This window comes from Dipodomys spectabilis, unplaced genomic scaffold (assembly GCF_019054845.1).
Source record: "Dipodomys spectabilis isolate Male_0828 unplaced genomic scaffold, ASM1905484v1 ptg000108l, whole genome shotgun sequence".
In the NCBI taxonomy this organism is placed as follows: domain Eukaryota; kingdom Metazoa; phylum Chordata; class Mammalia; order Rodentia; family Heteromyidae; genus Dipodomys; species Dipodomys spectabilis.
The window spans coordinates 10,581,411-10,867,875 of record NW_024870785.1 but is presented as its reverse complement, the minus strand read 5'-3'; the positions used below and the strand labels follow the sequence as shown (position 1 = coordinate 10,867,875).

General features: G+C 43.8%; 5 protein-coding genes and 1 non-coding gene across 7 annotated transcripts; 2 read left to right on the top strand and 4 right to left on the bottom strand.

Annotated features, from left to right (window-relative positions):
* Nucleotides 1–7,355: 7,355 nt before the first annotated feature.
* Nucleotides 7,356–24,935, bottom strand: Tmod2 (tropomodulin 2). The gene is made up of 9 exons (XM_042687723.1): nt 24,810–24,935; nt 23,479–23,635; nt 22,241–22,363; nt 18,094–18,180; nt 17,587–17,717; nt 16,100–16,207; nt 12,471–12,614; nt 8,596–8,740; nt 7,356–7,648 (listed from the first exon to the last, which is right to left on the bottom strand). Exons 1-9 carry the CDS (start codon nt 24,933–24,935, stop codon nt 7,614–7,616), a joined length of 1,056 nt encoding a protein of 351 aa, XP_042543657.1. The 3' UTR covers nt 7,356–7,613.
* Nucleotides 24,936–35,562: 10,627 nt separating this feature from the next.
* Lysmd2 (LysM domain containing 2) lies at nt 35,563–44,986 on the top strand. Its single transcript, XM_042687840.1, has 3 exons — nt 35,563–35,841; nt 42,204–42,517; nt 44,743–44,986. The coding sequence occupies exons 1-3, from the start codon at nt 35,563–35,565 to the stop codon at nt 44,783–44,785; spliced, it is 636 nt and encodes a 211-aa protein (XP_042543774.1). The 3' UTR covers nt 44,786–44,986.
* Nucleotides 44,987–46,889: 1,903 nt separating this feature from the next.
* Nucleotides 46,890–66,438, bottom strand: Scg3 (secretogranin III). The gene is made up of 12 exons (XM_042687819.1): nt 66,348–66,438; nt 65,566–65,618; nt 65,028–65,073; nt 64,710–64,925; nt 62,465–62,607; nt 61,098–61,247; nt 58,969–59,149; nt 55,675–55,791; nt 54,164–54,247; nt 53,290–53,427; nt 49,755–49,835; nt 46,890–47,224 (listed from the first exon to the last, which is right to left on the bottom strand). The coding sequence occupies exons 1-12, from the start codon at nt 66,436–66,438 to the stop codon at nt 47,106–47,108; spliced, it is 1,419 nt and encodes a 472-aa protein (XP_042543753.1). The 3' UTR covers nt 46,890–47,105.
* Nucleotides 66,439–84,080: 17,642 nt separating this feature from the next.
* Dmxl2 (Dmx like 2) lies at nt 84,081–193,355 on the top strand. Of its 2 annotated transcripts, none has more exons than XM_042687435.1 (44): nt 84,081–84,408; nt 102,042–102,167; nt 103,406–103,477; nt 105,392–105,470; nt 106,746–106,881; nt 107,804–107,870; nt 118,799–118,977; nt 122,086–122,269; nt 125,090–125,264; nt 128,042–128,281; nt 129,432–129,703; nt 131,204–131,900; nt 133,083–133,204; nt 138,677–138,766; nt 144,137–144,254; nt 145,086–145,205; nt 147,049–147,276; nt 149,360–151,036; nt 154,387–154,497; nt 154,773–154,942; nt 155,957–156,054; nt 159,317–159,482; nt 160,687–160,951; nt 163,506–164,581; nt 164,916–165,107; nt 166,545–166,621; nt 168,292–168,419; nt 172,376–172,624; nt 175,754–175,932; nt 177,419–177,549; nt 178,719–178,804; nt 179,200–179,401; nt 179,973–180,090; nt 181,903–181,965; nt 182,671–182,757; nt 182,839–182,960; nt 184,703–184,835; nt 185,441–185,501; nt 186,069–186,196; nt 186,665–186,742; nt 187,720–187,811; nt 188,405–188,457; nt 191,170–191,387; nt 192,065–193,355. In XM_042687435.1, the coding sequence occupies exons 1-44, from the start codon at nt 84,322–84,324 to the stop codon at nt 192,272–192,274; spliced, it is 9,162 nt and encodes a 3,053-aa protein (XP_042543369.1). In that variant the 5' UTR covers nt 84,081–84,321; the 3' UTR covers nt 192,275–193,355. The 2 variants fall into 2 exon arrangements, with proteins under 2 accessions (XP_042543369.1, XP_042543368.1); XM_042687434.1 differs by having other exon boundaries at nt 168,289–168,419.
* LOC122114746 lies at nt 101,750–101,873 on the bottom strand. The gene has a single exon (XR_006148631.1). It is a non-coding gene; the product is annotated as a small nucleolar RNA SNORA11 (small nucleolar RNA).
* Nucleotides 193,356–209,250: 15,895 nt separating the features above from the next.
* Gldn (gliomedin) lies at nt 209,251–237,065 on the bottom strand. Its single transcript, XM_042687844.1, has 10 exons — nt 236,685–237,065; nt 228,404–228,455; nt 224,085–224,102; nt 222,939–223,046; nt 216,975–217,121; nt 216,420–216,548; nt 213,803–213,886; nt 213,483–213,608; nt 212,127–212,277; nt 209,251–209,844 (listed from the first exon to the last, which is right to left on the bottom strand). The coding sequence occupies exons 1-10, from the start codon at nt 237,063–237,065 to the stop codon at nt 209,367–209,369; spliced, it is 1,674 nt and encodes a 557-aa protein (XP_042543778.1). The 3' UTR covers nt 209,251–209,366.
* Nucleotides 237,066–286,465: the final 49,400 nt, after the last annotated feature.

The window sequence follows — 286,465 nt, the reverse complement described above, 5'->3', positions numbered from 1 at the left end:
TTAACTTTGTTGTGTTGTTGTTCTACAGTGCTGGGGATTGCACTCACATTTGCCAGGCAAAGAGCTCAAACTCTGAACACTCTCTCTAAGCCCTTTCTGAAATACATTTTTCTGACAAGGCTACTCATCCAGCAGAGTTCTGAAGACATTTAAAGCTACTGAAAAGGACAGGATAATTGATGGCAGACTATACCATCTCCTCTCTGAACAGTACATCCTGGCGACAAAAAGTGCTGCAATGCAGACATTAACCCACCCACATTCAGAGGCCCTGGGAAGCCTCAGAATCACATGCAGGGGACACTTGTGGTAACGTGTGGGAGCTAGAAGGAGTCCCAGAGATCATCTGACCCCTTCGTTCCATTCTTTGTGGGTATGCCAGTCCTGGGCACTTGAACTCGGGACCAGGGTGCAGTTCCTGAGCATTTTTTTTCTTTCTTTCTTTTTCTCAAAGCTGGCACTCTACCACTTGAACCACAGCTCCACTTCCAGATTTTTTTTTGGAAGTTAACTGGAGATAAGAGTCTCATAGACTTTCCTACCCAGGCTAGCTTCAAACTATGATCTTCAGATCTCAGCCTCCTGAGTAGCTAGGATTACATGTGTGAGCCACTGGTGCCCAGCTCGCTCCATTTTTTCTTGTTTTAAAGGTAAACAGAGTGAGTGAAAAGAGAGTCATGAAAGTAGTGAGGTCCTCCACCTGCAGAGGAACACAAAGATGATCCCTTCATTTTATAAATGATAAAGATAAAGACTCATGGAAAGCCTGGCCTTAAGTCACAGAGAGCTGCGATCCAAACTAGCATTAGTTCCCCCAAACATCACCTAGTCACAAGTGCAGCTTAACTCTTGTAGAACTGGAGGACAGCTAAGTTCAAGCAACATAGATGAAGCACCTACTGTGTACAAGCACCTTACTAGATGGTACTAAAAAATAGAGAAATTGATGAGACCTAGTCTCTTTCCCTGCCCCTACCTACTCTCCCCGCAAGGCCTAGCAAACGTGTTTCCTGGGAGGCCATGCTTTAAGATCTTTCTTAGAAATAATCCTGACCAGGGCTGAGGTTGCTGGTGATAGGTCCTTGCTGTCCCCCCAAAAGCTGATTTCACTGTGAGAGCTAGGAAATGTTTGTTACACGGCAGCTAGACATGAAAATCCTTCAATCACTAAGGCCAGGTGCTCTCTGTAATAACTTAAACCTTAGCCTCTTCTGTCCCCAAGTGACGGGGAGGCAGTAATTCCCCGGACTGTTCCTTCACTTCCTTGTCACTGTTTCCTTCCCTCGCTTTGGGTCCTGTTATAGGACTCCTACAAAGATTGGGACCATTTCCCCAAGACATGGCTCAAGGAATCCTTCGACACAGATGCACTCTTTTAAACTCTTGGAATATAACCATTGCCACCCTCAGCCACCTCCAGTACCCTCCATCATAGCCAGACTGCAATCCCCCTATTCCAAAACACATAAAAGATCTATCATGGTTGGTCAGCATAAAAGAGATCCAAGAGGCAGTGGAAAACATTAGTGAATTGAGGAGGGGAAAAAAAAAGTCCTGATTTTCTAAAGCACTTCCTAGTTGATACCCACGTGTGTAATCCGAGGATTATAGTTTCTTACCACAACTCTGTGAGGTAGTTAGTGAAGATACTGTTCTCATTTTCTAGCTGGGTAATTAGAGACTTGCCAGTGCAGGTGGCTTGCCCAAAGTTACCCAGCTAAGATAGGATGGAGCCCAGCAGTTAGTGTTGTCTACTCCAAACCCAGGGCTCTTCCCCCTATATAGTCTATAATTGTCAGGCAATTAAATGAATTGCCCAGGATCATACACCTGCTAAGTGGTGGTGATGGAATTAGGATTCACTCTCCAAGTCTGTACCTTTCCACCATACCAACTAGCTGAGCCAATGTGTTCAGAATGACTACCATGGAAGGTACCGAAAGTTCTGATTAGCAGATTACTCTTTTCTATCTCCTCAGTCCCCTCCTTCAATCTCTCCCAAGTCTACAATAGTGTAACTTGAGACCTGTATACTTCCTAGATCAGAACCCTAGAACCCATGCCTGTTTAAAACTTTGAATCTCCTCCACTCATCTGACTGTTCAACCATGTTTGTAAGTCTTAGCTCTCACTCTCCTCCACCGTCTCAAACCACCTCCCCCCCCCAATCCCCGCCCACCGACCTCTGCCCGAAACGGAAGTTGAACTCAGGGCCTGTGAGCTGTCCCTGAGCTCTTCTGCTCATATCTAATACTCTACCACTACCACTTGAGCCACAGCTCCACTTCCAGCATTTTGGTAGCTAGTTGGAGTTAAGAGTCTCACAGATTTTCCTGCCCGGACTATTTCAAACTGAGATCCTCAGAACTCAAGTTCTTGAGTAGCTAGGATTACAGGCATGAGCCACAGACGCCCAATGCCAAGAACTCTCATACTGTGCATACACACTGATGTTTCACACCCGGCTTAAGTTCAGAGAACTGCACAATGCTCCCATGGTAGCTATTCAGAGGACAGTCGCGTCCCCAGTGCTGGTGTCCCCACTAGGAGCAAGAGCAGTAGCTGTTCTTATCTCCTGTGAGAGAAACTGGTTCAGGCACTGGCATGACTTGTGAGTTTGTACATGAGATGAGCTTTTCCTAGAAGATGAGCTGTGGGCTGAGATGGGCAGGCTTTATTGGCTCCTCTAGGCTTGTGATTCTGTTCCGTCTAGGCCCACCACAACCCTGAGAAGCGGAGCAGGGAAGTGAGATTGGAAGAGAGTATCTGCCTTCAATAGTGGTCCAGATGTAGCCAAATACCTCAGCATAGTATTTGGTGATCTTTTATGTACAAAAATATTTATATACAATGTGCCTACCAAGACAGAAGGAAAGGGCAGACTCAATCACGCTGAGAAAGACGGGATTATACACATTATTAGGCAGCTGGGAAGATCTGGTGTAAAACTAAATGATTTCTATTTATTTCCTATGAGTCATTCTCCATATTGCTGTGAAAGGGGGTGATGTAAACATACAATCCCGGGGAGGAAGTTTGCACTTAACTTGGATCTACAGTGGCTCTTCAGAGACTGGGGGGGGGGGGGGGAGTAGAATTTGGGAGACAGCATCTCCCTTCAATCAGTTGTCCAGATGTAGCCAAATATCTGCTCAGATATCTGACAAAACACACACACACACACACACACACACACAGATATTTACATCAGACCTCCAAAGATGAAGGCAGTGGGCTTATTTATGCTGACAGGGTAAGCAAATTGCACCATATACTAGGTAAGTGAGGAGATGGAGTGCTGGACCAATGATGAGTTCTAGACCGTAAAAACCGATCTAAGAGTCATCCTCCACACAGGCTGTGACAGGCACTGGTGATAGGAATGCTCTCATGTACTGAAGCTAGACTGTACCACTTTAAAATGGGAAGGGAGAGGAACCCAGGGCACATTATCTCCCCTCAATCAGTCATCCACGTATTACCAAATGATATCTGGCAAAGCACAGACATATAAAAATATTTTATATACATTATGTTTCATCATGATGGGTAGTAAAGGATTAATTATAACCATAAAAGAGGATGTGTGTGTGTGTGTGTGTGTGTGTGTGTGCACATGCGTGCAATGTTGGAACTTAACCTCAAGGGCCTTGTTTTTTTTTTTGCTCAAGGTTGAAGCTTTATCTTTTTTCTTTTTTGGTCATGGAGCTTGAACTCTAGGCCTGGACACTGTCCCTCAGCTCTTCAGCTCAAGGTGAGCACTCTACCACTTGAGTCACAGCACCACTTCTGGTTTTCTGGTGGATTATTGGAGATAAAGAGTCTCACAGGCTTTCCTTGCCCTAGCTGGCTTTGAACTGTGATCCTCAGATCTCAGCCTCCTGAGTAGCTAGGATTACAGGCATGAGCCACCAACACCCAGCCTGAAGCTCTACCTCTTGAGCCACAGGTCTACTTCAGGCTTTTTGGTAGTTAACTAGAGATGAGAGTCTCACAAACTTTCCTTTTCCAGGATGGCTTCAAACTGTGATCTTCAGATCTCAGCACCTTGATTATCCAGGATTACAAGTGTGAGCCTCCTGGGTATGCCCATGAAAAGAACTTTTACTTGCACACTTAGGGCACATAAGAGATGAAGTCTTAGGAACCTTGAGCAAAAGACTCTCAAGGACAGTGTCTAGGCTCTGAGTTCAAACCCCAGAATTAACACACACACACACACACACACACACACACACACACACACACACACACACACAAACACACACAGAGGAAGTCTTAGAGTAAATAAGTGATCAATGTATGTTTATCTTCTAATAGTTAACTTCAATGTGTAAATGTCACCTTTCAAGCTACTTAAAATACAAATAATAATATGACAAACTGATTAGTAATAAATATTTACTCCCACAGACTCTATTATACATGACCCAACCATTTTATAAGCTACAAACAGTGCTATATTTTTTGATAAGTGTCCTATTATTTTGCTTTAAATACTATCAACAATTGCTTGGAGAAAAGCAATGGGTAAGATCCAAATTTGATTTGTTTCTTGAATTTTTTTTTCCTAGGATTTGCCATTAATTGTTTAAGCCCCACACTACAGAATTGTAGAGAATATTCTGTAGAGAATATTTTCCAGAGTCAAGATTTTCTTAGAGATAAAGACAAGAGGGACCATGACAAATTCAAAGACAGAGATGGAAAGATACTCAGGAGAAATGGTTCTCCCAAGGGTAACCAAAAGATGCATATTTTTAAAATACATACATTTAAAATGTATACAATCCACCCATTGGTTACAAACAATCTTTTTTTTTCTTTTTTCTTTCCTGGGATTGGGACTTTAACTCATGGCCTTGCACACTTACTTGGACTTGTTTTGCTCAAGATTGGTGTTCTACCATTTGAGCCATATCTTTACTTCTAGCTTTTTTTTTTCTGCTGGTTGTGGGGCTTGAACTCTGAACCTGAGTGCTGTCTGTCAGCTATTCAGCAGAAGGCAAGCACTCTACCACTTGAGCCACACCACTTCTGGTTTTCTAGTGGTTAATTGGAGATAAGAGTCTCAAGGACTTTCGAGCCTGGGCTGGCTTTGAACCGTGATCCTCAGATCTCAGCTTCCAGAGTAGCTAAGATTTACAGGTGAGACACCAGCTTTTTTTTTTTTTTTTTTTTGCAGGGGTGAGGGGGTGGCTCAGGGGATGCCAGTCCTGGGACTTGAACTCAAGGCCTGGGTAGTGTTCCTGAGCTTTTGTTGCTCAAGGATAGTGCTCTACCACTTTGGACTTTTATGGAAGTTTATTGGGAGATAACAAGTTCACGAATTTCCTGCTCAGGCCAACTTCAAACCCCCATCCTCAGCCCTCAGCCTCCTGGGTAGCTAGGATTACAGGCATTAGTCACCAGTGCCCAGCACTTCCAGGTTTGTTTGTTTTTTTGTGCTGGCTAATTGGAGATTTTTTTTTTTTAATCTCACATACTTTCTTTCCCAGGCTGACTTTGAACCATGATCCTCAGATATCAGTTTGAGCCAGCGCAGCCTGGCTAATATATAGTGTTTGTTTGTTTTTTAAGGACTCCTACAAGCTGAGTCCATGTGCTTGTCAAACTAACAAGTGTAGTATATTAGTGTTTTCCCCATTAGCTTGTTGTGCTTCTAACAAGTAGCTCGAGAACTGCCAGTTACTGACCAATTGGGGCCTACCTCTGCTAGGGTCAGCAGTTTCTTTAAGCTCTGAATGTCATTGGCACAAGAGATGTCATTTTTATAAAGCTCAGGGAAAAAAAAACACAGAAAAAAATTAAAGGATGAGCTGAAGAGAAAGGAAGAAGAAAGGGAGAGAGAAGGCGGGGGGGGGGGGGGGACCCTTGGGAAATGACATACAACCTCATCACAACCCAGGCACCTGGCAAGCTAACAAATTGTGACCTGTGACAACTGTCATGTGAAAAATGCTGCTTCTATCACCTGTTGATTTAATGTCTCATCACACTGTCACACCATAACATTAAAAGATTACCATCATCATCTTAGTTGGATTTCCATGGGCTTTGTCTCAGTGGTGATATATATATATAATATGCATATATTATATATATATATTTTTTCTTCCCCCTGATCCTGAGGTTTGAACTCAGGGCCTGGGTGCTATCCCTGAGCGTTTTTGCTCAAAGAGCCTTCACTCTACCACTTGAGCCACAGCTCCACTTCTGGATTTTTGATGGTTAATTGGAGATAAGAGTCTCACAGACTTTCCTGCCTTGGCTAGCTTTGAGCTATGATCTTCAGATCCCAGCCTCCTGAGTAGCTAAGATTACAGGCATGAACAACCAGCACTAAGTGATAATTTATATTTTTTTCCCTATGTTTTCCAATGCCGGGATGGATCGTGCCATGAGGACAGAAATCTGTATAATGAATCTGAATGTTTACATTTCACCCTGTAATCTTTTTCTATATCACATACAGCAAAAATACGTGCTTTTAAAGCTTTCGGACTAATGCAACCTTGTGTGCTAAACAACCTTGGTTAAAGTGCAATCGTTATCATTTGATTTAGGAATGTACAGTTGTAAAATTCTCTCTTACTAATTTGACACTTTCCCATCATGTCTGGATAACTTTATATAGCTTTGTAAAGAATTATCCATTAGAGTCATATAAAAGATTTAATTTAGGTTAAGGAGTCAGTCATGGTAGATACAAGAATTCATTTTGCTGATCTGGCTTGAAAGTAAATTTGTGGGTTAATAAACATAGGCTAATAGTGCATGTGTCATAATGTTTTGTGTTGGGTGCTAGTACTGGGGTTTGAACTCAGTAACTTTACTCTTGCTTAGTTTTTTCTCCTCAAGCCTGGCATATACTACTTGAGCCATATCTCCCACTTCAGGCTTTTTTGCTGGTTAACTGGAAATAAAGAGTCTCTTGGGCTTTTCTGCCTAGATTGACTTTAAACTAGGATCCAAACATCTCAGCCTCCTGAGTAATCACAATGACAGTGTGAGCCACCAGTGGCCTGGCTTTCAAGAGTCATCAAGTTGTCTTATTTATGACAGTAATAACTTTCATCTTCAATTAAGTGGGCATCTGAGGGAGGAGTTGTGCTAACTGGGTCACATTTTTCTCCTCGAATGGGAAGATTGGCAATACTAACTTCTTATGCGGTAAGCAGAACACTTTGTGACTATTTAGCCTAACTCAGAGCTAGGCATGTAAACAGAGATAGGCCTCTACCAGAATCACAGTTACAAGCACATAGTGGACACTAAAATCCCTTTCAATGTTTAAAAAAGTGTGCATGAGACAAAGCAAAGAGAATCGTGTGGGATAGTGGCTTAAGTCATGTTTCAGGGTCACCACTGTCCACGATCTGCACCCGTCACCTCGTACAAATTGCTAGAGGTACAGACAAGCGAGAAAAACACTTGTATGCATCTAAGAATCCCATATCAATAAGTTATGGTCAGAAAGAGTAGCAATTAAATGATTAGTTGTATGGTTAACGGAAATGAGTGACCTTTGATCAAATGGTCCCATGGAGAGAAGAGTTTGGTTCCACTTGTCACCAGCTGCATGGTGAAAGATTCCATCTTCTCACAGACATTTACCTTCGGTCTGCTTCAACTCTCTTCTTACGAACTAGGTGAGAAACAGAAAAAGGTTGAAAGGGGTATTTCTTAAAATTCCAGACACACAAAACCAAATCTCACAAAAAGATACAAGTTATTTAATTTTTTTTTTGGTGCCAGTACTGGGGTTTGAATCCAGAACCTAGGTGCTGTCCCTTAGCTTTTTTGTTCAAGGTTGGTGCTCTACCACTTGAGCCACAACCTCCACTTTGGGCTTTTGACCAGTTAGAAATAAAGAGTCTCAGAGACTTTCCTGCCCGGGCTGTTTTTTTTTTTTTTTTTTGTCAGTCATGGGGCTTGAACTCTGGACTTGGGTGCTATCTCTGAGCTCTTCAGCTCAAGGCGAGCACTCTACCGCTTGAGCCACAGTGCCAATTCGGGTTTTCTAGTGGTTTATTACAGATAAGAGTCTCACAGGCTGGGAATGTGGCTCAGTGGTAGAGTGCTTGCCCAGCATGCACAAAGCCCTAGATTCGAATCCTCAGCACCACATACACAGATAAAGTCAGAAATGGTACTGTGGCTCAAGTGGTAGAGAGGCTCAGGGATAGTGCCCAGGCCCTGAGTTCAAGCCCCAGGACTGGCCAAAAAAAAAAAAAAATCAAGAGTCTCACAGACTTTTCTGCTGGGGCTGGCTTTGAACTGTGATCCTCAGATCTCAGCCTCCTCAGTAGCTAGGATTACAGGCGTGAGCCATCAGGGCTGGTTTTGAAGGATGATCCTCAGATCTCAGCCTCCCAAGTAGCTAGGATTACAAGCATGAACCACTTGGTGCCAGGCTGCTATGTGGAAATCTTAATGACTATTTGGAACACAAAAACTCCCATGAGTGGAAGATAAGGTGCCTTTGATGCAGGGCTTGGAGACAGCATGCTATCTGCGATGTATCTGAAGGAGAAAAGTGAATAGGCCACATGCTCTCCCCATTGCCACCGGCGCCTGTCAGGACTGCATTACCCAAGTCGTTATTCTTGGTGATGGCAGCTGCCACCCTTGTCCGGGGCCCCTGCTTGGTGAACTGGTATCCGAACTTGAGGATCCGGGAATTCTCCTCCAGCATCTGGGCCATCTCCATCTCCACAGCGGTCCCCAGCTGCTGCCTCTGGTGGCAGGTGGAAGGACCACCCAGAAGAAAGAGGAAAAGTGTTACATGTGTAGCAGAGAGCCTATCTATTGCCACTAACATGCCAAGAGGCAATAAAATAAGATAAATACAAATCTCAAACTAAAAGAGACAAAGCCACGGGAGCCATGGTCTCCTAGATAGTCATTTATGTCCTGCTCCTTAACTAGAAGCAAAATCCAGACAGAGAGCTGAATCTGCTGGTCCTACGCTAAGCAGATCATTTGTGAAGAAAAAACTGACTCCAGAAGTAGCATTAAGGTATCGTTAATATGTGGTGTTTCTAATCATCCCAGTATCAAAAAAGAGTTTAAACACAGGGTCTTTTTTTTTTTTTTTCCCTCTTTCTCTGATCAAAACTGAGGTTTGAACACAGGGCCTTGCATTTTCTTTTTCTTTTTTTTTATTTTTTGGGTCCGGTCGTGGGGCCTGAACTCTGGGCCTGGGCGCTGTCCCTCAGCTCTTTAGCTCAAGGCTAATACTCTACCACTTGAGCCATAGTGCCATTTCCGGCTTTTTTTCTTTTTGCTTACGTGGTGCTGGGGAATTGAACCCAGGGCCTCAGGCATGCAAGGCAAGCGCTCTACCACTGAGCCACCTTCCCAGCCCCGGGCCTTGCATTTTCTAGGCAGACACTTTACTATTTGAGCTATGCCCCCCTGACCTTTTACAGGTAGGGTCTCAAGATTTTTCCCAAGCTGTCCTGAGACCTTGATTCTTACTTAACACTTCCCCAAGTAGTTGAGGTTATAGACCTGAACCATTATGGAGGCCTGTCTTGTTTGTGGAAATGGAATCTTGCTAACTTTTTGCCCAGGCTGGACTTAAAGTGATCTTTCCAATCTCTGCTTTCTGAAGAGCTGGGATATAGGATATAGGATGCTTTTAAATGATGAAATTGTCTTATAGTAATCAATTCAACTGGCAAATTTCCTATTTTGGAAATTATACGCAAAGTAATTAAAGATCATCAACCAATGGGTCCTTTTCTTTCGACAGAGTCTAAGGAAGCACCAACCTGGAGAGGAAAAAACCTAAAGGAGAATGCCCAGGCCTACAGTTCAAGTCCTAGTATCAACATAAAGACAAAAACAAAAAACCTAATACTGGGCTGGGAAGGTGGCTCAGTGGTAGAGCGCTTGCCTGGCATGCATGAGGCCCTGGGTTCGATTCCTCAACACCACATAAGCAGAAAAAAATGGAAGTGGCACTGTGGCTCAAGTGGTAGAGTGGTTGCCTTGAGCTGAAGAGCTGAGGGACAGCGCCCAGGCCCAGAGTTCAGGCCCCACAACCCACAAAAAACCAACCAAACAACCAAACAAAAAAACCTAGAACCACACCCCCGAAAAGAGAGTGTGGGAGGAGGAAGTCATGTGACACAAGACATGTATCTTTCTCAGTTTGGGGCGTGTGTGCGTGTGTGCTTGTGTGTGTGTGTGTGTGTGTGTGTGTGTGTGTGTGTGTGTGTGTGTGTGCTGGTCCTAAGGCTTAAAACTCAGGGGCTGGGTGGTATGTGTGTGTGTGTGTGTGTGTGTGTGTGTGTGTGTCTGTGCTGGTCCCAGGGCTTGAACTCAGGGGGTGGGTGCTGTCCCTGAGCTAGGCTAGCACTCTACCACTTGAGCCACAGCACCTCTTTCAGATTCTTCGTAGTTAATTGGAAATAAGAGTTTCAAAGACTTCCCTGACAAGGCTGGCTTTGAATTGTAACCCTCAGATCTCAGCCTCCTGAGAAGCTAGAATTACAGGAGTGTGTTACCAGCGCCTGATTTAGATAGGTAGATAGACAGATTTTGGGGCATCCAAACATTTCTTAAAAATTGGATTAAAAAAATTTTTTTTTGCTGTGGTTGGGGCTTGAAATCTGGGCTTTGGTGCTATCCCTGAGCTTTTTTTTACTCAAGGCTAGTGCTCTACCAGTTGAGCCATAGTGTCACTTCTGGCTTTTTCTGTGATTAGTTGGAAATAAGAATCTCATAAGTCTTTCCTGCCTGGGCTGGCTTCAACCCATGATCCTCAGATCTCAGCCTCCTGAGTAGCTAAGATTACAGGTGTAAGCTTTTGGCATCTGGCAAAATGTTGGGTTTTTAAAAGAATGAATGAATCAGTAAACTTAAAAAAAAAAAAAAGGAAAAACCAGATTTCTTTTTTTTTTTTTTTTGGTCAGTCGTGGGGCTGGAACTCTGGGCCTGGGCGCTGTCCCTCAGCTCTTCAGCTCAAGACGAGCGCTCTACCACTTGAGCTACAGCGCCACTTCCGGTTTTCTGGTGGTTTATTGGAGATAGGAGTCTCACGGTCTCTCCTGCCCGGGCTGGCTTTGAACCGCGATCCTCAGATCTCAGCCTCCTGAGTAGCTAGGATTACAGGCGTGAGCCACCAGCGCCCGGCTAAAACCAGATTTCTTTAGCAGCTCCCTGGGGTTTCCTCAGTCTACATCACAGAGTTCACGCTCAGTGGGACTGGGGCTGACTCAGTGGCCTGTGGTTACTGGGGCCTGCTGGGGTGGTGCAGGCCTTGGGGGTAAGAATACACATTAGGCCTCCTGGGTTTACATAGCCAGCAGTTGGTCTCAGGGTTTCATCCAACCTGAGAAAGTTTAGAGATTATTTTCTTTCAAATTCACACACCAGGGAGGAAACTCACTTTCCTTTTGTTGTTGTTAGTCCGGGTGCTTGAACTCAGGGACGGGATGCCGTTCCTGAGGTCTTTTTGCTCAAGGGGAGCATTCTACCACTTTGAGCACAGCACCAATTCTGGTTTTCTGGTGGTTAATTGGAGATAAGAGTCTCCCAAGGACTTTTCTGCTCAGGCTGGCTCTGAACAGGATCCTCAGATCTCAGCCTCCTGAATAGCTAGAATTACAGGCACAAGCCACCAGCGCTTGGCTTTGTTTTGTGTGTGTGTGTGTGTGTGTGTGTGTGTGTGTGTGTGTGTGTGTGTGTGTGCTAGTTCTGGGGCCTGAATAACATCCCTTAGCTTTTTCACTCAAGGCTGGTACTCTACCACTTCAGTTACAACTCCACTTCTGGCTTGTTGGTGGCTAATTGGAGGTAAAAGTCTCACAGACTCTTCCTTCCCAGCTTGAGGTCTGGGTGCCACAGAAAGTGGTCGCCCTGCTTTGGCTGGGTGTGGGAGACCCGAGGAATGAGGTGGCAGAGGAGATTTTGATCCCACTTGGATTGTGACCTGCTACTTTAAACCAGATCATCATTTAGAACCCTGGCTCTTTGCAACAGGCTCGCAGCAACCAGCACCAGAATATACAAGCTTGGGTCTGCCTTTTGGATCTATTCTTTCTATTCTAGCAGTTTCCAACCAAAGACAAGAAATGTCCCCCTGCTTTCTCCTTCTGGCCAGAGTCCCAGAGAAAGGCAAAAGCAAGACTGAGAGAGCACTGGATTGAGAGGCACACTAAAAGGAAAAGATGATGGTGGTTGAACCATCTTTGCCTGTCACCATAGCGTGTGTTGTGTGTCATTAGGTCTCAGACTGACCCACTCTGCACTGTTTAACTGATAATATGCCTTGTTGTCATGAAGGAAGTTGTGAGAAATTTCAGGAAAAGCCAGAGCAGCATAAGGAATCACAGTACAACTTTGTGTTTCAGCCTGCTCTGAATATGAATATCCCTGCTCTCCTCCCTTGCCCAGCAACCCAGCTGCGCATGCACGTCCCCTACTTCCTGTGTGCCCTCGTGCTTACTCATCCTTACCTGGTTGTCAATCTTGATCTCTGTCAATGTGTCATTTTCCCTCAATGCATCCACCAGGGCCAGGATCCCAGTTCCAGTGATAAAATTGGACTCTACGTTTAGACTTTTCAAGGTCTTGTTTACTTTCAGCATATCTGCAAAAGCCTTAGCATGCAAAAATAAAAAACCATAATCATGAATTAGGGTATCTAAAGGTTGATTCAGTGAACCCCTCACATCTCCAAATAAATAGATTTTTTAAAATTATATATAAAGAAAATCATCCTTGCTAGGCACTGGTGGCTCATACCTATAATCCTAGCTTCTCAAGAGACTGAGATCTGAGGATCATGGTTCAAAGCTAGCCTGGGTAGGAAAGTCCCTGAAACTCTTATCTCCAATTAACCACCAGGAAACCAGAAGTAGCACTATGGATTAAAGAGCTAGAATGCTAGCCTTGAGCAAAAGAGCTCAGGGGACAGCACCCAGGCCCTGAATTCAAGCCCCAGGACCAACAACAACAACAAAAAAAAAGAAAGAAAAGAAAAGTAAATAAAAACCACAAACCCTTCCTTAGGTTATTCTCCTCTCCAAGGAAAAAAAATTAACTTAAAAGAACAATGAAGCCAGGCGCTTGTGGCTCACGCCTGTAATCCTAGCTAATCAGGAGGCTGAGATCTGAGGATCACAGTTCAAAGCCAGCCCCAGCAGGAAAGTTCCGAGACTCTTATCTCCAATAAACCACTAGAAAACCGGAAGTGGCACTGTGGCTTAAGCGGTAGAGCACTTGCCTTAAGCTGAAGAGCTGAGGGATAGGTCCCAAGCCCAGAGTTCAAGCCCCACGACCAACAAAAAGAAAAAAAAGTACAATGATTGCTGCAGGTACTGGTGGCTCATGCCTATAACCATAGCTACTCAACAGGCTGAGATCCGAAGATCATAGTTCAAAGCTAGCCTGGGCAGAAAAGTCCCTGGGAGATCCTTATCTCCAATTAAGCACCAGAAAACTGGAAGTGATGCTGTGGCTCAAGTGGTAGAGCTCTCGTCTTGAGCTGAAGAGCTCAGGGACAGCACTTAAGCCCAAAGTTCAAATCCCACAACCAACCAACCATGTAAGTAAATAAATAAATAAATGCATTGTTATTATGGTTTGACAGTCGTAGGGCTTGAACTCAGGGCCTAGGTGCTGTCACTGAGCCTCTTTGTGCTCAAGGCTAGTGCTCTACCACTTGAGCCACAGCAACACATCTGATTTTCTGGTGGTAAAAGTCTCACAGACTTTCCTACCCAGGCTGGCTTTGAATCATGATCTTTAGATCTCAGCCTCCTGAGTAACTAAGATTATAGGCGTGAGCCACCAGCACCCATCTAAATGCATTATTATTCTTATTGTTGTTGGTGGTGTTATTCTTATTATTCTAGGGATCAACACCAGGGCCTTATATCTGCCATATAAGCACTCTATCACTAAACTACATCCCCAGAAAGGAATGTATCAAACTTTGGGATTTTCTTTGGGTTTTAGAACAATAAAATGTAATAGCAATGAGTTTTGTACAAAAAATAAAAATTGGCAGGCAGCCAAGATCTTGCTCATTTCTTTTAAACTTGAGAAAATACTTTTCTCATTCAGAACAAAACCCTGGGCTCTATACCCCAAGTTCACTTCTGCTCAGCCAATATTTGAACATTTATTCTTGTGCCAGGGATAAGAATGGTAGTAAAACAGAGATAAGATTTCCTAAGTGTTTTGCAAATAATTAAGAGTAGAAATACATTTTTAAAGAGAAAAGTTTTTGTTTTCTGTACTCTACGGAAAGTACAATTTTCTGGGCTATTCAGATGGTAGCTACCTGAAATTTGAAGCTACTGAGACTTTGAAAAATGGTTAGTCTGAGCTGGGTGCTGGTGGCTCACGCCTGTAATCCTAGCTACTTGGGAGGCAGAGATCTGAGGATCGAGGTTCAAAACCGACCTGGGTAGAAAAGTCTGTGAGACTCTTGTCTGCAATTAACCACAGAAAAAACCAGAAGTTGCACTGTGGTATGTGGTAGTATGGTTCTTTTTTTTTTTTTTTTCCCCACTTTGGGGTTTTCTTTTGTCTCTTGGCACTCAACGGGAACAATTGTCACGCATATTCTTCAACTACCAGGCATCTGTGGCATATGGGGTACGGTGGCTCAGCCATTACAGCTGGCTTACATTTGCCATCCCGACTTGGCCTCATATGCTGTGCATTCTTAGTTAAGTTACTCAACTTCCCTAAGCCTTAGTCATCTCCTGGGGAAGATGTGATATCATCCACACCCCTTTGCCTCCGCTCAATAGAATTCTAGAAGCATCTTGTTGCCTCTGGGTTTGAACTTTAGAGAGAAAAAGTCTTCTGAAGCTTGGACTTTAGGGCTATTTTTAAATTCCCAGGCACATATCGCTAATGCCTGTAATGAACCAATTTTTCAATCTATAGGAACATTCTTTCCTGACAAGGACACAGGAACCGTCTGGGCTCAGCTTAGCCAGATATGGGCTGGACCTCTACAATCTGTCCAGCCATGTGGCCAGAGGCTTTCTCTTCAAACCCTGAAGGAGAGCAATTACGGTAAGATGTGTCAACTGGTTCTGGGTCAATAAGCATTCCTTTGATTCTATCAGCAAACCACAATTCCCTGAAAAAAAAAAAACTGAAGTGCAGAGAAGTTACTGTAGATGTTTCCAAACAGTCAAAGTAACCTGAAAAGTGTTACAAACAAAAACATTCTAGTTAATAGCACAGGAACTGGTATCAAGGCAGGGAGCTGGTAGGCCACACCTGTAATCCTAGCTACTCAGGAGGCTGAAACCTAAGGATTGTAGTTACGAGCCTGAGAGACTCTTTTTTTTTTTTTGTCGGTCGTGGGGCTTGAACTCTGGGCCTGGGCGCTGTCCCTCAGCTCTTCAGCTCAAGGCGAGCACTCTACCACTTGAGCTACAGCGCCACTTCCGGTTTTCTGGTGGTTTATTGGAGATAGGAGTCTCACGGTCTCTCCTGCCCGGGCTGGCTTTGAACCGCGATCCTCAGATCTCAGCCTCCTGAGTAGCTAGGATTACAGGCGTGAGCCACCAGCGCCAGGCTGAGCCTGAGAGACTCTTATCTCCAATTCAGCACCAAAAAGCTGGATGTAGAACTGTGGCTCAAGTGATAGAGTACCAGCTTTGAGCAAAAACACACACACAAAAAGCTCAGGGGGGGAGGGGGGTGGCGGGGGGGGGGGGGGGGGGGGGGCTGGGAAGGTGGCTCAGTGGTAGAGCGCTTGCCTTGCATGCCTGAGGCCCTGGGTTTGATTCCTCAGCACCACATAAGCAAAAAGAAAAAAGACGGAAGTGGCGCTGTGGCTCAAGTGGTAGAGCGCTAGCCTTGAGCTGAAGAGCTGAGGGACAGCACTCAGGCCCAGAGTTCAGGCCCCATGACTGGACCCCCCCCAAAAAAACAAAAAACAAAAAACAAAAAAAGCTCCAGGACAATGCTTTAGGCCTTGAGTTTAAGCCCCAGTATGAACACCATCAAATAGAATAAGTTGAACAGATCTAGATTGTCAATGGAGAAAATAACATATAAAGAGCCTCCGGTGAATTCCGACACTTCATGTTGAGTTTCTAAATGTTTAACTCACCATGGCCACGGGGTCGTTGCTGCGAGTGGCAGCCAGGCTAAACTTTCTCACGTGACTGTTGGTCTCCAGGGCCTTCGCGAATTCCTTCAGGGTTGGAATCGGAATGTTCTAGCATACAGAAGACAGGGATAGGGGATAACCATTGGATAGCATACCCATCCCAACATTACATACATACAACTTTTGCCAGGCGCCTGAGGCTCATGCTTGTAATCCTAGGTACGTGTAAGAGGCTGAGAACTGAGATTGGAGTTCAAAGCTGGGGTGGGCAGGAAAGTCAGTGAGACTCTTATCTCTAATGAACCACTAAAAAGCAGGAAGTGGTGCTCTGGCTCAAGTGGTAGAGCGCTAGCCTTGAACACTCAGGGACACACCCAGGCCCTGAGTTTAAGCCCCAGGATTGCTACCCAGAAAAGAAAAAAAGAGAACAACTTATTATTGTTTTGGTTTTCTGATCAAATCCAAGATATTATATATACATATACTACATAATGAAGTATTATATAATAAATATATATACTAAGCAAGTGCCCTTCCATGAGTTACACTGAAAGCTCCTCCACAACTTTTAAATGCCATATAGAGCTGGGCACCAATGGCTCACACCTGTAATCCTAGCCACTCAGGAGGCTGAGATCTGAGGATCACAGTTCAAAGCCAGCCTGGGAAGGAATGTCCATGAGACTCTTATCTCCAATAAACTACCAGAAGTGGTGCTGTGGCTCAAGTGGCAGAGCACTAGCCTTAAGCTGAAGAGCTCAGGGACAGCCCCCAGGCTCAGAGTTCAAGCCCTATGACCGGAAAAAAAAGAAAAAAAAAAATACAGTATATGTTTAGGTGGCTGAAGTCATGTTCCTCTGTGCGAATAGCACCACCTAGTGTCCAAGAAGGGCACTGGACACTATCTCTAAGAATTATATGCAGGGGGCTGGGAAGATAGCTCAGTGGTAGAATGCTTGCCTGGCATGCATGAGGCCCTGGGTTCGATTCCTCAGCACCACATAAGCAGAAAAAACTGGAAGTGGCACTGTGGCTCAAATGGTGAAGTACTCGCCTTGAGCTGAAGAGCTGAGGGACAGCGCCCAGGCCTGGAGTTAAAGCCCCATGAATGACAAAAAAAAAAAAAGAATTATATGCAGGGGCTGGGAATGCAGCTTAGTGGTAGAGTGCTTGCCTAGCTTGCACAAAGCCTTGGGTTCGATTCCTCAGCACCACATACACAGAAAAAGCCAGAAGTAGTGCTGTAGCTTAAGTGGTAGAGTGCTAGCCTTGAGCAAAAGAAGCTCAGGGATGGCATCTAGGCCCTAAGTTCAAGCCCCAAGATCGACAAAAAGTAAAATCAAATATTTTCTTTGAGACCCACTTCTTTATAGAAGGATATCATGTCTCCGAATCAGTGACTACAACAGACTGCCATTTCCTGGGAAAGCAGACGCCAGTCAGCCAGCTGACCTCACGCTCGGCTGAGCCAGACACCAGTAACATACCTTGATGTTGTTGAGGTTGACTTCTTGCAGGCTGGGGTCATTGGCCTTGATCTGCTGCAGACTGGCGTCCACATTCGTGGGGTTGGGTGGTTCTTCAAATATTGGCTTCACTTTTTCACCTTTGACCACATCTAGAACACAAGTCTTACTTATTTCTTTATTTATTTTGTATGCTGGTACTGGGGCTTGAACTCAGGGCCCTGTGCTCTCACTGGTTTTTCTTTTGAACTGGGATCCTCAGATCTCAGCCTCCTGAGTGGCTAGGATTACAGGCGTGAGCCCCTGGCATTCCACTCCCATGCAGCAGTTTTTATTGACTTTTCCTCCCCGTTTTCACAGAACAATTCTACTAAGAAAGTGTGTTCTGGAAAAACTATGGGCTGGCACTAGCTGCCCTGAGACTGAGCCCCCCATTTTCTGCTTCTCTACTCTGGCTCCATTGTTCTGAACCCCAACAAGTCACCAGGCCCCTCTCCTCCTGGAGGTCCTGCATCCCACGGGACTTACTCCTCACAGGCCCCTTGCCGCCTTTGCTGTTGGTTGTTTCTTCATCAAACTTTGGATTGTTGAGCAAATTGTGGACTCCAAGGACAGCTAAAAACCAAACCAACAACGTGGAAGGAAGCATTACATTCAGAGAAACTCATTAGCATATTTACAATCTTAATTTACCCTTGAATTATTCTCTCTCTCTCTCTTTTTTTTTATTTTGGTCAGTCTGGGGCTTGAATTCTGGGCCTGGGCGCTGTCCCTCAGCTCCTCAATTCAAGGCTAGCGCTCAACCACTTTCAGCCACAGCACCACTTCCAGTTTTCTGGCGGTTTATTGGAGATAGGAGTCTCATAGACTTTTCTGCCTGGGCTGGCTTTGAACCCTGATCCTCAGATCTCAGCCTCCTGAGTAGCCTGTAATCAGGCATAGGCTACCAGCTCTCAGCTCTATAATTATTTTAAGTTATTATTAGCCATCTAAGTTTGAACTCAGCACTGCGTGTGTTAGACTGATGCTCTACCACTTGAGCCAGAACCCAGTCCTGATTTTTGCTGGTTCATCGGAGATGGAGTCTTACAACTTGTCTGCCTGGACTTGCTTCAACTGTGATCCCCTGGATGTTTATTCAGTCACCTGAGTAGGGAGGATTATACATGTGAGCCACCAGCTCTTGGCCTTATAATTCTTTTATTATTTCTAGTATTAGGGCTTGAATCAGGGCCTGAGTGCTGTCCCTTAGCTTCTTCCCTCAAGGCTAGTGCTCTGCTAGTTGAACCACACCTCCACTTCCAGCTTTTTGGTGATTGATTGCAGGTAAGAGCCTCACAGACTTTCCTGCCCTAGCTGGCTTGAAACTGTGATCTTCAGACCTCAGTTTCCTGAGTGGCTGGAATTACAAAGCATGAACCACTGGGGCCCAGCTAATCATTCCATATCTTTTAAGAGGAGATGGAGTCTCAGGATTTTAACTTGATAGAGATTACTATATAATAGTTAGTGCACCATTTATATTAGCAGCACAAACAGATAGATTGTGATCCTCTTCATCTCTCAATGCAACAAGAAGTTTCCTTTCTGGTGCTCAGAATCCCAGGGTGGGGCAGAAAAGTGACCTTAGCAGCACAAGGTTAATTAACCAAGCATGTTGTTTCTCTCCTGTACTATGTTGAACTTGCACTAGAGGGCAGTATAGCACACAGAAAAATCACACTGGGGCAGGCTAAAATCGATTTGCTAGGCAAATCCCAGGTGAGAGGCAGTAAACTCTGAGTCCCCATCAGTTCTACTGTAAGCTACATATTAAAAAAGGAGGCAGCACAGAAAGAAACCAGGTGGGTATGGTGGTTTATGCCTGTAATCCCAGCACTCAAGAAGTAGAAGCAGGAGGAGGAGAATTTGAAGTCAGCTTGGGTTATATGGCAAGTCTCTGTCTCAAAAAAGCTAAGGACTATGAATATAACAGTGGTAGAGTGCTTGCCTAGCATATATAAGACCTCAGGTACAACTGGAATAATTAATAATAATTAATAATAGAATTGTTGGATGCTAATGAATCATGCCTATAATCCTAACTACTCAGGAGGCTGAGATCTGAGGATCACAGTTCAAAGCCAGCCTGGAAGGAAAGTCCGTGAGACTCCTATCTCCAATTAACGACTAGAAAACCAGATGTGACACTGTGGCTCAGGTGGTAGAGCATTCACCTTGAGCTGAAGAGCTGAGGGACAGCGCCCAGGTCCCGAGTTCAAGCCCCATGACCAACAAAAATAAAATAAAAAAAGAAATAGAGCAGTCAGCTAGAATTTGAATCCTGATTGTCACACATTAACTTGGTATAGCTTGGGAAACTTACTAAATAAATGCCTGAGTCTGTTCATGTACCAACTAAACTAATGTTCATAATGCTAGCTCAACTGTTTGAGACAGGGTTTCATTCAGTATTCCAGGCTGGCTTCAAATTCACAATCCTATTGCCTCAGTTTCCTGAGCTACTGGGTTTTTGTCGGTGATTGTGGTGGTATGTTTTTTGGTTTTTGTTTTAGATAGAATCTCACTAACTGTTTTCCCTGGCTGATGTCAAATCAAGATCTTCCTCTACCTCTTGAGTGGCTGGGAATAGAGTCATAAGCCACCTAATTTGACCCTAAGTTGTAACTTTTTTTTTTTTTTGGTCGGCCGTGGGGCTTGAACTCTGGGCCTGGGTGCTGTCCCTCAGCTCTTCAGCTCAAGGCGAGCGCTCTACCACTTGAGCTACAGCGCCCCTTCCGGTTTTCTGGTGGTTTATTGGAGATAGGAGTCTCACGGTCTCTCCTGCCCAGGCTGGCTTTGAACCGCAACCCTCAGATCTCAGCCTCCTGAGTAGCTAGGATTACAGGCGTGAGCCACCAGTGCCCGGCTCTAAATTGTAACTTTTGTTTTATAGGTTTCCTGTGAATTTGGCCTCCATTACCCGGCTCCAATCTGGATGCTTGAATTAATCTCTACACAACTGTGGCTAAGAGCTAGCCTTGGATGGAAACCACATTTAGAGAGGCTAGCCTGGGATGCTCTGTCTTAAGAGAATAATTACCATTCCCCCTGAGATGTAGAACGGGCCTGCCTCTGGCACTTCCTGTCTAATCCTCAGTGGCTGTTGGCCAACTACTTCCAGAGATTCTTCCAATTTTCTAGATTGACTCTGGAGCAGGTCACTCCATCCACAGCCAGGTTCCCCTCCAGAACTTTTGGGGAACTCCAGACATGGGAGAGAGGCTGAGTACCCACAGATCATTAGTCCAGTTGGATCATCTCTCTGTTTGATTACATGGATTTGAGGATCTAGCCTGTTTGGAATGATGGGTGTTTCTTTTTTTCTCTCCTCAGGCATTTTCCTGGGAATTTAAGTCCGGCCCTGCATTCTCCCTTCAGCCAACCGCAATAGAAATCTCGGACCACCCTTGGGAGTAGCAGTAACCAATGATCTATCTCTCCACAGAAACAACAGGGCTAAGCCACTCTGTATCTGCCAGGTGTCTCTTCCCCGGGTACCTCGGTGCGGCCAATTCTCCAGGGATGTTCAAACATGTGGAATTAACCACTGACATCATCCCAGAAGGAATGAAAATGTGCTTTATCTGAGCACTGGTGGCTCACACCTGCAATCCTAGATACTCAGGAGGCTGAGATCTGAGGATCATGACTGGAAGTCGGTCTGGGTTACAAAGTTCTTGAGACTGTTATGGCCAATTAATCAGCAAAAAGCCTGAAGTAGAGCTGTGGTTCAAGTGGTAGAGTGCCAGCCTTGAGCAAAAAAAGCTAAAGGAACAGTGCCTAGGCCCTGAGTTCAAGCCCCATATTGGCATGTGCATGCACGTGTGCACACATGCACACGCGCGCATACACACACGCACACACACACACACACACACACACACACACACACAAAGCTGGATGCCAGTGGCTCACACCTGTAATCCTAGCTACTCAGGAGGCTGAGATCTGAGGATCGAGGTTCAAAGCCAGCTCTGGAAGGAAAGTTTGTGAGACTCTTATCTCTAATAAGCCACCAGTAAACTGGAAGTGGCGCTGTGGCTCAAGTGGTAGAGTGGTAGCCTTGAGCTGAAGAGCTGAGGGACAGCGCCCAGGCCCAGAGTTCAAGCCCCACGACCAACAATAACAACAACAAAAAACCAAAAACAAGAATAAAAACCAATCTAAGGGCTGGGAAGGTGGCTCAGTGGTAGAGTGCTTGCCTTGCATGCATGAGGCCCTGGGTTCAATTCCTTAGCACCACATAAGCAGAAAAAGCCGGAAGTGGTGCTGTGGCTCAAGTGGTAGAGTGCTGACCTTGAGCTGAAGAGCTGAGGGACAGTGCCCAGGCCCAGAGTTCAGCCCCATGACCAACCAAATACAAAAAACAAAAACAAAAACAAAAAACAATTTAATCTGAAAGCTCTTGGGGAACCAAAGGGCTGTCTTTTTATCCTCCAAGTTCCCATAATTTTTTCTTGATTTTCTCTCGGTAGCCATTTTGGAGAATGGGCACTAAATGAGCATTTTACAGCGAAGTGTTTCAGAGTGGTTCAGTCACCAAGTCTCACAGCTACACAGCGGCTGAGTCTGTACCAGACAAAGCTAGAAGCCAGAAGTGCCTGGAGGGCCCGGAGCCTGCGGGAAGACTAACCTGCCAGGTCGTAGAGTTCAGTGTCAGAGGCACTGGCCAGAGCTTCTTCTAGTTCTGGGTCCAAGGTCACTTTTTCTTCTTTATGAGTTTCTACAGGCTTTTCTTTGGGTATAAAGACTCTCCCTTTAAATCAGAAGAAAAACAAAATATTATGTACTCCTACAGGAAGTACACAGTACAGCAGGCTCTAGCTTATAATCCTAGCAACTCAAGAGCCTGAGATCTGATGATCGAGGTTCAAAGCCAGCCTGGGCAGATAAACCAAAGAGACTCTTTTCTTTTCTTTTTTTTTTTTAACTGGTGCTGAGGCTTGAACTCTGGACCTGGGCACTGGATTATTTGGAGATAACAGTCTCAGACTTTCCTGCCCAGGCTGGCTTTGAGCCACGATCCTGAGACCTCAATCTTCTGAGTAGCTAGGATTACAGGAGTGAGCCACTGGTGCCCAGCTAATAATTATATTTTAATCCTATCTTTTTTTTTCTTGTCGGTTGTGGGGCTTGAACTCAGGGCTTGGGTGCTGTACCTGATCTTCTTTGTGCTCAAGGCTAGCGCTCTACCACTTGATCCACAGAACCACTTCTAGTTTTTGAGTGGTTAACTGGAGATAAGGGTCTCATGGGGACTTTTCTGCTTGGACTGGCTTCCAACTGCCATCCTCAGATCTCAGCCTCCTGAGTAGCTATGATTACAGATGTGAGCTACCAGTGCCCGGCTCCCAAAGACATTCTTTTTTTTTTTGGTCGGTTGTGGAACTTGAACTCTGGGCTTAGGCGCCAAAGACATTCTCTCTCTCTCTTCCTTCCTTCCTTCCTTTCTTTCTTTCTTTCTTTGTGAAAATACCATACAGAGGGGTTACAATTACATGGGCAAGATAATGAGTACATTTCTTATCAAGCATTGTTGCCTCCTCCTTTGTTTCCCCTTCCCATCTCCCACCCCTCACCCCCTCCCCAAAGACATTCTTATGGTCAATTAACTCCCCAAAATCTGAAAGTGGAGCTGTGGATTTTTGCTGATTTACTGGAAATAAGATACTCCTGGACTTTGCTGCCTGGGATGGCTTTGAACCATGATCCTCAGATCTCAGCCTCCTAAGTAGCCAGTATTACAGGTGGGAACTAACACCTAACTCAGCCATAATGTGTTAAGATATGGTAACCAGTTCATCAGCTCAGTTCCAACTTCCAGATCAGGACCCCTCTCCAATGCAACATGGTAAGACTAGCTTTCCTGACCTTTCTTTTCTCCAGTGAAGGGCACAACATCTTCCCGGTCTTTCTGTTCCAAAGCCTCCTTCTCCAGGTACATGAGGAGGTGCTCCCGGTCAAATGGACCAGTGGCCGCTTTCTGTGTCTGGTCCTTCTGTCGGAATCCAGCCGGAAGTGTTGCACTCTGACAAGACAGAGGTTGAGCAGAAGGATGGATGTCTGTTGAATTGACCCTCTGTTACTTCCGTGTGTGTGTGTGTTTGTGTGTGTGTGTGTGTGTGTCTGTGTGTGTGTCTGTGTGTGTCTGTGCACACTCACACTAGTACCAGAGCTTGCACTCAGGGCCTTGCAATCTAGCTTTCTTACTCATGGCTAGTGTTCTACCACTTGAACCATGCCTCTAGAATTTTTTTTTTGCTGGTTAATTGAAGATGGAGTCTCAAAGAGTTGTTTTTTTGCCAGACGAGCATGGTAATCCTACTTACTCAGGAGGAGATCTAAGGAAGCCAGCCTAGGCAGAAAAGTCCATGAGAGGGGCTGGGAAGGTGGCTCAGTGGTAGAGCGCTTGCCTTGCATGCCTGAGGCCCTGGGTTTGATTCCTCAGCACCACATAAGCAAAAAGAAAAAAAAAAAGCCGGAAGTGGTGCTGTGGCTCAAGTGGTAGAGAGCTAAGCTTGAGCTGAAGAGCCGAGGGACAGCGCCCAGACCCAGAGTTCAAGCCCCATGACTAACAAAAAAAAACCCACTCATAAAGAAATTTAGAAAGTGGAGCTGTGGCTCAAAGTGGTAGAGGTAGAGTGCTAGTCTTGAGCAAAAAAGAGCTCAGAGACACATGTAGGCCTTGAGTTCAAAACCCCTCAGCCAACAACAAGAAGAAAAAGTAATTCAGAGCCCCATTTAAATCTATTTGATATTAGATTTATAGTCATTCTAATCTATTTTCATACGATTGTCACAGATTTCAAGTTATTTTCTGTATTATGGCAGACGTAGAGGTATCGTTCAAGTGGAAGAATGCCCAGCCTTGAGTGACAATGCTAAGGAAGAATGAGAGGTCCTGAGTTCAAGTCCCAGTACTGCCCCCTTCCCAAATGCATTTGAGGTTAAAAAAATGTATTTGAGGTTAGTAGATTACTTTGCAAATCCTTTCTTTCCCTAAGTTAGATTAATGTTTTTCCTCAATCAATGGGGGGGAAAAAATCCTCATTCACATGGAACTGATAGCTAAGAAATACATTTGCAAACTTCTCCATGAATTTGTCAAAGTAAATGACCGAGGACCAAGGAAGGAAGAATGCAGAATTCGCACTCAGAGCCGACGGATTTGTGCCACTCCACTCTGATTCCACGTCACTCACCTCAGGATCAAGGTCATCGAGGACATTTTCCAAATGTTTCAGTTCCTCTTCTGACAGTTTGCCAAGGAGCTCATCTTCATCGATGTTCTTGTATTTCTCCAGCTCCTTTTGAAAGGGGAGCGCCATTTTGATTCATGCGCTCCTCCCTCGCACCAAGTGCTTCCAAAGTGATCCTTCACAGCTCTGCTGAAGACACAGAAAGACTGTTGGAAGTTTTGTCTACGCAGATTCACCCATGGGACCCCCTGTTAGGGAGATTTCGGGACCAGCACACTGAAAGGTAATATCCCTTTTGGTTGTCAGAGCAATGGCCATTTAGGAGGTCAATAAATCTGATTTTTCTTTGGTCAGTTGTGGGGCTTGAACTCAAGGCCTGGATACTGTCCCTGAGCGCTTTCCCTCAAGGCTAGCACTCTACCACTTTGAGCCACAGCACCACTTCTGCGTTTCTGGTGGTTCATTGGAAATGAGAGTCTCATCGACTTTCTTGCCTGGGCTGGCTTGGAACCTTGATCTTCAGATCTCAGCCTCCTAAGCAGCTAGGATTACAGGCATGAGCCACTGGCACCAGCTAACTAATTCTGATCTTTACAGTGTCGCCGCAAGGAAGCCTGTTCAGAGACTGGCAATGCCCCCCCTATCTCCCCACTTTCCAATGATGATTCAGATGAAGGTGGCCCCCATGCTGAGCAGGAGGTCATAGGGCTAGGATGTGTGTGTGCCTGGCTTTCTGCGTCCAGAGTATTGAGTGCTTTTCCACCAGGCCGCTTTGCCTTCCATCCTTTCTGAGAGCAAAACAGAGATCAACAATGCAGTAATTGTAAGGCAGTTGTGAGCCGCACACTTGCCTCTTTGCAGGGAGAGAGAACTGTGAAGAATACAAAATGGGGTCCATTCAGGGAAGAGAGTTCGGGAGATCCCAGTGAGAAAGCTTTTGCCTAGTGACCGCCCTGCATAGTGACCAAGTGACACTCTGAAACGCTCCCACCTGACCAAGCAACTTCTTTCTCTTTTCCCTTTATTTGCCATTGTATCTCTATTCTCATTTCCTTTAGTTCTCTTCTTCTTTTGGTGCTAGTCCTGAGGCTTGAACTCAGGGCCTGGGTACTGTCCCTAAGCTTTTTTTTCCTCAACCCTAGCACTCTACCACTTGAGCCACAGATCTACTGCTGGCTTTTTGGTAATTAAATGGAGAGAAGTCTTACAGCCTTTCCTGCCTGGCTGGCTTTGAACCATGATCCTCAGATCACAGCCTCCTGAGTAGCTAGGATTATGGGCATGAGCCACCAGCATCCACTAGTCTTCCTTGTAAGCTTCAATTTCTGTATTCCAGCAAAAAACAAACAAAAGGGCTTATGGGAATATAGTGTACCTCAATGGTAGAGTGCTTGCTAGAATGAGAAGCGCTCTGTGTTGGGGTTTGATCCCCAGCACTAGAAGGAATGAAGGGGATGAGGGAGGGAGGGAAAGGAAGGAAGGAAGAAAGAGTTTGCTGGCTGCCAGTGGCTCCCACCTGTCCATAACTCTCAGGAAGCTGAGATCTGAGAATCAAGGTTTGAAGCCAGCTCAGGCAGGAAAGTCTTGTCTCCAATTAACCAGCAAAAAATCAAGAAGTAGAGCTGTGGCTCAAGTGGTAGAGCACTGGTCTTAAGCACACGAAGTGCAGAAACAGTGCCCTGGCCCTGAGTTCAAGTCCCAGGAAAGAAAGAGAAAGAAAGAAAGAAGGAAAGAAAGAAAGAAAGAAAGAAAGAAAGAAGGAAAGAAAGAAAGAAAGAAAGAAAGAAAGAAAGAAAGAAAGAAAGAAAGGAAGGAAGGAAGGAAGGAAGGAAGGAAGGAAGGAAGGAAGGAAGGAAGGAAGGAAGGAAGGAAGGAAGGAAGGAAGAAAGGAAGGAAGGAAGGAAGAAAGAAAGAGTTTGCTGGCTGCCAGTGGCTCCCACCTGTCCATAACTCTCAGGAAGCTGAGATCTGAGAATCAAGGTTTGAAGCCAGTCCAGGCAGGAAAGTCTTATCTCCAATTAACCACCAAAAAATCAAGAAGTGGAGCTGTGGCTCAAGTGGTAGAGCACTGGTCTTAAGCACACGAAGTGCAGAAACAGTGCCTTGGCCCTGAGTTCAAGTCCCAGGACAAAGAAAGAAAGAAAGAGAGAGAGAAAGAAAGAGAGAAAGAAAGGAAGGAAAAGAAAGAGAAAGAAAGAAAAAAAAGAAAAAGAGAAAGAAAGAGAGGGAAGGAAGGAAAATAATATACTATTTAATAGCATCAAAGATGCATAATTTATCATACATAATTTCCTGAAGTTGAGATGTTTCTCAGAACTGATGCTATCATACAAACACTATAGCTTCTGTTCTTGTGCAGTTTGTGAGCATCCTGTGTTTCTCCCTGGGAAGTTGGCAGCAGAACTACATGGAATGCCCCGCTCTGTTCTCATGGCCTGTGTGCTCTGCTTGGAACTGGGCTCAGATTCAGCTCTACAGGATGCCCGATGTCAGAGGTGAGTGAAGCCTTCACCGTCTAATCAAATAACACTGCTGGCTCTTCTCCTATTTTTCTTTTTCTGCCAGTCCCAGGCCTTGTGTTCTTGCTTAGCTTTTTCACTCAAGGCTGGCATTTTACCACTTGAACCACAGCTCCACTTCTGGCTTTTTTTGTGTGGATAATTGGACATAAAAGTCTCATTGGAGCCAGGTGGCAGTGGCTCACGCTTGTAATCCTAGCTCCTCAGGACGCTGAGATCTGAGGATCACGGTTCAAAGCCAGCCCAGGCAGGAAAATCCGTGAGATTCATATCTCCAATAAACTACCAGAAAGCCGGAAGTGGCGCTTTGGCTCAAGTGATAGAGCGCTTGCCTTGAACTGAAGAGCTGAGGGACAGCGCCTAGGCCCAGAGTTCAAGCCCTGTGACCAATCAAAAAAAAAAAAAAGTCTCATTGCAGGGGAAGGGGCTGGGAATGTGGCTTAGTGGTAGAGTGCTTGCCTAGCATGCACAAAGCCCTGGGTTCGATTCCTCAGTAGCATATAAACAGAAAAGGCTGGAAGTGGCACTGTCAAGTAGTAGAGTGCTAGCCTTGAGCAAAAGCAGCTCAGGTTCAGTGCCCAGGCCCTGAGTTCAAGTCCTAAGACTGGCAAAAATAAAAAATAACAAGTCTCACGGACTTTCCTGCTCAGGCTGGCTTCAAACCACAATCCTCCTATCTCTGCCTTCTGAGTAGCTAATAATATAGGTGTGAGCCACTGGTGTAGGCTGTAGTTTTTCACCTTGAAGCAAACATAGATCCACTACAAAGAAGACTGAAACATTCTCATAGCTTTTAAAGGCCAACCTCAGGGGGTTTGTTTTGTTTTCCAGCTCAGGGCAGGCCTGCTGTATCCCCCTTCCCCAAGCCCTGCCAGGGGTTCATACTTGTTTTCCTCCTGTCAGGGATGCTGCAATGGAAAGTTTGTCCAGCTGCAGCCACGCCTCCCACAGGGTGTCGGTCCCATAGCAAGCACTCAATGCGCAACCAGATCTGATGCACGCAGGGACATCAGACACGTGCTCAAACAGGCGGCCAGCAGCCCAAGTGAGCATGCGCACAGAGCTGCCCAGGATAATGGAAAATAGGACCTGAGCTGAAAGGGGGAGGGGGGGAGGGAGTGATGCCTCAGGCTCTTAAATAGCTCTTCCTGTTACCCAGAAATTTAAGGCAAGGCTTGAGAAAGGGGGGGAAAAATCGAGGGGCTTTCTTTGCTTCTCTCGCTCCTACTTCCTTTATGTATCAGTACTGTAAAGGGTGAAAATTAGATGCATGCAACATGAACCAAGACAGCCCTTCGCTCCTGCAAAAGCCAAGAGCCAATGCCCAGTGCTGATGACACATGCCTAAGAGCATGATTTTAAGATAGCCAAAATCTGAGAAGGTCCATCTCCAAAATAACCAGCAAAAAAGTTGGACAGTATGTGTGGCTCAGGTGGTAGAGCACCAGCTGAGCAAGCTCAAGGCCCTGAGTTTCAAACCCTAGTACTGGAAGAAAAACAAAATAAAACACAAAAACTGTAGGGGCTAGAGGAGTAACCAACCAATAGCTAGTAATTAGTAGAATATTTGCCTAATAAGGCTCTGAGTTCAATCCCTGGAGAAAAACAAACAAATTTCACCATGTACACTTTCTTTTGTCATTATTCTCTAAAAATGCGGTGGAATTACTTCCATAGCATTCCATCGTATCAGGTATAAGTTACCAGAGATGATTTATTACAGTATATGGGAGAATGCAAATACTATGCCATTTTATAAAAGAGATTGAGATCTCCTGATGGAAGGGTCCGGGAACCAATTCCTTTGGGGGTACTGAGATACTTTGAAATGGGTGCTAGGGATGGGATCTCTATGGAGCCTCTCACATCTAGTCTTTTTGCTGGTTAACTGGAGAGTGGCTTAGGTTTTCTTGCCCAGGCTGCCTTGGAACCATGATCCTCCTATCTCAGCCTCCTGAATAGCGAGGATTACAGGCGTGAGCCACCATGGTTCCTGGCTCTCCCGCTGGCTCTGTACTTGTTATATCCCTGAGCTTATTCTGCCATCTTGTGTGTTTCTTTTCTGAGCCCATCGGAAATTCTAAATGTCAAGGTGGTTACCTCCAACATGCACACCACCAAAGATGAAAGCCAGCCTTCTATGTAAATACAATATCCTTTCTACACAGAGGAAAATTAGCAATAATTCCGTAAGACCAATCTAACATATACTCTATATTTGAATTTCCCCAATTGTCTCCAATTTTTTTTTTTTTTTGGTCAGTCATGGGCCTTGAACTCAGGACCTGGGTACTGTCACTGAGCTTTTACACTCAAGGCTAGTGCTCTATCACTTTGAGCCACAGCACACCTCAGGGACTTTCCTACCAGAGCTGACTTTAAACCGTGATTCTCAGATCTCTGCTTCCCGAGTATCTAGGATTACAGGTATGAGCTATCACTGTCTATTCTTAGCAGGAAATGTTAAACATGTTGTTTAAAACAAAAACAAAAAACAGGTCACTTGGTTAAGGCAGCAACCTCCTAATCGTTTCGTGGTAACAACATATTCTTCCTAAGTAATCTGTGCTGAGATTCTCTGAAATAATGCAAAAATCCTGTGCCCTCTTGGGCACTGGTTGCTCATACTTGTAATTCTAGCTAATCAGGAGGGTCAGACCTGGAAGATCGAAGCTTGTGACCAACATGAGTAAAAACAACACACACACACACACACACACACACACACACACACACAAGCTGTAAGATTCCCTCTCCCAAATAACCAGCAAAAAGCTGGTCTGGAGGTATGGCTCAGGTGGTAAAGCATCAACCCAGTAAGAGCTAGAGGCCCTTGAGTTCAAACCCTAGTTCTGGAGAAAAGAAAGAAAGAAAAAAAAAAATAATCTTGCTCCCAGCAATCTTTCACTCAAAGTTTCTGTGTAGTTGAGGAGTTCTTGCTTGAATGAACTGCAATGTCAGGATTTGCATTTGGCTGGCTTTGGGCTTGTTTTATTCCTCTATGGTCTATTTAGTTTTCAAACAATAACCATCAGTGTGCATCTTCACATTCTCCCACCACACTCTGGGTACTTCTGGCTGGAGCTTCCTCCCGCCTTCTTGCTGATCACATCTGACAGCTCAGGCCCAGCCCTGGGGCTCGGGCACTCACTAAGGCCTCATCTGCTGATTTCATTCTTCAGAATAGAAAGAAGGGGGTGGGTGGGTAACAAGCACATTGCAGTCTGCCTGTTACAGAAATCTAAATGGATTTCACAGGACTACAGAATACATAGCAGAAACCACTCTTAGATTTAAAATGTATATATTTGATTGTTTTAGCCCTGAAAAAAAAATCTTTCTCCCAAACTAGGGCGGAGCTGCCTGCTTTTGGAATTAATTTTTTTTTTTTGTAATGTACCTTCTTGGGAGAAGAAGAGATTCCGACATTATTTTACTTGTTCCCCCCCACCACCACCACCACACACCTCCATTTTGCATGGAGAAAGAAGCTGAGAAAGGCAAGGGAGACTTGCCTAGGGTCCCCCTGGCCCGATTTTAAAAACGATCTCCTACGGATGTTCTTTTGCATTCCTTTCGGAAGCAGCACCACGTGATTCTGACATTTAATGGGCACAGGCGTGGCGGTGCCAGCCGCCCCCTCTTCGTGGCTAAGTCGCATTTGCCGTGCATCACCTTCCTACCTTGGAATACTTGTCAGTAAAAAGAGAGAGAGAGAAAAACCAACAACTCACATGAGGAGCCTTAAAAAAAAAAATCAGCCTCAAATCAAGGGGATCGGTTTAGGGAGCATAAAGAGGGCACGCGGTACCATCATTTCAATCCGCAAAGAAAAATGAGTTATAGATATATATATGCGTGTGTCTGGTGCAGGGGCCGGAAGCAGGCAGCCTAGGAGCGAGCCCTGTGATTGACAGCTCCCCGGCTCGGCCCTGCCCCAGCACCTCCACAAAACGAGATCCCAGCATGCAGAAGACCCCGGGGGTGCAGCCCACCTCCCCCGCCCCGCACGATGGCAGAAATCGGGGATCACAAAGCGCAGCGTGGAGACAATAATAACAATCATCATCATCATCATCATCATCATCTCCAGCCCTGCAGCCGGGGGCGGGGAAGGGGGGGGTGGACCGAGACCGCGCCCTCCTCCCCGCTGCTGCTGGGCTGCGGAACCGCATTGCGGGGCATCGACCCCACATCCAGGGAGGAGGGCAGGGGACAACACCCCCTCCACACGCACACACACACACACACTCACGGGAGGGGGGGCATCCCCTCTCTCGGGGATTGCATGAGCCAAGCATCCCCCCCACCCTCCGTCCTCCCTTCGCCCCCCGCCCCCAGCGCGCTCACCGCTCCGTGCGCCCATCCCAGAGCCAGCAGGGCGGGTGGGTCCGTCCGTCCGTCCCTCCGTCCGTCGATCCGTGCGTCACCCCTCCCCCCACACACACCCCGAAGTAACGGACCCGGGGAGCCGGGGCGGCGCCGGAGCCCCGGGGCGAGCGCGGCAATCAACAGGCGGCTCCGGGTCGGGGCGCGGCGCCGGGCGCGCGGCGGCGGCGGCGGCGGCGGCAGCGGAGCAGCCTGGGAAGCGTAGTTCTCTCGGTGGCGCGCGCGGAGCGGAGTGGAAGTGGGGGGTGGGGGGGGAGGGACCACTCAGGGGGAGGGGGATGCGAGTGGGAATGGACGGCGTGGGGTGGAGCAGGGGCTCCCCCTCCCCGCACCTTTCCCCCTTGGGGAGGCAGGTCTGGGGGCTCCCCAACGCTTGCGCTCCTCCTGCAGGGGTTCGCTCCCCTCCTCTCCCCACCCCTACCCCGGGTCAGCGATCGATCGATCGTGCCCCGGAGGTGCAGGGTTCATTGGAAACGCACCCTGCACCCCGGGGCCGGTGGAACCTTAAAAAAAAAAAATGCAGACTCAGAATGGAAACAAGGGGTTGGGTTTTGGTGGTGGTGTTAGTGGTTTTTGTGTTCGTGTCGTCGTGGTTTACGTTCGTTTCTGTGTCTTGGGGAGGGTCGGGAGGCCGGGGAAATGGAGGGGGGAAGGGTGGACGAATGCAAGCAGCGGTGGCCTCACTGGTCACCAGTGTGGAAAATGAACGCTGCACCTTGTGGGTGGCGATGGGAGGGGGAAACACTGGAAGTAAGGGAAGGGGTGACATTGTCCAGAAAGAAAGGTACTCATTCTCTGACATGGGCAACTGTCACCCCTCTGTACAGCAGCTTTATGATAATAAAAACAATAACCTCAACAACAGCAACAGCAAAAGCAGACTCAGGGACAGACCCCCGCCCATCCTTTAGGGAGCCAAAGGAGTGGATGAGTTCCTCCTGGGGAGGGGAGGGAGGTAAACCAAGCAAGGTTTAATGAGGCTAACCCCCCCCCCCTTTTTGTTTTTTGTTTTTGCCTGTATTAGAGCTCGAATTCAGGGCCTCAAACTCTCACTTAGAGTTTTTTTTTCTTTCCACAAGGTTGATATCTATCTACTACCGGAGCCACAGCTCAACTTCTGGCTTTTTGTTATTGGTGGTGGTGGTGGTCATGGGGCTTGAACTCTGGGCCTAGGTGCTGTCCCTTCGCTCTTCAGCTCAAGGCAAGCGCTCTACCACTTGAGCCATAGCACTACTTCCAGTTTTCTGGTGGTTTATTGGAGATAAGAGTCTCATGGACTTTCCTGCCCTGGCTGGCTTTGAACTACAATCCTCAGATCTAAGCCTCCTGAGTCACTGGATTACAGGAGTGAGCCACTGCTGCCCAGCTTACTTCTGGCTTTTTGGGGGTTAATTGGACGTAAGTGTATCTTGGATTTTTGTTGTCTACCTGGGCTGGCTTTGAACAAAGATCCTCAGATTTCAGACTCCTTAGAAGCTAGAATTACAGGCATGAGACTTGGTGTCTTCATCTGTCAGATAGGTTGAAAGTTAAAGACCCTAGCAACTGCCTGTAAGTGCTGCTCAATAAGGTGCTCTACTTGGGGGTCCACAAGGGAGTTCTTGGGTTCACTCACTGTGGTGAAAGCCTTACTTACAGTGCTAAGGATAGAAGATAGCTAGGTCCTGTGCACTGCTATAATCATAACTACTCAGGAGGTTGAGATCTGAGGATCTCAAAGCCAACCTAGGCAGGAAAGTCTGTGAGACTCTTACCTATAATTAACCAAAAAGCTGAGTGTGGACCTTTGGCTCAAGTTTAGAGCCAGCCTTAAGCAGCACTCAGGTCCTGAGTTCAAGCCTCAGTACTATTGAGAGAAAAAAAGGAAGGAAGGAAGGGAGGAGGGGAGGGAGGGAAGGAAAGATAAATAACTAGGCCTCATTTGGCCAGGTAGATGTTAAAATCTTCTATGTTTATTTCTGTCATTTCTGTAGCTGTAGCTGTTGCATTCCATCATTGAATTTGCAGGGAAATACACTTTCCAAAGCTCTGCCAGGTAGGAGCGAAAATGAGCTATGGGGTGATGGCTATACAAGGCCCAACTTAAAATACAGAGCATAGTGCAGTGGGGGGGGGGGGGGGGAGCTTCCAGAAGGGTTTGTCTTTCTTCCTTCCTTTCTTTTTCCTTTTTTTTCCTTTCTTCTTTCTTTCTTTCTTTCTTTTTTTTTTTTTGGTCGGTCATGGGACCTGAACTCTGGGCTTGGGCGCTGTCCCTGCGCTCTACTGCTTGAGCTACAGCACTGCTTCCGGTTGGAGGTAAGAGTCTCATGGACTTTCCTGCCCAGGCTGGCTTTGAACCGAGATCCTCAGATCTCAGCCTCCTGAGTAGCTAGGATTACAGGCCTGAGCCACCATTGCCCAGCTCCCTGAGCTCTTTTGTTCAAGGCTAGCACTCTACCACTTGAGCCACAACTCCACATCTGGCTTTTTGGTGGTTAATTTTCCAATTAACCACCACTTAACCATAAGAGTCTTACAGACTTTTCCTGCCTGAGCTGGCTTTGAACTGATCCTCAGATCTGAGCCTCCTGAATAGGTAGGATTACAGGCATGAGCCACCAACGCCTGGTCAGAAGTTGGTTTTGTTTTTTTTTCCTGTCTTAAAAAATAATTTGTTAATTCCAACCCCCTCCAAATAAACTTCTGCAGAGGAAATTCGATATTTTAAAATATTAGTAACACCTGTTATATTTAATACTGAAATATAGCTGCGCGCTCACATCTGTAATCCCAGCTACTCAGGAGACTTGAGATCTGAGGTTTCAGGCTCAAAGCCAAGCCTGGCAGAAAAATCCGTGAGACTCATCCCCAATCAACCAGCAAAAAGGCAGAAATGGAGGTATGGCATCAGCCTTGAGCTAGAAAGCTAAGCAAGAGCATAAGGCCCTGGAGTTCAAACCCCAGCACCACCAAGCTCCCCACTGAAATACATGGCATCTATATATAGGATGGGGGTGGGGGGAATAATAACACTGCATTTGTGAGTAGGGGTGAGAGGTGTTGGGAGGAGAGCTTCCCAGATGAAGCACTGGTAAAGGGTTCTTTAGTGAATTTTATGATAAGGTCCTCAGGGGCCTTCTGATTTCAGGGTGTCATCAAGGAAACACAAAGGGAAGATGAATGCAGATAGTAGGAAGTTACCTGTGGTGAGCCAGGACCCCATACTGATTAGTCTGGCTGGCACTGGGTGTGCAGAAAAGAGGGTACTCCCCCAAATCACCAGCGGGTTAGTTGGGGGTTAGTTGGGGGAAGGAGGGGGGATCACTCACTTGGCCTTAGAAGCACCTTGGAAGGAATTGGCCCCTCCAGGCTGAGTGTGGAGGTGGCTACCAGGAGAAAGCTATATGTGATGATGTGGGGGGGGGGGGCGAGGAAACCTGGGTGATCTGGGGGGAGAGGAGTCATTCGGGTCATGGCTGGGGGTGAAGGGGGCGAGTTCTCTTGGCATTGGCAAGGTCATAGCCATAATCTGGGGGTTCCCTACAGAAGAGGCCCATTGGCGTTCTTAGTGCTGTGGCCCGGGCTGGGCCTTAGTCTCGGTTTTCCCTGCAGCCCCCGCAGCACCGCAGGGCGAAGGCCGGTGGCCAGGCCGGGGTGTAGTGTGCGGGGAGGGGGTGCTGCGGGGTCCACCTGCGCCCTTCCCCGGGCAGGTGCGCGGGTGGCCGGGGAGGAGGGCGGTGCCCGCCCAGCCCGGGCCTCCCCGCCGCAGCAGCCCCGGGGAGGAGGCGGAGGCGGCGGCGGCGGCGGGGCGCGGAGGACGCGCCGCCCCCTGGGCGCGGCTCCGGGTCCCTCGGCCACGGCTTGGACCCATGGCGGCCCGGTCGCCCGCGTCGTCCCTACGGGCGGGCGACCCTCGGGCGCGGCCACCTCCGGGCTCCTCGCCACCGCCGCCGCCGCGATCGCGCTCGGGCTCCGAGTCCGAGGACGCCGAGCTGTCGCTGAGCCTGGCCCGCACCAAGACCCGCTCGTACGGCAGCACCGCCAGCGTGCGGGCCCCGCTGGGCGCCGGCGCCCTGGGCCCGCGCCTGGAGCACCGCGTCCGCGCCGGGGACACGCTGCCGGGCCTCGCGCTCAAGTACGGGGTCACGGTGAGCGCGCGGCGCCGCGCCCGGCCGGGGGTCGGGGGCCGGGGGTCGCGGGCCTGGCGGGTCGTGCGTCCGGGGATTGTGGGGTCCGGGCCTTGGGGGTCGTGGGCCCGGGGACTGTGGGCCTGGGGGTCGTGCGTCCGGGGATTGTGGGCCTGGGGGTCGCGGGCCCGGGGTTAGGGGCTGGGGTCTCGGGCCTGGAGATCGCGGGCCTGGGGGTCAGGGGCTAGGGTCGCGGGCCTGGAGATCATAGGCCTGGGGGTTGCAGGCCTAGGTATTGTGGGGTCGCGGGCCAGGGGGTCGCCGGCCCTGGGATTGTGGGGTGGGGAGGCTGGAGGTGTCATGGGCCTGGGGGTCGTGCGTCCGGGGATTGTGGGGTCCAGGCCTTGGGGGTCGTGGGTCCGGGAATTGTGGGCCTGGGGATCTCGGGCCTGGGGGTCAGGGGCTGGGGTCTCGGGCCTGGGGATCGCGGGCCTGGGGGTCAGGGGCTGGGGTCTCGGGCCTGGGGATCGCGGGCCTGGGGGTCAGGGGCTGGGGTCTCGGGCCTGGGGATCGCGGGCCTGGGGGTCAGGGGCTGGGGTCGCGGGCCTGGAGGTCATGGGCCTGGGGGTCGCAGTCCTAGGGATTGTGGGGTCGCGGGCCAGGGGGTCGCCGGCCCTGGGATTGTGGGGTGGGGAGGCTGGGGGTCGTGCGTCCGGGGATTGTGGGGTCCAGGCCTTGGGGGTCGTGGGTCCGGGGATTCTGGGCCTGGGGATCTCAGGCCTGGGGGTCAGGGGCTGGGGTCTCGGGCCTGGGGGTCATGGGCCTGGGGGTCAGGGGCTGGGGTCACGGGCCTGGGGGTCGCAGGCCCAGGGATTGTGGGGTCGAGGGCCTGGGGGTTGCGGGCCCGGGGTTAGGGGCTGGGGTCGCGGGCCTGGGGGTCCGGGCCCGGGGATTGTGGGGTCGGGGCCTGGGGGTCGCGGGCCTGGGGGTCGCGGGCCTGGGGATTGTGGGGTTGGAGGCCCGGGGTTGCAGGCCTGGGGGTTGTGGGCCCGGGGATTGTAGGGTCGTGGGCCTGGGGTTCGTGGGCCTGGGGGTCCTGGGCTGGGAATCGTGGCCCTGTAGGCCGGGGGATTGTGAGCCTGGGGGTTGTGGACCTGGAGGGGACTCAGGAGTGGGGAGGGGACTCAGTGGCCGGAGGGGGGGGGGGATCCAGGGGACCAGGGGGGCGCTGGCAGCCATGGGATCCTGTGCTGTCCCACAGAGTACAAGGCTGCCAGAGCCACCATTACCCTCGCTGGCTGCCCAGCCCTCATTCATTCTCCTTCCTTCCCTCCATCCCCCCCCTCCTCTCCTCTGTGTGTGTGTGTGTGTGTGTGTGTGTGTGTGTGTGTGTGTGTGTGTGTGTTGGGTGCTGTCCCTGAGCTTTCAAGGCAGACACTCTACCACTTGAGCCACAGCACCACTTCTGGCTTTTTGCTGGCTAACTGAAGCTAAGCCTCTCGCAGACTTTCCTGCCCAGGTTGGCTTTGAACCAGGAGCCAGACCTAAGCCTCCTGAGTAGCTAGGATTACAGGTGTGAGCTACCAGGGCCTGGCCGCAGTCCCAGACCTATTAGGGGAGGAAGATCAAAGAGAAGCAGGGTTTTGGCATGGGCTAGGGCCAGGACGGCCTTTGCTGGACATCTGGTCTCCCCACCAAGTATTTACTTAAAGCCCAGCTGTCAGGCCTGTGCTAGTAAACAAGCTCTGTGAAAAAGGCTACTGGATAGTTCTGGGCTTTTTTTTTTTTGTCTTTAGAAGTGAAATTACACACCTTGGGTTCATTGACAACCATGAAGGTGATGCCAGACAGCCACCAAGAACTGCAGTGTCACTAGGAAAAGCCGAGGGCCGTATTTATTATAAATTTATAAGTATGTGTGTCTTGGGCATATTGCATTGTGCCTCTGGGAAGCACATAGAAGCCTGAGGGAACACATTTTTCATGAAAATTATTGATAATTAACACTGAGCTATGTGATGCACCCTTACCCTTCCACCCCGGGCCTTTTCTTCCTTCCTTCCTTCCTTCCTTCCTTCCTTCCTTCCTTCCTTCCTTCCTTCCTTCCTTCCTTCCTTCCTTCCTTCTCTCTCTCTCTCTCTCTCTTTCTTTCTTTCTCTTTCTTTCTTTCTTTCGCCCAGAAGTGGGGCTTGAACTAAGGGCCTGAGCACTGTCCCTTATTAGTTTTTACTCAAGGCTAGTGTTCTACCACTTGAGCCACAACTCCAGTTCTGGCTTTTTGGTGGTTAACTGGAGACAAGAATCTCGTGGACTTTTCTGCCCAGGCTGACTTCAAGCCACCGTCTTTAGATGATAAGTCTCTTGAGTAGCTAGGATTACAGGCTTGAGCCACTAGTGCCTGGCTTGTGATGGATGACCTTTTTACATTGGAGTTCAGTATCAGTTCAGTTTTCAGTGTTCCTTTCTGAAACATCTTAGACAGACAGGGAGAAGAAAGATACCCAGATCTGTATCTTGCTCTTAAAGTGAAACTGGGCATCACCAAGGCCAGAGAACTTGTATTTTGCATATTGAAGTGAGTATATATTTACCATCGAGTCTTTTGTTATCTAAACATTTTAGGATGGGGCAGTTCTGTAGATGTTATACCTCTCAGAACTCCTGCTAAATGTTCTTGGGAGATCTCTAGTTGTCTTTGGGTATTATTGAAGCCTGGATTAGGTCAGAGCTAGAGAAGAGCAGACTGGGAAACATTGTTATTAACTGTTTGCAATACTTAACTGTGGACCAAACATTGCATGAATCTTGTTTGAACTTGATCTTAGTTAATTTGGTGTTCACTTGATCTTAGTTAATTTGGTGTTCACAAGAACCCTAGGAGATAGATGTAATTAATCATTGCTCGGATGAGACGATAGATTGAGAGATAAAGATATTTTCTAAGTATATTCATTGAGATCAGGGTTGAATTGACACAGTGATAAAGCATTTTCCTTCTTTCGTTCGTTCGTTCCTTCCCTCCCTCCTTCCCTCCCTCCCTCCTTCCCTCCTTCCCTCCTTCTTTCCTTCCTTCCTTTCTTCATGCCAGTATAAGACTTGAACTCAGGGCCTTTCACTCTCCCTTGTTTTTTACTCTCAAGGCTGGAGCTCTACCACTTGAGCCACAGCTCCACTTCTGGTTGTTGTTCTTGTTTGTTTATTCTTGCTGGTTATTTTGGAGATAAGAGTCTCTTGGATTTGTCCACCAAGCCTGGTTTTGAACCTTGATCTTCGTTTCTCACATTCCTGTGTAGCTAGGATTACAGGCATGACCTACCAGTGCCTGGCTTGTCTGGTTTGTATTTTTTCCTAGCCTGGCCCCTTCTAAATTCAGCACATCCCTCGGGGTATCATACTCCCCAAGTCAGGCAGGTGAGAAATTTTAGTCCCCAAAGTTGAGCAGATGTGGTAACAGTGGAACCCTGGCGAGGGGCTGAGTGAGGAGATGTAGCCTGAGGAAGATGAGATCCGGAGCCCACAGAATGTGAACTCCACAGTTGCTGCTTTTTGCTGTTGGTGCCTCTCCTAGCTTCTATCCGCTTCTGGTCTTCATACAGCTTTACCCACAGGATCATACCGGAATAGAGGAAGTGAGCCTGGGAAACTAAAACTCTTTGGGCCAGGTTGAGTAAACTATTAAATATAGTTCCAACCACAGACATAAACTGGCTAGGGCTGTGTTTATCTCCTCTGAGATATGAAGGTCCCTTCCTTAGTCTGGGATTCTAGATTTAGCCATTGATTTTTTTTTTTTCCTCTTACATCCTGGCTCTAAGCAGTTGGATTCAAGCCTGGGGAAAGAGAGGAGGAAACAGATTAGTTCTAGGTTGCCATGGTGAGCTTTTCACCCGGAGGAAACCCTGGATAAACTTTCGAGAATGGTAGAGAAACTGAAAGTGGAAAAAGACAGCAAAATAGTCCTATTATTTGCATAAACTTTTTATCTTTTTTTTTTTTAACCCCCAGGCAGCTTGCCTGTCTTTTCTACAAACTGGAGTTCACCTTGTCTCCCATAAGTGACCTGTACAGTTTGTTTTACATATATATATATATATATATTATTTTTCCTGGTACTAGGACTTGCTCAGTTTTCTTGCCTGGGACTGGTACTCTACTACCTGAGCCTTGCCTCCAGCCCATCTTTTTGTTGGCTAATTGGTCAGCTAGCCTCATGGATTTGTCCGGCTGGGCTGGCTTCAGACAGCAATCCTCCAGATCTCAGCTCCATGAGTCACTAGGATTACAGGTGTAAGCCACCAGCACCTAGCACATGTAAAAAAGAGATGGTGAGATCCAGATTGAAGAGTGGTGGTGAAGGTTAATTGAGATAATGTGTGTCTTGCTCTGGTTTGGGGGAGACATCCATGGACTGTGGAACAATTGGAGGTGATGGAAAGCTGTATTACAGGGCTGGGAAGGTGGCTCAGTGGTAGAGCACTTGCCTTGCATGCATGAGGCCCTGGTTCGATTCCTCAGCACCACATAAGCAGAAAAAGCTGGAAGTGGCACTGTGGCTCAAGTGGTAGAGCACTAGCCCTGAGCTGAAGAACTGAGGGACAGCGCCCAGGCTCAGAGTTCAGGCCCTATGACTGACCTCCCCCACCCCCCACAAAAAAAGCTATATTATACATTCAAGCTTCCTTATCTGTTGGTTGTCAAAATAAGGCCAGATATTAATCTGTATGAGCCTTGCTGCTCATATTTGTTCTTGTTGGTGGTGGTGGTGGTAGTGGTGTTCATGGGCTTGAACCTAGAACTTGAGTGCTGTCCCTGAGCTTTATTTTTTTGTTCAAGGCTAGCACTCCTGTTTCTCGTATTTGTAAAAATGGATCTTCACATCCCCAGTCTATAGGACAAAAGAATGATACCCTGCTGGAAAGGGAAGGAGGGAAGGAACAAAAGAAGGAAAATGCTTTATCACTGTGTCAACTCAACCCTGATCCCTTCCCTGTCCCATAGCTACTGATTCTTCAAAGTCCATTTAGAGTCAAAACACTCAAAATCAGAAGCTGACTGTCGTAGTTTTCACTTGTAATCCCAGTACTCAGGAAGGCTGACAGGCTGAGTCACAATTAGAATCCCACCACCTGTGTGTGTGTGTGTGTGTGTGTGTGTGTGTGTGTGTGTGTGTGTGTGTGTGTGTGTGTGTGTGGCCTTTCTTCTTCTTTTCTTTTCTCTCTCTCTCTTTTTTTTTTTTTTGCTGGTTCTGGGGCTTGCAGTCAGGGCCTAGGTGCTGTCCCTGAGCTTCTTTTACTGATGGCTAATGCTCTATCATTTGAACCACAGCACCACTTCTGGCTTTTTTTTTTTTTGGTAATTTATTGAAGTTCAGAGTCTTATGGACTTTCCCGCCTGGATTGGCTTGGAACTGTGATCTTCAGATCTCAGCCTCCTGAGTAGCTAGGATTACAGGTGTGAGCTACTGACACCCAGCGTGGGGCCTTTCTTAATGTCTATAATCCCACCCAGCTTCTACCATCCTTCCTTCTAAATTCTCTTCTACCACCTTTCCTATCTTTTAAGTCATTGGGCAAGTGAAAGGGAGACAAAGGAAGCCTTCACAAATAAAATAATATCTGGAAGAGCCTGGCACTGGGAGCTCATGCCTGTAATCCTGGCTACTCAGGAGGCTGAGATTTGAGGATTGTGGTTTGAAGCCAGCCCAGGCAGGAAAGTCCATAAGACTCTTGTTGCCAATAAATTATCTAAAAAAAAAAAAAAAGCTGGAAGTGGCGCTGTGGCTCAGGTGGTAGAGCTCTAGCCTTGAGCAAAAGAAGCTCAGAGACAGTGCCCAGGCCCAGAGTTCAAGCCCTAGGGCCAGCACACCCCCCCCAAAAAAATCAGGAATTTTTTTTTTCTTTAATTCAGATAACAGAAATGTTAAAAAAAAAAAAAATAAGATGAGACAATTTATTGGGAGGAAGGGATTGTGAGAATTGTGATTTGAAGCCAGCCCAGCAAAAAGTGACTGGGATCTCCATCTCAATAAATAAATTGGGCATGATAGTTCCTGCTGGTCATCCCAGCAACACAGGAAGTCGTAGGGAATGGATGGTTGTGGTCTGACAACCATGTGTGGAGTATAACTAAACCAAACACAAAGGGGGGGTGTTGGGAGGGACTCAAAGGGTAGAGCATCTGTCTAGCAAATTTTGAAAGCATTTAATTCACACTTCAGTACCAGGGGGGGAAATCACCACAGGAATCTATTAAGTAAGTGATTTAAGGCAAGATGGCTGACAGGGGAAATAATGATGGGTGGTAATAGACCCTAGTCTTGGATTGGGTAATGTGTAACTGTTTTTCCTTTCCTTTTTTTTTTTTTTTTTTTTAATGCATTTTAGATGGAGCAGATTAAAAGGGCCAATAAACTGTTCACCAATGATTGTATATTTCTGAAGAAGACTTTGAACATCCCGGTTGTAGCTGAGAAGCCTTTGTTGTTTAATGGACTGAACTCCATTGATTCTCCAGAAAATGAAACTGTAGACAATCCTGAAGAGACACCTGAGGGGGTTGGGATCCAGCTCCCTCCTCCCAGTCCTGACCTTCTCCCCGTGCAGCCCCAGGAAGTGTCAGCCAGAGATTTCCTGCAGAGACTTGATTTGCAGATTAAGATTTCAACCCAGGCAGCCAAGAAACTAAAAGAAGAAAGCAGGTAAAAATTCCTTGGTACTGTTGGGGGCTACTAGTTGCTCACACCTGTAATCCCAGCTACTCAGCAGAATGAGATCTGGAGGATCTTGGTTCAAATTCAGCCTGGGTAGGAAAGTCTATGAGACTATTATCTCTGATTGGCTAAAAGGTGAAGCTGTGGCTTAAGTAGTAGAGAACTGGCCTTAGATGAAAGAGCTAAAGGACAGTTGCCCAGGCCTTGAGATCAAGCCCCAGTATTGACAACCACCAAATCTGTACTTTGTTTTAATAGTATCATTTGGCTTGCAGTCAAGGTGAAGGTTATGTGGATACCTTCAAAGGCTGCAGGGCCCTGAAGAAGACTTGTAAAATACAGACGCTCATAAAACTTGTCAAACCCTGTCTGTTTTCATTCCTATGCTAAGATTTCCTGTGGAAGCCGGGCGCTGGTGGCTCACACCTGTAGTCCTAGCTACTCAGGAGGCTGGGATCTGAGGATCATGGTTCAAAGCCAGCCCGGGCAGGGAAATCCGTGAAACTCTTATCTCCAGTAAACTACCAGAAAACCAGAAGTGATGCTGTAGCTCAAGTGGTAGAGTGCTCACCTTGAGCTGAAGAGCTGAGAGACAGTGCCCAGGCCCCAGAGTTCAAGCCCCGGGACCAACCAAAAAAAAAAAGATTTCCTGTGGACTTTCTTCTTTGATTTTCAATTTGGCACTAGAGCAAAATTTTCTCTCCTATAGAATTGTTTTCCTTCTCCCTCTATGAAGGTACAAACTGCCATGTTTCCTTTCCTTTCTCTCCCTGGCTATTAGGAAGCATGCAACTAAAATTGTTGCACAGGCTCAATCACTAACATATTTACTTATTATTATTATTTTTTTTTTTTGCTGTATTGGGGTTTGAATTTAAGACTTTGCTCTTGCCGGGCGGGTACTAACTCTACCACTTAGGCCATGCCTACAGCTGTATCTGCTTTCATTGTTTTCCGAATAGAATTTCACATGTACGCTCAGGCCAACCTGGACCACAATACTCCTATTTAAACTTCTTGCTTAGCTGGGTTGACATGAACTTGCCACTGTAGTAGGCTTTTTTATTGGTTGATATGGAGTCTTGTGAACTTTTTTTGTCAGTCATGAGGCTTGAACTCTGGGCCTGGGCGCTGTCCCTGAGCATTTCATCTCAAGGCTGTGTCTTGTGAACTTTTTAACCCAGCCCGACTTTGAAATTTGATTCTCCCTATCTCTGCATCCGGAGTAGCTGAATGTTTAGATCCATAACCTTTGTTGTATGTGCCATAAGTCCTTTTGAGAAAGAAGAAGACAATATAAAATACAAACTGTAATCAACCTTAATTAAATTAATGTAACTTTAATACTCTATACTTAAATGTCGTATAAAAATGCATTTTTTCTTTTCTTTTCTTGTTTTGTGCCAGTTCTGAGGTATGAACTCAGGGCCTGGGTGCTGTTGAACCTGAGTTTTTTTTTTTTTGTCCAAGGCTAGCACTCATCACTTGAACAACAGCTCCACTTTTGGCTTTTTGTTGTTGATTGGAGATAAGTCTCATGGACTTTCTTGTGCAGGCTGGCTTTTAACCTCAATCCTCAGGTATCATCCTGAGTAACTTGGATTACGATGTGAGCAACCAATGCCCAATTTGTTTTGATTTTGAGACATGCTTTTGCTAGATGTCCTAGGCTAGCCTAGAACTTAAGATCCTTCTACCTTAACCTCCCAAGTGCTGGGATTATTGATAGGCATGTGTCACTACACCGCCTGGCTCTGAATATAAGAATTTTATTCTAATAACTGAAGCACCAATAAGATGGAAACAATCCGGTGCTACTTAATAATTTACCTTTCATGCAGCATTTAAACCTTTATCTTTTTAAAAATTTTTTTTGCCAGTCCTAGGACTTGAACTCAGGGCCTGGGCACTGTCCTTGAGCTTCTTTTGCTCAAGACTAGCACTCTACCACTTGAGCCACAGTGCCACTTCCGACTTTTTCTGTTGATGTGGTACTGAGGGTTGCATGAATGCTAGGCAAGCACTCTCCTACTAAGCCATATTCCTAGCCCTTGAGATATGCCCAGTTTTCTAAGTTGATATAACTCCTGACTTTTTTGGGGGGGGGCGGAGCTGAATGTGAAGTTATAATCTGTATATGTTTTAATTATCTGAATGTACTTTTAAATATTAATCTATGCTCTGTTTATTCTTTTTTTTTTTTTTCCTTTCAGAGACGAAGAGAGTCCCTATGCGGCCTCACTCTACCATAGTTAGGTGATTAGCGGGCATAACTCACCTGAGAGGTTTGGAGTGTAAAAACTGGCAAGTGAAGATTCCGGATTCTCATAGCATCTTTGTAAAACTGTAATTCAGTAGACCTGTAATTTTAAGTCTTTAGTATGGCCTGACAGCAAAACGTATTCTGAAGTGCTCACTTTTTTTTTTTTTTTTGCTCATCTTGGGTCTTAAATTCAGGGCCTGGGCGCTGTCCATGGGCCTTTTTGTGCTCAAGGCTAGCTCTCTACCATGTGAGCCACATAGTACCACTTCCAGCTTTTGCTGAGTAGCTCATTGGAGATAAGCCTCCTGGAAGCCTGGGCTGGCTTTGATTGTGATCCTCAGATCTCAGCCTCCTGAGTAGTTAGGATGACAGGCATGAGCCACCGGTGCCCGGCTTGCAGCTCTCACTTTTGTAGGTGGTTTTAGATTTGCTTTTGTAAATACTGGTTGACATAAAATACCAGAGACTATTTCTATATTTCAGCTGAAGACTTTTTTTTTCTTTTGCGGTACTGGGATTTAAACCCAAAGGCCCTGTGCTTTGAGCCCCTACCACTTGAGCCACGTTCCCATCCTATACCTGAAAAGTTTATCTCCTGTGAAAAACACCATGGCTGTTTAAGTGATGCTGAATTTGTTGTGTCTTTATAACTGAAGTGCTACATATATATATATATATTTCAATAGGTATTGCATATTCTGTATTGATAAAAGAACTAAATTTTGTCTTCTATTTTGTAAAAAAAACAAAAACACACAAAAACAAACTACCAAAGCCTGAATGAGAAAAATAAATTATGTTTTCACATAGAAGTGACTTGTGTTTTCTTTTTCATGGGAAAATAAAATAGATGTTGAAATTATATACTTAGAAATGGTGACTTTTCTGCCAAGGCTGGCTTTGAACCATGATCCTCACATTTCAGTCTTTTGAATAGCTAGGATTATAGGTATGAGCCACCAGCTCCTGGCTATAAATGCAATTTTGAAGGACAAAAAATAGCAATAACCTAAGAACAAATTGATCTCAGTCCCTACAGCCTCTTTTGCTGTCATTGGTCTATGGGATTGAGTGATTCGTGAATATGGAATTCTAACCAGAAGAATAAATAAATAAAAGAGTCCCCAGATGCGACCTATGCCTGATTCTAGTTTCTTTTGATCTTACTGCTACATCACTCAATAGAGTGTCATACACCACCATCCTCTACCACTTGAACCATGCACCCTCAAGCCCTTTTTTTGTTTTAGTCATTTTCCCAGGTAGGGTTTTTGTTGTTGTTGTTGTTGGTCGTGAGGCTTGAACTCTGGGCTTGGATGCTATCCCTCAGCTCTTCAGCTCAAGGCGAGCATTCTACCACTTGAGCCACAGCTCCACTTCCAGTTTTCTAGTGGTTTATTGGAGATAAGAGTCTCAGGGAGTTTTCTGCCTGTGCTGGCTTTGAACCGTGATCCTCAGATCTCAGCCTCTTGAGTAGCTAGGATTACAGGCATGAGCCACCGGCACTTGGCTTCACTGGTCCTTGAGATTGAACTCAGGGTCTAGGTGCTGTCTCCCTGAGCTTTTTTTTTGCTTAAGGCTGGCATTCTACCACTTGAGCCACTTCTGATTGGCCCCTCTCCCACCTTAGAGAACTAGAGAGAAGGAGTTTCATGGGCTGACGTCAAACTGCCTCCTAAGTAGCTAGAATTACAGGTGTGAGCCACCATTGCTCCCTGTTGTTAAGAGTTTTTTGTTATTGTTTTTTGTTTTTGCTGCTGGACCTAAGAAAGATCTAGGCAAACAGATCAGCAGAAAAGAGCAAATGGCTCTCTACCTACCAAGACCTTGAAACAGTGTGAGTTGGTTGCATCTCTCCAATAATCAGACACTTTCTTCAAGGGGAATTTGGCCTAAAAAACAGAACCCATGACTTAAAAACAGAACCCGTTTAATTCTGCAGGAATGCGCATGCGTGTGTGAGACAGTGAACAGAGGATTCAGTTTTCTGTTTAGTTCACAGGCTCCTCTAGAGCTACACACACACACACACACACACACACTTAAAAGTTGAGGCTGAAATAAGAATTCTGCATACAAAACAAAATCTCAGCTTGCTACAACTTTACTTCTCAGATCATGTCTAAGGCAAGCAAGAAAGCTATGTTTTACCCACTTCTAAAAGGTTAGCTACTATAAGTACACATTCTAATAATCCTTGCATCCAAAAACAAAACAAAAACAAAAAACCCTTGAATCATAGAATTAGAAATGCTTGAAGCTACATGATGTTTTCTGGAACAGTCCAGAGACTGCTGGGTCTTTGTTCCCCCTTTACAGGCTGCTGTAAATCCGCTTGATAGCATTGGCCTCTTCACGATCAAGGATGCCTTTCTCCACATAAGCATCTGCTTGTTGGTTGATGAACTCCCTCATTTTCGAAAGATCATAATCTGGAAGAGTATTATTAGACTATCATGAGCCAAGATCTGGAAGGAACAATCTCATTAGAGTGATGAGCATTAAAAAGCATTTTGGTCATAACAGGATTATGGGAGATAATGAGATTTGAACTCAGGATCTCATGTTTGTGAGACAGACACACATCACTTGAGCCATATTCCTAGCATTTTTTTTCTTTTTGATGCTGATTATTATTATTGTTGTTGTTTTTGTTATTATATTGTGTGTGTTAGCCAGTCTTCGGGCTTGAACTCAGGGCCTAGGCACTGTCCCTTACCTTTTTCACTCAAGGCTGGTGCTCTACTACTTGAGCTATAGCTCCATTTCTGGCTTTTTACTGGTTAATTGAAGGTAATAACAGTATTAAGGAAGGTATTAAGATTTGAATTCAAGGCCTCAACACTTGGTAGGCAGATAATCTACCACTTTTTTGCTTTTAATTGTATTTATTTATGTATTTATTAGGGCTTGAACTCAGGGCCTGTGCATTCTCCCTGTGCTCTTTTGCTCTAGGCTAGCACTCTACCACTTTGAGTCATAGCTCCACTTCCAGTTTTCTGGTAGTTACCTAGAGATAAAAGTCTTACAGCCTTTCCTACCCAGGCTGGCTTTGAACTGAAAACTTCAGATCTCAGCCTCCTGAGAAGCTAGACTTATAGGCATGAGCTACCAGCACCTGGCTAACATTTTGTTATTGTAAAGGTGACGTATAGGGCTGGGAAGGTGGCTCAGTGGTAGAGTGCTTGCCTTGCATGCATGAGGCCCTGGGTTCGATTCCCCAGCACCACATAAGCAGAAAAAAAAAGCCGGAAGTACAGGGCTGGGAAGGTGGCTCAGTGGTAGAGTGCTTGCCTTGCATGCGTGAGGCCCTGGGTTCGATTCCTCAGCACCACATAAGCAGAAAAAGCTGGAAGTGGTGCTATGGCTCAAGTGATAGATCGACAAAACAAACAAAAAAGCCGGAAGTGGTGCTGTGACTCAAGTGGTAGAGTGCTAGCCTTGAGCTGAAGAGCTGAGGGACAGCACCCAGGCCCAGAGTTCAGGCCCACGACTGGACCCCCCCCCCCCCCCCACACACACACAAAAGGTGATGTATAGAGAGGTTACAGTTACATAAGTCAAGTAAAGGATACATTCCTTTTTGAACAATGTCATCCTTTGCTGGTTCTGTCAATTTTTTTTTTTTCATGCCTGACCTGAGGCTTGAACTCAAGGTCTGGGTGCTGTCTCTGAGCTTTTTCACTCAAAGCTGGCACTGGAGAGGAAAGTACTCTCTAATTAATTCCCGTTCTGAACCCAGAATTGGAACACCATCTGGGTATTCCTATGAACATTTGATAAGATTTAGTTTTGCATGGAGAGCATGGCTGAGGCTGAATAAATGCCCATTTTTTTCCTTAGCTTCTCCCTCTCGGTCACAAAGCAGAGCATGAATTAGCTGAGCATCTGTTTTGTGCATAGCTCACAAGATGATTTCTGACTCAGAGGGCATAAAAGGGCATTTCTGAGCCCTACCTCAGTAATCTTTTTTTTTTTTAACCTCAGTAATCTTAGCTGCTCAGGAGGCTGAGATCTGAGGATCACAGTTAAAAACCACCTGAGGCCTTGTCCATGAGATTTGTATCTAACTACCAAAACCAACATCAAACAAACCCAGAAGTGGAGCTGGGGTTCAAGTGGCAGAGTGCTAGCCTTGAGCACAAAAGCTAAAGGACAAAGCCCTGAGTTCAAGCCCCAGGACCATTAAAAAAAAAAAAAAAAAGAAAAGAAAAAAGAAAAAGGATTATGCATAATAGAACTGAAAAATTCCCATTATCCAGTGACATCATAGCTGTTGCCACCTGCTGGCAAAATGGCAAAATGGTCTAGGTGTTTATGGCACTATAGGTTAACACAAAGCTTCCAGTCATATAAAAGTAAAAGCCCAGTCAGTGCCAGTGGCTCACATCTGTAATCCTAGCTTCTGAGGAAACTGAGATCTGAGGATGGATGGCAGTTGGAAGCCAGGCCAAGCAGAAAAGTCTCCATGAGACTCTGATCTCCAATTAACCACTCAAAAACTGGAAGTAGCGCTGTGGCTCAAGTGGTAGAGTGCTAGTTTTGAGCAAAAAAAGCTCAGGGACAGAGTCCTCAGTTCAAGCCCCATGACCAACAAAAAGGAAGAAGGAAATAAAAACAAAACAGTAACATTTTGGTTTCAAGTATCCCAAGGGAAGAGGTAGCAAACCTAAGATTGCCACATGGGGCTATGTTTCATTGATCTTTTACATTGACTTGATATTTTTCATGAGAAAGTATAAAAGAAATTGTCTTGAAAGGCTGAATCTGAGTAATAAGAGAAATGGATTGTTTTTCCCCCAGTGAACTCTGAGAGGCAGCTGGTGTGTGTGTGGGTGTGTGTGTGTGTGTGTGTGTGTGTGTGTGTGTGTGTGTGTGTGTGTGTGTGTGTGTGTCTGAGGAGACTTCAATGCCTGCTACTCTGGGGAATAATTAGGTGAAAGGCATCCACAGTAATCATACCTTCTTTGTTGCCTTTTTTGTTGTGCTTCTTCAACCATTCGATATTTTTCCTTATGGCTTCCAAATAGGCTTCTGTTTTCCCTGGAAAAGACAAGAGAACTCTCCAATCAAATGCCCTCTCCTGTCTTCTCTGCCCTCCCCTCTCCCTCTTTCCCTTCCCCCTCTCTTTCCCTCCCTCTCCTCTCCTCCTCTATACTCCCCTCCCTAGTCTTTCCCTCCCGTTCTGGCCTCTCCTCTCCTTCTTCCCTTTCCCTCTCTTCCCCTCCCCTCTCCCTCCTCCCCTCCTCTCCTTCCCCCCCCCCCCCCCGTCTGTCCCTCCCTCCCCTCCCCTCTCTTTCTCTCTCTCCCTCTCTCTTTCCTCCTCTCCTGTCTCCTCTTCATTCTTCCCCTCTTCTCCCCTCCCCCCTCTGTTTCCTCTTTTCCTCAACTCCCTCTCCTCTTTTTTCCTCTTCCCTCCTCTCCCTCCCTCCCTTCCCCTTTCTCTCCCTCTGTTCCCTTCCCTCTCCTCTCTTTCCCTTTCTCTCTTCCTTCACCTCTCCTCCTCTCTCCTCCTTTCTCTCCTTCCCTCCCTCCCCCCTCTTTCCCCTCCCCTCTTCTCCCCTCTCCCCCACAGTCTGGAAGCCACTGCCAGCTGGACAGGCAGGCGACACTAGACACTAGCCCACTAGACACTAGCCAGGGCAGGGTGACACGGGGTGCTGCTGCACCCTGGCTGTTTCTGGCTCCACTGTCTCTTGTGGGAGCTGGAAAGTGACTCTCACTTGGGCTGTGTGCAGGAGGCCCATGGGGTCGCTTGGGAAAGCTCTGCTATTTTTCTGCAATTGATTTCAGCTTCCTTCGGAAAATATAAATGGCTTATGGCTGAGGTAATAGGGTCTAAGCCTTAGAGCACATGCTGGGGCAGACGGGGAAGAGGGCCAGGACAGAGAGGCGCCCAGCCCTGGCTGCTCTGCTTTTCAACACCCTAAGAAAAATCTCCCTTTCTGTGCATGCATTTGTCCCAGCTCAGCTGTGCTGTCTTGACCTTCTATCCCTGCCAAACCAATCAGTATGCTTAATGCTGCACACACTAAAAATGTTACATCTTCTAAAAATGTTTATAGACGCTTTTTTTTTTTGCCCATACTGGTATTTTAACTCAGGTTTTGAATTCATTTGCTTGGTCGTGGCTGGTGCTTCACCACTTGAGCCACACTTCTAGCCTTACTTTTTGCTGGTAATTTTGGAGATGGACTTTTTGGGGCTTTTTTGCCTTTGAACCATGAGCCTCAGATCTCAGCCTCCTGAGTAGCCAGGATGACAGGCATGAGCCACTGGGTCCTGGCAAAAGTTAAGTGTGATATAATGTTTAAAAATGATGTTGTGCTTGGTAAGAAATGTACGCATTATCCTGCCCATGTAATTGTAACCCCTCTGTACAGTATGTTCACAAATAAAATAAAATTAAATTAAAAAAAATGATGTTGTGATTTCACAATTACAGTTTCATGTGCAGACAGCAAAGCAATCAGTATTGGCATCATACATATGGCCAGAACCACCTAGCCACTGGGTTCAAGAACGTCTTTATTATGGTCACATTTGACATGTCTAGAAGGTGAGATGAGGAACATCGGAGGAGCACTGAACTGGGAGTCAGGGGACCCTGTTCAAGTCCCAGCTCCATAGCTCTCTGGCTGTGAGATCTTGAGAATCACTTCACCTGTTGGGTTTTCTTTTACGGATTCGGTAGTTAAGAATTGTAACTTCTCCAAAGGCAATTCATATTTCTTCCCTCCCTGCCACTCCCCAGTAAATATACCTGTGTTGAAGTTGGGAACTGGTGGCTCATACCTGTAATTCTAGCTACTCAGGAGGCTGAGTTAGGAAGATAAAGTTTCAAAGCCAGCCTAAGTACAAAAGTACATGAGACTTTTCAATTAACCAATGAAAAGCTGGAAGCGGAGGTGTGGCTCAAGGGTGAAGCACCATCCTTAAGCAAAAAAGGCAAGGGAGAGTATGGGGTCCTGAGTTCAAGCCTAGTCCCTGAACAAAAGAAGAGGTGTTACCAAAACAAACCAATCCAACAATTTAAAAAAAATGGCTCACTCAGGAAGACCAGAAATGCTATTTACTTTTGGATATTTCTACAAGAATGCCTGTTTTTATTTATCTTAAACAAGAGCATCCACATATATCATTAGTCAATGATCAGATCATTAATTGCATAAGCTGACTTCTCTGGTCTAAAAATGATAAGCGTTGATAAGCTATTTAAGCAAAAGTTAGTTGGCTATTTTAATTACATTATCTTGCCATCGATATGACAAATGACCACATTGTGGTGAGTTCAAAAGTATTAGCATGCTGACCTCATCCTTGGGCTGATTGTATAAAAAAGATTTGCAGTGACTCACACACCACAGTGAACAAGTAAACATCCAACTGGCAACAGTTGCCGAACTTAGAGAATGGAATAAAGTCTTTCCTTTGGTCTCTAGAGAGTAATTTGCTTGAAAAAAAATATGGAGCAAGTTAATAGATAGGGCTGGAATAAATTTTGTTTTATGGGTATATTCCTAAATTTTAGAAATGGTCATTGAATCATTCAACTAATTATACTAATTAGGAATCAATGTTTGGGGGTAGAACAAAGGAAGAGGTCGCATTTTTTTTCAAGACTCACAGTACTCATAATCTGACTTATTGAAGTGAAACCCTTTTGTATGAAGTACTTGAAATAAAAAAAGGCAAAAAAAGTGGGGTACGTACAAAAGATACTACTCTATTAGTAGAGTGGTAACATAGAGATTAAATTAAAACTGTATGGAAAAGTTATAATGGGCTTATTTCTTCTTGAGGTAATTGAAAATTGTGAATATTCTTAGTGCCTTTAAATTGTTTACTTAGTGATTGACTTTGCAGTGCTGGGGGTCAAACCCAAGACCTCTTATTAGGCAAAAGTGCTCTACACTCCTCTCTTAATTGCTTCATTGTTTTAAAAGTTTGGTATAGAAGAATAGGGCACTGAATTCCCAATCAAGTTTTAGATTATGAAAGATAAGTGGTTTTGGCTATAAATGTAGGGAGAAATAGTCAAACAAGATGCTATACTCACAAATTCTTTCCTTCCTTCCTTCCTTCCTTCCTTCCTTCCTTCCTTCCTTCCTATCTTTCTGGCTTTCTTTCTTTCACTGGTCCTGGGGTTTGAATTTGGGCCTGGGCACTGTCCCTGAGCTTTTTTGCTCAAGGCTGGTGCTCTATCACTTGGGCCACACCTCTACTTACTTTTATTTTGTGGTTAACTGGAGAGAAGAATCTCATGGATTTTCCTGCCCAGACTGGCTTCAAACTTCAATTCTCAGATCTCAGACATCCTAAGTAGCTAGGATTATGGGTGTGAGTCCCTGGTTGCTAGGGTCTTTCTTTATGCCCAGTTGGCCTGGATTGTGATCATCCTATCTGTGGGTCATGCTTTTAGGGTCACCTTTGTGTGGTCCAAGCTTTTGTTTCTTCTGTTTTATTGGCCACCCAGATCTGTCTGTACCTTCTGTACCTTTTGGTTCATCTGTCTTTCTGCCTGGGCTTGAGTTCTCATCTTTTGTGGAATCCTTCAAGGTCCCATATTCTTTCTCCATCTTTGCAGCTTCTTCCTTGGTGCTATCTGTTTCTTCGTGAGTCTTTTCTGATGGTGCTGTAATCAGATTACATGTTGTTATTATAAGGGTATTTCTTATTTGCATTCATCTTGAACTCAGGGTCTTGGGCTTGCTCTGCTTTCTTACTAATGACTGATGCTGTATCCCTTGAGCTAGACCTGGATTATAGTTTTTTGTTGGTTAATTGGAGATAGAATCTCACAGAGTTTCTGCCAATCCGGCTTCAAACCATGGCCTTCCAGGTCTCAACCTCCTGAGTAGCTAGAATTACAGGCGCCCACCTGCTAACAATGACATTTAAGATGGATTACTTGGTTTTGTGAGGTAGCCATTTTCTACCTCATAAAATCTCTGGTAAAAACCTATTAGCCAGGTGCTGGTGGCTCACATCTGTAATCCTAGCTACATAGGAGGCTGAGATCTAAGAATCATGGTTTAAAGCTAGAGAGCCAGACATGGAGCTGTGGCTCAAGTGACAGACCAGCCTTGAGTAAAAAAGCTCAGGAACAGCGTCCAGCCCCTGAATTCAAGCCATGGGATTGGAACAAAAAAAGAAAAGAAAAAGAAAAAAGAAGAAGAAACTTACATTACTTTCAGTGCTTTGAGTTGGTTAGATTTCTGTGCTATAATTGGCTGAGAAACAGCTAAGGTTACTTCTATTTATTCCTGTGTTGAAACCTATAATCCTTCATTCATGTTTCCCGAAGCTCATATTCACCACTCAAGAATTATTCTACTAAAAACTAGAATAAATAGTGAAGTAAATCCTACCTGGGGAAAGCTTGCTTTTATTGTCAGTAGCGTTTTTTTCTAGCTTGCTTCTGGTCTGAAGAGCAATTGTTTCATCCAAGTTTTCTGCAGGGAGGAAGAGAAGAAAATATAATTTCACTTCCTGAGAGATGATATCATACTTTTTACTAAAAATATCTAATTCTCCCCAGAAATATCACATCAGCAATTCCAAAATATTAACATTGCCGACAAGAAGCTTCAACTGAGATTTTATCCCTATGAATCACAGACTCTCAAGACAGAGAGGCTTGTAAGAAGATCTTCACTTATATGTCCATGGGTTTCACCTATATAACACCTCCTCACGGTGGCTGCATCCGGTTTTCTTCTTTGGGGAGCCCTGCTTTCTCCTCTCCCTCCTTTGACTCCAGTTATAGTTGAATAAGTCAAGCCTGAAGTTAACCCAAGTTAAAGAGTCTTCAATGGCCTTGGGTTTGGACCAAAGAGGAGTTTGAGGCTGAGCTATAGTGATTGGTTTAAGGAAGAGCACGTGACTCAATCTCAGCCAATAAGATTTCATACTAGGACCATTGGAAGAAAGAGGCACTTGTCCTGTACTAATTGCTATCTGTGTAGAGATGATATTTGAGTGGTTATACCATTAGTGGTACCCACAAGGGAGCAGCCTGACTGGAATGAATCAGCACACAGAATCTGAGGACAGATTAATTCTTCACCTTATTGGTGGACTTCACAAGTCCAAAGCCAGGCTATCCTTTACCCTCTGAACAGTCTGCTCTCAGTTATACAAGGTCATAATTTCCTTTTTTCTTTTCTTTTTTTTTTTGCATAAGCCAAACTGTGGGTTAAGCAAAACAGGAACTTCACTTAAATTGTAGTAAAATGTAGAGAAAACCAGTACAGATCCTCAGTGTCAACTTATGAAGTCTTAAGAAAACTTTTTTTTTTTTTAATGAGATGGGGCCAGTTCAGGGCTGGCTTTGGACTCCTGGACAGAAGTTATCTTTCTGTCTCTGCTTTTTGAGTAGTTGGGGCAATAAACATATATCACCCCAGCTCTACACCTGGCTATAGGAAATTAGTGTTAAAAATCAGGAAGTGGCGCTGTAGCTCAAGTGGTAGAGCACTCGCCTTGAGTTGAAGAGCTGAGGGACAACGCCCAGGCCCAGAGTTCAAGCCCCACGACCAGACCCCCCCCAAAAAAAATCATACTTATGTGTAGAGACATTTCAGTAGGATTGGCACACACTCACACACACACACAGAGTCTGTGTGGAGATTAGAAAATGTTAGCAAGATTACATATAATAAAGGTGAAACTTTTAAATTCAGGATGGATCCATAAAGAGTTGAAAACTTCTGGTTAATTTGACTTGACTGTATTACCAGCTAGGGTAATTTCTGGTTACCCAGTGATCTGGGCTGTTTTGGCCTAAATCATCAAATTAGTGGGGTCATGGTTATCAAATCACTAGTTTACTTCTCAGTGAAAACCATCTTAGGAAAAATAGAGCAAATGGGATTCTTACCGAGGTAGGAAACACCTTCTTCTGGTGATACTGTGCCATACTTTACCATCATCTTCACAAAATCAATCAGTGTTTTCATGATGGTGATCAGTGTTTCTTTTTCTTTTGCCTCTTTTTCTGTATTAAAAAATGAAATAATTTAAAGAAAACTAGTGCCAAAGAGTCTCGTTTCTTCCTTTCTTCTTTCCCTTCCTCCTTCCCTTCCTTTTTTCCCTCCCTCCCTCCTTTCCTCCTTCCCTTCCTCCATTCTTCCTTTCCCCCCACCCCTTCTTTTTTGCTTTTGTTTTTGTGCTGGTCCTGGGGCTTGAACTCAGGGCCTGGTGCTTTCCCTAAGCTTTTTTGCTCAAGGGTAGCACTCTACCACTTGAACTACAGCTCCATTTTTGGCTTTTTTTTGGGGGGGGGTAATTTATTGGAGATAGGAGTTTCCTGGACTTTTCCTGCCTGTGCTGGCTTTGAACCATGATCCTAGATCTCAGCCTTCTGAATAAGTAGAATTACAGGTGCCAGCCATGGATACCCAGATCTATTTCTTTATTTTATTTTTGTCGGTCATGGGGCTTGAACTCTGGGCTTGGGCGCTGTCCCTGTACTCTTCAGCTCAAGGCAAGTGCCCTACCTCTTGAGCCACAGAGCCACTTCTGGTGTTCCAGTGGTTTATTGGAGATAAGAGTCTCAAGGACTTTCCTGCCCAGGCTGGCTTTGAATCATAATCCTCAGATCTCAGCCTCCTGAGTAGCTAGGATTACAGGCATGAGTTACCGGGTGCCCGGGTTATTTTGTTTTTTTCATGAACATATGTGACCAGTACAAGGGAGTTTCATTGTGGTGGTTTCATTGCTATGTATAGTAGATTTTGAACAAGTTCATTCCCTTGATTATTTTCACTTATTCCACCTTCTTGCAAATTCCTTTTCCAAATAGCATTTGTGCATTTCATTATGAAATCTTCAGCTAGATAAATAGATGATAGAAGCTAGATAAATATATTGATATATAATAGAAGATAAATAGACATAAGATAGATAGATAAGCCAAGTGCTGCTGGTTCAAACCTGTGATCCACCCCATGCCACCAGAGACTCTCCCTTGGGACCCTTCCTGTCTGGTGAGAGTTCTATTTCTCTTCAGTAAATCCTTGTCATTTTACCTCTCTCTCTGGGTTCATGGGCTCCTTCTTTGAGACCACTGAGACAAAGGACCTGATCTAAGTATAGCAACTCACCTTCCTTCTTCCTCTTCCTGCATTTATGTATTTATATATTTACTTATTGACAGTTGTGCACCTTGAACATAGGGTCTAGGTGCTGTTGCTGAGTCTTTTCTAGTCAAGGCGAGAGCTCTACCACTTTGAGCCACAGCTCTATTTCCTGTTTTCTGGTGGTTAATTGGAGATAAGAATCTCAAGGATTTTTCTGCTCAGGCTGGCTTCAAACCCTGTTCCTCAGATCTCAGCCCGCTGAGTAGCTGGGATTATAGGTGTGAGCCATCAGGCCCAGCTCTTTCCCTGCCTTTAATTTCTCATTTAGTTCAGACTTTGGGTGAAAAGAACAGGTATTAACAAAGACCTCAGTAGATGTCATTAAAATTCTGGAAAAACAAAGGCAATGAGGAATCAAGTGAAGAAAACAGCAAGTTCAAAACAAAGACTATACTATCTAATAAGGTGGGTTGTTCTGTTTTGTTTTGAGTCGTGGGGCTTGAACTCTGGGCCTGGGTGCTGTCTCTGAGCTCTTCAGTTCAAGGGGAGCACTCTACCACTTGAGCCACAGTGCAACTTCCGGTTTTCTTGTGGTTAATTGGAAATAGTCTCACAGACGTTCCTGCCTAAGCTGGCTTTGAACTGTGATCCTCAGATCTCAGCCTCCCGAGTAGCTAGGATTACAGGCGTGAGCCACTGGTGCCCAGCCCAATAATGTTTTAAATATTTTCTCTCCCCCTACCCACCCACAGGCTGGGATGAAGGCAATGTGGGAGAAGAGATCCTGAGAAATAACTGAGAAATGACTCCAGCCACCATTTTCTTGGTTGAAGGTAACAGCCAGGAACTTGATATCATGCTGATGCTCTTCTCTGATGAGAAGTGACTCATGGCAGCAATGGTTCTGAGCTGGGCATCTGCCATCCACTGGGGCAAGGTGACTCAGAACAGACCCTCTAGATCTACAAGCTCTGCAGATACCAGCAGAGAGTTGGAGCCACCTGGTCATGGTCTGGGATTGAAGGACAACAGGACATTGTACAGGAATGAAAGCTGACTCTCAGGTCGCTTCCTGAAGGCCATAGAATATAATTACAGAAAACTGGGGCTGGGAATGTGGCTTAGTGGTAGAGTGCTTGCCTAGCATGCATGAAGCCCTGGGTTCGATTCATCAGTACCACATACACAGAAAAAGCCGGAAGTGGCCCTGTGGTTCAAGTGGTAGAGTGCTAACCTTGAGCACAGAGAGGCTCAAGGACATTGCCCAGGCCCTGAGTTCAAGCTCCAGGACCAGAAAAAAATATATATATATAATTACAGAAAACTGTATATAGAAAGCGCTATCTAAGACAATGCAGGGCATATATCCTAACAATAACAATAAAAGAGTGGGTGTTATTAGTCCCTTTGCAGATTAACTAAAAGTAAACATGAACTGAAATCCTCCAGCTAATGCAGTGTATCTGCAAGAGAGGAGATCAGGACATTTTAAGGTGTTGGTTTTTGTTTTTGTTATTTTTGTGGGGGGTGTGGTACTGGGGCTTGAACTGGGTCTGAGCACTGTCCCTGAGCTCTTTTTTGCTCAAGGCTAGTGCTTTACCACTTGAACCATAGTTCCACTTCTAGCTTTTTTTTGTGTGTGATTAATTGGGAGATGAGCATTTCATGGATTTTCCTGACTGGGCTGGCTTCAAACCAAGATCCTCAGATCTCAGCCTCCTGAGTAGCTAGGATGACAGGTGTGAGCCACTGGCCACCGGGCAAAGTCTTGATTTAAAACAAAGCAAAAGCAAATAATTTCCCAGAGTGGTTTGGACTTCCTGGCTTCTCTTCATCGAGGGTCTATTTTGACTCATTTAGAAAGCCGAAACTGGCCGGGTCTGTGCTGAGTGTCTTGAGGGCCTGAGCCACCAGGGCCGAGGTAATCCAGGTTTTTTGAAAAGAAAAATGATGTGATTTTCCCCTGCAAGTTCCTCATATATGTCACTGAGGAGTATATTTGGAACCTGAAAACAGGAAGAGGACACCCCACACAATTTCCTAGAAGCACTATTTCTAGTCCACATGGTAAGGGAAAAAAACCCAGAGGTTACCTGAATCGATGCTTTTCAGAAGTGCATAGAAGTTTGGGAAGTACTGGAGTTCCTCAAAGCTGTCCTCACTGTAGGTTTTAGTTCTCCTTTCCAGGCCATTGGTCAAGGTCAAGGCGTTTGATACGGTTTCATCATCATCTCCATTACTGAAGCCATCTTGAATCGCTGCCATCGGAGGAGTCTCCAGCCATGAAAGAAATCAATAATAATAATAATAATACAAAAGTAAGCATGTGGAGTTGGGTGCTGGTGGCTCATTCTTGTTTTGTTTGTTTGGTTTTTTTATGTCAGTCGTGGGGCTTGAACTCTGGACCCGGGCGCTTTCCCTGTCCCCCCCTCCCCCCTTCAGCTCAAGGCAGTGCTCTACCACTTGAGCCACAGCACCACTTCCAGTTTTCTAGTGGTTTACTGGACATAAGAGTCTCACAGAGTTTCCTGCTCAAGCTGGCTTTGAACTGTGATTCTCAGACCTCAGCTTCCTGAATAGCTAGGATTAAAAGCATGAGCCACTGGCACCCGGCTTGGTGGCTCATTCTTATAAGCCTAGCTACTCAGGAGACTGAGATCTGAGGACCAAAATTCAAAGCCAGCCCAGGAAGGAAAGTCTGGACGACTCTGATCTCTAATGATCCACCAAAAAGCTGGAAGTGGAGGTGTGGTCAAGTGGTAACTCTACCACTCTAGCCTTGAGCAAAAAAGCTTAGAGACAGTACCCAGACCCTGAGTTCAAGCCCCAGTACCAGCACTCAAAATTTAAAAAATAAAAAAAATAGTAAGCATTTGGTTAGAATTAATGTTTCACTTGTATATTTGAAAGACAAGAAATCCTCCTCCTTTGCATGTGTTGGAAGGATTTTTCCTGAGCTTGTGTATACCTAGCCCTAATGACTAAGGTCACGGGGACTCAGTGAAAGGTGCTCTATATTTGTGAGACCCCTCCTAAAGTCCATGACATGATCTTCAACTCTCAGCCTTCTAAGTAGCTAGGATTAGGGGCGTGAGACAATGGCGCCTGGTGCCATCAGGAATATTAAAGAGAATTCAAGACAAGGGGCAGGGGGGGAGGATTTCAGAGCTTGGTTGATACTAAGGGGGAAAAATGGAGAATGAGGAGTCCATCTAAGAGAAGAAAGGATGAATGACAAGGGTGAATGGAAGATGAAAGACAGGCTTCAGGACCAATGCAAAGGGGTAGGGGCAGGTGGAAGAGCACTAACTGAATTGAAAGGCAGATCAAGACAGAACACAGCAGCCATGGCAGTCACTCCTGCAGAGGATCTACATGGTTTTTTGTTTTTTTGGGGTTTTTTTGGCAAGAGTGTGTGTGTATGCACGTGTATGAATGTGTGTGTGTGTGTGTGTGTGTGTGTGTGTGTGTGTTGGGGCAGATGATGAGATCTCTAGCAATCAAACAGAATACCAGAAAAACTATGTGATGTAGGGTCTAGCATACTGATACTATTGATACTATGAAAATAATTGTTATTATGTGATGTTATTTCCCATATTATTATTATTGTTATTATTTTGTTATTATTATTATTTTGCCAGTTCTAAGGCTTGAACACAGGGCCTGAGCACTATCCTTAAGCTTCTTTTGCTCAAAGCTAGCACTATACCAGTTGAGCCACAGTGCCACTGCTGGCTTTTTCTGCTTATGTGGTACTGAGGAATTGAAACTAGGGCTTCATGCATGCTAGGCAAGCACTCTACCACTAAGCCACATTCCCAGTCCTTTATGCGTTATTTTTATAGTGTGGAATAAGATTTTTAAAAAAACCTTTACTATATGAGTAGGTCATCTCTAAATTATTTTTAATCTCTTAATTATTTTTCTAAGCAGAGATCATTTATATCTTTGATCTTAGTAGTATCTTATGAATATACATTTTAAGTGGGCTAAAAGTGCTGCTTATTCTAAGTTTCCTTTTCTCATTCTCTCTCTTTCTTACTTTCTTCCCTTTCATTTTTAGTGGTACTAGGGTTCAAACTCAGGGTCTTGTGATTACTAGCCAAGAGTTCTACATTTAAGCCACAGTGCCAGGCCTCCAAATTTCCTTAAGTAAGATAGTAATTATGTACACACCCAAACAGATTCATAGACTCACATACCACACACATGTACATACCACTTTCTCTGGTATTTTTCCAGCCTGGTTCTCGGTCCTGCTTGTGGATTTATTGAGCTCCTCCTCATAATTTGTGGCTTCCTTTGAAATTAACTGTTGTAATGCTTCTGCAACTTCATCTTCCAGGGTGTGGGCCTGGCTTTCAGTGATCTGTTGGAAAGAAGCAAAGCCTAAGTAGTCAGTATGTTCATTCTTGTGATTTAAAAAATCTATACTAAGCAGGGCTCCGGTGGCTCACAACTGTAATCCTAGCTACTTAGGAGACTGAGATCTCAGGATCACGGTTCAAAGCCAGCCCGGGCAGGAAACTCTGTGAGACTCTTATCTCTAATTAACCACTCAGAAAACCGGAAGTGGTGCTGTAGTTCAGCATATTTTTTTTTTCTTGTCCAAGTACTGGAGCTTGAACTCAAAGCCTAGATGCTGTCCCTTAGCCTTTTTTACTCAAGGCTGGCACTGTAACACTTGAGCCACAGCTCCACTTCTGGCTTTTTGTTGGTTAATTAGAGAGAAGAGACTCAGGGACTTTCCTGCTGGGGCTGGCTTTAAAGTATGATTCTCAGATCTCAGTCTCTTGAGTTGCTAGGATTATTAGGTGAGCCACTGGTGCCTGGCTCCTGAACACATATTTTTACGAAGACTCTGGAGTGCTCTTTCTGGATGATCCTTCCTGCTATGTCTACTACATACTGGTATTAAAGTAATTGCTCAGTACCCTGGGAAGAAGTGACGTTGGGTCAGCCATGGCAAGATGTCAGTTCCACCATGTTGAGACCCATAGGCATGTTTTAGAAATACCCTGTAGAGTTGCTCCCCTTTATCTGCAGGTCATAGTGGGGGAACCTCTGAGTAGCTGAGAAGTTAGCACCTTACTAAAACCTCCAGGGCTGTGTCATAGCTGAGGAGCTAACACAAACTTGGAAAATTAGATGGCTTTGGGTTTCTCAAACATATGATGTCTGCCCTTGCTCAGATGATTTCTCTTTCTTCCTCCATCCTCCTTAGCTCTTATGATTATATCCTCCCAGCTCTTCTAAGATCATTCCAACATGTCTTCTTCTGAGGCCCCTTTCCTAACCTCCAAACGGAGACAAACCATTCACCAGCAATCAATGCTGCTTTTATGACACATAAGTATGGCTTGTGGTGTGTGTGTGTGTGTGTGTGTGTGTGTGTGTGTGTGTGTGTGTGTGTGTGAAGTTATCTGGTTCTTCTGATAGACTCTATAAACTCCCCAAGGGAACCCTAGGGTGCTCAAGACAAAAGAGATGATGAATTGTAAACACTTAGCTACTTGAATCACATGACTTGGTTTCTTGCTCCAAAAGGAGCAAAGAATTTGGCTTCCTCTCATGCATCCAATTTACCAGGCCAAGGTTCAGAAGCTTGGAAACAATCTTGTCAAATACTCCTCTGTCATTCTCCTCGTAAATCCTGCTGGCAATTTTATGGACAATGTCTTCAGCCGTCAGAGGAGTCCCATCCAGTTGATGAAGACCATCAGGATCATCTACACACAATAACCATGATTTCATAACACAGTGATCACAGACTCATTACACAGGTCATATTCTAGTAACCATCTATACTTAGCTTTTCTATATTCAGACCTGTTTGAGGTATGTTACAGTGGTGTTTGGTTTTATAGAAACTCTTGGTTGCCAGGGGTTGGTGGCTCACACCTGTAATCCTAGCTACTCAGGAGACTGAGATCTGAGGATCACAGTTCAAAGCCAGCCCGGGCAGAAAAGTCCGTGAGGCTCTGATCTCCAATAAACCACTAAAAAACCGGAATGATCTCCAATAAACCACTAAAAAACTGGAAGTGGCACTGTGGCTCAAGAGGTAGAGTGATCGCCTTGAGCTGAAGAGTACAGGAACAGCGCCTAGGCCCAGAGTTCAAGCCCTATGACCGACAAAAAGAAAAGAAAAGAAACTCTTGGTTTAAAATAAAATTAGGAGGGCTGGGAAGGTGGCTCAGTGGTAGAGCACTTGCCTTGCATGCATGAGGCCCTGGGTTCGATTCCTCAGCACCACATAAGCAAAAAGAAAAAAGCCAGAAGTGGCGCTGTGGCTGAAGTGGTAGAGTGCTAGCCTTGAGCTGAAGAGCTGAGGGACAGCGCCCAGGCCCAGAGTTCAGGCCCTACGACCGGACTCCCCCCTCCCCCCCAAAAAAAAAATGTGTGTTAGTGATCAATCCAATTGAACAAACAATAGATTCTGTGTGTGTGTGTGTGTGTGTGTGTGTGTGTGTGTGTGTGTGTGTAATGGTACTGGGGCTGGTCCTTATGCATGCTAGGCAACTGCTCTATCACTAAGCTACATCTTCAGTTCCTAAACTGTTTGATATGATATTATTACTTAAATTTTTTTTGTTGGTCATGGGGCATAAACTCAAGGCCTAGGCATTGTCCCTGAGCTCTTTTACTCAAGGCTAGTGCTCCACCACTTTTGTGCCAGAGTACTACTTCTGGTTTTCTGGTAGTTAATTGGAGATAAGAGTCTCAGAGGGACTTTTCTGCTGGGCTCACTTCCAACCACACTCATCAAATCTCAGCCTCCTGAGCAGCTAGGATTACAGGTGTGAGCCACTGGTGTCTGGTTCCTGTTTGACATATATATATATATATATATATATATACATATATTATACATATATAATATATATATGTATAATTTTTGCCAGTGCTGGGACTTGAACTCAGGGTCTGAGTACTGTCCCTAATGCTTCTTTTTGCTCAAGGTTAGCACTTTACCACTTGAGCCACAGCACCACATCCAGCTTTCTCTGTTTATGTGATGCTGAGGAATCCAACCCAGGTCTTTGTGCATGCTAGGCAAGCACTCTACTGCTAAGCCACATTCCCAGCCCTGATATAGCTATTTTTTACTTTAATTAAATCACATGGTCTGTTCAAAGCAATTAAATTTGTTTTAATTCAGTTATCCCACTGTCTGTCTCTTTCTAGTCCAAATCTTAGGTTAAAAAGCAGAATTCAAGCTTTAAATTTTGTTTTCCTGAGTAGCATAGATTAATATGCGACAAAATCTAAGCCATCATCTCCACTCCAAACTTGTACATTTCTGAACTCTCCTCTAGCTGTGACGTTCAATGAAAATCCAATTTAATTGGCAGCTATTTTCCAGCAGAGATAATTAGTGTAATTCTCTTGTTGCCATGGAACAAAATCAGGCATAGAAGAAAGCCTGCGCTCTGTCCTAAGCACTCGTCTGCAGAATGGAAAACACTCTTCCTCAATGCCTGGCTACAGCAATTCACTTGTTCCTTCATGTTCTTTCATTTGTTTATTCATTTAATTCATAAAGTCATTCATTGAATTCATGAGCGTTCACTGGAACTGTAGTTTCTCTGTTCTTGTTTAATTCTCAGTTTAGTTTTGGAGAAAGACATTCAGCGTACGTTTATGCATATAAACAACAGTGATCCTCAGCTCTCAGCCGCCTCTTGAGAAGCTAGGATTACCAGTACGAGCCACCTTGGCCAAGTTTGAGATGTTTATACTTTTTAAAGAAAAGTCTTTAAAAAATTAACCTGAATGAGAAACTTCAAATTAGAGAAAATAAATAGCAAAAAAGTTCTTTTTTAATTACCTTGAAATTTCTGCTCCAATCCACTCTTGGTAGAATCATAATCATCAACCAGTTTTCGATTCTTGGTTGAATCAACATCTTCCACAGTCAGTTTATTAGCCAGTGGAGAGCTTCTTATGGACTGTCTGTCTTTCTCAGGTTTTTCCTTTTCTGTTATTGCCTTTAGCAGATTCAAGTTATCAGCAAAAGAATAATTGCTTTCACCTACTTTGTTTTCTGTTTAAAAAAAAAAAAAGCCCCATACCCAACACAACCATTTTAGTTAATGTACTCACAGTTTACATTACATATTTTAGTATCAGTCATATTCTTTTTTACCTGGAGGGGATGTTTTTTTAATCTTATCTGCTTCAGCTTCAGCAATCTGTAAAAATAACATAGATCCCAGCTTTAAATCATTGCTTCATGACTTACCAAGTATTAGAGCCAAATGGTTTAACCTCCATTGGATGTAGTTCTCCTGTTCGTACAATGTATTTAATAATGCTTATCCAAAGGCACTAAGGATTAAATGAGATTTAAAGAGGGCTGATGTGTTATAACATAATTCCTTTCTGCTATCATATTGGTAACAAACAAACCTTTGGCAAACTAAGTAATCAGGATAGATATGATGTTGAACTTACTGAGTTATTTATATAGTCAATGCTACATATTATGCAAAACTCAATGTGCAGATTGTTAGGCATAGAAATGACCAACACTTATTTTCTCGTTCTCATTTCTATTCATTTGTTATTAATTCCCTGAAGTTTGTAAATTTGAAATGGCTAAAATGTCACAATACAATTATATTAATGAAAGAATTACAATTACATTAATGAAATGGGTAATTAGCATTTTAATTCAGACTTACCTGTTCATTCAAAGGCCTTTCTGCACTCAGTTCTCTATTATGTAGTGATTGGCCTAGGATCAATAAATGCAAATATAAATATAATTATTCACTGGAAAAAATATATATTTAAATGTTCCAAAACAAATTAAAATAAATATTAGGAGAAATAATTCTGAATGCCTATGAAACAAACTAGATATAAAAGATTGTTAATAGTATACAGTGGAGATGGAGATCAGCTTTGCCTTATGTATTCTCTTGGTGTGTTTTAGGAGTTAACAAAATCACCTTTTATGGTTTTCCAGCCAGAAATTAAACATAGCATCTTCACGCTTGATTTATCAGCTTTCCTCCACTAGGAATAGCATAACTTGGGTTAGCGTTATTGGCACACTACAAGCTCTGTCATCAGATGCTGTATTATAAATAGAATATCTGAGAAAGGTTGTAAAACCCTTTGGAAAGAAAGAAATCCCAGGCCACTTTAAGAGGAAGAGGCACCTCGGTCTCCCTTCCAAAATAAGATCTTAGAAGAAAAACAACAAAAAGAGCCCATGTTACTCTGTCATTAAAAAAGCCAAGGGGAGAAAAAAAAAAATCCCTGTCTCTGAATTCAAGCTGACTTTTGGTCACTACACAAAGATAGGATCTAAGCAGAGAACAAGGCAGGGTGATTTACAGCTCACAGCTCACAGCTCAGGAACAGGGAGCATTTCCCTGCTCCTGGCAAAATAAATAAATTAAATTAATTTAATTTAATCTAAAAAAGGAGAGGGGAAAAAGAAAAGTTTCCACCTTACCTTGATTGCCTCCAGGTTTAGGGAAAGCTTGAATTGGGCTACCGTGGAATATCAACACCAAAATGCAAGTGCCAGTCCACAGGAACCCCATTCTTTCACACTGGGCTTCAGCAAAGAGCCTGGCGCCAAGGCTCTGAGCTGTAGCTTTTGTGATGAATGAAAAGGGGACCGTGGGGTAGGGGAAACAACAACAACAACAAACCAACCAACCACAACCCAACCAACAAAACAAAACAAGAAGGGCCAAGAGGATTGGGTTGGAGGGAGGGAGAATGAATTGCAAAGATCTGGGGCGGCCTGTAGGCTCTGCCCTGCAGGTTTAAGCAGATGCCAGGGCTGGCGGATCTGCAAGGTACAGGCGAGCGCTGTCCACCCCGCGGGTGCTGAAGTTCCTGTGACGCGGGCCGGGGCCGGGGCGTAGCTTTATTCTTGCTCCCTCCTGAAAAGGAAGTGAGCAGAGAGGCCGCATGCGCTCTGCAAGCCAGAGGCGGGAAGGGATGGCGTCAGCGACTCCAGTGCCATTTTCCATCCCCCTGGGAAGGGACAGGGCCGGGGGAGGGGCGATCTTGTCTTCCCTGCTTCGGTCATAGGTGCGCTGTAAGCCCTCCTTATCCCAATCTCTCCAGGAACTCTTATTTCAAGGACTAAATGGCTTCTCTGTCCAAGCACCTGTCAAGGAGTTAGATAATTTTGTGCAAAGAGGGTATTTTTGTTTTGTTTTGTTTTTTGCATTAGGATGTTTCTTCTGCCATCTCTGCTCCAAACTCTCTTCTCTACCGAATCTACTCCAAAGGTAGATACAGTTCCATGATCCTGACTTCCATCGTGTGTGTTGATAATATCAGCCATCCCTTGATGCTCTTTATTTAATTTTTTATTGTTTTTGATATGTTGATCGGTCGTGGGGCCTCAACTCTGAGCCTGGGCGCTGTCCTGGAGCTCAAGGCTAGCACTCTACCACTTGAGCCACAGAGCCACTTCCGGTTTTTTCTGCTTATGTGGTGCTGAGGAATCAAACCCAGGGCCTCATGCATGCAAGGCAAGCACTCTACCACTGAGCCATCTTTCCAGCCCGATGCTCTTTATTTGTCTGTTATGGATGGGAGAAATTGCAGGGACATTCTTCCAAATAGTCACCTTGTGCCAGCCAACCTCATTCTTCTAGGTGTAAAAACACAACCCCAAATCATTGCATGAGTGGCTCACATCTGTAATCCTAGCTACTCAAGAGGCTGAGATTGGAGGATCATGGTTTGAAACCAGCCTGAGCTGGCTTATCTCCAATAAACTCCCAAACAGCTGGAAACTGGCATTGGAGCTGTGGCTCAAATGGTAGGTAGTGGTCTAACCTTGAGCAAAAAAGCTCAGGGGTAGTGTCCATGCCCTGAGTTCAAGCCCCAGGACAGGCACATAACAAACAAACAAAGAAACAAAAAACACTTCCTGTTTCCTTAGGACTACAAAGCAGAGACAGCCAGGATTTTTGGTTTTGTACTGGTACTAGGGATTGAACTCAGGGCCTTGAGTCGTTGCTTAGTATTTTTGCTCAAGGCTGTCACTCTGCCTGGGCTGGCTTGGAACCTTGAGTCTCATCTCTAACCCTCCTGAGTAGGTAGAATGATAGGCATGAACCACCACTGCTTGGCTTCAGCAGTTTTTATTTTCTTCTCCCTACCAAATGGGAAGAAGTTGCACTTTGGTAATATTCTTCCCCAGGTCTCAATTTTATCTAAGGACTTGGCTTTTGCATCCATATCCACATACATACATACTTACATACTACATACATAAATACATACATACATACATACAGAGGGATTATCATTTTCATAAATCAGGCAATGAGTACAATTCTTCTTTTTTTTGTTGTTGCTCTTGTTGGTTGTGGGGCTTGAACTCAAGTCCTGGGCACTGTCCCTGAGCTTTTTTGCTTAAGGCTAATGCTCTATCACTTTGAGCCACAGCTCTACTTCCAGTTTGGGGGCAGTTAATTGGAGATAAGAATCTCAAGGGGCTGGGAAGGTGGCTCAGTGGTAGAGTGTCTGCCTTGCATGCGTGAGGCCCTGGGTTCGATTCCTCAGCACCACATAAGAAAAAAGCCAGAAGTGGCTCTGTGGCTCAAGTGGTAGAGTGCTAGCCTTGAGCTAAAGAGCTGCGGGACAGTGCCCCCCCCCAAAAAAAAGAAAAAAGAATCTCAGGGACTCTCATGCCTAGGCTGACTTTGAACCTCAATCCTCAGATCTCAGCCTCCTGAGTAGCTAGCTAGGATTACAGGCATGAGCCACCAGTGCCTAGTTTATGAGTACAATTCTTTTTGGACAATATCACTCTTTCCTTCACTTTCCCCTCTGTCCCAGTCTACAATTTGTGTAGTTCATTTTCTACATAGTGTATACTGACTTTCATCTCTGTAATTCCCCTCTTGCCCCCACTAAAAAAAAACAACAACAACAAAAAAACAACAGCACCAACACGAGCATCAACAATAACAAAAGAACTCATGTTTCTATTCCTGGAATTTGTTTAGATAAATAGTATTTTAACATTCAGAGGGCTTATGCCTTTGAGTTCCTTCCCTAAGAGTATCTTCCTTTAGTCTCTGTGTGAATGTGTAAGTTATCATGTCCAGTTGTATTTTAGATCTAGCTCCAAGGAAGCAGTTTATCATAACTACAGTCTGGGAGGTGCTTGCTCTATTCTGAGACTATGCCCAGAGGCCTAGGGCTACTGCATACAAGCTGCTTTTAAGTGGTGAATACAAGGAACATAATGTGAGCCGAGTGCTGAGTAAGCTCTTTAGTCCTGATTTTGAAACAGAACTTGGATCTTTTTCTTTGAGCTACAGCTTGCTGGGAACTAGTTTGTATAATGACCAAAGGGAAGGCTGGCACACAATGCTGCCTTTGATTTCTGTACCCCTCCTTTTGGAGGCCCAAGTTTGTTATTGAAATATCAAAAAACAAACAAACAACCAAGCCACAAGAAAACTGCCCTCATCCTGGAGGTTTGTGAGTTTGGAGGTCACACAAACACCCCCTTTAAGAACCTAAAATGTACTTCTTGTTTTTAATGTCTGTTTGCAGTGAATCTTTTTCTCTGTTGGTATAAAATGGTGCTTATTTGTGGAGTTACAGAGTACTTCCAAATGTAACTGCTACTTCAAGATAAATAGCTCTTTCTTGGCAGTAATACTGTAGTATTATTCTAATATATGCCATTCTTTTTGTTTGTTTTTCTTTTTTTTCTTTTTGCCAGCACTAGGGCTTGAACTCAAGGCCTGGGTGCTGTCCATTAGCTTTTTTTTGCTCAAGGGTAGCACTCTATCACTTGAACCACAGCTCCATTTTCCACTTTTTGGTGGTTAATTAGAGATAAGATTCTACAGACTTTTCTTTCCCAGGCTGGCTTTATTTTATTTTATTTGGTCGGTCATGGGGCTTGGACTCTGGGCCTGGGCGCTGTCCCTCAGCTCTTCAGCTCAAGGCAAGCGCTCTACCACTTGAGCTACAGCGCCACTTCCGGTTTTCTGGTGGTTTATTGGAGATAGGAGTCTCACGGTCTCTCCTGCCCAGGCTGGCTTTGAACCGCGATCCTCAGATCTCAGCCTCCTCAGTAGCTAGGATTACAGGCGTGAGCCACCAGCGCCCGGCTCCAGGCTGGCTTTAAACTGTGCTCCTCAGATCTCAGGCTCCTGAGTAACTAGGATTATAAGTATGAGACATCAGCTCCTGCCTGTAATCCTTTAACATATTTCTTAAGAACAATATGGCCATTGTGTGATCAAATATACAGTCAGAGCTTCAGTTTCCCCATTCCCCTTGTAAATATACATTCTGCATTATTACGTGATTTTGTCATTGTGTGATCATCACTAAGAAAGCCACGTGGTCACTGGGCAGTATCATCCCACAGGACCACCATCATACATGTGATCCATCTTTATTCAAAGTGTTGTTACACAACCCATGATTGTACAGACCGTATTTGTTCCTTGGTGGACTTCATAGGTTTTGTATATTCAGTCTGTGTTAAGTTGAAACCATTCTTACCAAGCACCTGTGGCTCACGCCTGTAATCATAGCTACTGAGGAGGCTGAGATCTGAGAATTGTGATTTAAAGCCAGCCTGGACAGGAAAGTCCATTCTTTTCTTTCTTTTTTTTTTTTTGTCGGTAGTGGGGGTTGAACTCTGGGCCTGGGCGCTGTCCCTCAGCTCTTCAGCTCAAGGCGAGCGCTCTACCACTTGAGCTACAGCGCCACTTCCGGTTTTCTGGTGGTTTATTGGAGATAGGAGTCTCACGGTCTTTCTTGCCCGGGCTGGCTTTGAACAGCGATCCTCAGATCTCAGCCTCCTGAGTAGCTAGGATTACAGGCGTGAGCCACCAGCGCCCAGCTCATTCTTTTCTTTTCTTTTCCTTCTTTCTTTCTTTCTTTCTTTCTTTCTTTCTTTCTTTCTTTCTTCCTTCCTTCCTTCCTTCCTTCTTTCCTCCCTTCCTCCTTTCCTTCTTTCCTCCCTTCCTCCTTTCCTTCTTTCCTTTCTTTTTTTTTTTTTTCCAGTCATGAGGCTTGTACTCAGGGCCTGGGCACTGTTGCTGAGCTTCTTTTGCTTAAGGCTAGCATTCTACCACTTGAGCCACAGCACCACTTCTGGCTTTTTCTGTTTATGTGGTGCTGAGGAATCGAACCCAGGGCTTCATGCATGTTAAGCAAGCACTCTACCCCTAATCCATATTCCCAGCCCTAAATTCATGAGATTCTTTTGTTGTTGTTGTTGTTGGTGGTGGTCATGGGGCTTGAACTCTGGGCCTGGGCGCTGTCTTTGAGCTCTTCAGCTCAAGGCTAGTGCCCTACCACCTGAGCCACAGTGCCACTTCCAGTTTTCTGGTGGTTAATTGGTGATAAGTCTCATGGATGTTTCTTCCCAGGCTGGCTTTGAATCTCAGTCCTCAGATCTCAGCCTGCCGAGCAGCTAGGATTATAGGTGTGAGCCACTGGTGCCTGGCTCCATGAGATTTTTTTTTTTTTTTTTGTGGGTCATGGGCCTGAACTCTGAGCCTGGGTGCTGTCCCTCAGCTCTTCAGCTCAAGGTTAGCACTCTACCATTTGAGCCGCAGCACCACTTCCAGCTTTTTCTGCTTATGTGGTGCCGAGGAATCAAACCCTGGGCCTCATGCATGCAAGGCAAGCACTCTACCACTGAGCCACCTTCCTAGCTCCTCCATGAGATTCTTATCTCCCACTAATCACAGAAAAAGTCAGAAGTGGTGCTTTGGCTCAAGTGGTAGAGTGCTAGTCTTGAGTAGAAAGGAGCTCAGGGACAGTGCCCAAGCCCAGAGTTTGAGCTAGTGCTCAAACCACTTTGAGCTAGTGCTCAAACCACTTTGAGCCACAGCACCACTTCTGATTTTCTGGTGGTTAATCGGACAAAAGAGTCTAACAGATTTTCCTGCCTGGGCTGGCTTTGAACTGTGATCCTCAGATCTCGGCCTACTAAGTAGCTGGGATTACAGGCAGAAGCCACTGGTGCCTGGCCCTCACGTGTATTTCCAAAGAGTAGAAAGAGAATGTATCACAGGCTGACTTCTCATTGATTGAAGGCCCCTGTCTTGGGTGTATGCAAAGACAGTAGGCCTTAGGTACACTAGGCATCCTTCCTGGCCTTCTAAGGTCAGATAGAGGGCAAAGTAGACAGTGTACGAACCCCACTCACCTGTCCAGCAGGTCATATAGGATGCAGCTTTGTAGTACAGGAGAGTGGAGGCGTCAGGAGAGTTGGTAATTCTGCTCCAGGCAAGCACTTGTGAAACCATCACAACTTAGGCCTCAAGTGACAGGAACCATGATTCCTTCTCTTGCTATATGTGAGAGACTTGGAACAGGAATTGTTTCTCCCTTTTGTTCAATGTGGGTGAAGATGAAAGAAGAGGTATCAGAATCATGTCCTAAAGACCATTTTCACTTGACTAGTGGTAGATAATATAAAGTGGGTCACCACACTAATGGAGTCCCAAATTACCAGCCAGAGCTCAGGCTGAAAGCAGGAGAGAAACTCATATACCTGAGGAGCCAAACAAAGGAGTCAGAAGGAAGCCAGTCTGGAGGAATCTCTGACCTGCTCTGCAGATACATACAGTGGGTTTTAAATTTATTTTATTTTTTAATGCATTTCATTTTCTGGCTTGCATGCTTGAGCTGGGCCCATCAAAGGAACTGAAACAGACTGGCCAGGGATGGGAAAATGAGCATGAGTTTTAAATGTCACCACAGAAATCATGGTACACACACACAGGTCTGGACGCATAGTTCAGAAGTAGACCTCAAGCCTGAGGTCAAAAGTCACCTTCAAGCTGGGGTGCTGGTGGCTCACGCCTGTAATCCTAGCTACTCAGGAGGCTGAGATCTGAGGATCTCGGTTCAAAGCCAGCCTGGGCAGGAAAGTCTGTGAGACTCTTATCTCCAATAAACCACTAGAAAACTGGAAGTGGTACTGTGGCTCATGTGGTAGAGCACTTGCCTTAAGCTGAAGAGCTGAGGGACAGTGCCCAAGCCCAGAGTTCAAGCCCCACATCTGACCAAAAAAAAGTCACCTTCATAGTGAAAATATTCTTAGTGGAAATATCATTTAGAATTGCACCTTTTTCTTCTGCCCCAACCCCATTTTCTTTCTTTCTTTTTCTTTTTTTTTTGTCGGTTGTGGGGCCTGATCTCTGAGTCTGGGCACCATCCCTGAGCTCTTCAGCTCAAGGTTAGCGCTCTACCACTTGAGACACAGTGCTACTTCCAGCTTTTTCTGCTTATGTGGTGCTGAGGAATCAAACCCAGGGCCTCATGCATGCAAGGCAAGCATTCTTACCACTGAGCCACCTTCCCAACCCCCCAACCCCATTTTCTTATACCTCTGTTCCATTATTTCAGACCCTTTTGTCTCTTAGAATACTATACAGTTTAACCTGACTCTGGAATTCCTGAGATGGTTGTCTGTCATGTAAACACTTACTGAAAAAGTTTGAATGAATGAATGAGTGAATGAATGAGGCTCAGAGCTCTGTTTCTCAGTATCTAAATGGTCAAGGTTTTCAAGTCAATCCTTATTTTAACTACAGTGCTGTCAATCTGTCTCATTCTCTTGACCTATAACTCTATCCCTTTCAGCTCATGGTTTAAAGTAACCAGTAAGATAGGTGCCTTTTTCCACGTAGGGGTAGAGGTATTGGATTATATTGGATAAAAATGCAATCAAGTGTAATTTTAGAACCTTTCTTTAAAAATTTTAAAATAGAGACTACAAAAAACTTAAAGTAAATGACAATCATAGGAAACCACCTCTCCTAGGAATAAGTACATTTGACAAGCATATTTTCATATATTTTGAACATATAAACACATAAGCATATTTTATAAGCACATATTGCATGCCAATATATTAAATTTTCAGTGTGATTGATGCTAAAAAGAAAGTAGAAATTAATTTTATGTACACTTTGATTACAACTGTAAAAATGAGCTCAGAGAAAAAAGTAGAAAGGAATTTAAAAATATGCTAATAGGTTCTGAAAATATGTTAGTGAGTGTGCTAATAGAGTTGTGAGATACGTTGTTTATAAAAATATCAAAAAATGTCTCCAATCTGATAAACCTTTTAACCAGAAAAACATTACAAGCTTTAAGAAAAAAAAGAAACCTATTTGTTATAGCCACCTTCAAAGGAAAGTTCTAGAATTACAAAGCCACTGTACTGACCCAGTATTAAGTTGGAACAGTCCTACTTTTTTTTCCTTCATGTGACTTTGGACATCACCTTAAAGGATTGGATTTACATGGAAAGTTCTCTTGAAATAACAGATGGTACTGATTTCCTCCCAAACATTTAGGAAACACTAGGAAATACCGCCACCAGGTGGCTAGTAGAAATTTCACTTGGGTTCCAGTTTGTTCTAGACTGAAAGTCCCGTGAGGCTGGGATCTGGTTGTTGCTGGTTCTTTAAGATAGTGATGCCTACAAAGAAAATATCCAAATATTTATTGAATGAATAAATGACTACTACTCATTGCTCATAAAAAAAACTAATTAGTATTGTAATCTCTCTGAAATTATGGTGGCTAAAATTACAAATGACTCCCCACATGTTCCAGATTAATGCAGAATAAAATAAAAACCCTTCTATTAATACAGTAATGTTTGTTTGTTTTTCCTCGGTTATGGGGCTTGAACTCAGGGCCTGGGCACCGTCCCTGAGCTTCTTTTTGTTCAAGCATCATAACTGGCACTCAAAGCCTTGGACTCCTGCTTGACTATTTCTGCTTGAGGCTTGTGTTCTACCACAGTTCCACTTCTGGCTTTTCGGAAGTTCATTGGAGACAAGAGTCTCTTGAACTTTCCTGGCTGGACTGGTTTCAAACTGAGATCCTCTGATTTCAGCCTCCTGAGTAGATAAGTCTTTCTGTGTTGTCTTTTTCTGTCCCTGCAGATTCTTTCTGCAAATTCTTTGTCCCTTAAGATGCTGTCTCTGCTATGAGTTTTTTGTGTAGGAGGGAATAGTACTTCTTCATCATGAGGAAGTATAGATTTACCTCCCTCTGTCACCTCCTGTTTTTTTTTTGGTCTGGTCATGGGGCCTGAACTCTGGGCCTGGGCGCTGTCCCTCAGCTCTTCAGCTCAAGGCTAGTGCTCTGCCTCTTGAGCCACAGTACCACTTCCGGCTTTTTTTCTTTTTTGCTTATGTGGTGCTGAGGAATTGAACCCAGGGCCTCATGCATGCAAGGCAAGCGCTCTACCACTGAGCCACCTTCCCAGCCCCCACCTCCTGTTTTTTTGTTTTTGTTTTTTGTTGGTCATGAAGCTTGAACTTAGGGCCTGGGCACTGTCCATGAGCTTGTTACTCAAAGTTAGTGCTCTTCTGTCTTGAGCCACAGCTCCACTTCCGGTTTTCTGGAGGTTAATGGAGATAAGAGTCTTATGGATTTTCTAACTGGGGCTGGCTTGGAACCATGACCCTCAGATCTCAGCCTCCTGAGTAGCTAGAATTACAAGTGTGAGCCAATAGTGCCCACCTTTTCATTTCCTTTGAAGGGCTTTGGGACATTCAGTCTTCTGACCATGGGATCTCAGTCATTGTTGGTGATCTCAATGCTGGTTTGTTGGTACAACTAGTTTTTCTCTCAACAACCCAGCTGTCTAAGCTCTAGAACAAATTAGTGGCTTGAAAATTATACATTGGGCTCCAGCTCCAGCACCACAAAATTAATTCATTTCTCTAGAGGCACAACATGGATAGTTGATTACTTAGCCAGTCATGGATACTTTAGTAACAATTTTCAACTTTTGTTCAGTTTTTACTCCCTAACTTCAATGCTCCCTCAAACCACCTTCTCTCCCCACAACTACCAATCGCCCTCCCAACGAGATGATGAAGCCTTTTAGGAAAGTTATGTGAGTTGTGAACTATTTGTGACATTTCGCTAACTCAATTTACATAATGTACCCCTTGTACAGTTAATAACTACTTAGCCTCGCCTAATAAATATTTTTTTGAGTTCCTACTGTGGTCCAGGCACTTTGCCAAGCCTCAGGAAGTAAAACAATAATAACAATTGCTCAGAACATCAGGATTAGGAGCAACTCTAATAGAGGCAGGAACCAATAGTGGCTTAAACAAGACCAATTTATTTATCTCTCACCTAGTAGCTCTAGGCTGATAAGGGGATTCCAGAATTATCTTAGTATCCTTAGGGGTGTGTGAGTGTGTGTGTGTGTGTGTGTGAGTCCTGGGGCTTGAACTCAGGGCCTGAGTGCTGTCCCTGAGGTTTTTTTGCTCAAGGCCCTTGAATCTCAGACTCACTTCTGTTTTTTTGTTTTTTGTTTTTTGGTAGTTAATTAGAGATGACAGTCTCATGGAGTTTTCCTGCCCAGGCTGTTTTTTAACTAGGACCTTCAGATCTCAGCTTTCAAAGTAGCTAGGATTATAGGCCTGAATCCCCAGCACCAAGCAGAGTTGGATCTTTATCCTCATGTTTCAAAGTGGGGTTGGGGGAAGAGAAATGAAGATCTAATAACAGCTGTATGAAAGATCAGTATTAGGGGTTGGAGGACTGGTTTAGTTGGGTAGAGTGCTAGCCAGTGAGCAAAAGCAGCAAGTACTGAGTTCAAGTTTCAGTCTTGGACTTCAAAAAAAAACATCAGTAGCATAGTATGTTAAAATTTATGAGCAGAAATGATTATTTTTGCTGGTTCTGGGGCTTGGACTCTGGGGCTGGGTACTATCCCTGAGCTCCTTTTGCTCAAGGCTAGCACTCTACCACTTGAGCCACAGCTCCACTTTCCAGAAATTCTATCTATAGCTATAGTGAGAAAAAGAATTATATAGGCAATTTTCCCTTGACTCTTGAAGAGAGCCCTGTGGTGGGATATGGTAGACAGACTCCAATATGGTGTCCTATATTCACTTAGTGGAACTTACTCTCTTGAGAACTATTCTCCCACACTAAATTGCCTGTGTATCCAAGGAGCTGTGGTAGAAGTGACAATGCCTGATTTCTGGAGTGAAGTTATAAAAGACATTGTAATTTCCTCCTTGGTCTCTCTTTTGCATTACTTGCTCTAGAGGGCTAGCAGCTATGACTTAAAGACACATAGATGTGTGGAGAAGATTATACAGTGACAAGCTATGGCTTCCATTCAACTGCTAGGACCAATTTGCTTACCACCACAGTGTACCATCTTGGAAGCAGGTTCTTTATTTTTCAGTCAAGCTTTCAGCTGACTCTCTAGCCCTGGCAGACTGTTCTTTCTTTCTTTTTAAAGAGAGCTTTATGGAGAGAATAATTTATTTACCCAAAACTTACCAATCTCAAATGTTCAATTCAATGACTGCTAGTAAATTTACAGAGGTACTCAATCATGACCGCAATCCAATTTTAGAATTTTATATCATGCCAAAATGATATGTCCATTAGTAGTTTCTCCCTCTTCTACCTTGGGCCCTAGGAAACCACCAATCTATCTTCTGCAACTATAGATTTGCCTTTTCAGAGCACTTCATAGAAATGGCATCATACACTAAATGGGGTTTCTGTGTGTATGTGTGTGTGTGTGTGTGTGTGTGTGTGTGTTTGCGCGCATATGCACACATGTGCATGCATGCATGCCAGTCCTAAGGCTCAAACTCAGGGCCTGGGCACTGTCCCTGAGGTTTTTTTGTTCAGGGCTAGTGCTCTACCACTTGAGCCACAGCTCCACTTGCAGCTTTTTTTGGTGATTAATTGGAGATAAGAGTCTCACAGGGCTGGGAAGGTGGCTCAGTGGTAGAGCGCTTGCCTTGCATGCATGAGGCCCTGGTTTCAATTCCTCAGCACCACATAAGCAGAAAAAGCTGGAAGTGGCGCTGTGGCTCAAGTGATAGAGCGCTTGCCTTGAAGAGCTGAGGGATAGCGCTCAGGCTCAGAGTTCAGGCCACAAAACCAACAACAACAACAAAAAAGTCTCACAGACTTTCCTGCTGGTTTGGAACTATGATCCTCAGATTTTAGCCCCCTGAGTAGCTAAGGTTACAGGCACAAGCCACCAGTACCACTAGCTGATGTTTTGACTGCAACTTTATGGGAGACTCTGAACCACAACTTCCCAACTAAGCTACCACTGAGTTATTTTCAGCTGCTAAGTTTTGGAATTTTTTTAAAAATTATTTTATTTTATTTAGTCAGTTATGAGTTGTGAACTCAGGGCCTAGGAGCTGTCCCTAAGCTCTTTCACTCAAAGCTAGTGTTCTACCATTTTGAACCATAGTGCTACTTCTGGTTTTCTGGTGGTTAATTGGAAATAAGAGTGTTATGGACTTTCCTGCCTGGGCTAGCTTTAAATTGTGAATGTCAGATCTCCGCCCTTTAAGTAGGTAGGATTACAGGCCTATGCCACTAAGCATCTGGCTAGGATAAGTTTTTATTCAGTAATGGATAATTAGTATACATGAGTTTTGGATTTCTTCTGGAGAAATAAAAACTTCTGATATATAATGTGCCCTTATATTTAACACATTTATGAGGTACCATTTATGAACCGGAACAATTTTCCAATTTATTTTGAGGTCCACACAAAAGATTGGATGAGCCAGGCGCCGGTGACTCACGCCTGTAATCCTAGCTACTCAGGAGGCTGAGATCTGAGGATCACGGTTCAAAGCCACCCTAGGCAGGAAAGTCCATGAGATTCTTATCTCCAATAAACCACTAGAAATCCGGAAGTGGCTCTGTGACTCAAGAGGTGAACGCTCGCCTTGAGCTGAAGAGCACAGGGACAGCGCCCAAGCCCAGAGTTCAAGCCTCATGACCAACCAAAAAAAAAAAAAGAAAAGTTGTTCAGTGTCCTGAAAGGCAGAAAATTTGTCATATTACTTGGGAATGCCTCTCTTTCTTTCTTTCTTTCTTTCTTCCTTTTTCTTTCTTTCTTTCTTTTTTCTTTCTTTCTTCCTCCCTTCCTTTCTTTCTTTTTTTCTTTCTGTCTTTTTTTCTTACTTTCATCAGTCGTGGGGGGCTGAACTCTGGGCTTGAGCGCTGTCCCTCAGCTCTTCAGCTAAGTCTAGTGCCCTAGCACTTGAGCCACAGTGCCACTTCTGGATTTTTTTCTGCTTATGTGGTACTGAAGAATCGAACCAGGGTCTCATGCATGTAAGGCAAGCACTCTACCACTGAGCCAACCTTCTAGCCCTGGAAATGCATTTGTCTGACCAGACTGTCTGCACACTAAAATGCTCAACTATAATTGTAAGAGATTGAACTAGTCAGTTGCAACTTAGAAATGTAGTTATTAAGAAGTCATTTGAGCTGCGGGTGTCAATTGTTCATGTTTTGTAATCCTAGCTATTCAGGCTGAGCTCTCAGAGTGGTTCAAAACCATTCTGGGAAGACAAATTATAAGTACTCTTATCTCCAATTAACCAGCAAAAACCCAGAAGTAGACAGGTGGCCCAAGTAGTAGAGTACCAGTCTTGAGCAAAAAAGCTCAAGAGGCTCTGAGTTAAAGCCCCAGTACCAAGCACACCCTTCCCCCTCAGAGTCACTTAGGGACACAGACGGAAGCAAGGAACTGGTATATGCAGGCTTCCGGTTTTGAGTTGATACACAGAGGAACAAGGAAGAAAAGGAGTTTCCTGCTATGTGAATGAGTCAAAACTTCATGGAATGCTACAAAACAAGAACCAGTTGTGAAATGGTTCAAATAATGTGGAATTAGCAATGTTCTTCGCAAGTTCATATGATTTGTTGTTTAGTGATGCTTTTGACTCTGTTTCTAATGCAGAGAAGGTGAGAGATGGAGATTCATCCAGAATCCAATGTTATCAATGTTTTTCAGGCTTCAAGACATTTAAGTCTGAAGAGTAGAGATTAAAGTCTGTATATTTAGAAACAAGGTTCATTTCTTGTTGCATAGCTATTTTTCTATTTCATAGTTTAAAAAAGTTCTGAAATACACATTAAGTTTTTATTTGGTAAAATATTTGCTTTTATGTATGAATATTGTGTTGGACTTGCTCCAACTTTAATACTTCACTGTTTAATTTTAATTTTAATTTTTTGTGTCCATTGTGAGGTTTGAACTCTGGGCCTGGGCACTATCCCTCAGCTCTGCCACTTGAGCCACATTTTCTAAGTAGTTTATTGGAGATAAGAGTCTCACGGACTTTCCTGCCCAGGCTGGCTTTGAACAGCAATCCTCAGATCTCAGCCTCCTGAGTAGCTAGGATTACAGGTGTGAGCCATTGGTACCCGGCAGGACTAACTCTTGCTAGCCTTGAGCGGTGCCGAGGCCCCAGAGTTCAAGCCCCATGGCCAACAAAAATAAAGTTATTGTATTTTACTGCTTGCTCTACACATATTTTTAATTGCTCTGTGTCTGTATGTACATTACAGGAATGATGTACATTCAGAATTTACTGTAATGGTTTTCCATGATTTCTATGCATAGCAAAGGTTCTCATGGACTATTGATCATTTTTATCTCTTTTTGTTGCTTGCTACACTTTCAATATATTTCTTTTTAGCTATGTAGCTTAGTACATTTGTTCATAATCAGTAGTACATAATAACATATAGATAGCTGGGCGCTGGTGGCTCACGCCTGTAATCCTAGCTACTCAGGAGGCTGAGATCTGAGAATCGCGGTTCAAAGCCAGCCCGGGCAGGAGAGACCATGAGACTCCTATCTCCAATAAACCACCAAAAAACTGGAAGTGGCGCTGTAGCTCAAGTGGTAGAGCGCTCGCCTTGAGCTGAAGAGCTGAGGGACAGCGCCCAGGCCCAGAGTTCAAGCCCCACGACCGACAAAAAAAAAAAAAAAAAAAAAAAATAACATATAGATAATCAGTGATTTCTTTTTATTTTATTTTATTTTATTTGTGAACATACTGTACAGAGGGGTTATAATTACATGGGCAGGATAATGCGTACATTTCTTATCAAGCATTGCAGCCTCCTCCTTTGTTTACCCTTCACATCCCTTCCCAGCCACCCCCCCAATCAGTGATTTCTTAGAACTCAGTACATTGTGCATAGCGCCCAAAAGACAGAAATTACAACATATTTAATTTAGGGAGTTTAATTGCCTTTTGCCTTTGATTCTATAATCAGACAATAACTTATTCTATAAAATTGAATGAGTATTATATTCTGATGAGGTCATCAGGGGATGGTTGGCTTCTTAGAAAAAGACTTAATGGGCTGGAGCATGGCTCAAGTGGTAAGATGCCTAGATTCTAGCAAGCACAAGCCCCTGAGTTCATTCCCAGGCATCTCTCTCTCTGTCTCTGTCTCTGTTTGTCTGTCTCTCTCACACATATATATAACACACATAGAATCAGATACACATGAGTAACTTTTTCTTTTTCTTTCTTTCTTTTTTTTTTTGGCGGTTGTGGGGCCTGAACTCTAGGTCTGGGTGCTGTCTCTCAGCTCTTCAGCTCAAGGCTAGTGGTCTACCACTTGAGCCACAATGCCACTTTGGGCTTTTTTTGTTTATATGGTGCTGTGGAATTGAACCCAGGGCCTCATGCATGCAAGGCAAGCACTCTACCACTGAGCCACCTTCCCAGCCCTAAATCACTTTATTTTCAAAAGCATATTTTTGGGCTGGGAAGGTGGCTTAATGGTAGAATGCTTGCCTAGCATGCATGAAGCCCTGGGTTCGATTTCTCCACATAAACAGGAAAAGCGAGAAGTGGCACTATTGCTCAAGTGATAGAGTGCTAGCCTTGAGCAAAGGAAGCTCAGGACAAACAAAACAAAAACCACACTGTGTATGTGTGTGTGTGTGTGTGTGTGTGTGTGTGTGTGTGTGTGTGTGTGTGTGTGTGCTTGGGCCAGTACTAGGTCTTGAGTTTAGGGCCTGGGCACTGACTCTTAGTTTTTTTTGTTGTTGTTGTTTTGTTGGTTGTTGGGCTTGAACTCACCTCTTCAGTTCCAGGCTAGCTAAAATATGGTTTGTTAGTCCAATAAGGGGAGGAAAACATTCTCAACAAAGCAAAGAGCTATAGCCAAGGTAAGGATGCATGAAAGATCATAAAATGCTCTGAAAAAGATGTTAGCACAGTGAAGCTGAAAGAACAGCCTGAGATAAAACAGGAAGATTAGGCAGAAGCCAGACTGAATGTGTTTGTCAGCCAGCCTAAGGAATTTGGACTTTAACAGACAGGGAGTGGGAGCCGCTGTAGGACTTTATATAGAGGAATTTTCCTTAAACACACCACACACACACACACACACACACACACACACACACACACACACACACACACACCCACAAGCACACACACACACACACACCACAAGCACACACTAAAAAAAAATAACCAGACTGGGGTTATATAGCTTAGCAGTTGAGTGTTTGCCTAGCAGGTGCAGGGGTCTGGGTTCAATTCCCAGCATTGCTGAAATAAAACTTACTATCAACAAATCAGATTTTTCTCTGGATGGATTGAGACTAAAGGGACTAAAGCCTGTCAAACCAGCTGGGAGGCTATTTCTGGTAGTTAAGTGAGAAATGACGGTAAATGCTGGTGGAGAGGATGAGGGAATGGATTGGAGGCATCCAATTGAGGTATGGGAGAAAATGCCTTGGGCTATTATTGAGGATTATCTTTGATTCTTCCTGTTCCTTTCAACCAAGGAGGCTACTTTATTTTTATTTTTTTTGCCTTCCTTGGTTTAATGCCTCAAAGTTCTCCAGAGTCATTTTCCTAGAGCAGTTCTGATTTTTATAAATTCATGCTCTGAATCATCCCATCCTTTCTGGACACATGCCCCTCCCCCATGCAGAATGACATCTAGACTTCTTGGTAAAGTTGTAAAACTCTCTCCATGTCTGGCAGAACAAGACAGACTTTCTCCTGACCTTTAACTCTATTTAATTACTATTTCCATTTCCTATCCTAATCATCAGCCTCAAACTTCTAAACAAATCTGTGCCTCTAATCCATCCATTTAGCTTCTCTAAACTAAAAGGGCAGCAGGGCTCTGGCTAACTTCCCTATGGGCATGCAGCTTTTTTTTTTTTTTTTTTTGGTTTCAGCGTATTCAAAAGTCTACCCCGTGTTATGGATCCACAACACTTTGACTTTGTCCATCTCTAGGCACTATCGTCCCTCTTCTGCGATGCCCGGTTGTTTAGGTGCCGTACTCTTGGTAGCCTTTCTTATCTCTGTATCATACACAACACGAGCTAAAATAATAATAATAATCGCGACGAATTGGCCTGCAGCAAGGATCTGATCTTTGTATTTAGCCACTCAAAATCTAGCAGATGGTCTGGGGTGGGGGGAAATCAGGCGATTCTGCCACTCCATGACATCGCCTATGCAAAAGCGAGGAGTCACCCCTCTTTTTCTTGAGGGCGGGCGGGGAGGGGGAGGGCTTTTATACATTTAAAATAAGCATGCCATAAGGAGGGAAACAACATAATTTTCCGTCAGGGTGGCACAGCTTGTCGAATCCGCTGCAAGATGTCAGGAAAATGAAATCGTGCGCGCCTTCACCAAGAGTGACGGGCTCTAAAATGTTCCCTAGGTGGAATTTCCCAGTGACAGTAGTGTCCTTCTCCAGAGGTCAACAGCACTGACCATCATCACCCACGCGAGGAGATGAAGCCCGCAGCAACACCCGCAAGCTCGGTGTCCCCGCGTCGCGCGCTCCCCGCCCCACCCCGGCCCTGGGCTCCGCTCCAGAATCTCCCTGGGAACTCCCGCCTGCGCGCGCAACCCAGCTGGAGGTGGTGGAGGAGCGGGAGGGGCAGAGGGGAAGGGAGGAACCAGAGGGGCGCGCGGCGCGCACAGTTACCTTGGAAACCACTGCGCACGCATGCGCACGCGCGGGGCCGGCGCTGTGAGGGGGGAGGGGGCGGGGGAAGGAAGAGGAGGAGCAGAGGAGAACCCGGGAGGACAGAGCCTAGAGGCTCCCAGCGGGATAAAGGCGTAAAGCCCCGCCCACTCGCTCTGCGCTCCACGGCTGAGGTCGGGCGCGCGCCCGCGCGCGCTCGGACCGGCTCCCCTCCGGCGGAGCGTCGCTTCTTAGCACGCGCCGGGCTCGCGCGCGCTCCCCTTTCCCCCGTCACGCCTCACCTCACGCCCCCTCCCTCCTGCCCCTCCGCGCGCCTCCCCCACCTCACACGCACCGGTGCCCTCCTCCTCCTCCTCCTCCCGCATTTGTGCGCCGGTGCAGCTGGCTGTGGGAGCATCCGGGCATTTGCGCAGCCGAGCGGCGACCGGGCGGCGGCGGCGGCGGCGGCGGCGGCGGCTGACGAGGACCTTTCCCCATGGCCGGGCAGACGCGGAGGGAAGGCGAAAGCCGAGCGAGGCGTTGAGCCGGAGCCCGCCTCAGGGTCGGGGTTCCCGAGAGAGGCGGTGGGGAAACGGCTGTGGGGGGGCCGCGCCCGGGGAAAGGTCCGTGGCCCCTTCTGGCGCATTCCTCCTCGGTCCACAGCTCGGGCTCCGGAGATGCATCTGCACCAGGTCCTCACCGGGGCTGTCAACCCCGGCGACAACTGCTACTCGGTGGGCAGCGTCGGGGACGTCCCCTTCACGGTGAGCGGCTGGAGGGGCCGCGGGGGGCGGCCGGGGAGCCCGGGGCGGGGAGGGAAGCGCAGGGTGGGGCTGGGGGCTCGGGACTCCCCGTCTGGGCCCACGCCGCCTCCGGAGCCTGCGAGGCCCCCCCCCCGTCCCCCACCCGCGCTCCCCTCGCCCCGTGCGTTCCTCGCCCGTGCAGCCGCGGGGACGCGTGGGACGGTGCGTCCTGCGGCACACGGGCTGGGGTGGCGGGACTGGAAGGTTCCTGGTGGTGGTGGGGGGGGGGAGGACAGCGCTGGCGGGGGGGGGGGACGGGGGTTGCGGTGGGGGGCTTCGGCTGAACTCCCCCCCCCACCCCAGGTTGCCACCTGCCGTGCGTTGCGGGGGGGGGGGCGGTGGTGGGGGAGGGAAGAGGTGGAGAGAGGGAAGAGTCGTCGTCTGGGAGCCGGGGAGGCGACACGGCGCGCCCAGGCTTCCCTCGCCTTGCCCGTTGGGCTCTGGTGGCCTACTGGGGTCTGTGGCTTTCCAATCCCTGATCTCCTGATAATGCCGTCTCCCGTTATCTTCTGCTAATAGGACTCTTATCCTCTCCTGATAATGCAGACTCTGAAATCATCACCGAGAAAATAGAAGGAAAAAAAAAAATCTACTGGGTGTGTGTGGGGGTGGGGGAGAGGGAGGGAGGGAGGGAGGATCGCCTGCACGATTCAGGATAGAAAGGGTTAGAGAGTGACAGTGGTCTGGAGGGCTGGCTATCTTGGAACCCCTTATAGGTAATATTTTAAAAATCTTTGCAAGATAGTCTTTTGTGTGTGTGTGTGTGTGTGTTGAAACAAACAAAAATGTGTGTCAATATAACAGCACCCCTGATTGCCTAAGAGGAAACAGACATGTTTCTTATTGAGATTGGGGTCATCAGTCTCTCCCTCTCTCTTTTTGATTAAAAAATGTGCGATGAAAGCGTATGTAAACATAACCACCTCTGATGGTCTAGACGAAACGGAATCATCAGTCTTTTTATTTGAGACTGAGATGTTCAAAACAAGTCCTGGCGAATCTTTAATCACACTCCCATGGTATAATATGCATTAAAAAACTATACAGCTTCCTCCTTAGAAGGATCTGTGGGCAGAGAGAGACTGCTATTAAATATACATTGTTATTGATAACAATCTGCCTGATCAAGTTGGAAATAATATGTTTTTTAATCTGTCTGCCTTCTAGCAGAATGAAAATTGCAGAAACAGAAAACTCTGCAAAACTGCAGAATCATGTAGCAATGCACCCTGGAACAGACTTATCTGCCTTTTAATGTTTTGTGAATCATTAAAAATAACCCCCATAAGGTTGTTTCAGGCTTTATTAAATTTTAAATGTAGCCAGCTTGATTAAGTTCCAGTTTAGGATGAATCCTTTAAAAATAGGATTTTCCTGACATTGTCACACATATCACTCTCTCTGGCCTTATCTGTATTTTGTGTACACATGACCGAGGTCCCATAGAGAATTAAGCTTGGACTTCAAATGGGTGACTCTTTGGGGAATTAAGCCTTTTTTTTTGTGTGTGTGTGTGTTTCCCTGGTATGTAAAGAACTCAGGATTACAAGGGCAGGCTTTCTCCATCAGGAAACAAACCTGTAACCTTTGGCTGTGGGGTATTTTCCCACTGACAGGTGGAATGTTATTTCACTGTAGGGCTGGCATATACAATTAAACAGGTACAGGTGTTGTCCTGGAAAAGTCTGTGTGAGAACTTTAATGCTTGGCAGGGGAGGGTAGGCCCTAGGCTATCTGTCTTCAGATTCTGGGAGTCATTGTGAAATCCTTCTCCACCTCCCTAGTTCATTGTATCATCAAGTCTGGCTAACTGCAGTGTCTTATCACATTTACCCCTTTTCTTTCTTTCTTTTTTTTTTTGGTCGGTCGTGGGGCTTGAACTCTGGACTTGGGTGCTGACCCTGCGCTCTTCAGCTCAAGGCAAGCGCTCTACAGCTTGAGTCACAGCGCCACTTCTGGTTTTCTAGTGGTTTATGGGAGATAAGAGTCTCACGGACTTTCATGCCTGCACTGGCTTTGAACCGTGATCTTCAGAGCTCAGCCTCCTGAGTAGCTAGGATTACAGGCGTGAGCCACCAGCGCCCGGCCACATTTACCCCTTTTCATTTCCACTGTCACCACTACAGACTGTTGGAGAACCTTATTTGTACTACTTCACATAAAAACTTGTAAATGGATTTCCTTACACTCAGCCCTGATCACTTTAGTTAATCCTCCACAGCTGCTAGGATAGTTTTCCTCAAACACCATTTTAACATAATCCCTCTTGGTTTAAGAATGCAGTTTTCCTAATTAGCTACATCAGGACATTTAAACAGGTTCAAGATGCTTCTCTGTGACTGTTATACTGTACCTTTGGCAAATGCAACTACAAACTCATTTTTACACCACCTCATTTTAATAGTTTGTATGCTGCACTAATCCAGTTATAATTTTGCTGTAAACTAGGAATGATTTTTTTTGGGCTTTATGAAAACAGATTTCCATAAAACATGAGAGCAGGCTGTTTTCAAGCACTCTAGAATCAACTAACAAGTTTAAGGGCTACTCTTTGTGTAGGAAAAATAAAAAATAAAACTCATTTACATAGAGCTTGCCCTTTGCTTTTTATAGCAATCAGATGGAAACAAAAATTAGTTCTGGATCAGATGACTGAAAGAGGACCAGGCAGGACTGGAATGAGTCTTGTGACTACTCATCTGGTGGGCTTTTTTTTCAGTAGTGTATTTATTTCTAAACAGTTCCATCTTTGAACCCCTTCTGTGTATGTGTGTAAGGTCTCGCAGATGTGATATAAAAGAAAAACTGCAGTGAGTCAGTTCTTGGTTGATATGTTTCCTGATAACTTGAGAAGCTTTTCAGAATAGGATAGTTTATCTCAAAGTCTGTAAACTGGAAAATATTTGAAGAATGGAATTGTTCTTTAAAGATTTTTCAGGTGCTTATGACATTGTAGTAGTTGGAAACAGCGTGCCATATATTTCACTGCACTTAGTGGCTGGGGTGTGTTATTGTTTGGTGATGTCATATTGTCTCAGTTTGTGCTGTACTGACATAATGCTGTTTGTAGCAGACAAGCCCGGTGCTGCCTGTAGTTTTAGTGGTGATAGGTAAGCTGTAATCATTTGTATTTGTGTTTTGGCATTTAATAGTAGTTTTAAAGACATATTCAGTTGTACTTAAGTTATGATGGTATACACTTGTTTTGGCAGTTAATAGCAGCTTTTTTTTTTTTTTTTTTTTTTGGTGGGTTGTGGGGCTTGAACTCTGGGCCTGAGTGCTTGTTGTCCCTGAGCTCTTCAGCTCAAGGCTAACGCTCTATCACTTGAGCCACAGCACCACTTCTGGTTTTCTGGTGGTTTATTGGAGATAAGAGTCTCATAGACTTTGCTGTCCTGGCTGGCTTTGAACCGTGATCCTCAGATATCAGCCTCCTGAGTAGCTAGGATTACAGGCATGAGCCCCCAGCTCCCGGCTCATGTCTGAACTTTTTTTATACTTTGTTTTTTCTTTAATCTGTTTCTAGCTACTCTTCCAATAAGTGAATGATTTGAGGCTATATGCAACAGGTAGTGTCAGCTTCTCAATTATATTGCTTATCACTTCCTTGAAAAATAGTCCTTAAACTTACTTGCTTTTCTATAAATGTAAGAGATTACTTTTGGCCAGAGGTGTCAGGAAGTTGGACAGAAAAGTGTTTCCACAGTCGCTGGTTATTAGTATGTAACCACCTCATACATGTGTCAAATACCTATGTATAGGAAAAAAGGAATAACTTTAGAAGGAATTTGTCCAAGACACATTGGCTCATTTGCTCACAACGATACACAGTACTTCAAACTTTGTGGTTTTTCACTTAGTGTTATCTAGTATTAGAATATATAGATTATAGATTAATTAAGCCTTCCTACTTGGTGGCAAGGAATCCTGTTAAGGTCCCGAATGATGCCTTCCCCAGAACAGTTTGAGTCTGCAAATCACTTAAACATCTGCAATTGAAATTCTTAGATTGAGTGTTCTCTTAGTATTTAGACCTTGAATAGCTAGATGTAGACTACTGAGGTATTTCTGGGGGCCAAACAAAAAAAAACATGGAGCAGAAGCTGTGGTTGTGAAGTAGGACTGGAGGCCATGTCAACTTGAGCCCCCTCACTTGTGACTTTACCTGACTTCAGTCATCCACACCCACTACACTAATTTTCTGACTCTGAAAGAAGTCAGTTCAGAACATTTGTGAAGAGCAGTGAATCTCTGGGCTCACAGCTGAGGAGGGGCTCTTGGTAGGCTGGATATTGCAGGTAATGGAGAACTTGCCTGGCACAGTCTCAGGCAATATGAGCCAGGAGATGGGGCCATAGGGGTTTAATAGTATTTACTATTTAGTATTTACTAAGCATTTGGGATAAAAAAGATTGTTTAGAAATCGTAATTACTGGGGCTGGGAAGGTGGCTCAGTGGTAGAGCGCTTGCCTTGCATGCCTGAGGCCCTGGGTTCAATTCCTCAGCACCACATAAGCAAAAAGAGAAAAGCCGGAAGTGGCTCTGTGGCTCAAGTGGTAGAGAGCTAGCCTTGAGCTGAAGAGCTGAGGGACAGCGCCCAGGCCCAGAGTTCAGGCCTCAAGACCAGACCCCAAAAAAAAAAAAAAAAGAAATCATAATTAGTTTATCTTAACTTTTAGAACAAATCAGAGTCTAAGCATTCAGTCATCAAAAAGAGCACAGGATGTTGGTTAATAACCACAATGTGTAGTGGAAAAATAAGTCATGCTTGACCACTTAAATTTCTGTGATTAAAAGCAAAGCATTATTTAAAAGGGAATAGTAACAGAATATCGGTGTTTCTATCTTGCCAGGTTTTTGTTTTTTTTTTTGGGTCTGGTCGTGGGGCCTGAACTCTGGGCCTGGGTGCTGTCCCTCAGCTCTTCAGTTCAAGGCTAGTGCTCTACCACTCGAGCCACAGCGCCACTTCCGGCTTTTTTTTTCTTTTTGCTTATGTGGTGCTGAGGAATCGAACCCAGGGCCTCATGCATGCAAGGCAAGCGCTCTACCATTGAGCCACCTTCCCAGCCCCACCAGGTTTTTAAAAAATTAATAGAAATTGTAGGATTTCATTTTTTTGGCGTTTGTAGAATCTTCTCACATTTTTGATCTGGAACTCTATGCTATAAAATGACATGTGAGCTGATGGCAGATACAGTTTATAAGGATGATATAACGCTATCTTTCCTTCTCATAGAGATAGCTCCTGAAACGCTGGGATTTGATGTATATAAATGACAGCCGTTGCCTGTACTGCGTATTCTCAAACTGTTTCATTCCATGGTAGTACTGAAGGTTTTCTTCTTTTTCCCCGGTTCTAAAGAACAAAAATCATGTTTTTCTTTTACATTGTTAGTGGTACAGGAGTCAGTAGGTATAAAGGAGTTGGCTGGATAGAGCCAGACTTCTCTTAACATTGGACATAGGCATTTTGGTGGGGGAATTAGAAGGGGATAAAACAGATGGCTCTGTTAATTTAAGTAAGTTTTCTTCATTTCCTTTCACTATTGATTCCTCTTGGGAGTAGTACCATTTAATTATACTAAGTCATCAGTGATGTTTTCTTCCAGTGACTTCAGGAGAAACCCAGGAAATCTGAGATCATAAGTCCATTTTGCAAGTGGGCAGAGACAGGCACAAGTTGGGGATTTAGCTCAGAGGAAGAGGAAGAGCACTTGCCTGGCAAGTGCAAGGTCCTGAGTTTAGTCCTCAGCTCATCAAACAAAAAACAAAACCCCCCAAACAAAAGAACAAAAAACCACACACACACACACATCATCTTTTTTTTTTTTGTGGTCCTGTAGCTTGAACTCAGGGCCTGGGCACTGTCCTTGAGCCTCTCTGGGATCAAGGCTAGTGCTCTAGCATTTGAGCCACAGCACCACTTCTGTTTTTTTCTGTTTATGTGGTACTGAGGAATCAAACATGGCTTCATGCCTGCTAGGAAAGTACTGCTAAGCCACATTCCCAGCCCAACATTATTATCTTACTCTCCATTCACAGATACCATGTGGTTCAAGATTAATGTTCTTGAAATTTTCCTGGGTGTAGCTTTGGCTTTGTGATATGCTAGCAGTTTTCCACATCATCTCTGACCTTGACTCTGTACATTTAAGAGCAGGAGGTATTCAAGAGATATGTAATCCAGTAGCATCTTTTTTGTCTTTTTTCTTTTCTTTCTTATTGGTCCTTTGGGGTTGTCTCTGAGCTCTTCAGCTCAAGGCTAGTGCTCTATACCACTTGAGCCACAGTGCCACTTTGGTTTTCTGGTGGTTTATTGGAGATAAGAGTCTCATGGACTTTCTTGCCTGGACTGGCTTTGAACCACAATCCTCAGATCTCATCCTTCTGAGTATCTAGGATTACAGGTGTGAGCCACCGGTGCCCAGCTCCCAGTAGCATCTTATATCACTCCTTTTATGTGGATGAATGTTGATCTAAAGTAGAGGTGATTTTACACCCCCTCTCCCCTCCCCCCCCAGGAGAGGTTTGGCAATGGTAAAATTTTTTAGTGGTATTACAGACTAAAGGCCTCACTCTCACTAGGTAGGTGCCATACCACTTGAAAGCCACACCTCTAGCTCCCTTTTCCTTTGGTCTTTTTTTTTGTTGTTGGTCATGGGGCTTGAACTCTGGGCCTGTGCCCTGTTCCTCAGCTCTTCAGCTCAAGGCAAGCGCTCTACCACTTGAGCTACAGCACCACTTCTGGTTTTCTGGTGGATTATTGGAGATAAAGAGTCTCATGGACTTTCCTGCCCTGGCTGACTTTGAACAGTGATCCTCAGATCTCAGCCTCCTGAGTAGCTAGGATTACAGTGAGCCACTGGTGCCCAGCCTTTGGTCATTTTTGAGAAGTCTTGATTGAGGCTTAGGTCAGTCTAGGCGTCTATCCTCTTACTTGTGTGTGGGGGAAGACAGGCGTGCATAACTGAGCCCAGCCATTGTGCTTTCTCTGTAGTTGGGATAATAGGTACCACTGTCATAAGAAGCCTTATGAGCTTTTTGCTTGAGCTGGCCTCAAACTTTGATCCTCAGGTCTCCTCCTCTCAAATATCTAGGATTACAGACTTGAACTACCTCATTTTGTTGGCGGTAGGATCTTAAATGATCTCCCTGCCTTTTCTCCTTTAGTCTATTTTTATTTATTCTCTTCATAGATCTAGTTAAAATATAAACCTAATTTGGGGATTACTGTCACTGTGTTTGTGCTTGTGTATAATTTGTGTGTGTGTGTGTGCACCAGTTCTAGGGCTTGAACTTTGGACCTAAGCACTGTCCCTGAACTCCTTTTTGCTCAATATTAGTGTATTACCACTTGAACCACAGTGCCACTTCCAGCTTTTGCTGTGATTAGAGATAAGAATCTCAGGAACTGGCTGGGAAGGTGGCTCAATGGTAGAGTGTTTGCTTTGCATGCGTGAGGCCCTGGGTCAATTCCTCAGCACCACATAAGCAAAAAAAAGAAAAAAGCTGGAACTGGTGATGTGGCTCAAATGGTAGAGCACTAGCCTTGAGCTGAAGAGCTGAGGGACAGCGCCCGGGCCCAGAGTTCAGGTCCCACAACCGGACCAAAAAAAAAAAAAAAAAATCTCAGGGACTTATCTGTCTGGGCTGGCTATCCTTAGAGCTCATCCTCCTGAGTAGACAGATTTACAGGTGAGAGCCACCTGTGCCTGGCTGGATTGCTTTTTTTTTTTTTTTGGCCAGATGTGACGCTTAAACTGTGGGCCTGGGCGCTGTCCCTGAGCTCTTCAGCTCAAGGCGACCACTCTACCACTTGAGCCACAGCACCACTTCCAGTTTTCTGGTGATTTATTGAAGATAAAGAGTCTTCTGGGCAGGAAAGGCCTTGAAACTCTTTATCTCCAATAAGCCACCAGAAAACTGGAAGTGGTGCTGTGATTCAACTGGTAGAGCTCTAGCCTTCAGCTGAGAGCTGAGGGACAGTGCTCAGGCCCAGAGTTCAAGCCCGATGACGAACGACCACCACCACCACCGCCACCATCACCACTGCCAACAAAAAAGTCTCATGGACTTTCCTTGCTTAGGCTGGCTTTGAACTGCGATCTTCAATCTCAGCCTCCTGAGTAGCTAGGATTATAGGCATGAGCCACTGGTGCCGGGTTTGGATTGCTTTTTTATGAATTTATTTTCCTTTCTTTTAGGTTTTCCAATTTATTAGTATGAAGTTGCTTATAGCATTCCTTGTCTGCCTTTTTAAAGTCTATAGCATCTATCGTATACTGCCTTTTTTCTCTTTTTTTTTTTTTTTTTGGGTCCGGGCGTGGGGCCTGAACTCTGGGCCTGGGGGCTGTCCCTCAGCTCTTCCTCTCAAGGCTGGCGCTCTACCACTTGAGCCACGGCGCCATTTCTGGCTTTTTTCTTTTTTCTTATGTGGTGTTGAGGAATTGAACCCAGGGCCTCAGACATGCAAGGCAAGTGCTCTACTACTGAGCCACTTTCCCAGCCCTCTTTTCTCTTTATGTTTTCTTTTTCTCAACATATTTATCCACTTCATTAATCTTTACAAAACTCACAGGCTCATGTCTGTTATCCTAGCTACTCAGAAGGCTAAGACCTAGAGGACTGCTGAATTTTTTAAAGAGATCTTAATGATTGTCACTTGCTTTTCCTGTATTATTAAAAGGATGGATAACTGATTTTTTTTTTTGGTTGGTCGTGGGGCTTGAACTCTGGGCCTGGGCGCTGTCCCTCAGCTCTTCAGTTGAAGGCGAGCGCTCTACCACTTGAGCTACAGCGCCACTTCCGGTTTTCTGGTGGTTTATTGGAGATAGGAGTCTCACGGTCTCTCCTGCTTGGGCTGGCTTTGAACCGCGATCCTCAGTTCTCAGCCTCCTGAGTAGCTAGGATTACAGGTGTGAGCCACCAGCGCCCGGCTTGGATAACTGATTTCTGAAGATAGAATTGGCCTTCTGTTATTAGTATAAGTCCCACTTGTTTATGTACATGTTTACAAATATTAAGTAGTTGTACAAAGGGATTTCAATTCTAGAAGTCAGGTTATGAGTATAATACAGCTTGATTAATGTTACCTTGCCCTTCATTCTCCCTCTTATTTCCCCATTCCATCTCTACCTTCAGGTTACATTGTTCAGTTTTTTTATTTTTATTTTTATTTTTTTGTCGGTCGTGGGGCTTGAACTCTGGGCCTGGGTGCTGTCCCTCAGCTCTTCAGCTCAAGGCGAGCGCTCTACCACTTGAGCTACAGCGCCACTTCCGGTTTTCTGGTGGTTTATTGGAGATAGGAGTCTCACAGTCTCCTGCCCTGGCTGGCTTTGAACTGCGATCCTCAGATCTCAGCCTCCTGAGTAGCTAGGATGACAGGCGTGAGCCACCAGCGCCCGGCTACATTGTTCAGTTTTTACATAGCATACATTGAATATAATGACTATATTTGCTTACTCTTTCTTCCTCCATGTGCACTCTTGTTGCCCTTTCTCCCCAGCTGAACATGTTTCAATTTCCTAATGATCATTTTGCCGAACAAGTTGTTCAGCGGAGTTACACTGTTAGACTCCTTCCCTAAGTATACTATCCTGAAGTCAATTTGTGTGTATTTGCATATCTATGTTATTGTGTATATTTGTATATTAGATCTAACTTCCACATATGAGAGAAAAATGTGCTGTTTGTCTCTGTGAGCCTGGTTTACTTTGCTTAACATAATATTTTCTAAGCCCATCCATTCCCTGAAAGTAAAATTCTGATAAATATCCATATCTATATCTATTTCACATCTTCTTGATCCACTCATCTGTTCTAGGGCATCTGGGCTGTTTCCATATCTTGTCTACTGTCAATAGTGTGGCTGTGAACATTGACAAGTGATGTTAGTAGAATTTGCCATTGAAACCATTGGGGTCTGGAGTTTCCTTTTTAGAAGGTTTTAGAAACATGATGAAATGTGAAAACACTGTTATGGTCATATAGTTGATCTTGGGCCTTTTTGTGGTTAGTGACATAGATTTATGTATAGTGAGTTGTTTGTAGCATTGCATTATTATTTTTTAGTATCTATAGGGTTGATATTGATACCCCTGCTTCTGTTCTTTTTTTCCTGACCTTGTCTGTAGCAAAGAAATGAACAGCATTAAAAAAATTAACTAGCATACATTAATAATGCAGTTTGTTTGGGTACTGGTGGCTAATGCATGTAATCCCAGCTACTCAAATTGGCTTAGATTTGAGGATCACTTTACTATGCTCTCTACCCTGATACCATGGCCAGATACAAACTTTTTCTAGTGGACTGTTCAGAATATCTCCAATCTTTGAATCAGTATTGGTTCTGGTCAAGAAAAGAATAGAAGCCGGGCGCTGGTGGCTCACGCCTGTAATCCTAGCTACTCAGGAGGCTGAGATCTGAGGATCGTGGTTCAAAGCCAGCCCGGGCAGGAGAGACCGTGAGACTCCTATCTCCAATAAACCACCAGAAAACCGGAAGTGGCACTGTAGCTCAAGTGGTAGAGTGCTGGCCTTGAGCTGAAGAGCTGAGGGACAGCGCCCAGGCCCAGAGTTCAAGCCCCACGACTGACAAAAAAAAAAAAAAGAAAAGAATAGAAGCTCCTTGAAGGAAAGGCAAAATATACACCAGGTCTTAGTTCACTTCATATGCCACTCAGGAGGCATATGAAGGATGATTAAGACTTGAACTTGGGCTACATAGGCGACCCTGTCTCAAAACAAAACACACTGAACAAATCAAGAAACAGGTTGGCGGCATGGTTCAATTGGGTAGCAAAAGTGGCAGGTACTGAGTTTTGAGTCCTGGTCTTGGACCTAAAAAAATTAAATTATTTTTGGGAACAAAACACTTTATTTTGTTGGGCGCTGGTGGTACGCCTGTTATCCTAGGTGCTCAGGGAGGCTGAGATCTGAGGATCATGGTTCAAAACCAGCCTGGGCAGGAAAAGTCCGTGAGACTCTCATCTCCAATAAACCACCCAGAAAACTGGAAGTGGCACTGTGGCTCAAGTGATAGAGTGCTAGCCTTGAGCTGAAGAGCTGAGGTACAGCGCCCAGGCCGAGTTCAAGCCCCACAACGGACAAAACAACAACAACAACAAAACACTTTATTTTTATTTTATTTTGTTGTCAGTCGTGGGGCTTGAACTCTGGGCCTGGGCGCTGTCCCTGAGCTCTTCAGCTCAAGGTGAGTGCTCTACCACAAGAGACACAGTGCAACTTCCAGTGTTGTGCTCGCTAATTGGAGGTAAGAGTCTCATGAATAGTAGGATTACAGGTGTGAGCCACCAACACCCCGCAAAACAAAAGGTTTGTCGAATATCCTTTGTCATTTTAAATGTTCTCTCTCTCCTCTCTCTCCTCTCTCCCTCTCCCTCTCTCTCCTCTCTCCCCTTTCTCCCTCTCTCTCCCTCTCCTCTCTCCCTCTCTCTCTCCTCTCTCCCTCTCTCTCTCCTCGTCATGGGGCTTGAACTCTAGGCCTGGGCGCTGTCCCTCAGCTCTTTAGCTCAAGGCCAGTGCTTCTGAAGAATGGAACCCAGGGCCTTATGCATGCAAGGCAAGCACTCTACCACTGAGCCATCTTCCCAGCCTAAATGTTCTCTTATCTAAATGTGTTGTCATTCATTTAAAATTTGTAATTATTAGTGCATATTAATTATAAATATTGATGTGTTTCATTGTGACATTTTCATAATGTATATACTAGTCCTTAATCATATCTATCTTCTCAATTTCCCTTTCTTGCATACTTTCTACTTTGCATTTCCCTCTATTGAGAAGTATTCATTCTAAAAAGCTAGACTTTGCTTCTTCTTTTTCTTTTTTTTTTTTTTTTTTTTTTGGTGAGGCAAATATTATATACCTCAAGCTTTAGACAATAAATTTAACGCCAGAAGGTGATTTCATCCTTTCATACATGCTGGCCAGCTCCTGGGGCTGATGCTTCTACTCATGTTATTGTGATTTCCTAATTAAGCTTTGAATGGTTTCTTTTTAGCATCGACACACAAAATAGTTACTTATAAGAGATGGCTTTTGTTTTCCTGTTAGATCTACCTTCTAATGAGAGTATAGGCAAATGGGAGACAGAGCTGTTTTTGTCATGGCTAATTAGAACAGATGAATTAATTATTGCCGATTCGCCTTTCCGGGCCTCTTCTTCCAGATGTTGCTAACATCAGTAAACCAATGTTTTTCTTTGTTCAGGAGTGTGGAAGTAGGCTTAGTTTGGACTTTTTTCTTTCTTTCTTTTTTTTTTTTTGCCAGCCGTGGGGCCTGAACTCTGGGTCTGGGCGCTGTCCCTCAGCTCTTAAGCGCAAGGCTAGCGCTCTGCCACTGGAGCCACAGCGCCACTTCCGGCTTTTTCTGTTTATGTGGTGCTGAGGAATCGAACCCAGGGCCTCATGCTTGCAAGGCAAGCATTCTACCACTGAGCTACGTTCCCAGCCCCTGGACTTTTTTCTTTAATATAGTGTTTAGAAATTTGTTATAACTCCATCTATTCTGTTAGTAAATTATCAAAATTAGCTTTTGACTAATATCGAACATTGTTTTTCTAAATTTTAATTAAACAGTGCTCTCTACTTCCTGTATCTCTCTCTCTTTTTTTTTTTCTTTTTTTGTCGGTTGTTGGGCTTGAACTCGGCCTGGGCACTGTCCCTCAGCTCTTCAGCTCAAGGCTAGTGCTCTACCACTTGAGCTACAGTGCCACTTCCAGCTTTTTCTGCTTATGTGGTGCTGAGGATTCGAACCCAGGGCCTCATGCATGCAAGGCAAGCGCTCTACCACTGAGCCACCTTCCCAGCCCCTACTTCCTGTATCTCTATCTCCATATATTTTATTTTTTATTTATGTATGTGTTTAGTGTTTGGATTTGAACCCAGAGCCTTGCCCATGTTCTATCACTAAATCCCTAACTTGGGATTTTTTTGTTTGAAGATCAGTTGCTTTTCTGAGGTTGTTAGGAAGCAAAGCAAAAACTATTTTTTCTACTCAGGAGGCTGAGACCTGAGGATCGCAGTTCAAAGCCAGCCGGGGCAGGAAAGTCCTTAAGACTCTTATCTCCAATAAACTACTCAGAAAACTGGAAGTGGTGCTGTGACTCAGGTGGTAGAGTGCTAGCTTTGAGCTGAAGAGTTGAGGAACAGCGCCCAGGCACAGAGTTCAAGCCCCACAACCAACAAAAACAAAAGAAACTTTTTTTTTTTTTTTTACTGCTTAGTTACAAACACAATATTTTCCTAATTTCTTTCTGTCCTTTTTCTTGAAAAGAGATTTTGTGTGTGTGCGTGTGTCTGCATGCCAGTCCTGGGGCTTGAAGTCAGGATTTTGAACTCTTATTTGGCTTTTTTGCTCATGGCTGACACACTATTACTTGAGCCACAACTCTAGTTTGGCTTTTTGCTGAATGAGATTTGTCTGTCCAGGCTTGCTCCAGATCTCAGTCTTCATGTCAGCTTCCTGAGCAGCTAGGCTTACAGGCATGACCAGTGTAACCCAGCATGATAATACATTTGTATTCATACATGTTTGTATTAAAGCTTTAAGTTTTTATTCAACATACCACTAGCAGCTTTGCTTTGTTGTATGGAAACTTGTAAGTGTCCATACACTTATGTTAATTTGGTCTTTCCCAAGGAGAGGAGATTTTCCTGAGGCGAGATTTAATTTAAAAGGGCTGTCCCTTTGCTTACCATATAGTTGCATTGCTTCACTGGTCTTTACATGGGCTAGTTTTTTCTGTGATACTATTTAGTTTCTGATTTGTTTACTTTGCTCATTCAGCATTCTTGAGTGGACTTTAAGCTGTTGGTGTAACTGTATTCTCAGTCATGCGGAAAGAAGAGCTTATTTTCAGATTCTGTCTTTTCTGCTCTTTTAACTATACTGAGAAAGATTTGTTTTGTGGGTGGTGGTGACAGGCATTAGTTGACAATGGACAAGTGGTCCAATAACACCAATTGTCGGTTTACAGAGAAAGAAATTTAAAGGCTAATGAATACATGAAAAGATACTTGTTTCTTTTCCATAAGAACAATAAAACAACAGGAACATGCCTGAGCTACATAGTGAGACCTTGTCTCAGATAAACGAAACCTACCACCACCAAAAAAATAGAATGAAAATCTTTTCAGTCATAATAGAGTTTTAATAAACTATCTCAACTGCTGGTGTTTATTGTATGCTACGTTTATTGATGTTAGGCATCTGAACTAGATGATGTGGAAAATTTGTTGGGATTACAGAAATTTCATGGCACCAATGGAGTAGAGGTATGGTAATGCAGTGGGAAGTATAGGAGCTTTTTTTTCTTCCAGCACTGGGGATACGAATTCAGGCCTCCTATTGGCTAAGCCAGGTGTTCTACCACTTGAGTTATTTCCTCAGCCCTTGTTTATGTTGGTTATTTCAAGATAGGTACTTATACCAGAGCTGGCCTGAGCTGCAGTCTTCCTACTTGTGCCTTCCCCAAAGCTGGATTAAAATATGCATGCCACTGCACCCAGCCATTAGTTCAGATGAAGTTTCATCCTGGGCTGGTCTTGAACTATGATCCTCTATGATCTTCAAGTTTCAAGTAGCTTGGATTACAGGGTTGAGTCACTGTGCCTGACGAGAGCTTTATTATGAAACAATAGTCCTTACTTTATGAACCCAGACAAATTACTTAAAAAGAGAGCCTGTGTACCTAATAATTATGTTCACAAAGACCTTAGGAGACTGCTTGCCAGCTCATAGAAGATATATTCAGTAAATGGTAAGTTATCAGGGAAGGCGTTGGTTGATTTTCTCTGGCAGGTCTTCTATATCCATGATATTGTCACAGTCAGCTTGTGAGGGAGCTTGGCCAGATTATTAACAACAAGGTCATGTCTCCTCTTTCAACTCCACATGTACTATGGGAAGCTTAAGTGCTAATAGTGGGATTACAGTGGTTTACAAGGATAAAGAAAAGTCCTAGCCTTGATGGTTCATTTGCTAGCATCATTACATTGTATAAAGACATTCAGATCTCATGGATTTTCAGTTTCAGAATACATATCTAATGAGACAAGTCCCCATTCTTCCATACTTGGGTGTTTTCTACATCAGACCAATATCTTTTGAAAATGAAGAATATTCTTCCTCTGTGCCTTTTCTTTCTTTCTTTTTTTTTTTGTGCTCTTCAGCTCTACCACTTGAGCTACAGCGTGCGCCTCTTCCAGTTTTCTGGTGGTTTATTGGAGATGAGTCTCATGGACTTTCCTGCCTGGGCTGGCTTTGAACCACTACCTTCAGATCTCAGCCCCTTGAGCTAGGATTACAGGTGTGAGCCACGGGTGCCTGGCCCTTTGTGCCTTTTCTAACCATTAGTGTAGACTAGTGGTTTCATTTTAACAGTGTGTGTAGATATTATATGAAATAGTAGGTACTATCTAGGTGTGATACCACAGGAGAGCGGTATCATTTGCTGAATTTTACAGAATTAATAGTTCCATTAGGGATTTGAGACCATCTTAAATTAAACTTTTAGTAGCTGTATAGTATTCCAGTGTATGGATTGAGTAATTTAACTCTACTGATCTGATGGACAGTATGATTGTTTCCAGTTTATATTGTTATAAATAATATGACAATGATATCCTTATATATTTTTATAAAACTTTTATAACTACTTACAGGGAAAAATAGAGAATTGTTTGATCAAAGGGTATGTTGTGCTAAAAATTTTGATAGATATTGCCAACTTTTATCCATAAAGAATCAGGAGGCTGAGATCTGAGGATCATAGTTCAAAGCCAGCCTGGGCAGGAAAGTCTGTGAGACTCTTATCTCCAATAAACCACTAGAAAACTGGAAGTGGTGCTGTGGCTCAAGTGGTAGAGCGCTCACCTTGAGCTGAAGAGTGCAGGGACAGCGCCCAAGACCAGAGGTTCAAGCCCCATGACCAACCAAAAGAAAAAAGAAAAAAAGAGTCTGGTATAGTAAGTCTGGGGTGAGAATAGCAATCTGTGTGTGTGTGTGTGTGTGTGTGTGTGTGTGTGTGTGTGTGTGTGTGTGTGTGTGTGTGTGTGTGTGTGTGTGTGTGTGTGTGTGTGTGTGTGTGTGTGTGTGTGTGTGTGTGTGTATACATACATATATATATATATTTTAATTTCAAGATGATCCAGAGGGGTTATGTTATATAAGTAAGGTAATGAGTACCTTTCTTGCCAAATTAGTTACCCCTTCCCTCAATTTTCTCCTACTTTCCCTCCCCCTCATCCCAAGTTGTACAGACCATTGCCAACGTATTGTCTTGTGTAGATCACTGTTGCATTGATTCTCCCCTTGTCCTTTGTTTTACTATTCTGTTGTTCCCTTCCCTTCCCTAATTAAATAAACGTATATACAATACCAGGGTACCAAAATCAAATACAGTAACAATAGGGGATATACCATAGGGGGAAGAACATACAAAAGGAACAAGAAATCACATAGTACATTAAAAACAACAACAAAGAAAAACCTCTTGTGTCCATGTCTTTGAATTCATTTCGCTTAGCGCCATCTTATATGGTCATATGTACATAGCTATTGAGCTATTCTTCTTATCTGCTAAGATTATCCTAGATGTATACTAATTATTGCAATTAAGGGAAACCATGGGACCTATGTTTCTTTGGGTCTGACTTACTTAATATTTTTTCCAAGTCTTTCCATTTTCTTACAAATGGGGCAGTGTCATTCTTTTTGATGGAAGCATAGAATTCCATTGTGTGTATGTGTATGTATGTGTGTGAGTGTGTATGTATATGTGTGTGTGTATGTGTATGGGTGTGTATGTATGTATATGTATATGTATCACATTTTCCTGATTACTGAGGGGCATCTGGGTTGATTCCATATCTTAGTTATGGTAAATAATGCTGTGGTAAACATAGTTGTGCTGGTCATTTTAGTATGGCCTTGTTTGTGATCATTTGGGTAAATGCCCAGAGTGGTATTGCTGGGCCATAGGGGAGTCTATGTATTTTTAAAAGTTATCTAAGTAATTTTCATGCAGCCAGGTTTGAGAACTATTGTAGAGCAAAGGAGTGTGGTAATATGCTTTGAAAAATATTCGGTAGTTAAGGGCATAAAAGGAAGAGTAAAAAGTCTTTCCGGTGATTAAGTAGTAAGAGTGTGTTTGTCTACAGTAGCAATTGCTAGGAGTGGACAGCCTTTAGAGAAGAAGGCTGAGTATTTACCAGGAATTTTCTTTTCCTCCCCCTTCTCTTCTTCCCTTCTTTTGCTCTTCCCTGTCCGTGTCTTTCTCACATGTAGGACACTTGCTTATAAAAAGGCCATTCATGTTATACCTTCTTCATAGTGACTCCAGTTCTTGCTAGATGTGTTATAAAGAGTAGATATTTTTCAGGCCCAAACTCATATCACATCCTGATATGATTTTTTTTGTTGGAAGTTATTGCATGGAATGCTATCATTATTTTCATGTGAATTTTAAAGTTCTTATTTGGAAATATGTAAAAAACGTGTCAAAGTATACCTCTTACACTGATACCAAAATCCAAAGATAGATGTCTTACATGCCATTGTTTTCTTTGTAGGCATATGGTTCAGGCTGTGATATTGTTATTTTGGCAAGTGACTTTGAATGTGTGCAGATCATTCCTGGTGCTAAGCATGGGAACATCCAGGTCAGCTGTGTGGAGTGTTCTCATCAACAAGGACGGGTAAGAAATTTAGTTTCTTACTGAATGTCATTTTAATACTTAATCATCTCAGGATATCCTTGTCCTTTTAAAAAACGTGTCCATGAGCTGGGCGCTGGTGGCTCACGCCTGTAATCCTAGCTACTCAGGAGGCTGAGATCTGAGGATCTTGGCTCAAAGCCCACTCGGGCAGGAAAGACCGTGAGACTCCTATCTCCAATAAACCACCAGAAAACCGGAAGTGGTGCTGTAGCTCAAGTGGTAGAGTGCTCACCTTGACCTGAAGAGCTGAGGGATAGCGCCCAGGCCCAGAGTTCAAGCCCTACAACTGACAAAAACAAAACAAAACAACAAAAAAAGTGTCCACTGTTTTCTTTAAATTATTGTATCTTGCTCTTTGATGAGAGTCGTCAAGTTGTGAGTGGTTATATAAATTGTGAAGTGCCATTTCCCTGACAACATGATAGCTAATGGGTCTGTAGATATATACTCTGTTGGAAGATTTTGTTAGTTTTTTGAAATGAAATCTCACTATATTGCTCAAACTAGCCTCAAGCTGGCCATACCAGTGATAATCACAGTGAACAAATTTCTTGCAATAAAGATTTTCAAAATATCTGAGATGAAGCTGTATACAGTGTGTATAATCTGTAGTCTCCAGCAGAAAAAGCCCAAGAGTTGTGGCTCTACCTATAAATTCCTATAGGAGGATTTCTTTCTCTTTCTCCCTTTCTCTCTTTCTTTGTTTATTTGTTTGTTTTTTTTGTTTTTCTTTTTGGTGCCTGTCCTGGAGGCCTAACTTCAGGGCCTGCACACTGTCCCTGTGCTTTTTTGCTCAAGGTTAGCCCTCTACCACTTGAGTATTGTTCTACTTTGAGATTTTTTTGGTGGCTAATTGGAGATAAGAGTTTCATAGATTTTCTTTCCTAGGCTAGCTTTGAACTGTGATCCTCAGGCTTGCTTTGAACTGTGATCCTCTGATCTTAGCCTCCTGAGTAGCTACGGTTATAGTTGTGAGCCACCGTGACTGGGCATGATGATTTCTTTGAAGAAGTAAACACTGTATTTCTAAAATAAAGCCTGCTGAATTTTCTCATACAGAGAAGAAATTATTAAATCTATTATACTTTCAAATTTATTGAAAAAATAACTATGAAGTTATATTGAGATGATTAAAATTAAGTTTTACATTGTTGTGAGAAGAGTTACTTTATCCTTTTCTGAATACCAATGCTATGTTGATTATTACTATTTTTTAGGTTGCAGCTTCATATGGTAATGCTGTTTGTATTTTTGAGCCCCTGGGCATAAATTCTCATAAGAGAAATAGTGTAAGTATTAACTGATTTTAGAACACTTTTAGAATATGATTAATTTTTTTTTTGTTTCAGTATTTTTAGTATTGACATATTTTCATTTGACTTGTTAATTCTATAGAGCCTAGTAATAACAATAAAAAGTGCCGTAGGATCTGGTGCTAACAGTGGGGTAGAATATCTGTAAAATTAGTAAAGACCTTTTATAAACCCAAGTTTCTACAGTATTACTATCTACTATTTCCTGTGGTCATTAAAGTGGCAGGTAATGTAGTCAGAACTAGTTTTTGTGGTTACTAGTCTGTGCCTGATATTTAATATCTGGCTCTAATCCCTCTCCCCACTTTTATTATCAGTAGAGAAGAAGATGACACTTTTCTTAAAACCTTCTTAAAAACTCAGATTCAATGCTTAAAAAGTTTTAAAATACTCCATCCTCCATCCTTTAGCACCGCACTTACAGCAACACATTATGTTACTGTCCTATGTGACTCACATAAGACATTCTAGAATTTCCACTGCCCCTCAGACACTCTCCAATTTAAGGAATTTTTTTCTGTGTCACTTTAGGGCTAGATTTTTTTTAGGTTTTTTGTAACTCCTTCTCTTTGTGTCTTAAACTTTCTTCCAGAAAATTTATTTTATTTGCTTATTTATTGTTTACTATTTAGAATGTAAGCTCCAATGCGTTTTGTTTCTTTTGTTTGCTGATACTTCCCATGTAGTTAGATTAGTATCTGAGACATTGAGTTCCTAAACATGAACTTCATGGAGTTAAGGCTTATTAGCAAATTCATTTACCAATAAGTGGTCTAGCACACCACATTGAGAACCATTCTTATTTATATTGGATATTGTATTTTAATCTTAGGTAATATTCAGAAAATTTGATATGGTTAGGAATATCAACTCTTAAAAATTACTACATTAACTTTTGAACTCAAGGTCTTATTCTTTCACTTAGCTTGCTTATGCTCTGCCACTTGAATATTTGCTGATTAATTGGAGATGAAGTCTCTCAGACTTTTCTGAGTGGGCTAGCTTTGAACCTAATCTCAGCTTCCTGAATAGCTAGAATTACACTGGTGCTAGGCTTATTTATTTTTTTGAGACAGGTATCACTTATTTGCCTAGTCTGACTTTGAATTCATGGGCTTAAATCATATAGGATTGCTTAGGAGGTATATCCAGTGTTCTTTTGGATCATGAGCCTTTAGGATTAGGATAATTTACATTTCTTTTTTTTTTTTTTTTTACATTAAGCAGAGAAGATGTTGAACTACTTTATTTCTTTGTATATATTTTTTATTGTAAAGTTACTGTACAGAGGGGTTGCAGTTACATGAGTAAGGTAATGAGTACATTTCCTATTGAATATTGTTACCTCCTCTTTTGCTTTTCCCCTACAATCCCTTCCCTCCCTGATAATTTGCATTTCTTTCTAATGTATACTTGGCTTTAATAAAACATTTTTGAGCATCTGTGTAGCTAGCTAGTATTGCAAATGCTGAAGATACAAAGATTTTTATGACATTGTTCTTGTCCTTAAAGAGCTGCAATTTAATAGGAATCTCAGACATATAGACAAAATCCTGTGTGATGCACTTGTAATGGCATAATGGAGAGAAGCTTGGGTGTTGGCAGGAGATCGGAGAAGGTTTCTTAGCAGAGATGATGATTGAGCTAGATCTTTGTGAAGCCGGGGAGTTAGTAGAGAGGGAAGGAAAGAAGGGAAACAGAGAGGGAAGGCAGAGAGAAAGTACTTTGGGTGTGGCAAGCAGCTAAGTCTGGTAGAATGCCACCATTGTAAGTTACTTTAACAGTTTTTGAAAGTAATTGTGAAACATATTTAGATCATATGGTCTTCAGTTAAATAAAATGGTCAAGATTTTGGATGCTTTAAAAGCATATTTTTTTCTTCTGTTTTAGCAACTCAAGTGTCAGTGGCTTAAAACTGGGCAGTTTTTTTTGAGTTCTGTGACTTACAACTTAGCTTGGGACCCTCAAGGTATGTAGCAGTTATACTTAAAAATTATATAAATGAAACCCTGTTTTAAATATACGATTACCATGTGATTTTTTTTTTAAATAAAAAAGTGATGAATGCTATGCTTGCTTTTGTTGATGAGTGACTATACCTTTTTTTGTCTTTATACACATTGCTTGGTATAGGGATTAGTTTACTCTTTTGTCTCTTCGGTGTTTTAAAAGAAATACTATCTTTAGGGCTGGGAATGTAGCTTAGTGGTAGAGTGCTTGCCTAGCATGCATGAAGCTCTGGGTTCAATTCCTCAGTACCACATAAACAGAAAAAGCCAGAAGTGTTACTGTGGCTCAAGTGGTAGAGTGCTAGCCTTGAGCAAAAGAAGCTCAGGGACAGTGCCAGGCCCTGAGTACAAGCCCCAGGACTGGGGGGAAAAAAAAAAAAGCTTTAATTTCTAAAGATTAGGAACCTCTGAAGTTGTAACTTTATTTTCTTTTACATTCACAGTTACTGAGGATTATAATATATTCCATGTAGAAAAAAATTTTTTTTGAATTTTTTAGTTATGTCTTTAGCATATCCTGAAAATGCCAGAGTTTGGAGGATTTGCTATTCTACTTTCCCTCCCTTCTTCTCTCCTTCTTTTCCTTTTCTAGGTTATCTATCCCCTTCTTTCTTTTTTTTTTTTCTCATCAGGGTCTCTCTGTATAGCCCAGCCTAGCCTCAAAGTTTGCCATTTTCTTGCCTCTGTCTCCCACGTGCTGGGATGACTAATGGATATCACCACACTGGCTTTTATTTTATTTATTTTTTCATTCATTCATTTATGGTATTGAAACTTGAACTCAGGGCCTCAAGTTCTTGCTCAGCTTTTTTAGCTCTACCACTTGAGCCATACCTCCACTTCCAGTTTCTTGTTGGTTATTTGGAAATAAGAGTCTCACAGATTTGTCTGTCCAGACTGGCTCCAAACCACTATTCTTAGATCTTAACATCCTGTGTAGGCAGAGCTTTTTGTTTTTTAAAAAAGGTTTGATTAATACAAAGGGCAACCACTCTTTGCCTTGTAAGCTTTTGTTTTTTGCCTTGTAAGAGTTTTCACAAGTCTTTCTCAAGAATTATTCTTAATTGTCTTATGGATTCTCTTTTTCTTATAGGAGCTAATTTTAATTAGATAACACCACATGTTTTTCATAGACAGTAATGTGTGTTTTTCATATAATAGTTCCCAGACCTGAACAAAAGCATTTCTTTCCCATTTATCTTTGCTTATTTATCAGAATATTCTTGAATTTTCAGATAACAGATTGTTGACAGCAACTGATTCTATTCAGTTGTGGGCTCCTCCAGGAGGTGATATTCTGGAAGAGGAGGAAGAAAGTGATAACAAAATTCCTCCTGTTTTAAATGACTGGAAGTGCATCTGGCAGTGCAAGTTAGTATTCATCTCTTGTTATGTTCATTAGTTTAACAGTGCTTCCTAAATTATGTTTCCTTTTATAAAGATCTTAATTTTTTGACAGTACCATTGGATTTAGAAGCCTAGAAAGTAGTCTTTTCTGGCCCCAACCCATTATGCTGTTATTCTTCAATCTGTGCTATAGATAATTGTTCACAAAAAGGACATTTTCTTAGTGATAGCTCCAGGATTTGAGCTAAAAAGGTGAGCATAGGAATTACTTCAAGAATGAGATAATGAGGAGGGGAAGAAGTGTTAGGTTTCAAGTGGAAGGATCCTGAATTCCCAGCATTAATATAGATTATGTGAAGGGGATTAGGTAGCCAGGAACAACAATGGGCTGGTTTTTTTTTGTTTTTTGTTTTTTTTTGCTTTGTTTGTTTGTTTTTGTTTTTGTGCTGGTCTTGGAGCTTGAACTCAGAGCTCGAGTGCTGTCCTTGAGCATTTTAGCTCCACTTCTGGCTTTTTGGTGGTTAGCCTTAGCCGGAGATAAGAGTCTCATGGACTTTTCTGCCCAGGCTGGCTTCAAACCTCAAACCTCAGCTTTTAGCCTCCTGAGTTGCTAGGATTATAGGCATGAACCAATTTGGGTGCCTGGCTTGAGCTATTTTTAACATGTTATACTTAGGGTATTTGAGGTAGCTGGAGAGACCATTGTCTATATACTACAGACATTCTTATTTTTGTAAAATGAATATTGGATTAGTTTTGATTAATTTGATTAATTAGTTTTTAGTTAGTTTTGATTAAGGTGAAATACTTTGTTTATATTTGTAGGAGGCAGAAGCATCTTTGCTCTGATCATTGTGACTTGAATGTTTTCAAAATCTTGGTCATTAATTACATATACACCATGCCAATTTTAAAAATGCTTTTTAAAAAATCTTATTGCTTTTAGAACTTCAGTGTCGGTACATCTGATGGAATGGTCTCCTGATGGTGAATATTTTGCTACTGCTGGAAAGGTAAAGGACCAAATAAAGTTTAAAGGGAAAAACAAACCAGAAATATTCCTTTGTTCATCTTCATTTACTTTTTCCTCTTCTGCAAAGCTTGCTTGAGGAATAATAAAAGTGTTTATGAGGCTGGGGATATGACTCAGTGGTAGAATGCTTCCTGGCTTGTGATGATGCTGGGTTTGATTCCCAGCTCTGCCAAAAACAAAAAGTAATTTACAAAGATCTGGTATGTTCTCCTCAGATAGAAGGCACTTGTAGTGGATATTGATATTACTAGCACTAATGATAATAATACTTTCTAGTATGATTAGTAGTAGTAGGATTACTACTTTATCCTAGCTGATTGATTGATTGATTTTTGGCAGTCATGGGGCCTGAACTCTGGGCCTGGGTGCTGTCCCTCAGCTCTTCAGCTCAAGGCTAGCACTCTACCACTTGATCCACAGTGCCACTTCTGGCTTTTTCTGCTTATGTGGTGCTAAGGAATTGAACCCAGGGCCTCATGCATGCAAGGCAAGCACTCTACCACTGAGCTACCTTCCCAGCTCTTGCTAGTTAATTTATTAAAAAACTAATTTGATATTTACAAATAGCATATTTAGTTCTATTTAAAAAGTAGAGTTGTACTAATGATTCACCATGGAAGGATGTTTCTCTGCCTTATTCTTCCTATCTTTAAATTGTATGTTTTGAAGTTTTATTTATGTGCTATGAATTGCTTTGGAAACCTAGTGAAGCAAGTGTATGACCATCTTCATACTATAATATTTTTAAAACCATAGTTAGGGGGCTGGGAAGGTGGCTCAGTAGTAGAGTGCTTGCCTTGCATGCATGAGGTCCTGGGTTCGATTCCTCAGCACCACATAAGCAGAAAAAGCTGGAAGTGGCGCTGTGGCTCAAGTGGTAGATTGCTAGCCTTGAGCTGAATTGCTGAGAGACAGCGCCCAGGCCTACATAGTGTACATAACTACAAGAAATAAATTATTAAATTATTAAATAATTGTCAAGGCTGTAAAGGTACTAAAAATGTGGAATAATAGACATTCTGGGGTGTGTGTGTATGTGTATACTAGTACTGGGGACTGAAATCAGGGCTTCTTACTATGTGCTTTATTATTTGAGCTATGCTTCCAGTTCCCACATTTAATTTTTTTTTTCTTTATTGTATGGGGGTTTAACTCATTATATCAACTCAGGCTTGCTAGTCTTTTTTTTTTTTCTTCTTCTTCTTTTTAAAGAACTATACCATATTGACTTTACTACATGTACAAGACAAAGATGGGTTAACTTTGACAAAGAACTATAAATAGGTAGCTTGGTTCCCCGCCCCCTCACCCCCTCATCCTGTCAGATGTTTGTCCTGTCTAGTTCTAACATTTTTCTGGTTAATTGGAGATAAAGAGTCTTAAGGACTTTGACTTAAGACTTTGGGTTAACCTTAGTTAAGCTTTACAGGGCTTTGAACCTTGATCCTCAGATTTTAGCCTCCTAGTAGCTAGGATTATAGGTGGGAGCCACTGGTGTCTGGCAAGACATTGTGTCTTTTTTGTGCTGGTCCTCAGGTTTGAACTCAGGGCTTGGGTGCTATCCTTGAATATTTTTTTTGCTTCAGGATAGTCCTCTATCACTTGAGCTACAGCTATACTGTCAGCTTTTTAGTGATTAATTGGAAATAGGAGTCATGGACTTTACTGCCTGGACTAGCTTTGAACCTTGATCCTCAGATCTCAACCTCTTTAGTAGCTTGGATTACAGATGTGAACCATTGGTGTCTGACACATTGTACATGTTTTAAAAAACCATTTGGTAACAAAAAAATCACATTTGAAATATGGGCAAGTATTGTATATAGAATTAAAATTTATTTTTCGTACTTTACAGTGTAAAATGGTTTTCTAGGAACACTAGAATCCACCCATGGCATTTTGCATTCACCTCTAGTTGTAAAAACACTGAATTGTACTGTTTTGTAATCGGCTAATTAGTGGGTACAGAGGTAGTTGCTCAACGGTTGCATGAACTCATAGACAGGAAAACTGTACAACATTTAGATAGGAGGTTACAGTCATGTGCAGTTTAGTATTTCCAATAGGTATTTCCAAGTAAAGATGAACATAAAAATGTTTTGAGATATGCAGCAACTGTTATGTGATATGAAAACATTTGTGACTTCTATGACAAATTCTAATATACTCCTAATACTACTTTGGTTTGTTTGTTGAATCATTTCCTTCATTAAGCAGTTAAGTAAACAAACGATTCATCTTCTAACAAGTTCATAGTACATCTGGGGTCTTAGTTTTCTTGGTTTCCCTGTAGGTAGCCCTTGAGATAAGGGTTCAAGTATCTGTAATTAATAAATGGGGAATGATCATAAGTATGCATACCTCATATAACACTTTGCCCTTTAATGTGTTCAGCAGTCAAAATTTTTTAGTACTGTTGGTCCTCAGTATTCTTCCCACACATCATGTTTCTCACATATGTTTCTCACACACATTAGTAACTGTCTGAGAGCTACTGAGGACAGAGCATTGGTTCTCATCACTAAGTCAGCTCCTAGGAAACTGCAAACAAATGAGGTAGATGTTTTCAAGTTGTAAGTGGTATGCCCTGAATGGTAAGGTCTGATCCAGTATACCTGATGTAGACAGAGAATTCTAGCCTTAGGGTCCTTGAATCAGAGGACCTCAGCTAAGAAACCTGGTCTAGAATCTAGATAATTTGTTTCCTTTATCACATGTCCCTAGATCTATGTGGGGCTGCCTTTGAACCACCATCTTCTAACCTCAGCGTCCTAGGATTACAGGCCTGAGCCACTAGCGCCCAGTAAGGTTTTTTGTTTGTTTGTTTTGGGTCAGTCTTGGAGCCTGAACTCTGGACCTGGGCGCTGTCCCTCTGCTCTTCAGCTCAAGGCTAGTGTTCTACCACTTGAGCCACAGTGCCACTTCTGGCTTTTTCTGCTTATGTGGTACTGAGGACTCAAACCCAGGGCCTCATGCATGCAAAGCAAGCACTCTACCATTGAGCCACCTTCCCAGCCTATGTTTTTTTTTTTTCTTTAATGAATATCTACAATATATTGAACAACCTCTTTTTCCTCCATTGCTGTTAGGCTACTTTTCTTTTTTTTTCCTGTCATGCAGCTTGAACTAGGGACCTATGCCCTGCCCTTGAGCTGTCCCTGTTCAAGGCTAGTACTCTACCAATTGAGTCAAACCTCTACTTCTGGCTTTTTTTGCCCAGGCTGGTTTCTAGCCACATACTCACATTTTAGCCTCCTGAAGTACAGTTAAAATTATGGGCATGAGCCACTGGTACCTGGCTTACACATTAGTTTCTAAGTTATTTTTTGTAGTTCATTATTTGATTCAAAGGTCATCCAGAAAAATAGATTAGAACCTACTTTAATTATGTTGGTGCAGTTGGGATGATACTAGAGTTAGTCAGGGTGACAACTTTTTTTTTTCTTGTCAATCGTGGGTCTTGAACTCTGGGCCTGGGTGCTGTCTCTGAGCTCTTCAGTTCAAGGTGATCGTTGTACTGCTTGAGCCACAGCACCACTTCTGGTTTTCTAGTGGTTTATTGGAGATAAGAATCTCATGGACTTTCCTGCCTGGGTTGGCTTTGAACCGTGATCCTCAGATCTCAGCCTCCTGAGTAGCTAGGATAACAGGTGAGAGCCACTGGTGCCTGGCTTTTTCCTTTCTTCAATATGCTGATTTTAAACTTCAATATAGGAAGGCTCTTTAGCTGTACTGACTTTTAACCTTTCATGGGCTCTTGAATTTTTGTTGTTGTTGTTGTTTTTGTTATGTTGCTGGGCTTGAACTCAGGGCCTGGGTGCTGTCCCTGAGCTCTTTTGCTCAAGGCTAGCACTGTAATACTTTGAGCCACACAGCTCCACTTCTAGTTTTTGAGTGGTTAATTGGAGATAAGAGTCTCATGGGGATTTTTCTGCTTGAGCTGGCTGACTGTGAACTGATTTCAGCCTCCTGGGTCACTAGGATTACAGGTGTGAGCCACTGGTGCCTGGCATGAGCCACTGGTGCCTGGTACAGCTCTTTGATTGTTATTCTGGTATATATTTGAAATATGCTCTGTGCCACAGTGGGTTTCCCTGTGAAGATCTAGTTACTTGCTTCAGCATTTGTTTACTATTAGTGCTTGCCTGAGAAAACAAAAGCAATTACAAAGAACTTTGATAAATTCCTTTCAACAGTCTCTCTGTTCACTTCCCTGAATTTGTCTATATACATTCTGTCTTCCCTTGTTTTACCATGGATGAACGCAAAGGTCATTTCTTTCACTTAGAAGTGTATATTAGATCCTGTTTGTTTTTGCTTACCCAGGAATATCAAGGCTGTGTTTCTCCCTTTAGACTAGTTGCAGCTTTGCCACTGGGTTATCACACTAGCATGTTCTTTTGTACTGATTGTGTATCCTCTATATTCGCTCATTGAAGCTGTAACCCCCAGTGTGATAATATTTGGAGATGGAGACCATGGGAGGTAGTTGAGGTCATGAAGACAGGGCCTTTATGGAGGCTCATGGGAGACTGCTATAGTTGCCATGTGAGGGAGGCGCAAAGAAGGTGGCCATCCACAAGCCAGAAAGAAGTCTTCCTCAGAATTTCATAATACTGACACTCTGACCTTGGATTTTCTACCCTCTAGAACTGTGAAGAAATACATTTTTGTTCTTTAGCCAATCATTGTATGGTATTTTGTTTGGTTTGTCTAAGTTGACTCATACAGGATAGCAGATATAATGTGCTGTAGTTTCATCCGTTGTAAAATAAACAACCATAATTGGAATACCCTCCATCTTTCCTGCTAGCTTCTGTCACATTGCCTGGTCCTTCTGGAACCCAAAAAGGGTTGTTTTTGATGTCTTTTTCTTCATTCTCAGTTGAGCCCATCCAGCAGTGCTTCTCCCATTGTTATCAGAGACTTCCTGTTTCTGAATCCTGTGGTTTTTACTTAACCTGTCAGCATGATTTAACACAATTAGTTACTTCTACTTTTTTAAAAAAGACTTAATATTAAAATTTTTATTTATTTTTTGTTGGTTGTAGGGCTTGAACACAGGGCCTGGGTGCTATCCCTGAGCCTCTTTGTACTCAAGGCTAGCGCACTACCACTTGAGCCACTGTGCCACTTCTGGTTTGGGGGTGGTTAATTGTTTTTTATTTTTGTTTTTGGTCCGGTCATGGGGCCTAAACTCTGGGCCTTGGCGCTGTCCCTCAGCTCTTCAGCTCAAGGTAAGTGCTCTACCACTTGAGCCACAGCACCACTTCCGGCTTTTTTTTCTTTTTGCTTATGTGGTGCTGAGGAATCGAACCCAGGGCCTCATGCATGCAAGGCAAGCGCTCTACCACTGAGCCACTTTCCCAGCCCTAATCTTACTTTTATAAAAGCAGTTTTAGATTGATAGAGAATCGAGATGAAGGTTCTAGGATGTGTTTCATAATTTTTATGGAAAGATAAAACTGCTTCATTCGTAAGAATCCTTTCAGAGTTGAGAAAATGTATCTTGGATTTAGGCTTATTTTTTTAGAGTTTTTGGAAAGCTATACAAGCAATTAAGATTCTTTTGATAAAAAGGACAGAACTAATGGTGGAATGTTAGGCAGTTTTTGTCCCCCCATCTGTTCTGCTCTGTTAATAAATCAGATTTGTCTGATTTGATTAAACAGATGGTCACTGTGTAGATCTCCCACTAGAAGGCCTTTCTACCGCCTCTGCTACTCATGACGGGATTTCAGTTTAGGTGATTGGGTACACAGATCCAATTACTGTCAGGATCTTAAAAATTACAGTTAATTAAACACTTTTGCTGGTAAAGTCCAGTTTTTATTTTTCCTTTTTAAGTTTTTTTTTTTTTTTTGGGGGGGGGGGAGGATTACGGTCATGGGCCTGAACTCTGGGCCTGGGCCCTTATCCCTCAGCTCTTCAGCTCAAGGCTAGCACTCTACCACTTGAGCCACAGCGCGACTTCCAGCTTTTTTTTTTTTTTCTGCTTATGTGGTGCTGAGGAATCAAACCCAGGGTCTCATGCATGCAAGGCAAGCGCTCTACCATTGAGCCACCTTCCCAGCCCAGGCCCAGTTTTTATAAATGTGGTAAATCAAATTTTTGGAGGGCTTAGGAGTATTTGGAATTTTTTTTTGGGTCCGGTCGTGGGGCCTGACCTCTGGGGCTGGGTGCTGTCCCTCAGCTCTTCAGCTTAAGGCTAGGGCTCTACCACTTATGTGGTGCTGAGTAATTGAACCCAGGGCCTCAGGCATGCAAGGCAAGCACTCTACCACTGAGCCATCTTCCCAGCCCCAGTATTTGGAATTTTTACCTTACCTTAAAGGAAAATCTCACAAGGTATTTGAAGTTTTTTCTTTTTTTTCTGGTTGTGGGGCTTGAAATCAGGGCTTGGGTTTTGTACCTGAGCTCTCACTCAAGGCTAGCACTCTATCACTTTGAGCCACAGCTCCACTTCCAGTTTTGTTTTTCTTTTTTTTGGTTGATTGTTTGAACTTTGGGCTTGGGCACTGTCCCTCAGCTCTTCAGCTCAAGGCGAGCATTCTACCACTTGAGCCATAGTGCCACTTCCGGTTTTCTGGTGATTTATTGGAGATAGTCTCATCTCATGGTCTTTCCTGCCCAGGCTGGCTTTGAATGGCGATCCTCAGATCTCAGCCTCCTGAGAAGCTAGGATTACAGGTGTGAGCCACCAGCGCCCAGCTTTCCACTTCCAGTTTTTGAGTGGTCATTGGAGATGAGTCTCACAGGGACTTTCTTGCCTGGGCTGGCATCAAACTGTATTCAAGAATACTTGAATAGCAAGTAGCTAGAATTATAGGCATGAGCTACCAGCACCCTGTATGTGTGTATGTGTGTATGTGTATGTGTGTATATGTGTATATGTGGTTTTTTTTTTGGGTCCGGTCGTGGGGCCTGAACTCTGGGCCTGGGCGCTGTCCCTCAGCTCTTCAGCTCAAGGCTAGCGCTCTACCACTTGAGCCACAGCACCACTTCCGGCTTTTTTCTTTTTGCTTATGTGATGCTGAGGAATTGAACCCAGGACCTTACACATGCAAGGCAAGCACTCTACCACTGAGCCACCTTCCCAACCTGTGTGTGTATGTGTTTTATAGCTAGGTCACATTGTGCTACCAGCAGTGTGTGTGTGTGTGTGTGTGTGTGTGTGTGTGTGTGTGTGTTTTATAGCTAGGTCACATTGTGCTACCAGCAGTGTGTGTGTGTGTGTGTGTGTGTGTGTGTGTGTGTGTGTGTGTGTGTGTGTGTTTTATAGCTAGGCCACATTGTGCTCCCAGCACCGTGTGTGTGTGTGTGTGTGTGTGTGTGTGTGTGTGTGTGTGTGTGTGTGTTTTATAGCTAGGTCACATTGTGTTGCCAGACTAGCTTCAAATATATGATGCTTTTGTCTCAGCCTTGAAAATTCTGGGTCATAGGCATGTGTCCACCACAGCCAGTGTAGTTAAATCTCCAGTTCAAAAATAGATTTTCTTTATTTTGTTTGCTAAGAAGAGTTCATTGAATTCTATTATTTATAAGGTTTATATCTGAACATTTTAAAATAAAATTTGTTATTTTGTAAAATTTGCAGGTGATGTGAAACGTTCTGAATTCTTCAAAAATATTTTTCTTTAATAGAGCCATTATTCTTTTGAGGGAAAGACTAGGATGAGAAGCTTTCTTGAGGATTTTGGCAGGAAGAAAGGAGAGGGCCACAGGATGTTTCAGAAGCTTCTCTTCTCTTCAGAGTGCATCTGTGTTCCTGAATCCAGTGTTTTGGTTACTTTTTTTGTGTGCTGGTATTGGAGCTTGAACTTAGGGTCTCAAACTTGCTCTATTTTCTTGATCATGGCTGGCACTCTACTACTTGAGCCATGACTCCAGCTTTTTACCAGTTGAGATGGAATCTTATGACTTTTCTATCGAGGCTGGCTTTGAACTTCTATCCTCTGGATCTAAGTGTCCTGAATATCTAGGATGGATTATAGGTGAAAGCTGTTGGCATTGAGCTCAGTGTGCTTTCTTTTTTTTTTTTTTTTTTTTTAATATAAAGTCTTTATTTTAACAGGTTGAGTAGAGTTTTTTTTTTTTTAAAGTATATTTATTACATAGCCTCCTGCTTTATTTATTTATTTTTTTTTGGGGGGGGGGGGTCCAGTCGTGGTGCCTGAACTCTGGGCCTGGGTGCTGTTCCTCAGCTCTTCAGCTCAAGGCTAGCACTCTACCACTTAAGCCACAGTGGCACTTCCGGCTTTTTTCTTTTTGCTTATGTGGTGCGGAGGAATTGAACCCAGGGCCTCATGCATGCAAGGCAAGCACTCTACCACTGAGCCACCTTCCCAGCCCCTCAGTGTGCTTTCTTATGTCACTTGAGCACCATTTCTTTAAAACATTTAGTAAGTTTTTTGTTGTCTTTTTTTTTTTTTTTTGCTTTGTCATGGAGCTTGAACTCAGGGTCTTGGGGGCTGTCCTTGAGCAATTCTGCTCAAGGCTAGCATTCTAGCACTCTACTACTTTGAGCCATAGCTCTACTGGTTGTCTGGTGGCTAATTGGAAATAAGTCTCACAGACTTTCCTGGCCGGGCTGGATTTGAACTTTGATCCTCAGATTTCAGCCTCCTGAGTAGCTAGGATTACAGGTATGAGCCACCAGCAGCAGGCTTTTTTTTGTCCCCCCATGAATGTAACTTTTGAATTTATCCTAAAATAAATGTCACTGGATTAAAGATGATCTGATTTACTGCGTCCTTTTTGCCACTTAAAAACTGTATTTATAGGAGGCAGATTATTGTTTGTATTTTATTCTTTTTCCCTTTTTAATACAATAGTATCAATAGTACTGTGAGTTGGAAAGCTAGTTTCATATAACCCATCCTGGTACAAATGTAGGTTACCATTAACCATTCATCTTCACAGATGGACTTGAATAAAAGCTGACCAAGAAGCCCCCTTTTTGCTTGTACTCCCCCCTTTTTTTTTTCCTAAATAAAAAAATTCTACCATAGATCACTGAGCCTGGGCCTATAATTTTCTAGTAAGAACCACTCAGCAAGTGGGAGGATTGGGATCCTCCAGGACAGAATCTGAGGCATCCAGGCTAAACCCTCCTGCCACTCCCTCCCCCCCCACCCCCACAGGTGGCAAATTGCTAGTTCTCTGGCTGGGAGCCACCTGCACCCAGCTCCTATTTCATTCTTGATAAAAAGGTAGTATTTGGTTATATATAAATTTTTTTAGCCAGGCACCAGTGCTCATGCCTGTAATCCTAGCTACTCAGAAGTCTGAGATCTGAGGATTGCAGTTCGAAGCCAGTCCTGGCAGAAAAGTCCATGAGACTCTTATCTCCAATTAATCATCAGAAAACTGAAAGGGGTGCTGTGGCTCAAGTGGTAGAGTGCTAGCCTTGAGCTGAAGAGCTCAGGGACAGCACTCAGGACCAGAGTTCAGGCCCTACAACCAGCAAAAAAAAAAATTTTTTTTTAGTCCCAAGTTAAGCACCAGTGGCTCATACCTATAATCCTAGCTACTCAGGGGGCTGAGGATCATGGTTTGAAGCCCCAGTACAGGCATGAAAGTCTTTGAGACTCCTATCTCCAATTAACTACCAAAAGCTAAGAGTAGAAGTTTGGCTCAAGTGGTAGAGTGCTAGCTTTGAATAAAAAAGTTTAGGGACAGCAACCACGAATGGAACACACACATAAAAAAATTAATGCTTTGGGGCTGGGAAGGTGGTTCAGTGGTAGAGCGCTTGCCTTGCATGCATGAGGCCCTGGGTTCGATTCCTCAGCACCACATAAGCAAAAAGAAAAAAGCCGGAAGTGGCGCTGTGGCTCAAGTGGTAGAGCGCTAGCCTTGAGCTGAAGAGCTGAGGGACAGCGCCCAGGCCCAGAGTTCAAGCCCCATGACCGACAAAAAAAAAAAACCAAAAACCAACTAAGTTAGGCATCAGTGCCAAATACATGTCATTTAAGCCTTTTAATACAGTTGTCAGAACTAAATAAATAATATAACCTGCCTATTGCTATATCTAAGTAGTTTTTTTTTTTTTTTTTTTTTTTTGCTGGTCCTGGATCTTGAGCTCAGGACCTGAGTGTTGTCCCTGAACCTCTTTTGCTCCAGGCTAGTGCTGTACCATTTGAGTCACAGCAGCACTTCTGGGCTTTTTTGAACTGTTTATTGGAGGTAAGAGTCTGTCTCACGGGGACTTTTCTGCCTAGACTGGCTTTGAACCACAGCTCTCAGATCTCAGCCTCTTGAGTAGCTAGGATTAAAGGTATGAGCCACTTGTGCCCAGCTTGTATCTATAAATACTTGAGGTTGACTTGGAAGTTATTCTTAACAATTCCCCAAATGCTTTCTTACCACTTAGAGTAGGGATCAGGAATCTATTAGTCCATGTGCTAAGAAAATGGTTTACATTTTTAAAGTTTTGTAAGAATGATGAAAAAGTATCATATGCTGCAGTCCTGTGCAGCATATAAAGCCTTACTTATTTACTATGTTCTGTTATAGAAAAAGTTCATATTTAAGACAAATTTCATTCCTGCAAAAATCTTGAAAAAGGAAAGAATGATAACATTGACTGATAAGATACAAAGCATCTTTCTTACCTCTTCTTAGCCAAGACGCTAACATCACAATCTTCAGATGCTCTTCTATGACATATGATCTTTAAATGGAGACATTTTTCATCAATCTCCATAATTAGAAAGACTAATTATGAACAGATTGCCCATTTTATTTTTCAAGGATAGTATTATTTAGAAATAATTTTAGCTTTGATTTTATACTATGTATAGATTGTACAATGATGTTTTAGATATATCTTAATTTTTAAAACTTCATACCACTTAAGTTTTGAATTGTACATGTACATATTTTATTGACTTACGTATTTTGCAGGATGATTGTCTTTTGAAAGTGTGGTATCCTATGACTGGTTGGAAATCCTCAATTATACCTCAGGATCATCATGAAGTGAAAAAGAGACAGGCCTCTACTCAGTTTTCCTTTGTTTACTTGGCACATCCTCGAGCAGTGACAGGTTTTTCATGGCGTAAAACAAGCAAGTATATGCCCAGGTTAGATAAATGTACCTTATAACTTTGGTTTGTATTCTTAATGTGTGTATAAAAATAATTACAATAAGATCATTCTACTGTATTGACATGCTGAATATGAACAGAATAGATTCTGAGTTGGGCTGTCTTAACTGAAGTTCTACTGTTATCACAGCTTGGTGAATCTGATGCCAGTTCCCAACCTCTCTCTAGGAGAGAGAGGTTCAGTGAACAACAGGAAAGATGTTTGCAAGTAAACAGGAAAGTATACATTCAGGGCAAATAACATGGTAATAAACTGACAGTAATGTACATGATAAAGTGGCTGAAATGGCTAGGTTATGCCTTTTAATCTCAAGTCTATTAACAGAACATTTTCAAGGACTTGTTTTAATTTTAAAAATGGCTATTCTACTGGAAAAATACCTATTTTCTATCATGTAAGTTATGCTGCTGTTTGTCGATGGTGACTTGTTAAACTACCCAGGATCTTTTTTTTTTTATTGTGAAAATACTGTACAGAGGGGTTACAATTACATAAGCAAGGTAATGAGTACATTTCTTATCAAGCATTGTTGCCTCCTCCTTTGTTTCCCCTTCCCATCTCTTCCCATCTCCCCCACCCTACCCAGGATCTTGAACTCTGGGACTCATGTGATTCCTCTACTTCAGCCTCCCAGAAGCTGAGGCATGCCACCATACCTGGCTTCAAAGTATTTTTAAAAATTTGATTACAGTGATTCCTCACTGTCTGTGGGGGATTGTTTCTGTGACTTCTCACACATACTAAAGCCTGCAAATGTCTTCATATAAAATGATAAAAAGCCTTCATATAAAATGATGTGGTATTTACCACTACTACTAACGACACACATCTTTATACTTTAAAGCATCTTTAGGTTACTTTAATACCTACTGCAATATAAAGGCCATATAAATAGTTTTTACATTGCATTGTTTAGGGGATAATGACCAAAAATCTGTTACCTGTTTGTTTTTTTTTCCCCTCACAAGTAGTTTTGATCTGTAGTTGGTTGAATCTACAGATATGGAACCATGGATACAGCGGGTTCACTATTTAGGTTTTCCATCAGTGTTATGATGTCTCTTACAGACAGGTATTTAGAAACATAAATAAACTAGAAAACAGCTCACGCAAATTATTCCTGTCTTGTCTACATATTTAAAGAAGCAATAGACACTCAAAAACTTGCTGCCTAGAAATTAGCTTATCTGTTTGTCTGTATTTTTAAAAAATGTTTCTAGGGCTTGAATTCAGTGCCTCAGTACTCAGACTTATTTACTTGTTCACAGCTAGTGCTCTACCATTTGACCCACACACATATTTTCAACCTAGATATATCTGAATTCTTAAGGGAGTGTTGTCTCCTCTCTTAAATATATGTAGGAACAGTTTATACTTGACAGCAAACAGCATACATTACGGAGATAACATGGAAAAATTTACAAAATTTTAAAGTCCAAATATAAGGCATTATCCTTAAATTATTGGCATCAGTTGAAAAATTTGAAAACTATTTTTCGAACTTGGAGTCCAACTCTAATCCTTGTGTGTGTGTGTGTGTGTGTGTGTGTGTGTGTGTGTGTGCGCGCGCGCGTGTGCGCGCGCGCATGCACGCACATGTGTGTGCGCATGCACGCACCAGTTCTGGGGCTTGAACTCAGGGTCTTGGAGCTTCTTTTGCTCAAGGCTAGTGCTTTACCACTTGAGCCACAGCTCTTGTTTTTTTTTTTTTTTTTTGTAGTATAGTGGAGATAAGAGTTTCACAAACTTTCCTGCCCAGGCTGACTTTGAACTGTGATCCTTAGACCTCAGCCTCCTGAGTAGTTAGGATCAGGCATGAGCCACTGGTGCTTGTCCATGTAAGCATTTTTTTAAATAAGAAAAACAGTTCTATACAACTTGGGGGGTGGGGGAGTTGGGAGGAAAAAAATGAGGGAAGGGGGTGACACTATTCAAAAAGAAATATACTCATTACCTGACTTATGTAACTATAACCCCTCTGTACATCACCTTTACAATAAAAAAATAATAAAGAGCTAAGGCCCCCCCCAAAGGAAAACAGGTTTTTCTTCTTTTGTAACAAGTTGCTTATTTTATTTATTTTAACTTAATGGGCATTGATTTATACTTTTGTATGATATTCTTCTTAAGGTTTTATTATGAAATAATAAAGTTACTCATTTCTTTTTTTTGGGTCCGGTTGTGGGGCCTGAACTCTGGGCCTGGGCACTGTCCCTCAGCTCTTCAGCTCAAGGCTAGTGCTCTACCACTTGAGCCACAGCACCACTTCAGGCTTTTTTCTTTTTGCTTATGTGGTGCTGAGTAATCGAACCCAGAGCCTCTTGCATGCAAGGCAAGTGCTCTACCACTGAGCCACCTTACCAGCCCCAAGTTACGCATTTCTATTTGGATTTTAAGAAGGATGAGGCAAGTTGATAAAGCTACTACCATTAGCTAGATAGTTTAAAAATAAGAGTAATTATATTATTATATTATTATATTATCATTATTATACTATATTATTATTATTTTATTAAGATCATCCTATAATTGATAATACTAGAATTTCTCTTGTTGTTGAGTTTGTTTTATTTAGAAGACATTAATATTCCTTTAGAGTATACTCTTCTAGAGCACATATATAGTTAGGTATTACTTTCTGTGGCTTTTTTTTTTTTGGGGGGGGGGTTGGTCATGGGGCCTGAACTCTGGGCCTGGGCACTGTCCCTGAGCTCTTCAGCTCAAGGTGAGTGCTTTACCACTTGAGCCATAGTGGTTTATTGGAGATAAGAGTCTCATGGACTTTCCTGCCTGGCTGGCTTTGAACCGTGATCCTCAGATCTCAGCCTCCTTAGTAGCTAGTTTTACAGGTGTGAGCCACCGGCACCCAGCTACTTTCTAGAGAGGGTTTTGTCAAGACTCTCCTGGTTTTCTTTATCATGTTCACACTGGTACTATGTATTGAGCCCTTTACTTTCTTTTTTCCTTACAATGTTTTTTACACTAACCTCATATTTATACATGAAGCAAATAAATACTAGTAGTTTCTAATTCACTGATGGCATTAATGTTGGTAACAATATTTTTTTCTTTTTTGTTGTTAGGGGTTCTGTGTGTAACGTGTTACTAACTTCATGCCATGATGGTGTGTGTCGGCTCTGGGCAGAAACCTTACTACCAGAAGACTGTCTTTTGGGTGAACAGATTTGTGAGACTACTACCTCCAGCACTGCCAGCACCCTTTCTCATTCTGGAAGACATAAAGATAGAATACAGCATGCTCTTGAGGTACTGTGCTACTTATGATGCTAAATGAATTCTTTTGCTGGGAACTCATAAGCTAAAGTACAGATGGAACACATAGTGCATACAATGATGAAATTAATAATGATAACTTCTCACTTTATTTTTTCAAGGTTATTCATTTTTTTTGCCAGTATGAAGCTAGTGGTGCTGGTGGCTGATCACACCTGTAATCCTAGCTGCTCAGGAGGCTGAGATCTGAGGGTCATGGTTCAAAGCCAGCCCAGACAGGAAACTCTCTGAGACTCTTATTTCCAATAAAGCACTAGAAAACCAGAAGTGGCGCTGTGGCTTAAGCGGTAGAGCACTCGCCTTGAGCTGAAGAGCACAGGGATAGCACCTAAGCCCAGAGTTCAAGCCCCATGACCAACCAAAAAAAAAAAAAAAAGTAACCATCTTACATTTGTAGTCTAGGTAAATAACATCATTTTTACTTTTTCTTTTGCATATCAAATGTCAAGATCTGTAGGAAGAAATAGCTGTGATTACTAAAATATGCAAAAGTTCTTGAATTTATAGTTAAATGTTGTTTTTGTTTTATGAGGAAAAATTGTACTTTTATTATTCTAGTTAAAAAGGACTATTTGGTTCCTAGAAATATATTGGTTAATAAGATATTAGTATAAATGAATTCACTGTTTTACAGTTTCTGTGATTGAATATTTTGAAAGTGAAATATTTTTTCTACTTTTTAAAATACGTACAAAAGCACTTTAAAGAAATTAGGTTATTTGTCAGGCGCCAGTGGCTCACACCTATAATCCTAGCTACTCAGGAGGCTGAGATCAAAGAATCGCAGTTCAAAACCAGCCCAGGTAGGAAAGTCTGTGAGATTCTTATCTCCAGTAAACCACCAGAAGCCCAGAAGTGGTAGAGTCTTGAGCTGAAAAGCTGAGGGACAGTGCCCAGGCCCAGAGACCAAGCCATACAACCAACAAAAAAAAAAAAAAAAAAGAAAAAGAAATTAGGTTATTTATAGAATATAGTACAAAACTGTCTAATCTGATTAGGAAATAAAATGGTACACCTATTATGCAAGATTACCAGAAATTTACTGGGTACTAATGCCTCATGCCTATAATCCTGTCTACTCATGAGGCTGAGATCTGAGGTTCAAGATTTTAAGCCAGACAAATCTGAGAGTCTTTTATTTCCAGTTAGCCAGCTAAAAGCAGAAGTGGAGATGTGGTTCCAGTGGTTGAGCACCAGCCTTAAATGAAAAAGTTAAGAGTACAAGGCCCCTATGGGCTGGGAATGTGGCTTAGTGGTAGAGTGCTGCTTAGTATGCATAAAGTCCTGGGTTCAATTCCTCAGTACCACATTAACAGAAAAGGCTGGAAGTGGCTATGTGGCTCAAGTGGTAGAGTGCTATCCTTGAGCGAAAAGAAGCTCAAGGACAGTGCCCAGACCCTGAGTTCAAGCCCCAGGGTTTTCAAAACAAAAAACAAAAAACCCCAAAACAGTACAAAGCTCTGAATTCAGGTCTTACTACTGGCACACATATACCCACACAAAGAAATTACCACTTTTTTTTTTTTTTTTGCTACAAATAGAGGTTAATATTTTCTTGTGATTGTTTTTATTGCACAAGAAACATGTTATTTTCTTTTTTCTCTGATCCTGGGGCTTGAACTCAGGGTCTGGGTGCTGTCCCAGAACCTCTCTGTGCACAAGGCTATCACTTGAGCCACAGCACCACTTCCAGCTTTTTCTATTGGATATGAGTCTCACTTTCCTGCCTGGGGTAGCTTTGAACTGCGAGATCCTCAGATCTCAGCCTCCTGAGTAGCTAGGATTACAGGAATAAGCCACTGACACCTGGCTAAGGAAGATGTTCTTATGGAAAAAAATGGAAAAAAGAAGGAATTTATAATGCAGCTATTATAATCATGTATGTATCTTTTTCTTTACAAAATTGTGGTCAGATTATATAGAAGTATTTTATAATTTGTTTTCTGTATTTAATACTTTATAAACATCTGTTCTACATTAATTATTATGCTTGTCTATTTACATTATTAGTTTAATGGTTACATAGTTGAAGTGACTTTTCTGTTTTCCCAAGTAGAAATATTTTATGAGTTTGATAGTATACGAACTTGAGAGTAGGAATGGGAGGGGAAAATGGGAGAGAATGAAGAAAAGGGTAACATTGACCAACGAGCATTAACTCTTAATCTGACTTATGGAATTGTAACCCCTTTGTATAACTACTTAATAACAAAATAATTAAAGAATAAACCACCTTTAAAGTTTTTTACATAAAATATGCAAATTAGAGTTATGATTCAAATTGGAGAGCACTACTCTAGCAAATGCAAAGCCCCAAGTTCAAATCTCCAACCCCCTGTCAAATAAAACCAACCAAAGCACTCAAGCTCTGGTATTGTCTGTGATTCGACAGAATATTTAAGGGAATACCTGAAATTGTAAAATTTAGTGGAACAAAGTACTGAAATATTAACTATTTGCTTATTTATAGTTTTTTCTTTTTTTTTGGTTGGTGGTGAGGCTTGAACTCTGGGCTTGGGCGCTGTCCCTGTGCTCTTCAGCTCAAGGCGAGCGCTCTATTGCTTGAGCCATTTTCTGTCTTTAAATTACATCTAAGCCTCTGGTGATAAAGGGCTTTTAGAGGTCTTTGTATCTTCATAGGGAGGCTGGAGGTTCAGCTCTGTGGAGTGCTTTGCCTAGTATGTATGAGGTAATCCCCAGCATTGAAGAAAAAGAGAGGTTTTGGGTTCTTTTAGACATTTATTAGGTCTTCCGGAGTTGGGTTCAGCAGTTGGTTTTTAAATTTTATTTCAGACAATACACCATTTGAAAAATCTAAGGAAAGGACAAAGGAGGTCTTCAGTTCTTGTGACTCATACCGAATCAGTACATGACCAGATGGCAACACATGAAGTTCAAAGACATATTTCCCACCACGCCAACGCACTGTGTCACTTTCACATCGCCGCCAGCATTCACCCTGCCACAGGTAAAGGCTTGTAAGGGCTTCTTTCTTATTAATATGTAGGAATAAGGTAAATAAATTGAAAGGTAGTTACTTTTATAACCTCTTAAAAATTTTGTATTGATTTTTAAAATACTTCTTAATTGGAATAGGAATATAAGGTACCATTTCTTATATTAAGACCGAGATTCACAGGGCATATTTAATTTCATGTAGGTTTTTGTTTTTTTTTTTTTTGCCTGTCGTGAGGCTTGAACTCTGGGCCTGGGCACTGTCCCTGAGCTCTTCAGCTCAAGGCAAGTGTTCTACCACTTGAGCCACAGTGTCACTTCCAGTTTTCTGGTGGTTAATTGGAGATAAGAATCTTACGGACTTCCCTGCCCGGGCTGGCTTTGAACTACTGTCCTCAGATCTGAACCTCCTAAGTAGCTAGGATTATAGGTGTGAGCCACCAGCACCTGACTTTCCATGGGTATTTTTGGGCATCTTTGTCTAAAATATATATAGCAAGGGTTCCAAATCAGTAAGACCTTTAGATGAATATGTGGACACAAATGGTTATAATTGGTAAATTTTTCTCCCTCACAGCACTTCTTTGCAACATTATCTAAATAAACTTTTACAAGCATTAATTGTTTTCTACTCCTGTAGACATCACTGTCCTATGCGAAAGGAAAGATATTTTTTTGTGTAACTTTGATATTTTCTTTTACCTTATCTTCCCATGTGGCTGAAAAGTAGTAGGAGGCAGATTTTATGTTGGCAAAAGCATATCTGGGGGCTTCTTTTTAAGGACATTATTATTTTTTTTTTTGGTGAAAATATAGGAGAAAGGCTATGAATTTCATATGATATTGTTGGTATGATATGCTTATAATAGTTACTTTATTGAAGCAGTGGTCTGTTGGTTCAGTGAAAAGAGGGTTTCCACTTTTTTTTTGCTGGTCATGAGGCCTGAACGCTGGGCCTAAGTGCTGTCCCTCAGCTCTTCAGCTCAAGTCTAGCACTCTACCACCTGAGCCACAGGACCACTTTCGGCTTTTTCTGCTTATGTGGTGCTGAGGAATCGAACTCAGGGCCTCATGCATGCAAGGCAAGCACTCTACCACTGAGCCACCTTTCCAGCCCAGGGTTTCCACTTTTTGACCAATTGTATTCATATCATTCTGCCATACCTACATGCTATTTAGAAAATAATTTCGTTGTTATGTGTCAGTGGCTCATACCTGTAATCCTATCTACTCAGGAAACTGATATCTGAGGATTGTTGTTTGAAGCCAGCAGGCAGGCAAGACTATTGAGACTCTTATCTTCAACTAACAAACAAGAAGTAAGAAGTGGAGATGTGGCTCAACTGGTAGAGCACTAGCCTTGACCACAAAAGTTCTGGGGCGGTCTCAGGTCCTGAGTTCAAGCCCCAAGAATGGCGCATGTGCACACTGCACACACATACAAATTGTTAAAAATATTTAACATACATTTATAGGCACTGCATTGTAAACAGAACTTTTAGTTTGACCAAATTGATTGCTCAGTGAACTTAATTTTGTATGGTTAGGACTTTTCCATTTTTGGGGGAAATTTTTTTTTTGTCGTCTGTGGGGCTTGGACTCTTCAGCTCAAGACAAGTGCTCTACTGCTTGAGCCACAGTGCTGCTTCTGGTTTTCTAGTGCTTTATTGGAGATAAGAGTCTCAGGGACGGGCTGGGAAGGTGGCTCACTGGTAGAGCGCTTGCCTTGCATGCCTGAGGCCCTGGGTTCAATTCCTCAGCACCACGTAAGCAAAAAGAAAAAAGCCGGAAGTGGCGCTGTGGCTCAAGTGGTAGAGTGCTAGCCTTGAGCTGAAGAGCTGAGGGACAGCGCCCAGGCCCAGAGTTCAGGCCCCACGACCGGACCCAAAAAAAAAAAAAAGTGTCTCAGGGAGTTTCCTGCCTGGGCTGGCTTTGAACCATGATCCTCAGATCTCAGCCTCCTGAGTGCTGGGATTGATTACAGGCGTGAGCCACTGGCGTCCCAGCTTTGAGGAAAAATTTGAACCTACAATATTCCCCAAATAATAGTACAATTTGTGCTAATTTACCATGTGTTAGTATCTTGTCATTGTTTTGCTTCTTTTGTTCTCCTCCCTCTGTGTGAATATATATGTCTTTACTCCCTCTTCCTGTGTTTTTTGGCTGATCATATTGTTTAGTATTATGCTTTACTTGTTCAATATTACCCAAATACTTCAGAATATATTTCATAGTGAAAAGGGCATTGGTCTCCATAACCACAATACTGTTAATATGGCTAGGAACATGGATAAGGTAATATAAAACATAATTTGTATTTAGATTCAGATTTTTAAAAAGTAAATGACATTTTATTGTTATTTTTCTTTACTTCTCTAATCTAGAACAGTCATCCATCCCCACAGTTGTCAAAAAAAGTATCTGGATATTGTTTTTTTTTGGGGGGGGGGGGGGTCCGGTCGTGGGGCCTGAACTCTGGGCCTGGGTGCTGTCCCTCAGCTCTTCAGCTCAAGGCTAGCGCTCTACCACTTGAGCCCCAGCGCCACTTCCAGTTTTTCTTTTTTTGCTTATGTGGTGGTGAGGAATCGAACCCACGACCTCATGCATGCAAGGCAAGCGCTCTACCATTGAGCCACCTTCTCAGCCCCTGATTACTATTTTGTAGAAGTAGACAATTATACATTATAATAATCATTACATATAATGACTGTTATAATAATTATAAATACTTGCCATATTTTTAAAGAAATTAGAATCTCTATCAGAATTTCACCTATTTTGTTCCCACAGATATTCCAAATGCCCTAGTTGGCACTGCATTTAACATTGAAGATGGAAATGGGGGATTTGTAGTTCATTGGTTAAACAATAAGGAATTCCATTTTACATCATCGACTGAAATATTTATGTATCAATTAAGAAAGCTTTCGGAGAAACAGTTAGATCATGAAAGTAATGATGCAGATAGAGAAGACGAGGAGCATTCACAAGAGGAAAGAGAGAGGGGTTTACGTATGAAACTGGACCATGGTTAGTATGCAGTATTCGATTTTTCTCTAAAAATACCAACTTCTTACAGTTTGAAATTCTTGTTCTTTCTCTCTCTCTCTCTTTACTTTTATATTCTCTTCATAATTACTGATCATCTACCATAGAACAGGCCCTCAAAATACCATCTCACTGTGTATCATTTTTGTTTTGTTCTTTTTCTTGTGGTGCTATATCATACCTAGGGCTTCATGCATGCTAGACAAATGCTATATCACTGAGGTGCAGCCCTACTCTTTCCATTTTACTTTGAGACACAGTCTTGCTAAGTTGCCCAGTCTGGCCTCAAACTTGGAGCCTTCCTACCTCAACCTCCTTATAGTTGGGATTATAGATATGTGCTTCCATGACTGGCAAACACTGCCAGTGCCTGGGCACCGTCCTGAGCTTTTTCACTCAGGGGTAGCACAGTGCCACTTACAGTTTTCTGGTGGCTAATAGAAGATAAGAATCTCATGAACTTTTCTGCCTGGGCTGGCTTTGAACCAAGATCCTCAGCTCTTAGTCTCCTGAGTACCTAGGATTACAGGCATGAGCCACTGGTCACTCAATGTTTTTTTTTGTTGTTGTTGTTGTTACTGTGTTTGTTTTTGATGCCAGTCTGGGGCTTGAACTCAGGGCCTCGGCACTGTCCCTGAGCTTCTTTTGCTCAAGGCTAGCACTCTCCCACTTGAGCCACAGCACCACTTCTGGCTTTTTCTGCATATATGGTACTGAACCGAGGGCTTCGTGCATGCTAGGCAAGCACTCTACCACTAAGCCACATTCCCTGCCCCACTCTATGTTTTGTTGTAACACATTTTGTTTTGAGGGCTATTTTGGAGCCTGTATCATTTTTTTAGAATGTAGATTTTTCTAATTGTAATAAAAATGTAAGTGAAGACTTGGCTTATCTAAAAGTAAGTCTTTTTTTTCTGGTACTGGTACTGAGACTTGGACTCAGGGTTACAAGATCTCCTTCGGATTTTTCACTCAAGGCCAGCTCTACCACTGGACCCCACTTGAGGTTCCTAAATAATGTTCAATTTAGACAAGAAAATAGTTTTTCTATAGTCTTGGAAAAGGGACTTATAGTTGGTAAAGGAATTTTATAGTATTATGTATATTCTGATAAACATGTTTTCTGATTCAGAATTATCCCTGGATAGAGAATCTGAGGCAGGTACAGGATCATCAGAACACGAAGATGGAGAAAGAGAAGGAAGTCCTAGAACCTATTCACAACCTAGCATCCCAATGCCACTGCCTACAGTCCTTCTTGACCGGAAGATTGAAATGCTGCTATCAGAATGGAATAAGAATCCTGACATGCTTTTTACAATTCACCCTGTGGATGGTACATTTCTAGTGTGGCATGTAAAGTATTTGGATGAATATAATCCTGGAATATTCAGACAAGTCCAGGTATGGTTTCTTGATTGAACAATTACTATATTTCTTTACAAAATAGATGGCTTTGTAGACTTTAAATCCTAGCTACTCAGGAGGCTGAGATACTAAGGATCTCGGTTCAAATCCAGCCCGGGCAGGAAAGTCTGTGAGATCCTATCTCCAATAAACCACCAGAAAACCGGAAGTGGTGCTGTAGCTCAAGTGGTAGAGTGCTCGCCTTGAGCTCAATAGCTGAGGGCCAGCACTCAGGCCCAGAGTTCAGGCCCCATGACTGACCAAAAAAAAAAAAATTGTGTTCAGAATTTCAAAAAATTGTTTTTGAGAAGTCACTGACAAAGAATACTTTTGCTTTTAAAGATGACCAGTGGCTATATATTTGCAAATCTAGTTAGTTCAAAGAAATGAATTTTGGCTTTTGCTTTTTGGCTGGATTTTTTTTTTTGGTTGTGGGGCTTGAACTCTGGGCCTGAGTTCTGTCCCTCAGCTCTTCAGCTCAAGGCTAGGGCTCTACCACTTGAGCCACAGGGCCATTTCCAGTTTTCTGGTGGTTTATTGGAGATAAGAGTTTCACGGATTTTCTTGCCCGGGCTGACTTTGAACCGAGATCCTCAGATCACAGCCTCCTGAGTAGCTAGGATTACAGGCCTGAGTCACCAGTGCCTGGCTTGGCTGAATTTTTGAGTGTATATATATTGATTTTTCTGACGATTGCTAGCTGTTTAAATAAAGATAAGGAACTACTCTGAAAAATGAAAATTAAAAAAATGAGACGCCTGGGGCTAGGAAGGTGGCTTAGTGGTAGAGCGCTTGCCTTGTGTGCCTGAGGCCCTGGGTTCGATTCCTCAGCACCACATAAGCAAAAAGAAAAAAGCCAGAAGTGGCGTTGTGGCTTAAGTGGTAGAGTGCTAGCCTTGAGCTGAAGAGCTGAGGGACAGCGCCCAGGCCCAGAGCTCAGGCCCCACGACAGGACCCCCCCCCCCCCCCCCCCAAAAAAAAAAAAAAAATGAGATGCCCTTTATCTTGTTTTATTTGCTAAATTAAGGCTTTACTGAAATTTACAGCCATGATTATGTTCTTTCTTTTTTTTTTTTTTTTGGGTCCGGGTCGTGGGGCCTGAACTCTGGGCCTGGGCGCTGTCCCTCAGCTCTTCAGCTCTACCACTTGAGCCACAGCGCCACTTCCGGCTTTTTTTTTTCTTTTTGCTTATGTGGTGCTGAGGAATCGAACCCAGGGCTTCAGGCATGCAAGGCAAGCGCTCTACCACTGAGCCACCTTCCCAGTCCTTGATTATGTTCTTTTTGATATGGAAGCAGTACATTTGAATCTTTCTTCTATCTTCTCTTTGGAAATGATTAGTGATACAATGTTTCATCAGTTTAAGAAAAGGATTAGATGATATAGAGGTTGCTAGGTAGCTGAGATTTGGCATTTTGAAAATAGAAATGTTTTTGAAGATTATTTTTGAGAAGAAAGCAAACCTCTTACACGGAGTCATATATTTGTATTTTTTAGGTTTCTTTTTCTTCTCGGATTCCTGTTGCATTTCCCTCTGGTGATGCCAGCTCTCTTAGTAAAAACATCATGATGTATGCCTGTATAAATGCTATGAAAGATTCTCACCACGCTCCATCACACCAAGAAATGATGCCTGAAGACAGTCCTCATGGACCACAGCTGCACTCTAGATCACACAGTACAAATATGAACATTTTAGCTCCAACAGTCATGATGGTCTCTAAGCACATAGATGGATCTTTAAATCAGTGGGCAGTCACTTTTGCAGATAAGTCTGCCTTCACCACTGTTCTAACTGTATCCCACAAGTTTCGATACTGTGGCCATCGATTTCATCTCAATGACTTGGCATGTCATTCAGTTTTACCACTGTTACTGACATCCTCCCATCATAATGCTTTGTTGACTCCTGAATCAGATTGTCAGTGGGACTCAGATAGTAATTTAAATAGGATGATAGATCCTGTGAAACATACAAAAGGTTTGTCTAAACAACCTATTAGAAATGCCGCAACCCGAACGTTTCATGACCCAAATGCCATCTACAGTGAACTTATTCTGTGGCGTGTAGACCCAATAGGACCTTTGTCGTACACTGGAGGAGTGTCAGAATTGGCTAGAATTAACTCTTTACATACCTCAGCTTTCTCTAATGTAGCGTGGCTTCCAACTCTTATTCCCAGTTATTGCCTTGGTAAGTGTTTATTTTTTAGTTGCAAAATTAAGCATTGAAACTATTATTTCTTACATACAGCATGATTTATATTTGCCTTTATTACTGAGTGTTCAAATGTCAATGTCAGACTTAGAATTTACATTTTTTGGGATTTTTTTTTTTTTCTTTTTGGCCAGTCATGGGGCCTGGGCCTGGGTGCTGTCCCTCACCTCATCACCTCAAGGCTAGTGCTCTACCACTTGAGCCATAGCGCCACTTCTGCCTGAGGAATCGAACCCAGGGCCTCATGCATGCAAGGCAAGCACTGTAACCACTGAGCTACCTTTCCAGCCCTAGAATTTACATTTTTGTAATCATTTTTACCTGAATTTTTGGCTTAATAATTTTATATCCATCAATTGTATCTATTAGGATTTAGGCATAGTTATGCCTAAAAAGAAAAGTATGAAGCTGGGTACCAGTGGCTATCCTAGCTACTCGGAAGCTTGAGATCTGACGATCCACAGTTCAAAGGCAGCCTGGGCAGGAAAGTCAATGGGACTTTTTTTTTTTTTTTTTGTCGGTCGTGAGGCCTGAACTCTGGGCCTGGGTGCTCTACCTCAGCATTTCAGCTTAAGGCTAGTTTAGTGCTCTACCACTTGAGCCACAGCACACTTCCGGCTTTTTCTGCTTACATGGTGCTGAGAAATCAAACCCAGGGCCTCATGCATGCAAGGGAAGCATTCTACCACTGAGCCACCTTCCCAACTCTGAGACTCTTATCTCCAATAAGCCACCAGAAAACTGGAAATGGTGCTGTGGCTTAAGTGGTAGAGTACTGGCCTTGCACTGAAGAGCTCAAGGACAGTGCCTAGGCCCAGAGTTCAAGCCCCATGACTGACAAAAAAGAAAAGTGTGAATATTGGTTTCTTTCTTTTTTTTTTTTTTGGGTCCGGTTGTGGGGCCTGAACTCTGGGCCTGGGTGCTTACCCTCAGCTCTTCAGCTCAAGGCTAGTGCTCTACCACTTAAGCCACAGCACCACTTCCGGCTTTTTTCTTTTTGCTTATGTGGTGCTGAGGAATCGAACCCAGGGCCTCATGCATGCAAGGCAAGCTCTCTACTACTGAGCCACCTTCCTAGCCCAATATTGGTTTCTTATACTTCAGCTAGTATAAAACAAGCTATCGATTATAACCAGAATCTTTCTTTTCCTTCGTCAGGCACATACTGCAATTCAGCAAGTGCTTGCTTTGTTGCATCTGATGGCAAAAATCTGAGACTTTATCAAGCTGTAGTAGATGCAAGAAAATTATTAGATGAACTGTCAGATCCAGAAGCTTCTGTAAGTACTTTTTTTTTCTTTATTAGTATATTTATACTGATAAGGACTTCCCATTTTACTTTGGGGCTTTTGTTAGTGGTGTTCAGGGAATGTTAAGAGTGACAATATGTTCTTGGCTGAAGATGACAAACTTGCCAATTCTTTTGTACTGTTTCTGTGGCTGTAACTCAGGGCCTGGGTGTTGTTTCTTAGCTTTTGTGCTCAAGGCTCGCACTCTACCATTTAAGCCACAGCTCTACTCCAGCCCTTTGGGGGTGGTTAATTGGATTTAAGAGTCTCCATGGAATTTCCTGCCCAGGCTGGCTTTGAACCATGATTCTCAGATCTCCTGAGTAGTGTGAGCCACCAGTGCCCAGCATTTTTTTAAAAATGCATATTCCAAGATAGCTAAATTAACATTCTAGTGTACACACTATATAGTAATACATGTACAAATGAAGGAACAAGTGTGATGTTTTTTCTCTAAACTATTATTTATTCTTGACATTTTTGAAACTCCTGGTTCCTTCTGTTTCTAAGGCATCTTTACCAAACTGTGTATTTTTACTGGAAAATTTGAACTTCTCCAATCTTGACTTACCTTTGGAAAATAAATCCTGTGGTTAGGCCAGACATACAGCTCATGCTTATAATTCTAGGTACTTAGGAAGCAGAGATCATGAAAATCATAGTTCAAGGCCAACCTGAGCAAAAAGTTCATGAGATTTCATCTTCACCAATAAAAGCTAAATATGGCTATCATCTCAGCTACACAGGAAGTGTAAAGGGGTAGTTCATGGTCCCGTCCTGCTTAGGCATAAATGCAAGACTATTCAAAACATTAAGTGCTGCTGGTGGTATTAAAGTGGTAGAACATCTGTTTAGTAAGTGGAAGACCCTGGGTTCAGCCTAGAAAAAACATTTCCTGTAGTTAGAATATGTTATCAGTAGTAGTAGTAGTAGTAGTACCTTATTCTTGTTGCTGAACTGAAACACTCAGTAGTTAATATGTAGATTTGAACTGAATTTTTCATTTATCCAAGAAAACACATCTCTTTATAAAACAACTATTTTAATGAAGATGTTTCCAATATTGGACACCTAATAATGTTCTGGTATATTTACGTACCTCTTCTGTAAGTTTTAGTGTCTGCCTTTAAGAAACTTTAAATTTAGCTGAAAAGAGAAAATTGTAATTCAATGTTAACTAATCATTTAAGATAGAAGAAATAGCTAGAGGTGTTATGTAATAATTGCCAAAGTATGGCCCACAATGTGTTTCCTAATTTAGAGAAGTGACAGATCAGATTAGAGCAGGAATATTAATCAATGCCTGCCCCAACTACTATATTTATAAATAAAGACAACATTTTGTTTTGTTCTTGATGACTAGGTAAGATTTAGCCTGTGTTACTTAGTTTCCAAGTGTTTAGAAACTCTCTTGTCATTGATGCCGAATTAGAATCCATTGTGGTAGGAGAGCACAGTATGTGACCTCTCAGTCCTTTAAACTTCGTTGAGGCTTGTATTATTACTCAAGACACAGTTTGTTTTAGGGTGTGTTCCATAAGTGCTTGACATGCTTGACGTGAATTATGCTGTTCTTGGCTAGAGCACTCTGTACATGTCAGATAGACCCTATCAGTTCATCCTGTGTTGTTGACCTCTTAGATATCTTTACTGGTTTTTCTGTTGAATTGTTCTGTCAGATATCAAGAGGGGTGTAGATGTCTTATTTTTTCCTCAGTTCTAAACGTTTTTTCCTCATGTATTTTACAAAAACTCATGTTTTTGCTGCACATACATGTTGCCTGAAATCAAGACCTCAAGCCATCTTGACAACATTTCTAGTCTGAAATCAATATGTAGTCCAGACTGTCCTCATTCTCCATCTTAGCTTCCTGAGTGCCTGGATTATAGGCATGCAGGTCTGTGCTCAGCTCTCTCGTCTCCTTATTAGGACAACTGTTATTTAATTTAGCATTCATTGTAATCTACTATGATTTTATCATTAATTTTATCTGCAGAGGCCCTTTTTTCAAATAGAGTTAGATTCTGGGATTCTGGATGGATTCTGGAGGAACACTAATTGGACTCGCCACACTAGTCATCTTTTTGTCTCAGTTACATTTGTTGCATAGTTAGGAGTCCAATGCAGAAGGAATTCTGAAACAGAGCCCTAGGCTATAAGGGATTTTGCCTTTATGCTGGGGATTTTGCCATTCTAAAACACAGTGTACAGAGTGTGGTATCCTCAATCTTATTAAAGATGACATGACCATGTTCTGTCAACTTTTCATTATTGCTGCTCATCCTTTTTGTGTTTTTATAAGTTAGAGCAGCACTTCTCCTAGTTACTTCCCTCCTAATTGTGAGTCAGTGTAGCAAGTTGTCACATGCTTTCCTAGTCCTTACAATAGGGTTTTAGTAGCTGTTAGGTAAAAGCCAGCTTGTTTTCATAGTAGACATTGCAAATATTTGAATTTTCATTATAGGTAAGAGGATCACAGACTGAGGCTGGCCCCTGCTCCTGTGTCTCTTTGCTACTGTTGGTGTAACAAATTACCAGACTTGGTGATTCACACAAGTTTGTTATCTTAAAATTTTATTATTTGTTATAATAAGTTATTATTATCTAAGATCAAAGTGTTGGTAGGGCTTTGTTCCTCTGGAGGCTCCTGAGAGAATCCTTTTCCTTTGCCTGTTTCTGGAGGCCATCTGTGTTTCTTGCCTCCTAGCCTCTCTCCTTTGTTAATAGTAGGAACAAAGTATTTTCAAGTTTCTCTCTTGCCTCTGTGTTTACTGTCACATCTCTTTCTTTGAATTTGACTCCACTGTTTCCACATAAGCAACTTTATGATTATATTGGGTCCACTGGAATAATCTGGAATTGTCTCTTCACCTCAAGATTCTGAATTCATTCACATATACAGAACTCTTAGATTGGAGCTAAGGGAACATTTTGGCAGGTCAAATCTTTAGGGACATTATCCTGACTACCACAGTAGAATACTTCCACACTTTTTTTTTAAATTGTGAGAATACCATACAGAGGGGTTACAATTACATGAGCAAGGTAATGAGTGCATTTCCTTTTTTTTTTTTTTTTTTGGGTTCGATCGTGGGGCCTGAACTCTGGGCCTGGGCGCTGTCCCTCAGCTCTTCAGCTCAAGGCTAGCGCTCTACCACTTGAGCCACAGCGACACTTCTGGCTTTTTTCTTTTTGCTTATGTGGTGCTGAGGAATCGAACCCAGGGCCTCAGGCATGCAAGGCAAGTGCTCTACCACTGAGCCACTTTCCCAGCCCCAATGAGTACATTTCTTATCAAGCCTTGTTGCCTCCTTTGTTTTCCATTACCATCCCTTCCCATCTCCTCCCCCCCCCCCCCCCCACTTCCACACTTAAAGTGGAGATATAAGAAATTAATAGCTGACCGTGGTAGCTCACAGCTATAATCTCAGCTACTTGGGAAGGGGACATAGGACGTTAAGACCACTCTGGACGAAGTTAGTTGAGTCCCTGCCTCAAAAATATAAACCAGGAGTGGTGGCACAGTCCTAGAATGTAGCATATGACCCTACCTGAAAAATAAATGGAAGTCAAAAGGGCTGAAGGCCTGCTTCAAGAGTTTGATTCCTGCCTAGTGAACTTGAGGCCTGAGCTCAAACTCTAGGCCTAGCAAAACACTAACCTATATTTACATTTTTAATATTTTTTCAATTTAGATTTTTTTCATAATTTTGAGTTCCTAAAAAATACTGCTCTAACCTGTTATTTACCTTTTTTTTGGTGTGTATATGTGTGTGTCCCTGAAATTTTGTGCCCAAAATGAATATTCCATGCACTTCACCCTAATTGTGGTATTAGCTAAAGTGCTTGGTAAAGCCACTAATTATATATATGATGCTAAGCCAGAGTTGAGAGTTGTGGGCAGGCCAGGTAATCATATTACAGATGTAGCTGGAATTTGTATTGATTCCTATGAGTGTATCTTAGTCTTGTCTTCATATTGGAAACACCTGAGAAACTTTATACATTTCTTGTGATCTAATTGTACCCTAGACTAGTAAAGCAATTTAAGTGTGACCCAAGCATGAGTTTAATCTGTGAGTGGATCAGTGTGCAGTTGAAATTGAGAATCAGTGGTCTATAGCAATATTTAAAATTTCATATACACATGAACGTGGAGATCATGTTGAATTATGGGTGTATTACTTCAAGGCCTTAGTATATTTTTAGAAAGCTTCCTGTTGCTATTGGAATGTTCCATTTTTGGCAGAATTGTGGTCAGGCCAGGCGATATATTGCATATTATAGCTAGGATTTGTGTATTAAGTATCCATTGATAAGTGCTTTACTGTATGTTATGGAAATCTTAACATTTTAGCTTCACAAACTATAGGCCATGGTTGAATCCAGATTTCAGTGAATGAGCTCAGCAGACTGTCAGCACTTTCAATCCTGAATTTTGGGCAAATGAAATATAGTCATAGATTTAGCCTTACCCAGCCACTTCCTTTCCTGATCTCTAATAACTTTAGAATCTGCTCCCATAGTAGTCTCTGGCATACTGCTTGTACAAGTTGGAGAAATTCTGCAATTCCTATGTACCTACTATTTCCTCTTAGAGCTGACCTAAGGCTAACTGGGAGTTAAGCCCTGTTAGGTCCTGGAGGTATTAATAAATAATAGAGCCTCATGCTGAGGGGAAATCTTTGAGCAATTTACTTTATGAGAACTCATGGAAAAGTTTTTATATAAGAGCTGTTGGGAAGGTGGCAGAGGGAGGACTGCTTTTCTTTTTTAGCAGAAAGTTCTGGGGACTTAAGGAATCCAAAGTTTGGCTTCATGTATGAGTTTAAATATCCTTGTCTCAAGAGAATTCCACCTCTTAGAATGACCACTGCATTCAGTCTGGCCCAGTTGTACTTTCCCCTTGGCACACTGCACAGCTGCACATCACGTACTTAGGCATTGGACCTGGTGGGCTAGATCCTCAGCCTTGTCTATCCTGGGCTTTAACCTGTAAAAATGAAATGTTCAAACAATTAGATGTCTTGAAACTGCAGTATTTATGTAAACATTGTCAATTTTTCTAATGTCTTAATTAACTTCAAGAATGAAAGGTAAACTTTTTTTTTTTGTTGTTAGTCATGAGGCTTAGACTCAGGGCTGAGTGCTGTCACTGAGCTCTTTTGCTCAAGTCTAGCACTCATCCACTTTGAGCTACAGCTCCACTTACGATTTTCTGGTGGTTAACTGGAGACAGGAGTCTCATGGACTTTCCTGCCCAGGATGGCTTTGAATTGCAATCCTCAGATCTCAGCCTCCTGAATAGTTAGGATTATAGATGTGAGCCACCAGCACCCAGTAAACTATTTCTTTTGAATGTATTGCCATTGTCAGCCCTGAATATTTAGGGAACTTTTAATGTCTTTGATGATATATTAAATTGATAACAGACTCATAAATTTGTTTTTTTTTATTTGCAGAAACTTATTGGAGAAGTGTTTAATATCGTGAGTCAACAGTCTACTGCTCGACCTGGCTGCATTATTGAACTTGATGCTATAACTGACCAAGTAAAAACATGCTTTTGAGTTGATATTAATATACTCTATCCCAAAATATGTGCATGATATATTTCAGTCTCAGAATAATTCTAGCTTGATACTAAATACTTCTGTTGATTCTCATAGTGAAAATCTAGTGACTTAAGATTATTCTTGGTCAAATAGTATCTGTATCTTTCCTCTTTAAAGAAACTGATTCAGTCAAGTACACTGTGACCCTGGTCTTGAAATGGAGAGGGAGAATATAGTGCAGTTGTGTGGAGACTGGAGCTGAAGTGTCTCCTTTTATGTTACTGTTTCATCTTAATTACCTCAGTGGTAGTTGCTTGTGTAGGCCTTGGTGGTTTTTTGGGGTAGTTAATTGAACATCAGAGTTTCACAGATTTTCCTGCCCTGACTGGCTTTGAACTATAATCCTCAGATCTCATCCTCTTAAATAGGTAGGATTACAGGCATGAGTCACCAGTGCTAGGCCTGTGTGGGTATTTTTATGAGGTCCATTACAATGCAGGTGAGATAACATGTAAGTACACATTTATTTCCTAATCACATTGTTTCATGTAGTCTGAATTCCTTCCTAGCTAATAGCTAGGAAAGAAAGAGATCCCTTCTCTTCGTAGAGACTTTATAAAATGCATTTAGCTCTCATGGATATTAGTTGATTCATAATCATGTCTAAGAACCACAGGTAGATCTAACATAATTTAAATATTAAAAAAAGATTAATTTGGGGAAGTAAAACTTTTTTAAGTAATGAAAAAAGGACTATTTAAAAGAAAGTACAGAGTTATGTAATATATTTTCCAAAGTGTCACAAACACTGTGTTGAGGAAATGTAATCATTTCCACTAATGTAGAAAAATTACAACATTGAGAAAAATGTAATGAATTCCAGTAAGGTAGAAAAATTGCAACATCAGATCTTGTTAACTAAAGTAGAGCTGTCAGACTTAAATTACTAATGCCTCCTAGGAAGGCCTTCATTTCTTTTTTTTTTTTTTTGCCGGTTCTGGGGCTTGAATTTGCCCTGAGCTCTCTGTCCCTGAGCTTCTTATGCTCAGTGCTGGCACTCTACCACTTGAGCCATAGCACCACTTCCGGCTTTTTCCCCCTCCCCTCCCTCCCCTCCCCTCCCTCCTCTCTTCTCTCTCCTCCCCTCCCCTTTCTCTCCCTCTCTCCCTTTCTCCCTCTCCCTCTCCCTCTCCCTCCCTCTTCCTCTTTCCTTTCCTTACCTTTTCTTTTTTCTTTTCTTGCTAGTCCTGGGGCTTGAACTCAGGGCCTGGGCACTGTCCCTGAGCCACTCTGTGCTCAAGGCTAATCTCTACCACTTGAGCCACAGTGCCACTTCTGGCTTTTTCTGCTTACGTGGTACTGAGGAATTGAACCTAGCATGTTAGGCAAACACTCTACCACTAAACCACATTCCCAGCCCCACTTCTGGCTTTTTCTTAATAAGTTTATTGAAGATAAGAGTCTTGGGTTGGGAAGTTGGCTCAGTGGTAGAGTGCTTGCCTCGCATGCATGAGGCCCTGGGTTTGATTCCTCAGCACTACATAAGCAGAAAAAAGCCAGAAGTGGTGCTGTGGCTCAAGTGGTAGAGTGCTAGCCTTGAGCTGAAGAGCTGAGGGATAGCACCCAGGCCCAGAATTCAGGCCCCACACTGATTCCCCCCCCCCCCCCAAAAAAAAAAAGTATGAAGGTAAGAGTCTTTCCTAGCTACTCAGGAGGCTGAGATCAAAGCCAGCCAGGCAGGAAAGTCCAAGAGACTCTTATCTCTAGTAAACCAGAAGTGGTTCTGTGGCTCAAGTGATAGAGCATTCATTCGTCTTGAGCTCAAGAGCTCAGGGACAACCAGCAGAAATTCAAAACCCATGACTGCCCAAAAAAAAAAAAAAAATCTCATACACATTCTTGCCCGGGGTGGCTCTGAACCTCAATCTTCACTCAGATCTCAGCCTCCTTAGTAGCTAGGATTACAGGTGTGAGCTACTTGTTCCTGGCTAAGGCCTTCATTCATTTCACCCAGAAGCTCCATGCTTTTGCTTTAATTTCTGGAAGAAGAGTAGATTGGGCTCTTAGATACCTTAAATTTTAGTGGACTAGATATTAAATTTATCCTTCACTCATCTGCACCTTTCATACGGGATATTATTATAGCTCACTGTCAGCCCAATATTCTTTCTTTTTTCCTTTTTTGTTTTTTGTCTAGTCCTGGAGCTTGCACTTAGGGCTTGGGCACTACCCCTGAGCTTCTTTTTTTTTGGTTGGTTGTGAGGCTTGAACTCTGGGCCTGAATGCTGTCCCTCAGTTCTTCAGCTTGAGCCACAATACCACTTCCGATTTTCTGGTAGTTTATTGGAGATAAGAGTCTCATGGACTTTCCTACCCAGGCTGGCTTTGAACCATGATCCTCAGATCTCAGCCTCCTGAGTAGCCAGGATTACAGACGTGAGCCATTGGTGCCTGGCTCCCTGAGCTTCTTTGAGCCACAGTGTCACTTCTGGCTTTTTCTGTTGATGTGGTACTGAGAAATTGAACCTAGGGCTTCATGCATGCTAGACAAGCACTCAAACACTAAGCCACATTCCCAGCCCCCTAGTCCTGCAGCATTCTTTCATTTCACATTTTCTTTTCTTTTTTTTTTTTTGGGTCCGGTTGTGTGGCCTGAACTCTGGGCCTGGGCGCTGTCCCTCAGCTCTTCAGCTCAAGGCTAGCGCTCTACCACTTGAGCCGCAGCGCCACTCCGGCTTTTTTCTTTTTGCTTATGTGGTGCTGAGAATCGAACCCAGGGCCTCATGCATGCAAGGCAAGCGCTCTACCACTGAGCCATCTTCCTAGCCCCTCATTTCACATTTTCTCCAGATTTTTCTCATGTCTTCATGGCTGTCTTTAATGCAAGGACTATCAACCACAAGCATTGATAAATGACAGGCTTTATAAATGACAGTCTAAAAGTCATTGTAGATTTGTTCCTATAATGTTCTCTGATTTTTTCTTCTTCTTTTTGAGGAGGTGTGTGGAGGGAAGTTGTAAGGCAGGCAGGTTCTTGCTATGTATCCCAGACTTGTTTGGAACTCAAGATCTTCCTTCCCCACTCTCTCAAGTGCTGAATTATAGGTGTGCACTACCACACCTGTGTTCTCTGCTTTCTGTATTCATAAAGATGTTACCTTAACCCTTTCATCTGTTCTTTTTCTCTTGAAGAGGTGACCTCCTTTACTATGAGTCTCTCCCTGGACAGACATTAAAATTACCCTGTAACTTTCATAAAAATTGAGTGGCTTAACCTAATATTTTAGTCCTTTTAGTTCCTTCTAAGGAAGGATCTGGCTCTCCTTTATTCTCTTAAGATTATAGACTATTCACTCAGTACCAAGATAATTATAGCTGTTTCCTTTTCTTAAAATTCTATGTGGCAGTCATCTAACTGTCGACATACTCGCATAATAAACTTACATTTGGGCCGGGCGCTGGTGGCTCACGCCTCTAATCCTAGCTACTCAGGAGGCTGAGATCTGAGGATCGCGGTTCAAAGCCAGCCCAAGCAGGAGAGACCGTGAGACTCCTATCTCCAATAAACCACCAGAAAACCGGAAGTGGTGCTGTAGCTCAAGTGGTAGAGTACTCGCCTTGAGCTGAAGAGCTGAGGGACAGTGCCCAGGCCCAGAGTTCAAGCCCCACGACCGACAAAAAAAAACCAAAAAAAAAAACCTTACATTTGGATCTAGAGTTTTTCTTGAATTTCAATTCTCACTTATAGTTCTAAATAACCATTTATGGTTATCTTTCCTTTTCTCTGTGTGATCTCAAAACATGATCATATAGCATAGCTCCTAACAGTGATGTCTCATGCTTCCTTCTAGAGAGCTGCCTTATTTACGTGTACATTTATTTCTCCAGAATATGTCATATTAGTGGCATAATAGAATCCCTCATAATTACTGCTACATTTGGTCTAGTAGGTGGATTTCGAGTGGGTATTTCTCAGGCTTTAATTTTTTTTGGTGTCCTCAAGTGGAATTGCAAAAGTTACTTGTTCTGTATTAGCCCAGTGAGCCTTATGTTGCTAGCATAGCCTTCGCCAGCCAGTCATAAGATGTGTTACTTTTGGGCTGAAAGTTAGAGGATCACTACTAACTGTAGTTTTTGTGGCAGGGGGAGGTGGACAGGGTTGGTGGTCTTGGGTTTGAAGTCAGGTCTTGTAGTTATTGGGCCAACATTCTCCTATCATCAGGTCTCAATTTATGTTGGGGGCAGCCTAGATTAATCCTCTTATTTGTGCTTCCTCATGGAGCTAGGATGACAGATGTGTTGCTGTCTAGTCATTGGTTGCTACAGAGTTTCTTGAGCTTTTTTGCTCAGGCTGATCTCGAACTCTGATCTTCTGATTTCTGCCTCCCAGGTAGCTAGGATTACAAGCCTTGACAGTGTTCTGCCTTGTCTGTCTGTTTTTCCTCCTCTCCTCCTCATCTTCCCCTCTTTCCCTCCCCCTCCTCTTCTCTTCTTCCTCTCTTCTTCTCCCCTCTCTCCTCCCCTGTTCTCCCCTCCCCTGCTCTCCCCTCCCCATTCCTTTCCTTTCTCCTCCCCCTTCTTCTCCCTTCCTTCCTCCCTTCCCCCCTCTTTTTTAGGGGTGGAGGAAGTGTTGGTATTATTTATGTTTGTTTGTTTGTTTTGTCTTTTAAAGAAGTAAACCTGATTATCTGTTTGTATTAGAGCTCTTCTGCTCTTGGCTTTGGTAGCATTGAAGTAATTTTTTTTCTGAAATAGTTTTAATTTTCCTGCTGCTTTTTCTTTTCTAGTTAGTGGATTAATATAAAATTGTTAGATTTTGCTGGGTGCTGGTGGCTCATGCCTGTAATCCTAGTTACTTACGAGGATGATATAGATCTGAGGATTGCAGTTGGAAGCCAGCCACGGCAGGAAAGTCATGAGACTTCTTTTTTTGCCAGTCCTAGGACTTGAACTCAGGGCCTGGGCACTGTCCCTGAGCTTCTTTTTGCTCAAGACTAGCATTCTACCACTTGAGCCACAACACCACTTCCAGCCTTTTCTGTTTATGTGGTACTAAGGAATCAAACCCAGGGCTTCATGCATGCTAGGCAAGCACTCTATCACTGAGCCTTATTCCCAGCCTCCATGAGACTCTTAACCTCCATATTAACCAGCAAAACACTAGAAGTGGAGCTGTGGCTCAAGTGGTAGAGTGCTAGCCTTGAGCAAAAGAAGTTCAGGGACAGCACCCAGGGCCTGAGTTCAAGCCCCAGGACTGGCACCAAAAAGAAATTTGTTAGATTTTTTTTTCTGTGCCAGTATTGAGGAGATGATAAGTGGGAAATAGGGACTTTTTAAAGATGCAAACAATTTTTTTCGTATTTATAGTGTGGCTCAAATACACAGTTGCTTCATGTGTTTCAAGAAGACTTCATTATAGGATATAAACCACATAAGGAAGATCTGGAGAAAAAGGAAACAGAAGTATTTTTTCAGCCATCACAAGGTATGTTTTAAAATGAGTCTGAGTTTGCTTATGTTAATTTTTTTTTTTTTTTTTTTTTTGTCAGTCGTGGGGTTTGAACTCTGGGCTTGGGCGCTGTCCCTGCGTTCTTCAGCTCAAGGCGAGCGTTCTACCGCTTGACCCACAGAGCCACTTCTGGTTTTCTGGTGGTTTATTGGAGATAAGAGTCTCATGGACTTTGTTGCCCGGGCTGGCTTTGAACCATGATCCTCAGATCTCAGCCTCCTGAGTAGCTAGGATTACAGGCATGAGCCACCGGCACCCGGCTGCTTATTTGAATCTTTAAAAATATTTCTAAGCATTCATTGAGTATGAATTGTCCAAAGTCATGCTCTCATAACTCTTGGTAAGTACATCAGTTAATTGTCAGATGAAGATGAAGAAGGCATGTGGATGAAAACTACCATTTAAAAGACAGTTCACTGGCATCAGACTTTTTCCCAGAAACGATATTTAGAAAACTTTGTTTTGAAAAGTAACTATGCATTGCTATCATTATTTAGATTGGCACTGAGATCCCTATGTTATCTTAAGGAAACTAGTTAATTTGGTAGAGGTATTGAAAATTTTCCTGTCAGTTGTCCCAGACCAATGATAAGCATAAGAAGTAAGATGTTAACTTGTGGTGATAGAGAATTAAAGGTTTTTCTCACAGTTTTCCCCTTGGAAGTGTAGTGTTTTTTGTTTTTTTTTTCTTCTTACACAGTATTCCCTTCCCAACTGTGAAGCATATTAATGGGCATATTTAGTGTTTAAAATGTTTTTTTTTCTAGTCCAATAGTAACACAATTATCCTTTCCTTCTGAACAATAGGATATCGACCACCACCATTTTCAGAAAAGTTCTTTCTAGTAGTAATTGAAAAGGACAGGAACAATTACTCTATTCTCCATATGTGGCACCTTCATCTTAAATCTGTGCAAGCATGTTTAGGTAAGTAATTATATAATTTTATGCAAAAATAAGAAATTTATTTTTACAGAATGTGCTTTAGATTGGTTGATTCTTTTTCCTTAAATTAAATTTGATTTTAAGATGATGTACAGAGGGGTTACAGTTACATAAGTAAGATAACCAGTATACTTCCTGTCGAACAATGTTACCCACTCCCTTGTTTTGTCCTACTTTCCCTCCCCCAAGTTGTAAAGTTCATTTCCAACATAGTGTCTTGTGGGTATCATTGTTGCATTGGTTTGCCCTTTGTCCTTTGTTTCACAAATAAAGTTATGATGAACTATAAATTGAATTGCTTAATTGAAATATGCCTCTGTCAAACCATTATTTCTAGATAATGAGATTTGTGTATTCTTACCTTTAAAATGTATATTTATTTAATTCATCTATTTATTTTTGTTGGTCGTGGGGCCTGAATTCTGGGCTTGGGCGCTGTCCCTGAGCTCTTAAGCTCAAGGCTACCACTCGACCACTTGAGCCACAGCGCCACTTCTGGCTTTTTTTGCTTATGTAGTAATGAGGAATCAAACCCAGGGCCTCATGCATACAAGGCAAGCACTCTACCACTGAGCCACCTTCCCAGCTCCTATTTTTATTTTTTCTATGCCAATTCAGGGGCTTGAATTCAGGGTCTGGTCATTGCCCTAGAGGTTTTATGCTCAGGACTAGTTCTGTACTGCCTGGCTGTTTATTTATTTTTGGTGCTGGTACTGGGACTTGAGCTCAGGGCCTGGATGCAGTTCTTGAATTTTTTTTGCTCAAGGCTAATGCTCTATCACTTGAACCACAGCTTCACTTTTGGCTTTTTGGGTGCTTAATTGGAGATAAGAGTCTCATGGATTTTCCTGTCCATAATCCTCAGTTCTCAGCTTAGAGTAGTTAGGATTACAGGCGTGAGCCACCTGCGCCTGCAGACTCCTCCTCCCCCACTTTTTTTCCCCTAATGGTAAATTATATTATTAGGCCTTATTTCATACGTTTACTTATCATTTATTTATCTTCTTTGGTGAAGAGTTTATTTAGATCTTTGGCCTTCTTTATCGTGAAGTTGTTATATTTCTGTTGATGAATTTAAAGACTCTGTACCATCTGTTTCAGAAACACTTCTGCTGCATATGAAAACTGCAGATTATTGGGATCTATCTCAAATCAACATGATAGGTTGCTTTGGGGTTAGCTTTGAAATTTGTGTGTTAGCACATTTCTCACGGAATCCCCTTCAACCCCCAGTGGTGATACTGAGGTTTGAATTTAGGGCTTTGCACTTGTTAGATGGCTGCTTTCTACCTTCACTTGAGCCACTTCACAACTGCTCAAAATCTAATGTGTTTAAAGGTTAACATGCTGGTGGCTCATGCCTGTAATCCTAAGCTCTGAGGATCATGGATCAAAGCCAGCCCGGGCAGGAAAGTCCATGAGACTCTTATCTCCAATTAACCACCAGAAAACTGGAAGTGGCACAGTGGCTCAAGTGGTAGAATGCCTGCCTTGAGCTGAATAGCTGAAGGACAGTGCCCAGGCCCAGAATTCAAGCCCCATGATGGGAAAAAAAAATGGTTAACAGTACTGGACCGCATAACTAAAAGCTTCTTATTAGCTCTAACGTGTTACAGTTTTCCTCTGACTGTTTCCAGTGAAAGCATTAGTCATGTATATTAGGAATGTAATAGTTTTAAAAATAGCTATTTGTCAAAGTAACCAAGCAAAAGTCTGAAAATTTACCTTGCCTCCTAAAAAGCCATAATTCTTAAAGATTAATTATCATTCCAGCTTATATGTATAGCTTATACGTATATCATAATTTGATAATTTCTTTTCAAAGCAAAATCTTCAGACAGTGTTTCATCTGAGAATCTACTCTCAGTCCCTGGACAGAAGAATGTGGAGTCGTCTCCAGAAACCTCCCCTAGTATGAGCCCCATGCCACATTCTTCATCAATTGCAAATCTTCAGACTGCTAGCAAACTTATTCTGAGTTCTCGACTGGTATATAGCCAACCCCTGGATCTCCCCGAAGCGGTTGAAGTAATAAGAGCAACACCTTCAGCAGGTACAGGGTCTTAAGACAGAGGAGTTGTTTCTCTGAGGAATAAAATAGATGGACTCTTCTGAAATATGTTCTACATTGACATAAAGAATTATATTCTAGCTGGGCGCTGGTGGCTCCCACCTGTAATCCTAGCTACTTAGGGGGCTGAGATCTGAGGATCGAGGTTCAAAGCCAGCCCAGGCAGGAAAGTCCCTGAGACTCTTATCTCCAAGAAACCACTAGAAAACCAGAAGTGGAACTATAGCTCAAGCGGTAGAGTGCTAGCCTTGAACTGAAGAGCACAGGGACAGCGCCCACGCCCAGAGTTCAAGCCCTACGACTGACCAAAAAAATATTTATATTCTAGAAATGATCTGTTTGTTTAGCAACATGTCTTTGTTGCTAAACAAAATAGATGGTGATGAATGTAATTAGCTGGATAGAAAATGGTGTAAATATTTATTGAGAAAGTACACTTTGGAATATTTTTTTTTGTCAGTCGTGGGGCTTGAACTCTGGGCCTGGGCGCTGTCCCTCAGCTCTTCAGCTCAAGGCGAGTGCTCTACCACTTGAGCTACAGCGCCACTTCCGGTTTTCTGGCGGTTTATTGGAGATAGGAGTCTCACGGTGTCTCCTGCCCGGGCTGGCTTTGAACCGCGATCCTCAGATCTCACCCTCCTGAGTAGCTAGGATTACAGGCGTGAGCCACCAGCGCCCGGCACACTTTGGAATATTATTATGGTAAATTCTGGAAAATATGTTGATATATGAATGTGAATCCTTTTTTAAAGATTTTCATTTATTTTTATTTTTTAAAAAATTTGTCATGGGGCTTGAACTCAGGGCCTAGGCATTGTCCCTGAGCTCTTTTGCTCAAGGCTAGTGTGAACCTTTTTTTTTTGTGTGCTGGTACTTGGGCTTGAATTTGGCCTCATGTTCTTATTTGGCTCACGACCACTTGACTGACTCATGCCTCCAGTCTAACTGAAGCTCTAAAAATTATTTCCAAGACTTTCATCTACATTCTGCTAATTATGTCTCATCTTTATTAAATATATTTGAACCAGGGTTCACAAATATTCTGGAGAAAATCTAAAATAAAAGGCTGAATTTTAGTCTCATTGTAAAAAGAGTGAGATCTATTAATTTGGTTAGCTGTCTAGAAAAAAATAGTAGAAGTAAATTGGGGTCTGGCTTATTTGAAGACTGACTTTGAAGGGCAAATTGTAATGACTTTTGAAGCATCTATAATCAAAGTAATCAAATATGTAGAATGAAAGCCCAGTGAAGTTTGTGGTGGTATAGGCATATATAAACTAAGGCAACTAATACTTTATTAATAAGGATTATAATTTCTTCTCTTATGAGATGTTTTTCAATTTTTTTTTTTTTTGGTTGGTCATGGGGCCTGAGCTCTGGGCCTGGGCGCTGTCCCTCAGCTCTTCAGCTCAAGGCTAGTGCTCTACTACTTGAGCCACAGCACCACTTCCGGCTTTTTCTACTTATGTGGTAGTGAGGAATTGAACCCAGGGCCTCATGCATGTAAGGCAAGCACTCTACCACTGAGCCACCTTCCTAGCCCCTGATTTTCGATTTTTATACCTCTTAAACTTAATTATCCTAAAAATAAGTTAAATGTTTATTACCGTTGCATATTTTGATTTTGCCAGTAGGCCTTTCAAGATTTCCATAGATTCTTTAGCCAATGTATATTTCATAAAGGATAGTTTTTGTATGTTTGTTTTTGCTGGTCCTGGGGTTTGAACTCAGGCCTGTGTGTTGTCCCTGAGCCTCTTTGTGCTCAAGGCTTGTGCTCTACCATATGAGCCACAGCACTACTTCTGCCACTTCATGCTTTTTTGAGTAATTTATTGGAGCTAAGAGTCTCAGGAACTTTTCTCCCAGCAATCCTCAGATTGCTGTAACCTCAGGGTTACAGGCATGAGCCACTGCACCCACCAAAAAGGATAGTTTTTAAAGGAGGAGACTGCAGAGTTATTCTGAAGAAGCTCACAATGGCTTTAAGTGGTCACATTACATAATTTGGTGATTAGCGTGTTAACTGTGTGGTTCTAATTATAAAATCTGCTCTTTCTTTCTCAAGGCCATTTGAGTTCTTCTTCAATCTATCCTGTGTGCCTTGCGCCTTATTTAGTGGTCACAACTTGTTCTGACAATAAAGTGCGCTTCTGGAAATGTTGTATGGAGACCAACCCACAGTGCAATTCAAGTGATGAGAAAGAAACCTATCATTGGAGGAGATGGCCCCTTATGAATGATGAAGGAGAAGATAACAGCAGTACAGTGAGCATTGTAGGAAGACCAGTTGCTGTGAGCTGTTCATATACAGGTCGCCTCGCAGTGGCTTATAAGCAGCCTATGCACCACAATGGTTTTGTTTCTAAAGAATTTTCCATGCATGTTTGTATATTCGAGTGTGAATCCACTGGAGGGTCAGAATGGGTTTTAGAACAAACTATTCATCTCGATGATTTGGTTAAGGTTGGGAGTGTTCTTGACTCACGGGTTAGCGTTGACAGTAATCTGTTTGTATATAGCAAATCAGATGCACTTTTAAGCAAGGATAGGTATCTTATTCCAAATATCAAGCACTTAGTACATTTAGACTGGGTATCAAAAGAAGATGGCTCCCACATTCTCACAGTGGGGGTTGGTGCTAATATCTTCATGTATGGGAGGCTTTCAGGAATTGTAACTGAGCAGACCAACAGTAAGGATGGCGTAGCTGTCATTACGTTGCCACTAGGTGGTAGTATTAAGCAGGGGGTTAGGTCAAGATGGGTTCTTCTTAGATCTATAGACTTGGTGTCCTCTGTCGATGGTACACCTTCACTACCTGTTTCTCTCTCTTGGGTAAGAGATGGGATCTTGGTGGTGGGAATGGATTGTGAAATGCATGTGTATGCCCAGTGGAAGCATGCTATGAAATTTGGGGACACAGAAGCTGATAGTCCCAGTGCAGAAGAGACATTACAAGAACATTCTGCCTTTAAGTCTAGCATGTTGGCAAGAAAAAGCATTGCTGAAGGAACAGCTACTGCTGACGACGTGTTTTGCTCACCAACTGTAATTCAAGATGGTGGCTTATTTGAGGCTGCCCATGTACTTTCTCCTACTCTCCCACAGTATCATCCAACTCAGTTGTTGGAATTGATGGATTTAGGGAAAGTGCGGAGGGCTAAAGCCATCCTCTCTCATTTAGTAAAATGCATTGCAGGTGAAGTTGCAATAGTTAGAGACGCCGATGCTGGAGAAGGAACTAAGCGACATCTTTCTCGAACCATTAGTGTAAGTGGCAGTACAGCAAAAGATACAGTCACCATAGGAAAAGATGGTACTCGAGATTACACCGAGATAGATTCTATTCCTCCGCTGCCACTATATGCATTACTTGCTGCAGATCAGGATACATCCTACAGAATTTCAGAAGAGAGTACAAAGATGCCTCCAAGCTATGAAGATCATACTGAAAATCAGCCAGAGGATCAGTATTCAGAGCTGTTTCAAATCCAGGATATAACAACGGATGATATTGATTTAGAGCCAGAAAAGAGAGAAAATAAGTCAAAAGTAATAAATCTTTCTCAGTATGGGCCAGCTTACTTTGGCCAGGAACATGCTAGGGTACTTTCAAGTCACCTTATGCACTCAAGTTTACCAGGCCTTACCCGCTTGGAGCAGATGTTCCTTGTTGCACTGGCGGATACAGTGGCTACCACCAGTACTGAGCTTGATGAAAACAGAGATAAGAATTACTCAGGTAAATAGTTTCACTAAAAATGCATAAAGTTACCACTAGAAATGTTGTATTATCTGTATAATAACTCACATGTTCAATTGTGTTTTTTCTTTCAAATCCTTCAAGGAAAAGCCCTTTCTCATAGATAGTCACTATTTTGTAATAGACTTAGTTGTAAAAGGAAAGACAGTTGAAACAAGCTATCACTTGTACACATGATGCCTCGGATTTATGGTAGTCTGTGTGCATGTTCATAGGGGTTGTTACAATGAAATCTTTGTATGATTTTTTTTTCCCAAATAGATTAATTCTTGTGGTAGTCTTCTTTGAGTGGTAATAATGGCTCATTTGTTATCACAAGACATAGAGACTTCATGGGCTCAAATTACTAACTTCTCATTTCTAGATATAAATAGCTTTTTTAGTATTACACAAATTTTTTTTTTTTTTTACAAAAGTTCTCTCAAGAAAGACATTCAGCATTTAAATGTGTGTATCTTGCCTAATACATTCTATAACTAAAAAGATTTTGGCTGTCTTCTGAAACTGGATTTCATTCTCTCCTATGCAGAAAGTTGAAGGTAATGGTGTTGATTATAAACAAATGGCATTAGCAAAGGAAACCAAAAAATAATTGATCTTTCATTCATTCATTCAATAAATATTGTGGAAGAGTGAAGAATTACTGTGTGCCAGGCACTTTATGTACTTTATCCCATTTAATTATAACAATCTTCTAGTAGGTAGGTAGCTATTATTATATTTAATTTTATAGATGAAGACACTGGTCCTTAGGAAATTAAGTGGCTCATCTAAGAGTACATGGGCATTAAGTGTTCATATGTGGAAAAATTGTTGCTCTTAGACCTGTCCTCTTTTTAAATGTTCAAAAGATTTCCAAATTTGGGGGAAAAATGTTCCTCAAAGCCAGTTTGAAAATCTCTCTTTTATAGGTTTACAGCTTTGCAATATATCCTTGATATTTCCTGTCTATAGACCAAAATAACAAGAGACTTTAGAGGTTTTTACCTGTGACCTGTTTTCTAAGTATGTTAGTTAAGATAGAGGGGGAAGAAAAAAGAAAACCAAAGCCTTCACCATTTTGAGGCTGTATGCATTAAAGCAAAAATTTCCCCAGAATAACCTTAATCCTTCTTTTGCATACTTAATATATATTCAGAGTTTGTACCCTGAAATGTTAAGAAAGTGGGCATGCTGTAATCCATGAAAAATAGTGTAAGTGTTATGATATAAACTGTCATTGGCTGACAGTATGAAAACAGCCTATGCAGTGAACAGTCATGAAGTAGATAAGGCAGGAATGAATGTTTCCCTTTAACAGATAGAAGCAAGCTCAGACATTAAGAGTTGCACATCTATTAAAATTAAATGATTTTAAGTAAATTAGTTCTTCTGTTTGTTCAGGTGAGACAATGTATAAGGCATTCTTGACTCTGCATTGTCTCATACTTCATATTCACACCACTGGCAAATGCTGTCATGTCTAGAATTATTTTCCCATGACCCTTGTAGTTCCTACCCTGGCTCAAGTGCTTGGTGCCTCCTGCCTAATTACCGACTCAGTCCCCATAACTGCTTTGTTTGTTCAGGTCTGTTTTCACATAGGAACCATGGTTTATTTGAAACAAAATCATACTAAATTCTCCTCTGTTCAGAATATACCACTGGCTTCCCATGTCACTTTCAAATAAAAGCCGGTGTCTTTACAATGGTCTTCAAGGACCTAGATGGTCTATGCCCTGTTCCACTCCCTACGTTGACCGCCTTGCTATCTTTTTTCTGGGTCTTTGTACTTACTATTTCCTTTGCATGCAGTGTTCTTTAGATTTATTTGTGGCTCATTTCCTGCTGAAATTGCACTGTTCTGTGAAGTTATTTCCTGGTCACCTTATATACAGTAGATCACTCTTACTTCAGCACTCATTCTGTACTGCCTGCTGTTTCCCTCCGTAGAATCACTTTCATATATTTGTCTGTTGTTTCTTACTTTGTCCTAAAACATAAACTTCTTAAGAGTGTTAACTCTGCCTTTTTCACTGGCCAATTCCCAGTTCTTAAACTGTAGTAGAAAGCCAGGCGCTGGTGGCTCACGTCTGTAATCCTAGCTACTCAGAAGGCTACGATCTGAGGATTGCAGTTCAAAGCCAGCTCGGGCAGAAAAGTCCATGAGACTGTTATCTCCAATTAACTACCCGAAAAGGGGAGGTGGTGAAAAGGGGAAGTGGTGCTGTGGCTCAAGTGGTAGAGTGCTAACCTTGAGTTGAAGAGCTGAGGGACAGCGCCCAGGCCCAGAGTTGAAGCTCCATGACAAAACAAACAAACAAAAAACTGTAGTAGATTGTACTACTTACATGGAGGAGATATAAATTTGTTGGGTGAATGGATGAATGAATATAGGTAATTGGAAGTAAGGTGGAACTTAAGTGTGGCAATTGAAATTTTTCTTTTGTTTTTTGAGGTGTTTTTTTTGTCTGTGGAAAATATTCTGCTCTTTAAGTGTTTCATTTGTCAGTTATTCAGTTGGATGCTATCAGTACTTTTGCAATGCTGTTACTCAAAAGTGGTTATAGTTTTATAGTTATAGTGGTTAAAGTATTTTCCATACTTTCAACTTCTGGCTAAGTGGAATCAAATTTGTATAAGCAAATTTATGGAGTTAAGGTTGAGGTTCAGTTTAACCTGTAAAACTAGCTTGGAGAGTCAAATTTCAACTGATAGTACTTTATTTCAGTAAAACAAAACAGCTAGAGGATGCTATGTGCTTAATTTTTGTAACAAATTTAGTTATGTAATTTCTGTCTTTAAGTGTTAATCTCAGTTCATCTAGGAAATATTTTTAACAATTATACCTGATTTACTACGGTGAATTTCCTATGTTACCAAATAAATGGTATTGTTATCTGTACTAAGGAGTAATTTTTCAAAAACATTTTCTCCTTCAGAGTTTAACATTCACATGATTTTTGTAAAGATATTAAAGTTTACCCTGGGGCTGGGGAGGTGGCTCAGTGGTAGAGCGCTTGCCTTGCATGCATGAGGCCCTGGGTTCGATTTCTCAGCACCACATAAGCAAAAAGAAAAAAGCCGGAAGTGGTGCTGTGGCTCAAGTGGTAGAGTGCTAGCCTTGAGCTGAAGAGCTGAGGGACAGCGCCCAGGCCCAGAGTTCAAGCCCCATGACCGGACCCCCCCCCCCAAAAAAAAAATAAAGTGTACCCAAAGCAGTACATGAAAAACAGCTATTCTGTGTAAATTGTTATTAAAGAGTTTAGTGTTTATTTTATAACATTTAAATCAGTTTGGAGCCTGTTGAATTCCTTTTTCATTAAACATATTTCTGCTTGAAATTACAGGAAGAGACACCTTAGACGAATGTGGTTTGAGATACTTGTTAGCTATGCGCTTGCACACATGCCTTTTAACATCCCTGCCTCCTTTATACCGGGTACAGCTACTTCATCAAGGTATTCTAGTCCCCTCATTATTTGAATCTTTTATTTAGTATTGAAGCATATGTTTGGGGGGGAGGGGAGGATGTTCATAGATATACCACTGTACCTTCCTGTCACACAGCGCCCATTCACATTTTCCTTTGTATCCCTGTAGTACAAAAAGACTAATGATAACAGACTTCATTTTATCCTTTCTACTTGAAAATTCTTTTCAGAATAAATAAATATGTAACTCTGCAAAAGATCACTACAGTTCCAAAAGTTATTAATTCATGTTTCTCATTTAGGTGTGTCCACCTGCCATTTTGCTTGGGCTTTTCATTCTGAAGCTGAGGAAGAACTGATTAATATGATCCCAGCAATTCAGCGCGGAGACCCTCAGTGGTCTGAGTTAAGAGCTATGGGAATAGGTTGGTGGGTGAGGAATATTAACACCCTTCGAAGATGTATGGAGAAGGTAACAGCTTTAAAAGAAAAAAGATACTATCTTCCAGAAAAATCTATTAGGAAGAAATAGTTTGTATATATTAACACCTTGGAAACTTTTTAAATGAAAATTTGGGGGGATTCAAAAAACTTGACTTTTTATAAAATTTCCATGTGGAATAATATGATTTTTTGTTTCGCTATACACTTCCGCATCTTTGGTCTTTATGTAATAGTATTCAAAATACGATTGCATATGATAGGAGGGTTAGTAATTTTTGAACTTACAGAATTGATTTATTCTGTACAACTTTAACAATTTTAGTTCTGTAGCTGAAAGGGTGCTACTGTATTCAGAGGAACAATACATGGAAAATTACATACTCATTAAAACGTTTAAAACCGTGGGTGGTGGCTCAGTGTCAGAGTACATACTCAGCATGTATGAGGCCCTGATTCAATCCTCAGCACCATTAAAATAAAGCAAAATAAAATAAATTTATAACTTCTTCAAAATAAAGAATCTTGAACCACCTGTATTTTAATTACATGCCAAAAGAACAAGTCAGTCCTTTAGCATTACCAAAGTTTGATTGAAATGTACCAGAAAATTGTATTTTAATTGAACTCAGGGCCTCAAGTTCTTGCTCACCTTTTTCTGTTCACAGCTCTTCCATTTGAGCCATGTCACCAGCCTGGCTTTTCTTGGTTAATTGGAGATACAATCTCTTGGACTTTTCTGCCCAGGCTGGTTTTGACCACTGTCTTCAGATCTCAACCTCCTGAGTAGCTAGAATTACAGATGTGTCATTGACACCCAGCTGTATTTTCTTTAAATAACACATAACTATAAACAAAATATATTGTAATTGTATAGCTATATTATAAATTTACTTTGTATAGCAAAAAAAATGGTGTTACACCACATGGAAAATTTCCCATTCCCATGGTTTCAGCCAGTCATGGACATAGTTAGAAAGCATTAATTGTTGATGATTGTAATTATTTTGTCAAATAGTTAGAATACTGTTTTATTTACTACTAGGTTGCCAAAGCTTCTTTTCAGAGGAACAATGATGCCTTAGATGCTGCATTATTCTACCTTTCCATGAAGAAGAAAGCAGTGGTGTGGGGTCTGTTTAGGTAAGTTACCTCAACACTCAGTGTGATTAATAGATGAGGATTGTGTGTCACATCAGAAACCTAATTGTGAAAATGATTAGGTATTTGAGTTTGAACTACTCAGTTTATCTCTTTATGCCTTGGTTCCTTTATCTGTAAAAATGAGCAGAATATATATTTACAAATTAACTTATAGGGTAGGATTTTTTTTTTTTGTCATGGGACTTGAACTCAGGGTCTGGGTGCTGTTCCTGGGCTTTCACTCAAGGCTAGCACTCTCCCTCTTTGAGCCACAGCACCACTTTCAGTTTTCTGGTGATTAAAATTCTGGATGAGAACCTTCTCTCGGGCTGGGAAGGTGGCTCAATGGTAGAGTGCTTACCTTGCATGCTCACGGCCCTGGGTTCGATTCCTCAGCACCATATAAGCAAAAAGAAAAAAGCCGGAAGTGGCGCTGTGGCTCAAGTGGTAGAGCACTAGCCTTGAGCTGAAGTGCTGAGGGACAGCGCCCAGGCCCAGAGTTCAGGCCCCACGACCGGACCCCCCCCCCCCCCCCAAAAAAAAAAAAAAAAAAAGAATCTTCTCAGACTTTCCTGCCTGGGCTTGCTTTGAACCATGATTCTCAGATCTCAGCTCCAGCCTCCTGAGTAGCTAGGATTACTGGCGTAAGCCATTGGTACCCAGCTTTTTTTTTTTTTTTTTAAGTTTGATAAAAACACATTTGAAGACAGGTGTTGATTATTCATGTTGCGATACTAGTTCCTCTAGAGATGGAAATCAGAAGGATTGAAGTTCAAAGCCAGCCTTGGCAAAAAAAATTTTTTTTGCAAGTCAGTAAAAAGCTGAGTGCAGGGCAGGGGTGTGTACTTGTCATCCCAGCTGTAACGGAGGCTCACGGTTCCAGATCAGTCTGGGCAAAAAAAATTATCAAGATTCCATCTCAACAGAAAAAGTATGGGTAGGGGCTGGGAAGGTGGTTCAGTGGTAGAGCGTTTGCCTTGCATGCATGAGGCCCTGGGTTTGATTCCTCAGCACCACATAAGCAGAAAAAGCCAGAAGTGGCGCTGTGGCTCAAGTGGTAGAGCACCAGCCTTGAGCTGAAGAAATGAGGGACAGAAAAAGTATGGGTGAAGTGGTGCATACCTTGATCCCTACTATAGCAGGAAGCATAGTTAGGAGGATCAGGCTGGCTTAGGCAAAGAGTCTGTCTCAAAAATAACCAAAGTGAAAGGGCTAGGGGCATGGCTCCAGTAGTAAGTAGTGCGTATGCCTAGCAAGCATGAATCCCTGAGTTCAGCCTCCAGTACCACTAAAAACAAAACAAAAAACATTTTGGAAGCCAAATGCAATGGTTCATATTTGTAATCCTAGATATTTAGGAAACAGCAAAGGTTGGAGGCCAGGCTGGCCAGAATCTTTTCTGAAAAGGGGAAAGGAGATGGGCAGACACATGGAGAGAGGAATGATGGTAAAATCGGTCATAATATTCATTGTACATCTATGAAAATGGAACTAGATAACTTGGGGGAATAAGGTAGGGTTGAGAGAAGATGGGAGGGAGAATGATAGAATAGGACACTGATTAAATGCCTTATACCCACATAGTGAGATTCAGTTGAAACTATTGAAAGATAATAAATTTTACATTAAAAAAATAAATCAATAAAAAAAGAGCAAAAAGGACTGGGTCTGTAGCTTGCCTAGCAAGCCTGAGGCCTGGAGCTCAAACCCCAAAACTGCCAAGGAAAAAAAAGCATTGGAAAGTAGTAGGAGATATTTATGGTTTTTATTTGTATAATAATGTACTTTCCTTACTAGAAGAGATGCTTGAAAATTATCCCTATAACTTGTTAGAAACAGATAGCGACTCTTCAGTGTCAGAGACAAATAGACACGTAATATATATAGGAGACTCGTCAAAGCACAAAAAGGTTCAATACCCTACCATATACTCTACCCAGAGCTATGTAGGCACACTGGGCAGGGCAGTCTGCTAGGTTTTTATCTCAATCCAAACTGTCCCTCTTTGTCAAGGACTTAGACTCTCATTCTAAGTACAATAGATTATGAACGTTAGAGAGGAGGCTATTCTTTAATTCTTATCAAAGGTTGACTTCCCCCCCCCCCCCCTCCCCCTTATCATGGTGGGCTGGGAACTGGGTGGCTGACAGATACAGTTGGAGGCGGTTGGTGAGGTCAGTGGAAAGCTCCCACTAGAAAGAGGATTTTATTCCTTGTTAACTCCATTGATAAAGATTTACCTTCCTAACAAGGCTATCTGGTCACAAGCAGCACACCTGGTAGTTATAGTTATAACTCCTTTGACACAGATTTATATTCCTAACATGGCTGACTGGTCACAAACAGTACAAATAGTTGCAATTGAAATAAAAACAAGCAAACATAATTTCAGGAAATACCAGCATACAAGACGGAGGTACTTTGGTTTGACAGAAAAGACTGCTTTTTCTTCACAAACTGAAGTTACTACTGTGAACTACTTTTTTTTAACTTCTCATAACAAAAATTATTTATTTGTGTGATGAACAAATGCCAAATATGTTACAAGCACATTGCTGAGCAGTAAGAGTTTACTAGAACAAAACAGACTCTCTCCTACTGCCTTGAATCTATAAGAAGTATCTCAGCAAACAATTCTATAATGAATCTGCTCACATCTCCATGATTAAACTTTGGAAACTATGACACATATAACAGGAGCTCCCTCACCAGTGGAGGCAAGAATTAGAAAAATTTAGCCTGGAAAAGTGACATTCACTGTAGATTGAAATAAGTAGATTAATTTAGGTAAGCCAAGTCTGAGAAAAGAAGAGATTTTGGGTATCATTCAAGGCTTTATATTTAAATCCCAGAGAACTTTATTTTCTAAGCCTGCTCTTCAAAACTGGTGATCCTAGGGGCTGGGAAGGTGGCTCAGTGGTAGAGCAGTTGCCTTGCATGCATGAGGCCCTGGGTTCTATTCCTCAGCACCACATAAGCAGAAAAAAAAAGCTGGAAGTGGCGCTGTGGCTCAAGTGGTAGAGCGCTAGCCTTGAGCTGAAGAGCTGAGGGACAGCGCCCAGGCCCAGAGTTCAGACCCCATGACCAGACCCCCCCCCCCCCCCAAAAAAAAACAAACAAACAAACCCTGGTGATCCTAGTGAATTGCTGCAGACAATTTTACATATCAGTGTTCAGATTTGACTTGGTTTGAATTTTTTCTGTCTCCATACATTCTGTAGAGAATTAAAATATTTTAATTGTAAATCACTCTGGTTCCTAGGTCACAACATGATGAAAAAATGACAACGTTTTTCAGCCACAACTTTAATGAAGACAGGTGGCGTAAAGCTGCTTTGAAGAATGCTTTTTCTTTGCTTGGAAAACAACGCTTTGAACAATCCGCTGCTTTTTTCTTATTGGCCGGCTCATTGAAAGATGCCATTGAGGTATAAATCAATAAGAAGACATGCTATTATACATACCTGCAAGAGACATTGCAATTTTTGTCATGTTTGCAACAACAAATAATAGCTTTAGGAGTTGCCACACCTCAAATAGTGTCACCATGATTGATGAAATTATAAGTATACTAAGGAGAGATGTGTAATTTTATATGTGACACAATGCATGCTAAAATAATGTATAAATCTATGAAAAATGGTGAAGATAGTTTATGAAATGGTTTTATTGGCCCTCTTGTAATTCTGAGCCATTTGAAAAGAATAGGTCATACCAACCCTATTCTATGAAGAACAACAGATATTTAAAGTTCTCTCTCTTCCAAATGAAATTTATAGACAAGACACTGAAAGAATGATTTATGTTGTCTTTTACTATATTTGACTTAGGTACTAGAAACTGAATGTGAAGGGGTAAAGTTTTTGCATTTTGTAATCCTGGCAGGTGATCATGAGAGTAATGAATGTTTGTATTTATGGTATCTCCCTTGTTAGGTTACTTACTAGCATTATAACCCAACAGTGAGGGAAAAATGAGATTAAAAATAATGATAGAATAGGAAATACCTAACAGTGAAAATGCTATAAATTTAAAATTAATAGTGGCACAGTTATCTCAGGCACATTTATAGTTTTTAAAATTACAAATTTTAACATTTTGAAATGGGAAATTTAGCTTTGAAGATAAGCAAAGAAGAGAAATGTTGATTGACTGCAAATGCTTATATTGTGTGACTGGCCTCAGGTTCTCAGATTCCATAGTTACAATTAAGTATGGGCTTCCAAAGAGCTATTTAATACTTATTTGCTAGGTAAATGGAAGTCTTTTTGCAGTCATAAAGTATGATTATGTTTATATGAAAATATATTTGGGAATTAAGAGGAACTGAGAATTAAAATGTCATAAGTAGTTACTTTTGCAGTGAATATTATTAAGCTGACATGAGTTTGAAGTACTAACATACTTTGTTTTATGCCTGTTTTATAAGTGATCTTTTTAGGCTAGAAGCTGCTAAGTTCTAGTGTTTTCCTTCTATTGTTCTTTAATCTTCTCTACCACACTCTTAACTACCTTTTACTGTTGCAACCTCTGGAATCCCTCCATCCACTTCTAAACATAGTTTCAGGTTACCAGTGGGATTTTCCATACCATTCAATAAAGTAAGTACTTCCTACTATTTAAAATTTTCAGGTATGTCTTGAAAAGATGGAAGACATTCAGCTAGCCATGGTTATTGCCCGTTTATATGAATCAGAATTTGAAACTTCATCCACTTACATATCTATCTTGAACCAGAAGATTTTGGGTTGCTCTAAGGATGGCTCAGGATTCAATTGCAAACAATTACATCCTGACCCTTTTCTGCGTAGTCTTGCTTACTGGGTAATGAAAGATTACACTCGGGCCTTGGACACATTATTGGAACAAACGCCAAAGGAGGATTCTGAACATCAAGGTAAGCCATTTTATGAGTTTCCCTTTTGTTCTTTTTTTTGGTCTATTGTGGGGCTTGAACTCTGGGCCTGGGTGCTGTCCCTCAGCTGTTCAGCTCAAGGGTAGCACTCTACCAGTTGAGCCACAGTGCCACTTCTGGTTTCTGGTGGTTGTTTTGGGTCCAGTTGTGGGGCCTGAACTCTGGGCCTGGGCGCTGTCCCTCAGCTCTTCAGCTCAAGGCTAGTGCTCTACCACTTGAGCCACAGCGCCGGCTTTTTCCTTATGTGGTGCTGAGGAATCGAACCCAGGGCTTCAGGCATGCAAGGCAAGCGCTCTACCACTGAGCCACCTTCCCAGCCCTTCTGGTGGTTTTTTGGAAGTAAGAGTCTCACAGACTTTCCTGCCTGGGCTGGCTTTGAACCGTGATCCTCAAATCTCAGCCTCCTAAGTAGCTAGTATTATAGGCATGAGCCACCAGCACCTGGCTTTCTTTGTGTTCTTTAAAAGAAGATAGTTTCTGGCCTTCATTTTTATTCAGATTAATAAAATTGTTACCAAATTTGCTTCTCAGCTTTGAGAAATAAAAAATAAAATTGTCGGGGCTGGGGGTTTAGCTCAGCGGAAGGGTGCCTGCCCGGGGCATGCAAGGCCCTGGGTTCGGTCCTCGGCCCTGGAAAAAAAAATTGTCTTGTGTGGCTAAGATTAGGCACATAGGTATTTGTAATAAAATCTAGTGTTTTAACATAATTTGATGACCATTGGGAACTTCTTCAAGTTTCTGACTCCTTTGGCTAATAGGTCTCTTGATTTCTGGTACGGTAATATATTTCCAGCCCTGGACCCAAAATGAATTGCTCCTTTTAATGGAAAATAAAGTTTAGAGATTGTTGTCTGGGTCCAAGAATACACAGTACTCCTGTTGTGGTTATTATTCCTAGGCTGTGTCAGTGAATGAAGTTAGCCTGAGAATTCAAGGCATCACACTGTAATTTTTAATTCAAATGTAGATTTTTAGGTATGTGTTTCAAGTTTGTGTCTTAGAATGGAAGATGTGGTTTCTTATGGAATTAACATTGTTGTCTGCTATCTTATATGCATGGGTATAATTTCAGGATAAGAATACAAATATATGATCACTAGCAACATTATGACTAAGCTCTTTTTTGGCATATATTTTTATGTTTATGATACATTCCACTAAAGATAGACAGTAAATTTCTTGTTTTTGTGTGTGTGTGTGTGTGTGTGTGTGTGTGTGTATGCGCGCGCGTGTGTGTGTGTGTGTGTGTGTGTGTATGCGCGCGCGTGTGTGTGTGTGTGTGTGTGTGTGTGTATGTGTGTCGGTTGTGGGGCTTGAACTCCACCGTCCCTTAGCTCTTCAGCTCAAGGCTAGCACTCTACCACTTGAGCCACTAGCACTCTACACTTGAGCCACAGTGCCACTTCTGGCCTTTTCTGCTTATGTGGTGGAGTTGAACCTAGGGCCAGTCTCAGGCATGCTAGGCAAACACTCTACCACTGAGCCACCTTCCCAGCTCCTAAGTTTCTTGTTTTAAAGTCATTTTTCACAATTAGCTCTTTGTGGTTAGACTGTCAAGTTGATATAAATATTCACTTAAGTTTGCACTTAGAAAAATCGAATTTTTTAAAATTATATCAAATATTGACATGATTTTGAAATAAATTCCATAAAACCAGGGTATTTTCAGAGAACCCTAGCTTTTTCCCTTGTTCGCCCTTGTTACAATTGTGTGTGTGTGTGTGTGCTTGTCCTGGGAGTTGAACTCAGGGCTGTGGTGCTGTCTCTGAAGCCGCTTTTGTATAAGTCTTTACCACTTGAGCCACAGCACCACTTCTGGCTTTTTCTGAGTTTTTTTTTTTTTCTTCTTTTTTTGGAGGTAAGAGTGCCATGGCCTTTTCTGCCTGGGCAGGTTTCAAACTAAGATCTTCAGATCTCAGCCTCCAGAGTAGCTAGGCTTACAAGCATGAGCCACTAGCACCCCACTTGTATTTTCTTTTATGTTAAAAAAAAAACCAAAAACAAAATCTAAGCAAGCTGAGCCTGAAAGTACCTGCCTGTAATCCCAGCACTAAGGAGATGGAGGCAGGAGGATTAGGAATTCGAGGCCAACCTAGGCTAGATCCTGTCTCAAAGAGAAACAAGGATTGGGAATACATCTTTATACATCTCTATGTTAGAGCACTTGCTTGCCAAAGCATGCATAAGACTCTGGGTTCAATCCTAGGGCGTGCACACACACATATGCACGCACACACACATGCATGCAAATAAGCAAGTGTTTATATCCTCTCTCCACTTTCTTAGCAAAAAGGCAGTTAGTATATGCACTTTCTGTCCCTTCTTTTGTCTCATGTATCCTAGACATCACTCTAGCAAATAGGGAACTGATTTTTTTTTCACCTGTATGTTTTTCATAATTATATGAATGTACTATAGTTTAACAAACTCTTCCAGGTTAATATTTATCTTTATCTTAAGGAAATATTAACATCTTTCTTTTGAAATATAAATACAAATTAACACAGTAACTTGTGATTTTATTTGATTCTTATAGTTATCATCAAATCTTGTAACCCTGTGGTGTTCAGTTTTTACAACTATCTTCGAACACATCCTTTACTTCTTCGAAGAAATCTTGCTTCTCCTGAAGGAACTTTGGCAACCTTAGGTCTCAAAACTGAGAAAAACATTGCTGATAAGATTAACCTCATAGAAAGAAAATTATTCTTTACCACTGCAAATGCTCATTTTAAAGTTGGATGCCCTGTTTTAGCCCTAGAAGTACTTTCCAAAATTCCCAAAGTAACCAAAATATCTTCCTTACCTGAAAAAAAAGATCAGCCTGATGTCTTTTCTAAAAAGATAGATGATGGGCCTTCAGGATCGGTAACTCTGAGAGATGGCACAGGAAGTTCTGGCACTGATTGGTCAGCTCTAACTTCTTCACAGTTCGACTGGAGCCAGCCAATTGTTAAAGTTGATGAGGAACCTCTTAATCTTGATTGGGGTGAAGATCACAATGATGTCTCAGAAGAGGATGAAGATGCTGTTGGTTTAGTCATGAAAAGCTCAGATATCAGGGGAAAAGATGGACAAGATCAGAAGGCCTCAGATCCTAACATGTTATTGACCCCTCAGGAAGAGGATTATCCTGAACATGATACTGAGGTTGATGTGATTGCTGAACAGTTAAAATTCAGGGCTTGCTTAAAGATCCTAATGACTGAACTGAGAACTTTGGCTACAGGTTATGAAGTGGATGGAGGAAAGCTCAGATTTCAACTTTACAACTGGCTTGAAAAGGAAATTGCTGCCCTGCATGATATATGTAATCATGAGGCAGTTATTAAAGAATACTCCAGTGAAATGTATTCTAAATTAGAGAGTGATCTTTTGGATCAGGAAGAAATGATGGACAAACCAGACATTGGCTCCTATGAGCGCCACCAAATAGAAAGACGAAGATTACAAGCTAAACGAGAACATGCAGAAAGGCGAAAGCTGTGGTTGCAGAAGAACCAGGACCTTTTAAGAGTGTTTCTTAGTTATTGTAGCCTTCATGGGGCCCAAGGTGGTGGGCTGGCCTCAGTAAGAATGGAACTGAAATTTTTGTTGCAAGAATCACAGCAGGTGAGAACATCATGTTCCTTTGTAGTAGAGGTTAGCTCAGTAATCGCTGTAGCTCTTCCAGTTAGGACTGAGCTGACTCAGTTGAGTCAGTTCCTCTGTTCCTTTGAGGCAGACATTGCGTAGAAGTTCACTTAAAATTGGAGAATACAGATCTCACTTTTATACCTTTTATATCCAGCAAAGAACCTGCTCCATTACTGGGTGCTTGAAAAAGTAAATGAACATATTGCTTTTACTCAAGTATTCATCACTAGTATGTAGTGTTTAACCAAATAACATTTGTTTCTCCTTCATGTTAACTATTTTGAAAGAAATAATCCACTATCACCTGCAGGAAACTACAGTAAAACAGCTCCAGTCTCCACTGCCATTGCCTACTACTCTCCCTCTGCTTTCAGCAAGTATTGCTTCGACAAAAACAGTCATCGCTAATCCTGTCTTATACTTAAATAACCACATTCATGATATTCTTTATACTATTGTTCAGATGAAAACACCACCTCATCCCACTGTTGAAGACGTGAAGGTAATATAAAGTTCATGGTCATTTGAGATCTGCACATGCGAGAAGTAAATATGTTATACTTGTATATCCTGTAGTTTGAACTTGTAGAAAATATTTTAGAATATGATTGTATTTCCCTTTATACTTATCAGTTCAAAGTTATTCATAAGACTTATTTCTGGGAAAATTACTGCCTTCCTTTAAGGAAAGTACATGCTTTTGGGGAACAAACGAAATTTTGTAGGCAGAAGGAAAATATTCCTTAGAGCCACCACTGCCTTAAGGGAACCACTGAATTAAAATATTTATGATGTTTACGTGCCAAGGTATTGTGAAGATGAAGAGGAGGAGAGGAGTACCTGAGAAAGAACATGTTGGGTCAGAAATGCTTCCAGAAGTATCGTTGTTACAATTTCCTGGGTGATTGTGTTCACTGAAGGTTGGACAATAGTTTGAGGCAAAGAGTGTGTTGGCAGAGTTACTACCCCAAATTGAACCTGTACCCTGTGCTGAAAACTTAAACAATAATGGCTTCCAAGAAACACTAGGGAACTTGCAGGGACTGGAGCATTGACCTGCTGTCTCTGCACCAGCAGAAGTGTGTGTGTGTGTAGTGGGCCTTTTCTAGTTCCAGGGGCATTGCAGGTCCACAGTGTTTTAATCAGTGGATGTATTTTGGTTTGACAGAAATGCCTAATCTAGTCTTGAGGGATTTAAGGTTTACTGGCCATGTCATACTACTAGAGAATTTTAATCCATAGTGTGAATTCATCCATATCACTATTTTAGCAGAATTTGCTTAAATGACTAATTAGGCAAAGATATAGAAAAAAAGTAAAACATATACAAGTTCCAGATAAATATTTCCAGTCCCTAGAAATATGGACAAGCCATTCAAAGATTATGAAATCATTTCCAAGGTTCCTTTAAATTTTAATGTGTAAAAATACTGTTTCACTGTCACATTTCAGACATTTACTTTAGTATGACATTTCAGCATTTTGTATTAGTAGGAAAAATTGTAATCTTTGAAAGTACAAAAATGTTCTTTCTGGATATCAGCTATTTCATACAGTGATTGGTATTTTATTGATAAGAGCAAATCCTATTTTCATCACGGGAATTTCATAAGTCAAGCCTAAATGGAAGTTCTGAAAATTCTCTACTTTGTCCCATGTTTTTCTACATAATACTATTGAAGCTAACAGTCTGAAGCTCTGCTTGGGCCGCTAAAGGGCAGGCTCACGAGGAGTGAATGTTAGAGAAAAATACAGCTTCCTTGTGGCACATAAATAAAGATGGAGGAAGGTTACTGTAGAAGTTTTAAAGCATTCTGTAGTCTCACACAGGATCCAGTATTAATGATAGTGCTTGATCCATGAGTGTTTCTGATTTTAGACGGTTACTGTTGTGTAGGATTGTTCGTACAGAATGTAATTGTGGTTGTTTTGGTTTTAGGTGCACACACTTCATTCATTAGCAGCATCACTCTCCGCGTCCATTTACCAAGCGTTATGTGACAGTCATAGCTACAGGTAAAGAAAACTACCCAAATGGTATTCAAACAGAAAAAGCATTTAGCTGTTTCCTAGGCATGAAAAAATCCCCAAATATGACTGGTGTGTATACTGTAATAGATAAGATAGAACCAGGAATAAAAAATTGTTTGCTTTTAACCCAGTTACAACAGAGAAATACAGAAAATGACAAAGAGTAAATGCAGATGGTCTTTAGTCTAATGGTTTTGGCTTCCAAGAAAGAAAATTTTATGGTCCAAAATAATTTTTCTTTAGGAATGACTTTTCTTTTCAGTTTCTGTTTAACTGGTTTTTCAGTTTACAAAACCCTTTCAAAAAATGAAAAAGTAACCCAGACAGCAGTGGCTCAGTAATCTTAACTACTCTAGAGGTTGAGATCTGAGGATCATGGTTTGGAGCCAGCCTGGGCAGGAAGTCTGTGAGACTTTTATTCTTAGTTAACCATCAAAAAAGGCAGAAGTGGAACAGGGTAGAGTACTAGCATTGAGCCAGAAACCTCAGTGCCAAGGCTCTGAGTTCAAGCCCTAGAACGGGCACACAAAATTATATTCTTAAATTATTAAAATAAAGTTTAGGGTTGGGGTTGGGAAGGTGGCTCAGTGGCAGAGTGCTTGCCTTGAATGCACAAGACCCTGGGTTTGATTCCTCAGCACTACGTAAGCAGAAAAAGCCGGAAGTGGTGCTGTGGCTCGAGTGGTAGAGCACTAGCCTTGAGCTGAAGAGCTCGGACAGTGCCCAGGCCCATTCAAACCCCAGAACTGGACAAATAACATAAAATAAAGCCTTGGACATGTACATAAGGACGAATGCTGATTTAGCTGACATTGTCACCTAAATGATCATAGAACTGGTTTGATATTAGTCCTAGTTAAATGGGATCATAAGAGAGTTCAAACACATTGTTTTCAAATATGTATTTTCTAGTCCTTAAGCTGATTTAGTTTCTCTGTAGCCCAGTTTACTTTCTGCTTTCTTATCGCCTCTGATTCTACAAAAAAGGAAATACATATTTAAGGACATTTGTTTTTAGGTTTTGGTGTTCTTAAAATATGATTCTCCAGGTTTTGCTCCTATTTTTAATTCAAAATTAAGCTTACACAATTTTGCAGAGTTAAGAAATAAAACAAATTAGCACTCTGAACCTGTCTACTGTATCTTAGACTAAAAATAGTCTCTTTACCTCAGACTTTTAAAAAATATGTAAGTGCAAATAGAAGAGCTGGTACTAAGTGATTACTACAAAAGAATTTAAGAGCCCTCTAAGGTTCTTATAAGGCTGAGATCTGAGTTTGAGATTCATAATCAGCCCAGACAGACAAATCTGAGACATTCTTACCTCTAATCAGCAAAAAGTCAGAAGCGGAGAGGTGGCTCAAGTGGTAGAGTGAGCCTTTTGTGAAGAAGGTAACCAAGAGCAAGAGGCCCTGAATTCAAGTCCCAGTACCAGCACACACACAAAAGCATTTAAGAAACTGCGTCTAAGAGACTATCAAGAAACATAACTAATTTCAAGAGCTTTCTAAAATTCTCACTAGAATAGTGAATTAATTCAGTATTCAGAACTTTTAGGATTTTTCCTACATCTAAAATAGATTATTTGTACTAAGTGCAGTTGCTAGTTACCTCTCTTAGCATGATAAATTACTGAACCTCTTTGTTTTTAGTAGTCAAACAGAAGGAAATCAGTTCACAGGAATGGCTTATCAAGGACTTCTTTTAAGTGATCGTCGAAGACTCAGGACAGAAAGCATAGAAGAACATGCAACGCCAAATTCATCTCCTGCTCAGTGGCCTGGTGAGATATTCATGAGTTTTTGTTGTTGTTGTTGTTGTTTTTTAACCTCCCAAATATTTTTTTGTGCCAGTCTCCTTGGAGATTGAACTCAAGGCCTGGCCACTCTATCCCTGAGGTTTTGTGGGTTTTTTTGTTGTTTCCTAACACTTTGAGCTCCACTTCCAGCTTTTTTGATGGTTAGTTGGAGATGAGTCTTTGTAAAACAAGTTCTTAGCACCTATCATTAGGAAATCATTGCAGCAACTCACAAAAATTTATTTTCAAAATCTTGGCATTTCTTATAGAAAGTTATTATATCTAAGTCATAAAATGTCAGGACCAGAATCATTTAATGGGTTATGTGAGATATGTGATAAAAACACTGTTGAATAGTTTTAGGTGTTTTTGAAGCTATAAGCAAAAAGTAGAGAATAAGAGCTTTCTGTTTGTGACTGAATCCTAATGTTTTTTCTTCCTCTTTTTTTTTTTGTTGGTCATAGGACTTGAACTCTAGGCCTGGACTCTGTCCCTGGTCTTTGGTTTGCTCAAGGCTAGCATTCTACCACTTGAGTCACAGCTCCACTTCCAGCTTTTTTGGTGGTTAATTGAAGAGTCTCACAGACTTTCCTGCCCAGGCCAGCTTTAAATTGTGATCCTCAGATCTCAGTCTCCTGAGTAGCTAGGATTACAGATGTGAGCCACCTGTACCTGGCCCAAATACTTGTTTAAAAAGGAAATGTCTCTTTTAAAAGTTACTGTCTTGGGCTGGGAAGGTGGCTCAGTGGTAGAGTACTTGCCTGGCATGCAAGTATTGTCTAGTTTCCAGTTTGTTGCTCTTTTGGATTAGTAAATGGTTGTTTTTTATGATGGCTTTGCTATCGATAGCAATATTTTTCATTTTTCTTTTTCTTTGACAGTGAGGAAAGTTTTGTGCTTATTACCTCTGAGCTGTGCCCCTAGCCATTTTTCACCTGGGCATGTGCTTGAGCTGGATCTTTGTACTTTTATGTTTCCTGTTGTTGCTGGTATCATGAGTGTGTGCCACTGTGTCCAAGATGCTCTCCATGGAGATGAAGTCTTGCATACTTTTCTATGCTTATAGCTGACCTAGCACTATAATCCTGCCAATCTACCATGTAGCTTGAGGTGACAGCCTGTACCACTGTGCCCAACTATGGTTCGAGAAGCAGTCTCTCAAACTTTTTTCTACCTGGTTTGGCCTCAAACTCTTATCCTCCCATTCTCAGCCTCTCAAGCAGCTAGGATTACCAGTGTAGGCAGGCCTGGCTTCAACGAGTGATACTGAAATATTACCTCAGAAATTTTGGAAGACTGAAATCTAAGAATCATGGTGTAAAACCAATCTGAGCAGAAAAGCCCATGAAACTCATCTTTAGTCAACCACCAAAAAGTTGGAAGTAGAGCTGTGGCTCAAAAGTGAACACAAAAGCAATCCAGGCTACTCAGGAGATGAATCTGAGGCTCATGGTTTCCAGACAATCCAGGCAGGAAAGTTTGTGAGACTTTATCTCCAAAAACCAACAAAAAGCCAGAAATGGAATTGTGGCTCAAGGTTAGTAGTAGAGCACTAGCCTTGAGCAAACAAGACACTGAGTTCGAGCCCCAGCACTAACCTTTTCCATCCCCCCGCCCCAAAAAAAGAGACCAAAAGGATTTAATATTCTTCATGAACATGAGCATGTCATTTAGAAATTCTGAATGGAAGCCCCAGCGGACTTTCAGAGACACATCTCTTCCAGAACGTGAATGTGTATATAGGGCACGAGTGGCATGCTGTGCTACAGCGCCATGCTAGCTGTCCTTCTCTTCCTCATTCTTCTGTTCCTTAACTTTCTCCTCTCTCTACAGGGCCGTACATATTAAAAATTAGTTGAAAATGGAAATGAATTGAAAACATTGAAATTAGTTCAAAATCATTTCAGACTTAAAAAACCTTGCAAAACAGTACAGAAGTTTTATATAACCTTCACCCAGATTTCCTGCGTGATAGCATGTATTATGCTATGTGTGTGGGTATCTGCAGGTATATATTTTTCAATATTTGGCACTAGGTTGCAGAGAGGGTATCCTTTCTCTCTTTGTCTCTCTCGACAGCAGGTACTTGCATCTCACTTGGTAGCTCAGCTTAGGCTAGCTTTGAATGCTCTGCATAGTTCACTATGTAACTGGCGTCATATTCTTCCTGCATCAGCCTCCTAAATGCTGGGACAGTGGGTGTGTACTATCATGTCCGCCTTTCTTCTCCTTATCTTCCATGACTATTAATTAGTATGTTTAAAGAGTATGTATGGCTGGGAATGTGGCTTATTGGTAGAGTGCTTGCCTACCATGCATTAAGCCCTCAGTTTGATTCCTCAGTACCATATAAACAGAAAAAGCCGCAAGTGGCACTGTGGCTCAAGTGGTGGAATGCTAGCCTTGAGCAAAAGAAGCTCAGGGACAGTGCCCAGGCCCTGAGTTCAAGTCCCAGGATTGGCCAAAAAAAAAAGAGTATGTACTATTCAATTATGTTTGAAGTTGGTCACACAATTTAGGCTTTTCTGATTTATTTTTCTTTTCTTCTTTTTTTTTTTTTTTTTTTGTCAGTTGTGAGGTTTGAACTCTAGGCTTGGGCCCTGCCCCTGTGCTCTTCAGCTCATGGCGAGCATTCTACTGCTTGAGCCACAGCACCACTTCCAGTTTTCTAGTAGTTTATTGGAGATAAGAGTCTCACAGACTTTCCTGCCCGGGCTGGCTTTGAACCGTGCTCCTCAGATCTCAGCCTCATGAGTAGCTAGGATTACGGCCTTGAGCCACCAGTGCCCAGCTTGATTTTTTTTTTTGAAGATATATATATATATATATATATATATATATATTTTTTTTTTTTTTTTTTTTTTTTTTTTGGTCAGTTATGGGGCTTGAACTCTGGGCTTGGGCACTGTCCCTCAGGTCTTCAGCTCAAGGCGAGTGCTCTACCACTTGAGCTACAGCGCCACTTCTGGTTTTCTAGTGGTTTATTGGAGCTAGGAGTCTCACAGTCTTTCCTGCCCGGGCTGGCTTTGAACCGTGATCCTCAGATCTCAGCCTCCTGAGTAGCTAGGATTACAGGCATGAGCCACCGGCGCCAGGCTGAAGTTATATGTTTTTATCAGGGAGTCCACAAAAAAAAGTTGTGCCTTTCTCAGTACAAAGGATCAAGAGGCTCATCATGTTAACTGTTCTGTTGTTTATGAATTGACTTTGATCAGTTGGTAAGGTAGTTTCTGGCTGCTTTTTCCTTTACAAAGGTACTGGAATTTTTTTCCTTTTCAGTTAAGTATTGATATTATGTGTGAGTGCACACGTGTGTGCATGTGCACACATTCACATATACATGCCAGTTCTAAGATTTGACCTTATAGCCTGGGCGTTGTCCCTGAGCTTTTGTGCTCAAGGCTAGTGCTCTACTACTTGAGCCACAGCTACACTTCTGTTTTTTGGTTGTTAATGATAGCAATAAGAGTCTCACACTTTCCTCCTGGGGCTAGTTTTGAACCATGATTCTCAGATCTCAGCCTCCTGTACCTAGGATTACACGTGTGAACCACTGATGCCCAGTCATGCATTGGTATTTTTTTTTCTTAAAAAATTGTTATATAAAGGTGATATACAGAGGGGATACAGTTACATGTCAGGTGTATTGATATCTTTTGAAAGATAGTTTGGGATTGTATAAAATGCTGAATTTTAGCATCTAGTGATGGCTTCTGTTCAAGTGTTAGATACTACAGTGGGGTGACTAGATGGTGATTTTCTGATTTTGTCATCCTACGGAAGAACTTTTCATTTCCCCTTTTTGCTTAACAGTTCACTCACTGTGTTGCTTTAGACCCATGGATTCTTAGTTTGTTTCATTATCTGTTCCTTTCATTATTTATTTTGCTTGTTGTAGAATATCGATAGATAAATGATTATGGTATTCTGTATTCTTTCAGGTGTGAGCTCGCTTATTAATCTCTTGAATTCAGCCCAAGATGAAGACCAGCCAAAATTGAATGTTTTGTTGTGTGAAGCAGTTGTTGCTGTTTACTTAAGTTTATTGATCCATGCCCTTGCCACAAATTCCTCCAATGAGTTGTTTCGGCTTGCAGCCCACCCATTAAATAACCGAATGTGGGCTGCTGTTTTTGGAGGGGGCGTGAAGCTTGTTGTAAAGCCTCGAAGACAATCAGAAAACATTTCGGGTAAGTTGATAATGTTTTAAGAAATCTGATCTTGAAAATCAGTAGTGTGGGCTGGGGATATGCCTTAGTGGTAAAGTGCTTGCCTAGCATGCATATGAAGCCCTGGGCTTAAGTGGTAGACCACTAGCCTTGAGCAAAAGAAGCTCAAGGACAGTGCCCAGGCCCAGAGTTCAAGCCCCAGGACTGGCAAAAAAAGAAATCAGTAATGTAAGGTACAGCCACTTTTGTAGGGTGGTTATTGATTTATACTTACGTTGCAATAATAATGCAAATTACTATATGTTTGAAGACGTGCAAAAGAATGAGCAGAAGGGAAAGATAAGTGAGGAAGGAGGAACAACATGAGGGAATAAGGACCTGGAAAAAAAAGACAGGTCTAAAGTAGAGAAAGCAGTTTTAGGTAGCCGCCAGAACCTGTGCAGCACTGAGCTTTAAACTATGGCCATACAGAAGGCAGCTGTTTCCACTGGCTTTTAAAAATCACCCTCCCCTGTTCCTTCTGTCCATTCTTCCTGTCTGGGTAAGAATAGATTTTATTCCATACTAAGATGGAAGCTTTGGTATGGACTGATGCCCCAGGGAAGGTTGAAACATGGAGTCCATCCTAACCCATGCACAGCAATGTTCCTCTTCCAGTGAGGGATTGCCGCTGCAGAGTGTAAGCACACACGATGGCGCTCTGCGAGTGGTGTCCTGTATGCGCTGCAGTGGGGGGAGGTCTCACCAACTCCACGGCTTCTGCTCCTACCATGTACCTTTTATTCCTACTTAATTGTAGTCCACTTCCAACTGAAAACAGTTTTCTCTCTAATAACTGCCTTTTCTTCCTGAATTTTCTATTTTGTGTTGTGGGAATTCTGTTCATCATACTTAAAACTTCTGAGAATACATTTTTGTTCACAAATGTACTTAATACCTATTATATGGCAGGCAATGTTCTAGGTTTTGGAGATAAGGGAATGAACAAATCAAGACAAGACCCTCACCCACATGAAGCTTACATTGATTGGAGCTAGACACATAGTAACACCTGAACAAATGTGAAGTGGCAGGTGTGATGACAGCTAAGGTCGTAGTGAGGATCACTGGAAGGTGATAGTTTAGTTAGGGTAGACAGAATTTTGAGCAGAGACCCAGGGAAGTGAGCAGTTATCTGCAGTCATAGAATGGTGAATGCTAAGGTCCCAAAACAGGATTGAATTTGGCCTTCTGCAGGAACTGCAAGACCACAGTACTGTCATAGACTAGGGGAAGAGGGTAGGTTAGAGAAGGAGTGGAGAAACATCCGCTCAGGTTTTAAGCAGAGGAGTGACACAATCTAGGTTTTCAAAAAGAGTCATTCTAGCTACGTTGTAGAGAATAAACTTTCGAAACAAGGTGATGGTGAACTATGGAGTATGACTGGAAAGCAAAGTGGGGTACATCTATACAGTGGAGTGCTAGCCACAAAAGAGATGAACTAGCTAGGTGCTGGTGGCTCACACTTGTAATCCTAGCTGCTCCGGAGGCTGAGACCTGGAGGGTTGGTTCAAAAAGCCAGACTTGAGGTGTGGGTCAAGTGATAAGAGTGCTAGGCCTTAATTAAGCTCAAGTCCTGATACTGGCAGACACAAAGGGGAATGAAGTTGTGTGCAAGCCTTGAAATGATCATTGAAGGAAACCAGACACAAAAGGTTGCTTTTTGTATGATACCATTTCTGTGAAATACCTGGAATAGATAAATCTGTAGAAATGAAGCCAGTTGATGCATTGATTGCTTACAAGGGGTTGCCATTTGCAGTAATGACTGCGCTCTGGAATTGGAGGTGGTGGTTGCCCGATAATGTAAATGTACTAAATGCTGCTGAATTATGTGCTTGAAGTAGCAAATTTTATGCTATGTGTATTTCATCTCAAAGATAAAAAAGTCATAGGCAGAATAAAAAGTGTATTCTGGTAATAATTTGAGTTATTACAGTGCATTTGTTCCACTTTGTGACCCTTTCATATCCAGTTCCTAAATCCTTTTGCTACTCCTTTTATATATCCTTCCTATCTAACTCATCCATGGGTTTATACCACCCACTGTACTGTAAATTCAGCCTGTTTTTTCCAGTTTGATCAATCAAGCCTACCTCATCATGAGACTGGCTTCAGAGACTTGGATGAGATTTTACCTAATGGATAATTCCACCTTCAATTTAACTCTAGACTCTGTCCTTGTCTCCTCTCCTCTCCTCTCCTCTCCTCTGCTGACTCCTTTTCCCCTCGTTTACCCAAACCCTTGGTCATTTATATGTTTTTCCCCATTGTGTCTCTGCTGTTCTTACTAAGACATGGCAAATCATATCCTACATGTCCATCGAATCTTTCTTGAACTGCTTAGCTAGAAATTATTATTATTATTATTATTATTATTTGTCAGTTGTAGGGCTTAAACTGTGGGTCTGGGCACTGTCCCTGAGCTCTTCAGCTCAAGGCAGGTGCTCTACCACTTGAGCCACAGTGCCACTTCTGGTTTTCTGGTGGTTAATTGGAGATAGGAGTCTCATGAACTTTCCTGCCTGGGCTGGCTTTGAACCGCAACCCTCAGATCTCAGCCTCTTGAATAGCTAGGATTATAGGTGTGAGCCACCGGGGCCTGGCTCAGTCATTTTCTTTAACACTTATTGAATATGTCATTTAATATAGTTTGTAGAGAATTTAATTCTTATTCTATACAGCATATAGGTTACTTGGTAGCAGGCTATCCATCTTCATCTTTGCGTGACTGCTAGAAAGCTGATGAAAGAACTGGAAAGATAAGCAGCACCAATATTAGTTTTTTTTTTTTGTTTGTTATTTTTTTTTTTTTGAGTGGGGGGGTCCGGTCATGGGGCCTGAACTCTGGGCCTGGGCGCTGTCCCTCAGCTCTTCAGCTCAAGACTAACGCTCTACCACTTGAGCCACAGCACCACTTCCGGCATTTTTCTTTTTGCTTATGTGGTGCTGAGGAATCGAACCCAGGGCCTCAGGCATGCAAGGCAAGCGCTCTACCTCTGAGCCACCTTCCCAGCCCCGAAGCACCAATATTAGTAACTGAGCTTAGAATAAATCATGGCAAAAGGAGAATTAAAAGGAAATGATTGGTTTTTAAAAATCTTTCTTCAGCACCTCCTGTTCCTTCTGAAGACATAGATAAACACCGGAGGAGATTCAACATGCGAATGCTGGTCCCTGGAAGGCCTGGGAAAGATGCCACCCCACCACCAGTGCCTGCAGAAAGACCGTCTTACAAAGAAAAGTTTGTCCCTCCAGAACTTAGTATGTGGGATTACTTTGTTGCCAAGGTAAGGGGTGTGTAATGTGCAGGCTTTAAGTGTGTCTGTTTTATTGACTTGTATTATCAGGATCACATACACACAGCAGGGCAGCTTTTGGATTTGTTCTCTCAAATCCAAAAACAGTGGTCCTAGTAAATTTACATATGAATACAGACTTGATGGTGCGCGAGACAACATCCTGTGAGACTTGGGCATAACCAGACTCAGCTTATTAACATAGAACCTGCACCATCTCTGTCTATAATGGGGATACTTGTATTTACTCTCTAGACTCTCCCCTTAGTAGTTTCCTGGCCAGCATAGAATTAGAAAATGGTGGACGTTTGGGGGTTGATTGGGTTGTAGTGAGGCCCTTCCACAAAGCAGAGAAAACTTGTCGGGATGGAGTACTCATGGTGACTGCATCCCATGTAACCCGGGTCATACTGTGCAGGGCAGGTGCCAGTGCGTACTTGCTTCCCTTCTCTTGATAAGCTCCTCTCCATTAACACCAGTGACACCTTGCCGTCCATGCCCATAAAGAAACCCAACTCCTTTCATGCCTCTTCCCATGGTAACGTTATTACAGCTACCATATTAAAGAGTTCTTGAGGTATTGATCCCACTCTGTTTCAGTTAAGCTGAGCTGCACTTCAAAAAGTCTTTCAAAGTGAGTTTTGAGATCTTGTTTTGCTACATAGACTTTGATTGTGTAAATGATGTTAGTGGTTCTCAAAGTGTGGTCCCAGAATGATAGCATCATCTAAGAACTTAAGAGAAACACAAAACCTTGTGTTCCAGCTCACACCATTCCAGTCATACACTCTAAGAGAACTAAAAACTTGTTTGAACAGCCTTCTTGCGACCTTTGAGAACATTCGTAGGCAAATTGTGGGTGCAGAATTGCAAGGTTACATTCTGTCAGGATTCTACCAGGAATTGTGTTAGCCTGTCTCCTGAGGCTACTGACTTGTATTTACTTAATAAAACAAGGATCTTTGTATGCTAAAATAAATCCTTGCCAAATATGTCTTGCTAAAGCCTGGTGCCTGTGGTTCACACCTGTAATCCTGGCTACTCAGGAGGCTGAGACCTGTAGATCATGGTTCAAAGCCAGCTCAGGCAGGAAAGTCTGTGATACTCTTATCTCTAATTAGACACACACACACGCACACACGCACGCATGCCAGAAGTGGAGCTGTGGTTTAAGTGGTAGAGCATTAGCCTTAAACAAGAAAGCTCAGGGGTAGCACCCAAGCCCTGAGTTCAAGCCCCAGGCCTAACACACACACACAGACTATAGATAGATAGATGATAGAGATCCAGATCTGGGTGTGTGATATGTGATAATTAGATCTCACCTAGTGATGTTTGTAGATATCTTTGTGTAAAAACACCATCACATTCACACAATGACAAGATTGCCTCAGAGTATATTTCTCAAAATGTATACTGGTTATTAAGCAATGTATTACTATTTAATATATTTAGTAAACTGCATCTTTTCCTGCAGCCATTTCTTCCTCTGTCTGATAGTGGTGTGCTATATGATTCTGATGAAAGCATTCACAGTGATGATGATGAAGATGATGCCTTTTTTTCAGACATACAAATACAGGAACACAAGGATCCAAATTCCTACAGGTAAGTAAGGCCTTTCTTTCTTTTCTTTTGCAGAAAAACCTGATATTAATTTTAAATTACATTAGTAAATTTCTAGAAGGTAGAATATTACTTTCAAAGAATAGCTTTCATGTAGAATGTAAGCAGTATTTGTGTGTGTGTGTGTATACGCAAACGCCTCTTGCTCCTATTTATAGTACACTGCATTGTTCATGAGTGACAATCTACCACTTAAACCACACCTCCAGCATTGCTTTATGCTGATTGTTTTGGAGATAGTTTCTTGGACTTTTCTGCATAGGCTGTCTTCAAAGCATGACCCTCAGATCTCAGCCTCCTGAGCAACTAGGATTATAGGGTTAAGCCACTGGAGCCTGGCAACACCAACATTTTTAATAAAAAATAATTTCTTGATGTGCTACTGGAACTTTATATAATTTTATTTATGTATTATTAGATTTTATGTGACTTTTTGACAGCTTTTTCTAATAGGTAATTTTCTATATATATATATATTTATATATCTTATGCTTCCAAGATTTCAAAGGACGGGGCTGGGAAGGTGGCTCAGTGGTGGATAGCTTGCCTTGCATGCATGAGACCCTGGGTTTGACTCCTTACCACCACATAAGCAGAAAGAGCCAAAGTGGCGCTGTGGCTCAAGTGGTAGAGCGCTAGACTTGAGCTGAGGAGCTGAGGGACAGCGCCCAGGCCCAGAGTTCAGGCTCCATGACTGACCAAAAAAAAAAAAAAAAATTTCAAAGGAGCTATTTTTGTGAATAAAAATGACAGCTGGTTTTCTGAGTTGAAGATTGGAGTAAACAAATGACAACATCACTTCTCTCATAGTTTTCTTTTTTTTTTTTTTTTGCCAGTCCTGGGGCTTGAACTCAGGGCCTGGGCGCTGTTCCTGAGCTTCATTTGCTCAAGGCTAGCACTCTACCACTTGAGCCACAGCGCCACTTCCGGCTTTTTCTGTGCATGTGGTACTGAGGAGTGGAACTCATGGCCTCCTGCAAGCTAGGCAGGCATTCTACCACTAAGCCACATTCCCAGCCCCCCAGTTTTCTTTTTTCCTTTCTTCCCAAGACCCCCAGGGTTGGGGATTAAACACAGGGCTTCAAGCATGATAGGCAAGTGCTCTAGCGATTTCATTTTTTAATTAGAACATTTTTGTACCCATTGAACAGCTGGGCTCTTATGCACTTGACAGTGGTTAAGCTGGCGCTTCACAATGTCAAGAATTTCTTTCCCATTGCTGGACTGGAATTCTCTGGTGAGTGTGGAATTTGAAAATCATTGTTAATTAAATACAATTAAATGATGCTACAAAATCTGTATAAAAGACCATTTGCTACTTAAAATACTCCATAGGAGATTTTAAAAAGTTGAACTTATTCCAGGCTCCAATCTATGGTTTTATTAGAATCACTAAAATAAGAAGATGAAAGAGCAGCAAACCAGATTTCGGAGGCTGGACATTTTTTCAACTTATTTTAGTAAGCTGACCTTCTGTTTTATTGAAAGCCTCCCAGATCCAAATCATATTAGATGAGCATTTTCAGATTTATTTATATTTTCAGAAGCCTTGTCTCTTAGTGGATTTTGGAAATATGTGGATGATGACCAATATGTTTTATCAAAATAAAATGACATTTGGTTATCTTTTAGAGCTACCTGTAACGTCACCATTAGGTATTGGTGTGATTAAGAACTTGGAGAACTGGGAACAGATCCTGCAGGAGAAAATGGATCAGTTTGAAGGCCCACCCCCCAACTATGTCAACACGTATCCATCTGACCTTTCAGTAGGAGCTGGACCAGCTATCCTTCGAAATAAAGCAATGCTAGAACCTGAAAATACTCCATTCAAGTAAGAAAGCTTTTCAAGTGCCAGTAACCTTCAAAATACTTATCATTTTGAACCTGCAATCCCTTTCTAGTATTTTCTGAGGAAAACATCAGAAATCTGGTTAGGAAGTTGTTATAAAATGTCTGATTCATTAGATACATTATATAGCCAAGAGCTTTATATTTCTACATCTTCTATATTTCTGTAGTTATTTTCAGAACTCTTAGAGAACATTCTTTTGGATGATCTACATTTGCAAATAAGGTGTTTCTGACCTTTTAATGGGTAAGTTAGCAATAGATACATTAACTATTTCTACCTTTGGTCTTAGTCAAAGTATTGAGAAATGATGACATAACAGGTTTTTGTTGTTTTTATCTTCTGCCTGACATCTTAATCCCTATGGATATAACTTTTTTTTAAGATTGTGAGGTTCTTTTGGATGGTAAATTTTTAAGATTGTAAAATAGTATATAAAATTTTGTTGAGCTTCATTGCTGTCTCCTTTGTATTAGATTAACAAATTTCTGCAAGTATGCTATTCATTTCTAATAAACAAAAGCAGTGTGATATGTTAAAATATTTCTCGCAGGTCCCGAGATTCTTCTGCACTTCCAGTCAAGAGACTTTGGCATTTCCTAGTTAAACAAGAAATCCTCCAAGAGACATTTATTAGATACATTTTCACCAAGAAAAGAAAACAGAGCGAGGTATTGTGCGAAAAGTATTTCCTGTTGTAATTTTGTAGTTTTCTTTAACATTTCTAATTAATTTGCACTTTATTTTGAAACTTTTTGGTTGGAAACTTTTTGGTTGGAACTTTATTATCTTAAAAACATTATGATAATAGCCAAAGTTTACTACAATGAACTTCTTTTAAAACTATAGTAATGAAACAACATACATGAAGTCCTTTGATAAATCACATATAATAAAGTGCAAATTGGTATTTCTTTTAAAATACTTTTGCTATTAGAATTTTATAATTTTGCAGTGATAGAATTGGAAGTTCTTAAATTAGTATAGTCTTAATAGTCTTCTACAAATATCTCTAAATGTAATTTAATTGAAAATTGAACATAGCCCTCATTTAGAAGTGAACAGGTTTAAGTAAATGCAACAAATTTAGGATAATTTTGAGAGAATAAAGTACAGAAATGTAGAAAATACGATGAAATACAACTATCATTACAAAGCAAGGCAGAAACTACATGGTGATCTTAAAGCCAATCTAATTAGCAAGTCATACATGATTCAAAAAGCACCAAACATTTAGGCGGTTGACTGATTGCCTTATGAAAGAGACACGAGCATTTCAGTCCATTCAGTGAGGAGTCGGAGAGGAACCAAAGGCTTGGCAAGTATAGTCTGAGAAAAGAAGAAGGAATTATGTTTCATTTTGGAAAATGAAAACAGTCACAGTTCCCACAGTGCTCCCCAAGCCAGGGTGGGACTGCCGCTCAGCTTCTGCCCTCACCCGGGGCAGCAGCTCATTTTCCCAGTCTCCCACTTATCATGCACCTACTTAGGGTCAGCCCTGTGAGGACTGGTTTTCCCCTATGGATTTAAAAATTATGTATGTGTTGGGCTGGGAATGTGGTAGAGTGCTTGCCTACTATGCATGAAGTCCTGGGTTCAATTCCTTAGTGCCACATACACAGAAAAGGCCAGAAATGGCTCTGTGGCTCGAGTGATAGAGTGCTATCCTTGAGCAAAAGCTTAGGGACAGTGCCTAGGCCCTGAGTTCAAGCCCCATAGTAGACCAAAAATAATAATAACAATAATACAATTGAAATTTGCTGGGCACCGGTGGCTCATGTCTGTAATCCTAGCTACTCAGGAGACTTGAGATCTGAGGATCATAGGTCAAAGGCAGCCTGGGTAGCAAAGACCATGAGACTCTTATCTCCAGTTGATTTTTTTTTTTCTTTCACAGAAAAAGCCAGAAGTGGTGCTGTAGCTCAAGTGGTAGAGTGCTAGTCTTGAGCATAAAGGAGCTCAGGGACGGTGCCCAGGCCTTGAGTTCAAGCCCCAGGATTGGCCAAAAAATAAATAACAACAAAATACTGTTAGGTGGGATTTCAGTGACTGATAACTTTGTAAAATTCAGTGGATTACATTAGCACATGAATTCTGAAAACAATTACCTAAAAATTTTCTTGAGAATTACTGGTTTTTATGAAGTTCAGTAGTACAAGGCTGGCTTAGCATGGGCAAGGCCATGGATGTACTCCCCAGACCTGGAAGTTGGGGTGGGTGAGAAAGGGGTTTGTCTATATTTATGTAAAAGAAGTTACGTAAATGATAACTAAGCTTTATTTTGAAGTGGCATGTCTCTGTGTATATGTAAATAGGGTAACTTTGTCTTTTTTACTGTGGTTATCTGATGACATTTTATTCATTTTTTTCTTCAGTTTTCATTGACATCTTTAAGTGATGGAGTGACCATTCTAGCTTAAAATTTTTCTTTTATGATTTTGTTTTGTGCATGTGTTTGTGTTTGTGACGTGTGGTTTATTTAGTCTGTAGAAGAACATGTGGAGCAGGTCAAACAAAACCACGTATCAGAAGATTGCCACATCAAGGTAGTATTCCAAGCTCTATTTAGCTTGTCCTGCAAAGTTCAGGGAGCTGACTTCTTTCTTGTACTAACCACGATTGCCTATCAGAGCACTAGCTGCTCCCATGCCATCTCCCAACACAGGGCAGGAGCTGCTTTTCTGCCTCTAGCCATTGCTTCTTCCTTTCTTGTCCCTATCCAACACCTGGTCTAGACTGTTCTTGAGCATGACTGGTTTTTCCTTCCATTCTGCTTCTTCTCTCCTTCCTCTGATCTCTAACCCTTAGCTCCAGCACCTTCCTCTCAGCCTCCTACATCCCTTTCTCACCTTCTTTCTTGCCAGCTTCTCCTTATTCTGGTCCCATCACCTGTATCCTAAAGGGCTTTACCTCTTCCATGTCTCCTGTGTCTTTCTATAACTTTTCCCCACTCTGTGTCTCTTAGCAATGCATATTCTTCCTGCAGATAAAGTGTGCCCTTTGGGAAGAGCTGAGATACATATTTTCATTAGTACTTTTAAAAGTAACAATACTTTACAATCATATTGGAAATCTTCATAATTGGGCTTACTCTAGGGCATCAACAAATTTTCCAAAACCTAATTCTCAACACACTAAAGTTACTTTCTTGCTGCTGCTACATTTTCTTCTTACCCAGCTTGTAAATGTTGTGGGCTGTGTGTCTCTCTGCGGCTGTGCTGCAGAAACTGAAAGCGAGTGGTGTTTTCTAGGTTGAAGCTGATCTGGGTTATCCTGGAGGAAAGGCAAAGGTCATTCATAAGGAATCTGACATGATCATGGCATTTTCTGTTAATAAGGTAAAAGCTGAGATTATTATAAAGAATATACTTTTTTAAAAAAGTAAAGTCACTGAAATCAAGACTTCCTTTGCTTTACAGGCAAACTGCAATGAAATTGTTTTGGCTTCCACACATGATGTTCAAGAACTTGATGTCACTTCTCTCCTGGCCTGTCAATCCTATATATGGATTGGAGAAGAATATGACAGAGAATCCAAAAGGTCTGTCCCATACATAGCTAACTAGAAATGTATTTTTTTTTCAGCCTGCACTTGCTCTTAAGTTGTTGGGTTGAAAGACATCTCTTCAGTTGCATAAGAAACAAATGTAATTGCATTAGTGGCCAATAAGAGGTTTCACCTATATTAGTGAACAAATGATATTTCTTCCCATTAATTAAATGATTCACAGGCACTTTTTTTTGGTATGTGTGTGCTGGGTCTGGGACTTGAACTCGGGGCCTGGGTACTTTTCCTGAGCATTTTTCCTCAAGGGCTGACACTCTACCACTTAAGCCATAGCTCCACTTCTGGCTTTTTAGTGGTTACTTGGAAATAAGAGTCTCATGAACTTTCCAGCTTTGAACCTTGGTCCTCAGATCTCAACCTCCTAAGTAGCTAGGACTGTAGTATTTTCAGAATAATCTGACATGAAAGCCTTAAGGCTAAGAGCTCTTTGGCATTTATCCCTCAAATGTCAGGAATCCTACAGTATTCGGTAAATTTAGATGACTTATGTATATTTTTTGTTTCAATTACCTAAGTATGTTAACTAGATTGATTTATGAGTCACATTTACTGAGTTATGTATATTTTTTGTTTCAATTACCTAAGTATGTTAACTAGATTGATTTATGAGTCACATTTACTGAGTTATGTTGCATATCTTTCTTGCAGATAGAAATGTAGACAACTTTTTATTAATGCTGCCTGGGAGTGGTGCGTAATGGCCTCTCTCCTGGTGTTTATTGAATTCTCATGCATACAGTAGAACCAGGCTGTCACCACAGAGAACATGGAACTGTTCCATTCCACCCTCAAAAGTTACTTTCACATTTTTATGTGATAATATATTAGAAAAATGGTAATAAGAAAGGAGGCTCTGAGGTAGTTTGCTTACCTAGCTTGTATAAGCCCTGATATATGGAAAACTGAAACACAAATAGTTCCAATTTATACAGCAATAAAGTCCCCAAACATGAGACATTAAGTTGGATTCAAGTAAACCAGTACTAAAATTGGCTATAATAAAGATATTAAGTTTAAAAAAATAAATACTAAATATCCATTAAGTAGTTGTACAAAGAAGTTCCCATTCTACAAAGCAGTATATGAATACAAGGTGTCTGACAACATTGTCACCCATCGCTCCTGACCCATCCCTTCTCTCACTTTTTTTTAATTGAGATTAAGTGATTACATAAATTTCACATATTTCACAATATTGTAGAATAGAATATTGTAGAATTAGCATGGCTGGGTGCTAATGGCTCATGCCTGTAATCCTAGCTACTCCGGAGGCTGAGATGTGAGGATCGCAGTTCAAAGCCAACCTGGGCAGGAGAGTCCATGAGCCTTTTTTTTTGTCGGTCGTGGGGCTCGAATTCTGGGCCTGGGCGCTGTCCCTCAGCTTAAGGCAAGCGCTCTATCACTTGAGCTACAGCACCACTCGGTTTCTGGTGCTTTATTGGAGATAAGAGTTTCACAGACTTCCCTGCTGGGGCTGGCTTTGAACCGCGATCCTCACATCTCAACCTCCTGAGTAGCTAGGATGACAGATGAGACTCTTATCTCTTATTAACCACCAGAAAACCAGAAGTGATAGAGCACTTGCCTTGAGCAGAAGCTCTCAAGGCTTGAGCAGAAGCTCTCAAGGCCAGTGCCCAAGCCCCGAGTTTAAGCCCTATGACCGACTGGAAGAGAAAATGGAACCTTCACAGTAACCCTTCTGTTATTTTCCACAGCTCAGATGATGTTGATTACCGAGGTTCCACCACTACGCTGTATCAAGCCAGCACAGCTTCCCATTCCCAGGTGCATCCCCCTTCATCTCTGCCCTGGTTAGGTAGCGGACAGACCAGCACCGGAGCCAGTGTGGTATGTTCCTAGTTCTTCCGTACACAGCACAGATGAGGGTGAGGAGCAGTAGGTATGCATCTGTAGCTTTCACAACTGCTTGTCACTTGTACCCAGCTAGGAGTGTGGTACTGATCATCGGCCATCACTATCCAGATGCAAAGGGAGCAATCCCTGTGCACTCATAGTGCCAAGTGCCTCAAGGCACTTCTTGTTACCTATTTGAAGGAGGTCTCAGTGCTACATTCTAGTCCAAAGAATCAGGAGATGAGCTGGGCATTGTGGTGCATGCCTGTAATTTCAAAAAGAAAAAGCCAGAAAAGAGTTGATTCTTCCTGCTTACGCAGGAAGACTATGAGTTTGGAGAGCAGCGTGTACTATCGTAAGACCCTATCCCACACAAACCTGGAGGTGTTCCTGCTTGTCTTCAGGGACAAACACCTGGTGTAGAGTTCTCTTTGTCACTTGATAAATCGACTTGCGGCCTCAGTGTGCACTGGCTCCACAACGGCCGTCCCAGAAGCTCCTACGCTGTAGGAAGTAGTAGCAGAATTTGAACTGCTCTGAATACATCCTTCCCGTTTCTCCTGGATACAAAAATAAATTCATTTCCTCTTCTTTTAAAGCTTATGAAAAGGAACCTACACAATGTTAAGAGAATGACATCCCACCCTGTCCATCAATACTGTAAGTGTTTCACTGATGAGCTAAGGGTTTTTAGCATCCTGTGTTACTGTGAAATTTATAGGATTAAAAATACCACAACGCGCTGCCGGGCGCTGGTGGCTCACGCCTGTAATCCTAGCTACTCAGGAGGCTGAGATCTGAGGATCGCGGTTCAAAGCCAGCCCGGGCAGGAGAGACCGTGAGACTCCTATCTCTAATAAACCACCAGAAAACCGGAAGTGGCGCTGTAGCTCAAGTGGTAGAGCACTCGCCTTGAGCTGAAGAGCTGAGGGACAGCGCCCAGGCCCAGAGTTCAAGCCCCACGACCGACAAAAAAAAAAAAATACCACAACGCGGACTGGGAAGGTAGCTCAGTGGTAGAGTGCTTGCCTAGCATGCATGAAGCCTTGGGTTCGATTCCTCAGCACCACATAAATAGAAAAAGCCAGGAGAGGCACTGTGGCTCAAGCGGTAGAGCGCTGGTCTTGAGCTGAAGAGCAGGACAGCGCCCAGGCCCAGAGTTCAGGTACCATGACTGGCAAAAAAAAAAAAAATACCACAACGCTGACCTTTACCTTCTGTGTTCAGATCTTACAGGTGCTCAGGATGGCAGTGTCCGAATGTTCGAATGGACACGACCTCAGCAACTTGTCTGCTTCCGTCAAGCTGGCAATGCAAGAGTTACTAGATTATATTTTAACTCACAGGGTAACAAGGTTAGTTCTTGGAAGTCAACTAAATCATTCCAACAATAATTGAGGCTATCAGGAGTAATGATTATCAAACTATATCTAAAAGAATTCAATGATCTGGATTTAAGCTGAGCAGGTAATTTGTTGGATTCTATTTCTGTCTCTACCTACAATTTAGTGTGGATCAGTCATCCACTTAAAGATACCCAAACTGCTGTGAAGTAGCAAACGCTGCTTCTGGCGTCGGCCGGCACAGCGAGCAGGGCAGAGCGAGCAGGGCAGAGCGAGCAGGGCTCGGGCTGGCTGTTAGCTGTGCTCCTTGTAGAGGGGTCAGGCGGCAGTGATGGCATGCATATGGAAAAGAAGTGCTGGGTTGTAGGAGCTACAGCCAAGAGCCCCACGTGGGACCTGAGTGACTCTCCTTCCCATAAGTGGTTTTACCTTTGGTAGGAATTCTGAGGAGCTGTGTTAACTTGCGCCCCGTTCTTACAGTGTGGCGTTGCAGATGGAGAAGGGTTTCTGAGTATCTGGCAAGTGAACCAGACTTCAGCTAATCCTAAACCCTACATGGTATGTATCCCTCACCTACCCAGAGAATGCCTTCTTTTTGAAGCACGTTTCACACAGTGAACCTCATGGTGATTCTGTTGAAGAGACAGTTTGCCCCTGCGCTCATCATCCATACCCTAGTTCTTTAGACTGAAATGACCTAAAGACAAAAATGTTATTTTTTACCTTGGAGTACAACCTTGACCTCAAACAATTTTTCAAGTTTTTTTTTTTCTTTTTCTGTAGTGATCAAATTTAGGATACATTTTTTATTATCTAAGTAAAAAGTATTATACTTTTTTAAATCTAATTACTAAGTTTAGAATTATCTTAACCTATATAGAATTTGCAGAACTTGCAACAGGTTCTGAACATGTATTCAGATTTCCTCCAGAATTTTTGCTTTACAAGATTACAAAGTGATCCTGGCTGACTGCTCCTTAACCCAAATTAAAATACTTGGTGAGGACAAGTGCGCCTTTTGTGTTGGGGGGAAGGGGCACTGACTTCTGCCATCTCATAGATGGAGATTCAGAAGAATCCTTCATGCATTTAAGGTTACTAGCACTAACGTGGACAGCTCGGCTAAGTTTGAATTCTTTTTTGGAATGAGCTTTTTGCTCTGCATCCCAGGTTGGCTATGAAATCCTAAATTTAAAGCAAGCCTCCTGTCTCAGCCTCCAGAGTAGCTAGGACTATGGGCATGTGCTCCTGTACCTGGCTAGTTCATATACTTTGACGTCTTATATTCTTTTCTTACATAAATGTAAAAAATTCATACTTTAATCCCATGTTTCAGCTCTTTGTGGTTAAAAAAACATTGGCTACTAGCAAAATAATATGCCCGTATCTGTTAATCAGCTTACTACCACTTATTATTATTTAGACCTGAGTTTAAAACTGTTCTTACCATGAATTGGGATGCTGCAGCAGAACGGTTGTTCCTTGCCAGATGTTAATGGTTTAGATCACATCAGTTTGCCCTTTGTTTTCCATAGAGTTGGCAGTGCCACAGTAAAGCCACAAGTGACTTTGCATTTATTACCTCTTCAAGTCTAGTTGCAACATCTGGACAGTCCAATGACAATAGGTATGTTCACAGAAAGGCAAAACATAAGAGCATTTTAGGCAGAAAACTATTTTCTCTAGAAAATGTGGATTCCAAAAGTTGTATGCTCTAACTTCATGAATAGTTTTCCTTACCAAAAAGAGAAAAGCAAAACAGTTCTAAAGTGGTCTATCAATAACAGTAGAATATTCGTGTTAAAGTTATCCAGTCTTCCTAAAATTGCTGCTACTTCCATTAGGTTCTTAGAATTACGGGCAACGCCCTCAGCCTTGTCTGTGCTCCCCGCTTCTCACTGACAGCACCTGGCTGGGAATCACATCTGTCATTTCTACCCTGTACCGCCTGACGGCACAGAATGTCCTTTTTACTCAAGTTGTGCAGTCTCCATGGAAGGGGAACGGGAAGGAGGTGGAGCGGGGGTAGGGTGAGGATTCATTGACAGATGGGATCCTGGGAGATGGCCGATACTGTTTCTACCTGGGGCCCTGTCTCTGTCCCCCCCCTAGCTAAGAATCTTGGCTCTATAAATGTAAGAACATACATATTATGTTTTGGCTTGAAGACAACTTGTCCCTTATAGCAATTATATATGGAACATTTTGTTTCTTTAAAAGAAATGTATGCCTCTGGGACACGCTGATATCGCCTGCCAACAGCCTCATTCATGGTGAGTGCGTCTGCGACTTTCAATACAATATGAAGAAACACTCTCCTGGATTTTATTTGTAGGTTGAAAATGGAAACATTTAGAGTAACAAAAATTAGAATGTCGGCTGCCTAGCTGAGGTAAGTAATACATGTGGTATGGAAAGTGTGCTGTGCAAACTTTATTTACAAAGTATTTACTGGATTCAGTAGAAAAGAGGTAATATATTAAAGAAGTTAGCCTTCATTTTGTTTTATGGTTAGGTTTATAGTAAAGAAATGATATTAATACCATTTAAATACCTTTTTTTTCTTTTTTTGCCAGTCTTGGAGCTTGAACTCAAGGCCTGGGCGCTGTCCCAGAACTTCTTTTGCTTTAGGCAAGCCACATTCCCAGACCCAGTATTATTCTTTTTGTTGAACACAAATTAAATGTCCTAAAAAAAATCTTTTTTACATAATGCTGCCTATAAAGTAGACTCCATTCTGTAACAGGTTTGGGTAAAACAAAGATTTTTAATATGCTGATACGCATTTTGAAAGATGTAGTTATTCTCATAAGCTTGCAAAATTTTTTGCTGTAAACAATTGTTAACATTGTTTAACCAGTTAAACATTTTTTTATGGACTTTTTTTTTTTTTTTTGGGTCTGGTCGTGGGGCCTGAACTCTGGGCCTGGGCGCTGTCCCTCAGCTCTTCAGCTCAAGGCTAGCGCTCTACCACTTGAGTCACAGTGCCACTTGTGGGTTTTTTCTTTTTGCTTATGTGGTGCTGAGGACTTGAACCCAGGGCCTCAGGCATGCAAGGCAAGCGCTCTACCACTGAGCCAACTTCCCAGCCCATTATGGACATTTTTTTAGTCATACTAAAATTCAGCCAGGTGTTGGTGGCTCATACCTGTAATCCTTGCAACTCAGGCTGGATCTAAGGATCATGGTTCAAAGCCAGCCCAGGCAGGAAAGTCCATGAGACTCTTATCTCAAATTAACCACCAGAAAACCAAACGTGGCGCTGTGGCTCAAGTGGGAGAGTGCTCACCTTGAGCTGAAGAGCTCAGGAACAGTGCCTGATCCCAGAGTTCAAGTCCCACGACTGACAAAAAACAAAAACATAGTTTAAAATTCAAAGCTGGGGCTGGGAAGGTGGCTCAGTGGTAGAGTGCTTGCCTTGCATGCATGAGGCCCTGGGTTCAATTCCTCATCACGACATAAGCAGAAAAAGCCGGAAGTGGCGCTGTGGCTCAAGTGGTAGAGCACTCGTCTTGAGCTGAAGAGCTGAGGGACAGCGCCCAGGCCCAGAGTTCACGCTCCACGACCAACCAAATATAAATAAATAAACAATCAAAGAGCTGTGGTGGTGCCATAGGAGCATCTTCTAGTGTGTGTGAGGCCCTGGTTCAGTAATACAAAATAGCATGCAGAGAAGCTGGCAAGGTGTGTGAGGCTGGCATAACTGGCTCACACAGAAAAGAGTTGATTTGGGGCTTATGCTTCACAAGTTTCAGTTGGTTGACCTTGTAGCAAGGAAGCTGCTTACCTCATGGTGGCCAGGGGTCCTGCTGACCCTTCCAAAGACGCATCCTTGTGACGCACTTCCTCCACTAGCTCCACCACCTCACTACAGGGCCCAGGGCACAAGTTGAACACTTACCCAAACTCTTTACCTTATAATGCAAGATGTTGGCAAGACTGTAGTTGAAGAGAACTGATGGGAAGCATAGGTAGCATAGTCTGTTACGGATGGGCAACGAGGAGGTGTCTGGAGAGCCACTGACAAGCTTGCTCTTCACAGTAGCAATCTGCAATACAGGCAGTTTTAAAATATCACATGTAGCTGGGCGCCAGTGGCTCACTCCTATAATCCTAGCTCCTCAGGAGGCTGAGTTCTAAGTTCAGAGCTAGCCTGGGCAGGAAAGTCCATGAGACTGTTATCTCCAATTAACCACCAAAAAACTTAAAAAGGGCTGGAATGTGGCTTAGTGGTAGAGTGGTTACCTTGCATGCATGAAGCCCTGGGTTTGATTGCTCAGTACCAAAACACTGAAAAAGCCAGAAGTGGCGCTGTGGCTCAAGTGGTAGAGTGCTAGCCTTGAGCAAAAAGCAGCTCAAGGACAGTGCCCAGGCCCAGAGTTCAAGCCCCAGGACTGGCAAAAAAAAAAAAAGCGCCTGAAGTAGAGGTGTGGCACAAGTGGTAGAGCACTTGCCTTGACCACAAAAACCCAGACCCAACATCCAGGCCCTGAGTTCAAGCCTAGTAAGCATGACGACTCGATTTGAAACCCTAGTACGGTCCCTCTCCCCCCAAAAAGGGCTTTATTGTAATAGATGTTTCTTGCTCTGACAGAAGCAGAGGAGGAAGATTGGTTTGGGCTAGTGGCCTCTGTCCATAGTTGGCTAGTTTCATTGTTTCTGGGCTCAGTGAGACAGAATATCATGGCATGGGCAGGATATGGTGAATCAAAGCACCAAACCTCATGGAGGAGAAAGCCACATGTGTGGCAGGAAGGGACCAGGCAAATACAGCACACACTCTAGTCACTCAGCCATCAGATTGCACTGAGGAAGGCCAAGCCCTCACAGTCCCTTCACTCCAGTGCTGGGCTCTACCAGCAGGGAACTCGAGGGTCAGCTTTCTATCCAAGCCACCATCCATCGCTTCACATGCAAAGTGCATACTCTTAGATGTGGGCTTCAACATGATTAAAGACTTTCCTAAAAAACGTTTTCCTCTTCAGGTTTTACATGCCACGATCATGGGGCCACAGTACTTCAGTATGCGCCCAGGCAGCAGCTCCTCATCTCAGGGGGCAGAAAAGGCTACATCTGCATCTTTGACATCCGACAGCGCCAGCTAATCCACACATTCCAGGCGCACGACTCGGCCATCAAGGCCTTGGCGCTGGATCCTTGTGAGGAGTACTTCACTACAGGTTCCGCGGAGGGGAACATGAAGGTGAGTCGCTGTGCCAGCGGGCTGTGTGCTGATCTGTGGGACTGGAAAAACAAACCACTGCCACCTTTGAAATGGGCATCTTTGAAAGTAGACAGGCTGGCGCCGCCTCAGTGGGCCAGCCTTTCCTGCCTGCCCCCCCCCATGTGAGCAAAGGTAGGTGTGTGTGTGTGTGTGTGTGTGTGTGTGTGTGTGTGTGTGTGTGTGTGTGTGTGATTGCTGGCTTGGTTTCATTTTGTCTACTCTCCCCTCACCCACCTCCTCCCCCCTTCTGTCCTTCCTCACTGTGTCCCCTCTCCTCCATTCCCTCCTTCCGGTCTCTTCCCTCTTTCCCTTCTCTCCTCCAGCTCTTTCTTCTCCTCTCTCCTCTCATCTTCTTCCTCTCTCCCTTCCCTCCTCCCTTCCCTCTCCTCCCCTCTTCTCCCTTCTCTTTTGTATCCCCCTCTTCCTTCTCTGCGTCCCTCTCTCACACATTTACTTGCACTAGGGACGGGGCGTGTATGGCTCATGTGGAGCGAGAATGGGAAGGCAGCGTCTGGCTACCGAGTCTCCTGCGGTGTCTGCGTCCCCCTCCAGCAGGCGGTTGGGCTGCCGCAGTGGACAGGGAAGGGGATAGTAGTGAGGTTTGGTGGAGCAGAAGAGTTTTCATGACTTACTGTTTTGCTTTCCTCGTGAACTAGGTGTGGAGATTGTCAGGCCACGGCCTGATCCATTCGTTCAGGAATGAGCATGCCAAGCAGTCCATCTTCAGAAACCTCGGGGCTGGGGTCATGCAGATCGACATCAGCCAGGACGGCCGGCTCTTCTCCTGCGGCGCTGACGGCACACTGAAAACCAGGGTTCTCCCCAATGCTTTCAACATCCCCAATAGAATCCTCGACATCCTCTAGTCACACAAAGCATTAATCTAAGAACACAAAACAGGAATCCGGCCCTGCTGCTTTCCAGGCAGTCGTTCCCACACTGTGTAGAAGTTGAGCAAGGCCCCAGCTGAGCGCCGCGCTCGGTAGGCAGAGCACACGCGCATGCTCCTCGTTACTCTCACCTACCCAACCCAACCTGCATTGTGTGAGGGAAGCTCCTCTTCGCAGCATTCAGAAAACCTGATTGAGAAAGCATTGGAGGTGAGCTCAAGTTGAAAGGCGGTGAGGGAACCTTTGCACCAAATCAAGGAAGAGATTGCTACTGATTCAGGTTCTTCCTGTCTTCCACGGCGAAGCATGCTGCCGCCCTCCCGCCCTCACAAGGACAGCCCCGAGGCGGCCGATGCTCAGAGACACTTCCCTACTGCACAGCGACCAGGTCCCCTCCAGTCCTCCTCCTTAGTGTCTCCACTGAGCTAGTACTGTAACTTGCAAATGAGTGCAAATTTAAATGCAATGTTTTCCTCATGATTTGCACATTCACATGTTCTGGACTGCTAGTGTTTGTTTATTTAAATATCTGCCTTCATGTTAGGAATGTAACATGTGAACATGACATATTTGTAGTTAACCAAACATGCTTTCCTAGTCCAGTTTAGTATTTTTTCCTTTTTACGTACTCAAGGTTAGCTACAACATTGAAGGCTCTGTTGAAGCTATACCAGTAGAACATTTCATATCAATTAAAATGAATGTTAGGCTTTTGTGGCCAGTTGATGAGATTGGTGATATTATTTATTGCCACAGCCTATTGTATAAACTATGCAGAGTTAACTATTATTTGCTTGTAAAATATTAGCAAGTATCATCAAATACTTTGATGGATTTCCTTGGTTATACCCAAAACTGTTGTTGAGATATTGAAGCCAATGTCTATGTGTGTTTAAATGTTACCAGCAAATTGTCTCATCATGTTAATGAAGGTGTTCCATGCCTGTGCAGTAAACAGTGAACTATAATGGTATAAAAGCACCTTTCTCCGAAGGCAATGTGATGTTCATGCTGTGAAATACCTGTGTAAAAGAGAAATAAATGTTATTTGTTTGGAGTTTTATTGTAGTTTGGCCTATTCAAATAGACTGGTCTGGCATTGTAAATATTGGGGGGGGGGGGGAGGTACTCCTGGGGCTTGAACTCGGGGCCTGGACACTGTCCCTGAGCTTTTTTGCTCAAGGTTACTGCTTGAGCCACAGCTCCACTTCAGGCTTTTGTGTAGATTATTGGAGAGAAGAATCTCAGAGTGTCTTACCTGGGCTGGTTTTGAACTGCAATTCTAAGATCTCAGTTTCTTGAGTATCTGGTAGTATAGGTGCTCATGAGCTACCAGGGCCTGGCCAGAAAAAAGTTTGAATTGAATAAAATATTTAGCTACTGAAGAATTTTTAAGCTGCTAGGGAGGGTTTTATCACAAATATTTACTCAGCACCTAACAAAATGGGGGTGCAGGCCCAGTCAGAACTCCCTCGCTCCTCACCTAGCCTCAACAGATAAGGGTCTCACCCACATCCAACGCTCCTCACTCCCAAGCATACCACAGAGGCCCATGTCAGGAAGCCCAGGATTCTGGGCAATGGGGTCACATGTGGGCCCTCTCAGCAGCTCAATGGTGGGGAGCTCAGGCTGTGGGGTGCCGGGGTCAGGGCCCACCCTCTGTGGCTGTGAGCAAGCCTGATTGCCCATGGGCCCCACCCCACGAGGGGCTCTGCACCTGAGCCGGGGGCTAGCCGGCCATTTTGTGCGGCTCACTGTCTGCAGCAACCCCGCTCCAGGGGTGGGGGCTCTGGAGGAACTGGCTGCAAAGCCCACTGGGGCTGCAGTGGCTCTAAAAAGGAAGCTTCCAGCTAACACTGGCTCCTGACCAGGAGGCATGACCCAGTACTGTACACCGCCAGCCTCGACCTGCCCCACCAGACCGGGGGAGCTGCACAGCACCAGAACCTCTCAGCCCCCAAGATGACCATACACCAGATGAGACAGCACCGCTCTGTGCCCAGGTTAGCCCAGCCACCACTGAGAAACACAGGAAATACGAAAAAACAACGTTCTGTGACCCCTACCAAAAGTTCCCAACCCATCAGCAACCGAATCCCAAGACTGTGAAATGGGCGAAATACAGTCTCTGCTCCTCTTAACTATGGTGCTTGCGTTCTTAACCAGAGCAACAAGGCAAGAGAGAAAAGTAAGGATACAAGTAAGAAGGGAAGCAGTCAAGGATCCTAAGGATTCCAACAGCCAACACTTAGATCTAATGAACACCTTCAGCAAAGTAGGACACAAAATGAACACAGGGTAATCAGTACCTTTTCTACTTCCAGTAACAAGAAATCAGTAAAACACTCCATGAACTATAGCAAAAATAAATAAATGAATAAATCTTGAGGTAGTCCTCCAGATATTTCTATGCCTTAAGACACAAAAGAGTCAAAGTCAGAAAAGAACCTATCATGCCATAGTTAGTTACAGTAGTACAGAACGAGGAAAGAATATTGAAAGCTGAAAGAGATGTGCCAAGTCACACATAAAGAAAATCCAAGAACAGATTTCTTAGCAGAAACTTCCAGGCTAAAAACTAATGCAGTTCCCAACCCCTGAGTCCTCATTGCAGAAAATCTTGAAGGAATCCTTTACAGAGAAGATAAAACTACCAGGAAATAGAGAGACTAAAACTCAACAAAGGTAAGCAAGTGAGACATAAGGGAGAATCAAGTATTACAAAACCAATAAAATAGCAGGGATTACTACATACCTTTGAATAATACTTCCTTTTTCTTTGCCAGTCCTGGGGTTTGAACTCAGGGTCTGGGCACTGTCTCTGAGCTTGTTTGCTCAAAGTTAGCACTCTACCATTTGTGCCACAGCAGCACTTCTGGCTTTTTCTGTTTATGTGGTGCTTACTGAGGAATCAAACCTAGGTCTTCATGCATTCTAGGCAAGCATCTCTACCTCTAAGCCACCTTCCCAGCCCTGAATAATTTTTATGTTAATGGTCTCAAGTCTCTAATCAAGAGATGTAGACTGTAATAAAAAACAATCCTGACCATTTGTTACCTATAAGAAATGAATCTGACTGGTGAGGACAAGCATAGGCCTAGAGTGAAAGAAGGGGAAAATACCTGCCAAATAAATGGGTTCCAAAAGCAAGCAGGAATAGTCATACTTCTGTCTGACACAGCAGACTTCAAACTAAAATTAATCAGAAGAGATAAAGATGTGTGTCTGTCTTGCTTTTAGCAAAGCTGGTCTAGACTGTGATCCTCTTATTTACACTTCCCACACAGCCGGGACGTACGACCACACATAACTTCTTTATTGGTTGAGATGGGGTCCCGTGAATCCCCCCACCCCCTCAAAGAAATCAATGAAGCAGAAAGTTGGTTCTTTGGAAGGATGAACAATATGGACAAACCTTTAGCTAACCTAACCAAAAGATTTTGAAAAGAGCCATATTAACAAAAGTAGACATGAGCGCTGGGAGGGTGGCTCAGTGGTAGAGCGCTTGCCTTGCATGCATGAAGCCCTGGGTTCGATTCCTCAGCACCACATAAGCAAAAAGAAAAAAGCCGGAAGTGGCGCTGTGGCTCAAGTGGTAGAGTGCTAGCCTTGGGCTGAAGAGCTCAGAGTTCAAGCCCCACAACTGACAAAAATAAAAAATCAGTGAATTCAGAGAACCATCAGGTTATATTTAAACATTCATATTCTAATAAGATGGAAAACCGAGAAGAAATGATAAATTTCTAGATACATCTGACCTGCTAAAATTCAACTGTTGGGACACATAACAGATCAATAGCAAACACTGAAAGTGAAGCAGCAATTAACTCCCAACAAAGAAAAGCCTGTTGGTCACTACAAAATGCTACCAAACCTTTAAAAAAGAACAGTACTTCGCAAACTATTCCATAAATAGAAAAGAAAGGAAAACTACCACACTCCTCCTAAAAAGACAGGTGGTTTTGTTTTTGTTGGTCGTGGGGCTTGAACTCTGGGCCTGGGCGCTGTCCCTCAGCTCTTCAGCTCAAGGCAAGCACTATAGCGCCATTTCCGGTTTTCTGGTGGTTTATTGAAGAGTCTCACAGTCTTTCCTCAATAGAGGAATCTCACAGTCTTTCCTGCCAGGGCTGGCTTTGAACCGCGATCCTCAGATCTCAGCCTCCTGAGTAGCTAGGATCAAAGGGTGATCCCTCAGCGTGAGCCACCAGCGCCCGACTTAAAAAGACAGTTTTACTCTGATATTAAACCTAATCATGACAAAAAGAAAAAAGATATGTAGAGCAATTTTCTCCTTGAAGATAGATGTAAAAAATTCCCCAATAAAATACTTACAAGCCACATTCCACAACACACTGACAAGATTATACAAGTTCCATTCCAGGCAGGTAAAGATAGCTCAACATACCAAATCAATAAATAATGAAGCACGTAAGCAGAATAAAGGACAAAAATCAGATAATCAATAGGTGCAGAAAAATCCTTCCACAAAAATAACACAATAAAGACCCTGGAGAAATTAGAAGAAAGCATGTTTCTCAACATAATAAAGGCAAAAGTATAGGCAGCATCACCCTAAATGGGGAAAAGTAAAATCACTTCCTCTAAAGTCAAGAACAAGATAAATGTATCTACACTACTTCCATGCACATCGTAATCATATTCCCCAGTACCAAAAGCCAAAAAAAAAAAATACAGTAAGGCTGGGTGATAATGGCTCACACCTTTAATCCTAGCTACTCAGGAGGCTGAGATCTGAGGATTGATCTTGTTTTAAAGCCAGTCCAGGCAGGGAAGTCCATGAGACTCTTATCTCCAACTAACTACCAGAAAACAAAGTAGAGCTGTAGCTCAAAGTGGCAGAGCTCTAACCTTGAGCAAAAGAGTACAGGGACAGTACTCAGGACCTGAGTTCAAGCTCCATGACCAACCAAAAAGTAAATTTAATTAAAACTCAAAATCTTGGGGCTGGGAAGGTGGCTCAGTGGTAGAGTGCTTGCCTCGTATGCATGAGGCCCTGGGTTTGATTCCTCAACACCACATAAGCAGAAAAAGCCAGAAGTGGTGCTGTGGCTCAAGTGGTAGAGTGCTAGCCTTGAGCTGAAGAGCTGAGGGACAGCGTCCAGGCCCAGAGTTCAGGCCCCACGACCGGCAAAAAAACCAAAAAACCAAAAACCTCAAAATCTTAACCAGAGTGATAAAGCAAGAGAGAAAAAAGTAGCACTCAATATTTAAAATACCCTGAAGACTTTGGGTTGGAGACAGGTGGTAAAGTGCCAGCCAATGAATGAAAGCAAGCAGCAGATACCAAGTTTGAGTCTCAGTCGTGGGGGAAAAAAGAACTCAACAAAAACCTTTTAGATCTAATAAATACTTTTGGCAAAAAAGCAAGATGCAAAAACCAAGATACAAAAATCAGGGGAACGTGGCTTAGTGGTGGAGTGCTTGCCTACCATGCATGAAGCCCTGGGTTCGATTCTTCAGTACCACATACACAGACAAAGCTAGAAGTGGCACTGTTGTTCAAGTGGTAGAGTGCTAGCCTTGAGCAAAAAAAGCTCAGGGACAGTGCTCAGCCCTGAGTTCAAGCCCCAGGACTGGCAAAAAACCCAAGAACCAAAAACATAAAAACAAAACAAAAATCAGCAGGACTAGGCACCCAGTGGTTTATGTCTGTAATCCTAGCTACTCGGGAGGCTGAGATCTGAGAACCATGGTTCAAAGCCAGGTGGGCCAGGAAAGTCCATGAGACTCTTATCTCCAATAAACCACCAGAAAACCAGAAGTAGTGCTGTGGCTCAAGTGGTAGCCTTGAACTGAAGAACTTGGTCAGAGACAGTGCTCAGGCCCCAAGTTCAAGCCCCATGACCGACCTCCCCCCCTAAAAAAAAAACCCACAAAAACAACAAAAAAAATTGCTACACAGGGATTATAGGATTTTAAGAGAACTACAAGATGTACAATTTCTTATAGTATTACATTTTATTTTTTATTTGCCAGTCCTGGGGCTTGAACTCAGGGCCTGGGCACTGTCCTTGAGCTTCTTGTGCTCAAAGCTAGCACTCTACCACTTGAGCCACAGTGTAAAATAACTGGTTCCAGTGCCATTCATTCCGTTCTCATCTGGGGTTGTCATGGACACTTGCATTTTCCTTGGAGAACTGAAAGAGCAGGGAAAACAACTCTTTCTACAAAATTTTTCATTTGAGGCTAGGTGCAGGAATCACAGTGACATAGGAGGCGGAGATCTGAGGACCCAGGTTAGACACCATACTAGGCAGACAAATCGGAGCAACTCTGATCTCCACTTAACGATCAAAAACTGGAGGTATGACTCAAGCGGTAGAGTATCAATCTTGAGTGAAAAAGCTAGTCAGGACAGGAAGCCCCAAGTTCAACCCCAATATTAAAACAGAAAATATATTTTTAGGGCTGGGAAGGTGGCTCAGTGGTAGAGTGCTTGCCTTGCATGCCTGAGGCCCTGGGTTCGATTCCTCAGCACCATATAAACAGAAAAAGTCAGAAGTGGAGCTGTGGCTCAAGTGGTAGAGCGCTAGCCTTCAGCTAAGAGACAACACCCAGGCCCAGAATCCTAGCCCACAACCAACCAAATATGTGTGTGTGTGTGTGTGTGTGTGTGTGTGTGTGAGAGAGAGAGAGAGAGAGAGAGAGAGAGAGAGAGAGAGAGAGAGAGAGAGAGCGTGTGTGTATACATATATATATACACACACACATATAAAAATATATATGTATTTAACTTGGTTTGTGGGCTGAAATTGTCATTTTAATTTTCCTTGTGAAATGGAGATTACTGTGATGTCTGGTCTGAATTGAACACGTCTTCAAAATTATCCTTAAAGAGTTGTGCAAAGGGGTTTCAATTCAGCTTGTGTGTTTGTGAGGACGACGCATCTCGACCAATGACACCCTTCCTCCATTCTCCCCATCCCTTCCCCACCCCCGCCTCCAGTTATCCATCCTGATACAAGTCCGTAACACACAAGTGTGATAACTGAATTCCCTCCCTCCCTTCCTCTGCTTGGCTGCCGCCCCGGCCTTTACTGCATCTGTGGTGCTGAGGAATGGAACCCAGGGCTTCACGCACGCTAGCAAGCACTCTACCACTGAGCCATATGCTCAGCCTATCACATGCATTTCTTACCACATTTTCAACTTCCCTTGATCCAACTGGTCATGCTTGCTACTGAGAGTCATACTACAGAAGCACAGATTTTCATGGCTATAAATATTTGGGCCTTTGCTCATTCAACAAGAAGGGCTTGTGTTTGGGTTTTAGAGACAATGTATTTATGGTTCGGAGTGCTTTTTCATTCCATATGTAGATGGAATGTGGATTATCAAGTACATATTTAGATTCTTGAATTGTAACATTGATCTGCCACTTCTTAAAAATAAAATTTGAGCCAGCCACTGGCGGCTCACATTTGCAATCCTAGCTACTCGGGAGGCTGAGGATCTCAGTTCAAAGCGAGTCTGGGAAGGAAAGCCTGTGAGACTCATCTCCAATTAATCACAGAAAAAGCCAGAAGTGCTTTCTGGCTCAAGTGATAAAGCCTTGAGCAAAAGGAGCTCGGACAGGGCCCAAGCCCGAGGTTCAAGTCCCAGGACCAGCAACACAAACCAACCAACCAACCAACCAACCAACCAACCAACCAAGACAACTCGGAAATGCCACTCCCACAATCAGAATGACCATCATCCAGAAATCAAATATAAATGCTGGCAAGCCTGCAGAGAAGAAAATAAACACAACAACTTATTCATTGCTGATGTAAATTAGTGTAGCCACTATGGAAATCAGGACAGTTTCCTCAAAACATTAAACACAGAACTTCCATGTGACCCAGTTGTACCACTTCCGGTAGATACCCCAAAGAATCAAAGTCAGAGACACGTGCATACCCATGTCCAGCTCATATTCACAATAAGTCATCCACCAGACTATGTGCCCACTCACAGATGAATGGATTCACCAAATGTGGTTTATATATGCAATGGAGCATTAAGAATGAAATTATGCCATTTAAAGAAAAATGGATACAGCTGGAAACCATCAGATTAAGTGAAATAAGCTGGTTGCACATTTATAGATACTAGGGGAAAACCAAGTCAACAAACCAACTGAGAGCCAGGCACCGGTGGCTCACAACTGCAATCTTAGCTACTCAGGAAGCTAAGATCTGAAGATTGCTGTTCAAAGCCAGCCCAGGCAGGAAAGTCTGTGAGACCTTTTTTTTTGCCAGTCAAGGGGCCTGAACTCTGGGCCTGGGCGCTGTCCCTCAGCTCTTCAGCTCAAGGCTAGTGCTCTACCACTTCAGCTACAGTGCCACTTCTGGATTTTTCTGCTTATGTATAGTGCTGAGGAATCGAACCCAGGGCCTCATGCATTCTACCACTGAGCCACCTTCCCAGCCCCTCCATGAGACTCTTATCTCCAATTAGCCACCAGAAAACTGGAAGTGGCCCTGTGGCTCAAGTGGTAGAGCACTTGCCTTGAGCTGAAGAGCTGAGGGACAGCGCCCAGGCCTAGAGTTCAAGCCCCATGACTGACCCCCCCCCCAAAAAAAAAAAAAAGAAAAAAGAAAGAAAACCAACTGAGGACATAAAGGCAAAGGTGGGGGGGGGGAGGCGTGACATGGGAGAGGGGAAGCGAGTTGCTAGGGAGGTGGAAGGGAAAGAGGGAGGGGAGATTGGAGGGTTGGAAACAGCACCTGGGGGACAAATCTGATCAAAACACATAATTTGCACCCAGAAATTGCATAATGAAACCCCTTAGCATATACAATTCAATATATACCAATAAAATGTACATAAGCTAATGCATATGGGAGTTAGCTTGTCAACCATCCCCCAGTGCGTCCATATTGCAAAACACGATGGCCCCTGTGACACAGACACAGCGCTCTTACTGAATTCAACACAACGTTTAAAAGCATCCAATAAACACACATGCACCTGAGCAACCCTAAAATAAAGTAACACCAGAATTACACTGAATAAACCCCAAAAGGAATTACGCAAACAGCTGAAAAAAAGTTGATCAAACCAAAAGGGAACAGGAAAAGAAAACAAGACAACAAAGATGGAGCTATCAACAAGATCTCATCTAGTACACCAAAAATTACTTTAAGTAGTGTTTTTAATGGGTCTCTAAAACTTTCTTCCAGACTAGAGATATTTTTTTTCTTCCAGTCATGGGGCCTGACCTCTGGGCCTGGGCGCTGTCCCTGCGCTCTTTGGGTCAAGGCGAGCGCTCTACCGCTAGATCACAGCGCCACTTCTGGTTTTCTGGTGGTTTATTGGAGATGAGAGTCTCCCGGACTTTCCGGCCCGGGCTGGCTTTGAACCGCGATCCTCCGCTCTCCGCCTCCTGAGAAGCTAGGATGGCAGGCGCGAGCCCCCGGCGCCCGGCGTATAGTTTTTAATGTGGTGAAAGCACATTAAACAGCCCGTTTCGTGGCACACGAGCGCTCCACGGACCCCACGGCCGGCGGCCGGCGCTCGGGAGCGGGGCGTCCCGGGCCCGCGTCCCAACCATCCGCATCCGATTCCCCTTGGTCTCCATCCCCACCACCTCCACCTGGAGGAGCGGCGCGGCCCGCTCGGCCCGGCCCGGCCCGGCCCCGGCGCCTCGCCCGCCCCGCTCGGGCTTCGTCCCACGCCTCTCCCGCGCTGCAGCCCCTGCGCGCGCTGCACAGGACGGGGCGTCCCGGGGCAGCCCTCCCCGGCCGAACCCCGCGCTCAAGCCCCGAGCCCGGGCCCGCCTGACCCCGGCGCCCCTGCCCGCGGCGCGGACGCGGGGCCCAGGTCCCCGCGCCAGCGAGTCAGCGCCAGGCGTCGGGCCGGGGAGGACGGGCCGGGCCGGGGAGCGTCCGGGCGGGCCGGGCCGGGGAGCGGCCGGGCCGGCGGGGAGCGTCCGGGCGGGCGGGGAGCGTCCGGGCGGGCCGGGCCGGGGAGAGGCCGGGCCGGGGAGCAGCCGGGCCGGGCCGGGCCGGGCCGGGGAGGACGGGCCGGGCCGGGGAGGACGGGCCGGGCCGGGGGGAGCGGGCGCCCCGCCGCTGCGCTCAGCGCCTTCCTCCCGCGGCCGCCGCAGGTCGGGGCGCCGGAGCCAGCCCGCGCCCGCCAGGCAGGACCCGCCTCCCGACAACCATTTTCGCGGACGTTGCGGGTTCGAGGCGCTGCGGTTCCCCCGCCTGGGCTCCGTCCCGCGCGGAAGCTGGGCCGCAGCGCGTCCTGAAGAAAGTTCTGCGCGCGGCGGCACCTGCGGCGCAGAGTCGTGGGCTGCCCGGCGGAGGGGCGGCAGCAGGGCCGCCCTCCCCAAGCTCCGTCCTGTCCTCGAGCGGCTCGGGCCGCGCCGCCGCGCAGGCGCCGCCGCGGAGGGAGCGGACGGCGCGGAGCCGCCGCCAGGGCGCCGCCACGCCAGGTGCGCGTCAGGTGCGCGGCCAGGTGCGCGTCAGGTGCGCGTCAGATGCGCGGCCAGGTGCGCGGTCAGGTGCGCGGTCAGGTGCGCGGCCAGGTGCGCGGCCTGGTGCGCGTCAGGTGCGCGGCCTGGTGCGCGGCCAGGTGCGCGGCCTGGTGCGCGGCCAGGTGCGCGGCCAGGTGCGCGGTCAGGTGCGCGTCAGGTGCGCGGCCAGGTGCGCGTCAGGTGCGCGGCCAGGTGCGCGTCAGGTGCGCGGCCAGGTGCGCGGCCAGGTGTTGGGCTTTTAAAAAGAGTGAGAACAGCAGCAGCACGTGGCGCTCGGGTAAGGGGTAGGTTTATTCATTCCAGCTGGCACCAGGCCATCTTGTCCTCCACGCGGTGGGGAAAGGCCTGGGAAGGAGAAAAGAGCTAGAAAAGAGAGCGTCTGGGAAAGAGCAAGCTAGGAAAGAGAAGGAAAGAGCTAGAAAAGAGCAGGGCGAGGGCGTCCCGGCCTGGGCTGGGCCTTATCTCGGGCATGGGGAGGAAGGTGTGACCTCAGCGGATGCAGAGGTGAGTCTTCCAGGTGTGCCGGTTGCCTAGGTAACGCAGGTGCTGGGCGAGGTCTGTTCGCTGTCCAGGAAATGGACCTTACACCAGGGACCTCGGCAGGGGCTGGGGAGCACCACGAGGTGGCTGCTGGGACGTTTCTAGAACTCTTTTACAAACACCTCCCCCCTCGCCCCCCCATCGTGGGGCCTGAACTCTGGTGGTTTACTGGAGCTCAGAGTCTGCGGCCTTTCCTGCCCCCGCTGGCTTTGAACCGCGATCTTCAGATCTCAGCCCCCTGAAAAGCTAGGATGACAGGCGTGAGCCACTGGCACCCCGCGTCAGAGTTATTTTCACCTTCCAATGGTAACACAGCAGAGCAGGAGCAAAACAAAGTGAAGAGAGCTAGGCCTGGGCTCTGACTCCGGAGCTGTACGGGAGGTGAGTCTCCCATCTCCATTCTCCTTAACTTTGTTGACATGCACTCTTACCACTAAGCGACCTTCCCGTTCCAATCACTTACTTCTTAATTACAACTTCACTTGGCTGAGGTTGCTTGGAGAAACTTTGAGAGTGTCATTCATTTTAGCCTTCTTTAAATCTACAATGAATTAGCTACCTTAAAATCACATGCATGTCAGGTGGCTGTGGCTCACACCTGTAATCCTAGCTACTCAGGAGGCTGAGATCTGAGGATCACAATTCAAAGCCAGCCTGGGAAGGAAAGTCCATGAGACTCTTACCTCCAATTAACCACCCAAAACTGGAAGTGGAGCTATGGTTCAAACTAGTAGAGGAAAAGAGCTTCTGGGCAAGCCCGGAGTTCAAGCCCTACAACCACCACCACCACCAAAAAGCTAAGGCCCTGAGTTCAAGTCCTGCTTTTAGTGTCCTAGTACAAAAAATACCACACGCAAGGTGTAAATAGCGACACGCTATTTTCTTTGGCACTTTTTGGTAGGCTTGGGCTTCAGGGTGGGAGAGGTTTCAAGGGAAGGGTGTGAGGCAGCTCCATGGGTCAGGCAGAAGGGTGATGAACTGTCTTTCCACTGAGCAGCTTCACTGTAGATTTACTGTATAAATAAGGGACTGACAGAGTCACCTACCTGATCACAGAAATCAGCACACAGAAGCTACAGGCCCTGTGAGTCCACGCTGTCTGCAGTCCTAGCGAAGGCCGTAAGAACAGGGTCAGTCCGGTGCCCTGGGGAGATGAACTAGAAAGATAACATGACAATTTGTCAAGAACGGTATCGTTTTCAGAGCATTTCACATAGAAAAGCCACGTGAGGCACTTCTGTTACTCACCTTTCACGTGTGAACAGGAGGCATGTAGTTTGTAAAAACTGTCTTCCTTCTTTTCTTAGTAGAACTAGGAATTGAACTCAGGGCTTCATGCTTGCAAGGCAGATGCTTTACCAATTTAGTCATGCCTCCAGCAGCTTTTTGCACTGGTTATTTTCAAGGTAAGAGCTTGCTTTATGCCTGGCCAGACTGGCCTGAGATCCTCCTACTTGTGATTCCCTGATTCCCAGTGTTCTATAGCTGGCAGGTTATACACTACCTTGCCCAGCCATTGTGTTTCCCCTGTAGCTGGGATGACAGGTGTGCAACACCTTGCTCAGCCACTGGTTGAGATGAAGTCTTGTAATTTTTTTTTTTGTCAGTTGTGGGGCTTGAACTCTGGGCCTGGGCGCTGTCCCTGCGCTCTTCAGCTCAAGGCGAGTGTTCTACTGCCTGAGCCACAGTGCCACTTCTGGTTTTCTAGTGGTTTACTGGAGACAAAAGTCTCATGGAGCTTCCTGCCCCAGCTGGCTTTGAACTGTGATCTCAGCCTCCTGAGTAGCTGGGATTACAGGCATGAGCCACCGGCGCCCAGCAAGTCTTGCAATGTTTATGCCTGGGCCAGCTTCAAACCACCATCCCCCCAATCTTTGCCTCCCAAGTACCTAGGATTACAGGCTTGAGCCATTGGAATAATTGACAAAAGGTGACATTTTTATTCGTAGCCCCAAATATTTTGTGTTTAGTTCCCTTGTCCACTCTGATATATCAGCAAATCTGCACTGCAGTTCTGTGTCTATATACACAATTCTAGCTATTAAATTGCCATCTCAGCTTTTCCTGTAGCAATGACAATCTACACCAGAGCCTGCAGTATTTGAAGGCAGTAACCAATCATGAGTTCTATAGAGCAGCCTTCGATATAATTCTACAATAAGATTATTTTGGTTTGGTTTTTTTTCCTCTTAAAGATCACCTATAAATTAACAAGCGGTTAAAATAAATCATTTCACCATGTGACAAGTAGTAATTCTTTTATTTGATGAAGGAAAGTTAAATTACAACTGGCGAGACGTCCACTGTATGCATCTGTCATTCAGAATCTGTGGCACAGATTGGCGATCGTGGCTCCCGACCTGAGGTCTGGAAAGAAAGCTCCGAAGTGTGGCATGGCCTAGCTCTGTGGCAGAAAGGGCTGGCTTCATGTGCTTTCTGGTGTGAGGCTATCTGCTCTAGATTTGATAAGCACTGGGGACACATGGGTTTGATTTGCAAAGTGCTTTAAAGCAACTTTGGTTGTTAAGTTCAATTACAAACACCATAACAGTATCATGACTTAAAAACATGAACTTGTACATTCTATCTTAGCAGTGAGCCTGAAACTTTAAAAAAAAAAAAAAAAATTGAGCCGGGCGCCGGTGGCTCACTCCTGTAATCCTAGCTACTCAGGAGGCTGAGATCTGAGGATCATGGTTCAAAGCCAGCCCGGGCAGGAAAGTCCGTAAGACTCTTATCTCCAATTAACCACTAGAAAACCAGAAGTGGTGCTGTGGCTCAAGCAGTAGAGCGCTCGCCTTGAGCTGAAGAGCGCAGGGACAGCGCCCAAGCCCAAAGTTCAAGCTCTGCGACTGAAAAAAAAAAAAATCAAGTACTGTTTGCAGGAAAAAATAAAATCTTAATTCTTTTAGTCTAAAGACAAAACTGTTGACTAGATTATAAATTTACCCATCATCATGAAACATGAAATTTATTTGATATGAGTGAAGCCAAAGGAAAACTCATCCCAGTGAGAACTACTCTTAACAGTGAACAGAAGAGTCAAGAGCCAGACATGTGGTGCATGCTCTAGTACCAGCTATCAGGGAGTCTGAAGCAGGAGGTTCACTTGAGTCCAGGAGTTTGTGACTGGTCTGGCAAACAGGGTGAGAGGAAAGCCACATTTCTGAACTATTTTTTTTTTCTGACAGGAATAAGAGCTATTTCAATAATTAAATTCTTTTATTTTCTCTCTATAAAATTAGTATTGTATATATTATCACAAATACTATGACTACTATGACATCATGCTCATATCCAGGCCTACTGCGTTCAGAACAGCAACGCGGATTTAAGTACTCTGGAAGAACACTATCACTCATCAGCCACGCTGATCACAATGCAACTCTTACCCTCAGAAAACATGAATCTGAACGAGGCCTGGGACACAAGCAGGTGCATTAAAATGCGAGAGCCAGAGAAGGGGTGACACTGTCCAAAAAGAAAAGTGCTCATCACCTGACTTAGGTAACTGTGACCCCTCTGTATACCACCTTTATAACGACAACTTAAAAAGACAAAAGAAAACCAAGTGGGAGAGTTTAACAACAACACACATCATTGGCAGCTGCCTGGGTGAAGTTAGGAGGTGGGGGAGGTTTAAATATTCAAATCTGTAAAGCCCCTAAGTCTTAAAATGCTTCTATTTATATAGTAGGAGCCGGAACTCAGGGAGATTGAGAATGGATTGGGGCCCAGAGAAAAAACATCCCAGACAAATTACTGACCCAAGTTTATGGAGGAATGCACCCAAATCTCTCTTCTGGGTGCTGAGCACAGTGATTTTTTTTTTCTAGCTTCCTTTCTATTCAGTGCTAGGCTTAAGGCCCTGTGATGAACCAAAATAGTAGAAGATGTGCATGTTCCAGTATGTCTGGAAGCAAGTTCATCCGGATCCTTTTTCTGGAATCTCCAAGGACTAGATCATCCTTTCAATGACTAGATCATCCTTTCAATGACTAGATCATCCTTTCAATGACTAGATCATCCTTTTGAGCTGCTCGGGAGAAGCCAGGCACCCGGGGCTCACGCTTGCAATCCTAGCTACTCAGGAGGCTGAAATCTAAGGATTTCGGTTTGAAGCCAGCCGGGGTAGGAACGTGGGAGGCATACTGGAAATGAAGCCGTGGTTCAAGTGGTAGAGCACCAGTCTTGAGCAAAAAAGCTAAGGATTGGCACCCAGACCCCGAGTACAGTACCAGCATGTGCGCATGCACACCTCCCAACTTTCTCCCCACGATGCTGACTCTCTTCTGAAAACTAACTACAAAGTTCTTTCTATGCTTTGAATAGAGTAGTGCCTGCTTACTCAGCATTTAGTACTCTGAGAATGGGTTGTAGCTGTGGCAAAAGCAGCCAGAGACCTGAGGCTCCAGCAGGGATGATCCCCAGCCACAGGTGGCATGCTGAGAAATTGATAAGTGCCTGTTTCATTAAGAAACCTGAGCCTAGCCGGGCACTGGAGGCTCTCACTTGTAATCCTAGCTACTCAGGAGGCTGAGATCTGAGGATCCTGGTTCAAAGCCAGCCCAGGCAGGAACATCTGTGAGACTCTTATCTTCAATCAACCACCAGAAAACCAGAAGTGGCACTGTGGCTCAAGTGGTAGAGCTGAAGAGCTGAGGGACAGCGCCCAGACCTAGAGTTCAAGCCCCACAACCAGAAAAAAAAAAAAAGAAGAAGAAGAAGAAGAAACCTGTCCTGGTTTTGCTGATCTTAAAGCTGCGCAGGAGCTGAGGACAGTGCCGTTCTCTGGTGCAATAGCACATTCAGAGACAAGTCATAATGACGGCCAACAGACACTTCAGAAGCGCGCGGTGGGACACAGCGGCTTCCCAAGGTCCCGAATAGAAGCCAGCGCTGACACATTTGCTGCGCAAACAAGAGGGACTGTCAACTCAAAGGGGGACTTGGCTCACACCTGACGAACCCCTCAAACTTTTATTCTCATAAAAGTCACTAGAAAAATAACAGCCAGAAGTGGAACTGTAGCTCAAGAGATAGAGCATCAGCCGTGAGAGCAAAACCCTGAGTTCAAGCCCCAGTACTGGCACAAAGAGAAGGGGAAAGGAGAGGAGAAGAGGGGAGGGGGCGGAGGAGAGGGAGGAAGAGGAGGGGGAGGGGAGGAGAAGAGGGGGAGGGAAGGAGGAGGGGGAGGAGGAACCACTATAGGATTTAGGGGAAATCTTGCCAATCATCTCAGCCAATCTGTGAGCAGAAAGAAAAATTCCCCAGGCACTTAATGATGCCTGCTTTCTAGAAAATGCTAACAAGAGACCTAAAACAAAACTTGACTTCTTGGGCTGAGAATATGGCTTAGAGTGCTTGCCTAGCATGCATGAAGCCCTGGGTTTGATTCCTCAGTACCACATACACAGAAAAGCCGGAAGTGGTACTGAGGCTCAAGTGGTAGATATTAGCCTTGAGTCAAAGCAGCTCAGGGACAGTGCCCAGGTCCTGAGTTCAAGCCCTAGTCCTGGCATAAACAAACAAACCCAAACAACAACAACAAGGGATTGAGAATGTGGCATAGTGGTAGAGTGCTTGTCTAGCATGCATGAAGCCCTGGGCTTGATTCCTTAGTATCACATACACAGAAAAAGCCAGAGTAGAGCTGTGGCTCAAGTGGTAGAGTATTAGCCTTGAGCCAAAGAAGCTCAGGGACAGTGCCCAGGCCCTGAGTTCAAGCCGCAGGACTGCAAACTAACAAACCCAACTTGACTTCTTAAAAAAAAAAAATCATCTCAGCCAAATGTTTTCTATCACCAATGAGAGCTAATTGGCGGAGGAATGAGCACATCTCAGCTATTCTAACGTCCAATCGGTGGCTATCTTACTATGTTATCTGACTTTGAAGAAGGCTCACTGACCAGATAATCAGAGAGGAGGTTCTGGTTCTAAGTACCTGGCTGCCCTTTACAGACGAGTTTCCTGTTGGGATGGAAAGGGCCTCAGAAAACATGTAACATGTACTGCGGGCAGGGGAGGGGCGGGGCGGTCAGCGCATCACTGGTGTAATGTCGCCGACAGAAAGTGCACAGGATAGAGCATTAACTGGCCATCTTCCCAAGAGTACAAACGCTGGTCCCTCATGTTGTAGGACAGCATGGCGAGAACAGACTGGGAAGTCCTTAGCGCGAAGTTTGCATTGATCTGTTTCCCTCCTAGCAAATCAAAGGCGAATGTAATCCTCATATCCTTGGTGTCAGTGACATAGAGGATGCCTTGGGCCACAAAAGCATTGCCGGCCTTGGATTTGGGGTAGGTGGTGTTGATGTGCTGGACCACCGAGAATGTCTTCTCTTCCAGCTGGGCAACAAGAATGTTTGAGCCGTCCACACTGGAAGCATAGATAATCCAGAGACCCTTCTCATCCACGGCTAGGTTGAAGTAAGTCTTGGAATTCGCAAAAAGGTACTTTCGATCAAAATACAAGGCATTTTCAAGCTTCAGAGTTTGGGATGTTTCCTTGCCAAATTCAAATCTGAATCATGTTAGGAAAGAAAGAAAAGTAGAGATGAGGTACTGTTTTGGTAGACAAAGATGGTTTGTTAGGCTACTTCATCTGAGTTAGTTAGATCTAGGGATCCCAGTGATAGTGTGCATTGCCAACAAGTTCCAAGTAATTCTTGTTCTGTTGGTCCTTAAACAACAACCACCACCACCACAAAACAAAACAAAACAACAAAACAAAACAAAAAAGTCAGTTAGCTACTCAGAAAAAGCCGTAAGTGGTGGTAAGGCTCACGTGGTAAGGCTCACGTGGTAGAGCACTACTTTTGAGTGAAAAAGCTCAGGGACAGTGCTCGGGCCCTGAGTTCAAGCCTCTGGGCCGACACCCAAAAAACAAAAATAACAAAAAACAACCTAAATCCAGGAATGACAATTCAGGTTGTTAGACTAAAAGGAACACTAGATGGAGCCATTGAGCAGCAAAGAAAGCATGCAATGTGGGAATCTATGCGGATTTCAGCGGACAAATCTGAAGTTACTAAGAAACCTTTTAAAAGCTTGAAGGGAAGCTGGAGAGGAGCCAGGGCCCTGTCCATCACAGCTCACAAGAGCCAGCTTCCTCCCAGAGCTTTCAGTTCAAAACTATCCCTGTTGCCTGTACCTGGCAGCTGCACTTCTTGAGAGGCTTGTCTTTCCCAGCCAGAGCAAGCTCTGAGTTCAGCCTGCCCCTCCTTCAGCAATCAGCATGGGCCTACCAAAGAGCAGCCCAGCTGAGCTTTACTAGAAGCAGCACTTTCTTTAAGAGGCCAACTCTCATTCTGGGGCTCCTTCACCCTAGAACTCCCCTACCGCCAGACCTATATATAAGATGGCAGCAGGGCCAGGTGCCAGTGGCTCACGCCTGTAATCCCAGTTACTTAGGAGGCTGAGATCTGAGGATTGTGGTTCAAAGCCAGCCTGGGCAGGAAAGTCTGTGAGACTCTTGTCTCCAAATAACCACCAGAAAAATGGAAGTGGTGCTGTGGTTCAAGTGGCACAGCACTTGCCTTGAGCTGAAGAGGTCAGGGACAGTGGCCAGCCCAGAGTTCAAGCCTCACAATGGACAAAAAAAAAAAAAAAAAAAAAGATGGCAGCAGGGAGCCATAGGTTACACAGGACTGTGACATGAGATGACGGCTGAGCAGGAGGTAGACCAGCTGTCCTCTACTACAGAGATGCTAAGTGTCAGAAGAGATACAGCTCGCACCTGAGATTCCTTTGGTGGATCTAACTACCTGTCATCCCAGTCTCTGAGCGTCCAAGTGCCCAAAAGACTGTGAAACCAGGATCTCAGTGAGGGTATGAGGAAGACAAGGGACACAGTCTCCCTCCAGGTCTTAGTCTTGAATGATTAAGACTACGGCAACCTTAATACTGGGAATATGTTTCACAAATGGGTGGAGCTCAAAGGGGGCAGAGGCTCCACTGAGAAAACAGAGGTCCTCAACTCTCTTTTTAACAAGCAAGTAGAAGAGCTGGAGTCAGATCCCCGGTGTCCTGATGCTCAGTCCACTGTCTCTTGATTTGCTCAAGATGATCCCCTTCTGCCTCTACAAAGCCCAGAGTTTTGTTTCTTCTTGGCCCATAAGGACAAAAACGTTATGGTTTTAATGGTGTTTAATTTTTGTGGGGCGGCAGACAGGCTGAAATGCTGACCTAGACACACCTGCACAGGTGGCCTTCTCCCTCCCCCGGGGAGGGCGGAGGTAAGAGGTGAGCTGGCCACAAGGAGGCTCCACCAGGATGACGGGCCGATCTGCATGCAGAGATACTGGGTTTGGGGTTGCAGTCCTAGTACTCAATGATTTTAGTTGTGGCATGAAACTCAAACCCACATATCTTCTAAAACTAATAACAAGAAGCATGGTGGTTTCTACTTGTAATCCCAGCACTTGGGAGGCTGAGAAAGAAGAATGAAAGTTCTAGACTGGGCTACACAGTGAGACCCTGTCTCAACCAACCAACCAACCAACCAACCAACCAACCAACCAACTAACCAAGGAAAGTGCTCATCCAGGCAGAGGAAGCTCTGGGTTCTGGCTACTTTCTAAAAAGACAAAATAGATGTGGCTTCCCCATGACCAGGACTGGGACACTGGACTCCCTCACGACCTCCTGTCAACAAACTGACTGACATGACTATGGGCCAGCTCTGGGGTTGTAAGATGGCAAAGACACCTAGGTGGCCCAGGCAGCCCCATGCAGCGGGAGCCATCTAAGACAGAAGGGCAGGGACTGTAGGCCCCAGGAAGGCACATGGTCCAGCTGGCTCACCTCACTATGGTGTTGGAGCCCGCTTTGTGGTAGTAGAGTGAGTTGTTGTGAACAGCATGCCCACAGCCGTGGAAGTAATGAGGGAGGTGGATGAGCGAGTAACTGCCATTCAGAAGAGCCGGCTCATCTTTGAACTCCTTTACCATGATGCCTGTGAGAGGAAGGCAGGGAGGGAAGGGCTGTTACTTGTCATGGACAATCCCATCTGGGCAGCGGGAAAGGTGAAGGGGGTGGGGGAAGCCGTTCCCTCTCTAAGGCCCTTTGTCCACTTTGAAGAGCCCGATATTCCCAGACACAAAGTCCAGACCACCCTATGGATTTATTTTTTATATTTTGGTTGCCATCGGGTGTGAACTCTGGGCCTGGGCACTGTTCCTCAGCTCTTCAGCTCAAGGCGAGCATTCTACTACTTGAGCCTCAGCACCACTTCTGGTTTTCTGGTAGTTTATTGGAGATAAGAGTTTCACAGACTTTCCTGCCCAGGCTGGCTTTGAACCGTGATCCTTAGATCTCAGCCTCCTGAGTAGCTAGGATTACAGCATGAGCCACTGGCACTTGGCTCATCCTATGGATTTTTTCAGACATTGTTATCATAGCCTTTGCTCCGCTGAGAGAATACATGCCCCACCCCTACCCCCGCTATTATTTATAGTCTTTTGAGTGACTATAAATAATAGAACATGCGTGCATGTTCTAGCACTAGGGCTTAAACTCAGGACTGCTCATTTCTCCCTTAGCTTTTATTGTTCAATACTGACACTCTACCACTTGAATGATACCTTCACCTTTAGCTTTTTGCTGTTAATTGGAAATAAGTCTCACAGATTTATCTGCCCAAGTTGACTTTGATCCTCAGATCGCAGCCTCTTGGGTAGCTAGGAGAGATTACATTGCTTTTTTTTTTTTTTTTGCCGATTGTGGGGCCTGAACTCTAGGCCTGGGTGCTGTCCCTCAGCTCTTCAGCTCAAGGCTAGCGCTCTACCACTTGAGCCACAGCGCCACTTCTGGCTTTTTCTGCTTAAAACCTGAGTAGCTTACAGCTACTCAGGAGGCTGAGATCTTTGTATTGAGGTTCAAAGGCAGCCCAGACAGAAAAGCCAATCAGATGCTTATCTCCAATTAATCAGCAAAAAATCAGAAGTAGAGGTATGGCTCAAGTGGTAGAGGACCAAACTTGAGCATAAAAGCCAAGGGGGAGGGGCCCAGACTCTGAGTTCAAGTCCCAGTACTGGCACTAATTAAAAAAAAAAAAAGAACAGCACATTGATACCAGTAATGGCAGAGATTAAAAACCCACAGACATAAGCCTGAGGTAGGCAACAGGGGAAAGATACTATCATAATTCAGTGCAGGTACCTGAAAAGTGTTCAGTTACCCAAATCCGGTCATCGCTCTTATTAGCAGACTCTCGGATCCAAGTGCCAAATGTCTCTTTCACTTTTAGAACCCGGGTTGGGTTGCCAATGGACGTGATCATAGATTCTGCCAAAAAAAAAAAAAAAGAAAGAAAAGTGCTTGCCTGCTAATCATGACCTAAGGCCCCCAGTTTCTGAATTTCAAAACAGGATCTTTTACTTATTTTGTGGAGTGAGGATGGGGCCCAGGCCTTCTATATGCCAGGCAAGTACAGTTCCATTGAGCTCCCCTCCCCTCCCCCCGGCACGCTGTGTTGGTACCTGCTTGCGGGGGCTGGTGGTCACTGACATTCTCATCGACTTTGCCCTCCAAGGTATCATCATTTGGTATGGCACATGTCTCACCTACAATGACAACAACAATTATAATAGAGCACTGTGAGATTACATAGCTTTGCATGTGTGTTTGTGTGTGCACACACACGTGCATGTTCTAGTACTAGGGCTTAAACTCAGGACCACTCATTTCTCCCTTAGCTTTTATTGCTCAATACTGACACTCTACCACTTGAGTGATACCTTCACCTTGGGATTGTTGCTGGTTAATTGGAAATAAGTCTCACAGATTTATCTGCCCAGGTTGACTCTGATCCTCAGATCGCAGCCTCCTGGGGAGCTAGGAGAGATTACATTGCTTTTTTTTTTTTTGCCGATTGTGGGGCCTGGACTCTAGGCCTGGGCGCTGTCCCTCAGCTCTCCAGCTCAAGGCTAGCACTCTACCACTTGAGTCACAGCGCCACTTCTGGCTTTTTCTGCTTATGTGGTGCTGAGGAATTGAACCCAATGCCTCATGTATACAAGGCAAGCGCTCTACCACTGAGCCACCTTCCCAGCGATTACATTGCTTTATAGCCATAATCCCCACCTCTTTTCAGATCAAGTCCCATGAACATCCCTTAGAATAGGTCCACCTGTTTCCTTGTTTGCTTTAAGAAATCCACAAGGTATGTTTTCAATTCCCCCTTTCCCCAATGTGGTGTTCCCAAGAAGTTTCCCATGACTGTAAGAGGAGATCAGTGTTTTACTTTATTTTGTGCTGCCACAGATAGGTTGGGCAGTTTATCATGGCTCTGGTCTGGAGTCTAGGAAGACACAGATGGAGGGACCACACCTGGAGAGAGCAGTGTGGCAGAAGTCTTTGTATGGTGGCAGAGAGTGGGAAGGGAGAAGTCACCCCTTACAAGGAATCCTCTCCTGTGACAGTGATGCTCACCCTCTGCGGATGGGGGAGGGCAGAGTGCTCATAACCTGGCCCTACTCAAAGGATCCCAGCTCTCAACACTGATGTGCTGGGGATAACATTTCCCCTACATGAACTTTGAGGGACACACTGGGACAGTAAAGGAGAAATGTGCCCCATACCAGCCCTCTCAGGCCCTCGGCAGTCTGAGGAGAGAGAGGCTTGGGACCCTTCCTGGTTGCTGCTCTGGTGGGTGGTACCCCTCTCAGAGTGGGTGGGGAGATGGGTGCTGGGATTGCGTGGGGAGTGGAATCACACAGTGTCAGAGGAGGAAGGAGCCCATCTCTATGCTGGCTGGTGGCTGGCTGAGGCATGTTTCTCGGAAGTCCTCTGACACCAAGGAGAGCAGGCTCTCCTCAGGATCTGTTACAGAGCCTGCTTGCGATTCTCCTGCCTCCCTTACATCTGGAATTTCCACTAAGGAAATTAAAGGGTGCTACAGAAAGAGAACTGGAGCAGGAGAGAGGCCAAGTTCAAAGGCCAAATATGGCAAGCAAGGACTCATTGAGGAGGCATTGTAGGAGATAATGGTCTCTCATTTAAAGCTGTTCAAATTCTGCAAGAGCTCCAAATGGACCCTCCCCTTTGGGGAAGGCCTCTGCTGAGCTCCTTGGAAGGAAGAAAAAGGTCTGATCCTGATGGACTGAGGCTGACACCCTGGGAAGGAATCAGGCTGCTACTCTGGCTAACTCTTGGGCAGAATCATTTATTAGGCTCCATTACTGAGCAGGGAGAGGATGGGTGGAGTGTTAGGCTTTGAACTTAGGGCTTTGTGATTGCTAGGCCAGCACTCAACTACTTAAGCCATGCCTCTACCTGCCCTAATTAACTTTTTTTTTAATTAATTATTTTGTCAGTCGTGGGGCCTGAACTCTGGATGCTGTCCCTCAGCTCTTCAGCTCAAGGCTAGGGCTCTACCACTTGAGCCACAGCGCCACTTCTGGCTTTTTCTGCTTATGTGATACTGATGAATCAAACCCAGAGCCTCATGCATGCAAGGCAAGCACTCTACCACTAAGCCACCTTCCCAGCCCTGCCCTAATTAACTTTCAGCCCCTAGCCACTGCTGCCTGCCTGGGTTTGAATTCCAGCACTGTCCTTTGCTAACTGAGTGACCCTGGCAAGTTATGTAGCTCCTAGGGAGTCTGTAAGTTGGAGATGAGGATGTTAATATCATAGGTTAGTTGTGAGACCAAAGGAATTATGCACTTAGTACCGGGCCTGCCATACTGTCAATACTCAACAATTAGTGGTGAAGATCCGGTGCTGGGGTTGTAGCTCAGTGGTAAAGCTCATGCTCAGCATGCATGAGGCCCTGGATTGGATCCCCATCCCCACAACCCTGGAGTTATTATTTGTGGGCTGTTAACCAATTTGATTGCCTGTAATCTCCGGGCACATCCATGAATTCATTGCTGTAAAATATTTACAACTTAATAGCAAGACTAGCGACGGCTGGAGATGGAAGAGGCTGGTGGGGAGGGGAAAATGAAGGCAGGAAGGAAGAAAAAGAGGAGGAGGAGGAAGCAAATTCTCCTTAGAGCAAAATCTCCTCCCTCTGTGTTTCTACACGTGAACCGAAGGCCTGAGGGATCAGTCAGTGCTAGAGGCAACTTCCTTGGGGCACAGCTTGCTGACCTGGACACTGGCCATTGAACACATTTGGCTGGCGAAGGCCTTTGGATCTTCCCCTTCCAGGAGGCCCTGGAGGCCCTGGGGGCCCAGGAGGTCCAGGTGGGCCGGGTGGGCCTTGGTCACCTTTGGCACCTGGAAAGATAAATGGAGAGAGAAACAGAGAGAGCCAAGTAAAGAGCTGACCACAGAGCTGAGTGCTGGTGGCTCACACCTGTAATTCTATTCAAAAGGCTGAGATCTGAGAATTCTGGTCTGAAGCCAGCCCGGGGTAGGAAACTCTGAGACTCTTATCTCCAATTAACCACCACCACCAAAAACCACACACACAAATGAATTGCGGCTCAAGTGATAGAGTGCTAGCCTTGAATAAAAGTGCCAAGCAAGACTTCAAGACCCTAAGTTCAAGGCCCAACACTGGCATGTGTGTATGCGCGCACACGCGTGTGCACACTGATTGGCCACCAAAGGCCAGTCAGGTGGAAGACACAGTGGAATGGATTGAAAGGCAGGCACATCTCTCCCTGGTCTGCCCTTGAAGGGAGCCTAGGCTGCCCTTACCTGCTGGCAGGACATCGTTGGACACGTCTCCTTTGTCTCCTTTCTCGCCCTTCTGCCCTGGTGGGCCCTCATTTCCAGGTGAGCCCAGCTCCCCAGGGTCTCCCTTCTCTCCCTTTTCCCCTGGATTTCCTGTGGCTCCTGGTAGCCCTGAGGAAAAAAATAACATATTAACCTATTGTGGAAACTTTACTTCATTGTACTTAGTACCTTTCGGGTACAGCAACTTTACAAACCAAACACATAATCCTTCATAACCATTTTAGTGTTACAACATGGCCATATATTCATTAAAAAATAGTATCTGAGCTGGGCACCAGTGGCTCATGCCTGTAATCCTAGCTACTCAGGAGGTTAAGATCTGAGGATCATGGTTTGAAGCAAGCTGGGACAAAAAGTCTCTGTGAGACTGTTATCTCCAATAAACTACTTAAAAAAAAAAACTGGAAGTGGTGCTGTGGCTCAAGTGGTAGAACACTAGCCTTTAGCACAAAGAGGGTCAGAGACAGTGCTCAGGCCCTGAGTTCAAGACCCAGGACTGGCAAAAAAAAAATTAGTATTTGAGTTCAAGTGTAGTTTCTCATTCCTCTAATCCTAGCTACCCAGGAGATTGAGGATCACAGTTCAAAGCCATCCTCCTTGGCAGAAAAGTCCTAAGACTGTTATCTCCTATTACCCACCAGAGAGCTGAAAGTGGAGGTATGGTTCAAGTGGCAGAGTGCTAGCCTTGAGCACAAAGGCCAAGTGAAATCTTGAGGCTCTGAGTTTAAGCTCCGGTATTGGTACAAACACACACAAGTCTTACTGAGATGCATGAAATTCAGCTGTATCTGGGATCCAGAAGGCCCAGGCCCTTCCTTCTGCCAGAGCTTAACTTGGACAATAAATACCATGTACTAACATGTAAGGAACTGGGGCAGGGGTTGGGGGGGGGGTGACAATTAAGAGGTGTCTGGGATCCCTCCACAGTGAGAACTAATCTGCCAGGGACTGTGCACTGCAGTAAGAAGTAACACAGTGACATATCCTGACTAGTGGCACTACACCCTTCCCAATGGCTTGGGGTCACCCTGCCCCTCCCCCCCCACGGGACCAACTGGCTGGAAAGTGGCTCACTCACTTGCCCTCTGCACGAGAAGATGCTCCCCTTTGTCGCTGTTTTAAAGGGACTGTTTGGCATTGTCTGGAGGAGATAAAAGACTAGATGGTTGCCATAGAGCTCAGCCTGCGCCATGTACCAAGCGCAACTGACACCTCTAAAGATTTCACATGGGCCAGATTTTGCAGAGCTCAGGGAAACTAGGTGCTGGCGACTGTGAGCTTTTCTTTTTCAGACACAAAGATCCTTGCTATTTTAGGATCTGATTCCCCCCCCCCCCACACACACCTCTTATGCCTTTTATTTTCTTTCTCAGAAAAGGCCAAGTGTGAAGCAGGAAAATGTTCCAATGTTCATATTGGACTGCAGCCCCTGTGGCTGCCTGAGGGGAGACTCTGTTCTCTAAGCTGGGAAAGAAAAGACCAGGGATTTTTTTTTTTTTTTTTTTTTTTTTTTGGTCAGTTGTGGGGCTTGAATTCTGGGCCTGGGCGCTGTCCCTGCGCTCTACATTTCAAGGCGAGCACTCTACTACTTGAGCCACAGCGCCACTTCCAGTTTTCTAGTGGTTTACTGGAGCTAAGAGTCTCACGAACTTTCCTGCCCGGGCTGGCTTTGAACCTTGATCCTCAGATCTCAGCCTCCTGAGTAGCTAGGATTACAGGTATGAGCCACTGGCGCCCGGCTTACCAGGGATGTTTTATCTGTGTGCAGTTTGCCTTTGTTCTCTGCTCCACCGTCACAGCTGAAAACAGTCTCCCCTTGTTCTTCTTGGTAAAATCACCTTGGCCATGCATTGGCTCGGAGTGTGTTAAAAATAAACCATCACTCAGGCCACGTGCCTGTGGCTCACGCCTGTAAGCCTAGCTACTTAGGAGGCTGAGATCTGAGGATCCTGGTTTGAAGCCAGCCTGGACAGGAAAGTCTGTGAGTCTCTCATCTCCAATTAACCAGCAGGAAGCCAGAAGTAGAACTGTGGCTTAAGTGGTAGAGTGCCAGCCTTGGGCAAAAAATCTAAGGGACAGCACCTAGGCCCTGAGTTTAAATCTTAGTACTAGAAAAACAACAACAACAAAAACAGCAAAGAAACAATCTACCACCCAATAGCCATTCACAATCAGAGAAGCTGTGCACAGTGACATGCTATGTGGTCTGAACCCTGGCACTGTTGTCCGTGACTCCTGGCTGGCTTTGAATCAGAGAAGAAAGGCCAGATTTTATTTTATTTTATTTTTGTCTGTCCTGGGGCTTGAGCTCAAAGCCTGGGTTCTGTGCCTGAGTTCTTTTGCTCAAGGCTAGCACTCTACCACTTTGAAGGACAGTTTTACTTCTGGTTTTTGAATCGTTAATTAGAGGTAAGAATCTCACAGGGACTTTTCTGTTTGGCCTGGCTTTGAACCTCAAACCTTACATCTCAGTCTCCCAAGTAGCTAGGATTACAGGCATGAGCCACTGGCAACTGGCCCCACTTAACTCTTGTGCTAGAGAAGTATTTCTTTGCTATTTTTCTCCTGATGTTGCCCACGCAAAACACACAGTACCACCAGCATTAGAGTTTAGAGTTGTGCAACAGCCTTGGGCTGGGGTCAGTTTCAGGATCTTCACAATAGGGGGTGAGGGAGGATGATTTATTTCGGACAGATACCATCTGTCAGTGACTAATGCAGAGGAATGGGACCAGAGAGGATCACATAAAACTCAGTTGTAAGACATGAATTGTGACAAGGGCATTATTTTTGTTGTTTCTAAAAAAATAAAGATAGGATTAAAAAAAAAAAAAGACATGGTAGCATTAACTCTTAAGTGAGAAATTGAGAGGCAGGTGGCAAGAAAGGAAATGCAGATTGCCAGGCTTCTTAGAAGATACTAGCTGAACACCTGATAGCATTTAAGGGTTTTTCACTCCAAAGATTTCTTACTCCTTCTGACTCCTCTTTTCCTTCCTTCCTTCCTTCCTTCCTTCCTTCCTTCCTTCCTTCCTTCCTTCCTTCCTTTCTTTCCTTCTTTCCTTTTTGTCGGTTTTGGGGCTTGAACTCTGGGACTGGGCACTGTCCCTGAGATCTTCAGCTCAAGGCAAGTGCTCTACCACTTGAGCCACAGTGCCACTTCTGGTTTTCTGGTGGTTAATTGGAGATAAGAGTTTCACGGACTCTTCTGGCTTTGAACTGTGATCCTCAGATCTCAACCTCCTGAGTAGCTAGGATTACAGGCCTGAGCCACCAGCGCCCTGCTGTGCGATTTAGAAGGCTGTCCTATTCTATCAGATGCCTGGCTCCCAGTCACAGGACTTGTTCCATCCTTCTGGAATGTTTTCTGGCTGGAAGGCCTTGAGCCCTCAGATCTCACCTGACTGCAGATACCCATCTCTAGGACCCCCTGCCATCTCCCCTGGATGGATGCTCAAAGCATCTCAGCTCTGCACATCCCATGGCTTACTTCCCTAACCCAACCCTGGAGTGGGGGTGTCTGCCTCAGGAGGAACTGAGCACTGTCCATCCAGCTGCAGGACAGAAGCCAGGAAGTCAGTATTGACTCTCCTGCCCCTCACTTCCTCTGCCCCCCCGCCCCCCCCCCCCCCCCCCCCCCCGCTGCTGGGACTGTCAACCTAAATTTCACTCAACTCCATCAGCCTTGCCACACCCCTCACACCATGGGGACCCCTCAGGGACTTCTGATGGCTCTCAGGACAGAGCTCTATCTCCTCTGTGTCCCTGCACCCCCTCTCAGGGCCTAGGAAGGAAGGAAGAAGAGCACAGCTCTGGGGTCTGTAGTAGGTGGACAGAGACAGTGCGACCTTTGTTCTGGGATCTGGGCTGGCTCAAGGCTGAGCAATGCTTCCAGAAACCTCTTCCTCTAGAGCCAGGGTCTTGTAGATAACCTTGGTCCTCTCTAGAAGGTTGTCTGTAAAGGCTTCATCCCCCACCACTTTCCCTGGCTGAGTCATGGACATCCAATCAATCCAACATCTTTAGCTAGGGTCGTAGGCATGACTGACATCAAGCCAAAGAAAAAATTTTTGTATGTGTGCTAGGGCTTGAAATCAGGGCCTCATTTTCTACCACTTTGAGCCATACCTGTGGTTAACTGAAGATGAAGAGTTTATGAGTCGGGCACTGGTGGCTCATGCCTGTAATCCTAGCTACTCCGGAGGGTGAGATCTGAGGTTGATGGTTCAAAACCAGTCCGGGCAGGAAGGTCCGTGAGACTCCAATGAACCACCAGAAAACCGGAAGTGGTGCTGTGGCTCAAGCAGGAGAGCCTATGCCTTGAGCTGAAGAGCTGAGGGACAGCTCCCAGGCCCAGAGTTCAAGCCCCATGCCCGACCGAGGGAAATAAAAAGTGCTTTATGAACTCTGTGCCCCAGACTGGCTTCAAATATGTCTATCAACTCCTAAGTAACTGGGATTACAAATGTGACCAATACCTAGCCCAAAGAATCTTTATACGAGGTAATTTCTGACTATGGACTATTTGTTTTCCCCAATAATCTTTAAAAATGCTTTGAAACTGTTGAATTCCCCATTTTCCCCTTCCCACTGGCAAAGGGTAAGAAACTTCTTGTCTGGAAACTTGTCTAGAAACTCCTGTCCGGATGAGGGGACATGCCTTTCCTGTCAGGCTGCACCTCTGACCCTTCCCAGGGTGGGGATGGACTGTCCCTGTACCTGCAGGGACACACCTCATCCTGAGTCTGACCCCTCACCCGCATGGCTGGCTGCACCACTGGGACAGGGTCACAGGTTTGGAGTCTTCCGGGGATAAACCCACTGTCTGCCTGCAGGTAAGTCCTATCGCTGACCATCATTTCCAATGATGAGTCTATCCCGCAGGCAATGGCCCACTGAGCGAGCGCGGTAATTCCTGTCTTAATTGCTAGCTTCCTGAGGCCGGGGCTGATTTTGGACTGTGTGTGCACTGTGATCCACAGGGCTGCCCCCAGGAACACCGACAGGGGCCCTTGTCAAGGGCAAAAGTGCTCCTGACTCTCCCTCTCACAGGATCTCACTGAAACTGAGTACAGGAACACAATACAGTGCTATTTGAGACAAAAGCCCAGGGCCTACTCAGGTGACTTTGGGGACAAGAACTAAGAGGCTGAACAAGAGTGTGTGGTGGACTCTCCCTGACTTCTCATGATGGCTTTGACTGGTTGTTAGAGAGGCCTTCTAGAAGCTTCCAGAACAATCTTCAACTACCCCCCCCCCCCCCCATGACTGCCTTGTGCTTTTCCACAGACAGTTGCTCAGAGCTCTTCTAACCTCCACCCCTATCCTGGTCCTGGCTCCCGTCGGGCCCTGCATTAGCCTCAACTCTCCCTTGATACATCTGATACCTTTGGTACCTCTGGGCCTTTGCTTAGGTGAAGCCAACCTAAGCATAAACCCTGCAGGCTGAGTGCCATCCCTGGGGTCTGCTGCCTTCCTGTCCAAACACTTGGAGCTACAACTCTAGCCAGGGAGATTTTTTAGTGCAGTGATTATTATCCAAACCCAAGGACTGGCTCTGAAGAAGGAGAGATAGAGGAACACAGACTCAGCTTCCAGCTGAGACGAAAAGATGCCCTCAGCCGGGCGCCGGCGGCTCACGCCTGTAATCCTAGCTTCTCAGGAGGCTGAGATCTGAGGATCCACGTTCAAAAGCCAGCCCCGGCAGGAAAGTCTGTGAGAATCTTATCTCCACTTAGCCACCAGAAAACTAGTAGTGGCGCTGTGGCTCAAGTGGTAGAGCGTTTGTCTTGAGCTGAAGAGCTCAGAGACAGCGCCCAGGCAGAGTTCAAGCCAAAACAAAAACCAAAAAAAGATGCCCTCTCCCCTTTGTCCCATCATGGAGACAAGAGATAAGGAAATGCATTAGAGCAGTGGTTGAAATACCCATTTTTCCTCTTTTCCCGTTGGCTCCTTTTTCACCTCTGGGGCCCTCAGCACCAGGCGGTCCATCCGATCCATTGTGTCCCGGCAGCCCATCTACTCCTGGAGGGCCTGTGCAAATAGGAGAACCGAACAGTTACAAATTTTTATCTTGGGGCTGGGAAGGTGGCTCGGTGGTAGAGCGCTTGCCTTGTATGCATGAGAATCTGGGTTCAGTTCCTCAGCACCACATAAGCAGAAAAAGCTGGAAGTGGCGCTGGTAGGGCGCTAGCCTTGAGCTGAAGAGCTGAAGGATAGCGTGGCCAGGCCCAGAGTTCAAGCCCCATGACCAAACAAAAAAAAAATCTTAAAAAAAGTTTTTAAGGGGCTGGGAATGTAGCTTAGTGGTAGAGTGCTTACCTAGCATGCATGAAGCCCTGGGTTCGATTCTTCAGTACCACATAAACAGAAGAGAGCCAGAACTGGCACTGTGACTCAAATGGTAGAGTGCTAGCCTTGAGCAGAGAGAGGCTCCAAGACAGTACCCAGACCCTGAGTTCAAGCTCTAGGACTGGCAAAAAAAGTTTTTTTAATCTTGGCTAGGCACAGTGGCACATGCCTACAAGCTCTGTTTGGTGGGAGGTAGAGATAGGAGGATCATTCCTATGGTGGGGGAGAGTTAGTGAAGCCTCATTTCAATAAACAAGCCAGGTATCATTATTCTGTATGTTATTCTATCCTTCTGCATTCTAAAGAGGCTGAAATAGGAAGGTTGTTATCTGAGGCCAGCCCTAGGCAAATCACAAAAGAGTCCATCTGAAAAACACCTACAACTGAAAAGGGCTGAGGGTGTTGTTCGGGTAGAACACCTGCCTACAAACACAGTACCATCGCCCCAAAGAAAAAGTCACTTAAGTTGATGAGAATTCTTTTAGCCAGTGAGCAGACAGGGCTGATGCCTTCCCGTATGACCTCCTGCTTTTCCATCCTCCCAAAGAAGTGACGAGAAGCAGGCACACAAAGCGACAGGCGAAAGGAACATGGAGAGACAGGCACAGGGAAGCAACCAAGTAGCCTCTACAGTCTTCCCCCACTTCTGTCCCCAGAAGGACCCTGGGGATCTGGCCACCCACACCCTGCCCTTGAATCAGGAAAGTCTAGTGCTCTTACCTGGTGGGCCAGGTGGTCCTAAAACAGAAAAAGAAATCCAGATGGTAATTCACAAGTGGAGGGAAGAAAAACCCATATTCTCCCGCCCGCTTAAATGTCTCAGTTACCTGCCGACCCGAAGAAACCAATCCCGTATCTTTTATATTTTCCCCCAAGACACTTTAGAAAACCCAGTGGAGACTCATACACCGATCAAGCCATTTTTGCTTGTTTTAATGGACCAAGAATAACTTCTGTGCTGGTCTCTCTGTTGATTCTTATACTAGTTATCTCTGAAGCAGTCAGCTCAATTAACCGAGGGTCAGTGGCATGAAGATGGCCCGTGCGCGCAGCCCAGGCAAAAGCAGGTGTCAGTACATGGCGGTGCTGTCACCCTGGAACATGAGAACAGTTCCCAGGGCTTTTACCCAGCCAGCTTGTCTCCTCTGGGCTGGCTTACCAGAGCTTTTATTACATGAACTAGCCTGATGAAACTTGAGGAGTAAAATCACCCAAATGCCTAAGCAGGTTGGATAAATCATTTCTACAGAGTTGTCTTTTTTTTTTTTGGTTTGTTTTTTGCCAGTCCTGGGTTTGAACTCAGGGTGTGGACGCTGTTCCTGAGCTCTTTTGCTCAAGGCTAGCACTCTACCTCAGCACACTTCTGTTTTTTCTGAGTGGTTAATTGAAGATAAGAGCCTCCCTGGGACTTTGCTGCCAGGGCTGGCTTTGAGCCGCAATCCTCAGATCTCAGTTTCCTGAGAAGCTGATTATAGGCGTGAGCCACATGCATGAGGCTGACTTGTCTTATGTTCGCTGGTCTCTTTGAGCACTGAGCAGCAAAGGTCCAGAGGGTTGGAGATTCAGGAGATTCAGGGTGGGAGAAAGGCGGAAGCGTGGCCAGGATGGTTTGGGTAGAGATGAGATTGAATCAGATCGTGGGTGGAATGGGCAATAAAAACACCTGACTGCCAAGTCAAGAGGTGTAAACTGTCTCTGCGAAGTGATAGAGGATGACTGTAGGCTCCTAAAGATCAATGTGACTTTGAGCTCTTGTTTTTATCTAGAAGATGAATAGAAAGGTGAAAGTAACAGACATAGAGAGATAGCAGGAGGGACAAGGAGGGAGAGATGGGGGATTATTGTAGAAAAAAAAAAACCACCAAGATTTTTGTAGTTAAAACCAGGCTCATAGCTGGGCACTGCTAGCTCAGGTCTAATCCTAGTTACTCAGGAGGCTAAGATCTGAGGATCAAGGTACAAAGCTAGCCTGGGCAGGAAAGTCCATGAGACTCTTTATCTTCAATTAACCCCCAGAAAACCATAAGTGGTGCTGTGGCTCGAAGTCAGAGAGCACTAGCTTTGAGCAAAAAGAGCTCAGAGAACAGCTCCCCAGGCCCTCAATTCAAGGCACACAACCTACAAAAACAAAAGCAAAAACAAACACACAAAAAACCCTAAACCCAACATGGCTGGGAAGGTGGCTTAGTGGTAGAGTGCTTGCCTAGCATGCATGAAGCCCTGGGTTCGATTCCATATAAACAGAAAAGGCCAAAGTGGCGCTGTGGCTCAAGTGGTACAGTACTAGTCTTGAGCAAAAGAAGCTCAGGGACAGTGCCCAGGCCTTGAGTTCAAGCCCCAGGACTTGGAGGGGAAAACAAACAAACCAGGCATCTGATTGCGGATAAATGTATGTCTAGCATTCTCTGCAACTGTAGAGAAAGCTAGAAACATACCAAGTACTTCCCATGGAATGAGCAAGACTTCACAACCAACTAGAAGGAAATCTCTCAGATAGACAGGGGATATGGAATACTGATACAGAGTCTGCAGATGCAGCGGCTCTTAGGAGAATAAGGGATTACGGGAAATGTTCAATACATACAGGCCCAAAACTATTTGATGTTGCAAATTAGGTTAGCCTATGGCTCAGTCCCCGGCTTGACCACCAGAGGGCACGGGCATACTAGAAGAGGTGCTGCGGACAGTTACAGAGGTCAGCAGACATCTCTCAGAGTCTTCACTACGAATGGCGCCACAAAAGAGCCACATGGAGATAAGGATGATTTGTCTGTAAGAAGCAAGCTGGTTGTGTACAGTGGGTTTCGAGACACCCCCACTCCCCAGAACTGTGTTCATGGTGGGACTTCCAGCTTAGCAGGAGCTGTATAATGCAGGACACATTAGCCCTGGCCAAGGTCTCCTGACACTGTTGCTTTTTTCCCCCCTCCTAGTTTCCTTTTATTTTGAGACAGGAACTCACTATGCAGCCCAGGCTGGCTTTGAACTTGCCATCTTCCTGCCTCAGCTTCTGGAGTGCTGGGATCACAGGCACGTGATCCCTAGCATGAAGTGTTCATTAGGGTTCCTTGAAGTTCCTGATACCCCTGCTACAGTAATCGTTGGATGAGTTCACACAATCACCTGCCGTACTCGTGAAAACAAAGAGACCAGGTGTCCTCTCTGGAGATTCTAGTTCATTCTGGATTTATAGAATGAAATGGCAGCAGCCTGACTCCTGAGTTACCATAGGAAGCCAGAATTTCTTGGGAGAGTCACACGAATGTCACTTAGTGAAATGAGACTGGGTTAAGCCACTGAGTTGGTTGGTTTTTTTTTTTTTTTAACTTTGTACTTAAGCTTAAACTCAAGGCCTGGGTGCTGTCCCTTAGTTTGTTTGGTTTTTTTTGCTCAAGGCTAGTACTCGACTACTTGTATTCTACTGCTAGCTTTTCTGGCGGTTAACTGAAAAGAAAAGTATCGCAGACTTTTTTGCCCAGACTGACTTTGAACCACAATCCTCAGATCTCAGCCTCCTGAGTAGCTGGGATTACAGGCGTGAGCCACCAGCACCTGACTTCTTTCTGCCTGGCATTCTTTGGGCTCTGTGGATCAAGGCTCTCCGCCTACTTCTGAAATTGCTCAATTCAGTCCTGGGTCCTGTCCCTTACTCTCTGGCCCTTGTCCCTAATCCAGGAGATAGGGGCTATCCCAAAGAGTTCAGCAACTTAACAGTTCACGTTTCCAGGAGAATCTTCTGGACTCACTTTGCAACTTGTACTGTTCACAAGTAAGTTTTTAATTGAAGAGCTTTCCGTGTTAAAAAAAAAAAAAAGAAGAAGAAGAAGAAGCCTAATTTCAAACTGGCATGAAAAAAAGAAATGTTAGCTTTTGAAAAGCATTTTGAAGAGCCAGACAATCACCCATTCTCAAGCCATTTCCTCCGTGGATGCAATCTCCACTGGCAGTCCTCCTAAGAGGCTCCCTCCTAAGAGGCCTCAATAGCTCTGTCCTGCGCTCCATTGTGTGGCCTGGCTCTCGGGAAGTGTCACTGTAACAATCAGGAGGGAAGAGGCTTTTCCTGGGCCTCTCAACAGGGCTTTTGTACCTGTCATTCCATCCATCTGAGTATTTCTGTAGCACTCATTACTATCTCTCACGGGAGCTTGGCAAAGGGACCTTCGCTGATGGATGGGAGACTCTCGAGCCTGGAGAGCTTCAGAACAAAGGACCAGGCTGCCCCAGGATATTCAATTTTCAGGAAGGGCTGAAATGTGGCTGGAGTAATTCAATTAGCATCTCCCCCAAGCCGTGGACTTACTGTCCTTCTCTCTGTGGCTAAAATAAGTGAGAGTCAGCCTAGAATTTGGGGTTTTGTTCACTCATTCATGCGAATCCAAAGTATAGTGTATTAACATATGCCCATCCACTCTTTTTTGTTTTTTTTTTTTAGTTGGTCATGGGTCTTGAACTCTTCCACTGAACCAACTTCCCTGGGACCCCAAGATCCTCTTATCTCCAATTAGCCAGCAGAAAGGTGGACGTAGAGGTGTGGCTCGAGTAATAGAATGCTAGCCTTGAGCGGAAGTGCCAGGCCGTGAATTCAAGCCCCAGAACCAGCATAAAGCAAAACTAAAACACAATAGAGGGGCTCTATAGAATGTGGCTGAGTGGTAGAGTGCTTGCTTAGCATGCATAAAGTTCCACGTTCAATTCCTCAGTACCACATAAACAGAAAAAGCCGGAAGTGGTGCTATGGTTCAAGTGGTAAAGTGCTAGCCTACAGCAAAAGAAGCTCAGGGACAGTGCCCAGGCCCTGAGTTCAAGTTCCAGGACTGGCAAAAATAAAAATAACTATTAAAAAAAAGTAATAAAATTCAAGGGAGTTGTGCTTCTGCTTCACCATGTACTATTTTAATGTAGATCTATTTTCCCCATTTCCTTAAGGTGTCTAGAGTCAGGTCTGGAGGCCTCACACTCAAACCCACACCCATTTTCAGTGTTCTTAGGTGTTTATTCATGTTGGCGGTGTGGATGCTGGCAGCCAGTGGCCATCCTACCTGTCAGACAGATGCCTTTCGTGCTGTTGCAGAGGTCCACCATCACCCGGATCTACAGGGAGACAGCAAACAGTAAGCAAGGAGTCCTGACCTTCACTTCTGTGCAGACAAGCAGAACGCAACCAGAAAACCTAACCAGGCAATAGGAAACAGCCTGATAGAAATCATCCAAACGAAACAAAAACCTGGACAAGATCTAAGGCTGTTTTGTATAAATGCTCATCTCTACCAACACACTCACTCTGATTTCTCCCAGCTTTTGAGAAGATGAAGGATTGTGAGAGAGTTAAATCCACACCTCTCCAGTGTAATGAGTTGACCTCCTAGAGCCCAACAGGCTCTGTGGTCACAAGCAAGTACTTACTGGTGAGCACGGCAGAGACATTTAACATCTTGACACCCTCCTTCCCTTTTCAAAAACCTCCCTTGAGGGGTAAGCCCTCCCTGCCCAGCCTCTTGCATAGCTAGATTACAGGCATGAGCCACCAGCATGCAGCCAGACTTTGTTCTTATTATTTCTACATATTCCAGTTCAACAACCATATACACAGTGCTTACACCTTATTAGGTATTGTAAGAAATCCAGAGAGACTTTAAAGTATGTTGTCAGATATGCATGGGTTTTATAAAAAGGTTCTAGAAATCTCTCTCTGTGGCTACTAAGGGATGACAACTATTATCCTAGCATAAGATTGAGAGATGTACTAATATGTTGGAAGCATCTTAGATACCCCTTTTCCATCCTAACAGCAATCTGAGCTGAAGTACTGACTGGATAGTACAATTCTGCCCAGGTAAGAAAACAGAGAATGTAAGCCAAATGCTGGTGGCTCACATGTGTATTCCTGAGATCTGAGGACTGTGGTTTGAAGCCAGCCAGGGTAGAAAAGTCTGTGGGAATCCTGACTTCAGTTAGCCACCAAAAAGCAAGAAGTGGAGCTGTGTCTCAAGTAGTAAAGCTGTGGCCTTGAGAACAAAAAAAAGAAAAGATAAGGAAGAGCACCCAGGCTCTGAGTTCAAGCCCTAGTACTGGGAGGGGCTGGGATGGGTTAGGAGCAATGGGTGACAATGTTGTCAGACACCTCGTATTCATATACTGTTTTGTAGGATGGGAACTTCTTTGTACAACTACTTAAAGATAATAAGAATAATAAAATGTTTTTTGTTTTGTTTTTTTTTTTTAAAAGGAGGGGCTGGGAAGGTGGCTCGGAGGTAGAGTGCTTGCCTTGCATGCATGAGGCCCTGGGTTTGATTCCTCAGCACCACATACAAAGAAAAAGTTGGAAGTGGCGCTGTGGCTCAAGTGGTAGAGTGCTAGCCTTGAGCTGAAGAGCTGAGGGACAGCGCCCAGGCCCAGAGTTCAGGTCCCACGACTGACAAATAAATAAATGAACAAAAAGGAAAAAAGACAAAGAAATAGAGAATATAGTGTTAGTGAGTATATACAACTTGCTCTCCAAGGAGCTCAGCTCAGGAATCCTGATTCCCAAGTTCCAGTTTCTTCTCTATTGCTACTCTGGTGATTATTTTAACCAGGCAGTGAAACATTTTTTTTTTTTTTGATTCACTGCTTTTGTAGTCATTTTCATAAATGAATGTAATCAGCCGCACTACTGGACAAAATTTATTATCTTAACAAGTATGTAATTGCTCATTGAGAGGCGCAGAAAAGAGTGCACAATGACTCATTGGTTGCCTGGGGACCCCAGCAGAAGGGGCCTTTCTAACAATAGAAGCATCAATAGGGAAAATTAGCCTTTCTTTTTGCTACTCATCACCAGACTAGGACAGGCTTGGCTAGAAACCACAGGGAAGGAATTTCATTTCCTGAATCTCTGGATTATTGACATGCTAAGTGTCAACATAGGCATTCTCCAGTAAATTACTGCTATCTTCATTTTGGAATATTCTTTTAAACAAATTTTAGGCTATATAAGATTGTATTGAAGTTAAATGTACAGTATGAAATTGTGTGCAGTAGGTAAGACCAGAAACTTTTCTTTTTTTTTGTTGGTCCTAGCGGGCTTGAACTCTGGGCCTGGGCACTGTACCTGCGCTCTTCAGCTCAAGACGAGCACTCTACCACTTGAGCTATAGCACCACTTCTGGTTCTCTGGTGGTTAACTGGAGATAAAGAATCTTACAGACTTTCTTGTCCAGGCTGGCTTTGAACTGCGATCCTTAGATTTTAGCCTCCTGAGTAGCTAGGATTACAGGTGTGAGCCACCAGTGCCTGGTTCAGAAACTTTTCTTTCCTGATCGTGTGTGTGTGTGTGTGTGTGTGTGTGTGTGTGTGTGTGTGTGTGTGTGTGTGCGCGCGCGCGGCGCGCACCAGTATTTGGATTTGAACTCAGTGTTTGAGCACTATCCTTTAGCTTTTTTGTGCAAGGATAGCACTCTACTACTTCAGCCACACCTTTACTTCCAGCTTCTTGGTGGCTAATTGGACATTTCATGGACTTTCCTGCCCAGGGCTGGCTTCGAACCACAATCCTCAGATCTCAGTGGGTAGACAACCTTTATGGTAGTCCCAAAAGAGGTCAGGTACCCTGGGTCTATCCCTGGAAAGGTGGGAATTTTTGCACAATGGCCAAGACCTGGTGAAAGCAATCTACCAAGTTCAATAAGAATGTGGAACTGTGCCCTGTTTTATTTCTTTTTTTTGGGTCCAGTCGTGGGGCCTGAACTCTGGGCCTGGGTGCTGTCCCTCAGCTCTTCAGCTCAAGGCGAGCGCTCTACCACTTGAGCCACAGCACCACTTCCGGCTTTTTTTTCTTTTTGCTTATGTGGTGCTGAGGAATCGAACCCAGGGCCCCATGCATGCAAGGCAAGCGCTCTACCACTGAGCCACCTTCCCAGCCCACAAAGGAAATTTTTTAAAAATTAAAAAGACCAGGTACCAGTGGCTCACACCTGTAATTCCAGCTACTCAGGAGGCTGAGATCTGAGGAACGCAGTTCAAAGCCAGCCTGGGCAGGAAAGTCTGTGAGACTCCTATCTTCAATTAACCACCAGAAAACGGGAAGTGGCGCTGTGGCTCTTGTGCTGAAGAGCTGAGGGACAGTGCCCAGGCCCAGAGTTCAAGCCCTACAACCACTCCCACCCCCCCCAAAAACAATTAAAGAAAAAGAAGAGTAGAGAAACGAGGAGAACAGTTTCAGGTCAGCCCTGCCTGGGAAAAGTTAGTGCAAAACTCTACTTTACACACTAAAAGTGAAAGGAACAGGGGTGTGAAGTGCTAGCATGCTGCCCATAAGCACCGGCAGGGGTGCTGCACGCAGAGGCAGTAGGAATTAAGAAGACAAGTCTAAAGTAGCTTGCAAGATCTGCATGGCGATACCTCTGGAAAAAAGAAAAAAATCTTTTGGCCAGGACAAAGCCTTTGGAAAACACTCTGGGGACACTGATTAATCCTGGAGGCAGGCAAAAGTGCATAGCTAAAGTTCCTGAAGGACCTTTGCTTCCCTTTCAGGATCTGACCTCAAGTCAGGGTAAATCTGGCACATCTGGTTGTTTCTTTCTTTCTTTTTTTTTTTTTTTTAATTGTGAAAATACTGTACAGAGGGGTTACAATTACATGGGCAAGATAATGAGTACATTTCTTATCAAGCATTGCAGCCTCCTCCTTTGTTTCCCCTTCCCGTCCCTTCCCATCCTCCCCGCCCCCCCCCCCCCCCAAAATCTGGTTGTTTCTTGTGAACTGCAACAGCCCCCTGACTAATTAGGAAACACAAGATAAAGGATAATACATACCAGTTTGTATGTTTCAAAAAACAATGAAACCTTCGGAAAGTGTTTTAAGAAGAGATGAGGGCGTCAGGGAGAGTGGTGGGGTGTGAGATTGACTGGAATATATTTGTACTCATGTGGAAATGCTCGAGTGACACCTCACCTCCTGTACAACTAACATATGCTAATAAAAAAGTTTAAACATGGCTGGGTGCCCGTGGCTCATGTCTATAATCCTAGCTACTGAGGAGGCCACAATCTGAGGATCATGGTTCAAAGCCAGCCTGGGCAGGAAAGTCTGTGAGGCTCTTGTTTCCAATTAACCACCAGAAAACCGGAAGTGGTATTGTGGTTCAAAGTAGTAGAGTGCTAGCCTTGTGGTGAGGAGCTCAGAGACAGTGCCCAGGCCCGGAATTCAAGCCCCACAACTGACAACAACAACATTTAAAAATGCTAGTTACTGTGCAGTAAATTGCCTATTTGCAAATCCTGTCATTTCAGAATTTATTCTGCCCAATTGCTTCTTTTTAAATCTGCTTTTTTTTTTTTTTTTTTGGTCAGTTGTGGGGCTTGAACTCTGGGCTTGGGCGCTGTCCCTGCGCTCTTCAGCTCAAGGCCAGTGCTCTACCACTTGAGCCATAGTGCCACTTCCAGTTTTCTAGTGGTTTATTGGAGATAAGAGTCTCATGGACTTTCCTGCCTGAGCTGGCTTTGAACTGCGATCCTCAGCTCTCAGCCTCCTGAAGTAGCTAGGATTACAGGCGTGAGCCACCGATGCCCAGCTCTCTACATATTTTTAACATATATAAATGGAATAGGACAGCTATGAGATTAAATTATACTAGCTATGAGAAAATATAGGTGAATATTCAATCTTGAGAAAGACGAGAACGTGCTAAATATAAAAACAAAAGTGAAACCCGTCATTATAACATTTGACTATATGAGCATGAACCAATTCAACCACTATCTCACCAAAAGACCTATGAAGTTAGAAGGAGATATCACCCTGGCCAAAATGCAAAATTAAAAAAAAACCCTATCCTTAGTCATACATATTTGCCTGAGTTCCAGATTCTTCACTCAGTGGCTGTGTGACCCTGCACAGGATGCTTAACCTCTCTAAGCTCCAGGGATCTGTGTACAAATGGGAATAATAATGACTACCTCGCAGAGCTGTTGGTAAGATCTTCCTGAAGTACATACTGAAATTGCCTAGTGTAACACCTGCCACATTGCATAACTGCTCTAAAGATTTTTATTAGCCTCTGTTAGTTGTACAATGAGAAGGCTTCAATGCAACATGTACCTGCATACAATGCATTCCAACCAATCTCACCCTTACATCTTTCTCCCTTATCCTCTTTTTCCTTCTTTCCTAGCTGCTGTGAAGAGACAATAAGAACACAGAGACTGGGAGAAAGACAGATGACAAAAGCAGTGTGTCATATAGGAGTTGGAAGTACATGGGTAGAATTTTCTCTCTTTCCACTCACGGGTCCCCAAATCCCTGTTTCCCTTTCTGATCTAGCTTAGTGCTTCACAAACTCAGGGCCTCATGTTCTTGCTTGGCTTTTTCACTCAGATTAGCACTCCTCACTTGAGCCACAGATCCACTTGCAGCTTTTTTACTGGTTAAAGAGTCTCATAGACTTTCCTGCCTGAGCTGGCTTCAAACCACAATCCTCATATGTCAGCCCCCGAGGAGCTAGGATTACAAGTATGAGCCACCAGAGCCAGGCTCCACTAGAACATTTTCATTGGAACATAGTTTTCCATTACTCATTCCTAGTACTTCAGTTTATATGTGTGTCCTAGGCAGGGATTCCCAAATTCCCAGCACTCTGGCAAGCACAAGAAACATTTTCTTAGTGATAGATGAAGGGGTAACTCTGTCAACTGCATTCAGAACAAACCCTTCAAATTGCATTTGAACGATCTGTAGTTAGCCTCTTTAAAACTAGAAGCAAATTATGTCTATTTCAAACACACAGCAGTTAAAAAGCTACTGATACAAAGCAACTGATGGGCTGAAAAATGCTCCTTTTGTAGCTGAATCACAACCTCAAAGCTCGAGTTTCATACAAATGACCTTTAGTCTGTACATAAAATGCATGTAAATTAAGCTTGAATGTCAGCTAGCTTTGGCAATGGAGTTTAGGTAGTGTTTTTTTGTTGCTACTGGGCTTTTGGTTTTTTTTTTTAGTGGTGAAGAGGGAGTTAGAGGAATGTAGACAATAAAAAGAAGTCTTTAAAAATCATGTAAGTATGGCTGTGTGTGTGTGTGTGTGTGTGTGTGTGTGTGTGTGTGTGTGTGTGTGTGTGTACCAGTACTAGGATTTCTAGGATTTGAACTCAAGGTCTCACACTCTCCCTTTTTTTTCCACTCAGGACTGGCAGAGCCTATTCAGCTAGTGGGAATGCACAAATGTTCCCCAGTCAGGCAATGGTGATGTTGCTGCTCTTTGGTCAGTGCCAGCTGCTGGTGACTCTGCTAGGTGACCTAGAGTTAAATCTAGCTTCCAGAGGAGTGTCTCCATTCTCTGGTGTTTGTGGCTGCAATTTGAACACAAAAGCCTCCACCTTAAAAGCAGGATTAAAAATATAAAATGTTGATCCAGGCCAGATGGATTTCTGTTTGAGCATTTCAAACACCCCTACGAATGCAGGGTGACTTACCAAGAGAGAGAGCAAGCACACTCCTCTAATGAGTTTTCTCCATGTTTATGGGGGTCTTGCTTTCAACCTTTTTCTTGGGCTTAGATTTTGAAATGATAGTATGAGTTAAAAAAAAAAATGAAGCCAGGAATGGAAAGCTTGAACTTTCTCAAAGTATGCAGTTCTTGATTGTACTTTAAAAGCATTCTACTTCACAGGAGACATTTAAAAGCCTCTAGGATAACAGATGCTCTAAGTAGACTTGTTTTCTTCAGATAACTAGGCTTCCACAGTGTGGGATCAGAGGACTTGAAATGACAACTGTGTTTTTCATATTGTGAAGTGAAACAAGACCAGGGCAGCAGTGGGGGAGGGGACGAGAGAAACCGCAACGGGACCCACGTGTATACATTTTTGGAAGAATTGTGAATTAAAGTCAGCATTTTAAAGAACTTAAAGTCAGCTTTCGCTGACTTTAATTCACAGGAGGATAAGATCTGCAGATCTCCATTTGTACCCAGACTGGGCAGAAAAATCCAGGAGATTCCACCTCCAGTTAGCCAGCAAAATGCTGCAGTAGACATGTGGCTCAAGTACAGTACCATCCAATAGGGGAAAAGCCCAACCAGAACTCCAGACCCTACTACCAGGGCACATAGTCCAGGGCACACGTGCACGTGCGTGTGCGTGCGCGCACACACACACACACACACACACACCCCAGTTAGCAAAAACAAACTGAAAACAAAAAACAAAAGACAAAGACTTGGAGGCAGGGGAGGACTGAAAGGTCCTGGAGACCCATCTCCAAAATAATCAGCAAAAAGGTAGGCTGAAGGCATTTGGGCTTTTTTTGTTGCTGATATTATTGTTTTGTCAGTCGTGGGGCCTGAACTCTGGGCCTAGAGGCTGTCCTTCAGCTCAAGGCGAGTGCTCTACCACTTGAACCACAGCGCCACTTCCGGCTTTTTCTGCTTATGTGGTGCAGAGGAATCGAACCCAGGGCCTCATGCATGCAAGGCAAGCACTCTACCACTGAGCCACCTTCCCAGCCCGGCATTTGGGCTTTTGTTGCATGGTTTTGTTTTTAATTGGCTAGTATTGCCCTCTCCCATTTGGAACAACCTAAGTCCCATGGACATCTTTCCCAGCAGCCATGTCTCAGGTGGGCTGTAAAGTTAAGGCAGGTTGTTCTTAAACTGGGACAATTAGGTCACCTGTTTCATGGGGATAAATTCGGGTCAGGCCTGGTGAAAAGTCATCTGGTCACTAGATTGATTCAGGGAAAGAATCGCTCTATTGAAAAGCTGGTACTCTTTCAGAAACGTTGCCTCCATCTTTCCAGAAGCCTCCACCCCCAAACCCCTCCCTGGCCCCAGGTAGAACCAAGAGACTTTCGTGGCCCAGTTCCCAACCAAAGGAGAAAACATTTGCTTGAAGTTGGGAAGCAAGTATGGTCTTCAAACACTGTTCATACCGGGCGCTGGTGGCTCAGGCCTGTAATCCTAGCTACTCAGAGGAGGCTGAGATCTGAGGATCGCGGTTCAAAGCCACCAGGCAGGAAAGTCCGTGAGACTCTTATCTCTGATTTACCACCAGGAAATTGGGAGTGGTGCTGCGGCTCAAGTGCTAGTGCGTTCCCCTTGAGCTGAAGAGCTGAGGGACAGCGCCCAGGCCCAGAGTTCAAGCCCCATGACCGACCAAACAAAACAAAGAACAAAAAAACACTGTCCACACCCCTCATTTACTCCCCCCCCCCACACCTCGCCCCACTACAGACCAGACACTGACCCCAAAGGGTCACCACCGACCTCACGGCCCACTCACAACAAGGCCCTTTGGGGAGACCCTGGCGGGGGGGGGGGGGGCCTCGGGCAGCCGCGCCCCCGCCTACCGGCACCATGGAGTAGGTCATCATCATCAGCATGTCCTGGCTCTCCCCGCGGACGTGCGGCGGCGGCGGCGGCGGCGCGGGCTCCCCGCCGTGGCTGCGCTTGTTGCGCGCTGCGATCGCGGGGTCCGGGGGCGGCGGCGCGGGGGGCCCGCGGGGGGCCCGGCTCAGCTCGGCCAGGAAGGCGCGGAGGGCGCCGGCCTCGCGCTGCTCCCGGCCTCGCTGCGCCTCCAGCGCCCGCAGCGCCGCGCTCAGCCCGCGCCACTGGCACAGGGCGAACACGGTGCCCGCGGCGTTGAGCGCCGACAGCAGCGCCACCGCCGCCAGGGCGCCGCGCAGTCCCCAGCCCGCGGCCCTGCGGCCTCGCTCGGCGCCGGGGGCCATGTCTAGGGCTCCGGGCGGCCCGGGCCCCGTGGTCTTTATAGGTCTGGGCAAGCCGTGGGCTGCGGGCAGCGCCGAGTCACGCCGCCCTGCGGTCGGGCTGGCGCAGGGGGTTGGGGACGGTGGCGGTGGCGCCCGGGCTGCCCGGAGGGACCGCGGGCGCGAGGGGGTGAGACGCAACGCGGAGACGGCCCGCGGAGGAGGGGCGCGCCTCGGCTCCCAGACCCGAGCAAAGCGGCAAGCCGGCCTCTCCCACTCGTCCCGTCCTGCCCGTGGGCACTGCCGTGGCCCAGACAGGCAGACGAGCGACAGACAGAGGGGGAGGCCAGGAATTCTGACGGCCCGGCCCGGCAAGTGTCCAGATTCCATGCCCTTCCCCGCCGCCCCCCACACCGCCTTCTTTTGGAGAAAACGACCCGTGTGCTCAGATCGCAAAGCGCGGGGTCCACGGTTTCCGTGTGAGGTCTCCTGGAGATCCTCAGAGCTTTTCCAGGATGGGGGTGCGCACTAGAGGTTAAAGAGGACCTCCCCCCCCCCCCCCCGCCCCAAGAGCCCAGACTGCTTGGCCAGCAGCTGTCTGTCATCCCTAAAGGGGGCTTCCGAGAACTCTCCCTGAGACCCGTACCCCGGGGACAGCAGTGCCCAGTGGGAAACCGAGGAATCAGGAGAGCTGGTGCTAAAGCCACTCGGCCTCTACTGCCACCAGGGAGTTTGGGAACGTGTCCTGTGATCATTCGGCGGTTCCTTCTGGCTGGAGGGCTGCACGGCCTGGCCAGCCACCCCCTGCCATCTTCCCATGCCTCCCGTCACCATGTGACAAAACCCGTTATCTCCTGTGGCTAACTGGCAAATAAGCGTCTCATGGACATTCCTTTCCTGGCTGGCTTCAAACTACAAGCCTCCAATCTCAGCCTCCTGAGTAGCTAGGATTACAGGACTAAACCTTTATCCCCACACTCCTCAACGCTACTGTGAACCCTGCCCATGATACTCACCCTCAACAAATGTGCCTTGGGACTCGGGACTCAGGACTGAGAACACTTGTGGTATGGATACCCCCAGAATATTACCCAGGGGTCAGGAGAGGGGCAGATGAAGAAAGCATTGTCTGGATTTCCTTCCCTATAAACTCTCTCTCAGATTCCAGCCCAGATCCTTCCAGGTAGGACTGACAAGAAGGATGGGCAAGATCATCTGTAAGAATGACGTCTTCACTTTCCCTAACCTCACAGTGTCTCTCTGTCCGTTTTCCCTTTCCCCTGTGACTACTGTCTATGACCTCCTTTGTACCAACACCGCACATTCACTTTCCTCCTTCACTGCCTAGCTCTGTGTGGCCTCCTTCTGTATCAGCCTCAAGGGGTCCCTCTCCCTGATCTCTCTGCAAGCCCCAGGAGTAGCTAGGATTACAGACATGATTCACTAACACCTGGCAAAACCAAACTTTTGTGCACACGGCACATGAGCAGGTATGTAGGGCTGCAGCTTGGGGGTTGGCTCTGTGGGACTCTCCAATCTCTGTATTTTCCTAAGCCTCTCTAGACTTGCTGAGATGCAGGTATGTCTGCAGAGTATGGTCTGCCTGGTACTCCTCAGGACAGGCTGGAACTTTCCACTTAATAAAAGTAAGCTATCCATCTGGCCTGCTTTGTTGACTTAGAAAGTTCAGAATCCAGTAGGGACACAGAAGTGTCTGATTTCCCTTGTCTGGAGACTAAAGAAACCAAGAACATTGAGTGCTGCCTTTACAATGAGCAGCAGTTTTTCCATTAAAAGGCAGATACTCTATTTCCTAAAATTAAATAGAATGGCCCCTACAAATGATTCTAGCTAGTTAACGTAAGGTTTTGGAGAGTGAAGTCCAATTCAAGAATATACACCAATTATAATTGCACAGCAGGTCTCTAAATTGTGAAATAATTTCCATTAAACTGGGCATTCTGATCTTCTGCAATGCGGGCAGATATGTTGTGATTCCTGATGGTAGTTTGTTGCCTGCTCATCCCAGCTCTCCTTCCTTTTTAGAGAAAGTCTCTCTAAAAGTTGAGTATATATCTTTCATTTGACCTCCTCTGACTTAGATCCAATTGCTGTTTTGTTTTGGCTGCTTGATTGAGTCTTACCATGTAACCCAGGCTGCCCTCAAATTCACCATCTTCCCTCCAGATGCTTATGTAACTAAACACAATAGGTTTACATTGTGGTGGGTACAAAGCCCAAACCTAAATGGCTAAACCATCAACAACTGGAGAACACATTTATCACCTTACCTGGGAGTTATTTCCAAAGCACTGTGTAGGAATTTTATCTGGGGCGTCTGTGCATAGTCATATGGGAAAGCACTTTAAGGGTGGGCACATTCCTGAGCATGTGCAGTTGAAGGCCGTTAATTTAAGAAGATGGTAGACACATTTTTGGGAATGCTTAACTCAAGGTCATAGAGCACAAGTCTACAAGATTAAAAGGGATATAAATGCCTTTAGGTTACAGGGAAGGTGTGGCTGTCCACAGGCGGGTATGACGTTGGGTCAGGTGGCTCTCTACTGCTGAAGCATGTCATAGCCTTAACCATGAAAGCAGATAGCAGTCTTCTCTTGAAAGAGAAGCTAGGATGCATTTCCACATCTATCACATGTTTTCTGATTACTGGGAGAGACAGATCTGCCAACTCTAACACCAGCAGACCAAGTCTGAACTCAGAGAGGAGGAGTTTGCTTTTTTTTTTTTTTTCTGTCTGGAGTTACAGCCTTTTAGGGAATAAAAACCTGATGATCTTCACAAACAACTGAAACAGGAATAGAAGTGCCTGGGGTGGGTTCTCTATCATCATGAGATTCACTCATGAACTGGAAACTGCTAAATCCACCGATGTAAGTTAATACTGTAAAGCCCTACTTACGAAACTTGAACCTCTGTTTTTGAAAAGGTAAAACAAAGACTTATATGGGTAGTGTACTTCAGTTTTCAAATGTCACTTGACTCCCAAAATAAGCCTGTAAAGTGAGAAGTGCAGGCATTTATTTATTTATTTATGTATTTATATTTTTAATGTGATGCTAGGGATCAAACCCAGAGCCTCGGACAGGCTTTACAATGAGAGAAGCAAGGGTTAATAACTCACATGTACAGCCCCAAGAGTGAGTCTTTTAACCTTTTCATAGAGGAAACCAAATCTCAGAATAGGTAATTGACTGTCGGATGTCATGGCTGACCTCAACCATGTAGGAACCTTCTTGGCCAGAAGCTGGGACCAATCAGGAATGTTTAAGACAATGGATAGGAAGTGAAAGAATAAGACAGGTAAAGAGTTCAAAATGGTGAACTAGAAAAACTCAAGAGTAGCACTTTCCTCCAAGACTAAAAAGCAGAACAGAGCAAACACTGAACACTAGAATATGTAAGACAAAGAACAGAGAAAACCAGGCCCTGGTGTAGCACAGTGCCACTTAGAATGCTGGTGGGAAAACAGTAGGTGAACTCTGGGGACCTAACCCCAAACTGAATGTGGTGGTAAATGCCTATAATCCTGGCTAACCAGACACTGGAAGATTAAGACTTCTGGCCAACTGGAAGAAAGTTAGTAAGACTATCTCAGAAGCAAAATGCAAAGGAAAGGGCTGTGGAGGTAATCTCATGTATTAGAACCTAGTAAGGGCAGTCACAAAATTGGTGTTAAAACACATGTGCATCTTGTGTGATTTGTTATCATAGTCACAGTGATTCTACACCTTGGTGAAGATATCCAAATACTCATTAGTTGTCCCAAAACAAGTTGAATACAGGTTTTTTCCAGATATAAAAACACTTGTTGCCAGGCGCCGGTTGCTCATGCCTATAAATCCTAGCTAGTCAGGAGTTTGAGATCTGAGGATCACAGTTCAAAGCCAGCTTGGGCAGGAAAGTCCAGGAGACTCTTATTTCCAATAAACCACTAGAAAACCAGAAGTGGCACTATGGCTCAAGCGGTAGAGCACTGGCCTAGAGCTGAAGAGCGCAGGAACAGTGCCCAAGACCAGAGTTCAAGCCCCACGACGGACAAAACAAAAAAATAAACACCTGTTATTCTATAAAATTGCTTTTGTTCACTTCTTGATTATAACGAAGTAGATGCATTACATTGATTTCTAAAGAACATATTATTTTGGTGGTACTAGAGTTTGAATTCAGGGCTTTATGCTAGCCAGGCAGATGTTCTACCACTTGAGCCTCATCTCTAGCCCTGTTTTTTTGCCAATCCTGGGGCTTGAACTCAAGGCCTGGGCACTGTCCCTGAATTTCTTTTGCTCAAGGCTAGCACTCTACCACTTGAGCCACAGCACCACTTCTGGCTTCCCCTAACCCCCATCTGGGACTTGAACTCTGAGCCTGAGTTCTGTCCCTGAGCTTCTTTGGCTCAAGGTTAGCACTCTACTACTTGAGCCAAAAGTGCCATTTCTGGCTTTTTCTGAGTAGTTTATTGGAGATAAGAGTCTCAAAGACTTTCCTGCCTGTGGTGGATTTGAACTTCAATCCTCATATCTCAGTCTCCTGAGTAGCTATCAGCACCTGGCTTTCTTTCTAGACCTGGTTGTGGTTTTTTTTTTGTTTTGTTTTGTTTTGTGCTGGTACTTGAACTCAGAACCTTGCATTTTTTTTTTTTCCTGAAGGCTGGTGCTCTACCAGCCACACCTCCCTTCTGGCTTTTTTCTTTTTTGCATAACTAGAGCTAAGAGGTTTCTTGAATTTGTCTGCCCTAGGCTGGTTTCAAACCAGGAGCTTCAGATCTCAGCCTCCTGAATAGCTAGGATTATAGGTGTGAGCCATTGTCATCCAGCTTAATTTTTTTCTTTTTGTTATGATGGATTTTGGGAACATTTAGTGTATATGGGCAGATTTTATCATCTATGGGCTTCATTTAAGCACAATAAAGGGAGAAACACAAATCATTTGTTCTAAGCAGTACTGGATTGGCGGGGTCCTCAGAGCCTCTATTCTAACTGAACCCTACTTGGGAGGAAGCACTCCTCAGTCTGTTAGGATATCACTGGGTTCCTGAAAAACTTACCTTATTTGAAAAAACTCGAGATTAGTAAGTCCCCAAGCAACTAGGCAATTTGTCCTAAATCAATTTGAATTATGCCACTGACATATTTCTTTCTTCAGCTAAGGGGTGGCGGGTTGAGAAGCTTCACACAGAGTTCCCCGCAGGAGCCTGCAGTTCTGCCTGCTCCGTGATCTCCATGAACAGCTGTGTCTGGAGGAAACTGTTCCCCCTTCCCCGATGCTTTACCTTGACTTTTCCCCTAAGTTTATTTTTTTATCTTCTCAAAGGCTCTGCAAACTCCTTGAGAGCAGAGGTTGATGTTCTAAGGCAACCATTAAGAATGTCGAAGGCAAGGCTCTTGGTGGCTCAAGCCTGTAATTCCAGCAGAGATCAGGATAAAAAGTGAGAACCCCTTATCTCAACCAACAGGCCAGGCATGTTAGTGCAAGCCTCATCTATGTGGGAGGTAGAGGTAAGAGGATCTCAGTTTGAGGCTTGACCCAAAGACAAAAATGTTGGAGATGTAGATCAAGTGATGAAGCACTTGCCTACCAAGTACAAGGCTCTAAACTCAAACTCCAGAAACACAAGAAATTATATACATATATATATATATATACACACACATACACACACATACACACACACACATACATACATACATACATTCATACACAAAAAAAGGAGCCAGGCCACCAATGGCTCACAACTGTAATCCTAGCTACTCGAGAGGGTGAGATCTGAGGATCATGGTTTGAAGCCATCCCAGGCAGAAAGAGTCCATGAGACTCTTACCTTCCTGCAAAAATTTGCAAGTGGGGCTGTGGCACATGTGGTAGAGCACTATCATCCTTGAGAGGAAAAAGCTAAGAGACATTTCCCAGATCGTGAGTTCAAGCCCCAGTTCCAGTAACAAAAAGAAACAATATTGAAGGAATAGTTGAATGCATGCATACACAACTGAATGATTGTTAAATGGCTCTACTGCTTTAATACTAGCGTTTGTGGAAGTCAAATAGAGTGCTTTGTACTCTCTCTCCAGCCAGCTTGCCAGCTGAGCCCCTAATGGTGTCTTGGGCTTTAATCAGGAGTTTAATTAGCCCTGGCACATGATTTTTGAAGGAAATGGGGAATAATGATGAGCACAAGCAGGAGAGATCTGGAGTGTCATATGGCGTCATGTGTCACCCTTGGTTTTCCATGTGGGGCTGGACTAAGTCCTAGGTAACTTCTAAATGTTAGATGTGTTTACGCTTTCAAGATGCTAGCTGCTTAACACCTAATATCGACTACTCTATAGCAAAATTAAGAGCTACTTTTGCATGATGAGTGGTATATACAAAGTCCATGGCTGTAGAGTAGGTGGGAGGGAAATCAGGCCTAGACTGGGGTTAGATGTTCGGGGCTTGCCTCTGACTTTCACCAACTACCTGTACGATCAAAGACAAGGCAGCTTCTATTTCCAGGTTTAAATGTCTACAATTAGCTGGGTGCTGATGGGTCCTGTAATCCTAACTACTCAGGAGGATGAGATCTGATTCAAAGCCAGACCAGTTTGGGTAGGAAAGTCTGTGAGACTTAAACACACACACACACACACACACACACACACACACACACACACACACACACACACACACACACACACACACACACACACACACACACACACACACACACACACACACACACACACACACACAAATAAACCCCAACAAGCCGGGAGTGGAGCTGTGGCTCCAGTGGTAGGATTTCAGTCTTGAGCAAAAAGCTAAGGAACTGTCCCCTGGCCCTGAATTCAAGCCCAGTAATCGTGTGCATGTAGACATATGTGCATAGCAAATCGACCATGAACACCAACTTAAGCTTCCTGCTCCTCCCTACACTGTTCCTCCCAGTGCTGGGACTCACTTTTGACCAGAGGTATAACTCTCCAAAACGCAGGTCTCCTACTATGTTTTTTTTTCCTCTTTTCTTTTCCTTTCTTTTTTCTTTTCTTTTTTTTTGTGGTCTTGGGACTCGAACTCAGGGTCTGGGCGCTATCCCTAAGCTTTCTTTGCTCAAGGCTAGCACTCTACCTCTTGAGCCACAGTGCCACTTTGGGCTTTTTCTGAGTATTTTATTGAAGATAAAGAGTTTCACAGGGGGTTGGGAATGTGGCTTAGTGGTAGAGTGCTTGACTAGCATGCACGAAGCCCTGGATCGATTGCTCAGTACCACAGAAACAGAAAAAGCTGGAAGTGGTGCTGTGGCTCAAGTGGTAGAGTTCTAGCCTTAAGTAAAAGCAGCTCAGGGACAGTGCCCAGGCTCTGAGTTCAAGCCCCAGGACTGGCCAAAAAAAAAAAAAAAAAACAAAACAGACAAGCAAACAAAAATGGAGTGTCATGGGTATTTTTCTGCCCGGGCTGACTTTGAACCACGATCCTCAGATCTCAGCCTCCTGAGTAGCTAGGAGGCTGAGCCATCTGTGTGCAACTCCTAGTATGATTTTTCCATGTTCAATACTTTTCCATGTTCTATACTTTTGGTTGATAGGCTGAGGGGAATTTTCTGTTATACTACTGTTCTATTTCATATTTCTAGAGTTTAAGTGACAAGCACTATGCAACATGTACATATCTCCTTTCTTCAGGCACTTATTATGGGTTTGGACAGAACAAGAAGCTCTGTGTAGGAAAAAAAAAACCTACAAAAAGGGCTGGGAATGTGGCTTAAAGTGTGCTTAGAAGGTGGTAGAGTGCTTGTCTAACATGCAGGAAGCCCTGGGTTCAATTCCTCAGTACCACATAAACAGAAAAAGCTGGAAGTGGTGCTGTGGCTCAAGTGGTAGAGTGCTAGCCTTGAGCACAGACAGGCTTAGGGACAGAGCCCAGGCCCTGAGTTCAAACCCCAGGACTGGAAAAAAAAAAAAAAGCCAAGAAGCTATGTGTGAAAGTGTAGATCCCTAGGATTTACTGGGTATATTATTTAAACTTGAGCCACATTCTACTTGAGCCTTTTCTTGTAGGTGAAAATCCTACCAGAAAGAACTGTTTTCACTGAGAGATAAACACCATGTGGTATTTCAATCAGTTTTACTCCAATATTAACTCTTGTCCAGTGGTCAACATTTGAATGAAATATTGTAGTTGTGAAGCTCTACCTTTATTTTCCTGAAAAAAACTCCCTCCAATGACTTGGAAATTATATGTTGAGAGGTTCCAGGGTAAACTGCGCTGACAGTGATCAAAAAGCCTTTACTCTGTCTGGACGCTGGTGGCCCACATAGCTAGCTACTCAGAAGTCTGAGAGATGAGAATCAATGTTCAGAGACAACCCTGGAGTAAAAGGGTAAGAAACTCTTATCTCCAAATAACCAGCAAAAATTCAGAAGTAAAGGTGTGGATCAGTATAGAGTACTAGCCAGTCTTCAGTGTAAAACAACAACAGAGAGCATGAGGTTCTGAGTTCAAGCACCAGTACCAGCACAAAAACAAAGCTGAGTGCTAATGACTCACACCTATAGTCCTAGCCACTCAGGAGGCTGAGATCTGAGGATGAGTTTAAAGCTAGCCTGGGCAGGAAAGTCCCTGTGAGATTCTTAACTCCAGTTAACCACCAGAAAACTCGAAGTGGAGCTGTGGCTCAAAGTGGTAGAGCACTAGCCTTGAGCAAAAGCACTCAGGGACAGCGCACAGGCCCTGAGTTCTAGCCCCACAGCTGAAAAAAAAAAAAATACGTCTCTTGGTCATTTTCACCAAAAATAAGGGGTGTGTGTGTGTGTGTGTGTGTGTGTGTGTGTGTGTGTGTGTGTGTGTGTGTGTGTGTGTGTGTGTGTGTGTGTGTGTGTGTGTGTGTGTGTGTGTGTCTCTTAAACGCGGTCTCCTGTTCTCACTTGGCTTTTTTGCTCAAGGCTCTACCACTTGAGCCACAGCTCTTCCAGTGTTTTTCTGGTTAAGTGGAGATAAGAATTTCATGGACGTTTCTGCTCAGTTAGTCTTTGAACTGTGATCCCCAATCTCAGCCTTTTGAGTAGGCAGGATTACTGGTATGACACAAAAGCGTCCTCTCTATAGCACACACTTCCAGTTTTCTTGTGGTTAACCGGAGATGAGTCAGTCCCAAAGTGACTTTTTAGCCTGGGCTGACTTAGAACCATGATCCTCAGATCTCAGCCTCCTGAGTAGCTAGGATTGTAGGCTCCCAGCTAAGGGACATGATTCTGCAGAAGTTCAAAAGAAAAATCCCAGGAAGATGCCCATGTCCTCTGCTTTTCTCCATGATATAGACATTTCATGGACTTTATTCCCTACTGTCCCGCCAGTCTCCTGGTGTCCCTATTACAGTTGGTGTGAGGTATGCTGTGGTGTGATTCAGTCCACAGGGTTCGTAAGTTTGGAGAGTTTCCTCGGGAGGAAGAATCCACACACACACACAACAACAACATTTGGAATCTCTGTGGTGAGTTGGGAGGTGAGGAGGGCTGGGAGGGAACATGCTGGTGGTGTATTTTCCTGTCCCCTTTTTCTCGGTAGGAGTTTGGATGTCAGAGCTAAGGAAACAAAAACGTGTGTGTGTGTGTGTGTGTGTGTGTGTGTGTGTGTGTGTGTGTGTGTGTGTGTGTGTGTGTGTGTGTGTGTGTGTGTGTGTGTGTGTGTGTGTGTGTGTGTGTGTGTGTGTGTGTGTGTGTGTGTGTAGGAGAACTGGAGGCTAGAAAGGGCCAAATGAAAAACAAAAAAGTAGAACCACACCCAAATTCAAAAATTTGGTGTTGGAAGGCTCCCACAGCACACAACAAATTTCTCCTGGTTGGTTCAAGTTCTGCTATTTCAAAATAGTTTTTTTTTTTCAGCGGGGTTGGGGTGGGGGGAGGGCAGGCCTTGAACTCTGGTCCTGGGCGCTGTCCCTGAGCTCTTCAGCTGAAAGTGAGCTCTCTATCACTTGAGCACCACTTCTGGCTTTCTGGTAGTTTATTGGAGATAAGAGTCTCACAGAGTTTCCTGCCTGGGCTGGCTGTGAACCGTGATTCTCAGATCTCAGCCTCCTGAGTAGCTAGGATTACAGGCCTGAGCCACAAACACCAGGCTTCAAAATAGTTTCTTTAGAAACTTAGCTGAACGATTTTTCTTCATAGGGTATTTGAAGTGTGTATGTATGTGTGTGTTGCTAGGGATTGAACCCAGACCCCTGCGCATGCTAGACAAGTGTTCTGCAAGTGTTCTACTGAGTCCCAGCGCCTTGCACTTGAATTGTTTTTTTTCTTCTTCCTCCTTCCTTTTTTTTTTTTTTTTAAACCAGTCCTGGGGCTCGAACTCAGGGCCTGGACACTGTTCCTGAATTTCTTTTGTTCAAGGCTAGCACTCTACCACTTGAGCGACAGCGCCACTTCTGGCCTTTTCTGTGTATGTGGTACTGAGGACTCAAACCCAGGGCTTTGTGCATGCGAGGCAAGCGCTCTACCATTAAGTCACATTCTTAGCCTTGCACTTGAATTCTTTAGGGAACTTTATACCTAAACATGGCTATTTCCTACCTGAGAGCAGCTTCTGTTTACACAGAAGTTTCTTAGCAGACAAAGGAGGAGAGGGGATTGAATTATCAGATGTGCCGAGACTCTTGGGGTGGTGATGACATGATTTTGAAGAAGGATCCAGAGACAGCAGAGCCAGGGTTACTGGAAGGAAGGGTAAGGGTAAGAGGTTTCTTTCTCTTTGAGCCAACAAGACCGGTTCAGCATTCCTATAATCTCAGGATTCATTTTGTTGGGGAAGAAAACCACTAAATTCCCTGAAGAAATTTTTGAGGTTAGGGCTGGGAATGTGGCTAGTGTGAGAGTGCTTGCTTAGCATGCATTAGGCCCTGTTTTTGATTCCTTAGTACCACATAGACCAAAAAAATTAGTAATTAATAATAAAATAATTATTGAGGCTTGGAAGTTTGGAATCTGTGTTACAACACTTTAGGGAACAGTTCAGAAGTGAGATGTGAGTGGATGCCGGCAGCTCACGCCTGCAATGGAGCTGAAATCTGATGTTGAAGGTTCAAAACTAGCCTGGGCAGGAAAGTCCAGGAGATTATCTCCAATTAACCAGTAAGAATCCAGAAATAGAGCTGTGGTTTCAATGGTGGAGCACTAGCCTTGAGCAAAAAAGCTGAACAAGAACATGAGGCCCTAAGCTCAAGACTCAGGACTGGTGCATGCCTGCATGGGCCAGTTCTCTGGATACTTCTACATCTAGAATTTGCAGTGTTTCCTAATGGGAGGGAGCTGGTGTCTATGCTATGTCAGGGAAAGGGTAGTGATTTGCCCAAAGTAACATACTGATTTGGTTTCTCCCAAGGTTGTTTTAGTCAAATATGCTTGCAGTACCCTAGTGGAGGAGGTTTAGGAAGGGAAGAGAGAGATATGGGGTTTTTTTGGTGCTATTTCTGGGTCTTGAACTCAGAACTCAGGGCCTGGGCCCTGTCTTTGAGCCTTTTTGCTCCAGGCTAGTGTCCTACCAGTTCAGTCACACTTGACAATGGTTTTTTTGGTGGTTAGTGGGAAATAAAGAGTCTTATAGACTTTCCATTTTGAACTTGGATCCTTAGATCTCAGCCTCTTGAGTAGCTAGGATTATAAAAGAGGCATCCAAGCCTGGGAATGTGGCTTAGTGGTAGAGTGCTTGTCTAGCATGCAGGAAGCCCTGGGTTCAATTCCTCAGTATCACATAATCAGAAAAAGCCGGAAGTGGCACTGTGGCTCAAGTGGTAGAATGCTAGCCTTGAGCAAAAGAAGTTCGGGGACAGTGCCCAGGCCCTGAGTTCAAGCCCCAGGACTGGCAAAACAAACCAACAAAAAAAAGCAAAGAGGCACCCAGCAGAAAATATTTTGTCAAACATCAGGTTATGGCACATGTTAACCCAGAAAGTTTAAGATATGACAACTAGGGTCTAGGATGTATTTTTAAGTTACTTGATGGTGTTAATGACATGAAGTATTTCCATTTCGCTCTTTTTAGAGGATTAACAGTACAAGAGTAGCAGCAGCAAACATAAAATGGACCTCTAATTGCCAAAGCAGTTCCTTTCTCTAAATACAGTATATGAAACAAAAGAGACATTTGTGTAAAGAGCCTATTACCTCTCCCATTGTACACCTCCAAAGCATGTAAGGGCTGGAGGGGTTCAGGGAAAAGCCATGCTTGCTGTTGGGCTTCTGCTCAGTTCTCTCAGCAGGTCTCATGAACACATGCACATGTGTTCCTGGTCACTACATTAGAGAGCGAGGTTCCCAAACTCAAGGGTCCTTCCTCCTGCACCATGAGGCGCAAGGCTCTTGCAGGTTTATCTTCAGTCTACCTCAACTCTGGCAGCCCTTACCTTTGGCTGTGGGGCCCATCTCCTGCCCCTGGTCTGTAGTGAGAAGGCCACACCAGGCAGGGAATAGACCTATGCCTCCATGTTCGTCATGTCTCCCAGAAGGGGATGAGCCCACATAGACGTAGCTAGCTGCTCCTCTCAGGAATTCTATTGATTGTACTTTACTGACAGATTATCTCCTCTCCCCAGGGAGCTCCTTTGACTTCTTCCCCTCTGCTCCTAGGTCATCCCTCTCTATTCTCAACCTGTGATCAACTTCTTCTAGGGCCTAGCGTCTGGACAGTGCCATCCATTATTACCTGCCTTCCCAGGTTTCTGATAATGCGTGCTCCCCAGATGCTTGCCAAACAAAGACTGGAAGGCTCTGGCCTCTGGGTGCTGGGTGCAGGGTACCTGGCTAGCTTCCTCCGGTAACTTTTCTTACTACTATAGGGCTCTAAACTTTGAGGCCAAGGGCTCAATGGCAGGAGGCTTCCAGTGACTGGACAAGCAGTGGTGACCAGGGATGGGGGCTAGTCAAGGGGAAAAAGGATGGAAGGTCTGGGTTTGGACCAGTGATAAGATGATCTAAGATCTCTGGTTTTCATCACCTCTCCTGGCTTCTAATTCCCACAGGCTGTTATTTTCTAAAGTGACTAATATTGAAGTGTTTTAGGTCTCTGGAAGAAAAGACTTCCCATTCTCTCCCTTTTCCTCCTCTTTTCCCTAGTTCTCTTTTTTTTTCCCAAGGCCAGTTCAATGCAAGTAGATTTTGCTTTTCCTAAGGTAGGTCATAGAAACACAAGAAGATGCTTTAGGTCTAGGGTATGTTCAATGCTCTCAGTTACACACACACACACACACACACACACACACACACACACACACACACACACACACACACACACACACACACACACACCCCTTCTAATCTTCCCATCTTTTAGGTCTTGGCTAGGACTAGAATGCAATCCTCTATCTTGACAGTAAATCATAAGACCCTCCTTTCAGAAGGGGTCTGGCCCTATGTCCTTCTGGAAGGAATGCAGAAGAATCTGCCCAGACCAGACTACCCAGACCAGTGACTTGCCCCAGAGTGTTTGAAGTCAGATCCTTTGTGTCCAATCACATTTCTACTGGTGGTCCTCGCTTTAATGGTGGGGATAAAATAAGGTCTCCTTAAAAGACTCACAAAGACCAGGTTTCAGCTTTGGGACAGCTGAGCTCGTGGAGACTTGCAGGAAGGAGAAGACCAAGTACCCCAACTCCATAGGGTCAGAAGCTTCTGCGTGGGACCTCCTTGATCTCACTACCCTAGGTATATTTTAATTTGGCTACTTTTTTATATACCTTAAAATTTCTTTTGTAATAAGCACTGTAAGTATAGGATTTTTCTGAGTTGTTTAAGCTACACTAGTAAATGAATTGAACCTACGAGGGGGATGTAGGAGCCCTAATTTGCCACTGGTCAGTCATTAGGAATTCTGAAAGGTCGGATCTGTGGCAGGGTTTGAAACAGGGACAGTCATGAGGACCCCGTCTTCCACCTCTAGGATTGATGCTACTTCTTGGTAAACAGTGCCAGAATCGGAGGGCGTGCTACAGGTGTGTGTTGCTGCAGAGTTTCCTGGTTGCTGGGAGAAAGTTTTGCCTATTTGGGGCCACAGGGGAAAACCGAGTTGAGAATGTACAGTCGGAGAAAATGAGTCTGAGTTCACTTTTCTTAATTAGACTTTTGGTCCTCAGTGCTTACTTTCCTCCCCACATCTGTGGGAAGGAGAGGTGCTATCTGCCTACCAGTGCTGGACAAAGTTAACATAGGTTAAAAAAGAAAATAATGGTGACAAGGACTACAAAGTCATTTCATCCCTACTGTCTCAGGAACCTTCACTGCAGGACAGGCATTAGTATATTTTCCATTTTACACATGATCAGGCTGAGGTTTAGGCCAGGCACAGTACCTCAAGCCTGAAATGCCAGCTAGGAAGGAGGAGGTAGAAATTGACTCCAACTCAATAAGCTGGGGTGTGTGTGTATGTGTGTGGGGGAGGGGTGTTGCAAATGGGTTATCTAAGGGTGGTCTTGCTCAAACCAGAAGACTACAACTGTAATCCTAGCTACTCAGGGAGGCTGAGATCTGAGGATTAAGGTTTGAAGCCAGCCCTAGCAGAAAAGTGTATGAGACACTTATTTCCAATTAACTAGCAAAAAGCCAGAAGTGGAGCTATAGCTCAAGTGGTATAGTGCTAGTCTTGAGTAAAAAAGCTCAGGGACAGCACCCAATCCCTGAGTTCAAGCCTCAGTACCAGCACAAAACCAAACAACAGCAGCAAAACAAAACAAAACAAAAAACCAGGGGACTGTCTTTAAAACAAAAAAAGCCCATAAATAGTTCAGGGGTTTGCTCAGCTGGTAGAGCACCTGCTTCACAAGTACAAAGTCCTGAGTTCAAATCCCAGTACCATCTTTTAAAAAAGTGTGTGTGTGTGTGTGTGTGTGTGTGTGTGTGAGTGTGACTGTTCCTAGGTTGAACCCAGTCTGGAGCTCAGTCTAAATTCTAGTAGTGTCCTCCTCTTAACACTTTGGACAGTAACATACAGGGTCTCTAGGGCCTTTCATGTACATTGTCTGCTTCTTGCTACCCAGCAAGTCTTATATATCAGATATATGAGACACAGAAGGCATGATTTTTGATAGATTGCCAAAGTTCCGGAAGCCTTTGAGAATCATGTAATCCAACTGTTTAACTGCCTATCACTTAAGGATGACAAGGATAGGCCTATGAAGATGGTAGAGGAGCCCTTTATAAGCCAGGTGCTAAGGGATCACACCTACAACCCTAGCGGTTCAGGAGGCTGAGAGGGGAGAACTGCAGTTCAAGCCAACCAGGGCAGGAAATTTGACACTCTTATCTCCAATTAAGCACCAGACAATCAGAAGCAGAGCTGTGGCTCAAAGTTGTAGAATGCTAGCCTTGAGTAGAAAAGACTTTGGAGGCAGCACCCAGGCTCCGAGTTCAAGCCCTAGAACCACCATCACCACCACCAATAACAACAACAAAGGTAGAATAAGCTCTGCTCAGATCTTTGGAACACACTTTAATGTCTGAAGTATAAGAACCACATGGACTTCTGTGCCTGACAGACTCTGCTTCTATCTACATAAGCTGTTTTTACTATCAACGATGAACATGACTCACAAGCCTCTTCAAGGAATTTTAGGTTGTGATTTGGAAAATGGGAATGCTGATTTCAGTGTTCATAAGGAACTGGAGGAATACCTAACAACTTTAAAATCTGCTAGAGTGCTAGAGCTTAGTCCCAGTCTAATGTAGTTAGAATCCACTATGGTGGACACACCCTGACTTCTGATTAGGGGACAGAACATAGAGGCGAGAGACAGAGGCTGAACTTAGAAGGGCATGGTAGGAACTTAGCAGATGGGAAGAAAAGCTGTGCCAGATTGGCTTCATGAGGATCCGAAGCCTAGCAAAGTGCATGGACCTGCCTAGCTGGACAGGGAATGCTTCTGAGGTCCAGCTACTGACTTCAGCTCCGCAGGGTATTTCCTATGGATTTTCTGTACAAAAAAAGCATAGTGATCTTGGTGGTGGTAGTAGGAATATGTGGTTTATGTTGGGACACTGGACAGACCACAGTAATGAGATTATGCTGCCCAGGGGACAGACAAAAATCAATGTTCCAAAGGTTGGCAATGAAAGGAATTTCATTTCCAGTGACCAGTTGTTTCCTGAAAAGCTGGTAGCTCAAATCAGTATAGCCAGAGGCAGGATACAAGAAGGAAGTCCTTATTTCTTGCCAGCTCACCAACCCAGGTAAGTCCTTGGAGTCCACAGTTAACAGAAATAGTTGGAATTATTGCACCAATCTTGAATGCCAACACTGAAATTTGAATGCTTAAGGAGTAGGTGCTCTACCACCTGGGCCTGAATGAATACTTCGTTAATTGGTGACCACTTGAACAGAACCAGGAACTGACTGGGAAGATTAGAGTATGGTGCTAAAAACATGGCTTTTTGTGTTCAACCATCATGCTTTGTACGTCAACTTGGCCATCAACTGAGCAAGTGTGAGTGGATGGCTTCATTGCTTCCAACCTGTTTTATCTACAAAGCAGAGATGGAATTACATTTTTTGGGGGGAGGCAATAAATTATGTCAGTAAATGATATTGTATGTATAAGCAGCTAGCACTGTACCTGAACTTCACTTTCTAGAAAGCAGAACAGTGCCCTGGCTACTGCAGTCTTGTCAGAAGGGGCCAGGAAGTGTCCCAGGAACTGAAGGTAGGTCTGGATCTCATTTTAAGGCAGATCCTAAGGACTCATCTTGGAGGTGTAAGGGTATGACCAGGGCTGGCTTTCTTTGTCCCTCAGAACATAAACCCTCACTGCTGCTGCTTCTGCTGCAGGTTATCTGGGCGGCAGCCGGGACTGTGAAATGGTGCCAGACCTGGTGTCTATCAGGAGGACCAAGATGGGTTCTGCTACTTTCTGGCTGGGTGACGGTGGACAAGCCCTATTTGGGGAATGGCTGGGTGACGGTGGACAAGTCCTATTTGGGGAAAAGTCACAGGATAAAATCTTCAATCTCTTCAGCCTTGAGTTACATTCCCTGCCTCCTTCCAGAAATCCTCTTTTGCCTGCATGGTCCTGCTATACTGTTCTATGCTTCCTCTATCTGGACAGAGAACCATCTCACCCAAGTGTGTGTCTAAGTGCTACAAGTCTTTGCCTCCCCTGCAGTATCGAGAACAGGGTCTTCTCTAAAGCAGATATTTGGACCCATGTCACAAAAAACGGAAAGCTGTAGAAATTTAAACAAAAGTCCGAGGTTCAGAAGAAGGCTGTCCAGCACTAGGCAAGTGGCTCTAGATACTGGGAACCCAGCTTATGATCCAGTATGGCTTCCCAAGCTTCAGGGATCTTCTGATCCCTTTAGCAAACAGAAAGAATAAAGAGGGCCCAGGATGTGTTCTCTTCCTTGAAGGAAGTCCCACATATGAACTGCTGCCTATATCTTAGTGTCTAGATGTTAGTCTCAGGGTCATACTTAGCTAGAATAAAAAGAGCTCTAACTGATAAGGAGGGAAGGGTGAACACTGGCATATTCATGAATAATAATGTAGGTAGATAGATGAGACAGGAAAATAGACATTACTTTGAATAAATATTAAATAAAAAAGACTTGGATATTAGAATCCACAAGTAAACAGAAAGCAAAAAACCCTCTCTTCTCATACCTTTTCTTTTTGGTTGCTTGTGGGGGCACTGAGCACTGAGCACTGTCCCTGAGCTTATTTGTGCTCAAGGCTAAAGCTCTCTACCACTTGAGCCACAGCACTACTTCTAGTTTTTGAGTGGTTAATTGGAGATAAGAGTCTCATGGGGACTTTTCTGCCCAGGCTGGCTTTGAATCATGATCCTCAGATCTCAGCCTCCTGAGTAGCTAGGATTACAGGAGTGAGCCACCGGTACCTGGCTCATACTTCTCTTTTTTTAAAGTGTAACATACCTCTTTTTTTTTTTTTATTGTCAAGGTGATGTACAGAGGGGTTACAGTCACGTAAGATAATAAGCACATTTCTTGTCAAACTTGTTACCCTTTCCCCCATTTTTCTCCTACTTTCCCTCCCCCCATACCTAATTTTTAAACATCAAGTTATACAAGATTAAAAGAGAGAGGAAGGGCTGTTTAAGTCCAGGGACAAAGGTTGAAAAACATGCCTGGAAGGAAGTCCTGCCAATTACCTAGGTTTTGGATGGGGTCCCACTCATCTTACCCACCTAAAACCTCTGTCTAAGGATAAAGAGTTACTGCACTGAAGTGGAGGTATTTGAACAGCTAAAAAAGTATGAAAGCCACAGATAGAAGACCTCTTTTTTTGTTGTTGTTGGTGGTGGTCGTGGGGCTTGAACTGTGGGCCCTGGGTGCTGTCCCTGAGCCCTTCAGCTCAAGCACAATGCTCTACCACTTGAGCCACAACGCCACTTCCAGGTTTCTGGTGGTTTACTGGAGATAAGAGTCTCACAGACTTTCCTGGCTGGGCTGGCTTTGAACTGTGATCCTCAGATCTCAGCCTCCTGAGTAGCTAGGATTACAGGTATGAGCCACAGGTGCCCAACTAGAGAATGCATTTTTAAGCCTTTTAGTATGAAATCCAATGATTTTTAAAAAAATATTTCCAGGGATCACATTCTAACTATCTGAATATATTTACTGGTTTTGTGTTAGACTGTTCTCTTAGACTTCCTTCTTACTACTTTCCTAGCCTGTATTCTTTTATAATGCAGCGTAATGATGTCTCAGAAAAACTATGATTAGAAGCTGCTAAAACTCATAAGTTGGAAGAGGAAGATAAGTTTCTTAAAAAGCAATTAGAATCTATAAAATCTCTTTAAATGTTATGTGACACATATGTTAAAAGGAATACTATACTGAAACAAGAATTGTAAAGTGTAAAAAGTGAAAATGAGCGATGTGAATGATCTGGCAGCTTTAGAGCAACACAAAAAGAGATGGAAGAAAATGCCAAAATAAATAAATAGCAGAACAATTTTTTAAAAATCCTCTTTTTATAGGTGAATGTCTATCTCTAATATGTGTAAGTTAAGCTACTGGCTATTATATTTTTGACTACACATTTTGTTTTATGTACTTAAAAAATTGCATTATTGTTTATGTTCCATGAGTCAGGTAATAAGTACATTTTTTTTTTTTTTTTTTGGTCAGTCATGGGGCTTGAACTCTGGGCCTGGGCACTGTTTCTCAGTTCTTCAGCTCAAGGCAAGCACTCGACCACTTGAGCCACAGCACCACTTCCAATTTTCTGGTGGTTAACTGGAAATAACAGTCTCACAGGGACTTTCCTGCCTGAGCTGGCTTTGAACCATGAAACTTAGATCTCAGCCTCCTGAATAGCTGGGATTACAGGCATGAATCAAGAATCAACAGTGCCTGGCCCTAAGCTTCTTTTGTTCAAGGCTAGCACTCTACCACTTGAGTCATAGTGCTACTTCTGGCTTTGTCTGTTTATGTGGTACTGAGGAATTGAACCAGGGCTTCATGCATGCTAGACAAATACTCTACCACTAAGCCGCATTCCCAGGCCAAGGTGTTTTGTTTTGTTTTGCTTTGCCAGTCCTGGGGCTTGAACTCTGGGCTTGGCACTGTCCCTGAGCTTCTTTTGCTTAAGTCTAGCACTCTACCACTTGAGCCACAGCACCACTTATAGCCTTTTCTGTGTATGTGGTACTGAGGAATTGAACCCAAGACTTCATGTATGCTAGGCAAGCACTCTACCACTAAGCCACATTCCTAACCTGCAAGGTTATTTTTTAAAAATTGTGTTTAGAGATACTAGACTCTGAGCTCAGACTTTGAACTCAGGGCCTTGGGCTCAGTAGACAAACGCTCTACCACAGCTCTGAAAGAAATTTGAGACTGATTTCCCAAAAGAAACGAGAAGGACAGAGGAAACCAATATTCATGAAGGAAAAATTTCAAATAACAAAGACAGAATAGAGTTGTCTGGGGAAGGAAATGGCTGTAGAGCCACGAGTTTGGATGTGGGCTAGAGGTTTTGGAGGGCAGAATAGAAGAGTTGGGAATGGAGTTGAGCATCGTAGGAGTTGAGGTGGGTGGAAAGGACATTCCAGGCTGAACAATGATGTAAGTTCGAGTGTTCAGGAGGCACAGAGTGCAACTAGTTATGGCTTTCTTTGGAGAGGGCTGTAAGCTGCTTCTGGGAAGCCCTATGAGTAGCTACTAGAACTCCTGTGAAAACAAGAGTGTACCCCAGGCTATTTGTCGATCACTAGGCAGCCCACGATGACTGAAAACAGGCCTTTTCAGCTAGAAAGACCAAAGTCCTTTTATATCCCCACAAGAAATATTCTCTTGCTCATGGACCCTTCTGCTGTCACCTGTGAAGATCTGTTGCTCTTGGGTATTGCTTCAGTCTTCATGGTCTCTGGAGAGCTCTGCCTAGCAGCCTGGATTGGTGAGCAACGCCTTCAAACTCAAACTAGCTAGAATCTAAGGCTGTGGAAGACACAGCAAATAATGGTGTATAGAGGAATGCGTATCTTGACAGGAGCCACGTCCTCCCTGAGCATCCTATCCCATACCTTAGGGGAGGGTCTCTGCCTGCACCTCTGATGGTGCTCTCATTCTTAACTTTTCTAGCTTAGAACACACTGGTATCTCTCCTGCTTTGACCTAGGTTCAGCCACTGGCTCTGATCTAAGGATATCTGAAGCCTTCTCAGGGATCCTTTGCTAGTCTCTTGGCTCTTGCTAGTGCTGTCTAGAAGGAGCATTATTATAATGTATCACAAGGCTGTGACTGGTTGTTAGACTCTAAAATGTTATCTTTCTGTGCATGTGTATATGCATGTGCACAAGTGTGTGTGTGTGTGTGTGTGTGTGTGTGTGTGTGTGTGTGTGAGAGAGAGAGAGATGGCTAGCTTGAATGCAAGGTCTCATGTTCTGCTCTTTTGCTCAAGGCTCGTGCTTGAGCCATAGCTCCACTGCCAGCTTATTTGTTGGCCAGTTAGGGATAAGATTCTCCCTCTCCCTGGGCTGGCTTGGAACTTGGATTCTCAGATCTTGGGTTTCTCGAGGAGCTACCAGTCAATGCCTACATTACAATGTTATGTCTTCACAGGAATCTTATACTCCCGCTTTACCAGTAACAACATTAATTAGTAAGACTGTCTATGTCCAAGACCACTCAGTTGACTTGCCCACTGCCTTGTGCATCCTGCATAGGGTCAGGGGCTAACAATACTGAACCATGTCCTAAGTGGTTGGTGCTAGGGCTTTCGTAGATGTTATGTTCTATTCTGACAAGAACCTTTTTGAGATTAAGCACTATTATTCCCCTTTAACAAATAGAAATACAGGGGCTCAGAGAACATGATAAATATCCAAAGGTCACAGAGTCCAGAAGGAGCAGAGGTAGTACCCAAACTTTGACAGCCAAGCCTGTCATCTTCTAAGCCGCAAGAGGGTAGAACTACCTTTCTGGAAAATGAAGGTTCCAATTCTCAAACAAAAAGGTTTAGGGACTTATAGTGGGGTCATGTACCCCATCTTTTTCCAACCCTGGCTGTGTAATCCTCTGGAACTTCTCACAGCCAAGAGAACAAATCCAGATGTGACAGAGGGCTCACAATGCCCTGCTACTTACCTCTCCATTTTCCTGGTCTCTTTTGTACACTGTGTCATAGGAACACGGCCCTGATGTAGATGCTATGGACTGCTTCCCCAGCCCCAGGCCAGGACTACTTGGCTCTGCTTCAGGATGTATAGTCTCCGAGGCTGAAACAGAAGAGAAGGCCTGATTCCTTGTAGATGAAATGAACCCACCTACCTTACTCCACTTTGCCTTGAAATGATAACAGTATGCAGTGACTCAGTAATGACACTCAGAGACCACTTCGTATTTTTTCTTGAAAACCAAGAGACAATATGAATAAATGAGCTCAGTATGGCTCATAGGGGGAGGCGGAAGAGGGGCGGGGAGGGAGAGGTGATCTTCAGCATTGTTGACTTGGGTTCTGGGGAAGAAACAACTGAGTGGAGGCAGACACTTGGGTCATACAGCAAAGGCCATCAAAGCCACTCAATGGCAACAACTAAGGAGGTTCCTCCAATCCCCAAGTTCACATGACTAAAAGCCCGAGCACATTCCCAAACAGCTAAAGAGGGAGAAATGGAATTTTCCTATTCAGGGTGTGGGGACTGAGAATTTCCTGTGTCTAATACTACTGTATTGGCCTTTTCAAGTCCAGTGGCCTGGCTAGGGGCAAACGAAGGGATGAGAAAAGGACAAAAAGGTCTTGGAGCCAGCTCTCCATACCAGGCTTCAGTCTGAAAAGAACTGAGAGGATTTTTTAAAAAACTTTTTTATTAGCTTAAACTGTACAGAAGAGTGTAAAGTTTTCAGCAGAACTTCTTATCCTTTTTGGTATGCCAGACTTCCCACAGTGCTTGCTGGGTTCTGTGGGCAGCCCTGGGAAGGCCGGACCTCCACACTGGTGATCATGAACCTCCATTTTTGGTTCTGTTCTGTGGCCGTTGTCATTTCAGTCACTCATACCTGGGTGGAAAAGTACCAAGTTTCTTCTTTCTCATAGAATTTAAGTTTTGACTATTCATTTAAAAAAGAACAAGTCCACACAAAGGACCATTTGGTTTAACTCTTGAGAATTTTCAGATGAGGACATGGGCCCCAAGCAGAAGAGGAAATGTTTTTGTTTGTCAGTCATGGGGCTTGAACTCTGGGCCTGGGCCCAGTCCTTCAGCTCAAGGAGAGCGCTCAACCACGTAAGCCACAGTGCCACTGCTGGTTTTCTGGTGGTTCACTGGACTTTCCTGCCTGGACTGGCCTTGAATCATGATCCTCAGCCTCCTGAGTAGCTAGGATTACAGGCGTGAGCCATCAGTGCCTGGCTTGGAACTGGTTTTTTGAGCAGTGCAAACAATACCAGGAGTGACACCTACTCCTGTGTCCTTTTACTTACAGGAGTCACAAACCCAGAAATCTTCATGCACATATTGGTAGGAAGGAGAACACTGATGGTAAAGACGCTAGGAAATGGTGGGACCTCCAAGTGTGTGCATGTGTGCACATACATGTGTACATACATGTGTACATGTGTGCCCTGGTATTAGGGCTTGAACTCAGGGCCTTGTGCTCTCACATAGCTTTTTCCATTCATAGCTGGCACTCTACCACATGAGCCAGAGTTCTACTTTTTTTGCTGATTCATTGGAAAAAGAGTCTCAAAGACTTTCTTGCCCAGGCTGGCTTTGAACCACAATCTTGAGATCTGAATCTAGGATTATAGACATGAGCTACCAGTGCCCACTTCAACTGTTTTGTGTGTTCAGAGAGTAACTGTAATCAGGGAGAACGATGGAATGCAATGGAGAATCTCCATTTTTTGGACCCAGATTTCTAGAAGATACTTGGAATCCATTTCTTTGGGTTGATACTCCCTAGAACCTTCACTGTCAGAAGCTCACTGGTAAAATCTGGGCTTGGGAACTGTCTAGGCCCCAGCTTGGTGGTGTCAGGTCATAGGAATCTTTGGCTCCAAGTTTTCTTTTCCTTTCTTTCTTTCTTTTTTTTTTGTCAGTAGAGGGGCTTGAACTCTGGGTCTGGGCACTGTCCCTGAGCTCTTCAGCTTGAGGCAAGTGCTCTACCACTTGAGCCACAGCGCCACTTCCAGTTTTCTGGTGGTTAATTGGAGATAAAGAGTCTCATGGAAGTTCCTGCCCGGGCTGGTTTTGAACCTCGATCCTCAGCTCTCAGCCTCCTGAGTAGCTAGGATTACAGGTGTGAGCCACTGGCGCCCGGCCATGGATCCAAGTTTTCTATCTTTTTGAGCAGACACTTGAAATGGATACTCACTCCACAGAGATGTAGAGGTGTCCATTATGTGCTACACGGTGGAGATTACAGATGGTTTAAAACATGGCTTCTACCATCAAGGAGCTCACAGACTAATAGAATTTTAAAAATCTGTATCAAACAGGAGACTACACTTGAAAACGTTCCCAAGGCATTTTGCACACCCCACAGCCCTGGAAGGTACTTCTTAGCTTGACATCCAGAAACTTTTTTTTTGTTGTTGTTGTTCATGAGGCTTTAACTCTGGGCTTGAGTACTGTCCCTCAGCTCTTCAGCTCAAGGCTAGCACTCTACCATTTGAGCCACGGTGCCACTTCTGGTTGGCTGAGTGGTTTATTGGAGATAAGAGTCTCATGGACTTTCCTACCTGGGCTGGCTTTGAACCTCGATCCTCAGATAGACTCTTGAGCAGCTAGGATTACAGGCGTGAGCCACCGGCGCCCAGCTCCAGGAACATCTTTGACTGCCCCCAATCTTTTCTTTTGAGGGAATGCATAGTAAAATACACTTACAAGACAATACAGAAAGTACTGCTTTCATTTTTTTTTTTTTGGTCAGTCGTGGGACTTGAACTCTGGGCCTGGGTGCTATCTCTGAGCTCTTCAGCTCAAGGCAAGTATTCTACCACTTGAGCCACAGCGCCACTTCTGGTTTTCTGGTGGTTAATTGGAGATAAGAGTCTCACAGACTTTCCTGCCTGGGCTTGGCTTTGAACCTCGATCCTCAGACCTCAGCCTCCTGAGTAGCTAGGATTACAGGTGTGAGCCACCGACGCCCAGCTTAATTTTTTTTTTTGAAAGAACATTACTCAAGCCCCCACGGCTACATGTAACAGTCTTCGTTGCCTACTAAACATAGTCTTAGCACAGGTGCCTTGTGACTTCAGCACTCAAAAAAGAAAGGAAGACATAGGAGAATGTTCAGAGCAGCACTTGATGTGGAGAAAGGACCAAATCTTATCTTAAAAAAAAAAAAAAAAAGAGTAAAGGGAAGCTGAGGTCATTTGTTAAGGGGATAATCCTTCACAAATAGATCAACCAATTCCCTGACTTAGTAGTTCACACTGCAAAGTCAAAGAATGAATAGCTTAACCAACAGACATTTACTTCTCACAGTTCTGGAGGCTGGAAGCATGAGGTCAGGAGACACCAGGAGCAGATTCTGGTGAGGAACTCTTTCAGGTTGTAAACTGCTGCTTTCTTTTTAGCTTCACATAGTAGAGAGACAGCTGAAGAGTTCTCTGGAGTCTCTTACAAGGGTTCAAACCCTCATGGCCTAATTACTTACTAAAGGCCCCATTTTCCAGATACTATTGAAAGTGAAATTTGAATATATGGATTAAAGGAGGGTGGAGCATAAAAGCATCCAATCAACAACATTTCCCAAGCCCTTTACCCCTGCAAAGTATTCACCCTTTACTTTCTATACTGAAGCACTGTCCAAACAGTGAACTTTGGAACAGGGTTGAAGGTAGGAAGCAATAATAGGTTTCAAATCCTTTATCCAGCATTAGTAGGTACTGTACTCTAGCACTAGCAGGTGCCATACATCAGCATTACAGGTGCCATACATCAGTACCAGTAAGTACCACACACCAGCGCTAGCACATCAATAACAATAGCCGCTATACATCAACTCCAGTAATGTCATACATTAACACCAGTAGGTACCATACATCAAGCAACTGATTATTTGTGCATCTGTTATCCATTATCTTGCCATATTTAGGACACCCCTAAAAGGCCTGTGTGAGTAGTGCCGCCACTGTTGTATAATGCCTGAGCCTGCCAGGACTTAGAGGTAGTGGGATTTTTCTCAGATGATTAACCTTTAAAACCCTAGAACCCAGGTCTCCTAAATGTGGGTTTCTGCCACAGCCTGTAAGACTTTAGGGTCTGAATATGTTCCCTTTCCCATCACTACAGCCATCACAGCCATTTATCCCATGTGGGTCCTACTAGGGAGGAATGTGGAGAAAAAAGGACTCCACCATCACCAGTGGCATGTGGATATTCACAAGGGAAAATGTCCACGGGGAAGTCAATCCTAGCTTCTCCAGACCTAGATCTCCGTGGAGTGTAATTCAAGCAAGTGCTTACCCACTTTCTTAAAACAACAACAACAACATCAACAACCAGAACGTACAGAAAGTCACCATGAGACAAAACAAGAAAAAGGCAGGGGCCACTTCCCAGGACATGTTCCTCTGATCAGGAGGGCAAACTGGTGTAGAAGTCTCTATGCATGACGGGGACCAGAGGAAGCAAGGTCATTCTACCTTACTCCCCTCCCGACCTGTCCTCAGCGCTGGCTCTGGCTCTGCACAGAACTGGGTTCAATCACATGGGATGGAGCTTTTCTTCTTCATGGTCAGTGAGGGGTGATACTGCTTCTTACCCGGGAAGGGTGTGTGTGTGTGTGTATGTGTGTGTGTAGGTGTGGGGGACCTTCACGTTGCATTCCAGAGCAGCCAAAGTTTCTTCTTGTCAGTTTCCCCACCTTCTTTTCCTTGGTCTTTCCCTCCCACCAACTTCTATCTACTCTTTAACAGTGAGCTCTCTTTTGAGCAGAGATACTGGTACTATAGAGGTCATTAGATATTAGCTCTTATCCTTGCTGTGTCTGTCTCCTCCATGTCCCTATCTCTAGGCACAGCCAGCAGGCAGGGGATCAATCCGACTTACAAGGGCTACAGAGAGGTGGCAAGGACAACATCAACCTGGCATGAAACTGGGGTGAAAACGAGACTAGCTTATAGCTAATCACACCTCACAGGACGCTCCTCTTTTGAGGCACTATTTCCAAAAGGAGGGTACCGAAGCATCATCTCAGGAACTGGAAGCATATGCCTGGGGACCAGTAAACATATGGAAGCCTGTGGAAATTCAGGGTTTTGGTGGAACCTTCTAGTGCCAATTTGTATCCAAAGAGCATCTTAAAAATGTGGCTTGCATGTGCCCCTAGAGTAGGTCTTTCGCACTATGATAATGCTCTGCTCCAGATGTGACTAATATTTTAATTTTTGCAATTCTCAACTAGTCATGGGCTACTTCTGCAAGAACGTCAGAGTAAACCCACAATAACTATACTCTTCTGAAAAGAGAATGGGAAGATTCCTGGGTTCACTCATCTCCCACTACATAAGCAGGGTCCCTGCCATTATCTCTGAGGCCTTGTAATGCTATCAAGACTCTCTAGAGCAGTGCCTTCTCCAGCTGATTTTTCTGTGTACTGCATTTTGAATGCCTCCATATCCTCTCCTTGTCTATTGCCACTGCCCCAGCAATGGGTCCTTAGCACTTTTGTCATTCACTTTCATCAGGCCCTCTGCTGCCCATTCCAAATCAAATGCTACCATTCGTGGACCTTCATGAAACATCTGTTTCAAAGGAAAATTTGACACAAAAGCCTTCAGCAGCTTTCCACTGAATACAAGTCTAGACTCGACTAAACCTTCTAGTTAGTTGCTTGTTCCAAACCCTTCTGCTTCCTGTGAGTCCTTCCTTGGACTCCACTGCTTTTACTGCTGCATAATCATACCTAGACTTTTCCGTTGTCCTCAGTCTTTATCTGCCCTCCCTCAGCCCTCTCCTCCTTATTCCTCACCACTAAGGGAGGCTCCTACTTGCTTCAAAGATGGGCTCATGTGTGGTCACCTGGACCCTAGGTGATTTTCCTTGTCCTGGGCAATAACATTTTTGTTGGACCATGCATGCCACATATAGTCACTCTGTATTCTATTTATACACATGACAGTAACACTATGTGTCATTTCTTCTCCACAGAACAGGAACTCAACATTCTATTGCTCAACCTACTTTGTAATTTTCATAAAGATAACTTTGTCATTCAAAATGAGCCAAGGGCGGGTAGTTTACACCTGTGATCCTAGCTACTCAGGAGGCTGAGACCTGAACAATCAGTATGAAGCCAGCTTGAACAGAAAAATGCAGGATTGGAGGTGTGGCCAAAAGCTGAGAGTACAAAACCCTGAGTTAAAGCCCCAGTACTGGCCTTAGCAGTACTGGCCTTTTTTTTTCTTCCTGTTACTTTTCCTTCCTGAGCATGTTATATAACTTCCAATTATTTCTAATGTTAAAAAAAAAGTTCCTCTAGATCCTTTTAAATGATTCAAACATTGAAATGATTCACTAGTTCCAACCCTTCCAAAAATTGAAAGGGAGAGAAGGAAAGAGAGAGCGAAGGACAAAATAAAACCCTGGCTCTTTTTAGGGGAAAGACAACAAAGTAAAATAGGGCTGTCTCTGCTTCTATTTTTTCAGTATTTGGAAAGAAGAAAACGCATCATGAGAGAGAATTTGCTTTAATGTCTTTGAGAACATGTAACGAAAGTTCTGGAAAGAAAGTAACTTGAGTCTAAAATTTGAAGTTTACTAGGATAGAAGTAAAACATTTGTCTTTTAACAGCTTGCTGGGCTTGCTTCCCGGGAATGTAAATTTCATCTCGGCCCTGATGCCCATCTCCACTCTAGTCTTTATGGGGCAGGTATCCCAAAGCCTCTTCTCTTTGGATTTCCACCCGTGGGGGCGGGCTCTAGTATTTACATTCGCCTCCACACTTATCGCCTCCTTTGTCCTCTCTACTTGAACTGTGGTGTAACCATCACTAACTTAGTAGCTTAAAACAATGTAAATGTATTGTCTGCTGTGGATTCTCTGCTCAGGGTCGCCACCAGGTAAAATCAAGGTGTTGAGTTGCACTGTCCCCGCCACTTCCTGTCCCATGGCTGCAACTTCCGGAAAGCTATGCTTTCTTTTTAGGGCTTATCTGATTAGGTTTGATCCATCCAGGACAATCTCCATTTTTAAGTCAACTGATGAGAAACCTTGATAACAAAAAGTCATTTAGCCATGTGCTACATTATTATGGACATGGAATCGCATCATATTCACACATTCTGCCCATTCTTTTTTTTTTTTTTTGGTCGGTCGTGGGGCTTGAACTCTGGGCCTGGGCGCTGTCCCTCAGCTCTTCAGCTCAAGGCGAGCGCTCTACCACTTGAGCTACAGCGCCACTTCCGGTTTTCTGGTGGTTTATTGGAGATAGGAGTCTCACGGTCTTTCCTGCCCGGGCTGGCTTTGAACCGCGATCCTCAGATCTCAGCCTCCTGAGTAGCTAGGATTACAGGCGTGAGCCACCAGCGCCCGGCCATTCTGCCCATTCTTAAGGGTAAGGTTGTGTCTATAGGGATCTTAGGGATCCTGCCTATTACAGCTACCCCTTCCTATAATAGATCAGTAAGGTTCAGTTCTCTCATATTTTGGCAGAATGGGCTCAGAAATGGGCTCCCTTTTCCTTTCTGGCCTTCTGGCTTTTCTCTCTGCCCACCCCTTTTCTCTCTCATCCCCTGCCTCTCCAATTTACATGGGTAAATCAGTGCAAAGGTGTCTATGATTATTGACCTTCTCTTCTCCCTACCCTCTAACACTGAGCAGAATCAGAACCTTAGGCTGTTTTCTGTAATCAAATACCAGAGACTGGGTAATTCCTTTTTCTTTTGGGTGGTACTGGGATTTGAACTCAAGGCTTTCTACTTGCTAGGTAGGCACTCTACCATTGATCCATACTTCCAGATCTTTTTTGCAGTGGTTATTTTTGAGCTGGGTTATTGTCGCCTACCCTGAGTGTGCTCCTGGACTAAGGCTTCCCGTGACCGGTGGTTGCCAGCTTCCTTCCATTGAGATGGGAGATTCACAGACTTTTTCTGTCTGAGTTGGCCTTGAACTGTGATCTCCCCAATCTTAGCCTCCCAAGTAGCTTAGGATGACAGATGTGTATCACTATCACTGTACACAGCTATGGGTTGAGAAGGGTTCTTGTCAACTTTTTAGTCTGGGCTAGCCTCGAACTGTGATCCTTCTGATCTCAGCACCTCAAATAGCTCAGATTATAGGCACTAGACTAGAAGCTGGCTCATGGATTTGGAGGCTATGAAGCCCCAAACATGGTGCTAGTGAGGACCTCATACTGCTTAAACTCATGGCAGTAAACAGGAGGGACAAGTGGGTGCATACAACAGGAACAATGTGAAGAGGGGTTGCTTTACTCTTTAGCAACCCAGTCTTGTGGTAACTAATGTGGTCCCACCTCCCAAGAACACCACAACAGCAATTAAATTTCACCATGAGTTTCAGGGCATAGTCAAACTATAGTAGGAACTCTCTGTCCCCCATAATGACCTATCTCAGTGCCGGAAGTGATCTGCTGACTTGTGGGGCTGGGATGACTCCATCTCCTCTTAGCTCCCAAGTCTCTTCAGGACAGGGCCTTGGCTCATCCATGCCTTTCATCTCAGAGTTGAAGCATAGTGAAGGGTCTCACCACAGGTGCTTAGTAAGTACTGGGCCAATGAATGGAAGGTCCAGCCTCAGGCTGTAGGGAAATGGGGGTCTCATCAATTGACCCTCAGCATACAGGGTAAAGATAAACACTGAAGACAAGGGAGAAGCACCTTGTCTGCATTTGGTTTTTACCATCAGTACATTCTGGCTACTTTCTCCATTCTTCCCAGGTAGCTGAGTGGAGTTCTCCCAAGTATGGGACACAAACCTTGGTCTCATATTTCAATTCTCAGATATCTTTCAAAATTGAATTTCTTTGTAACACATGGAAGAGTTCCTACACTGAAAGGAAGCAGGAAAGCAGGAAATCTCTGCTTTGGGGAGTGGGGGGTAGTAAGTGACCTACTTTAAAATACAACTCTAAAGCTCAACCTGTAGAGCTTTTTGTTCCTCAAGCAACTTTTTTGATTATTGGAGATTTTTCTCTTGAAAGAGACTCAAAGGCATTGCCAAGTCACTGTGAATTTTGTGGCTTAAGAGGGATTCTCTTAGATTTTCTGAGTCATAACTTCAATAATCTTCTTTACAACTTAAAAGTATGAAGGTAATATTTGGAAAATGAGGCAAATGTATAATCTCACAAGCCACTGAAAATCATCTCTGGGTGTGGGCTTGCATTGAAAAAAAAAACAAGGAGAGGTTTACTCCTGGTAAAGTCAATTCCACAGCCTCCAGTCCACACTTTACAGCAAACACTAGCTTAGTCATGCTGGGTAGCGAAATACAGTCATGTGGAAGTGATTTTATTTGGCAAGACTTGCTACCTGATTGGCAGCTAAAGGGAGATGAATAGGGGAGACAGTAATGATTCCTATCATGACTCCTGAGAAAAGGGTAAGCACTCATGCAAATCAAGCAGGAACTTCATCTCTATAATTATGGAGCCCTTGGCATATCTCCAAACCCGAGAAAACAACATATTGAGTTTTTAAAATTTTCAAGCAAGCACAATACTGATACTTTTTTTAAGCAAAGAGCTCCTTACAGTCAGTTGAGGTTTGGAGCTTGGGAGGACTAAAAACCTCTAATACCCTCCATTAACTCTGCCTATCTTCTTTCCCACTGGAGCACTTTGCAGTGCACACCTCTTTTTTAAAGACTTTTTTTACTCTGTTTCACATGCTTCTTTGTTGGCCCTAGGTCCCACCTTTCCAACCTGAGTTTGTGGTCTTCAGGCTCACAGAAGCCATTTCCTCTTCTTGGCCAACCCACACATGCGATCGTAACTTGAGTTTGTCATTACTTCTCCCTTTAGCTTGCTTTCGCCTCTGCCCTCCCATGTCTCCTGCCATTTAATCAGCTCCATTTGGTTCAGTCTCTTAGATGAACTGTCCCTAGGACCAGTAGGTAATCCCTGAGCACACACACACACAACCTGCTGGCTTCCCTTCTATGCCTTGTCTTGAACTGTTCCCACTGCCAGAGAGCTTGGGTACTACCACAGCCTCACAGAGTCTTTGCTTAAACACACTCATGTCTCCCACTTGGTATCTCCAAGTGTGTATATATTTACTGCAGCTATATAGGCGCTTTCATCTGTTTATGCTATTGATGTCCTTGCCTTTATGTTAATGAAAATAATAAGAACAACTTCCTTATTAAAGGGGCTTTGATGTTCCAGGATATATACTTCATTAAAAGAGGATAGGCAAAAGGAGCAGAAAAGTAGCTGAAAGTACTAAGGGGCTATGGTTAAGAGGGTATCAAGAACCAGCTCCCCGCTCCTTAAAGTTCCCCTCTTTCCCTACGTTTTCTGTCACCAAGAGGATTATTTAGTTCTCCTCCACCCATTATTCTCACTTCCATACTGTTCTCCCCAAACACATGGAGCCAAGCCCCCGTAGACTAAACCCTCTGTAATCATGAGCCAAAATAAATCTTTCTTAAGTTGTTCTCTTCAAGATTATTGTTGGTAAAATGAATGGCAAGACAGTGAATGGTAGGCCTAACTATAAAATGCAAAACTCTTAGAAAGTAACATAGGAAAAAAAAACCTGAGAGGATCTTGGGGCTGGAGATAAGTTTTTAGACATCATAGCAAAGACATCATTCAGAAAGGAAATACTGATCAGCTAGATTTCATTGAAATTTTAAAACTTCTGCGTGGTGGAAAGACAGTAAGAGAATAAAAAGACAAGTCACAAACAAGTCACAGGACTGAGAAAGTCCTGTGATCCAAAATACGCTACAAACTAAATACTAAGTGAACCAGCTGACTGAAAAATGGGCAAGGAATTTAAGAGGAATCTCATCAAAGAAGATATTCAGATGGCAAACAAGCCTTTGAAAAGATGTTCCCCCTAAGTCATCTGTCAAACAAGGAGGCACATTTCCCTTCTTCCCATGGTCAAAATCCTGACAACACGAAACGCACACAAAATGTGGGGTGAGGGGACTCTCATTGCTGGCGGGAGTGCAAAACGGCACAGCAGCTTTGGAAGACAGCTGGCAGTTTCCTATCAAGGTGAACATAGTCTTACCATATGACCCAGCAAACACATTCCTTGCAACTTACACAAAGGAGCTGAAAACTTTTGCCCAGGTAAAAACCTGCTCAGTGGCATTCAAAGTGTTAAAAGCAGGCCCAAATCCATTGTTTCTTTTCTCTCCCAGTCTTTTCTCTAGTTATTTGCCCTCATTCCTAAACTCCTCAATCTAAATCCTAAAGGAAAGCCTCTGTGATGCCCCTTCCTGTTCTCAGGTCATATGAATGGATTGACAATTTCAGGTAATGTCTGTATCTGAAAAGGAAGTATGGGTGCTAGTTCCAGGAGGTTGAGGTTTGAAGTCTAGATTGTTTTCTTAAGAGGAGACAGGACTATAAAGAGAAAGCTTCTGCCCCACAGGGAATTTTGTGTCCAATTATCTCCTTAAACTCCCTGAGAGTCCTATAAAAGGCCTTTACAATGCTGAACCTCCCTGAAGACAGAGATCTGAGACAGAAGTCTTCATTTACCCAGGAGCTGGCTTTGAAAAAAATCTATTTCCTTCCACTAAAAACAAAAACAAAACAATCTAAAAAAACCCAAACTACCTAGTCTTCCTTTGCGTAGCTTGTCTTTCTAACTCCTCTGAGAGAACATGTCATTGAGGAGCAAAGGATTTTCACCCTCGCCTCTTACACACTCTCAAATCCCTAATCTCATCTCCACCCTTTAGTGCAAAGACTGCTGGGAAGGGCAGCATTCTAAGCTGTTAACAGCTGAAGGCTTCCTGGAGGATTCTATGGGCAGTGACAGTTAGCAGAAGATAGGAAAAGAGAGCAGTCCTTCAGGAATGGGTTGGAAGAGGAAGAGGAAAGGGACATGGCTAGCTTTAGGAGGAAATGAGATTCCCCCAGCCTACTGCCAACCTCCTCCTAGCTTCCTGGGGGGGGGGGGGGGGGGGGGATAGTTCCACAGTTAAGAATTTCACTTAGTCAGCCATTCCTTCATGCCTCCCAAGGGATTTCTTGGGCTAAACCCTGCAGGGAACCGAGAGGTGAATCAGACATGGATGCTGCCCTAGAGGAGCTTCCTGTGGTTAAAAAGTGTCAAGTGCATAGCAAAGGCAATTTCCAAGGGTCATGTGACTTCAGAAGAGAAAAAGATGCAGGCTGGGCAAGAAACCCTGTCAGAGGAGGTCCATTTGAGTTGGACCTCGGAAGATGACAGAGACCCTTTCCTGGGGTGTATTAAGAGTTGTCTCTTGCTATTGAGCCAGACATCTGCAGGTCATGCATGGCTGGAGTCTTGTGTGTGGGTATGTAGGGAGTTGGGAGGGTGGCTAGAGGAAGGGACAACAAACGGCCAAGGAGACTATGGCACTGATGACACTGAGGATTTTCCTCCATTGCTGCTCAGACCACACCTTCCTCCTCCACTCTCGACCCCACCCCCCACCCCCAACCCCCCACCCCCTGCCAAAAAAAAAAAAGTCACTGCTTATAGGAAGGAATGGCAGAAAGTTGAGAACACAGTCTTGGATTTGCTGTGTCCTCAGAGGGTACTTAAGCCCTCTCTACCCCACCATTCTATGCATCTCTGACTCTCAGAGGGAGTTTGTGGGCCTAGGCCAGGGTCTCTCGATGGATTCTCTCCTTCATAATAGAATGAATGCTAGGATCCCAAAGAGTGAATTGTGCTCAGCTCCTGGTCACTTGAATTTGCAGTAACTGTTTTAATGTTTAGTTCATGTCTGACAGCAGAACCAGTGTATACCCCTAATTTGAAGAGTATGTAGCAGATAAGGGGTGATGAAGGGGGGGAGTTGAGGTGGCAGTAGCTGAGGAGGAGATGGCAATGAGCACTTTGATGAGAACCCCAAAATGGTCAAAGGGAGCAGTGGGGTGACAGAGGGGAAATGCAAGAAGTCTAGACTTCTTTTTCTCTTGGTTGACATTTTGTGGAGCAGACAGAAAGGATTTGGTAAAGATTTTTCTTTGGCTGGAATATCATTACAGAAAAATCAACTTTTTAAAAAAAATGTTTGAGCAATTGTCAATCATTTTTTCCTTAATATCCCTAGCAGCGTTATACCCTTTGAACCTCTTGTTGTAAAATATCAGCATCACCAGTATTTTCCTTGGATTCTAGTCATCCTCAATGGGCACAATTTAGCCAGCAGTTGACGCAAGTCTTGCAAAGACAAAGCGACCCAGTAATACTGACAGAAAAATTAGGTCTAGTCAATCAAAGGACAAAGTGCAGAAGATTCAGACCAGAGAGTAATAGGATGTTTTGGAAAGGCCAGATAAAAGGGAAGGCATGCATGGTGGATGGGCCAAAGTAGAATCAGTATACAAGACTAGGGTGGTCCCTGATCCTACAAAGCTTAGGGAGTAGAGGGACCTTCATTCTCTGTTTGACCTTTTATACTCCCAGCTTGGTGGACTTTTGGGCCTTGAAGGTGTATCTCCTGCATCGAAAAAGAAGTAAAGCCAGCCTTTGATAAGTCAGGATCAGAAAGGTTAAAGATTCTCAGTTTGGAAAAAGTATTTTTTGTGCCATCTCAGTTTTATGCTCAGTGTTTGCCCGTGTGGGGCAAGAAGGACTGTAGAAGAGTGTGGATAATCTCAAGGTAGCAGAGAGAGGAGACAAATTACCATAGGCATCATGGCCAAGCCCAGTGTAAGGGATTACCTTTGGGGCCTTACCTCTATGAGGGTGTTATTTCAGCCTCCCAATTCCTGTCTGGAAAATCCAAGCTATACCTCTTCCAAGCCCAAGCAAAGGACTGCTTTAACTCTTAATGTGGCAGGTTCCTTGGGATTTGACCTCTCTTCTGACAGCTTCCTCTCACCCTGAACATGGTCTTCCCAGGGGAGGTAGTTCCATTTCTTGGAAGTCCTTGGATTTGAACTCAGGGCTTCAAGCTTGCTAGGCAAGCACAAGGTTGATTTCATTTCTTAGCTTTCTGTTCACTTCACCTCTTTCTCCTTCTCACTGTTTCTCTGATCACACTTGGTTGGCCATGTCCAACTACTGTTTTCTGTTTCTAAGGATAATGATTTTCTTGGCGAATATATCCTTGTTACTGTATTATTTTTAAAAAAAATATCCATGTGAACAGAGATTCCCAAGCATTTGGGTACCTGAAGAAATGGATAAAGGGTAATTCCTTTGGGGGTAGGGCTGTTGCTTGCAGGAAAGGGGCTGGATCTAAGATGGGTACTAGAGGAGAGTATGGCATCTCCGGTACTGCTCAGAAATTTATGGACCCAGAGATTTCAGAGCTTTAGGCTGGGCAGGTTGATATAGGAATAAGCCCTTTAAACAGTATCACCTGAAACTCTATGTCCTGCCAGTTGACAGAAGAGCAAGGGGGTCATCTGCACTCAGCGCTGCCATGAGCGACTCAAACCTCTTTCTGTCTCACCCTACCTTCTCCCCTGGAGATGTGCTCCTATGAAAAGCACCTGTAATTTTTTTTTTTTAAGAGAGTCAGTGCACATGAGACACTAATAGGCTGTTGGAAGCCCTCTACTGAGCTGTGATTTGTGCTATAAGCATAGAACACTTAGTAACTTATGTAGAAAAATGTTGGAAGACCCCAAAGAAGTCATGTCAAGAAGCTTATTTGAGGCCAGGAAGTTACCTTCTTTTCAAAGACCTCTTAGGGGTGACTTGCCTCGCAAACTCCTTCAATGGATTCAAATTAAATGTGACAATACAAGTAAAACAAGACTTCTGCTGAAAGTGGTGGCTCAGGGCTTGAGAAGCAGGCTGATGGGCAAACTGGGGAGTATATATGGGGTGATGGATATTGCCTATCCTATTGCGTCGACTGGGTCTGCCTCCTGTGCAGACACAGCTGCATCAATGAAAGTCTCCCATCTCCCCTTCTGCTCAGGGACTCCTTTTCATTCTGGGAATTCCTCAGGTATCTCCACCTCTGTAGACCCTTCCAGGGATGTGCTGTAGGAGCTCAATTGTTCTGTCCACAGCCAGACTCAATAACCTTTTGGTCTGGTGTTCCTCTAAAGCTAGATAGCATGTTAGTGAGGGTTGTGTTTCCCCCACCAGCCTGTAAACTACTGAGACTGCTGAGCACTAAAGGTAGAATTACCAGAAAGGTGCTACTTGCTGACTCACTAGTTGAATTAGATTCCCCGCTGAGGCTTCTGTCTCTGTGTGGAAGTCCATGAATGGGCTGCTTGGGGGCCTTGTCTTTGTGAACGCAGAGCTAGGGCTGCAGATGTAGTGTCTGAGTGGCTGTGATAAAGCAACCCTGAAACCATGACCTCAGGGCCCCACCTATTTTCCTTCCTCCAGCTGACCTTGAAGAAAAGGCCATGTTGGAAACAGCTCTGTCCTAAGAATGACTAAGAACTGTGGAGGCAGGAGTTGGGAAGAAAGACAAATGTCAGAATTCTTGGATGATTCTGGGTAGCAACTAGCCAGCTGGAGGGGGAGGGGGCGGTGAGAACGGGTGATGGCACCTTTCACCTCTGGGGTCAGTGTATGCCTGGCTGGAGAGCAAAAAGGCGAAACATCTGTCAGCTGGGCAGCACCTCTTATGAATGAACTGCCTTTGTTTTTTCAGAGGATGGGGATAAGTATGTTTATTGGCTCAACAGAAAACCACGTAAAGCAGGGACCAGCGGGAAGCTTGGTGGTAGCAAGGAGCTCAGCTGCTCTTCTAATAGAAGAAGTCATTGGACAATAGAAGTACCCAGGGCTTCCAAAAGGAAGGAAGGAAAGGTTCTGCCTTGGAAGAAGGGCCCAGGGCCCTGACCTCTCTTTGAAGCCATCTGAGGCAGAGGATTGACAGGAGCCTTTGCTGGCTAGATCTAGCTAATTTACCCAGACTAGAAGCTAGCAGCCTCTTTTGCCAACTTTCCACTAGTTAGGCTGGCAAACTTACCAGCAGCTCAGGCCCTAGCTTCTAAATTGCAGAGAAGAGATTCCCATTATCACCTCTTTTGATGGCGATTCTTTGCCTCAGACTTAATTCCTCTGTCTCACTCCACTAACCATCCTGGTTAGCTCCCCAGCCACGGCTTCAGTGGGATAAGATGACGATCATTAGCAGTACAGGAAGTCAACAAGTCACCAAGAGATTCAAGAGTTTCAGAGGCAAAAGTTAATCCTAATGGAGGGGCATAAAAGGGAATGTTCTGAACCACTGTTCATTCAACAAAAGGGACACATTGGCTCTAATATGAGAAGTGACAGAGCTGGAAGAGTCTTTAGAGACCAGCTATACTATTTTCCCCATGTGGAGGCAACTGCTTGCTTTCTACAGGTTTAAGGCTGACAGTAGTAGCATGTGGAGCTGAACCAGACCTAGAAGCCATGTCTTCCTGATTCTCACATGAATGTTATTTCCGCAGAGACAGAGTATGTGTCTGGATTCCTTTGATACTTTCAGTGAATTTTTAATTTTTTGGTGATGCAGAGGTGACTTTGGGGCTTTGTGCTTGCTAGGAAAGTACTCTACCACTACATCTCCCACCCCACCCCAGATTTCAATGCACTTTGAAAACAGACTCGTGATCTATCTCCAATTGAATGTCTTCCTATGTGTGCAGCCTCAAGTGGTCAATAAGAATACAACTCACTAACCCGGTCCATGTAACAGTTAAAATATTCATTTCATAAGACTGTATTTCTCATAGCATGGGTTTCATAAGAGCAAATTATCCTACAAACTCTAAACAATATGATAACTTTAGTTTGAGACGCACAACTTCCTAATTTCTATGGTGGGCCCCAACAGTTCATTGAAACTAGCAGAGGAATCCAGAAACAGATTCTCTCAATATGGAAGAAACGCATGGCTCTTACCCAGTCCTACTGCATAGCAGCTGCCTCCCATTGCCAAGTCATTTCTCTCTTGATGAAACTAAATTCCCGCCTCCAACTCTTGTTCTGCTTCCAGAGTTCATTCTATAGCTAGAGGCAGAGAAGCTGGTCTTCTCTCCACTTCTCACTCAAGCTTCAAGGCTTACCTCAAATGTCTTCTGTGAAGCTTTCCCGGATCCGCCCCCTATTCCTCAGAGTAACCCCAAAGGGGCCCCCATTTAGATTCTTAAGTCCTGTCCATAAATTCCAGACAGTCACAATATAAGGTCACAGACAGGATCTAAAGATAGCTCTTATAGTTTATGATCTGTGAGCCTCACCTCCCAAACTACAGTGGGAATTTGGGGGCCAGTATGGGAGAACTGGGGTTCATACCCAGCTGGAATGACAACATACTACTACTGGGGTAGAAGGGATGGTATCAAAACAGGGAGCTAAGCAAGGAGGGCACAGAAAATTGGGTGAGTGTTTGCAGGACAGCCTTGTTAAAATCGTATATAAAGGAGTCAAGAGCTTGGGCTTGCTCATGGGAAAAGAAACTCCTCTTGGAGGGAGCCAACAGGTAGCCACAGCAGCTATGTATCATAGCATCAGGAGGGCACTGAATGTTTGAAGCAGAAAGCCACTCTTTTGAAGGTTACAATTTTCTTATCCTACCCTGTGAGGCTCTGGGCCCCTGCTGGTAGTAGGCATGTTAGACAGAGGCTGCCCTAGTTTGGTTTGTAGACCCAGGGGAGACGGCTAGTTGGGGTACACTCCTTTGGTTCTGCTGCCAGTTGGTTGTGTGGTCTTGGGTAAATCTGTTCCTTTTGAAAGAGCCTCATAAGATAACCTGACAAGATAAATTCTTCAGTGAGATGATTCTTCCACAAACCTGGTCATTCGTGTTTCTGGAGAGAGGGCTATCCAAAAGCCTGGCACTCAGCCATTTTGGATTTCTCATGATCCTTGAACTGGCCTTCCACAAAACAGTTCGCAATACAATTAGTATTCTAGGATAAAATTGTATATATATATATATATATATTCTTAAGTGGGGACAGCCCAGAATGCCTTTTCTGTAGGTATTCAAGATAGTGTTAGTTTTTACATTCTTTTCAAACTGTATTTTGGAGGTGTATAAATATTAGTTTCACAATAATGGATCCCAAGTAATTCATTTTACAAAAAGGAATCTTTTTTTTAAAAAAATGATGTGGGGCATGTACTAGAAATCTTGCTGTTAAATTCTGCTGCGTAAGGACAAGCAAGGGGGAACCACAAACTCTGTTTAGCCAAGGACATATTAACAGGGTAAAATTTCAACATGAAGGACAGCCCTTTACACTGAATTTTGCTCTTTGAAAAAAAAAATACTTCATTGTCCATCTGTACAGCTTAAACTGACACTGATGAATGATTAACACTGAAGATGATCTGTTTAGAGGTGACTATGTCATTTGATGAAGGTCAACCAACTGCCTTTCTAGAGACAGCCCTCACTGTCCTATTATACTCTGTGTACCTTCGGCTTGGGAGAAGGCTAGTCACAGAAGCCTATCACTTCTACATCCATTCTTTTCTGTTTCCCCCTCCCATCTCAGAGGAGGAATGGACATCTCCTCTGTTCCTCAGATTCTTTCTCTCAAGGCCTCATCTATCAGAACCCCTGCCATTTTATGGGTTGCTGAAAATATAAAACTTGAATGTCTATCACTTTGGGAGAGCCCCAGTTTGAACTAGAGGCCTCTCCTAGATACCATTTCCCACCTCGCTCCACCACAGCCAGTCAGTTCTGGAAAGTGTGTAGTCTTGGTCCAAGGCCCTTAGATCTTCTTTCCTCTCTTGCTTTACCTCTTCAGAAACAACTAGAGAATGGATAGGCAACTTCTGAAGTCTAGGAGCCTTTTTCTTGGTTGTTGCTGACCTCCACCTTACTGCACTCTTGAAAGCGATTACATCCTTGGGCTTCGTTGCACTATGCTTTTGCATGCCTTCCTCAGTCTGGTCACATTGGACTGTGTCACCCCTCTCTTTGGTCACTCTTCTCTCCACTCCCCCAATGTTTGCCTTTGCTGCTGTTGTGGCTTTTGTAACAGTAGAGTATGGATGGCTGTCCCAAAGCTGTCCCAAAGCCAGCCAGACTGGATGAGAGAGGCCCTGGGTTGTTCTTTTTTGGGGGTCCGGTCATGGGACCTGAACTCTGGGCCTGGGTGCTGTCCCTCAGCTCTTCAGCTCAAGGTTAGCGCTCTACCACTTGAGCCACAGCGCCACTTCCGGCTTTTTTCTTTTTTGCTTATGTGGTGCTGAGGAATCGAACCCAGGGCCTCAGGCATGCAAGGCAAGCACTCTACCACTGAGCCACCTTCCCAGCCCCTGGGCTGTTCTTTTTGTTGTTGTTGGTGGTGGTGGTAGTGGGGCTTGATCTCTAGGCCTGGGCGCTGTCCCTCAGCTCTTCACCTCAAGGTGAGTGTTCTACCACTTGAGCCACAGCGCTACTTCTGGTTTTCTGAGTGGTTTATTGGAGATAGGGGTCTCATGGCCTTTCCTGCCTGGGCTGGCTTTGAACCACCATCCTCAGATCTCAGCCTCCTGAGTAGCTAGCATTAACAGGTGTGAGCCGGCGCCCAGCTGGCCCTGGGTTGTTCTGTATTTAATCTATCTTCCCAGAAGACTCCAGATGTAATGTCTTCTGGGGTGGGGAAAGCAAGTATCTTTCTGAATTTGGACTTGGTCCCCCATTTTTATCCTATAGTCTCTTACCTGGTTCTAGCATAGCCTCCCAGGAGCCCAAATAGCCTCTCTTTATATGCTTAGATACAGGGGTATTAAAACACCAGCTTTGTATTCTCCAGGCTCTAAAACTCATGGTATCTTGGGGGCTTCAGTATCAGTGAGGTGAAGTCATTGTCAGAAGCTCCACAAGAAAGAGGCTACGGAGCTAATGGAAGCTCCCGAGAAGACAGAGGGAACTAGCTGCTCTGCACGTTTATGTAAAGCTTTTATCTTTTTCAATCACCCCACCATTACCAACAAAGTATAGTGTGAGGTTGTTCTCAGAGTATAAAGCACTTCAGAAAAAAAAAATTTCTATTGTAAAATCTGTGTCCCACCTCAACATTTGCTTTAAAAGAGCGTTGTTAATTCACTTCAAGCCCACTCAGCTGCTGAAGAATTTTGAGTATTCAGCTAGAGATCTTTGTAATGAACAAGTAGCTCGATTATTCTAGTCTCATTATACAGTGTATCAGACATTCTTTGGCATCAAGGAATTAAAGCACATTTTCTGGGGCAAACGGCAACAATCTTTGACTTGAAGACTGGGTATCTTACACAAGTGGTCCTTGACTAAACGTAGTTCCATTTAAAAAGAAGAGTTTTCACATGATTTAACCTCTTATAGTCTGGTTCATTCAAGTAGGTCCTTGAAGCTCAGACTTGGCTGATAATATGTTTAAAATAATTTGTACCAATAGTTCTACAGTTGACAAATATTTGCACTGAGCAAACTTGTGAAGTTGTCACCACAACTCAGCAAATGGGTCTCAGCAACTCTCCCTGTTTTAACCAGTGTTTCCTCCAGAGGCTGACCTTTTTTACCCAAGACCACCACCGCCAGCAAGATGGGAGGGGGCTCAATCCCAGTTCTCTCAGGTATTGCCCACAATGTTGAGCAGGAAGATGGAGTGGCTGGAGTCTGGAGAACCAGGCCTTAGTATGAGAGAAAATAGTTTTTCTTGAGAAGAAAGATGCTTTTGTCCAAGGCAGAAGGACCTTGTCATTTCTCCCCTAAAATAACTCCTTTGTGCAGTTTAGAAAAAGGTTTCCCATCTGGATGGACACAGAGCCTATGACCTGTGGAAAGGGACTAATGTCTCCGGTGGAACACTGTTTACCCTGACAGTCCTCTTCCCAACTTAAAAGCTGAAGAAAGGCACAGAGGCCAAGTGACACACTGAATCTGTCAAAGTTAGGCATTATTTTCCATGTAGCCCTGGGCTGTTACATTGGGAGTCATTCAGTGGCAGGCAGCACAGGCTGCGGGAGATCATCTCCAAGATTCTAGCATACGTGTCAGAGCAGATGCTCTGCAAAATCACTTGTCAACAAGGGGTTGAGGTCAAAGGAGGCATTATAATGGGTTGTCCCAGGCCAGTAAGTAAGCCAATGGGGATGATTTCTCAAATAGCCAGGGATTAAGTAAGAGCTGAGTGATTACGTGTATATGATTGGGTTGCTCCCTTGCTCAACTCTCTCACATCTCCCCTCATCATTCTATTGCCAAATTTCTTGCTGTTTCAATAGCCCTGTCCCCACCAACTAGTTAGCTAAGTTGAGCTGAAGAGAGATCTCACGGTGTTTCTAATTGCTGAAGCCACTGGCCTTTCCCTTCCTCAACACTGTGAGGTATTCTAAGCAAGGGGCTTCTCCATTGTTGTTTAACACTGCCCTCCCTGGACTCAAGTTAAATGACATCTCCTGATTTCCCTTGTACCCATGGCTCCCTTTCTGCTTTATTAATTCATCAGCCAAAGGCATCCATCGTAACTCTCTAGTCAGAGCTTTGTCCCCAGATATGTCTTCCCGTCTTGGAGATCTTTCTTGCTCCTGGGCTGTTCCTCAAAAAGGTTCCTGCAGTTGACTCTCAGATATGTCTCTTGTGCTCCTAAGCCTCCATGGGCATTTCTAAGGGTCGTCTAGCAGTTCCTCAATGCATTCTAAGCTCTCCCTGCTGTAGTTTGTTCCTCCTTTTGACTGCTTTAAAGAAATGAATATTCAAGACTTGGAGGCCGGTGAGTGGTGACACACTGGAATACTAATTCTTTAATTTTCTTCTGTGTAGCCTTTGAAGCAAAGTCTTTTTGTGTGTGTGTGTGCTGGTTCTGGGGCTTGAACTCAGGGCCTGGGTACTATCCCTGATATCCCAGAGCTTTTTGTTCAAGGTTGGTGTTCTACCATTTGAGCCATAGCTCCACTTCCAGCTTCTTTAGTGGTTAACTAAAGGTAAGAGTCTCATGAACTTTCCTGCCTGGGCGGGCTTCAAACCACAATCCTCAGATCTCAGACTCCCTGAGTAGGTGGGATGATAGGCGTGAGCCACTGGTGCCTGCCTAGGCCCCTCCCTTTTTTTGTCCCCTCCTATTCTAGAAATGCTACTAATGCTCGCTATACAATAAGCTCTTGTTAAATGCTGCTTCCCTATTCCATTTCTTCTTATCATAAATATTCCCTGTCTAAAAGGGGTTTGGAATATCTGGCTGTTTAATAGTATTTATTTTCTCTTTTCCTTAAGCCTCCCCAAACTGATGTCAGAAACACCTCCTCTTCCTTTTGCCCCTCCCTCCTTCCCATCTTGCAGGAATGTTCTCTGACCTCCCATCCAATCACCCTGACTCTCCACACCTCCTGAAAAACAGTCCTCATCACTTCCGGCTCAGAAACCAACCCGTGCTTCCACCTCCCAATTTCAGAACTTTTTTTCCACAAAGTTTTTGGAAAGAGTAGCTGCCTTGTTATTTGTTTTTAGAATATGTCTCAAACCTAATTCTTCTGCTAAACTGGCTCAACCCTGGGGTATGCTGGTTGGACCTGGGTGATATTTGGGGGGGTGGGAGGAGGGGAAGGAGGAAGAAAGGAGACAATGTAGCCAATGACCTACACAAAGGTATCCAGTCTGGGGTTGGGGGTCATTGCTCTTGGTAATGACACTCAAAGTTAGATGGGATTTTGCCTGGATGTAGGTAAGTGCAAGGCTCTAGCCCTTAGGGGAAAGGAGGCCATGACAAGTCCCAGGCAGAGGATCAAAGTCTGACCCAGCCACACAGAAGTGAAGGTAACGTTAGAGGACCAATGGAAAGCCACAGAATCTTAGAAAATGGATGCAAAATTCCAATCTCTCTACCCAAAGCAACACAACAGAACAATGCTAGTTCTGGGTGAAACAGACAAAGTTAGGTCTGCCCTCTGCTAATGGACCATCAGCTGTTGATCTCTCTGTTCCCTGGCTTTTTTTTTTTTTTGCATATGTATTGCAAAAAATTGTTGTGTATTACAAAAAAAAAAAAAAGCTTCATTGGTTTGAGTTTGCCAGACTTGCCTCTTTGCACAGAGGATGACCAGGTCTTCTTAAGCTTTCTACACTTATTACTTGGGTAACTGGAACTTTTCTAGCTAAGAGGAGTTGATGGGATGGGGTGGTGTTTGTTTGTACAGATCCGTCTTAGCCACTGAGCAGGCTGTTCGATGTGTGGAAAACCTTTCTCACTCACTGAGAGATGTAGGAACCTTGAGCGACCAACACTATCATTGTCATTTGGCCACAAGGTATTCTTTTTTTTTTTTTTTTGTTGGTCATGGGGCTTGAACTCTGGGCCTGGGCGCTGTCCCTCAACTCTTCAGCTCAAGGCTAGCGCTCTACCTCTTGAGCCACAGTGCCACTTCTACAAGGTCATGTTAAAGAGCAGAAAAATCCCTGTAGCTCAGAAATAATAAATGTATGATGTCCTACCATGTGTGTGCTGAGATTTTAACAGTACCACTCAAGTCTCTTACCTTAGCAGCTTCATGTAAGCCTCCTATGGGCTCTTCTTATTAATAGCTAACATTTACTGAGTGCTTACTATGTGCCAGGCACTGTGTAAAGGGAGACACGTTGCCTCATTTCTAGGTGGTTCCTCGGAAACTGAGCAGGAGTCTAAAGTAAATAAGAAACTCTTGAGAAATTAGGGAATTATGGGGGTTCCTAGGAACTGGGATTAGCCAGGGAGCACTAATGTATTCAAGAGATGCTATTGTAATTTAGCCTGTGTTAGGCTTGCTGAAGCCGGCCAGCTCTCAGTAGACCTGCAATTCAGTGGAGAGCAGGGACATAGCGGAGGCTTGACTCTTACCAGCTCCTGATAGTCTGGCAGCATGACTGTTGTGTGGGGGTATTTTGGGATACCTGGCCATTCATATGCCCTAATAGAGAGGACCAGTCCTTTCTGTTCCTCTCTCCCTCCAAGGGCTAAAGGCTTACATTTCTAAGCTTCATAAGTATCACTAGAGAAGGTAACAATTTCCTTCCTGATAATAAGAAGAGATGAAAGACTCAGAGAAGTTGTGCCCATAAGAGGTGTGGAGAGAATGACCAGAAGAACACAGCTGCTGAAGAGCAGAGAGAAGAAGGGCACAGAAGTTGCTAAGAGTCCTGTAGGCAAATCTCTGCCCTCAAAGCGTGATAGAAGGCCCCCCACCAGCTTGGTTGTAGCCTCCAATGGAAAGGAACAAGAATGACTGACAAGCAGACTCAAGGTCATGTCCCTGTTGAGGGCTGCCTAGTTTTGAACAGGAAGCCTGAGAAAGGAGAGCGTCTCCATGCTCATAATTGTCGCAAGTGTGGCCCAGGTGACTGGACCAGCCAGCTCCTCATCCTGGGTCCCCCTCGTCTGCAAGTGTGGGGTTTTTGAAACAGGATTCTTTTAAAATGTTTTTGGAAATTTCTGTAGTGTCTAATAAAAAAAAAAAAAGAGAGGGCATTTGGGAATGTAAACTTCCCACTTCAAAACAATACTACAGAGAACAGGATTGTTCCAGATAGTTTAGCATCTGGTTGTCAGAGACCAGTATCTTCCCAGCCTTTCCTCCTGTAAAAAAAAAAAAAAATGTAATGAACCCAAACTCCTAGCTCTTTAACAGTAACTATTTCAGAACAGCCCCAGCACACACATAGTTGAACTTCCACAAGTATGTGTGTGGAACGGATGTGTAGGACAGTGTGTTAGTACATTATTATTCACTGAAGATTGGTGAGGGAAGTCTGGAAGATGCCAGGCAGAACCTTCTCATCAGCAGTGGGCTAGATGCTAAGTCCATAGGCAGCTTAGAGGGCAAAGGGCTCTATAATCCCCCATCTACCTACAAAGAAATGATTAGTATGAGGATTTCAAGAAAAGGAGGGGAGAAGGGGGGCTGTCTCATCCCAGGAACAAAGCAGGGCTAGAATCTGAGGCTCAGAGGGGGCAGCTGTAGCTTAACAGGAAGCCAGCTGTGGGCCAGGGTTCAGATAAGGATTTCTGTTTCTGGGAGAGAGTTGGGATAGAGGGAGGCCAACAGAACTTGAAGGCACTTTCTGTATAATGGCTGCAGGAGCTCTCCAAGGGGTCAGGGAGTGAATGGCCAAAGGACTTTTGTATTAGACAGTGTGTCTTGAAAGTGGAAGGAGTAAACAAGCTCTGTTGAACTGGGGATGTTCAGGCATGAAGCCTTGGGCATAAGACTCCAGGTTTCAGCTGGGGAACGCAGAGCCAGTGGGATGATGATAGGAGAGGTGGGCCATTCGTGACCAGCTTTGGGCCCACCAGAGGACAGGAGAGCGGTTGCTTGAATAAGAGTTCTTATCTCAAGATATGAGTGGGCTGGGAATGTGGCAGGATTGGGTATAGAGGTAAACTCATCTGTCAGGACCTCAGGAGGCCCTGAGGGACTGGGAACAAGAAGAAGAGAGGATACGCAGTTGATTCATTCATTCCCAAACCACTACAACTACCAGGGACAGGAAGGTGGGTAAGACATGGTCCTCACTCTTGAGAGGTTCATGATTTTTCAGGACAGACAGGGACTTGAGGGCCTTAGGATGGACGTTTAGTCAAATTTATAGTGCTTTCAAATTAATGAACAGAAGCAGCTTTCTACTGCTTCCAGCAATAATCATTAGTTTATGCATGCCAGTTTTAGTCACTGTATCCGTATTGTTAGGCCACGGATCATTTTCACCCCCAAGATGTGCACAGACTTTGACGCCTCTCCAACCCCATCCCCACAAGCCAACTAGAATTATTTTTAAAAATAAAAAAAAAATGGGTGGTGTAAACTTTATAGACCATGATAGAGACAATTTGCCCCATGAAAGTTAGAATGTGTTTGTGACTTTAACTAAGCATCACTATCCCACAATAATGTGAAATTTGTGAAATTATGTAATCACAATAAAGAATTTGCAAAAAAAAAAAAATGGGTGATGTATAAGAAGGCCCTTGAAAATGTAAAAGTTGCCTTTGTTAGAAGAATAAAATACTGCAGGAAGTAAGCTTGCCGACTGAGCAAGGCTGATGCTCCCACTCTCTCCTGTAAAGAATGCAATGAACAAGGACCCCTCCTTCTGTAGCAGCGACTCCATTTCAGAACAGCCCACTCTATACACATACACAGTCCACCTTCCATTTCTCTTGACAGTGCAAGCATGAAGCTAGCCCACAAGTATGTGGAACAGCTCTAAGTCAGAAACAGCTTCTGCTGCATTCCATAGTTTTATTCCAAAACTCAGTTTTTGCCCTAAGAATGGGTCCAATAGTCATTTGGAGGGCTATTAACTGGACACTTGGAGGGAGAGAAGGCAGATGAGGGTAATGAAGAGAAGAGTAGAGACCTGGCCAGGGCATAGTTCCAGGAAGGGTTGGGCACAGGAGAAAACATGGGGATATCATGTAAGAACAGCAGCACCAATGGTAACTGTAGCTGCCTGAGGACCCTGGCGAAGCTCAGCCTCCTCAAGAGCACCTATAGCTTGTGACATGACATGGTGTGGAGACACCTTACTTCAAGCAGGCTCCATTTCCTGATTGCTTCAAAGCAGACCCTGTCCTGATTTGCCAGAGAGCAAGCCCTCATCAAACCCAACATGGCATTGAACAAGTGCCTCTCGGGAACAACTGCACTTAGTCTGCGCCAGTCTTTACCTTTTGACTTGGTCTAAATTTTCTCACTTCTTTATTTCCTTGAAGGACATAACCTTATTATTTTAATGGAGATTGGTTCAGCTGGGGGGAAAAGGGAGGATGGGAATGACAGGACAGGTAAGGAGGGAAATCTGATATATTTTCTAGCTAGTCCCCAAAAGCCTTTTAGTTTGGGGTTCATGCATACCTATGTATGGTGAGAGATATTTGGGCAAGTAATATCCAAATGAGGGGAATGTATGATGGCAAGACCCACTCCTACCAATCCTGCCCTTTGTCATTTGCTACCCCAGGGACTAAAATGTTGGTGAGTCAAATCTCTTTCTGGGAACATCGCCCCTCTAAGGCAGTATGTCTTGTCCTGCTCCGAGACCTTCTACAAATACACTCCGAATCCCCTAGAGCTTGCCTCTCCCTATGTCTTAAGGGGAAGAAGAGGCCCAACTCCTCTCTTTGTACCTTAGCCAGTGTCTGTCCTGTGCATGCATCCCTGCCTTTTATTTCCTGCCAGCTGATTTTCATCAGTCTGCCTCTAATTGCCTGCTGTACATTACCTGAAGAAGGGAAAGAGTTGGGAGCCCCTGATAGTGGTTGGAGTGTGTGTCGGGGCCAGGTGGGCAGAGAAGATGGTGGTATCCTCTTGAGAGGGTACCCATATTGGGTGGGCCTTTCCTTTCCTTGAGGAGGATTCCTTTCCTGCTATCTAAGGACAGTACAGTGTTCTTACACAATGGGCTTTGGCCACGCCTGGTAGTTAAGATATACTTGGCTTTGAAATGCACACAATGTGCTCAGTGAAATATGAAACACTTCCTACCCTATTGGTTGAAGAGTATGAATCAAGAATCAACCTTAGGGATGGGAGGGAAGGAAGAGAAACAGCACACACACACAAAAGCAGGCAAATGCCTGAGAGTACTTTAGTTTACTTGCTGCTTGGCTTTCATTTCAGCATCCCTCATGTAAAGATTCATACACAGATCAGGCTTTCATGATAGTGTGTGGAGGTGGTGATGGTAGGAAGTGCTTGTGTGCAGATGAGAGATGGCTGAGAGGGATATACAGGTAGAGAGCGGAGACTGATATGGAGAGATGGACTCTATAGAGTTCAGGAAAGAAGAAAATGGAGACTAGTTTGATTTTACAAGTGGGAATTTTGCTGTTTTAACTGTACATTGATAGAATGTGAATCTGGGAACTATAATTGAATTGCAATGAGTAATGACTCCCAGTTTCTCTCTTAGCATTAGAAGGTACCACTTAGTAGGTTCCTATTC

What these genes read in the sequence shown, in the direction of transcription:
- Tmod2 (XM_042687723.1), bottom strand. Translation starts at nt 24,935, where the DNA reads ATGGCGCTCCCCTTTCAAAAGGAGCTGGAGAAATACAAGAACATCGAT. An exon ending in TGAACTCTACGACCTGGCAG is followed by an intron (nt 18,181 to 22,240) that starts GTTAGTCTTCCC and finishes TTTGGTTTTTAG; the next exon opens with CTGTCCTTGGAGTCCACAAT. An exon ending in TCAACCTCAACAACATCAAG is followed by an intron (nt 16,208 to 17,586) that starts GTATGTTACTGG and finishes TCTGTATGCTAG; the next exon opens with AACATTCCGATTCCAACCCT.
- Lysmd2 (XM_042687840.1), top strand. Translation starts at nt 35,563, where the DNA reads ATGGCGGCCCGGTCGCCCGCGTCGTCCCTACGGGCGGGCGACCCTCGG. An exon ending in CGCTCAAGTACGGGGTCACG is followed by an intron (nt 35,842 to 42,203) that starts GTGAGCGCGCGG and finishes AATGCATTTTAG; the next exon opens with ATGGAGCAGATTAAAAGGGC. An exon ending in AAACTAAAAGAAGAAAGCAG is followed by an intron (nt 42,518 to 44,742) that starts GTAAAAATTCCT and finishes TTTTCCTTTCAG; the next exon opens with AGACGAAGAGAGTCCCTATG.
- Scg3 (XM_042687819.1), bottom strand. Translation starts at nt 66,438, where the DNA reads ATGGGGTTCCTGTGGACTGGCACTTGCATTTTGGTGTTGATATTCCAC. An exon ending in AAAGGCCTTTGAATGAACAG is followed by an intron (nt 65,074 to 65,565) that starts GTAAGTCTGAAT and finishes TTATTTTTACAG; the next exon opens with ATTGCTGAAGCTGAAGCAGA. An exon ending in ATTGGAGCAGAAATTTCAAG is followed by an intron (nt 62,608 to 64,709) that starts GTAATTAAAAAA and finishes TATTGTGTGTAG; the next exon opens with ATGATCCTGATGGTCTTCAT.
- Dmxl2 (XM_042687434.1), top strand. Translation starts at nt 84,322, where the DNA reads ATGCATCTGCACCAGGTCCTCACCGGGGCTGTCAACCCCGGCGACAAC. An exon ending in GAATATTCAGACAAGTCCAG is followed by an intron (nt 129,704 to 131,203) that starts GTATGGTTTCTT and finishes TGTATTTTTTAG; the next exon opens with GTTTCTTTTTCTTCTCGGAT. An exon ending in TGTGACAGTCATAGCTACAG is followed by an intron (nt 166,622 to 168,288) that starts GTAAAGAAAACT and finishes CTTTGTTTTTAG; the next exon opens with TAGTCAAACAGAAGGAAATC.
- Gldn (XM_042687844.1), bottom strand. Translation starts at nt 237,065, where the DNA reads ATGGCCCCCGGCGCCGAGCGAGGCCGCAGGGCCGCGGGCTGGGGACTG. An exon ending in GGTAACTGAACACTTTTCAG is followed by an intron (nt 212,278 to 213,482) that starts GTACCTGCACTG and finishes TTCCTCTCACAG; the next exon opens with GCATCATGGTAAAGGAGTTC. An exon ending in GGCTCCAACACCATAGTGAG is followed by an intron (nt 209,845 to 212,126) that starts GTGAGCCAGCTG and finishes AACATGATTCAG; the next exon opens with ATTTGAATTTGGCAAGGAAA.